The following is a 288,358-nucleotide window of genomic DNA, read 5'->3' on the forward strand; positions in this document are numbered from 1 at the left end:
CCACAGTCTGTGTTGATTTGGGGAGCCGGTAAAGCGAGATGAGCTCCGCAACCCCAGAGTTGTCTGCGACTGGACCAAACAGTCAGGGGTCCCTTTACCTTTACCTTGCAGGCTTAGCTATATCACATCCCCTTACCTGGTGAGGAAATAGGTAATCAAGCTTATTACTGTATTTAGTCTACCTGAGAAACTCAGCGTGTGAAGAGATTTGAGCTAGTTGTTCCAGCTCAGCTACATGGCTCTCACGAGCCACTTCTTTTTTTCTTTTCTTTTTTAAATAATTTTTATTAACTGGCAAATCACATCAAATTAAATCACATCACATAAATTCCGAATTACAAAGCCGAATTTTGAATTTTGTTGGGGGGACCCATACTTCAAGATCTGAAGGGGAATTCTGATCATCTTCTTGCTACTGCGTTAATGTCCAAATCAGTCCAAATCAGTCCAGACAGAGTTCGTAATTCTATCTCATCTTATCTTGCTGTTTCCACATCACATCTTGTTCATATATTTTCTCTTTTTTCTTTATGATCTCTTCTGATAGTCTCCTTAAGCCAATAAACACCAATAGTAATAATAATCCTGTGTGAATTTTCCATTCTTCCAATCCTCAAATCAAGATGGTTTCCATATATCATCTCCTTCATAGATAACATCGCTCTTTCCATCATAATCTTACGAAACTGTCGCTCTTAAGTCCCACTGAGGAGTTTAATCCACAATATATAAACAGCTTTGTTTCTCTCTTTCTCCTCCCAGACTCAAGACCTCCGACAGAGCTTCCCAATATGGCGACGGCATTTTTAACTGTGTCATTCCAAAGCTTTTATACCTTCCAGGCTCTTCTTGAAACATGCTTTGGTTCGAAAGTTTATCTCCACACAGCCTTAAATCCACAGCTTAAGTCCTTAAAACGACATTTCTGACTCATAAGGGGAGGGGATTCTTGTTTAATCACATAGAAAAAGAAAGGAAAGTTTTTTCCCCTCCCCCATCAGTCATTTGCCATACCGTGTCTTGGCGTATCTTCTCATGTTTTATTCTTGTCTTGTTTTATCAGAGATCTCTTCTGTCAGCAGTCTTTACTCCCCCTCCTTCCTTGAAGTATGTGCAATTCGCCTCTCACGAGCCACTTCTATACTAATCATCTAGGAAATTTCAGCACTTTGTAACAAAGCTACATTTTACTGCCTATGTAACTTTTCTGACTGATGCATGGAAAAGCACACGAAACTGACCTTTTGAGAGTTTGTAAGTAAACTATTTTACAACTTAGCAAACATGTGGTCTTTCCCTATGGTAGGGGAATTTTTTGGAACTCACTTGGAAGGGCATATTTTAAAGGTCAGGCAGCCTATATTTCCAAGCTTGACTTTGCTGCATATTTGGTAACTAAATCTCTGGTTGGATTTTCTCACCAAAGGGTACTTGCCCCAGACTTGGGTCTTGGCATCTATGTATATCACATAAGAACGTAAGAATAGCCTGCTGGATCAGATCAATAACTCATCAAGTCCAGCATCCTCTTCTCACAGTGGCCAATCAGTTGCCTGTGGGAGCAGCAGAACCTCCCATGGTTTCCAGCAACTGATATTCAGAAGCATTGCTGCCTTCCGCTGCGGAGGTAGAGCACAGCCATCATGGCTAGTAGCCGTATAGTCTTCTCTTCCATGAATTTGTCTAATCCTCTATTAAAGCCATCCAAGTTGGTGGCCATCACTGCCTCCTGGGGGAGCAAGTTCCATATGCACTGTGTGAAGAAGAACTTTCGTTTATCTGTCCAAAATTTTGCAACATTTAGCTTCATTGGATGCCCAGCATGATGAGAGAGAAAAGCCTTTCTCTATCTACTTTCTCCATGCCATGCATAATTTTTAAATGTCACCTCTTATTCACCTTAGCTAAGTGTTGGGGCAGGACAGGGGAGGCAGAACCTCAGTCAGGTAAGTGTTGTTATTGATTTACTTGATTTAGGGAGGGCAGCTGCCCCCTGCCCTCCCCCCTTGGCTATGCCCATGCCTCAGCAACGTGTGTACTTTAAATTCTTTTCTATTTCCCAGTCTGAAATAATATCTGAAATAAGGGACAGGAGACAGAGAGGGAGATTGCTGACAGCCCACCTTGGAGGACCTGCTCTGATAATTCTGATCTGCAGAATTGATCCTCAGGAAAAAGTTGGGGTTATCCAGACAGAGTAAAAACTTTAGACCAATCAGAGCAGGCCGGGACCAAGTTCAGGACTTGCCCTCTGTATACAAAGCCCAGAGGAAAATTTATATCACCAATTGGCTTCCAGGTCGATCTACACAGGAAGTGACAGTTGAACTCCTAGCATATAAACAACTATATATTATACACCAGGTAGCCAATTTTGTGCTGGCAGCCAAGAAGCTTCCATTCCAGCTATGTGAATGCGCTCCAATCTTAAGTGTTAATGTTGTTATTTTCTTTTTATGTTGTAAACTGCTACAGGTTACATGTATGCTTTTAGATTGAAAGTTTCCTTTTATTCTCTGTCGTCCATTGTAAAGACCTTTGTAAATACAATAAAAATTGATTGATTGAAGTTCTATTTATTTATTTAAAAAAGTAATCTGTATTATACATAGACAATACAAACATTTGATATAAACAATACACACTACACATATTACAACATAAATGCACCTTAAACACCAACTTCTGATTCTTCCCATTGTGCTATTTTGCATTTTGTTAATCTATACACAGTTCGTTATTCTTCTTTCACTTTCCCATTTCTTAACAAGACAATTCTATCATGTATTTTCTTTGTATTTCAAGATTCATTCTAAGTCTGCAAGTTTACCGTTGTCACAATAGTTTTTAAGGTTTTATTTGAACATTATCCAATATTATTAACTTTCTGTACTAAATTTCCTCTTAATCTCCCTGTCATCCTTGCAAATTGTAAATATTCTATCATTTTTGCTTGCCAGTCTGTTTTTGTGGAGTTATTATCGCTTTTCCAATTCGTTGCTATTAGTATCCTAGCTGCTGTGGTTGCATACATGAATAGGGGTCTAATATTTTTCTTAATTTCCATGGACATAATTCCAAATAGTAGGAAGGCCTCTGGTTTTTTCGTGAATAAGAATTTGAATATCTTTTAAAGTTCATGATATATAATATCCCCAAATTCTCTTATTCTCTTACACTCCTACCACATGTGTATAAATGTACCAACTCCGTTTTCACACCTCCAACAATCTTCTGAACTATTCTTATACATTTTGGCCAATTTGGCCGGGGTTAGGTACCATCTGCTGCATGATAGAGTTCAAGGTCAGGTAAGGCAAATCCTTCTCTCTCCTTCTGGTCTATAAGTAATTTGTACTTTATTCTGGGCTTTTTCCCATTCCAGATGAACCTAGCAATATCTTTCTGCCAGTTTTTAAAACAATCCATTCCCCCCCAAACTGGTATAGTCTGAAATAAAAAAATCATTCTCGGTAGGATATTCATTTTTACTGCTGATATTCTGCCCCAGAAGGAGAGATGAAGTCTGTTCCAAATTTCTAGGTTTCTCTTTACCTCATTCCATGCTTTAACATAATTGGAATAAATTAATACACTTTGCAGTTAACCAAATGCCTAAGTATTTAACTTTTTTCTTTATCTCCAAACCAGTAATTTCTTTTAGTTTTTCTCTTTCACTCCCAAATTCTTGACTAACAATTTTTTTAATATAATTTATTTTAAATCCAGTCACTTGTCCATATTCATTAATTTCTTCTATTGCTTTTGGGATGCTTTCTCTGGGGTTTTCTGTGATTATTATCAAATCATCGGCATAGGCTCTTACTTTGTATGTTTTTTCTCCTACTACAATCCCTTTTATTTTTTCTTCTTTCCTCAGTTTTCTCATTGTTTCCAGCACCAATATAAATAATAGGAGTGACAGAGAACATCCCTGTTTGTGCCATTCATGATTTCAACACTTTCTGTAACATTACCATTAATTATAAGCATCGCCTTTTGTTTGCCATAAATTGCCTCTATTCCTCTCTCAAATACTTTGCCAAAGCCCATTAACTTAAACTGTCTCTGCATAAAGTGCCAGGAGATATTGTTGAACGCCTTTTCCACGTCGATTAGCATCAAGGCTGCCTGTTTATCGTTTCTGTGTTCCAAGTATTCCAATATATGAATGATATTCCTGGTATTGTTTTGTATTTGTCGTCCCGGTAAGAATCCGGTCTGATTCTCATGTATTATCTCTTTTAGGGTGTTTTTCAATCTATCTACTAAGATACCAGTGAAGAGTTTATAGTCGCAATTAAGCAGAGAGATCAATCTATACTTTGTAGTTAATTCTAGGTCTGTCTCCTGCTTAGGTAGAAGTGTTATGTAAGCCTCTGCCCATGTATCAATGCTTTCCCTTTATTGAGAATGTTGTTCATCACATCTTTCAGTGGTATTGCCAGTTTATCTTCTATTTTTTTATAGTACTCCGCTGATAGTCCGTCTGGGCCTGAGGATTTTCCTATTATAGCTTTTTTAATTGCAATTTGAATTTCCATCATTGTAATAGGGGCGTTTAATGTCTTTACTTTTTCTTTTGTTATTTCAGGTATTTTATGTTGATTTAGGTATTGATCGATTTCTTCTTGATTTTCTGTCTCCCTTTGATACAATTCTTTATAGAATTTCACAAAACTTTGCGTAATCGCTTTTGGGTCATCCACTACTTTCTCTCCTATTCTTAGTCTATTAATCATGATTTCATTCTGCCTTTTCTTAAGTTGCCAAGCTAACATCTTCCTGGGTTTGTTTGCGAAATCGAAATTTCTATGCTTCACAGCTTTAATGTTCCATTCAGTCTCCTGATCTATAATAGATGCATACTCCGTTTGTAATAATTTAGTATCTCGTTTAATTATTTCATTGCTTTGTCTCTTAAGAAGTTCCTTTTCCTACTTTTTTATCTCCTCTACTAATTCTGCTTTTTTCATATCTTTTTTCTTTTTTGGATTGAGTTTTGTTGTAAAAAATAGCTCCTAATTACTGCCTTACTTGCATCCCAAACCATTTTAATATCTGTGCCTTGATTGCAGTTAATTTCAAATAACTCTTCCAATACCTTTTTGGCACCTTGAAGTACTAGCTCATCATTTAACAGAGCTTCATTAAGTCTCCACCTCCTTAACTCTCTCCTACCTTCTTTCCTTAATTTTAACTGTGGCATTTGCCTTCTAGGATGGGTCAAGGAAAGGGTTAAAATGGGTGTGATGTGATTGGCCAGTGAGAATGCAAGGGGGGAGTAAAAGATAGTGTGGGAGGTTCTGAAAGTCAGTTGAGGTTTGGGAGTTGGGAGTTGAGGTTTGGGAGTTGGGAGTTGAGGCTTGGGAGTTGGGAGTTGAAGCTTGGGAGTTGGGAGTTGAGGCTTGGGTGCTGGAGAAGGAAGAGGGTGGAATAGGCAGTGGGTTGATAGAGTTGTATTGTGGGAGAGTGAGAGGAATTGTTAGGTTGAGTCAGATAGATAGTTGGAATAATCAGTTTGGAGTTGTGAGGAACTAAGATTAAGAAACTGACAAGAGAAAAATAAACTGTAACCATACGCTTATTCCTGCATTTAAAAATAAACTTGATTATTTGTTAATGTTAACAACTGTCTGGACTCCGTGTGTCCCCGTGAGAAGCGGGGTGGCGGCAGCGAAGAAAGCAGTCACAGTAGTGGCACAGGGTCAATAGAGTCCGGGGGCCCTGTGTGATCGCCACATTAACATTACTGGGTTGTGATCAGAAATTCTCCCTAACAATTCTTTAGAGAGCCATATAGCATCGATTCTGCTGGTTGACTGTTTTGGTTCCGAGAAGTGAGTAAAGTCTTTTTCTGCAGGGTGTTTGAATCTTCATGCATCACTTAACTCGAAATTTTCTATCATTCCAAAGAAACTATGTGGGAGTTTCTCTTCTTTTCCGCCCACTTTCTCTGTTGTTCTATCCACCTCCAGGGTGGTTACCCATTCAGATCCATGAATAATATTATTTTTTCCTCTATATAATCCACCATTTTTCTTCCAATAATTTATAGAATTCAGATCTCTTTTCATTTGGTGCATAGATTCCAATAATTATTACTAATTCCCCCTAGGTTGTCATCTTAATTATTACCATTCTTCCACTGATATCTTTACATAGCAATTTTGGTTCTAAATTTGGTTTGGCATATACCACCACTCCTCTCTTTTTTGTTACAGTCATACCTTGGGTTACAGATGCTTCAGGTTGTGTTTTTTCGCGTTACGGACCCGCCGAAACGCGGAAGTACCGGAACGGGTTACTTCTGGGTTTCGGCAGTTGTGCATGTGTAGAAGTGCTAAATCGCGCTTTGCGCATGCACAGAAGTGCCCAATCACAACCTGTGCATGCGCAGATGCAGCGCTGCAGGTTGCAAACGCTGTGGGTTGCGAACATGCCTCTCGAACAGATCACGTTCGCAACCCAAGCGTCCACTGTACATCTGAGGATATAAATTCTATTCCTAATTTACTGTTCACTAGTATTCTCCTGTGTTCCTTCATTACATGTGTTTCTTGTATACATATAATATCTAATTTTTGTTTTCTTAATATATGTTCTACCTGCTTTCTCTTCGTTTTGTCATTTAATCTATTTACATTCATGTTAATATCTTTAGATTCATCTTTTTTAAATAAAAACAAACAAACAATTTCAATTTCTGATTCCAAGACTACTGACTTGGCATTTGGGTCCCCATCTAAAAATTGCCTTTCCCTGCCCAGTTCTTTCCAGTACTTTCTCCAGAATATATTTGCGTCTTTGACCATCTCAAACCTCCGTCTTTTCCCTTTAAAACTGAACGAGATCCCCTCTGGGAATTCCCACCTCAATATTATTGATTTTGCTATTAAGGCCTTGGCCTAAAATGGGTATTGGTCTCTCTTTTTTAATAAATTAGGCGGGATTTCTTTTAAAATCATAACCTCCTTTCCTCCAACTTTAAATTTCCTTTTTCCACTTGTCTGTAATAATTTATCCCTTATTTGATTGGAGATGAATGTTATTAGACATGTCCACTTATTGGCTTTTGAGAGCCAGTGTGGTGTAGTGGTTAAGAGCGGTAGTCTTGTAATCTGGGAAACCGGGTTCGCGTCTCCGCTCCTCCACATGCAGCTGCTGGGTGACCTTGGGCCAGTCACACTTCTTTGAAGTCTCTCAGCCCCACTCACCTCACAGAGTGTTTGTTGTGGGGGAGGAAGGGAAAGGAGAATGTTAGCCGCTTTGAGACTCCTGAAGGGGAGTGAAAGGCGGGATATCAAATCCAAACTCTTCTTCTTCTTCTTCTTCTGCTTTTTTAGAACTCACTCTGAATATTTTTTCCGTATTCCTAAGTATCTCTTCCTCCTTCAGTTCTAACCATGTAGCCAGTTCTCCAATGATTTTTCTTTGTATATTTTCCTCTGGTGCCTCGGGGACGCCGCGAAATCTAAGTGTTTTTTTCTCTGCTCTGCATCTGTAGAGTTGCCAGTGCGCCCCAAGTGGCTTACTGCGTTATCTAAAATTCAACTGTATCTTTTTTAGTTTTTGCACATTCCTTTCTAGTTTCTCTATACTCTTTGGAGATTTTTTGTGTGTGGCTTCCTTTAAGTTTTGAGTCTTATCGTTTAAATCATGTACCGATTTTGATACTTCCTTATTTTTACCAGAGAGATCATCCACCTGTTCTGTTAGTTCTACTATTAACCTTGCATTCTTCTCAATTTTACCTCCCATTCTATCTAACTTCTCATCTATTCCTTTGACCTTTTCATTCATCTTTTTTCATCTCTCCAAAATCTTTTTTCATATCCCCAATATCATTTCTAAGGCTCCTTGATTGATCAAAGTTCAGGACCCACAGAAGGAATTAAAAAGAGGCCTTGCCAGAGTCAGCTAAGGATCTGCTAACTCTTGTGGGACTAGCATGCCAGTTTGGAGATACAAGTGACACTGGGAAAGAACCCGTTTTGTGATAGGCAGCATGGACTTCAGCATGGAAACAACAGAATGATAGGAAGCAGTGGAAGGAACCACAGAGATAGGAGATTTCTGCACAGCTACCAACATGAATGGAAGGCAGCCTCCCATGGGGAAAACCACTGAGGAAAGCATGCATCTTTTTCTAATGCAAGTGAGAATTTAGAACAGTCTGGTTAGGCAGCTAGTGGTTTAGATGGATTGGAAGAGACTTGGTTGAAAAACAGAGCAATTGGCAATAGCAAAAGGTTTAGTGCAAAATTGACAACAGAAAAGAGGACTGTTGTTTTCCTAAAGGATGCCAGGACAGAGGTAAACAAGTGCCAAAAAATACTGACTGCTACAGCTGTTTACATACTTCCAGCATCCACCTAGAACACACCCCGAAACCCAATGTCTGCAGCCAAGCTCTGCTGTCTCTGTTTTGACTCTCAACTTTGTCAGGCATTTCTCGGCCATATAGCCTTTAAGTTAGACATTTACATCAGGCACTACCCAACCAACAAAGTGAAAATGCCGGTTGATAACATCAGACTAGTTCCCACAAACACTGTGCTACAGGGAAGACTGAGAACATAAAATTACAGAACACTATGTGTTATTATCTATAGTGCCCAGATAAAAACATTCCAATCCAAGGGATCTACAGCCTATTCTGGATAATGATATATCTCTCACACGGGCTAGGGGTTATACTTCTGCCAAGTATGCAGAAGATTTTTGTAGGTGTGTGTGTGTGGCATTGTGGAGGAAGAAATGCAGGATCAACTTTTTTGCTGCTCTGTTTGTTTTCCTGCTAGTCAATCACAAGGAGCAGTCGGCAGGCAGCTCCTTTTTTTTAGAAAAATGTGTTTTGGAGAAAAGGTGCAGGAATTGCCTGGTGCCCATTTGCCTGCTGCTCATTTTCCACATAGACAAAACAGAGCCCCCCTTCTCTCTCTTGAAAATGGAAGCAGCAGACTTTTATTTGAGCAGCATGCTTGCTTTATCCCCTTTATTCCACCCTGTAGCCTTTTCTTTTAGCATAGAGTAAACTGCCTTGCAGGCTTAGCTAGATCACATCCCCTTACCTGGTGAGGAAATAGGTAATCAAGCTTATTACTGTATTTACAGGTGAAACTTGAAAAATTAGAATATCGTGGAAAAGTTCATTTATTTCAGTAATTCAACTTAAAAGGTGAAACTAAGATATGAGATAGACTCATGACATGCAAAGCGAGATACGTCAAGCCTTTATTTGTTATAATTGTGATGATCATGGCGTACAGCTGATGAAAACCCCAAATAATCTCAGACAATTAGAATATTAAATGAAATCAGCAAAACAAGGACTGCAAATAGAGCAATATTGGACCTCTGAGAAGTAGAAGCATGCCTATGTACTCAGTACTTGGTTTGGGCCCCTTTTGCATCAATTACTGCCTCAATGTGGCATGGCATGGTTGCTATCAGCCTGTGGCACTGCTTAGGTATTATGGAAGACCAGGATGCTTCAATAGCAGCCTTCAGCTCTTCCACATTGCTAGGTCTCATGTCTCTCATTTTTCTCTTGGCAATGCCCCATAGATTCTCTATGGGGTTCAGGTCAGGCGAGTTTGCTGGCCAATCAAGCACAGTAATCCCAAGGGCATTGAACCAGCTTTTGGTACTTTTGACAGTGTGGGCAGGTGCCAAAGTCCTGCTGGAAAATGAAGTCAGCATCCCCATAAAACTCGTCTGCAGAAGGAAGCACGAAGTGCTCCAAAATCTCCTGGTAGATGGCTGCCTTGACCCTAGACTTAATGAAGCACAGTGGACCAACAGCAGCTGATGACATGGCTCCCCAAATCTCTTTTCTGATGAGAGCAGCTTTTGCATCTCATATGGAAACCAAGGACCCAGAGTCTGGAAGAAGAATGGGGAGGCACACAATGCCAGATGCTTGAAGTCCAGTGTGAAGTTTCCACAGTCTGTGTTGATTTGGGGAGCCACTGAAGCGAGATGAGTGCTGCAACCCCAGAGTTGTCCGTGACTGGACCAAACAGTCAGGGGTCCCTTTACCTTTACCTTTAAGCTGCCTTGCAGGCTTAGCTACCGTATTTTTCGCTCTATAAGACGCACCCGACCATAAGATGCACCTAGTTTTTAGAGGAGGAAAACAAGAAAAAAAATATTCTGAATCATATGCTGTACTAAACTATTTAATAAACAACCGAAGGGTTTCATCAGGATACCCTGAACCTTGAAGATACTTATATCACACACACACACCCCACACACAGGAAGCTGCTAGGTAGGAGATCAGGACAGACAAAAGCAAGAACTTTGCACAATGTATGGTTAAAAGACAGAACTTGCTACAAGACTGAGCGACAGATACTAGCTTGGGTGACTTCAAAAGGGGATTAGACAAATTCCTGGATGATAAGGCTATAAATGGCTACCAGTCATTATCACTATATGGTACCTGCCGGATTAGAGGCAGCATGCCTCTGGATACCATTTGCTGGTGAACATGAATGGGAAAGTGCTATGATGCTCATGTACTGCTTGTGGGTTTCCCACAGGCATCAAGCTGGCCACTGCGTGACAAGAGAGCAGTACTAGGTGGGCCTTCCGTCTGATCCAGCAGGATTCTTCTTACATTCATCTGACTGCCCAACTTCACCTGCATAGCAGGGAAGTTCAAATGCTTCACATGGTTCAATGATTCAGGCTTCCTGCGTTTAAGTGATGGGAGAAGTGGATGTAGGCATCACAGAACCAAGTGCCCACCTTCACCTGCATAGCAGGGAAGTTCTTTTTTTAAAAAAATAGTTTTTATTAATTTTTCCATATAAATTTATACAAAATTAAACATCCAATCTCACCAACATCTTCTTTTTGGACTTCCATCAACTTGTCTGACAATTCTCCGTGCTATTACTCCCCCCCCCCCACATTTCTCAAATTAATATTGCACTATATCATTATTTGCCCTATCATATTATTTAAGCAATACTTCTACCAAACATTCTCACAAAGCTTCCTGAAAACTTACAAACGTTATCTACTTATCACATATATTTTTAATATATTCTGTAAATTTGTTCCAGTCCTCAGTGAATCTCTGGTCTCGTCGGTTCCGGATTCTCCCTGTTAACTTGTCCAGTTTTGCGTAATCCATTAGTTTCATTCTCCATTCTTCAATCATAGGCATTTCTTCTTGTTTCTACTTCTGGGCCAACAAAATTCTAGCTGCTGTTACTGCATATAAGAATACCTTCCAGTTCTTCTTTTTTATTTCACCACCTAATATTCCTAATAGAAATGTTTCTGGTTTTTTAACAAATGTATATTTCAACATTTTCTTTATCTCATTATATATCATTTCCCAAAAACATTTCACTTTTTTACATTCCCACCACATATGATAAAATGTTCCTTCTTTTTCCTTACATTTCCAACATTTATCACTCACCATATACATCTTTCCTAACTTTACTGGTGTTACGTACCATCTATATATCATTTTCATAACATTTTCCTTTATTGTAGTACATGCAGTAAACTTCATCCCTTCCTTCCACAATTTTATCCAATCATCAAATTGAATATTATATCCAAAGTCTTTGGCCCATTGAATCATAACCGACTAAACCTCTTCATCCTTTGTATATCACTCTAATAATAATTTATACATTTTGGATAGCATCTTCACTTCATTATTCAATATTTCCTGTTGAAACCTAGATTCCTTTTCAGAAAAACCTCTTTCTGTTAACTCTTTTTTCAACATTTCATTAATTTGAAAATAATGCAGCCAATCATTTACATGTTCTTTAACTTCTTCATATGGTTTCAGTTTCCATTTATTCCCTTCTTTGTTAATTAAACTCCCATATGTTATCCACCTCCCAGTCATATTGACCTTCTTAACACTCATCACCTCCAATGGAGATAACCAAAGTGGGGTTTTAGGCTCCAGTAGGTTTTTATACCTACCCCAAACTTCAATCAAAGCTCCTCGAATAATATGATTTTCAAAACCTTTATGCACTCGTTTTTTATCATACCATAGATATGCATGCCAACCGAATCTATTATCGTATCCTTCCAAATCCAACAGTTCTATATTTTCTAATTTCATCCATGCTTTCAACCAACAAAGGCATGCTGCTTCATAATACAATCTCAAGTCAAGTCTGGCAGGGCGAAGCCTCCTCTTTCTTTTGCATCTGTTAGCAACTTAAATTTTATTCTCGGCTTCTTCCCCTGCCAAATATATCTTGAAATCATTCTTTGCCATTCTTTAAATATTGCCACTCCTTTGATTATTGGAATTGTTTGAAACAAAAACAACATTTTCGGTAACACACTCATCTTTATCGCTGCAATTCTTCCCCAAAATGATAACTTCATTCTCCCCCACACCTCTAAGTCTCGCTTAATTTTATTCCATATTGGTACATAGTTATTTTGAAATAGATCAATACCCCTGGGAGTCAACATAATCCCTAAATATTTCACTTTCTTAACCACCTCTATCTCTATCTGCTGCTGTATTCTTTCAATTATTTCTTGATCCATATTTTTCACCATTATTTTAGTTTTTTTCTTGTTTAATTTAAAACCTGCCACCTGTCTGAATTGTTCTATTTCTTCTAACACCTGTTTAACACTCTTTATGGGATATTCTATCATTGCAACCAAGTCATCGGCAAATGCCTTTACTTTATACTCATTACGACCAACTGTCACACCTTTTATTTGTTCATTATTTCTTATTGATCTTAAGAAGACTTCTAGGACCGATATGAATAACAACGGCGACAAAGGACACCCTTGTCTTGTACCCTTAGTTATAGCAATATTTTCTGTTGTTACATTATTAACAATTAATTTTGCTCTTTGCTCAGAATATATTGCCTTTATACCATTTAGAAAAGATTGACCCATATCCATAACTTCTAAATTCTTTAACATAAATTCCCAAGAGATATTATCAAAAGCCTTCTCCGCATCTACAAAAATCAACATTGCCTGTTTATCCTTCCTGTTGGTCAGATATTCCATTATATTAATTATATTTCTTATATTATCTTTCATCTGCCTACCAGGAAGGAAACCTGCTTGATCCTTATGTATCATTTCCTTTAAAATCCTTTTCATCCTATTTGCTAGGATATTTGCAAACATTTTATAATCATTATTTAACAACGAGATCGGTCTATAATTTTTAACCTGAGTCAAATCAGAATCTTGTTTTGGTATAAAGGTTATGTAAGCTTCTTTCCAAGTCTCTGGTATTTCTTCCTTTTTTAGGATATTATTCATCACTTCTTTTAATGGTACAAGTAGGATATGTTTCATTTCTTTGTAATATCTTGCACTAAATCCATCCGGTCCCGGTGTCTTCCCACTTTTCAATTCTTTTATTGCTGTTTTAATTTCTTCTATTTCAATTGGTTTGTTCAGTTTGTTTTTATTACTTTTCGTTATTTTCTGCACCCCTTTCCTCTTTAAATATTCCTCTATCATCCTTCTATTACATCTCTCTTTTCTTTTATACAGATCTCTATAAAAGTCCACAAATCCTTTCCTAATTCCTATCGGATTCTCAATCTCTTGATCTTCCACTTTAATTTTATTAGTTGTGTTCTGTTCTTTCCTTTTTTTTATCTGCCACGCCAACCACTTCCCTGACTTATTTGCAAATTCAAAGTTCTTCTGTTTCATTCTTTTTATATTCCATTCTACTTCTTTTTTGATTATCATTGCAAATTGTGTTTGGAGCATTTTTATACTTTGCTTCACTTTTTCATCTTTGGGCCTAGTAATTAGCTTTTTTTCATTTTCCAAAATTGGTTTTAAGATTTCTTTTCTCCCCTTTTCTCTCATTCTGTTTTTAATTGCAATTAAAATGCATAGCAGGGAAGTTCAAATGCAGGAGAGGCTTCATTGGATGCCCAGTATGATGAGAGAGGGAGAAAAGCCTTTCTCTATCTACTTTCTCCATGCCATGCATAATTTTTAAATGTCACCTCTTACTTGCCTTAGCTAAAAAAAATCCAAATGCTGCAACCTTTCTGCATAAGAGAGTCGCTCCAGTCCCTTGATCATTTTGATGGCCGTTTTCTGAACCTTTTCCAACTCTACAATACAGTGGTGCCTCTGGCTATGAATGCTTCTGGTTACGAACACTTCAGGTTATGAGCTCCGCTAACCCAGAAGTAGCTGCTCCTAGTTGCAAACTTTGCTCCAGGATGCAAATGCAAATTTAGTTCCAAGGGTAACAAAAATCCAAATATGTCCTAGAACATGCTCTGATCATAATGCAATGTTATTGGAAATGAAATTGTATCTGCAGGGTTCCTTCAGATGGAGGATGAATGATGGGTTATTGAGGAATGAACAGGTGGTGGGAAAGGCCCAAAACTCTATAAGACTATTTTGAAATAAATATAAATACAGAGGTAGAAACAAGAGTCATTTGGGACGTTAGCAAAGCTGTGATAAGAGGATTCCTCATACAACAGTATGCTATAAAGAAAAAGATACAAAATGAAAAAAGGAAACAATTCTATCTCAAATTAAAGAGAAAGGTAAGAGTTTAAGATCAAAGCTGAAAAGCCAACAGATACAAAAAGAAATTAAAGCGTTGCAGACTCAATTTTTTCAAATTATAAATCAAGAAATAAAATGGAAAATAAAATTAATGAAACAGAGAAACTTTGAATCTGCAAACAAATGTGGAAAATTGTTGGCTTGGCAATTAGAAAAGAGACAGCAACAAAATACGATTACAAATATTGTATCGGAGGGAAAATCTGTGGGAAACCCTGGGGATATTAGAAAATGTTTTCAGAAATATTATAAACAACTGTATAAAAAAGGTAAAGAGGATAAAGATAAAATTGAGCAATTTCTTAGGACAAATGAATTGCAGAAAATTCCCGGAGATAAAAGACCACTACTCAATGACATGATTACAAAACAGGAGGTTGAGATAGCAATAAACCAGATGCAACTGGGCAAGGCCCCAGGACCGGATGGAATATCTGCCAAATATTATAAAACTTTCAAAGACTGGCTAATTCAACCTTTGGCAGAGGTTTGTAATAAGATATTGAGAGGGGAGAGGGCACCTGAAACCTGGAGAGACGCATTTATAACTCTGATACCGAAATCTGAGCAAGATAGATCAGATGTAAAGAATTACAGACGAATCTCACTACTTAATGTGGATTATAAAATATTTGCAAATATTTTGGCTAATAGATTGGAAAAAAGTCTTATCAGAATATATACATAAAGACCAGGCAGGCTTTCTGCCTGGAAGACATATGAAAGATAGTATCAGAAACATAGTGGATATTTTGGAAAGATTAGAGGCTAAAAGAAATACTAAAGCATTATTAATGTTTATTGATGCGGAGAAAGCCTTTGATAATATTTCCTGGCTTTTTATGGAAAAAAATCTGGAAAGTATTGAGGTTGGTCAACAATTTTTAAATAGTATCAAAGCGATCTATTCAGAACAAAAAGCTAAAATAATTTTTAATAATGTGGTATTGGAAGAAATTAAAATTGAGAAAGGAACCAGGCAAGGGTGCCCACTCTCCCATCTATTATTTATTTTGGTCCTGGAGGTCTTGCTGAATAGTTTGAGAAAAAAAGAGAAAGTCAAGGGCATTGTAGTGGGTACTAAGCAATATAAATTAAAAGCCTTTGCTGATGATTTGGTTCTAATTTTACAGGATCCAGAGACCAGTGCAGTGAAAGCACTGGAGATGATACAGGAGTAAGGGCAGCTGGCTGGTTTTAAATTAAACAAGAGCAAAACCAAAGTATTGGACAAAAATTTAGATTAAGGTGAAAGAAAAACCCTTATAGAAAAAACAGGCCTAGCATTTAAAAACAAGGTCAAATATTTGGGTGTGAATTTAACAGCGAAGAATTTGAATCTGTATAAAGATAATTATGAGAAAGTATGGAATGAAATAAAAAGAGATTTAGAGATTTGGTCAAATTTAAAATTTTCACTTATGGGTCGAATATTGGTGGTTAAGATAAATGTATTGCTGAAAATGCTGTCTTTGTTCCAAACTTTACCTATTATTGATAATGTCAAATGTTTTAAAGAATGGCAGAAAGCCTTGTCCAAATTTATCTGGCAAGGGAAAAAACCGAGAATTAAGTATAAATTACTTACGGATTCAAAAGAAAGAGGAGGTTTTTCCCTGCCTGATTTAAAGATATATTTTGAGGCTGCGGCCTTCTGCTGGATTAAAGACTGGGTTAATTTAGAAAATGAAGATATTTTGGATTTAGAGGGACTGGATAATAGGTTTGGTTGGCATGCATATCTTTGGTATGATAAAATAAAGGCCCATAGTGCTTTTAAGAATCATATAATTAGGAAGGCACTCTACAATGTGTGGATTAGATACCAGGACCTTTTGGTAAGAAAAACACCCAAATGGATCTCACCGATGGAAGCGCAGGCACAAGAAAAGCTCAATATGGAAAATAAGTGTGGGGGGGGGCCGCTAGGGGCGCATTGGAAGACGGCCGACAATAACATCTCTCCGTCTCACACGAGGTAATTAAGAGGCTGATATGGGAGTATGCAGCCTCCCTTGTCACCCCAAGGGAATGGGGGACACTGTCTTGCCTGCGGTTGCCATAAATCACCCCCTGATTCGAAAGAAGGGGGTGAGGGCACTAGGCACACAGCCCTTGTGGGAGACGGCTATCCCTGACGCTGTCTCTGATTGCGTGGCCTGGTTGCAGCAACTCAAAATAAACAATTAGAGAGAGAAGCAACCGCACATATTTCGAGTGAAGTTCGGGAGATAAGACTGCTAATTAAAATGATCTCTGTGAAGTGGAGCGACGGGCTGGACTCATAAATCAAGGAGAAGACTCATCAAAGGATCAGTAGGTCGGAATGGGACTGGAAAGGAGGGGACTTTTCTTTTTTATCTTATGTGAGTACCCAATAACCCCCCCCCCCAAGAAAGAATCGTTGCAATTACTGATTACAAGCAGGATAATTAAGAACTGTGTGGAACTAAATTACTAATCAAAGACATGGCTGGTGGGAACATTGAGAAAGGAATGAAAGCTCTTTGTGACGCAGTTAAAAAGGGATTTGTTACGGCAGGCCTGCCCACAGGATGATCGAGGGGGAGGAGGACCATGGTTTGTTATTATATCGGACTGTGAGTTTGACCTGGCAGGGCCCCCTGAGAAAATTGAGGAGAGACTGGCAGGCTTGTGGAAATTAATGGACAGACTTGGAATGCTTTGTACGGAGGCACGGAGATGGCATCTGTTCATTTTGATATGGCTCTTGGAGGAGTGTAAAATCCACACAGGATATAAGAACGTTTGTTTTCAACCCGCTTGTGGAGACTACCAGAGATCACAAAGAAAGGAATATATGATAGCAACAAGAAGATGAGGAAAATAATAAAGAGAAGGTTGAACAGAACTGTGAATACTATTTTGACAGAACTGTGTACATCAAAGCAGCAGCAAGAGAGATGTTTGGATCCCTTTCTGAGCTCGAAATATGGGTACCCCCAACAAAATTTAAAAATTTGGCTGTGTAATTTGGAATTAATATGATTTGGAATTAATGTGATTTGATTGGCCTGTTAATAAAAATTATTTATAAAAAAAACCAATATGGAAAATAAGTGGTTGAGATATTCAGATTTATTGGTTGATGATGGGGAGGGATTTAAGTTAAAATAATTCAAACAAATTAAAGATAAAGTAAACTGGCTTCAATATTACCAAATTAATGAACTATTTAAGATTGACAAGAAAAAAGGTTTTGCATCTGAAAAAACCAAGCTGGAAATGGAGTTGTTAGATACTAATGTTAAAAATATGTCTAAGATGTATAGTTTGTTATTGGAGTGGCATACAAAAGATGAGCAAGTAAAATCGGTTATGATTGATTGGGCACAAGATGTGGGACATAACATAATGTTGGAGGATTGGGGTAGACTTTGGAAGAAAGGGGTTAAGTTTACTGCATGTACAATGTTAAAGGAGAATGTAATGAAAATGATGTATAGATGGTACTTAACCCTTGTTAAATTGGCAAGGATCTACCACAATTGTGATAATTTATGTTGGAAATGTAAAGAAAAGCAAGGTACTTTCTATCATATGTGGTGGACTTGCTCCAAGGTAAAAGACTTCTGGGAAAAAAATTATAATGAATGTTTAAAAATGATGAAATATACCTTTATGAAGAAACCAGAGGCCTTTCTCCTTGGAATAACAGGTGCTGAACTGCCCAAAAAAGATGTAAAGGTATTTTTGTATGCCACAACTGCTGCACGGATTTTGCTAGCCAAAAAATGGAAAACACAAGAATTACCAACGGTTGAAGAATGGCAGATGAAGACGATAGAGTTTATGGAGCTGGCTGACCTCACCGGGAGAATCTGCGACCAGAAAGAAGAGGAACACCAAGAAGACTGTGAGGCGTTCCCAAAGTAAAGGAAGGATTGAACTCTGATTAAAAAGAATACACACAGAGGATTGAACCAGCAAGACTCTGGGAAGGGTGCGTATAATAATCTCTCCGTCTGTCTCTGCCTCCAGCCCCTGGCCCAGGTCGTTTTATTCACAAAAAAACTTTTTACAGAGTGTTCCTAAGAACCAATCAGATTTCTTCTGAGCATTTCAACAAACCCCACGTGGGGAAAATAAGCACACATATTTCTGGGGTAAACAACGAACAGAACTATAAAGGAGTGCCAGAGGTGATAAACAAGCAATATACATGATAAGAAGGATGGCCAGGAGGACAGAGATCATTGATCATTATCACCTTCATGTGAGATCTGTTTCCTGGCCCCAAGATTAACACCCTGAGATTAACATATTGGAAAGGCTACTTCAAAGAAGCTGCCCACTGTCTTTGATGACCCAGGAGCCTGCCTATCTAAGTGTGTACATGACTTGTGAAGAGAGAGAAATGGGCAGCAGAGGAAATGGCCAGAGATGCAGAGGGTTGTGGGATTTGATCAGAAATTATTGTCAATGAATCAAACCCAGTCAACACAATGCATTCATCGTGGACACAATGGCTTGATTCATATTTTATAATTCCTCATAGTAATCCCACCTGACCCCACACTCTGGATATTTGCACTCCTACAGACTGGAAGAAATTTAAAGACTATTTGATAAAATATTGTAATATTAAAGATATGTAATCACTTGAAATATTTAATTAGGCTGAGGATTAATTTAGGATTAAATATATAAGTTAGGAAATATGATTCTGACTCTGACATGGTATTATGAAAGATATAATTACTAAGAAACTCAGATGGAAGAGATTTGAGGAGGTCAAATAATATGTTTATGAAGATGGAATCTATTTATTTAATTAATTAATTGTTAATGTTGTGGTGATTCATTGTATTTTATGTTTTATATTCTTTTTTCTTTTTCTTTTTTCTATTTCATTCTTTTCTCTTTATTACTGTTAATTTTCACCATGGCTTTCCTAATCACAATTCTAGGAACGGAAGGAACAGTTTGCCATTAAGGTTTCAAGGTGCAATTACAAATCGGTACCGTATTTTTCGCTCTATAGGACGCACTTTTTCCCCTCCAAAAATGAAGGGGAAATGTGTGTGCGTCCTATGGGGCGAATGCAGGCTTTCGCTGAAGCCTGGAGAGCGAGAGGGGTCGGTGGGCACCGACCCCTCTCGCTCGCCAGGCTTCGCGGACCTCTCCGCAAGCAGCGGGAGCGCTCCCGCTGCTTGCGGAGAGTTGCCAGCATGCGGAAGCCTGCGCGCGCCGAGATCAGCGCGCCCAGGCTTCGCGGACCTCTCCGCAAGCAGCAGGAGCGCTCCCGCTGCTTGCGGAGAGTTGCCAGCATGCCAAAGCCTGCGCGCGCTGAGATCAGCGCGCCCAGGCTTCGCGGACCTCTCCGCAAGCAGCAGGAGCGCTCCCGCTGCTTGCGGAGAGTTGCCAGCATGCCAAAGCCTGCGCGCGCTGAGATCAGCGCGCCCAGGCTTCGCGGACCTCTCCGCAAGCAGCGGGAGCGCTCCTGCTGCTTGCGGAGAGTTGCCAGCATGCCGAAGCCTGCGCGGGCTGAGATCAGCACGCCCAGGCTTCGCGGACCTCTCCGCAAGCAGCGGGAGCACTCCCGCTGGGCTCCCACGGCTTGCAGAGAGCTGCCTGTTTGGGGGCTGGGGAAGCTCGGGCCTCCCCCGCCCCAGCCCCGCGCCTGGGGGGAAAATATTTTTTCCCCTTTATTTCCCCCCAAAAAACTAGGTGCGCCTTATGGGACGGTGCGTCCTATAGGGCGAAAAATACGGTACTTTGATTTGTGCTGCTCTTATTCCAAGGTTGCAATCCTCCACCAGATGATTAATCTCCACCCAAATGACTCACCCCACCAGAGAAGCAGCCTATATCACAGTAATGTAACTGTAGGAGGCTCAATGTCATCCAAGGTCCCTGTATCTGAAAGGAACTGACAGAACACATCACAGGGAATATTTTTCTCCCTTATGGGTAGTCTGTTGGGATCAACACACTGAGGGTGGTCAGGGCAGAAGCCAATAGTGCACAGAGAAAGTGGGTGGCTCTTTCTGATAACCCCTTCTCTCTGTTCCTACTGGACCAGCAGGTTTCTTGAGCAGAGAAAGATTGCCCTTGATGGAGCTCTGAACTGATTGCTTCCAAAAGGAATCCCGCCTCTATAAGTCCATCTGTTTAGACCCCCACCTTTTCCATTAGCCATCTGCCCTTTCTCCAAGGTCCCACCACCCACATCAATTTAGGCTAAGGACCACATGCAGCCCTTGGGCCACAGGTTCCCCACCCCGGACCAAAAAGACCTTTGGTTTCCTTGTTCCTGCTCCACATCATTGGCTGGAGTGTGGGAGTGAAAAACCCGAGTGCCATGGCATTACCGTATTTTTCACTCCATAAGGCACAGTGGACCATAGTTTTTAGGGGGGGGATAAGAAAAAAATCTTATTTCCCCCCCAGCCCCAAAGAGCAAAGAAGCCAAGACAGCGAGCGGGATCTATCCCACTGGCTGTCTTGGCTTCCTCTTTAGCTGCGCGCAACCTCTCCAGCCGGGAGAGGCTGCGTGCGGCTTTGGCAGAAGCCAAGACAGCGAGCAGGATGGATCCCGCTTGCTGTCTTGGCTTCATTTTTAGCCATGGGGCTGGGGCGGGGGAAGCCCAAGCTTCCCCTGACCCCAGAACAGGCGGCTATCCACAGGCTTTCCGAGTGCAGCGGGAACTTCTACTGCGCTCCGAAGGCTTGTGGATAGCTTCCTGAAGCCTCGGGAGCGCAGCGGGAGTTTGCGCTGCACTTGGAGGGCTTCAGGCGGCTATCCGCAAGCCTTCCGAGCGCAGCAGGAACTCCTGCTGCGCTCGGAAGGCTTGCAGATAGCTGCCTGAAGCCCCCGGAGTGCAGCCTTTGAAGCCTCTGCAGAGCAGCGGGAAGAAGGCACCCTGCTGCCCTGCGGAGGCTTTGCGCAGCCATCCCCAAGCTAGAACAGCGAGACGGAGCGCTGCGCAGCTGACAGCACTCTGTCTCCCTGTTCTGGCTTTGGGCTTAGCCGCGCAGCCTGCATTCGCTCTATAGGACGCACACACATTTCCCCTTAATTTTTGAAAGGGAAAAGGTGCGTCCTATAGAGCGAAAAATACGGTAAGATATAGGCATGTACTGCCAGACAGGAAGGGGTAGGCAGGCTCACAGCTACTTTTTTCACAGTGAGAGTGTCATTAGTATCCCTCTTAGTATGGGATATTTATTCTTTTATTTAATTTCTATACCATCCTATATCCGAAGGTCTCAGGGCGGTTCACATAAAATATCAAATACATAAAATCAAGACAATAACAACCCAATAACCCCCCCAAAAAAGAGCTCAGTCTCTTTTTCTAACTTCCAAACAACTGTTATTTTCCTTTCTTTCCAGAGCTCAGCACTCAGCTGCCTGTATCTCAATTAGGCCATGCCTTGAAGCTCCTATGAGAGATTTCCACTTTTACCTTCTCCTTCAGTTTTGCTCTTTACTTCAGAGAAGCAGCACTCCAACACTCTATTCAACTTAGCAGGGTTCACAGTGGATTCTGAAACACAGTCATCTTGCTTCACATAAAATGGAGTCTCTCCCTTACTAGACGTTAGCCAATCACATGAGAACTACTAGAGAATACTCTAGAATTCAGCTACCAACCAATCAAATGTGAACACATTGTAATACATACAAGTATTTACAATTTCAGTGAATTAAATCACCATACTTAACAAGATTACTGTGAGTACAGTACATCAGTTGCTGAAATGGGTACAGCTTTTTGCACCAACTTCTTTATAACTCATCATCATCAATCTTTATTACGGTCCAGAGACCCAACAATCTTTATAACTTTATACAGACTACGAAACTCTGTGTCTATAAAGTAAATGCCAAAAAGGTAAATAAAGGTAGGGTAAGTTATACATCAGAACAGCAGGTTTTACTGGTTACAGAAATGTAAAGTTCTACAAGGATTCTTCAGTGCAATGTGAATCCAAATACTGCACATCCAGGAAAACAAGGCAGCTGACTCTTGAGTAAATACGTTTATTTAGCATCAAAGGTAAAAGGCCAATCAAATATTCTATTTAAAAAATAAAGCTTAGTATTTGGAAAGTTGGTTTCTTTGTCTTGAGGTTGACAGCAAGGATGAAAACTTTTAGAAAATTGTATTTTGTTCAGTGTAAGCACAGCAGGCAATGTAGGCAATGAAATGTTGTGGGCCTAAGTAGACCCAACATTTATTGCGTTGTAAAGATGCAGCTCCATACCAAAAGTGTCACATACAAACCCCGCTTTCCCCAGGACCCACATCTTCATTGCTTATTTATGTATTCATTAATTTTGTACATGACTTGATTGTAAAATACCTCAGGGTGGTTTACAAAAAGATAAAGCAATATATAGTCAAACCTCGGTTCCTAAATGGCTCCATTTTGGAACATTTTGGCTCTTAAACGCCAAAAACCCGGAATTAAATGCTCCAGTTTTCAAACGCTTTTCGGAAGCTGCATGTCCAGTGCGGGTTCCGCTTGAGTGCAGGAAGCTATTGCAACCAATTGGAAGCCGTGCCTTAGTTGTCAAACATTTTGGAAGCTGAATGGGCTTCCGGAACTGAATACATTTGTCAACAGAGGTTTGACTGTAATTGAGAAAAATTCACAACAATACTTTAAAAGAAAAAAGGTTAAAATACTAAAACAGATTAAAATTACCTGAACTTTCTAAGCATCTGGGTAGGTTTGTCTAAACAGGCATGTTTTTAGCAGGTGCCAAAAAGGGTGCAGTGAAGGCTCCCGCTTGATCTCAATTGGCAGGGAGTTTCAAAGTACTGATGTTGCCACACTAAATTATTGCATTCTTACAAATGCAAAACAAGTTTTATGTAACAAATATATTAGCCAGTGCTAACGCTGAGGTTCAAAGAAGAAACACAGAACTAAGATACACTGTATACCTGATGGATTAAAAAAGGTCAAGAGATCCAGCACTTAGCTAACACCCATGATACACAAAGCTTTAAAGCCTCAAAGACAATCTATGTGCCAATAAATGATATGCCTCCTACCCTCAACAGACAGTACCACACTTCTTAAAGGTAAAGAATCTATTGCACTGTGCTGGAAAAAACTACTGCAGACTTCCATAGTCAGGGATGCCAACTTGAATAGAATATTTGAGGGGAGGGCAGTTAAGCCCTGCCCTGCATGATGTGGCGCATGTGTGTGGTGTAATCCATTGGGAGCCGTCAAATACAACATTCCTTGTTTTCCTAAAGTAGACATGCAAAGGAATGTTTGGTGCAGCCAGTCAAAACTTTCTGTTCCTCCTGGGCTGGAGCATCCTTCGTTGCATGTGACAAGTGGGTGGGCGTGACCTTTCCAGACATGGTAAAAGGCCAAGGCATGCTGCTAATCTTTTTCTTTTCTATCTTCCTTTCGTCCTGTGAACTGCTGGACTGCTAGCCTGCAGTCACTAGGTAAATCTCCCTTAAGGGGTAAACCTGTTTGTATATGTTTGAAACTTTAAGCCTAAAGCCTGCCTTCAGGGATCACACTGTGCTCTGCCTGATCGTGAGTAAACTTTCTTTTTGTTACTTATGAATAAGACTGTGGTGCCTTTATTCTTTTAGGAGGAATTCAAGGGGTCTTACCAGGAAAATATTAAAACACATTTCAATCTGGACAAGCCAGATTGAATTGCATATTGCCTTAAGAAACTCACACAAGTTTGCAACAAGTTTTCTGCTGTGTAGAAAGGGAATGCACTCTGCTAAGTAAAGGAACTTGCTAACACAAGTTAGGAAATATATTAAAAACCAAGATATCCTCTCCTGCCACCCTGAACTTTTCCACAGCATGCACACTATTTGAATGGCAACGTCCAGTGCTTTTTTTCTGGGGGGATGCATACCCCCTAAACATTTTGTGAATCTAAGTTTGGCCTCATTGAGGGGCAGTATTTCAATATGAGTAGGGAAATGAGTACTCCTAAACATTTTTTAAAGAAAAAAAAGCCCTGGTGATGTCCATCAACTTTGGGGTGGCAGCCCCCTCAAATGTTTTATTTGAATGTGGGGCAAAGGGACCTTGGCCCCTACGAGTTGGCTCCTATGTCCATAGTTACATCTGTGCAGGGCTCTAAAAAAAAACCACTGTGTCCATGTACGTGATGACTGGGTGCGAACGTTCAACGCCAAGTTACTGAAGAAAAAATTAAGTTGCAATAGGGGGCCACTTAGATAACTCAAAGGAGTCGGTGGACTAGCTTTTGGAAATAGTAAGGATATGGATCACGAGATGGAAATCCGGAGGTCTGGACGAGGAGCGGCAACTTCCCTTTCCCGAGTCGGACGCAACCACGGGAAACCTATACGTGTCTAGCGGGAAAAGGCCGTGATAAGCAATGCCGAGCCGAAGGCGCAGCCGGTGCACAGCTTTTTAATTATGACAATGCTCATTCTACAAGCGGCCGCCTGGAGCTGCTGCCTCCAAGGTAATGGCGAGGCCAGGCGAGACGCAGCAGAGTCGACCCTCTCTGCTCCTCTCCTCTCCCTCTATTGGCCAAGCTCCCTCCGCAACTGAGAGGCAGCCAACCCGCCCGCGCTCTGAATGGACGCGAAGCGGACGGCGGGAGGCGGGCCTCCGCGGCCCTCGACCAACCAGGGACGGCCGGCGTAGGGCAGAGTGGCGCGCTGCCGGCCGTAACGTCGCGCGAGCGCCAATCGCAGCGGGCTAATCTCTCCGCCCCCGCGTCTTCTTTTTCTCCTTCCTCCAGGGCCGCTTGTTGGGCATATAGCGGCGCGGCAGCACCAACGCCACCACAGCCGCGGGCGGCAGCAGCATCACCACGACCTGCAGCAGCAAGTAAGCGGATTCGTTCAGGGAGGCGTCGGAGCGGGCGGGGCTTGAGGGAGAGAGGGAGGTGGTGAGCGCGAGCCGGCTCTGAGGGAGGAGGCGCAACCGCCCGTCGTGCGCGCGGCAGGACCCGAGTGCCGGTGAGGGACGGCGGCGGCGGGTTGGGCGGGTGACCGTTGGCCGCAGGGAGGTCGCGAGCGAGAGGCTCTGGGGGCGAGGGAGGGGGAGCGCGGGGGTGAGGCGAGGCGGGAGGGGGCAGTTCCGCTCCACGGAGGGCGGGGGAAGGGGAGATGAGGCGAGGAGGCCCCTGGGGTGCCGCGGCTTCCTCTGAGGGGAGCCTTGCCGGATGGAGGAGACTCGAAAAGCAAAGCCGGTGGGGTGGGGCGTCTGGGCGGCGGATACTCTCCTGGTGCGGCTTGGGAAGAGTTGAGGGAGGACGGCCGGGTGGGAAACGACGCTCTCGTTGTGGGCGGCCTGTTCCGTTCCCCGCACCCCCAAGTGGAAAGGGGCCTGAGTGTTAACTGGAGCACGAGTTTATTTTATTTATTTCTTTGAGGGCATTGTTACTGTACCCTTTCTTAAGAATATGGAGAATGCGGAGGCCCGAGAGAGCCAGGAAACCGCGGGCGGAGCGGAGTTGTGGAGCCAAGGGGAAAGATGTGCTGCTGCTGCTCCCGCCGCCGCCTGGGTCTGAGGCCCTGGAGGTGGAGGTGCACGGGCGGCTGTGAGCAGCGCCCCGCAAGTTTGAGGTCGCTCGTTGCAATACCGAGCCTTGGGGACAACTTAACGCAGGTTGCCTCCCTCCTTCGCTTTCCTCACCCCTTTCCATCCAGAAGCGGCCGAAAACGGTTTCTAGGTCGTGGGTAGATGTCTTGTTCTCCTGCGGTTGTGTAATAGGGTTGTCATGAGCACATGTTGGGCGAGATGCACGAAGACTGAGGAAGTCTTCAGTTTGCAACTGCACACACACACGCCCCCCCCCCAACTGCAGGTCTTTCAAGCACAATTTTCATAATGAGGAACCAAGCTTTCTTGGGCATGGCCAAATGTTTGTGGAAGGTGGAGAATGAATCTCAACCCGCCCTGGTATTTTTAACGCCTTCTGGCTGTTTCCTTAAGATGTTGTTCCCTTGGATGGGGCTCCGTGCTGGGGATAAAGAATATGGCCCTTGTAATAAAGCTCTGGTCTTGGCAGCCATTATTCCAGTGTAAGCGAATCTGTGCCATAGTGTGACTTCCCTGTCATGCCTATGTAATAGTGAATACTGGCTTTGGCAAGAAAAAATTTGGCATACCAAGGAAGGGTGTATCTCTTGCAGCACCCAAAGTTAGGAAATGTGCGTCTGTCAAAAGGAACTGCTTGCAGTAAAACTTAAGGAAATTGCAATTGCAGAACCCAGTAAAAGGTAAAGGGACCCATGACCATTAGGTCCAGTCGTGGCCGACTCTGGGGTTGTGGCGCTCATCTCGCTTTATTGGCCGAGGGAGCCGGCGTACAGCTTCCGGGTCATGTGGCCAGCATGACTAAGCCACTTCTGGCGAACCAGAGCAGCGTACGGAAACGCCGTTTACCTTCCCATCGGAGCAGTACCTATTTATCTACTTGCACTTTGACGTGCTTTTGAACTGCTAGGTTGGCAGGAGCTGGGACCGAGCAATGGGAGTTCACCCCGTCGCGGGGATTCAAACCGCCGACCTTCTGATTGGCAAGTCCTGGGCTCTGTGGTTTAACCCACAGCGAAGCAAACTTCCTTAATACACCTAAGATTACTAGTTTGATGTTAGAAAATTAAAAAGTTTTGTGTATGTAAAAGAGCCACAGCTCTCTCTTCAATCTTACACATTTCTAGTCTGAAGTCCCAATGAGTTCAGTACATTTACCTCCAGGAAAATATGTGTAGTATTGCAGCCATAAAAAGTATAGATGGAGCTTTGTTCAGCACTAGTGAGACATCTGGATGTCACAGTTCAAGAAGGATGTTGACAAAGTAGAATAAATTCTGAAAAGAGCTGCAGAAGTAGTAAAAAGTCTGAAGTAAAGACTAAATAAATTGGGTATGTTGATCCAAAGTATGTGTTCAAAGCTTTTTATTATTTAAAAGGATATTCCAAAGAGAAGGCAGTTTCTACTTTCCCTACAATGTAGGAAACTTCAAAGTAATGGAAAATGAGGTGAAAATGGAAGAAAATCAATTGAGCATTGAAGAAATTAGCTTAAAATGAGGTTTTGGAAAGAGTGTACAGTGGTACCTCTAGATACGAACGGGATCCGTTCCGGAGCCCCGTTCACATCTAGAGGTAAACGTATCTAGCGACAGCATGTCTGCGCATGCACGTGTCGCTTTTCACCACTTCTGCACATGCGCGTGATGTCATTTTGAGCGTCTGCACGTAACATGCTCTGTTATTTCCGGGTTGCTGCAGAGCGCAACTCGAAGTGTATTTAACCCGAGGTATGACTATTGTTTCTGTATTTTCAGTTTGCTGGTCATTCTAGGGGCAAGTGTGACTTTCATTTCATTTCACATTATAGCCCCTAGTGAGATTTCCTGCACAATTGAATTTTTAATGCTTGCAAATGATAATGTTTACAAGGTTTCAAAGGACTTTGTAAAGCATTACCATATTGGCCTGAATATAAGCCACACCTTTAAAATTCAAGGGGGAAAAAAGACAGTACCTAAATATAAGGAGCTCCTTTAAAATTTGCAGGCTCTCATACCCGTTCCGTTTTACCGTATGTCTGTTTCAGCAGTGATATTGTAAAAGCCAATTTTTGTAAGGTCACGAATTTAAGCCTTACTTTAACTTTTCATGGTCAGAACTTGGAAAAAAAGAAGTGAGGCTTATATTCAGGCCAATACGGTCATTCAAAGAGCAAGTTTCAGGTAAACAACATTTGCAGGGATGTTTCTTCTAACTCATTTACTCTTTGTGTAGAGCCTACACAGTTCATTACATTGCTTCCTGCACATTCTACTTAACAGATCAGATACCTTTGGAAGTGTTAGGTCCATCCAAAATCCCTTATTATATATCAATTTCAGACACATGGAATGAAAAATCACTTTTAAAATGCCAGTGTTTAGCAGTCCTTCATTCATGTCCTTGGTGAACATTTTAGAATATATCTAGTTTTATGGTGGTGGTAACAGCACTTTAAATTTATATTTTACATTCTGGCTTTTGAATAAAAAAGCATCCATGAGACAGCCAACAATCAGTTATATATTAAAACAACTATTCTCTCTATTAAAATCAACAGTTATTTGATTAAAACCAGTAGCTGTAAGCAAAACAAATCCTAGCAAGGAAACAAAGAAAATATCATGCCAAAGAGGGAGATCCCTTCAAAAATAGAGCTACCAAAGCACTCCAAGGGCACATTTACTAGCTGTTGGTATGCCCGAAAGGATGGATCTGATTTTTCCTCAGAAGTGACTTCTAGACTTGGTAGCCTCTTGAAAGGTAATCCCTCCTCCAATATACTTTAAATAGTAGATGAACATAGAGGAAGATCTATGTCCAATAGTAGATTCACATGGGAACAGTCCATCCTTGTAAGTAAAGCCTTAAATAGCCTGCATCTAAAAGTCAGTGTCAGAATTCCAGTCAACAGCACTTTCATCTGTCTGCATTACTATTTTGTTCACTCACTAATCAGTCCCTCAGTGATCCAAGACACCTATTTAGGACATCTAATACTTCCCTAGGATCAGATGGGAAAATCTGAAAGAAACTTGAGTACTGTAATTAGCTTTGACACCAAACCTCAAACTTATAGGCAACAGCACCCAGCAGTTTCACATGGATATTTAAACAGTAAAGTGGTACATCGGGTTAAGAACTTAATTCGTTCCGGAGGTCCATTCTTAACCTGAAACTGTTCTTAATCTGAAGCACCACTTTAGCTAATGGGGCCTCCCACTGTTGCCCACGCCATTTCTGTTCTCATCCTGAAGCAAAGTTCTTAACCCGAGGTACTATTTCTGGGTTAGCGGAGTCTGTAACCTGAAGCGTCTGTAACCTGAGGTACCACTGTATAGGAGACAAGCAGGATCCCTATGGCATCATACAAGCCAGCCACTATTGGAATCAGTTCTTCCATCTGTGTTTTCACAATGCTTATTTACTGGAGTAGTCAGGGCAATCCATAGCTGGCTGCAAAGCCAACTTGAAAATATTTATGTGGGCAGTAAACTTGGTGCTTTACTTCAAATGTAAACAGAAATTGGACTTTGAAACTTAAGATATGTGAGGTGTGAGAAAGTAAATAAAAACCTATGTGAGACACATTGCTGATAATTAAATGGCAAAAGTGACTGTGACTTGTAATCAGTATATCTGAATAGTCCATATTTCTGGATTTGGATAAAGGTATATTGGAAGCTTTTTTTATGGAAAAAATGAGGAATACTATAATATTTGTCATTAAGATAGTTTCTGTCTTAAAGATTAACTTTTTACAAGTCTGAATTTGTAAATAGAAGGCCTTCTTTCACAACTTTAAAGAGAACTTACGGGGGGGGGGGTTATGTACCTTTCATGTTAAGCCCTGAAACTTTTTTACCGCTCTTGCCACTATCATTTCCGTTCTTTATTCTTCTTAATATAGTAGCTGCTGTTTATGTGTATACTATACTTTGTTAGTCTGTTGATGCAAGCTTGTGCACTCTTGTATTTTCCACCTGAGTTTGAATTGACATGAGATAGTGAAGTTTAAAATTCAGAAACAAATTTGTAAAAGCAAACAACACTGTCACCATTAGACCATTTTGCCTTACTAGTTCTGTTGGATGTTTACAATGGCTCTGCTTTCTGGTGAGTGGAGAATGAATTGGTTTCTTGCCACAATGTGTAGTCAATTGAGAAGACGGTGTCTGAAATATCCATGCAGTGAACAACTACATACTGGGGTATTGATATTACTGAAACCAGTTATGGTGTATTTAATTCACAGTTTCAGCAAAGATAATTACATATGAAAATGTTTCCTGGTAAAAAAAAAATCCTTTACACTGTTAGCCAGTGCATAGAACAACCAAGTCCTCTGATGCATTGTGTTGGAAGGATTTTGGATGGAGCAAAAGTGCCCAGCTTTGCCCTGCTGAGCCAGCCTCTGCTGATAGGGAGCTTTGCTGTTGGCGGGGAAGCCCTGCCAACGAAGGGCAGGTACATGTTACCACTAGCAGCACTCACCAAAACCTGATGTTTCTAGAGCTGGTGGACTGTTGCTGGGTCACTGTTGGTGCAGCAGGCTTGATCCAGGGCTCTTTACTGTGTCAGCCCAGGAGCTGGCACAGTGAAGGAGTACTTTTATGATGTTAGCCCTGCGCCCAGCCTCAGCCAGGGAGGGCGGGATACAAATAATATTATATTATTATTACTACTTTTTCCTTCCCTCTCCCTTTCACCCTTGCCAGCATGAGAAGTGTGGCTGTGGAAGATGCAGTGGCTTTACTACTCTTATCAAGTGGCCAGGAATTTGGATTAAACGCTTGGTATTAGTGGCTAACTAAGGAAGCAAAGGGGTACAAAATCATCAGATTTTCTCCTTTTTTAAATTAAAAGTTGCACAGGTAGTTCCCACCGCCTCTCAACTGACTGGGGAAGGGTTGATCAGTATTTTCCAAGTGGTATTGTATGGCAAGCTCCCAGCCTTTTATTTTGTTTATGTTTGTTTTCAAAACGTTACTCTGCCTAATTTGGAAAGGAACTCAAGCTGGTTTACAACCTGAAGCATAATAATAAATTACATAACTATACCCTTTAAATCACAAATACTGACATCAAAGCCACCCTCTCATATGAAAACCCAAAGCCACCAACAGTCTGGTAAAAGCCTTTTAAAACAGACATGTTTTTACTAGTCACCAAAAACAATATAGTGATAGTTTGACCCTTGTTAAGGCATTCCACAGGATGAGTGCTACAACAAAAAACCCTCCGTCTGCCTGCACCCTGCACCTTTGTCGTTTGCAGGCAACTTGAGATCAAGGAATATCCTCCAATTACAAACATAGTCTTTCAGGTAGAGTTTAACCCCATCCAAAACTCACTCCAAACCAAAGTCCATCCACTAAAAGTACTTATGTTTTGTCTTGACTTAAGCTTCAGCTTGTTCCAGTGCCTCACAGCTACCAAGCATTAGTTCAACCTTTCAGCTCCCTTCCTAGGATCAGATGGAAATGAGAGATAGTTAGGTATCAGCAGCATACTGAGAGCTCTGCACCCCAGCCATCAGTTGCATGCAGATATTAAACAATCTTGCAGAACCTCATAATTACCTAGTACCACCTTCTGTGTCCTCTCAGGTTTGAATGGAGCCACTTCAACATCGTTCCCCCAGTTTCCATCTTTTGGAGACAATCCATAAGAAAAGCATGGCCAATGGTATCAAAAGCCACTGAGAGGTTCAGGAGAATAGATAGTAAATGTCCCAATACAGATCTTACACTTAGGTGAATAGGGCAAATTCAATGCCAGAAATGAACTGAAAGCCAGACAGGAAATTCTGGAGCTGTGCTGCCACAACATGTTTGCACATTTTGCCCCTAAAAGGGATGGTAGACACTGGCCACTAGTTGTTTAAATCAGAGAGTATAATGATTGTTTTTCCCCACTAGAAAAACAATTGGGTGCGATTCAACATTGCAGTATGGTTCTGCCAATGCAAGTATTTCTGCTTCCTAGATGGAATGATCTCTCCTCTCTCTCTCTCTCTCTCTCTCTCTCTCTCTCTCACACACACACACACACACACACACACAACCTATGCTCTGTTCTCAGTGTTCTCCCCGCAAAAATGCTGGCTTTTGCAAGCACAACAACTTAGTTGAATCTATATTACCATTCTCTTAAGTACCAAAGGCACTCAACACTTTCTGAGAAAAGTATTTATTACCGTACTCACTCATGTGTGCATATGTGACCATTCTGATTTCACATCCAGTTTGAGTGAGAATCAAGAGCCAAGCCTGTTAACTGCATCTCTCTACAGATTTAATGCTCCTCTTCAGGGTGATGTATAGCATTGAATAATATACTCTGTTCAGTTAGAATGAAATGCTTGTAATCTTGAGATACTTTCATTTTTAATGTTTGGTATTTTCGAAACGACAATTAGTGCTGCAAAAGCATGCATCCCATTATATGAACAATGCAAATACATAATTTAAAATGTTAAGATATTAAGTGATCAGAAGTATACGGCTTTGACTCGGCCCTGACCAGTTCAGATCCACCAATCTGTGTACTTTTCTAAAGCAGACCTTTGACTTTGATATTGTGGGATAAATCCATGATTTATCTTGAAGTGTGGTCTTACCTAAAGTAAAAAAACAGGGAGTTTCTGATGAGGGGTTGAACTCGCCTTTGGCACATATCTCTAGTGTTCAAGTCAGCTCTGCCAAATTGGCACATACCTTCTTTACAGTTTCCAGTGCTTGAAGGTCAGTGAGGCAATCCCTTTTTTATAGAGGTCCTGCTTTGGGATTCTGCTGAAAAACAAACTTTAGCCCCAATGTGGTCCTGATGAATATAACTACTTTGCACTAAGCTCAGATAATATCTTCAACTTAGTTGTCTTGTTCTTTTCATGATCCTATGTTTCATGATCCTTAGATAAATAAAGGAATTTTTTTGGCGTGGTGAACATGTTCCATACTGTTGCAACAGTGCCATCAGTTCCATTTCGTCAGGTGGAATATTTATATTCCTTGGAGTTCTCCACACTATGGAAGAAAACTTAAAGCGCCAAACGTTGAAATATGTTAATTCTTTTTTTTCTTTTAAGGGCTCTAGTTTCTGTGAGGTAGCCAAGACTATAACAAAAGTTGATACTTGAACATATTTCCTCTAATTTTAAGAACAGCAAATTATGTATTATTGCAAATAACTATATTATATAATACTTCTATTTTCTAGTTCAGAACAAGAAGCAGTTTGTCCCAACCTGAACTGGTCTTCCCTGGGAGATGGCTAAGCTTGTTCCAGCCTTCAAGAAAATCACTAGGAAGCAACAATTTTAAATGTGCAGCCTGCTTTATATCAGAGGCCAGGAAAAGGAAAGCTAATATTAAAACCATATAAAACAGGTAGGATAAAACTGATGAAAAGTTTCCAGTGTTAGCACAATCTCACCCAACTTAGTCTTCAGTTTTAAAATCCAGGCCAAATTGGTCTTTATAATTCATAAATGTTTTTGAGCTCTGACACTCGAGAAAAATAACAGTCCATTTTTATAGGTGCTTCAAAGTGCACTACTTTGTACACACTCTTGCCAGCCAGATAAGACATACAGGTGAGTGTCTTTTTTGAACTTGGACATTGTGATGAGACACATTGGATGAACAAATACTTTTTCTGATAATTCAACCCATATTATTTTGGACCCAAAATGGTACCTTACATTGTACCTGAAAGATGCCGGCGATGATACTGGAAATGCTTTTGGATGTGCTATATGCATACTGATACTTCTGTTTTTCAATACAGCCCAGTGCACAATAATTTAACATGAATGACAGTTGCGGGTGTTAAGTGGAAAGTTTCGTGGCCTTTTCGATGGTACCCTGCCTGCTGTTGCAATCTGGAATTAATTCCAGACACAGCTGTAGAACCAGGAGTGCACTATCAGTCTATGCTAATTGTTTCTTTTGTCATGCTCACATTCATTTCCAGTTGGCGAGTTTGCATCCATTATTTAACAGTAGACAAAAACAGAGCCAGACTAGATTAAATTTGTTGCAGGTAGCTCAGTCTCTGAACAGAAGCAGTCAAAAATCTAAGTTACTCACTATATAGAATAAGTGGGACTTCCAACAAAATGCTACTGTGGGGCTCTATTCAGTGTCCATGGTACTTTGTCATGTCCTTTCCCATGATACTCCATTCCTGCACTCATCCATACTTCCATTCCCTTCTCCATCCTCCAACCAGTCAGCCAGCATTTATTGGCCACCAAGCATCCCCATAACTTCCTCTTATGTATGGATGCTTACATTTTGGTTATATAAGGTTTTGCACTTGTCTCTTCACTTTAGAAATGGTGGGAATGATAACTGCTGAACCTTAAAACATTCATTCTCTGTAGAGAGGATGCTATTACTATAGAATACTTGGTTTTGAAAACAAAACTAAAAAGTGTTTGCTGTAGTTGGTAAGCTTTGACTGAGCAGTGCTCTTGTTGTCTGTCTGGATGTTTCACCCAACTTGGATTGATTTAAATAATCATAGTATGTGGAGCATCTTCTTTTGTTTTTGTTTCCTGGTGTAGATCATCCTGAACCTGTTTTCTATGCTTCTGAATATTGGATTATATTTTAAGGTTCAACTATATAAAATATTTGGTTTTAAGTTAATATAGTTTTAAATAAATCCCGTGTTTTTTTGCCATATTATTTCAAATGTCTGTTATACTGCAAAGCTCTGATGCAAGCATAGTACAAAATTAAAAATTAACTCCATATATTTAGTGTTTTCTTTGTATCTTGCTATGTTGCCCTTCTGCAAAGCTCAAAGTTCTAGCTCCTATTGATATTATTTAACCAGAAAAGCTTAGCTTAGGTATATGTCCACATTTTATCTACAATTGTTATCTCTTGTGTCTGCTATATCTTCTCCCATTTGTAAAACTTGAGTTCTGAAAAGAATGTTATTTAATAAAACTTGTACTTCCAACAAAGCAGAGATGTTGCAGTATACGGGGGCTAACAAGAGCAACTATTGTATGCTCCACAATGGTGCTCACACAGTGTTAGACACAAGAATCTTTTATTAAGAGGAAATGTTGGCCACAGTGCTGGAGCTATTAGTCCCCGTTTGGATTTTTTTTTTAAGTTTCTTCCATCAGACTGTTGATCAAACATTTCTGTCAAAAGGGCAGTACCTCAGAATGCATTGTTATGCTCTTGAATACTGAATTTATAAATGTTTGTTTCATTTAAGAGTGGACACTTCTGCAAGATATTCTGGACAAATAACATTTAGGAATCTCACATTGAGGGTCTTTTTATCTTTTGTGGGGGGGAAATAGTGACAAAGATATGCAAAGTCAAATTTAACTAGCTTAATTTTTTTCTTTTGCTTTCCATAATGTTTCTTGATCTAACACTTACCCAAAGCATTGAAGAAACTAGCATGCACAGCATTCCTGCTTATCCTTTGTTTCTCATTTGCAGTATAGATTGAATTGGAAGATTCAACACTCCACAATCAATGACTAGTTCCTACTATGTAGCAACCTGTTGTGGATGTTCACATAGCAGGAATATCTGTAAATGAACGGGTTATACATGCTGTATTAGCAATGAAAGGAAACATTCATTGGCTGGTATATTGGAGCACGTTCCAATGAAATCCCTGGTTTTCTATACGTTTCTAAACGTTAGTGATCAGTTCAAGTGGAATACACATACATTAAAGGTGCCAGTTTTTCAGCAAAGCTTAGGGACACTCCTGTAGCTCTCCTTGACTTCTGCATCCTCATTTAGCCATGAGTTGAGACAAATGTACCCTGTACTCTGTTAAAGATGTCTTTCCTGTCTTTCCAGTTTGGCAACTAACCCCATGCCAGTTATTTCTACTTCTGCTGCTTGCTTTCACTAGTAAGATGAACAAATCATTGGTGACTCTTGCGGCAAAAAGTGTTAGGGCACAGAGCAGGGAGTTGGAGGCCAAAGTGAGAGGAGCTATATTATTTAGTTAAAACCTCAGTGCCTAGGACTTGCTGATCGTATGGTCAGCGGTTCGAATCCCTGCGGCGGGGTGAGCTCCCGTTGTTCAGTCCCAGCTCCTGCCCACCTAGCAGTTCGAAAGCACTCTTAAGTGCAAGTAGATAAATAGGTACCACTTTATAGCGGGAAGGTAAACGGCGTTTCCGTGTGCTGCGCTGGTGCTGGCTCACCAGCTGCAGCTTCGTCACGCTGGCCACGTGACCCGGAAGTGTCTTCGGACGGCGCCCGCTCACGGCCTCTAGAGCGAGATGAGCACGCAACCCTAGAGTCGGACACGGCTGGCCTGTACTGGCAGGGGTACCTTTACCTTTTTAAACCAAGATTTATTCAAAGCCTAACCAGCTCATTGTGGAAGGGTAAGTTGCTTGGGACTGAAGGACTAGGGAGATACAAATGATTTGAGCTATTGAAATAATTGTGTAGAACAGAGCTGATTTTCAGCTCTTGAATACTCACCCAGGATTGTATGTGTGCATAATGCTGCAACCCATGTCTTGAGATAAGGAAAGAGCTGCCTGTGCTGAAAGGCCATTATTACCTAGAGAAGGAGTGCCCTAGGGCTGCAGAGATATTTGCTATGAAGCACTGTTAGAAATTAGCCAGGCATCTTTTGCTACTGCTATGGGTCTAATTTTGATGACAGAAATTTCTGGGCACCAGGTTGGCGACCAAAGTATAAAAACCTCTGCCTTAGTTCATAGTTAATACAGTTTCCACTGTGTGTGGGACAAGTGAATTATTGTAAGAGCAAGCTACAGTCAAGCAATGTAGTTGGGATCATAGATTCATAGATATTTGTTCGTTTAACATGATTCTTGTTTATAAAACCCAATTTAAATAAGAATTGTAGTATTGGAAAGGACCCCAAGGGTCTTATAGTACAACCCACTGGCGAATAGACATTCCATTGTGGCAACTGTAACCTAGTTTTAAGGTGCCATTTAGCATCTAGGTTATATATCAGTTTCTAAAACAGTTGTGAAGCCCACTGGGAGGCATCATGGGGGAGATTTGTGTGCTCCTAGGTGCTTTTAGGGAGGGATAGTAGCCTAGCCTGGGCTGATTGGATTTTTAGTTCCCTGTATATCTCAAGTTTCCATGGTTATAGCTTCATTCTGAAGTAGTCTCATGTGTTGGTGATAACTTGGCATGCCTCTCCGCATATAACATGGGTGAGGTGTTGCATGCAACTGTTGCTATGTTGATCATAACATCTGCTTTTGAGACCTTACTATCTCAGGGCAGTGTTTCATTGCAATCAACAAGAACAGTAGTTTATCTCATAGGGAAAGGTGTAAAGTAATATGTTAGGACAGTAGTGGAACCTTCATAATCTATATATTACCCATTCCAAGGGCCAACTTACATATTTTGTATTTGCCTTTTTTCATTTTGTTCTGTAAATAGCAGTCAAGGGACCACTGATCCACAATAGCGCCATGGCCTGGGCATTTGCTATACAAATTCATTCCAGTAACCAAATATGCACTTCTGCATGCCTTTTTGACTAAATGAGCCTGCTCTTAGGCTTCATTTGTGAAAACTGATCATTTGAGGAAAATTTTCCCCATAAGTGTTTGTTTGTATTTCATAGTATTTCCAGCTTTAAATCCTAAAATCAGGTTTCTTATGACATATTTTTAAGGACCTCAACTGTCATGCATATAGTGTAATATATTTCAATAACTGATTGATATGTGAAATGTCAGTATTATGCATATATGTCAGCAATCTGATCTTCACTTAACAAAATCAGTAGTGTAAATAGTATTATGATGAGATGATTAATTGGTTAACATAGAAGTTAACGTATGTAGATTGAGATATAGTTTACACTGAGCACTATTGTGATATGGAGCAACAGTCTGAAGCTCCAGCAAACAGGGGGTTCAGTGTTAAACTAATAAATTTACAGTTTTCTCAAGGCCTTTCTTTGTTAGAATAGCCATGTGCCATCTGTGTAGCTTTTGCATTTGGATCAAAGTCTTCAAGATATTATTTGTGTGGGGTGTGGGGAAAGTAACCAAAACCTCTTATTCAGCTGAAAATGTGTTAACTGTAGCACATCTTGTAATGAATATACTTCATTCTTGAGTCCTGGTCGGACAATTAGTTCTCTGTTTACGCCCCCACAGATTCACAAATCTTTAGTCTAGTTGAGTACTGGATTGTATTGGCAATACTGCAAAGCACTTTTTACATTAAAACATTTTCCTCAAATTATATGAAGCACTGAGTTTCTGGTTCATTGTTGCCCTTGATTCAGTATAGTGAAAGATATAACTGGTGCTTTATTTCTGGGGGAATGCAGGGCAATGCATGCCCCTAAACATTTTTTTTAAGGAAAAAAAGCACTGGATATAACAATTATTTTTGGTTAATTGACTCGTTTTTCTTTTCTTAAAAAAAGGAAATATGCATTTTTTTCCAATTTGTAATGTATAACCCACATATATCATTTAGACATGGGGATACTGCATGTTTTAATGGTCTGTGGCTATCATTTGTAGCAGGCAAAAATGTGACACCATCTTCCCAATAGTTTATTGATATCACTGTTACTTTGTTCACTTGTTAGTTCCCAGGTACAGAAATTCAACAAACTAGAAAAATAGGTATGCCAGCAGAGACATGGGGACTTTCCAGTGTAGTGCACATAATGTCACATGTATGACAGCCTGTTTGCTGAACAGAAGTTGTGGGTATGTGTTTAGTACAATGAGCTCCTGGCCTTCAGGGCACAAGATGGTGACTAGGAGAATAGAGAAAGGTTGGTGGACAAGGCAGTTGGGGATGTAAAAGCTGTGTCCCACTCCCAAGCTGACAGCTCCCCTGGTGTTAGGGGAATGTGGGAGACCTCACCCTGAGGAGGACAAAAGTGATCCCTTAAAAAGGACCTATGCATTTGAGGGGTGCATAGATACTTTGTTATGCCAAGAATACAGCTCTGAAGAGTGGAATTATCCCATCAGTAGAAGAATCAAGTCATTTAGAACATAAATAGCTTGGTGTGTGGTGGGCGTGGTGACTTGCCTGCCTGGTGTGAAAGTTTCAAATGTCTCACATTGTCTAGATTGGTGGATGGTGCTGGGGAGGAATCAGTCATTGTGGTGCATGTAGGCACCAGTGACATGGGGAAATGTAGTTGTGATGGGGAAATGCAGTTGAGAGGTACTAGAATTGAAATATAGGCTGCTAGCTAATTGGTTGGAAGCTGGGAAAGTCAAGGTAGCTTTCTCTGAAAAGCTTATCCCCATGGTTCCTGATGTAGGGTCAACCAGAGAGGCCCAGCTTAGTAGTCTCAATGGGTGAAACTCAGTATTTTATATTGAACAGTTTTTGTATCTGAGTGTTGTTTGTTTAAGGAAAATGGTTAGCAGCAACTAGAGGTCATACCATTTATACTAGGCTGAATATTAGGTTTCTGTAAAAATGGAATTTCAAATGTAATTGGGCAAGAATTTAGCAGATAAAATGTGATTAAGGGCCAGTACGGATGCAAACTCTAACTTACTCTTAAATTCTCTTAAGATCATGATGGTATCCATCCCAGAATACTATGAAGGCAAGAATGTCCTCCTCACTGGAGCTACTGGCTTCATGGGAAAAGTTCTTCTGGAAAAGCTACTAAGGTCCTGTCCGAAGGTGAAAACGGTTTATGTGTTGGTTAGACACAAAGCAGGGAAGAATTCTCAAGAACGCGTGGAGGAAATGATCAGCTGCAAGGTATCATTCCATAAAATGGCTATGTTGAACTTGACATTAAAAAGAATATTCTAACAAAGTTTTGAATAATAGTGAGAATACATGTGGTAGTGCAGGGATGGGGAACTTTTCATTCCATGGACCACATGAGAGCCACATGTTATGTGGCGGGACTCTAGTATGTGATAATATGTAGATTTGAAGCTGCATTTTCTTAGTACAGTGAGTTTACATCCAGACCATTTGTATCAATAGTAAAATCAACTAGGAAGCATTTTTTAGTCTCTCATCCAGAGTAACAGTGATGCAGAAAACTTTTTAAAATACCTTTGTCGCAGAGGAATGTGTGTGTTGCCATCTCACATAGTTATCCCCTTAGATTTGTGCTGTTAAACTACATACATTGTGCTGCTGATTGCACTGTACCTGCCTGGGGGAATTTGGATTGGTACCATCCATAAGACTACGCTTGCAGGGTCCCATGCATGTAAGCTCATTCATATATGAAATGGTGTACAGATTGCATGGAACATGCCTGTTATATTGGGCTCTGTAGTTTAGACCATTGTGTAAATTTGAAGTACCATGTGCTAATGTTGGATCCTGATGGATACTTGTTTTCCCAATATGTTATATAGATAAAAAGTCTGTACAGGGTATAAATTTTGGAGTGCTCATTCTAACCAAGTAGCAACCTAACATAATTAGTGATATGTGTCCTAGGCCACAATAGCAATTTCAGTGGGCTGAAATACAATTTACATTTTTCTACAAGGGGCATGTTACCAGAGCTATAAGTATTAAGTAGCTAACTCCTTTCTCATACATAGCTAATTGTAACATTAAATTGCAGGAGAAACTAATACTACTTTGTATCAATACTTTAAGTGTGCAGAGATAGATCTTGCTTGAAATGGATTTATTTTTAGCAGTGTTTTCAACCTCCTATCTCTTTTTATATATGAAAAAGAATAAACTGGTGAACTGAGCAATTCTATCTCTCATCTAAGGAGCAGTGGGGCAAAACAGAGTTGCTGAGCCATCACTATATCTGCTACTCATGACAGCCAATGCTGAATATGACAGTGCTGTTTTCTGCATAATTGATTGTTGTTTGTTTGCTGCACTGGCTCTAAGCCTGGATAAGGCCACTTCCAGTGGCTGGACTGGCTTTGTATCCAGTGGGGGTGGTTAGCCTCTGGCCTGGGAGCCTCATCTGTCCATCAAGCAGTTATTTCTGACTCCCCAAGACCTCACTGATTTTGACAGAGACAGCAAAAGAAAGTGCTAAGATCGAACCTTTCTGCCCCCTGTTGGGGATGTAAATTGCCCTTCCTGGGTCACCAGATCAACCACTTGATGAATGGCGCACCTGTGTGTGCATAGGCATTCATGTAAGTGAGTATTTGGAGAGGAGGGACAGAGTGCAGGGAGTATACTCACTGTTGGCATGTGGTCCCCGGAGTTATAATCAAGGTTGAACCTGGACCCCAAAAAGGCTACCACCCATGGTTTAGAGCATGGATTTCAACATGTAAGCGAAATACTATCTCCACAGTTAACACTGTTTTCGCATGTAAACAGAACTTAGCTATGCTAGTCTGCATAGGTTTTGAAGTAGGCAGTGAAACTCAGTAATAATCCCAGCAAGAAAGCTCTTCAGGAATATATAAAGATTAAACTGAGGGACTTATTTTATTACTATTCAGATTCTTTGTAGATGGAAGAAATTATTTCTCAAAGAAAACCATACCCATCACCGTTGTCCATTGCTTCCATTTGGTGTAGAGATATATTTAGCTGTTGAAATGGATGAAAACAGTTTGTTGTAACATCCAAAATACTTTCTTTTTTAAAAGAAATATAAAGCCTTTTAATATGCATAATGTAAAAGGCTTTGCTTTGAATATGGAATTAGTTGCATATACTTGAGTAAGTTGCCCCTCAAAAGCTTGTTTTGAGGAAAGAGAATACTGCAACAGTTGAGCGAGGAATATGTATGTATTCTTGCCTTGCGGTCGTTACACTTTCTTTTGACCTTGTCTATTCACTCTTAGCTATATTTGGTCCTGTTTTCTTTTGACAGCTCTTTGACAGATTGAGAGATGAACAGCCGGAATTTAATGAAAAAATTATAGCAGTTGCCAGTGACCTTACAGAAGTAGACATGGCCCTTAGTGAGGAAGACAAGGAGAACCTCATAAACTGCACTAACATTATATTCCACTGCGCTGCTACTGTAAGATTCAATGAAATTCTAAGGTGAGTCTGAACTATTAATTTAATATGTTCTGGTTCCCTTTTTAAAGCTACCTTTGTCATCTTGTAACCTTTATAAAAGAAGTAAATGCTTTATCCCTGGTTGCCTAAATGCTTTCAGCTCACAATAAGAACATATGCATTCATTCTATGCACTTTAAACTTTAGAAAAGGGAAGAGTAAAAGGTATTAGCCCACCTTTTCATTTGACAGTTGTGTGAAATGGAGCGGTACCAGTTTAGAAACAAAATTCAAAAGTGGTATGTCTCATTCTCTGTTGCTTCATACACATTCCCATTATGGTAGGCATTTTCTTTTGCATTGTGTTTTTTGGTGCAGTCTAGTGTACAGTATAGAGTGTTGTAGCTTCAATATTTTTTACTAGCTGGGTGTAAAGCAAATTGTTGCATATTTAATCTGGCTGAGGTAGTTCAGGTGTTCCGACTCTTGGATTACTTGATTAGCTGATTCTTTCATTGAGTGATAGATATTAAAGGAGGAGGCCTGTTTTATTATTGCATACATAATGCACAAGTTCAGAAGTTTGCATCTAATCAAACTTTTATTGTTTCTTTATCTTGGAATTATTTAAGTATTGCCTAAGGGTTTTGATGCTTCCAAGATAGACTTATTTTTTTCTTGTCACAACTTGACTGCAGTAGTCTCTCTAGAATTAAGTTAGCGATTTTTCTCTCTCTTCAGATTGAAATGAATTCCATCCTCTTACTGTGGTGTCTGTAATCTGAGGAGAGAGATAACGTGCTGAATCTTCTGCTTACTTCACATCTTTATGTCTCTAGTCCTGTTTTTTCACTCATTGCCTTCATCCTTTCTCATAGCACCCAGCCAAGATTTTCAACACTGTCTCCTGTTTGTGCATTATTGTGTGTAATGATTGCCTTTAAACAAGAACCTGCAAATAGTGGGGTTCAGTTTATGTGACATGTGACGCTTGGACTAGATATCTGTTCATTGTCCCAGTGTCACCTTTTTATTTACAGCAAATATGTGACCTGTGTCATTTGAAGAATATAATATGCTTCATTTTGGCATCATTTAGTTGATAAGAAAAGCCTAATGCCCAATTTGTAAGAAATGTTAGTCTGTGCTGTTGTGAGGGAAGTTTTGGAACCACGTTATTGAGTACCCTCCCAACCTAAGAAAACATAAAACTTTCTTATATTTTGTAAGAGGAGAATGGGGGATTTGGATAGAAGTGTGCCAAGAAGATTAGAGGTGAGCTGCATGCTACTGGAAACACTTGCCTTTTCCATCTGTTGACACAAAAGATCCTGTTGGTTTTCAGCGGATACACTAGTAGCAGCTGGATTTGACCAGGCTATGTTTCCTGAACAGCTAGGAGACAGCAAATCACAAAGGAATCTTGTTGTGCATACATGTTGAGTTTGGATACCTGAAAGTACTCTTTAGTACACTTGTTTTTTCTCTCTCTCTCTCTCTCAACAGAGATGCTGTTCAGCTCAATGTAATTGCGACACAACAACTTCTCTTCTTGGCCCAGAAAATGAAGAATCTAGATGTGTTTATCCATGTTTCAACAGCATTTGCATACTGCAACCGAAAACACATTGAGGAAGTGGTCTATCCACCCCCTGTTGATCCTAAGAAATTGATAGATTCCTTAGAGTATGTGTCTAATGCTTCCCCCCTTTAATTTCATGCTTTCAAAATTGAAAAATGTTGGAAATTTTTTTTATAGCTGAAACAAAATGAGAATGGATTGAACATTGCTGGTTCTGATCTTGGCCATATGCTAAGGTGATTTTTAGCAATTAGAAAAGTAGGGCTTATTTGGAAATGCCTTCTCTCTGAAATACATTGGCTAGAAAAAAGGAAAGTCTACCTTGTGACTCAGGGTTTGCTACTGAAAAGCAGAATGGGGTTAAGGCATCAAAATACGTCTTAAACTAGAAACCAGTTTCTGTAATCTGCTGTTCAATATAATTGTTTCAGATGGAAGATAAATTAGGAAATATTCTTTTAAAAATTGCATTGAACTATAAAAAGGAGCATATTTTCCTAATGGAATTTCCGTGAGTAAAAATTGCATCACTTTAGGTATTCTGTTTCAAGTGTAAATAATGACTACAGCAATGAAGTAGCGGCGTCAACCAAAAGTGTATTAAAGGAAAATGAAAACAAAAGAGCATGAACTCTTGTGGGATCTTTAAATGTTCTGATAGTCAACACTGAAGTAATATCTCTGTCTGGTACATTTCCTTCTTTGTGCAGTTAATGCACAAATAACACAAATGTGTTAACACAAATGACACCTAAATCGTGGCCATTCAGAATTTCAGTAACAAATGAGTTGTCAGGTTTTGTTAAGATGTCATTCTTTGTTTAAAAATGAGCTACAATTATGAGTAATCCAAGGTTGCCCAGGGGTAACATGACTGCTTTGAGTTTCATGAATTCCCCTCCAGCATGTTGCCAGTGCCCACCCTGTTCAGCTGGACCTGCAACAGGCTGAGTGAGAGACTTTTGACTCTAACCCTCCACAGACTAGAAAAGCTTTTCCAAACTTCTTTTAAACTTTTTAAGTGGTCGTATTTTAAAATATATATATATATAAAACTTTGATTTTTTTCATGAAGAACAGATTTTATTAGCCATCTTTGGTGCTTTTGAGTTGACTGATAGGATATGAATGAATAAATATGTTTATTTTTTTAGGTGGATGGATGACAGCCTAGTGAATGATATTACACCAAAACTAATAGGAGACAGGCCTAATACTTATACATATACAAAAGCCTTAGCAGAATACATTGTGCAACTGGAAGGTGCAAAACTAAATGTAGCCATTATAAGGCCATCAATTGTGGGTGCCAGCTGGAAGGAGCCTTTCCCAGTAAGTCAACCTTAACCTTTTTATAGCAAAATTTCTTAGTCATTATTTACTATTGATTCAGTCTTTATTACTAAGACACAGGCCAGGGCTGTGTGAAAAGCAGATAATACATTGACTCCGGATCAGTCTAAGCCATCTCTTTTAAAATCTTGTGTAAAGGAAGCTAAGTGATAAATGGATGTAGGCCATAAGGAAGCACTACTTGGAGCTTATGGTTTATCAGTACTGCACACCTTATGCCTGTAATAAGAGGAGTAACATACAATCACAATGTTACATGATCAACAAGACCAGGCATAGGCAAACTCGGCCCTCCAGATGTTTTGGGACTACAACTCCCACCAGCCCTAGCTAACAGGACCAGTGGTCAGGGATGATGGTAATTGTAGTCTCAAAACTTCTGGAGGGCCGAGTTTGCCTATGCCTGAATAAGACTTTCTTCCAAATAATACCCTTACACTTAGTATCACTTCCCATATTACAGTTGCTACTCCTTGAGTTTCTTATGGAAACATTTTAATTATCTCAGAAGAAATGGTTCTTGCCTAATGATAAATCAGCAAGCAATGAGCCAATGGGCTTATTCTTAGCATATTGACTATTCATACATTTCTAAAGTAGTTTATTGTTAAATATTTTACTTGTTGAATGAAAAAAATGTTTTGTGAAAACTGCATAGTTATGCTATGGAATTAATATATTTGTGAATTGTTTTGAAAATGCTTTCTTAGTATGACTGAAACAGTTAATGTCTTCCTCTTCTTACCCCATTGATTTTCCTTCTCCAAAAACATTGTTTGTAGAAAAGAAAAAACGTTTATATACTGTGTATGCATATGGCAGTATATATAAATATAAAATTGGATTGTAAATAAAAAATGGAAATATTGTGACATTTACTCAGGTGCTAAATGATTCCCAGTTTATTTTCATAGCAATTAAGCCAGTAAATCTTCCTTATGCTTTGTTTCCAAACAGGGATGGATTGATAACTTTAATGGACCTAGTGGCCTTTTTATTGCTGTAAGTAAAAGTTAAAATGTAGGCAAATATATTTTTCTGAAAAGCTATAGTGGCTTGAAATGGCTTTCTTATCTTGTACCTTCTGTTTTAAGGCAGGAAAAGGAATCCTTCGAACGATGCGAGCCTCAAACAATGCAGTTGCAGATCTTATTCCAGTAGATGTAGTCATCAACGCAACAATAGCTGCTGCCTGGTATTCCGGAGTTAATAGGTATAACAGGTGACAATGCATTTTTTAAAAATTGACTAAGCGGTGGTCTTATGATAGTAAACGATTTGCTTACATCAATATGTGATTGTGGTTTCTGTTTCTATAGCCACAAGGAACTCTTATTGCCTCTGTTACCATTGCAACTGTCTCGTGCCCCAAATTTAGTACAGGGCTCAGGGGCATACAGCTCAAGGGGTGTTCTGGACAAGCATCAAACAGTGGCAAATTGCACAGTTTTTTTCCTGAGAAGCCCCTGCATTGTTGCTAGGACTTCTCTGGCATGCTTTTGCTTCACAAAGAGAGCAGTGCAAGCAGGATTGGAGGCAACCTATATTGAGCACAACTTCACTTCAGATCTTGCTGGTAGTCTCTCCAGATGTAAAGTGACAGAACCCCAGAGACCTCTGCAGCAGTTCAGACATCCGTGTATAGGGGCTGCATCACTCTAGCTGCACTAACTACACATTATTTGTTTCAGTTTAAACCATATTTGGGGTAAACTCATCTGTATCCATAGATAAGAGGGAATGAGTTATTAATTTTCTGGGGGATGATGGTGTTGCAACATAGTCTACCTACCCTGATTACTGACTCCATTTCTCTTCAGCTGTGGACCTGTGGCAGTTTAGTTCCCATTGCTTCTCTTCAGAATCCTAGCGGGCAGTCCCTGGGAGCTTTGTGAACTCCTTGCCTTTGCCCTCGGTTAAATGTGAAAGTTTTGGGTGGCAGCATTGTAATGCTGGAATATTCTCCTATGTGAGGCTTCCATGCCCCATTACTGATTACTTTGAAGTATTCCAGAAGTTCTAGAGAAGAAACACAAGAGGAAGCAATGTGACTTGGACTTCCTCATTACATATATACTTGTGTTTCTCATCCGAAGAGCGCAAAGAAACACATCCTCTGTGCTTCCTCTTCCCACTTCTCTGGCAGGTCCAAAGCTGTTCTTAGATGTATAGTAAGAGTATTTCCAGTTTGTCTCCTACTTTTATTATTTTATTATCCAAACACTCACTCACATGAATGCCTATGCACACACAGGTGTTCCATTCATCAAGTGATTGAACCGGTGACCAGGGAAGGGCAATTTATATCTCCATCAGGGGAATGTGTTGAGTGGCCCTCTATGACTTAGCAGCTAGGAAGATTAGGAAGAAAGATCTGGATGGGCTAGTGGTCAGTCACAGTGGGTACTCAGAGATCTAATTTACACATTTTATTTGAAAATTACTTTTTATTCTGTTTAATAATATATTTTGGTGGATTTGACCGTGGTTTTACTGCATATGTAGCAACTGCTGCCCCCCCCCCCCTTTGGATGTTGCCATGGCCTTTGTCTAGGTCAATAAAATCCAATAAAAATAAAATATAAAACAGCAAAAATGTATCACATAGGAACATAGTAACAAACAGAAACAATAATGCCCCCCCATTTAAAATGTCAGATTGTTTAATTAGCTAAAGGCCTGGAATGTTTTTGCCTGGTGCCTATAGATAGGGAGAGCATTCCGCAAGCAGGGAGACATCACCTAAAAGTTCCATTTTTGTGTTGCTACCCTCCCAACCTCTCACAGAAGGTGCACACAAAGAAAGAAGGGCCTCAGATGATGAGTGCAGGGTGCAGGTCAGTTCATATGGAGAGAGGTGGTCCTTGAGGTATTATGGTCCCAAGCTGTTTCAAGGCTTTATAGGTAAAAACCAACATTGTGAATTGGGCCCGGAAAGCAGTTGGCAGCCAGTACAGTTGGGCCAGGATTGGTGTTGAGTAATTAATAAATCCACTGAATCAGTTTATAAATGCTACACTACAAAGTGGTTTTTTTAAAAAAATCCTTGGCTTCTTATTCATATTACTATTTGCTGTGGTAGGGATGTGGGTGGCGCTGTGGGTTAAACCACAGAGCCTAGGACTTGCTGATTAGAAGGTCGGCGGTTCGAATCCCCGCAACAGGGTGAGCTCCCGTTGCTCGGTCCCTGCTCCTGCCAACCTAGCAGTTCGAAAGCACGTCAAAGTCCAAGTAGATAAATAGGTACCACTCCGGTGGGAAGGTAAACGGCGTTTCCGTGCACTGCTCTGGTTCGCCAGAAGCGGTTTAGTCATGCTGGCCACATGACCCGGAAGCTGTACGCTGGCTCCCTTGGCCAATAAAGCGAGATGGGCGCTGCAACCCCAGAGTCGGTCACGACTGGACCTAATGGTCAAGGGTCCCTTTACCTTTACCTTTATTTGCTGTGGTATTGGTTAGCTACTTTTACCTTTTTCCCCCCTTTTTATTATGTGAACTATTCTTTTGTCTTAAGAGGAATGATAATATAGAAAAAAATTTAACTAATTTTTGTTTTTCAGACCAAGAAATATTATGGTATACAACTGTACTACGGGTGGCACCAATCCCTTCCATTGGGGTGAAGTTGGTATGCCTTCTTTTTTTCCTCTGCAGTTTAATAAATTAACTTATTGGTGAACCTTTAGAAAGCCATGCATGAAGATTCACAAAAAAAAAATAAGAATTGCTTTTAAAGGACCAAGCATTGATTTGTCCCTGCTTTCTGATTGGGAGCAGCTTTTCAAATAAATTTGCTCTCTCCATAGATACTTGTCCTTCTAGACTGCTAGAACCATTAAGCTCATAGGGGAGAAGATTGTTTTGCTACGTATGCTTGAAAATACATTGTGTGACACAGCATTTTAGTGTATGCATATAGTGTTAGAGCAATGTGTACCAAATATTTCAAATATATATATATTTGCCTTTTTAAAGCATTACAAAAGTAATAAAAATACAATATAGTATAAAAGAGGCTTTACTTAGTGGTGTGTGTGTTTATGCTGTGGTTCCACAGAAATGCATGAGTTTTCAGAGAGAACATGTAACCCTTAAACAGCTTCAAAGCAGTGTTTCAGTGTGAGGGTAATAGCTGCTGAAATTACAGAGGGCAGAATGGTGATTGAGATTTACCAGTGGTTTGAGGGCAGAGCCTCAGTAGTCTGTAGAACTCCTTTAGCTTTAACCATGATTCTAGAACAAAATATGCAAAATAGTGAAAAATATAAAATAAATAACTCAAAACAATGTAAACATTAAGCAGATTTTCATAACTTATTCAGCCCACATATTTCAATTTTTCTACCAAATTGAACTGCACCAGTACCCAGCTCCTACATTTTTTTTAGCACAGTGTATATACACACCTGGTTTTACTTAAGTATTGGACTACAATTGATAGCAGTACTTTGATCAGAGTTATAACATCAGAGCAAAGCACATTATAATGATTCTTAAAGGGAAGAGGGCCAAGAGTTGCAGTTCTGCACCAGTGTGGAGTTTGCAGGCATTATATGTATAGTGGTACCTTGGTTCTCGAACTTAATCCATTCAACTCCCGAAACCATTTGAAAATCAAGGCATGGTTTCCAATTGGCTGCAGGAGCTTCCTGCAGTCAAGGGGAAGCCACATCGGACGTTTGGGTTCCAAAAAACATTCACAAACCAGAACACACACTTCCGGGTTTGCGGCGTTCCGGAGCCGATTTGTTCGGGGGCCAAGCCATTCAAGAATCAAGATACCACTGTGTAGCTTTTCAAGCAAACCTGATAAAGTGGCTTACACTAAAATGTTAAAACAATAGCAATGAGCATTAGTTAAATGCTTAAAATATGGGAAAGATAAGCTGTAAGGAGAAAAAAAATGTTTCAAGGCTAGATATTGAGTAGCAGCAGTTGATGGATAGCGGTGGGTGGGTAAAACTAGTTTATCTAACTTACAGCCCATGAGAAAATGGGATTTGCTGAGTTTTGAGGAATCAGTGATATATAAAAAAAGCAGTTACATAGGACTAAGTTATTTTCCAATTTCTAACCGTACTAACATAATTTGTTTAAAGTTTTACATCTCTGGATTATTATTTTTTACAGCATCTCTTCCCAGGTAATTAATAGCCTGCATATAATCTTAACATTCTTTACCATCTTCTTTTCTGTCTAGTCAGAATGTCAAAAGCAGTGCATAAATCTTCCTCTTCTGGAGGACTTCCTTTTTACTGTAAGAACACTTCTTTATTTCACTGGAAGTTGGGTTAAGACAGTACAAGATTACAGATTCAGGCCTTCAGTCTGAGAAACCAAAATAAACCTTAATGAACAATTCCTTAATTTAATTCAGGTGTGTTTGATACCTGAGCTAATTAAAAATGTTGGGTTAATCTGTAATGCAACTTACAAATTGTTGTGTGATACATAGGTCATAGCATAGTGTCAGCCAGTGGAGCTCTATTTGCAATTATTTACAAACACAAGGTTAATAATTAAGTAGGAAAGAGGAACAGAGAGAGCACAGAACAGGAAATGAAGCTGCAGTCAGTGGAGCACTTAAAAGCACCAAAAGAATTCCAGTGAGAGAGACTACTTAGGCTTGACAGTTGAACTGAATGAATGCTGAACATTGCTAATTAGTGAAAGATGTGTACGAAAGATGTGCTTTGATTCATTGAGAATAGTACTTGTATGTTATGTCCATGGAAGTCCATTACATTTAAATGGTTATTATCAAAGCTGTTACACAACTTTTCTTTCTTAGAATACCATGTAATATCCACTTTCAAGAGGAACCCTCTCGAACAGGCCTTCAGACGGCCCAATGTAAATCTAACCTCCAATCACCTTTTATATCACTACTGGATTGCTGTAAGCCATAAGGCCCCAGCATTCCTGTATGATATCTACCTCAGGATTACAGGAAGAAGCCCAAGGTAATGGTGACTAGCTCTGTCTTCTGTTCCTCATGACAAACCCATGTTTACACGATTAACACATTAACATGTTATTTGTTATTATGATTGAATGTGCCATTAAATCCACAGAGATGTTTGACTTCAGGCCATGGAAATGGTGTAGTATGGATAATGTGCTAAGTAGCTAAACCATCAAGATGTCTAAGGCTGTTGAATTTGCTACCTAACTGTGGGTTCATTCTTTGAACAAGAGCTGCTCAAAACATTGTGACCCTTATTTTTCCTACAGAGAGTTACATAAATTTGACATTCAAGAGGAATCCTTTAGAACAAGCAATAAGGCGTCCCAATGTTAAACTCCAGTCCAACCCCCTTAAACATCATTATTGGACTACAGTCGGTCACATACTTCCTGCGTTGTTATACGATGTTGTTCTAAGGTTGACAGGTCAGAAACCGTGGTAAGAAGGAAAGGGCTAATACTTTGCTGGAAAGGTGATGGAAGCTTTTTGGCGGTGTAGATCAATGGCATGAGCTTCTTCTGTAAATTTACTAATAGAAGCATCAACAATAACAGTAAAAGAGCTGGATGTTTCTTAGGACTTAGTGATTGTTTGAAGTTCATTTTCTTACAATGAATCTAACAGCCCCAGCCATTTTCTAAGTCTTTTGAATCATTCCACTCTAGCACTGTTATTGAAATTATAAGCTGAAATGGAATGGGAGGGCAAGGAGATGTAAGAGATAAATAAATATATATGTATATATTGCCATCTGTATAAATATAGATGACAATCATGGTGTACTTGTGTTTTTTTTAATGGATGATACAAGTCACTTAACACATTTTATCTCACTGACATTCGGCTTATAATTCTTCTGGCTACCTTTTTTAAGTAAGCAAAAAGTTTACTTTAACTCGTCAAAATTGCATAGTTTTATTCTTCCTATTTTATAGTTTTAAAATGGCACGATTTTCAAGCTTTCTTTTGCAGAATGGATGTTCAAACTGCACAACAACCACCACCACTGAGATCTGAGGGAACAGAGGAACTGTCAAGTTCTGTTCTTTTCAAAGTTAAATTAGCATTTGCAATACTACTACTTTAAAAAAATATATGCATATTTTGGTATGTCCTCTATTGACTTTAGAAGCTCCAGCATAAAACTTGTCCATGTTCTGTGACAGCATCAGCATATTTTACCAAAAGTTAGTTCATGCACAGAAATAATGCTTGTTATGCTTTATTGCTTGTGGCATTGTCTTGATGGCTATTGTGGAAGCATGGGCAAGTATTATGCCTACATCTTTGGAATTTGGTGACTTTATGCCATTCTCTCAGCTGCCAATACCAGCTTCTCAGGTCCATCAAAGTAGACTTGCTACACATAAAGGCATGCTTCTGCTCTGTTGCACTGATCCAGAGGAATTTGCTCTATTGGTTTTGGAAGAACTTTAACATTCTTGCCAGTTACATAAATTTTATGTATGTATTTATGTATGTAGAACAACATTCTTATCTATGTACAAGACCTTAGGCTTCAGTCCTTTACATTATGGATGGGCATTGGCCAGGCTGACAGGGGCTGATGGGAGATTGAGTCCAACAACATCTGGAAACCACTGGGCATCTGCTGCTGCTATACAAATGACCTGGGAGTAAAGCTCATTGAACTCAGTGGGACTTACTTCTGGCTAGATATGCATAGCTTTGTACTGTTTTTTGTTACTTTTCCAGACCATCATCGAGCTCCTTATGAGATTAACACTGCTCAGTATCTCATTAGTTCAGTAATGGTAGGAAAACGTCAATAGAAACAGTTTGCCTACCACTCCTGATTTTACACCTGTGGTTGCAGAGAAAATGTTGAACGTATTTTAGGGAATCTTCAGAATTGCAGTAAAAGACCTAGCTAGCATTCTGTGTTGACCGACAGCACACATTAGAAGACTCCACAACACACAAAGGTGTTTCTCAATATAGGCTTTTTGGAAACAGGGGTCTTCAGTGGGTGTATTAGATCATTTCCTGTGAAAATTAACCTATGAAAGCATTCTAAAGAGAAAGCTAAAGATTCTAAAGAGAAAGCTAAAGAAACATTGCACTATGGCAAGCGTTGTGTTAGTGAAATCATTTCAGCTTGCCAGATGGTAGGTTTCCCCCTTGTCATCTCCCCTGTGCTGTTCTGGGGGTTCTCCCAACCCCTTTAGGAGCAGCTAGGGGAAGGAGAGGAAGTGCTGTTGCCCTAGCGGAAGTCTTTGGTTGAATCTGGCCCACATATATGCTCCCCTGCTTAATACTAGAAGCTGTGTTCATCCATTGAAGCTGGATGGTTGGAGATTCAGTACAGAGAAAAAGAAGTTATACTGCTTAACCTCTCACTGGTGCAGCAGCATGTGTGGGGAGGAGAGGGGGTATTTGGTACAGGGGCCACAGTTGGGGTTAGCTTAAATCAGTAGCATTTATTTCATAGCAAAAAGTACCAAGCTACCAATATTCCCACTTCCTTCCTTTTGTGGAGTGCCTTGAAAGTGTAGCCAGGGGAGAGCGAAGTCTGTGAGAGCAGACTTTCTATTTCTTCCTCTCCAACTCTGGTCTAGTGACTCACAGCCCTCCAGAGCAGATTTTGAGGCAGTTCAGGGAAGGGAAGAGGAACTCCTGTTATGCCAGAATAAATCAATTCTGCTGGTGAGAAGCCCCACTGGATGTCGCCCAGGGAACTGAAACTCAAAATTGTTCATCTAGAAAGTAAAATACTCACTCTTAGTAAGCTTGCGTCCTTAACTTCAAGTGTACTTGAATGTAATGCATTTTTAAATTACTGCTAAAAATCTTTATAGTCAGTATTTTTCTGTTCTTCTGACTTTTGTGCTTATGAATGTTTGGAAAGAAGAGCTCTGGCTAAGCTTTTCATAATATGGGTGAGCTGCACAAGTTCCCTTGTTGTAGTTCAGACACATTTTAGGTCCTTAGAAGAAATGTATAAAAAAAAATCCTAATAGGAGAAAGTGTTGCGTAGTTTCATTGTCTTGTATTGCTTTTCTGGTAGGTAGTTATTTGTATTTGGGATGTAGTTCTTCCTGTTAAATAGCTTTCCCCCAAACATACTTCTTTTATTTAAATTATAAAATATTTTACACACAGTAGAATTTGACCATCCTGCTCAGTATAGGCAAACAACCACAGTCTTTCCTAAAGCTGTTTCATACAGATGCTGATTTTATTTTCTCGTCCCTTTCCCCTTTTCATCTTCTTTGCTCTTTATCATCAGTGCCTTCCATTTTAAGGATCAGGCTGGAAATGTATGTGTAGAATCACTGTATGCTCTTGGCTGTGGCTAGCCGGTGCCAGTGGAATAAGTTGTTGCTCTAGGAAGACAATATGCACCAGAACTTAATTTTCCTTACAAATGTACTAAAAATGTATTTTAAAAATGAATATTCAGTTTCCTGGATTCAAATTTATACATAAACATATTTTTTAAAATAGAAAAGCTGCTTTCCATGTTGATCCTAATAATAGAATGCACTGTATTCAGACAAATTATTCATTGTTGCCCCAGGTAGGCAATGAACATGGATAGAATATTTCTGCATATTATGTGGTAAACCCTTACATCTGAACTGGCATACTGCATTGCATCAGTTGGTGTAACGTGATGATATTGGAAAGGAGAATTGTTATGTAATGTAAACTTTCCTTATTGGCCTCTGGAATAATGGGAGCGGGCATCTGGTGTGTTGATTCTCAAATAAATACCCAACATATTATTTGTGTGAGAATTATACTCAGGGGCACTTTCTGTTGCAGGGGAGCTGCCCTTTGATGCTATCCACAGAAATAGTTTTCTGGGAGCGGTGGAGAAATAGAGAAAGGACATCTGTCTCTAGAGTTTGCCCTTTGTAGATTGAGGCTAAGCTTTGGTCAAGCCAGAAAGTTACAGATAAATTTTTGAATCCAGTGTTTCCCCTCTTGACTCGGCAATGAAAACTACTAGATAATATTTCTCTTCTTCTTTAACTCTATCTACTTCATATTAAGTCTCTATAATCTAGTTTTCACTATACTGTCTAAGCATGTAGTTCATCATTTTCCTTAAAATATTTATTAAAATGCAATGCAGAAATATTCTAGTTATGTTAAATTTACTTGAGTGCCTTGGGGTTGGGAGACAATTAGAGGATCTGAGTTTAGACATGTAGTTTTTCAAATGTCATTTTCTTGAATAACATCTTTCCCTGAACTGTAGGATGATGAAAACAATAACACGTCTTCACAAGGCTATGATGTTGCTAGAATATTTCACCAGTAATTCTTGGGACTGGAACACAGATAACGTCAATATGCTCATGAGCCAGCTGAGTCCTGAAGACAAAAAGGCAAGTTACGTTTGTTTTTGTCTTAGCAATGACTTACTCACTGTACTATTGACATGTCAAGCTTCTCAAAGAAAGAATAGCTGACAGGGAAAATAGGAGAAAATCAAGCTATAGTATAATCGTGTGCTTGGTTCCTTTCTTTGCTTTAACTTTTATAAAAAATAATTTACAATGCTAGACACCTTGTCTGCACTAGCATTCCTGATATGTGCAGCTAATCCAAATGAGTTTGAATGAACTTTAAATATTTGAAATTGAGATAAATTGGTGAAGCTAGATTTTTTATTTTTTGAAATTATGAAGACTGTCATACTCTATGCAGGTATCTGATACTGAATCATTTTAATCTTAGATTAAAAGGTTAATGTCAAGATAGCTCAGTAGTTTAAATCTGCTTGAAAACAATAAGTAGGCTATGAGACTAATTTCTGTTCAGCTTGTTAACATAAACTAGGACTAAACTTAATATGCAGCGGTTTGTGATTATGGATTAAGATAATACATTCAGTAACAAGGTTTTAAGAGTATGTGTGCCTATTTTAAGTCTTGTTACGTGTTGGCAAAAGCAAGGATAACTTGGAACTGTAGTGCCTCAATGAGTTCTAACCAAAAACAGAATCTCTAAAGGATTGAATTTAGGGATTGAATTTAGGACCTTCTGCATGCAAGGCAGGTGCTCTGCCACTGAACTAGGGTGCTGTGATTGTCACAGTCCTGTGCCCCAGCCCTGCACCAACATTGTTTCTCTGCTGGCACCACCTTACTTTGGGCTCCTTCAATAGCACAGTGTGGTTTGGTTGTGATTCTTTACCCTTCCACCCATAATTCACAAAGAAGCTCATTGTGACAATGGCTATGCATTCTCCAACCTTACAATGTAGGACTGACTACAGGGACCACCGCTTTATTGCCTACTCAGAGGTAGAACTAATATCAGCTATGCGCTTTTAACCCCTCCCCCTGTTTGTATCAGCACACAGGCCATTCAGGCTTATGATGGCTACACTTGCTCTACAGGCACTAATATTTACATCATTTCACATCCAAAGGTGCTCCACGCTATAACTCTACAAACCTTTTTAAAGGGGGAAATTTAAATGCCCCAGTTAGCTTGAAGTGGGGGTGTGTGTGTCATCCTTTCAGGTTGATTCTGTATGTCGCTTGATTAACAGTTTGTAGAGTTATAGTGGGGAGCACCTTTGGATGTGAAATGATGTAAATATTGGTGCCTTTAGAGCAGGGGTAGCCATCATGGTTTACTCCATACGTTGTTGGACTCCAATTTCCATAAACTCCAACCAGCATAGCAACTGGGGATGATGGGAGTTGTAGTCCAGCAGATCCGACCCACCCGTGAGGCAGGGTGAAGCAGCCACCTCAGGGAGTGGAAATGAAAGTGGTGGCGCCCCCACCTGCCCTGCTGCTTCAACCACTGGTGGAGAAGCAATCCGGGTATGGTAGGTTTTGGTGGCTGCAGAGCAGCGCAGTATTCCTCTCCCCAGCGTTGCTGATTAACTATGAAACAGTTTCATCTGTTGTGCTCTTGACTTAAGAATAAAGTTACATTTCATTTGTGAAGTTTGGCATAATACTGTTCGTTCTTTTTGTGACAGACCTTTAATTTTGATGTTCGACAACTACACTGGGCAGAATATATGGAAAATTACTGCATGGGAACGAAGAAATATGTATTGAACGAGGAAATGTCTGGTCTCCCAGCAGCTCGGAAACACTTGAATAAGTATGTATAGTTTATGGGTGGAATTCACCTAACAAGTCCAATCGGTGCAAGCTCTGCACAAGGGCTTCCACTTGTTCAACATAGCTTTTCCTTTTTCTAGTATACTCCCTAAATAATTTTACTTGTGGGGGCAGGTGTCAGGAGAGCCTCCATAATATCACACGAGAGGAGATTGTTCTGCTTGGCAAGCTGCGGTGCTTGTGCTGATGGGAAATTCACTATAGCATGATTTCAAGTTCTGCCCTCAACTTTTATTCTTTACTTTTTAGGAGGTAATGGCAATTGAAACCTTACTGCCTCTTTTAATGTCTGGTGCAGAGGAGGGTAATGCTGCATCCGTCTGGTTTTGGGATCAAAGAATTCTCATGCAGATATAATACCTGAGGGAAGGTGTTAATTGTGACACCATATGCAAGTAAAAAAAATTTTTACTTATAATTTTCCTTTTGGAGTATAACAATATAGCTGCTGTGAAGTCATAGAAGTCAAAATATCACAAAATGTAAAGTACATAAACCTGTACAAATGGAAAATTTAATCTCCTTGATGACCCCACCATTCTTGTTGCTTTTCCAAATTAAATTTGACTGGGGGAAAAGTTGCAGTAATATTGGGTAGCTTTAAAAAAAAAGGTTGACACCACAAAAAATCTAGAGTTACCCATATGCTCTGTTGTGATATGAAATAAAAAACAGTGCTATAACATGATTTTTGTATGTAAGTGAGCAGCTAAGCTAAGAATTTTGCAATATGTAGGGTTTAACAGGGGAAGGCTTACCATCTCAGCTGGTTTACTGACAAGTCTTGTCACAAGGAGTCTAGAAATCTAGGTTTGGCCCAGGTGTTTATTAAAACTGGACTCTACTTTGGACTGGAAATCATGCATGTATTGTGCACATACATTCTTACATGATGTTAGCTATGAAACAGTTTAATCTGTTGTGCTCTTGACTTAAGAATTAAAAGTTACATTTCATTTGTGAAGTTTGACTTAATACTGTAAGGCTTGTTGTTGTTACAGGTAGTTGACAAGTCATGATTATTACACATTTATACTTCAGTAATTATCATTAACTGTTAGACCTTACAACCATAGCACACAGTCTGTGTCATGTTTCACAACTGTATTAGTTGGACACACAGTTGCTGAAATTTTTGGTCATTGCACAGAGGTGCCCTCTGTCCCTTTTCTTAGTGTCAACAGTGGCAAGCTCTACCAGTTCTGAGGCTGCCTCTCTCAAAATCCTAGGTAGGTTGTTTCTAAACTTATCCCAGGATTTGATCAAACCCAGATCTATGGACTAGAAAGATAACATATACTAGGATGTTTACTCCATTTTGTGTCGTCTACCTTCCAAACCATATAGGCATTAAGCAAGAAGTACGGTATATACTACAGCTGAAAAAACACATTTGCTACTGTTTGATCATACTTTTGGAAGCTATTGTGAAGACAATCTGGCCACAAATATCCTAGCTACTTTTAGTTTTACTATAGTAAAGAATAATTTGAGGCTTGGATTTGTGCTCTGAGATTGCATTGGTATGCAGTGAAGAAAGGAGAACTGCTGCCCTTCTTTTCTCACAACACTTGTAAGTTATGTACCTGTCTTCTAGAAACCACTCCTGGATTGGTAGGTAAGGAATTCTGGGGGAATTCTGACATTTCCCCTCCAGTTTGCAAACCAGAGCCAGGCATTTCTTAGCTGAAAACGTTACTGGTTGGGTTATCTGTAGGGACTTCTATGACAAACATGAAAGAAAACATCTACTGGTAAAAGATGCAGCTTATTTCCTTATTGCAGGAATAGGTAATGTGATGCTCTTCAGATTTTTAAGACTCCAGACTTCCATCAACTCCAGCCAGCATGACCTAAAGATCTGGAGGGCACCAGGTTGACAAAGGCTGGCTTATTGTATAATGCATACTTTATACAAGTAGCTGATTGTTAGACTTCTCAATTTATTAGTCAACAGGGGCGGGCATCAAGTGCCAATTCATCTTACAGTTGTTAACTTTACTTGTGGGTCAGCCTGTGTTTTTCACATCTTGTTTTTCCTTGCTTTCCTAGGCTAAGGAACATTCGTTATGGCTTCAATACAGTGCTTGTGATCCTCATCTGGCGTATTTTCATTGCAAGATCACAAATGGCAAGAAACATCTGGTATTTTGTCGTTAGCCTCTGTTACAAGTTTCTCTCTTACTTCAGAGCATCCAGCACTATGAGATATTAAAGATGGCAATTCTAGAATTAGGACATCTATGCATATGGTGGTCTAATGGCATAAAGCCCTAAAATGTACCTACTCATCTCGTCTTTTGTAAAAACATGAAATATTAGATCTGGATTGTGAAATACAGTACAGTACACGTGATGCTTAATTGTGTATTTCTGTGGAGATCATATGGCTGATACTGGATCAATCTGTCATTAGGCAAATATGTAGGTTAAATATCCAAATGAATTTAATATCTCTGTATGAGGAAGAACTTTAGGCCACTGACCAGTGTAACTGTGCAATTCTGGAATGCATTGAAATTAAAATCTGCCTTAACATAGTAAACTTAATTTTTATTGCAAATAAGTGTGTTTAGTTAAGGTGAACAAATTATTGGCTTAGATGGTAGAGCTATTTATTTGAGACTTTAAAATTGCAACTGGTTTGTCTGGTTATTCTTATGAGAGAGGTATCTTTGTAAATGATTGTGAGTTGGGCATTCGTTAGTCTTTTATTCTTCTCTCCTCCTTTCCAATCCCTTGACTTGAAAAAGCAGGGATCCTTCAAGGGGAAAACTGCAGCTGGTACACAGCATTTTACTCTGCATGTTTTTCTGACTTGTGGCTTAGAACTGTTTGTATGGCCAAGGAAAGAGGTGAATTTATTCCTTGGAAGTTGCACACAAGGGAACCACATCATTACGAGTCACTAGTATTTTCCTTTTATTGCAGAAGAAATCAGGAACTTTGAAATTTTATTCAGTGATTTAGAGCATAAATCTGTTTACGAAATGCCACATTTCTTAAATTACCTACAGAATTTTAAACCAAATTATCGAGCACTACTTCTGAAGGGGTGAAATTGATATTTATGCTAAATAAAACTCAGCACAGTTTGGGGGAATGGTGAAAATAGAAATGAAGAAAATATAAATAACTGAATAGGTACTAGGTTAAATGTATTTTTCTGCATGTTGCTTTACCAGGAAAAATGCATTTACAACAGTCCTTGCTCTAAGATTTAATTAAGTACATATAATATTAAAATCTTAAGCTGTTAAACATAGTTACATACAATTCTCTGCTATCATTAACATTCTTTTTATTTGATATAATCTACCATACTTGTGTGGTGGCAAACCGATTAACTTCTATTACACCTGGGGTTGTTTTTTTTATTAATATGCCTAAGTAAATTGTGAATGAATCCTGAATGAACCATAGCAGTTACGCGAAGCACATGCATCCTATACTTATAATTCCACATATAGAGCATGTCTTGCTGCTGTGGAAATATAACTTCTTTCATGCAAATGTGCATCTGATTTTGGAGAGAGAGCTTCCTTGTTGAAGTTTAAATATTTTATCTTATTAAGTACTTTAATGTACAGTTGTTGTTTTTTTAAAAAAGATCTGCATATAATTTTCCAGGGATACAAAATGTTACATAGTCCACACTATTAAGAAGTGTGTGAGTCTGGTGTTACAGTGTTGGAATACAATAAATTGTGGATTTAGTGATTTAAGGTTTTACAGTTGGGTGCAATATTCCTACTGTATCTGCTACAGCTGCTCCCCTAATTCTTTCTCATTGAACTTGAATATTTACTTGGCATTTTAGTACGTTGTAAACTTTTGCACAAGGTGCCTGGAACCCAACAAGCCACTTTGATTTGTGTATATATGTACGTGTGTGTGTGGTTGAACTTGGTGAGAGGCAGTTGTAAGATGCTTAGATGCTGAGTTCATTTTCTCACTGTACTGTTTTTATGGAACAAATTACTGCTTACTCCTGAAGCTAATGCAGCTGAGAAAATTGCACCGGGATCCATACTACGATTTTAAAAGATCTCTGAATAACTGATGGAATTGTTTAATTTTCCACACTAGTTTAACTTCCAGTATGGCTGCCATATTGGATTCCTAGGATTTCCATTTAATTTGAATGGTTACCTAGTTTTCTCATACAAAGAAATAACATAACTATGTCGCAATAATGTTCTAGCATTCCACATAAATCTAGATTGTAAAGGTTCCTTCAGTTTTGGTGTTCATACTAATGTTGCAACTTCAGTAATTTCAAACTTGTTAATTAACATAAACAAGATTCATAATTTTGGGTATTAGTCTGAAAAGTCTAATTGACTTGAAGAAACTATCCAATCTAAAGTGAGAGAAGAGCATTCTGAAATGGATCACTCAGAAGGTGTGCCAGAACTTTAAAATTTGGGACCATAGAAGAACATTACCCTGCAATGTAGCTTTCTGCTGTAGGAACAGATTCTGAAAACAAAATTTTAAATCATAAGCTTTTATAAAATAGAAATATTGGGTGCCTTTGTTTGTAAACCAAAAATAAACAAATTCCTGAATATGATGTTTGTTGAATTTATCGAGTTGTTTAAGCTGTGTAGAAACTTTAACTTAAAACATTTTGTGCTTTGAAATAGAAATTAGTAGCAAAATCTCATTTCAAAATGTCTAAAGTTGCATGTATAGTCATATTCAAATATCTAAAGGGCTGTCATATGGAGCAAGTTTGTTTTCTCCTGCTCTGGAAGCTAGCACCTTGAACCAATGGATTCAAGTTACAAAAAAGGAGATTCCGACTAAACATCAGGAAGAACTTTCTGACTGTAAGAGCTGTTTGACAGTGGAACAGACTCCCATGTGAGGTGGTGGACTCTCCTTCCTTGGAGTTTTTTAAACTGAGGTTGGATGGCCATCTGTCATGTATGATCTAATTGAGATTCCTGCATTGCAAGGGGTTGGACTAGATAACTCTTGGGCTCCCTTCCAAGGCTACATATATGCTATGTATATGCTGTACATATTACAGTCATATGCTAAAGGTCACATGAACCCCTAGTACCAATGAGTACTAATATAAAACCCTAAATTGAAGAAATTTAATGTTGCATGATTACTTCAGGGTGAAATCTGACTAAATCATGCATAGTGGACTGCCTGAAATCAGTGGATAAGTTACTTAAGACAATTGATTTCAGTGGATGTATTCTGAAAATGGCTAATGTTGAATTTCACTCACACTAGCAATTTTGTGCATGTTTATTCAGCGTCTCTCTGAGTACTCAAGAGTCTCTCTCTCTCTCTCTCTCTCTCTCTCTCTGGGACCTTCTAGGTAAGCATTCATAAGATTACAGGCCTAACCATTTTTTTATTAGTGTCTTCATTTTCTACATTGTGTTTAAGCTTGAATGAAACAAAATGGATTCAGTTAGTTCCATCCAACAATTTAACTACTTATTTAAGGTGGAAGTGCATAACAGGTCTTTCTTTACTTGTCACATTATTCAGGCAGTACAGGACCTTAGATGGGATGAGATACACAAATTTTACTTTCTGTACTACAGTAGAACTTCAGTAGAAATGAGGCACGGGGGGTGGGGGGAAGGTCAGTGTTGCTTCTTTCACTGAAAAATGAGCTGACATTCACGTAATCTTGAAACTTTAAATATATGGAATATTTCTAAAAATAACACCACCACATATTAATACTAATTTGAAAACTTAATTTTCGTCTAGTCTAGATGAGTAGAAGGTTTTTGTTTTATTTAAAGGATCTCTGGATATTCTGAGCCTGACAGACTAACACTCATCCCAGAAAGAGGAGGAGGAAATGATTGCTAGCATAGGCAATCATGTTTAAGAACATTTTATGCAGCATATATATGCCATTCAGTAACAGTGATTTTCTTGGTTGCTTACAAGCAATAGTATGCTGAGTACAGCTTGCTGGGGGTGTGTGGAGAGAGAAAGATAAGTGGATCCAAGCAAATATAGAAAAGTATCTGAAACATAAGAGAGAATGTGGGCTAAATGGTACAATCAGCCTGGCTCACACAAGTTCACAGCTCTTCTCTTCAGCTAAGTGTTTATTGCTACTCATCAGTTTAAAAAAAGAATGCAGGTGACCCAGGACAGATTCCAAATGGTTTGTATCTTAAGAGATCATCTGCTCCACACTGAGCTCCACGCCTTACATAGCTTGAGATCCCAGTTTCCTGACGCATCAAATTTCTGTACTGTATCATGTTGCTGCAATTGAAATCTGTTTGATCTTTGTGAACTCCCAAGATTTGTCTACATGAATAGTAACAACAGTTCAATTTTAAGGCTTTAAATAAAAACCGTTGATATGGCATGGTCTTAACTTGCATATAACAGTGTTTTCTCTTGTAATTATGGTTTTAACCCCCCCTTTTTTTCTCGGTCAATGGGAAGATGGGGTACAATGAGTTTGGCTAGTTACAATTCTAAAGGAGCCCTTTAACATAATTTTTGACATGGGCTACTTGGGACTAATTTCAAGAGGTGACAAGGCCTAATTCTGTCAAAGTTGCACAGTTAGATTTTCAGTCCATTCTCCCTAATCACAATGTATGGGAGTGGTTGTGGCTTAATTGAGGATGATGTGGAACAATATGCACAGCAGGTAAGGTAAGACCCAGCATAGGTCTGCATTGAAATGCTGAGTGGTGTACTTTGACTTGGGAAGGTGGTGGGCTACTCATGGCTGTTCACATTTTCTTATCCTTAGTTGACTGTCACTGTCTCTGAGAGTAATTCCTAAACTTAAGCAGGTAACAGATTTATGAGGAGAATGAATTTCTGCAGCACATCTGCTACCTCTATCCATATCTGGAAAAGTTTGAGTACCATCTATGCAGCCCCTAGTGATAACTACTGAAATGTGCTTTCTATGTGATGGTGGTCCTTTCTCATGTGGGGTATTGGGATGGTGCTCTGTCTGCCTATCAGCTTCACAGAGTAATTCAGAGTGTTGGTGTAGAACTTCAAAGCCTGAAGTGACTTGTGCCACTTTAAAGAGACCACCTTCCATATGTTTCTACCCACTACTAAGAGAAGCTGTAGTCCAGTTCTTAATTTATTCAAAGAGTTCTAACATCATTGATCATCTGTCCATCCATCCCAAAGTGATGGTATATCACTCCCCCAGGCCCAGCAATGCTTTTTTTTTCTATTCAGGCTTGAAGGAAAGCCTTGGCTGACTTAACAGGATGACATTGTGTTTTAGACTTTGTTTACAAATGCTTATTGGGCTTCTGTTATTTAATTGGAGGGTGTGATACCATTATTTTTCCCTGCGTTTGTACAAAAAAAAGTTAAAAAGTACCTCTCCACCCTCCAAATACAGAAGTTCTCTTTTTTGCAGTGAAGGAAGAAGAATAAATATTCCAATTGGATGTACCATTTTTGAATAACGGACAGGTCAGAAGTATGAGAATTTAGCAGATCCCTTCGCTGCATTATAAGCAAATAAACGATTAACCTCTTAAGATTATATTCAGTTGCGGATGGAAGACAATGTTTCTTCAAATTACCTACTTCTCTGAAGTGCTCTGGGACACTACCTGGAAGTACGACGCTGTGGTTTCCAACTACAACTGATCTTTGTGACATCAACACCTACAGTTTTCCTCCGTTTAATATTTCATTCGGAAAGAGTAGACTGCACGGTTATTTTCATTCTTTGTGACTCTCACTTAAAGCTTTGCCCATCCATTTTTAATAGGAGTGTGCTGCACTTAGCTTAATAAGTTTGTTTCTGGGCACACTGGTTAGGCGTGCCTGTGTTTTGGTTTTTTTCCATGCTGGCTTGTGCTTCCAAAACAGGCACAATCTGAAGTGGGCCTTTTCCTGGGCTGAGAGCAGCTCAGTAATGGCATGATAGTGAATACAGACTAAACTCAGTATCCATCATCTGGTAGTTTTGTGTTAGAACATGTGCAGTCTAGTGCAGTTTTGCAAAAACTTCCCTGCCAGTGGTCCATATTGGGTTAGGTCTACACAGTGTGGAAGAATTACTGCGCTGTACAGCTTGTCTGCCTTCCAGAAGCTGAGGTTTTAGTATTTAGTGTGAAATATATGAAAGTTGCAGTAATTTAAGACGTTACAGCAGTTACAGCAATTTAAGCCATTCATAGGCAAGTTAATCTGTTTTGCCTATGTGTATAAACATAGAAAGATTAAAAAAAACCTTTAAGTGAGAAAATGTAATGCTTTTTTTCTAGGGCAAACAAATACGAATAGATGGCAGTGTATGCTTCCTCCACCTCCAGTTGGTGCCAACTCTGTCTAATAATATCTTTGCTTTTAACCTTTACCAAAGAATGTTTTGGGATACTAGAGTGTGTGAGATATAAAACCTGGCAATGCTCAAACAAGGGATTGCTGAGCAGTTGATAGCTCAAATAATTTAACCTTGTAAATTGGAAGGCAGAATAATCCTCCTATATTCTACACAGCAGCTAAAATGAGAGGACAAGCTTTCAGACATTGAGACGCTCACACTGATCCCTGCTCTTTGGCAGCAGAATCTCAACATCTGGAATTCTTTTCTTACAAAAATATTTTGAAAGTTCTTTGGGTAAGTATTTTTATTGACTTACCCATTTAACCCAAACAACAAAATAGTGCTTCATGAAACAGACATATTAAAAACCAAACCAAACCAAGGGTGGCTATATTCACATTAACTTGTGGAATTCTGAACACATCAGGATAGGTTTGAGGGTAGGAGGCTGATATCCAGATGGAAGGTTTAGCCACCTTGTGGCTTCTCTCCAGTTTGGAAGAGTTTTGTCTGTAATGGTTGAGTCCATAGACCAAGCTTCCATGAACTGATGCTCACTTTGAAGTTAGCAATGAATCTGCCCAGTCCTACAGATGCTCCCACTTAACAGAATTAAAATACATGCTCTAGACTTGCCTATTTTCAACTTTATTCCCAAAGTTAATCCCAGAGCAGGTTACATTAGAAGAAAATATGGGAAGGTTACCTGGACTTACGTTTGGTTCATGCCTATGCTTCGTGGAAGCTGGCACCAAGACACTAAATGTCTTACATAGCTCCGAGCTCACTAGAAGAAGCCCACCTTTTAAAACTTTCACACAAATGGCCCATTTAAATGGGGCAATGAAGCAGAGCCCATGGATACAGGTGTTTGCTAAAAGTAATAGAAGATGGAAGCTGGTTGGAATCCTGATAACTCTGAAAAGAAAGGGGAAACTCGCCAACCACTCTGACTGATGGTTCAATTCAAATGCTAAGCCTCCGTCCCACAACACAGCTATAGGGGAAATGACAAGCACCAAAGCTGCACTAGCTGCACACAAGAGGGAGTTACTTGGGTGGGGTGTGTGAAGCTAAAACACTCCCATGAGAATGAAGCATGCGCAGGGGCCCACAAAATGTAGAGTATTTGGTTCGGTGGGAGGAGTAGGAAACCAGAGGGATGGGAATAGATATGTAGTACCTCTAAAAAGATGTGGCTGGCTGGAACACTGAATAATAATAATAATTTAAAAAATTGTCCAGTAGCACCTTAGAGACCAACTAAGTTTGTTCTGGGTATAAGCTTTTGAAAGATTTTGACTGCGTCAGTCCAACACGGCTACCTACCTGAATAATAATAATAATAATAATAATAATAATAATAATAATAATAATATTTTATTATTTATACCCCGCCCGACTGGCTGGGTTTCCCCAGCCACTTCCAACAAAAGATTAAAAATACATAAAAACATCAGTCATTAAAAACTTCCCTAAACAGGGCTGCCTTCAGAAGTCTTCTAAATGTCAGATAGTTGTTAATTTCTTTGACATCTGGTGGGAAGGCGTTCCACAGGGCGGGTGCCACTACCAAAAAGGTCCTCTGCCTGGTTCCCTGTAACTTCACTTCTCGCAGTGAGGGAACTGCCAGAAGGCCCTCGGAGCTGGACCTCAGTGTCCGGGCTGAACGATGGGAGCGGAGACGCTCTTTCAGGTATACAAATGAATGATATTTGTCAAAGCAGATCATAGATTCAGAGTTGGAAGAGACCCAAGAGACATCTAGTCCAACTCCCTGCAATGCAGGAATCTGCTAAAGCATCCACGACAGATGGCCACCCAACCTCTGTAGTCTGAAGACCTCTAAAGTATGTTTAAGCTTCCACAATACTTATTTTTGTTTCTGCTGTAAGACTAACACTCTGGGGACACATAAAATAATAAATGGATTAATTTTATGCTGGACGAAGCAGCCACAGTTAAATGCTTTGTTTCAAGGGGGTTAAAAAGTGACAGGATGGATCACAACTGGGCTTTGGGACCAGGTTCTGAAATGCAACAAATTATTGTTGCATTTTAGAACAATTTTAGGTTCTAAAATGCAATAATTACTGGAAAGACCTTCATGTCTGGCCATGTTTGGTCTCTTTAAATGCCTCTCAACACATACATGTTTTGTCTATTTACTCTTCCACCCTGTGGCCTGACCTTATACTTGGCATTCTTTCTGTCATAAATACTGCCAAGAACCCTTTTGGGTTCTGTGCACAGTCTGCAAATAATCTGGCAGGGAGCTGCGCCTGAAAGTGAAAGAGAGAGGAGGGTGAACGCAGTCCTATTGGTGTTGGAGATAGAGCGCTAGGAAGCTCAAAAGAAAAACAACAACTGGAGAATGAAGAAAATTATCAATTAGTGAGGAAAGCTTACTTTTTCTGTGTTCCTTGCAAATTCTTGCATCTACTTCTCATTCACAAATGACCCGCTATTTTGTGCACCTCCTTGAACTACTTCCTCTGTCCAAAATGACTGCAGTTGTGGTAGAACTGATCTAATGTCTATTTGTTAAAAGGGTTGGGGAGCATAATCAAAGCTGAATGTTAAATGTTTTGTTTTCAAATCTGGGGCATAACTTCTGATTCTCTTGTACTTGTAATTTCATTTAAATTAAATCCACTTAAACTTCTGATTTCAACAAGAAAAAATTCTGTGTGTGTGTGTGTGTGTGTTCCAGTTTTCTGACATGCATTTATACCTGCCGCCACCTGTGAACGCAGGGCTAGCACTACCATTCTGTCCAAAGTGGCAAACACCCATGCCCTTGACTGCGTAAGATCCACAATTAAATGGTTAAGGCAGCATGAACAATCCCCAAAATTGACATTAACATTTGTTGGGAAGTATTAATGGAAGGTCTAACCCAGGCTTCCTCAAACTTGGCCCTCCAGATGTTTTTGGCGTACAACTCCCATGATCCCTAGCTGGCAGGACCAGTGGTCAGGGGTGATGGGAATTGCAGTCTCAAAACACCAGGAGGGCTAAGTTTGAGGAAGCCTGGTTTAACCTCTACTCTAGGCAGCTTCTGTATGTGATAATGATGTCCTTGTCATCTTGTCATTTACCTCAGGCAGCAAATGTATTGGAAGCAAATGGCAAATGAATGTTCCTTAACAAACACATATACTGCAGAGAGACAGCTTTGAATCTCTTTGGCAGTCCAAACCTCTGATAAAACTGATCTTGGTTAGGCAAACAATCTTCCCTCTTAATGTCCTCTCAAAGTACCAACTGATGGCATCCTTCACCCTAACAAAAAGCTTTGCTAGTAACAGTAGTAGGTGGGGCCTTTTACTCCCTCCCTTCCATGACTTCCTGTCTAGGTAGGCCAGACATGCAACAGGCTCTTAAAGGTGGCCACCCCAGCCTCTTCGATTCACTCTAACGCCAGGCAGGAGCACTTTCTAGGGATCCAAAGCAAATGCTCAGGGAAGCATAGAGAGCATCCAGCTTACCTGTCTCTCCCACAGAGGACAGCATAGCTTGCTTTCCCCAGTCAAACTCCACTTCTATCCATGTAGCACAAACCAGGTCAATCTAGGCCATGGGTAGTGTGATAGGAATTTTGTTTACAACAGTAGGCAAACTAAGGCCCGGGGGCTGTATCCGGCCCAATCGCCTTCTAAATCCAGTCCACGGATGGCCTAGGAATCAGCGTGTTTTTACATGAGTAGAATGTGTCCTTTTATTTAAAATGAATATCTGGGTTATTTATGGGGCATAGGAATTTGTTCATATTTTCTCTCTTCAAAATATAGTTTGGTCTGAGGGACAGTGGACCGGCCCCTGCTGAAAAAGTTTGCTGACCCTTGAGCTAGGCCCTTGCGGGGCGGGGGTAATTCCTTTTAATTTGGCAAAAATGCACCCAAGACTCCTACAGCAATGTTAGAGAGTTTAGTTTTATTAAGAATAAAAAAAAAAGGAAGACCAACAGAAGAGGTAGAATGTTATTTCAAGAATAGAGTTTCTTACTCAGGTGGGTCTTGATTGAACTGCTGTGTTAACTACCACTGGATTTTTTCAGCTCCCTGCCAGACAGAGCATATTCTTTGCTTTGTGTATTCAAGTGGAAACACAAGTTCTCTGCTGAGTAAGAATGGAGAGCAAAGAGATGGTGGGCGCATGTTGCATCTTCTCCACACTCAGCTTCAGCTGCTCAGCGCTTTGCAGGGAGAACAGGCCTGCCCTGCCTCAGGCAACAGTTTCCTTGTAACTGCTGTTGGCTAATGGAAGCTGGGTCAGTAGAATGATCTGGCACTTTTGCAAATACTTTTAGCTCTGGCCTTCTGTGTACTGGTGATCAAATGTGGAAACCGGAACCTATTTTTACTCACATCTCTCAAGTGACAGGCACTTAGTGTGATGGGGGTGGGAATGAAGATACTGCCCAACTATTAAGGAAGTATCCATAATTATTGCCCCCCAAATTATGAGGCAGGAGGACACATAAAAACTCCCCGCTTAGCAACCATCCTATCCTTGCTTTCTAGGTCATCAATGAAGCATTACCAAGGAAAACAATTTGTGTATTCATAGGATAAAAATCCATTCAGCACAAGATGGAAGGTAAGTATTAAAAAAATAAAAATCCTGTTATGATGGTTCAATCAAATTCTTTTGTAAAAGAACTTTCTGACAGTACGAGCTGTTCGACAGTGGAATGGACTCCCTCGGGAAGTGGTGGATTCTCCTTCCGTGGAGGTTGTTATGCAGAGATTGTATGGCCATCTGCCATGGATATTTCAGTTGAGATTCCTGCATTGCAGGAGGTAGAACAAGATGACCCCTGGCGTCCCTTCCAATTCTACATTCTATGATTCTAAGTTGCCACTCTATCATTTTAAAGTCATTTAAAACTACACATGGTGTTCAAGTCAGGCGTCATTTCCTCCTGAATACGCCCACGGTGCAGTTTCAAGAGTTGGAATCTGGAAATCCTATGAGAGAGAGTGCTTCTTGATCGTTTCCTCTGGACTTTTAGCAGGCAAAGAACAACCCCACTCTCTCCCAAGCCGTTTTCTTTCCAGTGGATGAGAAGAAGCAGGCTGGTCTGCATGCACATGTCTTCGGTTTTGCAATGAGCAAATGAATGAGAAGTTGTGACAATATTTCTGCCGCTGTTATAGCAACTGCTTCAATTAATTTGAGGTGCAAGGGGAAAGGAACCTGAAGTGGGTGGGAGAAATCAGAGTGGTTGATAAAACACACTTGAGTACTTGAGATAGAGGTTCAGGAAGTGTGGCGTTATTTGAGCATTCATCTCTTTGTAAGAACATTATATATTGTTCTTTGAAATTACTTCTGTTCCAAGATCAACTTCTCTTGTGCACTTTGCTGGCTTAGTATGATTATAGTGACTCACACCTCTATTCATGCACAACAATAAGCAGTGCCGATATGCTAATCTTCTGTTCAGCAAACGCCCTTATCTCTTAAGTACTCCATTTCCCAGCAGTGGCGTGTCTGATTCACATGCTGCTGCCTGGATATTTTAGTATATACCGTATTTTTCTGTGTATAAGATGATGGTTTTTTGCTTGGAAAGTTCAGGCAAAAATTGGGGGGTTGTCTTGTATACAAATAGTGAATGCAGAGGCGGATGATTGTTGGTGGTGGCGGCAAGTGGGCATGTGAAGCATTGTTGCCTATGGTGAGCAGGTGGGCGGAGGATTGTAAGCTGCGGTGAGCAGGCAGATGAGCAATTGGTGGCAGCGACCTCCTTCCAAGCGAAGCAACTCAAGGGCAACCACCTCCAAAAAAAGCTCAATAGTTTTGGCTAACTTCCCCCTAAAAAGCTCAATAAGTGAAGGGTGGCCTCCCCAAGAACTTTGGGCAACCTCCACCAAAAAATATTAATTTGGGGTACAAAAAAACAGGGGCCGTCTTATACATGAAAAATATAGTACTCTGTCTACTTTCTCTTGTATCCCTTCTGTAATCCCATCATAAAATCATCAGACTTTGATATGCATGGGTAGCAGAGGTGCCAGGTTGCCCCCAAGACTGAGGGGGCCTGATGCACATTGCACGTGTGTGACATCACGTCATCTGGAGGAGGCCAAATGCTCTGGAGGAGCCAGCTGCTGAAGCTGTGATGCGTGCCGGGCCCCCTCAACACTGAGGTGCCTCGGCCCCTTTCCAACAAATATTGAGGGGGCTGGAAACATGTCGGCTCCTAGAGTTGGCTTGCCTGATGGGCAGCAAGTAAGACTTCCGGGTGAAGATGGCAGCAAGTAAGGCTTCTTGTCCTTGAGCTCTACAATCTAGTCTAGTTTTATTTATTTTATTTATCTGAATAGTTTTAGAGTCATTTGGCTCTTCAGTTAGTGTTCCTTGCTACATACAGGCAAGGAGCATAGATGCTTTATCTGTTTTACTTCTACATGGGTTTAAAACAATATACAGTGGTACCTCGGGTTAAGTACTTAATTCGTTCCGGAGGTCCGTTCTTAACCTGAAACTGTTCTTAACCTGAAGCACCACTTTAGCTAATGGGGCCTCCTGCTGCTGCCGCGCCACCGGAGCACAATTTCTGTTCTCATCCTGAAGCAAAGTTCTTAACCCGAGGTACTATTTCTGGGTTAGCGGTGTCTGTAACCTGAAGCGTATGTAACCCGAGGTACCACTGTATTTTAATTGGAGGACAGAAGCACTTAGAAGACCATCTCAGCCAAAGGATACTTGGCAGTTTTAACATGGTTATATTACATGAGCACAGACCCGCAATGCTTCAGGTAAAGCATCTAGAACTCAGTTGCCTAGGATCCAAGCCATAACGGATAAGTCTTTTTCTGTGTATGGATTTCTGTTGCAATATTGGAGCACAATATGCCACATGACAGAGAGTCATATCCTCTTGGTGGAATGGAGAGTGGAGACCATGGCAGTAACTTCTTTACCTGCTACAATATTGGCTCTCTTAATAATCAGCTATTCTCAAGTTGTTGTTGTTGTTGTAGTAGTAGTAATCTGATCTCCCCCTCTAGTTCAAGTGTTCCAACAGGTACTGAAAATGGGGACCCTGTCCCATATTATGATTTTCATTCACAAGTCTTCCCACAGATGACTCAAATGACTAAAACTGTAATTGGGGAGAGATGCATGTTTATTACCACCCACCAGTCAAGCAGATCTTTCCCAAGAACCCTGACATATTTTTATGTGACTCACGGGCAGTCACCCACACAACTCCGTGCTTGTAAAAAAAGCAGGCTTCAGGAGCAGTCCTATGAATGAAAACCAATAAATTATTATTTTATAAGTGGGGTTTTTAAGGGTTTGACATGTCAATTTCACGGTGCCTTTGGAATGCAGACTGGCTGCCTCTCCCAGTTGGTATGCAATTAGCTGAAAAGACAAACACAAAAGGGAGCTCTTCTCCAATGGAGAGAAAATAACTAACTGTGACAGATGCCTGTGTCATTGAAATGTGTGAGTCTGTCAATAACAAAATAGTACGGGGCTGTGCATATATAGAGCCTTCAATAGCCTATTATCATCCTTATTAAGTACCATTTATATGACAGCTTTCCTCCAAGAAGCTCAATGTGAAATACATGTCACACTGATATATTAAACTACACTATCCCCTGACCCACAGCAACCCTGTGACATAGGTTAAGTCAGGCATGTCCAAAGTCCATTTTGGGGGCCTAATCCGGCCCGCTGGTCGGTTTAATCTGGTTTATATCAGTTTATTTCATGGGGTAAAATCCTTTAAAAACCTCAACAACTTCAATCCTAAAGAAAGGTTAACAACTTTGGTCGGCCCTTTGGTCAGCCCTCACGGCCCTTCACTCCATCAAATCTGGCCCACTTTGGAAAAAGTTTGGACACCACTGGGTTAAGTGATAGTTGCTGGTATAAGGTTACTCACTGAGCTTCATGGCTATGTAAATAAAAACACAAACCAAAAAGAAAAAAGAAAGCAAGAAAAGAAAAAGAACTTCCAATTCTTCATCTGTCAGCTATATATAGAATTTTTTTTCAAAGTATCCACTCCAAGGTAACACCCAACAATTCCTTCCACTTTCTGTAAACCAATATTTTCTTCAACCTTTATCAATCTGTTTGCAAGCAGAGTTCTCCTCAACACCACGCAAGGAGGTGGAAAGCCAAGAACAAAAGAGTGTTACAATTTTTAAACCTTCATATAGTACCCACCCTGTCACAGAAAGACCACCCAAAAAAGTCACAGATACATAACAAAGTGGGTTGTACAGGTAAATCAGATCATGCTCAGAGTTCATGTTTCGCCAACATATTTAAAAGTCTGTCAGTCAAGATGCCTGACTATAGCTTCTACAGTGGTACCTCTGGTTACGTACTTAATTCGTTCCGGAGGTCTGTTCTTAACCTGAAACTGTTCTTAACCCGAAGCACCACTTTAGCTAATGGGGCCTCCCGCTGCGGCCGCCACACAATTTCTGTTCTCATCCAGAAGCAAAGTTCTTAACCCGAGGTACTATTTCTGGGTTAGCGGAGTCTGTAACCTGAAGCGTATGTAACCCAAGGTACCACTATAATTGCCTTTTCCTGGCCAGTATGAGATATCCTTTCAAAATGGTGAATATCTTGACTCCAGAATCCATCATCGGGGACCTGTTTCATTCATGCCTAGATCTGTTCTTTTCACAAGTCTGTTTGGATAGTTATCAATACTTGTTAAACCAGTTTCACAGGGGAAGCTCCGAAAGAATTTCCTGCTGTGTGACTGCAGGAGTCTCAAGGTTGACTAGTGGTTAAACACAGCTGCTCTATTGCTCTCTGTACTATTTCAGCTCAGGTTTTACTGGTAAAAGTGATATTTCACTAATGGAGAAATTTCTGGAACAGCAAGGAGGTATCAGCTCTGCCTAGTGCATGACGAATAACAGCAACAACCGGGGGAAAGAAAGACATAACATCTTACAAGGACAGGAAGAAACACCACGGATAGAATAATTGCCACACACAGGAAGAACAAGGATATAGTTTGAGTTCCTCACTTGTAGTTTTATAAATCATTTAATGTGTCAACACAAATTGAAGCTATTAATGCTGCAGTTGTTGTATAAGGGATTATTATTATGACCGGAATGTAATTGAAATTAATAAGATTTTGGAATGCAGAAATAAAGAAAATAATCAAACAATCAAATCTGGCATGCAGAGGGCCACTTTATCTAAATTATATAGTTTGGTATTTGAACGATTGGTATTAATAATTGTATTATAAATTGGTATTGTTATAATGAGGCTATTGTGATTGAAAATTAATTTTTAAAAATATTATAAAAAACCAGAAAGAACCACTGGTACCAGATGAATGAACTTGGGACCAAGCCACCCTCTCTACTCTAGCACTGCTTTCCTCTGAGTTGAGGACAAATGGAGAAGACCTGAGGTTCTCCCACTCCATTAAATTAGAAAACTACTGGAGAAGGCTGGGCCCCTTTAAGCAAAGCAACATCTTGAAGCATAGGTGCTGCTAGTAATTAGGCAGAAAATCCTCCTGCTGCTATTGCAACACCAGAGCTCAGTTTGAGCTGATTCATTGGGGGAGCAACTTCAGATTCCTGTGTTCCTCAAGCCCTGGCTTCCAGCCTAAAACCTGCCCTGCCTTACACTCAGTTTGGGATTTGCCTTGTTGTGGGCCAACTTTTTTTTTAAAAAAAAAAAACCACGTTAAAGCAAAGCTTTCCAAATTTTTCATGTTGGTGGCACACTTTTTAGACATGCATCATTTTACAACACAGTAATTCAGTTTTACTAGCAAACCGGAGGTTAAACTAATCTCTTTCCAGCCCTGGGAGGAAAGCGGGGAGCATTCGCCCGGCACACCTGCACACTGCAGCCGACACACTCATGTGTCACGACACAGTTTGGAAAGCTCTGAGATAAGATATATGCAAGTTAATTCAAACTGAGACCACTTTCCCCAGATAACCTTTAATTTCTTCCCTAACTACTCTATGATCTTAAAATCTAAGGAATACATTAAAGGAAATACGTACAAAGTCAATGTCAATGTCAAAAGAAAATGTACCACATTTTCTTTTCTTGAATTCTTGCTGTGTTAACGTTACACTGAGGTTATAATTTTTCTAGCTATAGGATGCTACAGTAGACAGAAATCAGGCTTGACTGAATGTACAAATATTTCTCACTGTTAATGAGCTTTTGCAGATTCAGTTGCGATAAATGTTGGTTGACATTGTGATGTAAACTTGTTATTAAATAAAGACTGTTATGCGGCATATACCGTGCATTATTTTCATGGTTTTTAAAAACACACATGCTAGCAGTGGTTTGAAGAATTGACTCTTAAGAAACTAGAGCAAATGAACATGTAAGGGAACTTTATACTTGTTGAACACACTTGTAACAGTTAGATTGGAAATAAATCTATTTAGCAATTTTAAAAGAAGAAAAGAAAAAAGCAGTGTTTGAAAAGCGAAGATGTTGCTCGTTTGAGCTTCTGCATGCTCCCTTTTATGTTGGCAATATTAAATACTTCTATTCATAAAAATAAGGGCAAGACTGAGGTGAAAGTTGGAATCTGCATACATTAGTGATACATGCATAGCAAAAGGAGAACAGTGAAGGCAACCCACTAATTGCTGCATTATGCAATTCCTTGGAGCTGTGATCAGAACAGGCTTGGAAGGCAGCAGAATTCTCTCAGGCTGGAAGGAAAACTGGGATGGCTAGACATATTAGAAGTGATGCTTACATGGTAAGGGCAAGAATAGATGGCTCACAGGGCACGAGCAGAACAAAAGCTGCATGCTACTCTCCCAAGGGGAATTTTATGGGAATTCACTGCTTGGTAAAGGCTTATTTGTCTTCCAAAGCCTCTGGAGGCTGCATCCGAATGGCCTCTGCTTGGGTCTCTCCTTGCATTGATGAGAATTTATTTCCAGTTATCTATTGATTTTGTGAATGCTTTAATTATACTTTATCACATGCTATTGATTTTGTTATATTTGATGTTTGTTTTATGGAAGCATTTGGGGTCATTATGTTTGGGGTCATTGTGACAAAAAATAGCATAGAAAAAACAGCAATGAATAAACTGTAAACTACGATGTGTTTTTTTAAAGGACGTCTGCAATACATTAGCAAATGTGTATGGACTTGCTTATTATGGTGTTTTTCACATTCTCTGAGACATGCAACAACACAGTACTGGGTCCTTTCATTTAGTCAGTGCAAGTACTGACTAAATAATGGTTAGAGTGTTGAGCTGGAGCCTAGGAAACCAGAGTTCAAATCCACACTCAGCCATGAAGTTCACTGCATGACCTTGAGCCAGTCACAGCCTCTCAGCCAAACCTGCCCAACAGGATAATTTTGCAGGTGAAATGAGTGTATGCCACCTTGAGCTTCTTGGAGGTGGTAATAATAATAATAATAATAATAATAATAATAATAATAATAATAATAATTTATTTATACCCCTCCCATCTGGCTGGATTTCCCCAGCCGCTCTGGGCAACTTCCAGCAGAATATTAAAATACAATGAGAATATATTTATTTAAATAAATGAATTGCATCCCCACAAAAGAGGTCAGAAATTTACATAACACTTGCATGCAATCTTAGAAATGATTGTTACTATTTAAATAGAAGCATCACACATCTCACTATAGTGTGGAAGGTGGTGACCAAGAGATCTGTTTATCTGCTCAGTCTGCTGTCCGAGTGCTGGCTGTTGATAGGGAATATCAGGACCTCTGATCTCTCTTCCTATGGTTCTTCAACCAGATTTGGGATAGACACCCCTAAATCAGTGATTCCTAATACAGATCCTCATGAGATATTAATATTTAACTCGCAATAGTGGCCGGGGGAGGGGGGATGTAAGCAATTACCAATCCATAAAACAAATAATTTTGAGTTCTTCTCTAGCCTCTGGTCATTCAGTGTTTTAAAAAATATCTGTCAATTAACTATGTAAAATGCAATGAACTCTAACACTTTGAGTTTCTAAAGCGTTATAAGAAATATGGTATCACCATAAGAGCACATTAGCAGTCTAAAGCACAGCAAGGTTATTCTCCCCTTCCACTGTGTTGCAAGTTGCATTTGCACATTGATGTACACATCAGAGGGGGGACATACAGTATTCACGCCATGCATGTTACTTGTTTGGGTTCCCTACACCTGTAACCCCAGCCTGAACTCAAATGTACGCACTTTGCTTAAGTGCAAAGTAAATGGCGGTTCATGTTCTCAAATGGGATGGAAGCTGGTTTTAGAGGAAACAAGCAGCAGTGTTTCTCAAGAAACTGCAGGGTAGACATGTCATGTGGCCAGCGTCATACATAGATGACTTCAGACGCCAGTGGTGAAAGTGCAATGGAGCCCGAATAAATGGCAGTGGGTACCCAACCGAATACATTTATAAATTGGGTGGCATATGCTCTGTCTCTTGCCTCCTCCCCCCCCCTCTATTGGCACTGCAACTTGAAATCCACTTTTGCCCCAGAGCAAAAGGCCTAAGGGCGAGTTGGGTGAAGAGGCCTCTGCTCCTCAGAAGGAGTTTCCAAGGTCTGATCTCCCCTGCTCTACAATCCTATGATTCTCTGATGATGGGCTTCCTTCTCTATTCACGCAGAGGGGAATTTACAATATCCTACATCACCCACATATATATATTTATTTCCACATATTATCCTCACAGGTCTCCCACCCGCTCCAATAGCATCCAGATTTGGTAATTGGAGATTTTTAATTCTTGGCAAAACTGATTCCTCAAAATGACTTAACTGTCTCAGTCCTCCCCCTGCAATACAGGGTGGAGGTTGCTATTTTTGGCAGTACTTTTACTTCTTGCTTGGTCATGAGTCACGCAGCGCATGTCCCAAACTGTAATGATTCCTAGAGTTTTTACACTTATTTATGACAGTATATATATACTTACTGTATTGTCCTTGTGCTTCTGATTTATTTATGATAATAAAAGACAGTGGGTATTTTTAAAAGAGAATCTTGAACCATATGCTCATGGTTTTTAACTGTGACTTGTTAATCTGAAGAAGAGCAACCTCAGAGGAATTTAAAGGTTTCTTTTAATTTCGGTTGCATTTTAAACAGGAGAGCGTATTCATTCACATTTTATGTCTGTGCTAATAGGCATTTTGCTGTATTTGCAATAGCCCTGGGCTGCAAGCAATAAATATTTATTGGAATGGATTATTTTTTTTAAGGCAGCCTGCCAGCATGATTAAATTATCAGCGCAAGAGGCTGTGTGCTATTGCCACCTTGTGGCAGGATTAAGCAGCAGCCCTCTACACATTGTTATAGATCTGGGGTAACAGAGTTTGGGGGTGCAAGCGCACTCATAGCTGCTAGAATTAGTGAATGTTAGAAATTAATAAATGGCAGAATCTACATAATATTTGGAGTATTGAAAGGAAGATGCCAGGCCAGTGAAAAATATTGGCTAACCCTCCCCTTTTAAGTGGAACCTCTCAGACTGTGAGGCATCATCATATATATTATTTTTATTATTTATTGAATTTATATTCGGCCCTATATCCAGGGGTCTCGGGGCGGTTCACAGAATAAAATCAATATATAAAACCACAAAATACATAATAAAAATAAAAACAACAACCCAATAGACTCCCCTCCAAAAAAACCCAAACACATTTTAAAAGGGGCATAGGATGTAAATCAGATCAACCAAAGGCCTGGTTAAAAAGGAACGTTTTTGCCTGGTGCCTAAAGGTGTATAATGAAGGCGCCAGGCAAACTGATATAATAATAATAATAATAATAATAATAATAATAATAATAATAATAATATTTATTATTTGTAGCCCGCCCATCTGGCTGGGTTTCCCCAGCCACTCTGGGCGGCTTCCACAGAAACCAAAATACACTAAATGATAAGAGTTGTAGTAGAAAACATCTGGATGTCAATCAGTTTGGGGAAAGCTGGATTAGAAAACGCACCAATGCTCTGAGCATTTTAGTGACTGATAACTTTTGGGCTTCATTTAAGTCCATTGCATGGAGAGAGAAGGCAACTGAGCTACAGTGATGGGCGGGATAATAGAGTGGGCACCCAAGACATAGTGTCATAGAACTGTAGAGTTGGAAGGAGCTCTGAGGATCATCTAGTCAAAGCCCCCGCAGTGCAGGAATCTCAACAGTCGCCCCAGTTGACTATTTGGATGGGCCGTTTCTGCATTTATTCAGAGAGGCAACAGCTTGGCGAGATCTTACAAGTTCCTGGCCATGTTCCTGTTACGTGTGTCAGCTAAAGTTCGCCATTGTCGACTGCCCCCAAGAGAATGCCTCAGTGAACTGGCTTGAATGCCTCTTCCTCTTTGGAAACACTGAAAACATTTGGCATGGCCGGCCACTTTGTTCTGGACCTTTTGGACACCATCCCAGCTACATGTCTTCTTTTTATGAATCTCCCCAAAGGGACGTGCTTTGTGAAAGAGGTTGTGCAAACCCATTAAACAATGCCATCGTTTTGAAGCCAAGCCCTTGGTGTGCACCGAGAGCATCGTCCGCCTCCACCTTTCCACTGACGTATGACCACTGAGCCTGGCAGGACTCCAAGCACCATTCTGGCCTTGGCATGTGCCATGTTATAAATCAGTGGACGATTCTCAGAAAATTGTCGCAGCCTTGAACAGACTGAGATGAAATATCTTATTTATATGGTGGCCTTATGGGCTGAGAGGTTAGGGTTAGGGAAGTCAGAATGGTTTCACGCTTCTGGTGCAATGTGAGAAGCAGCCACCTGTGCTTCTTCCGTGTCTTTGTAATTTGTGATTTAATGAGATTTCAGTAACAATAAGTTACTGCTACAGTGAGGATTGGACCTGAGTTTCATTGCTTTTCAGAACAATTCATTTCTCAGAAACCTGGCTCTTAAATTAGGATTTTTATCTAGTTTCATTTGAGTTTAAGGTGAAATTAAACATTACACTCAACAAGGCTACTGCTACAAACCATCATGACTTTGTAATATGAGATATTTAAAAATTCTGATATTGTGTATGTGTGTGTATAAATGTTTTTTGCATTTTCAAAAGAGATGAGCACTGAAAAGACAAGGCAACACTCCTGACTTATATTGTGTTGCCCTCCACCTCTCCATTAGGCAGCTTGTGTGCCAATTCAGAATTCGAACAAAAACTCTGAAAAGACAGGGAAGTAAATTAAAAGTTAAAGATAAGTGGGACTATTGAAAGTTATAGAAGTCTCTGCTGTGTTCAATGGAGTCATTTTCAGCAAGTAGTTCAGCTGAAGAACTGATGACTGGTCACTTCCATACCTTGGAGAACCAAAGAAGAACTAAATCTTTGGAACTTGAGATCACCTCTTCATGACAAAATGAAGTAAATAAAGTTCCCTATACCAAAAATCAAAAGAGAAGCATACCTACTATTAAGTGATTGAAGACATGAAATGAATACGAAGGATTTCTTATCGTCTCTGTCCTCCTCTCTCTCACACACAACAATCATGCACACAAACAATTCTCTGAACCAAAATCAGTGTTGTCGTTTTCTAGTTGAAATGTTGCTGTTTTAACCCAAACTAACTGCTATGTTTTCTGGAATGGACTTAGTAGGAGTTGCTCTCTGGTCATTTCCAAACACAACAACTGCAGTTCAGTGTGTTCTTTTTCATCGCTGAATAGAATTTGATGTTCTTAAAAAAAAAGTCACCTTCAAGCTGATCATCATGTGAATGAAATAATGAGGATATCAACGGAAGGATCGGAAGCAGCAGACGCACAAGACGCAATGGAAGAATTAACTCATTGTGTTTCAGAAACTAATTACCTGAGTTGTACAAAATTAAATCAAGAAATCCAACCCTCCCTCATTTCAGCTCTAGGGAAAACACTGGATAGATATATGTCACCTTTAGGCTTACTGTTCCTCTAAATCCCAGAACATTGTGTTACCTTTCCTTCAATGGCTCTGTAATGGGAGAAGAGAAAGCAAACGAGTTTGTTCATAATACTACTTTGACTCAAAAGTTTATATTTTAAGCAAAGGTCAACATGGTTTTGGGGTTTACAGCTTTTTTGTAAGAGGCAGTCTGGTCAGCAGGCTGACAGACAGCAGCTTTTTATAACATACCAAGTTTGTATCCCAGGAAATCTTTGTTCTCGGTATTTTTGCCAACTCAGTTACATGGACCAATGTATTATCCCATCTTGATAATTTTGTCATTTATTAGAACATTGCAGGGTTGGCCTCATGACATATTTCAATGCCATTTTTCATCTGCAGACCTCATTTTCATCAATAACGCCCCCACAATGAGCCGCCAAAACTGGTCTTAGGCAAGTACAAAAGAAAACAAATACATTAGCAAGGATAGGTTATTGCTATGAAACTATCTTTCTTTCATTTTTGTTGGGCATTCTGCCAGTTATAAAAGAAAAACCAAAGTTGAGAGAGCTACATAGCTTATATTAGAAATATCTTTAATAGCTAGTAGGGGCTGACCCGAGATTGTTTCTTGGCAAACACATATTCCCAGAAGAGTCCCAAAGTGGGGAGCATATGAGCCTTAATCAAGCTGGTACCTTCCAGATGTTTTGGACAACAATTTCTGTCAGCACAACTACAACATCTGGAGGGTTAAATGAAGGCTGCTTTAGATACAAGGAACGTGAAATGGATTGGGGGTGGGGGAATATACAGGAGAGAATCAGCAGAAAGGCAAAAGGATATTTAATCACTTCCATGCCTGCCAGCTCTCCTTTTTACATGCTCCCCAGGGCTGCTGTCTCCTTAGCTGGAGTTACTGTTTCCAGCTTGGGGTGGAATTAATTTTAAATGCCCCGAGGAGCACATGCATGAGAGAATCCTGGGCAGGGAATTGAATTCTGGGGAGAACACAGAGTTAGGGCTGTGCAGGATTGCAGGACTGCTGCTTTGCCGAGTTCAGAACGATACATTCCACCTTGACTACACGTCTTCAGAGTTCAGTCACAGCTTTGGCTCGGCAAAGCAAGTATGTCTGTGTGGGAGACCGAGAGAGCTTTCCAGAGGCAAGCTAGCTGGCAGGAGAGGGACACTTAGTTCTCCTTTCACCTGGCTCTTTTTGTGTCTCTTCCAGTTCCACTCCCACCAGCTCCTGCTTCCTCAGCTCACCTGCCACTCCTCCACTGGAGAACGGCTTTCCACGTCCCAAGGAGAAGCAGCGGCCAGGGAAAGAGCAGTCGGAGTAAGCAACCTGGGCCTGAGATGCACTTCTGATTTGCTCAGGTGCCTGTTCCCTTCTGTGGACAAGCAGCAAAAAGGTGATCAGGTGAGTTGATGGTAAAGGTCATCCAGATTTTAGCTGCCTACCTCCTGAATGAAGATTGGGCAGTGCCTGCTTGTCTCAGAAGCAGTGCAAATAAGCTGCTTCCCTATCAGTGGTAAGCCCACTTTCAGCTGCCACCATCTCTTGCTCCTTATCAGAGATACCTTATACCAGTGGTGGGGAACCTTCTGCCCTCCACAACAGACTTCTCTCAGTCCCAGTCAGTCTCCCAGCACAGGAGAAGAAGCATGGCTTGTGGAGAGGTCCAAGGGCCAGATAAAGATGCCTGGATGCATTTGGTCTCCCAGGCCTGAAGTTCCCCATCTTGCCTTAGCAGGAAACAAGCACCAGGCACAGAGAGCGGCAGTTACTGGCCGTGGACTTCACTTGACACAAGCTCTTAAGACAGACTGAGAAACGATGCATTTTAAATACTATTAAAAAACTTAATCATTGAAGTATGTACAAAACGGTCCAGGAGAGCTTCAGTTATCTTTCTGGAAAGTTTTGAAACTCATGGTGCCAAGGAATCCTAGGAGGTACATGCCTTGTGACGTCCTGCTCTATAAATAGTTTATGTTGCAAGAATGCCTGGGAGTTTTAAAAGGTCAGCATTTCTGAAATTTTGCACATTGCCTTTTGAAGAGAAACCTGGCCTCTTACAATTGCAGTGGTTTTCATGGGATTTCAGGTCCTTTTTATAGTGTCTCATCAATGGAGCAGACCCTAAAAACACCTTGTTTTATAATCCTAGGAAAAGTTAGAAACTGCTTTGTTCATTTCTGAGAGAAAAACCTGAAGCTTAATCCAGTTAAATATTTTGGGCTGGGAAGCGTTCTGATCTGAGACTTGCAACCTGACCTGGATTGGGTTCCACTAAGTCTGCAGCCTGAGGGTTCTCCTGGACTTGATGCTATCTGTGGATGCGCTGGTTGTATTGGTAACTAGGAGTATTTTTATAACAACGATAATAATAAAAAAATTGTTTAGGCTGGTTTAAAGGTGATTTGAAGGACTGCTTTCTTCCAATCAAATCCAGCTGGTCCTTAAGTTGCACTGTCAAGGTCAAACAGATTGGTGCGCATTAAAGACGCTACTTTTTCAGAGGCCCTGTACTTTGGAACTCTCTCATAAAGAAGTTTTCACTAGATGTTAAAAACGTATTTGTTTCAAGCTGCACTTCATTAAAAGTTCTGTGAACTGGGCTCTAAACCACTGCTGTATTATTATTTTTTTGTAATTGGATTGTTTCATTTGTATTTTTAAATTTTCTATTTATATTACTTTATTACATTTATATCTCACCTTTCCTCTGAGGAGGTGGCATATATGATTCTTCCGCTCCCCATTTTATCCTTACAGCAACTTGGTGAGTTGGAGGAGGGGGCTATTGGTTTCATTTGTTATTGTTTTTATTATGTATATTGTGTTTTTTATCTTGTGCTTTTATGCTGTGAACTGCCCTGAGATCTATGGGTGAAGGGCAGTATACTACTACTGCTGCTGCTGCAGCTGCTGCTACTACTAGATTAGGCTGAGGGATAGTGACTGGCCCTAACTTGCCAGGTTAATTCCATTGCTGAGTGTGGATTTTAACCCTGGTTTCCCAAGTCATCATCCATTATGCTAACCACTTTACTACACTGGTTCTCCAGCTGTTCTATATTCCTTTATTTAGGCTATAATTTCTGTGCAGCTGAAGGCTTTATCTTGTAATTTTGCACAACATTCATGCCATCCATGCATAAATATAGCAGAACTAGCAACTGTGTTTTATTGAAAATGTGCTTCTAGGATGAGATATTTAACCAATCAAGCTAGCAATAAGTTCAAGTGGATTCAATCATATTAGGTTCCCTAGTAAATTAATCTGGGTTGTGGTGTCAACATAGAGTGTTATTTTGCTCTCAGATCTATTAAAGAAAAGAAGGAAAGAAATCAGATGCAGATAGCCTTGGAAACAGCTGTAATTAAACTGGAGTTCTAAATAATCAGCTAAGCTGGTAAAGGACTTTGTGTGATGACCAGCCGGGGGGGGGGGTCTACATTTATTGTTCTTTTTAATGTATAGGCTGATCTCTTGAGACAGTCAAACTCAGTATTTAGCAGGCTTTTGTTTTAAACCCACAGTCCCTTGAGAACTGAAAAGGAATCATGCTTGGTTAAATGCGGGAAAATTTAGTAATGCCTGGTTAAAAGCTTTACAGCTGGATTAATGAGTAACCTACACTTTAATTATGCTGCTACTGCTCTCCCACTGTGTTATAGCTTCTTCTTTGCTCCTATAAAGTTCTCCACTCTGTTTAACTTAGTCACTTACAGCCTGAAAATGCCAGTGTCCTTGGGCGATCTGCTGTTACTTATGCTTGGGACAGTGTATCTTAGAGAAGGAAGCTCTGCACCAATGTCTAATCAACAAGGTATGGCTATGATTTCGTGCTTGTCTTTAAATGTTTTCTAACGGCATGGATCCATATTACCGCATGATTAATAGATGTTATCTTCGCTCGGAGTGCCTCCAGCCTGATTTGTTTTGAGGGAGATTAGATGTTGGCTGTTTAATGAGCATTCATTTTGATCCATTTGTGCAGAGGTTTGATAACACTTGCATCGACACAATGTCATTTCACATTTTCCAGTGCATTTCCCCCTCGCTTTCCTTACTGCAGAAAGTTCAGTCTTTTGAGGAAGTGGGTTTGTTGTGCAAGACTTTCCAATCCATTATAAGTGTGAAACCTGAATTTGCCTGTGTGATTGAATCCCACTCAAAAATAGCAGCAATCTAGAATCTTTTTTTTTTTTTAGTTCTCAATTTCATCCCAGCTGCAGCTCTTCTGCATGGGGTGGAGTGATTTCCCTCCCCTAGTCCAAATTGCCTTGCCTAAGGAGCAAATGGCTATTTATTGACTGACAAAACTGAGAGTTGATTCAGATGCGGATTCAGATGCCCTGTGACAGCAGCTACATGCATAATGTAATGCAAGAAAAGCAGGCCATTGCATGTATAAGTGGTGTCCAAACTTTTTTTCAGAGAGGGCCAGATTTAATGAAGTGAAGGGCCGTGAGGGCTGACCAAAGTTGTTAACCTTTTCTTTAGGATTGAAGCTGTTGAGCTTTTTTTAGACTTTGGACAGGCCTGTATTATATATGAATTTTTCAGAAGAGTCACCATGTGGAATTCATGCATCAAAACAGTGAAATCACTTGTTTCTTCTTAAAGAATAACAAATGTATTATAGTGCATACTTCATTTATGATCCTGAACATAGTCTATTCATGAAACTTTGTATGACAGCAATGAATATATTTTTCTGAACTTTACTTATTCATATATCAGTTTTGATGTTTATGTGATAGATAGAAGTCATAGAGGCAAACAAAAGTGCTGCTGGACCTTTGTTAAATCCAAATCTGATATAACTTCACAGTGGTTTCTAGCTATAGCAAACTTTTCCGGAGAGTGATATTTCACTTCCATTTCACTTCTGTGAAGATATTTCACTTCTCTTTGGCATGAGAATGTAACTTGTTAACCACTGTGTATATTTCCAAAATAAGCTATGACAAACACACCCCAAAGCCTGGGTTCTCTTTTTTATTCCCCTGTTGGATAAAGGTAGTCCATCTGAAATCCCAATAAGACCATTTCTATAGAAGTCTGACTGTGCATAGGTGTTGTTATGTTTGTTAAACATACACATATATCTTGAGCTGTTTTTCTTTGCGAAGGTCAACCAGCAGAATGAAAACACAAAGTTTGAGTGCACTTCTCAAATTTAGAACCTTGAGTGTTGATTGTTTTTGCTAGTTACTTGAGTTTTACTCACTGCGTTCATAGTGACTTGCAGTGCAAGCCTTCTCTACTCAGAAGTAAGTTATACTGAGTTCAGTGGGATTACTCTGACATACATAGATGAAGGATAACAGCCTAAGATTAGAAATAATATAGATTATTAGATATTAATGAATATTAATTCAGTTAGTACCATCTGGAAGTGAAAAGTTATTTGGCATCTTATGGAAAAAACTGGAGAATGATATCTAGCTGTCTTACCCTCCCCCTCCCTTTTCTGCACCCTTGTCTCTTGTTCTTATGCCTTTCAGATTCCAAGTGTGGACAGAAAGTGGAAGCAAATTCATGGCATCTTTATAACTATCTCTCTCGGATTGTTGGCGGGACCCAAGTGCAACAAGGTTCTCACCCATGGCAGGTGAGCATATCCCTCCCAGTTACAGTTTTAGTCCAAGATCTAAGGTCTCCAGCTCAGCATTCCTCCACCTGGTGCCCTCTGGATGTCCCAGACTACAGCTCCCATCATCCCTGCCCATTGGCCATGCTGACTAGTGTTCATGGGAGCTGTGGCCCAAAACATCTAGAAGTCAGTAGACTTTTGTGGAAGGTTGGCCTTGCTTATCATGGATGTGAGGGGGGGGGAACCAGGGTATTGCTTGCAGGTGGCAAGAATCACCATTCTCTCTTGGTTGCTGGAAAACGGTTGTGATTCATATATTGCCTACAAAGTCACTTATTGTTTGCTACCCGGAACTCCCTTTGGGAAGAAGGGCAAGATATAAATTTAATAAAAAAATAAATACTATGAAGCCGCATTGGAAGATATGCTGAGAATACAACCCTAAGCATGTCTACTCAGAAGTAAGACCCATTGAGCTTAATGGTGCTCACACCCAAGTAAACAAGGTCTAGGATTGTAGCCTTAATTTTCAGTGAAAGGGAGTCTGTAAGAGTATTTGGTCTACTATTTAAACAGATCTTTCAGATAAAAAATCAGTGGTAAAAGAAGTTTCTTTTTAATGAGTGCCCTGCAATATTTGAATTTTGCAGATATAAAAGTAGAACATGGGGGAAACACAGCTTAAGTATTTAAACAGATGATAGCCAAGACTGCTTCCCCACATCAGATCTCCAGAAAGAAGCAAAAGCCCAAAAGGCCCTGATCTTTTCCAGCTTCTATGTATGTGTCTTGTAATCTGATTGCCCCTGAATGCTTCTTTTGTTTTCTGTTCTCAACTAGCTTGCTGCCTCCTACTAGCTAGAGAGGGGACTGAGAAAATGAGTCATCTTCTGCTTCACCAAGCCTCCTTGGACCATTTATCTGAAGTTTCATAAAATAAAAAAACCCACATGCCTGGCAACTTTGACACAGGCTTCTATGGGAATCTCCAGCAGTACTTCTGGTTCCAAAATTCCACATAATACTTATTTTGTCTCCTTTCCCCTTCCCCTCATTCTTTCTGCTACAGGGAACGACTAAGATATGATGAGCATGAAGGTTAAAATGTAAATGTAGATATTCACTGTAACATAGGGAGAGAGGGAGGGAGAAAAATACTAAGGTGGCAGGATGATTTTAGTACTGTCTACTTATCACTTCTTTGGATGTGAATGTTTGCATTACAAGACAGATATTGAGAAGCTCTGAAAACTAAGAGTTCTATAGGAGAATGTGATAGTTAGCATTCACTTCTGCTGCATATCCCTAGTAATTTGGTGTGTGTGTGTGTGTGTGCGCGCGCGTGCATACAACCCCCCCGCCCCCATTTTCAGACATTAGCAAAATTCATTCAGGATTGTAAACGTTCAAATGTGAGTGCCAACAATACCATGTTGGGACATGCATGGCACCTCTTCTGTTTTCTGTCTTGCTTTTGCAGATGCGATAAGAAAAGGTTTGCATTTTCTAATGTGACATGTTCTCTTTACGGCACAGGTTTCCTTGAAACGAAATAATCGTCATTTCTGCGGAGGAACCCTTGTTTCCTCTCAGTGGATAATCACAGCTGCTCACTGCGTCGTAAGCAGGTACAGACAGAGAATTCCATTCTTTCGTAAGCAGGTGCAGATGGGGAATTTCACTTGAAGGACATGATTCCAGGCTGTTGTTTTGTTATATATTTTTCATAGCTTTTTAAAAATGTGCACTGCACCTGAAAGCAGCTACTGAAGGGCAGTATATGAAGTCATAAAATAAATATAAATGCATAAATGAAATATTTAGGGTTTGGTGCCATGTGATGCTATTTCTGTATTTTGTTTGGCTTTGTTTCAAAAGATGAAAATCAGTTCCACCCCCCTTTTTTATAATGGTTTTCTACCACTATGCAGATACCTGCTTGGTTCCCTGACTGTAACTGCTGGAGAGCATGATTTGCGCCAGAAAGAGCAGGAAGAGCAAACCCTACATGTAAAATCTATCACCAGACACCCAAAATTTAATGTGAAGAAACCAATGGATTATGACATTGCCCTTCTGAGAATGAACGGTCACTTTAAATATGGTAATCTTGTCTACAATTTCCTGCCTGTTATAAACATTATTTGTAATACTCAAGGGGAAATAATTTATTATCAGAAAGCATAGGTGAATCACACAGATACAAATTTCATTGCCAGAACTGGTGCCTTTTCATTGCTTTATTCAGGAGAACTCCTAGGACCAAATTGATGGGGATATTGTGGACTGTGTAGATTAATTTGTTTCTCAAGGCGAGTGTAGTGTGATTGATTTGCCATATGACCAGCTTTACAACTCAACCACTCTCAGCATGCCAGCTGGGTCATGTGACTTGGTCATGAATCAAGATGTGGCCATTGCCAAATCGGCTGCCAAGAAAAATGTGGCAAATAAAGAAAGTACTGGCATGCCCACCAAGTAATTTCTCACAATCTGAACTGAGAGTACAGGAAGCAAAGAGGAGAGAAATCTTGCAAAGCAGGTGTCTCCCCGCCCCCCAAAGAACCTTGTTGGATCAAACCACTGAATCTGACATCCTGTTTCTCACAGTGGCCAAGCAAATGCTTCTGGGAAGCCCACAAGCAGAGCTGGAAGACAATAATCATAATGTCAACATGTAAAACCATGCACTTAAAAGGACTAGCAGGAGGCTGTTTCCCCACTCCATCCCCATACAACACAATTCAGACAAACACAAACGGTAATAAAAAATATTGAGGTGTTTAAAAAACAACGAAAATAGCTGGTTTTCTATTTCTGGTACCTGCTAGTCTGCAATGGTCTTAATGCCTCGGCAGGCAGTCCTTCAAATAGCATGGTCTCTCAATCTGACTAACCTTTTGGCACCCCTGGGTACATTTGAGAATTTGAGAAATTGTAAAGGATACCACTGCAAATTTTCTGATGTGTGGAATGTGGTTAACAAACTGAGATTGTCTTTTGTGGGAGATCCCATATGGCTACATATCGGGTCCCACATACTACAGTTAAATTAGAGTTGCCATACATCCACAATTTCCCAGACGTAGTCAAGATTCAACTGTTGGAAACAGCGCCCAGGTGGTTAAATGTCTGGGGAGATCTGGACGAGTTGCAACCCATGTCGGAAGTGTAGATTTTGGTGAATTTCCTGAAAAATAGCTCAAAAACTTCATTTTTTTTATTTTGCAAAAAAAGCAAAACAACGTTGCCCAAAAAAGCTGAACAACTTTTGTGTCTGGATTTTCACTTTTTGAAATATGGCAACCCTGATTAAATCCCAATTTCACAGAAGGAAAGGCTCAAAGAATAGCTTGCCCAAGAAACTGAATGCAAGACTGCAATCCTCTGCATGTTTTCACTGAAGTATATCCTGTCGAACTCTGTGAGATTTATTTCTGAGTAGTTCTAAATAGGATGCGGGTGGCGCTGTGGTCTAAACCACTGAGCCTCTTGGGCTTGCCGATGAGAAGGTCGGTGGTTCAAATCCCCACAATGGGGTGAGCTCCCGTTGCTCGGTCCCAGCTCCTGCCAACCTAGCAGTTCGAAAGCACGCTAAAAAGTGCAAGTAGATAAATAGGTACCGCTCCGGCGGGAAGGTAAACAGCGCTTCCATGCACTGCTCTGATTTTGGTGTTCCGCTGCGCCAGAAGCAGCTTAGTCATGCTGGTCACATGACCCGGAAAAACTGTCTGCGGACAAACGCCGGCTCCCTCGGCCTGTAAAGCGAGATGAGTGCTGCAACCCCACGGTCGTCTGTGATTGGACTTAACCTGTCAGGGGTCCTTTACCTTTACCTTTTTATTTCTAAATATGATTGCTCTGCATATCCCATCTCCCCTTCTGTGTCTCTCTCGCTGGGATGAACAAGACACCCTCTCCTTTGATAGCTGTGTAGATAATGTCCCGTGCTTGGCCTGGATGTGAGTGTGTGTAGTAACCTCTGGCTTTGGGGTGATTAGAATGTAGCCTACTGTACAAAGTTTCCTTAGTCTTGCTCTGAAAGATTAGCGAGGCAGGACTTAGCTTTGCAGAAGCCATGTTGATCCTTCTTCAGCAAGACTTGATCTTCTATGTCCTTGATAATTGTGTTTTTTTCACCCATTTATCCGGTGGATTCAGAGCATAGCTCTGTGCAGACTGCAAGGGCTGCAAAAGTCCAGTAACAACCACTAGTGTCCTGAATCCCTGGAGAGAGCTTCCACCAGTCACTGTAGACAATATTAAAACTGTGTTATACGCAGTACCTTTAAAGTGCATTTGAAACACATTCTTTCCCTCAAATAATTCTGGGCATTCAGAGTTACAATTCCCAACAGCACTTGACTAATGACAGTGCCCAGAAGTCTTCTGTAGGGGGCAGGAAATGCACTATGAATGTGCTTTAAAGTCATACACAGCCAGAAGCTAGATAAACCAATAGAAAATGTGGTATAAGGCAATTTTCTAATTTTCTAAGCAAAGTGGGGTCGCATCATGGGGAAATGGCTCACACGCTGCTGTATGGGGCTGGGACTTGAGTGATATGGGGATCTTGCAGTAATCTTTATGGTCCTATAGAACCGTATTTTTTGTGTGGCTGTTTATGGATGTGAGAAAGAAAGGGCTTCAGGGGTTGGGACTTAAATTAACATTATTCTAATATGTCACACATTAATATTCCAATATGCCACTGTGTTCATGGCAGGTTCAACAGTTGGGCCAGTATGTCTTCCTGAACCCAATGAAACGTTTGATCCAGGATATGTATGTGTCACTTCTGGCTGGGGTCGCCTAAGAGAAAGTAAGCCCAAGTTATTATTTTTGGAAGCACGGCCATATCAAAGCAGCTGTGTAAAATTTTTTGATGTGAGTTGATGTTTTGTGATTCATCCCTTTGCAACACAATCCCCAACTGGTTAAGACTTCCCATATGCTGAAACAAAGATACAATAATAAATGAGAAGGGGGGGGGAGTGGTTTTGAAGCCGTCACAGCAGAGAAGAGAGAAGCAATGACAGACTGAAGAGACTCAAGAAAGGTGACCCTTCTCACAATTAAGGAGCTTTGGGGAAACATGTCTTCTTCCAGTGTACAACTTTCAACTCCAGACTGATGTCGTTACTAAAGCTTCTCAGTGAGCAAATAGTGGATACTGCTGTAAAGAAATATTCAGAAGCCTGTTCTTATTTTTGTTTTGTTGAAAATGTCTTAAGGAAGAAAGGACATAACTAAATCCCCCCCTCCCTTCAATGTCCAATGACCTCACAGTGAATATTCCAAAATTCGCCTTGGCTCTACTTCCTGTAGTGTCACTTGGCATATTTTTCTGTGGCAGCCACATTGAATGAATGGCTGAAAAAATTATCGTCTCCCTCGCTCCAATGAACTGTTCCTCCACCAACACCATTCGCTGTCTGCCTTGGGCATTTTGTGGAAAGGATCATATCTTGGTTACAAAGCACCTGCTTGTCATGCAGAAGGTCTTCCAAGTTCTAGCCCTGGCATCACCAGTTAAAAGAAATGAAAGGTGGGGCAATAGGTGATGGGGAAGACCTTTGTCTGAGGTGCTGGAGAGCTGCTGTCAGAATAAATGGACCAATAGTGTAACTTGCTATAAAATTGTTTCCTTCGGTGTGCTTGTTTTCTAGATGGTATCCTCCCTGAAGTCCTGCATGAAGTGGAGTTGCCCATCCTAGACCACAGCGAATGTTCTAGAGCATTGTCAACTTTAAAGAAACCTGTTCAGGGTGACACTCTAATGTGTGCTGGGTTTCCAGATGGCGGAAAGGATGCCTGCCAGGTTGGTAAAATGAAGAGCCTTTTCTTCCCATCTACCTGCCTGCCTTTCTGTCTCTGTGATGGGGCGGGGGAACTTTCCAGGAGGAAGAACAGAGCAAAGAGATGAAGCTCATACTTTTCATGCAGAAGATCCCAGGTTCCACTCTCGACACCCGCTGTTAGACTCCTTTTCATGAAGCAGCAGTCCGTCACAAGCACTTCAGGCCCAAAATATTTTGCTGCCTGAAGCGAAGCTCAAATGGTGTCCCATCCCACTGGTACAGCCAATGCTATGAAAACATCTGTAGCGTTCAGACATAAATTCTTGCCTTCCTCTGTTCCTGTTCCCCATCCTCATAGCTTTGCCTTAAACAGATCACTTCAAACTGCTACATGGCAGGGGCAGTCCTGTCCATTGGACAACTGCAGGATGTACTTTTGAAGGATCTCTTAAAATACTTGCATGCAGTGCTTTATATATGTCTCATTTGGATCTGTTTATTTTCCCTGCAGGGTGACTCTGGGGGATCTCTGGTGTGCATGCGTGAGCATGGTTCTTGGACCCTGGTTGGGGTGACCTCATGGGGCTACGGGTGTGCTCGCGGCTGGATGCAAAACCTAAAAAAAAAGTATAACAGAAGAGGAACACCAGGAGTTTTTACAGACCTTACCAAGGTGCTCCCTTGGATTCAGCAACATATCGACACCGGTAGTCAATATTAATCACCTTCTGCCTAATTCACATATTAAGGCGTGTATCCAGCAAAGTTTTCCCATTTGCACAAGGATTATCACTTCTGCAGTGGAAGCCCCTTTCCTTCTCCTCTTCCTGCATCTCCCTGAAATCTACTGCAGAAGGTTAGAGAAAGCCCCAGGACCATTTGGGGGAGGGGGGAGGAAAGGGAATGGAAGTTCCATTGCACAAATGGAAGTCCTTTTGGGAACAGGATTAATTTGTCGGCAACAACCCTAAATCTTTTCTTCAACGCTGCCAACCCAACAGAAAAACATAACCTGTTAGGGTGATATGGGGAAGTTGATTCTTCTGTAAAGCTAATAATTGCAGCTTTGACTGGGTTGTATGGCAGATAATACAGTCCCTTATGTTTTTATATATGCTGGAAGCTGCCCAGAATGACTGGGGCAACCCTATCAGATGGGCAGGGTACAAATAATAAAATTATTACAAATTTATTATCAGTTTGATTTCAGCAGCTTTACTGTCATGACAGCTGCTGTGAATTCCACTTAGAACTGTTCCAATACAGTTGTTAGGACAGGCTTCCTCAAACTTGCTCCTCCAGATGTTTTTGGTCTACAACTCCCATGATCCCTAGCTAGCAGGACCAGTTGTCAGGGATGATGGGAGTTGTAGTCTCAAAACATCTGGAGGGCCGAGTTTGAGGAAGCCTGCTTAGGACATCCTTGTTATATGGAGTCAGGCCCAAAGGGAGCAATGGATGTTTGGTTGTTACAAATTCATTATTACATTTCTGATTTGCCATAACATTAATAGTTCTTCACTAGGATATTTCTCTTTTCCTTTTTAATTAGATATCAGAATGAAAAGCTCTACAGGTGAGTATAATGTGCTGGAAAATGCCTTCCTGAACTAAGTATGTACTGGCAGAGTCCAAGATTTCATGTGTATGATTAAAAAGTATGGATTAGAGATGATTATTTTCGTAATGCTTAGTTTTGTCTGTCTTTGCACTGCATATCTGTTAGACCAATAAATCTTGATATCTTCATATCCACATCACAGCATCATGCAGTGCGCAAGATGGCAAACTCCCTGGTAATGAAGGACAGCTTGTTTTCCCTGATCATCCTAAGCATTTTTACCAGGACAACCAGTGAGTAGCTGAAGTCCCTTTTCAGAAACTGTACCTGGTATCATGCACCTGTGCTTTACTGATTGCCAACTAGAATTCAGTCCTTGTGCATCACTCCAGGTTGTGCGTTTGGACTCTGCTCGTCCCAGAAGGAATGCATATACTGCTGAATTTTACCCGCTTTGATGTGGAATCCGATATGTACTGTGACTATGATGCTTTGTCAGTGTTTTCTAAGGACGATAGGCTCCTTGGTGAGTGTCTTCTTCAAAATATAAAAGGCACCAGGCTGCACTTTTTCCCAAATGAAAAGCAGGTGGTTCTTGTATAGTTGAAAAGTTGGATATGATATCAAAATTTGGTGCCAGCACATGCCGTACTGAAGTGAACACATGATGTGCATTAATGACCTGTCCAAACAGGAATTTCACCTATGGGAACTTTGTGGCATGGACACAAAAATCACCCCTATTTTCCTCTGAAGTCTTGGCTACCATAGTAGTGTTTTGCTTCCCAGTATGCCTGACACTGAGTGAGGCCACCCATGCCCAACAACCATGGGGAGGGTACAAATATAGAGGAGTTGCTCTTTGCTTTCCCTCATTCATGTTGGAGGGCCCTCACCCACATTGACTGAACTCACTTTCACGTTGACAAAAGTTGCAGTTGAAAATGGTGCGTGACCAGCTGAGCAGAGGATAATGAAGACAGGAAAGAGTTATCCACCTATCTCATCTGCCTTGCCCACATTCTTGCTTGAGATGGCCCGATCCTGACCTTGCTTTTCCTTCCTGAAGGGATTTTGGAATTTCATGTGTAATGATGCTCCAGACAGTTAGAAAGAGCTGAGTATTCGGAGGTGTTTTCAGGGGCAGACACCCAAAACAAGCTTTGCTGCTAAGATGCCCGCAATGAACACAGCTGAAATCTGGATACAAATGCTAGGTCGAGCCTGACGTATATTAAAGCATTTTTGGGTTGACTCTTCTCCTTCTGGATCTTATATAGCCACCAGGTTACACATTGTTGTTGTAAATTAAACTGAATCAGTGGTGTGCGGTGACATTTTTTTGAATGGGAACAGTTAGGGCCAGAGGGGCCAGCTTGCAAAGGTGACAGGGGGCAGGGGGATATTGCGTGTGGGATGCCCCAACATCCTGACATTGTGCAAGCATTGTGATTCCCTCCCTAACCTGGACAGAAGCATCCCAGGCTTTGGGAAGGAGGTGCCAGTGCTCTGACAGTATGCTGGAGCTCTCCTGCCTCCTTCTTCTTCCCCAAGCTGGGTGGGCTTTGGGAAGATGGCAGAGGCGGACTCTTGAACTCATTGGAGCATTGTACCTCTCTCCCTAAGCCAGACAGAAGCTTCCTGGATTTTAGGAAGGAGGCCCCAGGGGAACATTTAGGGGACTAGTCTTCCTAGTCTACTGATCACACACCACCGGCTTGAATACTATGGTCCTAAGCATACCTATTCAGAAGCAGGTTCTTCTCACATTAGCAGAACCACTCAGTAAATATTAGGAAAATTACATTGATAAAATTAACGTCTTTCAGGGAAATTCTGTGGCAAGGAGCCCCCGTTACCGATTTTGGTTGGTTCCAATAGCCTAACGCTAAAATTTGTATCTGATAACAAAGAACATGGATCTGGGTTCTCTATGATATACCAAACTATTGAGCCAGCTTCTCTTCAAGGTAAGTATTGATACTTTCTAATAATATATGAGAGGCCAAGGAGGCTTCACAACATATATGGATTACAGGCACTAGATCTGTTACTTTATTGATTGTGATACTTTTTTTGTACCTTACCAGTCCTTACATGAGAGTGCTCTAGGGAGATTCTATGATTTGTAGCTTTAGCAGTCATTGGTTGAGATGCAATTAGAAGGGTTTGATGGTCGAGATGCAATACAGAAGGGTTTGATGGTGAAGAACTGAGCAGTTGCACAATTATTAATATAAGTGGACCACATGAGTCCTTTACAGACTTAGCTCTGAAGACCTCTGGAGGAAAAAATGACTCTATAACAGGTAGATCACTGAATGTCTTTGGTAGATCACTGGCTCATCCCAAAGAAGCTCAACAAGTTTGGCTCCCCTAAAGAAAGCTCAACATTTATTGTCCTGCACCCAAAAAATCCAGGGCTTTCCTCTTCCCTAAAAGAAGCTCAACAACTTTGACCTGAACCCCTAAAAAGGGGGTAGATCACTGCCAGTCTTTAACTCTGTGAGTAGATTGCAGTCTCTTGGGAGTTGGCCACCCCTGCTCTATAAGAATCAAGGGCAAACATAACCCAACCATCTACCTATTCTTCAAATACCCATATTTAGAAAGTTCCCTTATTACAAAATTGACTCTTGGAAGTCCATTGAAGCAATCCTTTAATAATAAATAAAACAACCACCACCTTATATTTTACTATAAGCATAATGAGCCCACAAAAGCTTTCAATGGTTTAGTTTGCTAAGTGACTATTTAAATTGTCTCACTTTACTTTTGCTTCACTGTCTTTCTAGACTCTGGCTGTGGATCTATTGCCATACTCTTTGAGGAAGGAACAATACAAAGCATGCACTACCCCGAGGCTTACAATAATCTGGCAGATTGTCAATGGATTGTTCAAGCTCCAGAAAACCACGTGGTCAAGGTACAAAGCAGGGCTGATTTACTGGCATCAGCACAAAGGGTTTCCTCTGAACACCATAAGTTTGATTGCAACCTTCACAAGCAATGTAACATTTCGCTCATGAGGCTGCCTTATTTTGGTGCTGTTTTATTATTAGTTAACATATAATATCTTGCATTGGGATATCATTTAAATGCAGTGGGTAGTATTCAACTAGGTTTTACTCAGGGTAAAACTTCATGTACATAGACCTCCTCTAAGTAAATCTTAGTTGAATACCACTGTGTGTGGATTCTTTCTTTCTTTCTTTCTTTCTTTCTTTCTTTCTTTCTTTCTTTCTTTCTTTCTTTCTTGTTTCAGTGTCTTTTGAACCTGTCTTTCTTCAAACTCATTCATACATTTTGGGTGTAGTTTTATGTGACACTGACACTTTTGCTATATTTGTGTAATATAGGGGTGTAGGTTGTATGTGATGCTGTTTCCTCTGTTTACATTCTTGTGGTAAATCAATAATTCATTCCCAAATATGAATTTCAGACACTAGAAAATGAAGTATACTCTTTTTCTTTCTGGCAGCAACCATCTCCAGCTTTTTCATCACATTCTTCTACAAATGTCGTCGTAGACCAGTACCCCAATATAATTTGCATTTCTAAAATGTTGGGGTGTACTCTGCTCCCAAGTATTAATGTCTTATCTGTTAATACTCCCCAGTATTCACGTTATATCTGTACGTCTTATTGGAGGCCTCCAGTGACTACAATGACGTTTGACCTTGGGGCCCCAGAGGTTGCTACCCACATTTTGATACATGCAAGCATTGTAGACTACAGTCAAGCATAAACTGTGGATCTGCTTTGATTTGTAAATTATAATAAATTATAATGTTTGCATTTGGGGATGTGCAGAGAAATCCTATGCATGTTTATTCTGAAGTAAGCCTCCATGTGCATCTGAAGCATCTGAAGTGTGCTCCATGTGCACATTTATTCCAGTCTTTATTGCAGCATTAATCTATGCCTTGTTTAAATAGTATTTTCTTACTTGCCATAGGCAGGGCAGCAATTTAGTTTCCTTGGTAACACTGCTGAATGATCTATGGCCAATAAGAAAAATATCTGAAACTAAACCTCTTTGTGTTTGATGAACTTCAGGGGGGGTTTTTTGCTGTTGGTTTTGTTTTGTTTTGTTTTGTTTTCGAAGCTCACATATGAAAATTTTGAACTGGAGGAAAATGAAGGCTGCACTTATGACTCAGTGACAGTGTATGAAAATATTGCAAAGGATAATGAAATAGGTTTGTTTTTTATACTTATTTCTAATGCTGTGCACTAAATGAGATTTGAGTCCATTGCCAGGATTCCTTCCCAGTTGGGTTTCAGTACCCAAAATAAGTTCAATTGGGGGGAAAGTAGTGGGTGGTGTGGCAATGCTGCAAGAAATGGATTCGTTTCACTACACACCATGTACACACCTGGTTCTTAGAACTGGCCCCCATCCCTACTTCAAGTGAGCAAGTCTTCTGCAAGTGATTGGGGTAGGCTGCACTTTTAAACAAGGGGATCAGTTGCTATCACATGTAGTCACACTGTTTTTCAGTATTTGGCTAATCTTGCATTACACACACACACACACACACACACACACACACACACACACACGATAGCATAATTACAACTCACAGGGAAACCTCTAATCAGCATCTGAAACTGTCCATTATACTTTTTCACTCTACAAATTCCTTTAATTTATATCAAGGAAATAGTAGCAGTGACCTAACACACAGGGTGTAATACAACACTGAGCAAGCATTTTAGTGCAAGCATTTCTGCTTAATAGACGGAGCACTTTCCCCCTCCTCCCCTGCCTCTCCTCCTGTTATGGGGGTTCTCCCAAGCCCCCTGAGCAGATCTGTGGAGGGTGCAGGGGAGAAGTCCTGTTTCACTAGTGGAACTCATTGAATTGACTTCCAACGATGCATCAGTTTAATGGGATCTGCCTCAATGTTGATATAAAGAGTTTGTCAGCACAGAGGATGCCAATTTTTTTATGACACCCGTTTGATTTAATGTTTTGTATGCTAAGATGCAGGGAAGGTATTTCTGTTCTGTTGTGAACCTTGCCACTTACCTTCTTTAGCTCGATCCTGTGGATTTGCTGTCCCAGCACCAGTTGTCAGTTTCTCTAGTACCATGCTGGTCAAGTTTCATTCAGATGAGACAGAGACGTTTGGTGGATTCAAAGCCAGATTTTTGTTCATCTCTGTTGCAGGTAATGGAAAATGGAGGATTATTCTAGCCCTAGAAGAAAGTTGATTTGAGGAATTCTGACAATGACTCTCCCCTCTTTCTTTTTGAAACTAGATCTAAACATATCAAATTCAAGCAGTGAAGTAATGCTTCCGGAGGAAATAAGTGATGCCTCAAATGAAACTGACATTCCTGGTAAATCATCTTCTGTGAAGGTATCCTTTGGTAGAAGGGAAAGGGCAAAATGAATGTAGAGAGGAGTCCAGGGTTTGGTTTGTAGATATTCTATATAGATATTCTATAGGTATTCTAGATATTCTATAAATTCTACATACACACCAGGTTTGGCTGGAAAATGTGTTTTCCTAATAAGGCAAATCCAAAATATATTGCAGACTTCACTGCCTCCATTGTATACTCTACTAGCCATCCAGTGGAGCTCCTCCAAACAGTTCAGAGGTTCCTGGCACCTGAGAGAGTTGCCTTGGAGCCCTCTGTGGCCCACTGTTTATATGACATTTTGAGGGTAAAGTTGTATGACACTGTAGCGATATTGATCCCATAGTTCATGCAGAACAAGCATGAATCTTGATTATGCTCATTCTGGATCATGGTAAACGAAACGTAGCCAGCAGGGCATCCTTGGGCAGCTTCAGGGCGTGGTGAAAGGGGTAGCACTTGAAATAGTCATTGGCCAATTTCTATTTTATTTTTTTTAAATAATATTTATTACTTTTAAAAGTTACAAAAAAAATAGAAGAAAAAGAGAAAAAGACAAAAAAGAGAAAAGAAAGAAAAAACAAAAAAGAAGAAAGGCAAAAACAATACAATACAATATATAAACAATACAAACCCAACCTAAACCCATTACACTAGACACATAAATAAAGCAAAACAAAAACAATTTAAAAACATCCCTCCTTTTCCATACTCTGCCCTTCATTCCCTAGTTTCCTCGACTTCCTCACACCTCCCTTTTTGTATCCCACTTCTAGTACTTGTTTCAGCAAATCCTTTCCATCTTTCTCTATTTTCTATCATATTATAAATAACATATTCTTTAACCTTATTTCCCATTAAGGGTAAATTACTTATATGCACCTAACTTTTATAGCATTTCTGCTAAATCCATAAAATATCATTCCACCATTTTTCTAACAGTCATTACTTTAACAATATTTCTAAATAAACACCTTAAATTTTCCAGTAATCTTCCACTATCTCCTCTCCCTGGCTTCGGATTCTGCCAGTCCTTTCCGTCAGTTCCATATAGTCCATCAACCTGGTGATCTTATGTCCGAGGCTCTTAAATCTTTTCCAAGTCCCTTCTGCAGGTCTTCTTCATATTCTTTGATGCTCAGGAGCAAATCTCGGGAAAACTCCAACCTAGCAATACTTTTGTTCCTTCTGGAGAGTTCAGCCAGATTTCCAAAGTTAAAAGTAAAGTCCATAAAGAGTTTCAGGATATATTTCAGGATTCCTCCAATTCTAGAGGCCCCCAAAACTTCAGGCTCCTCCAAACCCAAGTCCATGTCCCACAAGTCAGTCAATCCCTGGATAGAGGGTTCTTTCCAACTTTCCTTCTTCAATCCAAGCCAGGATCCAAACCTCAAAATTTGACTTTTGCTAGGTTCAATCATGAAAGACCTCAATTTATAATCCTCAATTTGCTTCTGAGAAATTAAGGATTCCGCTTGTACTACTTTTGGTTTCACAACATCAGCTTTCTCCTTTTCCTCCACCATTTGTCCGACCAAGATATGTTCCTGTGCCAAATCCTGAATTGTTTCTGTATTGGTACTCACTTTTTGACTCAAATTAGTCACTTTCTGTTCCAAGTTGTCAATTTTAAAGATCGTGTCATCTGTCTTTTTATGGAGCTGTTCCAGCGAGTAGTTTATCTTGTATAATACAGTCACAGTAGCTTCTCCCATCAACATTTTGAATGGTCCAAGGTCAGTCTCTGGTTCTCAGAATCCTTATCTTGTAGCTGGAGATTTCCCTGTTACACTCCTGTAACAGTTTCAGATGCTCCCTCTAGAGGGAAACAGTCTCCACTTGTATCAATTCTTTCAAGCACGACTCGAGCAAATAACAATAGTTTCAATTTTCGGTTACTTTTTCCTCCATTTTTAAACGCAGAGGAGGACAATGGAAACAGTGTCTTTCTTATTTTAGCTAGCTGTCAAATCCGTTCTGTCAATGAACATTCCCCGAACGTCATCTGGCAGCCCTTTTCCAGGTTCAGAGCAGTGGCAATTTGATTTTCACTCTCTCCTGCAGGCACACTAGATCCAAAACGTCCCCCCTCTTCTCCTGCTTCCAAGGGGGGTTATATATTTTTGTCCAGTGGAAATTTAATCCTTTGTCAAAAGCTTTCAAAGACTTTAGCTTGTAGCGTCTTTGCTTCAATCTATTTACAAAAGTGGAAGGCGGACTTCCTGTTTAGAACCTTCCCGCTTCGGTGCCAAATTAAAGTATTTCAAGATCCAATTTTCCGTTCTACTCACGGGTAGTCGTTTAAAATCCAATTGTCCACAGGAAAAAGTCAGCACTCTCCGGCAGCAGCAATGCGGCTTCACTCCATGAAAGAAGCGGTCAATTCAAAGCACCGCGCCGCTCACCCCACGTCGCTCCGGATCCCCAAAACAGGGTTTCCCCGCGAGTAGGGGAGGCGCAAAGGGTGCCAGCCGAATCCCAAGTTCACAGGCTTCTCCCGCCTGTGATTTCTATGGGTCTCCGCCTTCACCGTGGCGGTCAGACCCTGCTTTTCACGGAGCAAGTTCCTCCCGATCGGAGGAGCTCCGCCATTGCAGGAGGTGCCAACCCGGAAGTTCTAAATAGTCATTGGCCAATTTCTAGTACACCGATTCTTGGGAAGGTGACTGAGAAGGTTGTGGCAGAACAGCTGGAGACATTCTTGGAGGAAACTGGTTAGCCGGACCAATTTCAGTCTGGTTGGCCTGGTTTAGAGGTCAAATCAGCCTAGCTTGTCCGGATGAATGACCTCCACTGGGAGAAAAACAAGGAGAGTCTAATTATTTTGCTTCATCTCAGTGCGGCTTGTTATACCATCAGCCGTGGTATCCTCCCAGACCAGCTCTGTGAAACTGGTGTCAGGGTAGTTTATGGTAGTTTTGGTCCTACCTGCAGGGTCCATAGGGCATTTATGCTATGGGATGCTGCAGGACTCTATCTTATCGTAGTGTTAAATAACATCTATATGAAGACACCTGGAAGGATCATTGGGGGGATATGGAGCAAAGTATTATTAGTATGCTGATGATGCATGACTCTGTCTCTCTATAATGTCTGAACTTGGAGTGGCCATGCAGGCTCTGGACCAGTATCTGACCACAGCTGCGGGCTGGATGAGGGCCAGTGAACTGAGTTTAACTCCTGGCAAAACAGGTGACCTTGGTGGCTAAGGGAATCTCTTGCCAGCTTTGGTTGGTTAGGCAGCTACAGCTGTTCCTGGACTGAGATGGCTTGGCCACTGTGACCTTGGATTACTGCAGGATGCTCTGTTCTGGGATTTCCTTTGACTTAACCTAGAAGCTGCTGCTGGCTCAGAATGCAGTAGCTAAACTGCTGATTGTGGTACCCCATTGACACCATGTAATGCTTCTGCTAAAGGAGATGCGCTGGCTGCCAGTATGCTACCAGGAACCATTTGCTTTGATCATTTAAGGCCCTAAAAAACTTGGCACCACCATAAAGTCTTGTCCGCTGTATCCCTCCCTGGCAACTGCGCTTCTCAAATGGAGCGTTGCTGAAAATACCACACGCCCCAGAGATGCACTTACCCTGAACTAGAAATTGGGCTTTTAGTGTTGCAGCTCCAGCTCTCTGGAATCAATTACCAGCTGGAATCAGACAGGCACCTTGTGTGATGACGTTTAGGTGCCTACGGAAGACATTTTGGTTTAGGAAGGCTTTCCCCGAGGTGCATCCCAGTCATTTTATGGAAGATCAGTTTTATATCTGATGAACTTGTTCTGTTTTTCAAATTTGTATGGATAGCCTGACTGTTTTAGAGTTGAAATAAACCTAAAAATAAAAATGCTCAGTAGCACCTTATAGACCAACTAAGTTTGTTCTGGTATAAGCTTTTATGTGCATGCACACTTCTTCAGATACATGCACATGAAAGCTTATACCAGAACAAACTTAGTTGGTCTATAAGGTGCTACTGGACAATTGTTTATTTTTATTTCTACTACATCAGACCAACACAGCTACCTACCTGTTTTAGAGTTGGTTTAACTGATTTTATTGTTCTTGGGATGTGTGATCCTGTGTTTAATTCTGTTTTTACTGAGTACATTTATGGGTTTATTTTGCAAAGTGGTCTGTAAATTCAACAGTTGTTGCTGTTACTATGTTAGTGTAAGACACGGGTAGGCAAACTAAGTCCCAGGGGCCGGATCTGGCCCAATCGCCTTCTAAATCCACCCCGTGGACGGTCTGGGAATCAGCATGTTTTTACATGAGTAGAATGTGTCCTTTTATTTAAAATGCATCTCTGGGTTATTTGTGGGGCATAGGAATTCGTTCATTATTTTTTTTTCAAAATATAGTCCGGCCTCCCACAAGGTCTGAGGGACAGTGGACCGGCCCCCGGCTGAAAAAGTTTGTGACCCCTGTTGTAAGACTAAGCAGGCTGCTAAGATCAGCAAATGTAAACTTGCCTGGGACAGCTGCTCCTTCCCACCAGTAGTGGCTCCTGGAACCAAAAGAGAGAGAGAGATGGCAAGGCTCTCTCCTCCATCATCACCTGCTGTGGCTGCTGGTTGTCCTGGCCAATGAACTGCTTCATTAGCCACCGCTGAAATGCCATCCTATCATTTGCCTGCAAGTCCTACTAAATCCAGTGGGACTTTCATATTAAATAGAAGCTGCCTCTGTAGAATCAGCCAAATGTGGGCAGCTTTTTCCTTTCCCCCCTTTTTAAAAAAAACAATTTTTATTAAAGATTTTATTCGTTTACAAAAGCACATGCATTGTGTCTTTTTCAGTTGTGAAGTCTTTTCTACAGATCTTGTACATTTGAGTGTTGTATACAGTATAAAGTTGGGGAAGAAAAGAAGGGAGAGAGGAGGAGTGGTGAAACTTATATGTGGGCAGCCTTATTCCGTAATAGGCACAAGTTGTTGGTTGTTGTTTTTTCCAATGTGCAATAGCTTTATCCTCTTTTCTATGTTGCCAGCTGACATTTGTGGAGTAGCATTCAACCAGCCCAGGTTTCTTTTCAGTCGGATAGTTGGAGGCGAAGAAGCTGTACCATATTCTTGGCCTTGGCAGGCAAGCATACAGATTTTGGGAGAAAACATCTGCGGAGGGGCAGTTCTTACAAGCACATGGGTGGTGACTGCTGCTCACTGTTTTAAAGGGATGTAAGTACTATGTTATGCCTTAGCAACTATAGTTCACAGCGCCTGAACAGTTTGGAAAGCACATTAACAAATGCATTATTTAGAGTGTCGTCCTATGAATGTCTACTTATGACTATTGATAAGTGTGTATTACATCCTCAGCCAGCCTGCTGAAGATTTAAACTACTGTGCTGGCTGGGGTGATGAGAGTAATCCACCTGGAAGGCATTAGCTGAAGACTGGTATATAGGATTGCATGCTTAGAGTGCAATTCTGTGCATGTCTATGCAGAAGATGCCTTGCTTGAAAACAGGGGCTGCTGCCTCCTATGGATTTTTTAAAAAATATGTCACTATCTCCCATAACATGAACTCCCAACCCCCATTTTCCACCATACTAGAATTCAAAGAAGGTAACACCCCAGAAGTTCTGAAGACTAGTCATCACACTCAGAGAAACTAGGGATAGCAAAACATGCAGATAAATGAAAATGTGTGTAGGTTTGGCGAGCTCTTGGCAAACTACATACCAAATTGCAAGAGACTGAAGGATTTATATTCCTTTGGTACCCACAAAAAATGTGGGTATCTACTCAGAAGTAAGTCCTGCTTTATTTAGACTTCAGCACAAATCAAATTTGTTCCTATTCTGTGTGTATTCGGAATCCCTGTGTGGATGGGAGTAACATATTATCATGCTTGAATGAAAATGTGTGGTACAGACTGTTGGAAGAAACTTCCGGATTTGTTTTAACCAATTACATTCTCTGTAAAGGGAAAAATACAGAGATTTTTGGAGTGTGGTTACTGGAGCTCATGACCTCGGAGAACAAGAGCATAATAGTCAGGTTAGTACAAGTTATTCTGTATTTATGGAAGGAACATGTCCTTATCCTGCAACATGCACAAAGAATTCTACCCCTCCCCCAAGACTGTGGGAGCGAAATGAAAAGAATTTTACATGAAGTGTATTTTCAAATACATCTGTCTATCTATCTATCATCTATCTATCTATCATCTATCTATCTATCTATCTATCTATCTATCATCTATCATCTATCTATCTATCTGTCAATCTGTCATCTATCTATCTATCATCTATCTATATCTATCTATCTATCTATCTATCTATCTATCTATCTATCATCTATCTATCTATCTATCTATCTATCTATCTATCTATCTATCATCTATCATCTATATCTACCATCTTATCTATCTATCTATCTATCTATCTATCTATCTATCTATCTATCTGTCATGATGGACTTTATAGTGAAGTAGGTTATTACCAGTATGCATGTTGTTCTATGACTGCCAATCACAAAAAGAAAACTTCTCTTTCTAAAACAGTGATTGCGCTATACTCAATCATTCCGAGTCCAGACAATTGCATAAACTACCCGAAATGTGTTTGTAAAAATTGTTTTTATTAAGGATTTTCTTGGGTTACAATAGTACAAGCATTGTCTCTACTTTCATATCATAAAGTCCTTTCTAAAACTGGTTTTGTTCGATGTGACACTTTAATGTTGTATACAGTATAAGGTTGGGGGGGAAAGGGGGGAAAGGAGTAGAGCAGTCTTTGAGCTGCTGACATCTTCCCATGTAGCATCCTGCTGTGCTTTCCTATTTCCAGAAAAGATTGGTCAAACAATTCATTCTGCATCCAGATTTTAACACCACGACTGCAGATTCAGACATTGCACTGGTGGAACTCACTGAGCCTTTAGAATTCAATCATTATGTTCGTCCTGTGTGTCTGCCTGAGAAAGACGAAAAGGTTGAGGCTTCCAGGGTGTGTGTCATTACAGGTTGGGGCATTCATTATGAAGGTGAGTGCATTTTCCTTTCAGTAAGAATTTTGTGTTCATCTATTAGCCAGAATGATTGCTAGCCATTCCTTTTTCATTAGGGACTAGTGGAGAAGAGGGGTTCATGAGCTGAAAATGTGGACTGCAAAAGAATTAAGTTCACATTTAAGGAGCTTATATCTGAATCTTAGTTTTGGCTGAGTGTGCTCTTTTTAACCCCTCAAGATGGAGAACTTTCAAGAAAACTCCATCAACTCGAAGTTCCTATTTTGGTTTCTGAAGAATGTCAGAAATACTATATGAACCATCCAGGTGGTCTGAACAAGCGGATGTTCTGTGCCGGATTTCCTACTGAAGGAGGAAAGGATGCATGTACAGTAAGCAGTCAGAGTAAATGTATTCTATTCAACCAGGAATTAACAAGGTCTGTGCAATAATTCTGCAAACACCCAACAAAACAGGGACCCATAACTTTATTAGAGCCAAGGCAAAGCTTCTTCTGGTTCTTGTGTAGCCATAACTACCAAGTACTAAAACACAGAGTGGAAAATGAAACTAGGGATAGGCAAATTTACCCCATGAGAGGTCTTCTAATTAATTAATGTCATGGTAGAAGCTGAGATGAAATATCTGTTCTTCTAAGATCTCGTAAGCATGTTTGATTTTTGCACGTGCAAAGCCATGAGTGAGAAAGCTATTGAACAAGGACAGTGGATATTAATCAATATCTCATGATTTCTCCTGCTAGTGGCCTCTCCATTTCTACCTTCTGTGGTTCCCTCACCTCCCCACTGCTTTTTAAACAGTGTTTTGCTGTTATCTTAGTGGCAATGACATTGCCATGCTCTGCTTCATTCTGAGGAAGAGGGCCCTTCTTCAGAGTGAGGGGTGAGGCAGTCAGAAAAGCATCACTTTGCTGCAGCATCTGGTCTAGAACTGCTTGAAGGTCTCATATGAATGTCAGTGGAACTGTTTTGTTGGCAGGAAACCTCATCTGAAATAATATTATTTTTGGTCACAATTCCTTATTCCTTACTCTGCAATAGTGTCTCTTACCATAACCATCCAGAAACAGAGCTCTATAGATTGCTATCTTTCACTCTGTTGAGTACCTACTTGCTGTCATACCTGTGTGCTGGCAAATGATAAAAGAATGAGCAGCTTAAAGCTCTCAACAGTGGTGGTTGCAGGAGACAGGCGCTGCATTCATTTCTTTGTTGCTGGCTTCAGCCTACAGTCTGAAGATAAGGACACAAATAGCAATACCCCTTAATATTTAGAAAATGCAGAATGTGTAAACTGAGGTCACACTGATGGCTCTTGAAAGTATCTTTCCTCATCAACTTACAAATAAGTATACATTAACTTTAAGCTCTATTCATTTTTATTAGGGTGATTCAGGAGGTCCACTGGTTTGTCCATCAGAAGAGTCAAGCTACTACACCCTTAATGGAATAATAAGCTGGGGTCATGGTTGTGGAAGAACTGGCTATCCAGGAGTTTATACGAATGTTGCGTCTTTCACGAATTGGATTGGTCAGCACATATATGGAACCAGTAGGCATCTGTGTTTGTTTTAACAACAGCATCCAATCTGGAGGGACACTTTCTAAGGAGGGATGTCCAGTATGCTCCCACAGACATGTGGGGCTGTATAGAAGTGTCACAGACCTACTGGCACCCCCTGCACGTGTTAGAGGAGATGGAAGCAGTGCTAATGTAATTGCACACATGCACCTGCTCTGGGACGAAGTCCTGTGCTTCTTGTCTTTGGGCACAAGAAGGCAACATAAACACATCACATGTGTGTTCACCTCCTCTGGAGAATCACCAGGCTACTCAGGGTCTTGTTGGATGAGAGAAACAGAAAGTGGGGAGACAGCATGAAGACGTAGCACTGGATTTAGGGAGCGAGGGGGGGTTCATCTGCACAGGTTGCTGAGCAGAGGGAGTGCATCATCATCATCATCATCATCACCACCATCATACATATATTTATATGGATACGCAGAACAGAAGGCAAGAGGGGGGGGGAGTGAAAACAAGGAAAATTTAGGGAGGGGATGCCAAATTTTGTCCTCACAGGGTGCCATATTACCAAAGTCCAGCCCTGAAAAATGTCTGGTCTCCTACTGCAGGAGCCAGTTCTGCTCCTAACACCTCTCGCTCTGCCTACCACACATACTACAGTAAGGCCATGACTGCCCCTCCTTACGTTGATGAAGACCCTAGCTCTGTCACAAAGGCTTGTTCCACAATAAATTGGCCTTCAGGCCTCCACAATACTCTTGCTTGATTTTGCTCAAGCGAACCAAAACAGTTGCTGCTTTACAGTTATTGGTCATCTGAAAGTGTATAGTAGGCCATCAGGTAAAGCAATGACTACATTATTTCCCATGCCAATGTATTTTATTGCAGTGATACCATGCAGGCTTAATCCATGAATGATCCACCTTGTCAAACACTCTAATTAGAGGTTCTTAACCCATGTGAGGCACCTGTCTAAAACCCCATTTCTCCCTCAACCTCCCTATGGCCTTTTCCTGTTTGCCTTCCCTCTTCCCATTTCTCTCTTAGTCCTCCATCTCTTCCAATCAACTGTGGCTGCACCAACACCGACCCTAGGCTGGGGTCCCAAGACTCACAAAATTGTGTTCACCTATTGAAACTGGAACACAAGTGTGAAGTGCTTTGAACTGCTAGGAACACAACCTCTGGGGTCTTTTTGAATTCATCACAAGTGGTAGTAGCACTTAATTAAAAGCCATTTTTAGAGAGGGCTGTTTTCCCCATAACCAGAGGCAGACCTAGGCTCACTGGCACCCTTGGTAAGTTGCTGTATCAGTACATACACCCCCACCCTCACCCCTGTCCCTTGCACTTTTCACAAGGAGATATCTGTGCCTCCAAAGCTGGGAAAGAACAAAAAACTTTGCTTTTTGTCACCTTTCACGCTCTGCCAGTGACTTCCTTCATGGCCATCAGGGTCTGCTCCACCTCCTCTCCTCCTCTGCCATTGGTCCATCTGCTTCCCTGCCTCCTTCCACTCACTGCTTTTGCTTCTGTTTTTTTCCTCTTCCTGCAACTCTTGCTGGCTCTCTCCATCATTCTTTCTTCCCTCCTCTCACACTTCTAATAGCACTGCTCTGCCAAGGTGCCCAGAGAAGCTTGCATCCCTTGCCCAGCCACCCAAAGCAGTGGAGGAGCAGCTCAGAGAGCATGCAGACAGGCAGGAGGGCTCCCAGCCACTCTGAGCCAGAGTGGAGAGGCATAATTTTTGCACCTGCCCTCTGGTCCTGTGCCCTTGGTGGGGGTCGACCTAAATGACCCTAGGTCATTTGCCCATAACAAGTTTGCCACAGCATCGTTATAATTAGATGGCTATGATCTCTTGGCTGTTTTATACTTGGACTTGACTGTCTTGCCTCTTTTGCAGACTCCTCAAGCCAGGAATGAAGATCTTCTATGAATGTGAGCATTTAAATCAACAGCTAAACCATGTGACTTGACAGCTTTGTTCTAGAGTTCATGGACTGCATGTTTCATAATTTGAAGAAGAAGAAGGCATAGCCTTCACATGCGTAAAATATATCAGTGCGGCTTTGGACACTTCCATTTATAAATAATGTTGCTGCAATTCTGTGCACGGTTTCCTAGGAGTAAGTCCCATTGAACTTACTGGGAGCGTGTGAGTTTTCCCCAATGAAATGTTTCACGTGAATATTTTTTTATAATGTAAGGTAACAAATTATTTTTTAAAAAATCTATTAATATGCATTTTACAATTTATCATGCCATATGACAGTAAGATCACTTTCAGACATCTAGAAGAAGCATGTGTACTTTCTGTTTCTTTTCTTCATGCTCCAGAGTCTTAGTCAAAATAAAGCAGGTTTGCAAACCCCCCACATGGAAACATCTGTTCTGTCCCCACATTGGGATATTCATTTATTAATAAAGGTTTGATTGGTGTGTGCATATTTAAGTTTCTGTGCGCATTTAGTGATTACTTAGGTAGAAGCACTTGATGAAGATTAAGGATAATTCATAGATTTACTGTAACCTGGAACAGCCACTACAGCCTTACAGTAAAGATAACTGTTCTTTAAATGGATGTATGATCTTTTTTAAAAGCACACTCTCAACTGCCTGTAGTTTGAAGTGAGGGCAAGGAAAGTAGATGTCATTGGGTGGGGTGGGTGGTGCCATTGAACTCTTAATATGGCTGGATGTTAAGCAAAGCAAGAGGGTAAGACAACCTGACTTGGTATTGAAGTCATAGTGCCAGCACTGCCTGGTTAACTTTACTTGTAGAGTCTTGGAAGGGACCTGACTGGGGGGGGGATATCTTGGAGGAGGGGAATGTCATGAAGAGTTTCAGCTGTTCATAATTTACTACTACACCACGGATTCCTCCTATCCCAAGATCCTAATATACGTCCAGGATCCTTCCATACTTCTGTAATTTTCCTGAATCTTTACTATTTATTTTTTTAATACAAATAAATATAGTTTATCAAATCACATGGTGCATTCTCCTATGGAACCGATGATGGACATTTAATATTTATGTGATGGTTTGGAAACTGAGGTTTCTAATAAAGAGCTACTCCGATTCCTGCTCACAACAGCCAGGCTCACAGTGGCCAAACACTTGCAAATCTCCTGCAGTAGACTTCCAAACTATTGGGACCTCCAGTTCTGGACCATTGCATTAATGGGAAAGTTAACAAAACATACATCCAAAAGCGAAGGACAACTTTTCTATAGTTTGGCATCCATTTATTGAATATGCTCAAGCAAAGGAATATGATTGGCAGCCGCCCTCTTCCCATGGATTCCTTTGGGAAAAACATTCTTGGATATTATGTTCAGGAAGGGTGATTGCCTGGAACCATAATGCTGTTTTGGGAATGCTCACTCCTCACATCCATCCTTCCTTTGCTCTTTTCTGTTGTCATTATGGGTTTTTTTGTGTATTGGAAAATGAAAATTAAGAACAATTGCCTCCCTGTTATGTACTGAAGTTCTCACCCTGGGCCAGCAAGGGGATACTGTAGATAGTTTTCACTCAGGTCCACATATGCAAATAAGGGATCGAAAGTGACTGATTGGATAGTTACAAAAAATGGTTACTGTTGCGTTCTAGTGGAGCTCTATATAAGCAGGCTGGCTGAACCCTTCAGTTCAGTTCTGTTCTGGCCTGTGAATAAAAAAGAGCTGTTTGAAGAATCGCTGTGTCGTCTGATACGTTCACCTACAACTTAACACTCCCCCCCTCAAAAAAGCTGCATGGTACATTCTAGTAACTTTCCCCAGGTCCCTCCAATGCCTCCTCACGGTTCTGCCAACCCGTGGACCATGGGAGTAACCAAGGGAAGGCAGTGGGGGGGGCAGCTGCCCTCTTCCCAACAAGAAAAACAAATACTTAACTAACTGAGGTTTTGATTTCCCATCATGAAGCCTGGCTACGCCCCGAGCAGAAACCGTTCAGAGACGCGAGGCGCGTCGAGGTCCCGAAGGCGCTTCTGGAACAGGCCGTGCAGCAGTCGCAGAAGCGAGGGAACCGGTTGCTCTTTAACTTCAACGAGGGACTTTGCTCTTTGACTTTAAGCTGGGCGGGAAAAGCTCCCGGAGGCGTTAGCGCGCCAGAGAGGAGGAGAGCGAGCGGGCTATAAACGTCTGAGAGAAGAGAGGCGTCAGGTCCCGTCGCCAAGCCGGTCGCGCTCTCTGTGGGAGACCTGCCGTTGTGGATCATGGAGTCCAGTGTGGTGAGGAAAGCGGCGTGGGGCGGGTGGAGTGGGGCGCCAAGGGGACCCTCTCCTCCCCCAGCCCAGCGAAGGCAGTCCGGGGACGCTAGTGCCCTTTGTACGCCCAGGTGCCTGAAAAGGCCATTCGCCTCAGCTGCCTTTGTTTACCTTCCTCCCAATGAATCGTTGCCACTGGCATTCGGGATATGGATTCTTGCCGAGTTTAGGGCTGCTGCGCGGTAAACTCTTGCCGAGTTTAGGGCTGCTGAGTGAAGGCGAATAACTGAAAATAAACTGCTTCAGACGAGTTGCTTCCTCAACAACTTTACCTTCCTCAAACGAGATGTGGTCCCCCCCCCCCGCGTTGTTCTCATCATTTTCTTATTTCTTTGAGAGTCTAATTAGGGTTGCCAACTGGCAGGGAGCAGGGGATGGCCAGACCTGCTCATGTGCCTTTTAGCTGCCTATTGGTGTGCAGAAATGCGCAGCTGAAGCCTTTTTGCAATCCTGCAGAGAAGCATGAAGGGCAGCAAGTCCCATGCCTGTGTGAAGGCACTGTATGGAGGGGCTGACTGAAAAGCTGGCAACCTCATCCATGCAAGTTGGTGGTTCCCATTTAGCTAAGTACCCCCTGTTTCTCAAAAACAAACAAAACCAAAACCACAAGCTATGGACTTTCTCACTTTAGAGAATTTTGAAACGTCTACAGTAGGTTTTGTCCTGTGCCATGCACCCTCTGGGTGGCCTGTACAGGCTCCTTGGGATTTGCAGACCACTGGGAAGCACTGATGTAAGTGACTGTGTGTATAAAAGTGAGAGCTGATGGCAGTGACAGATCTTAGGGTCCCAAATTTCAGCAGTGCCCTGTGTGATGCCAAAATTGAGCACTATCTTGCCCCATTCTAAATCATAGTTGCGGTACTATCCCCGCCCGAGGCTCTGCGTCCATTGCGGCTGATCCCTAAATCCATCTCTGATGATGATTGCCAAGTGCACAAGTGTCTTGACATGAAATGAGAGAGGTGGTTTTTGGATTAGACTCATTCATGTAGGACCGGTTCTGTGCACTTTGTTACTTTATCCTGAGCCTTGCACACAACATGCAGATAAACCAATCTTTCCTGCCTGTCCTTGAGAAATTCAAGGCTTAAAGTCTTGCTTTACCATTTGACTCACAGTATTGCTTTGAGCAAGCGTCTGTTTCTCAGGGATATCTACTGCATGGAATTGGAAGGGGCTGTGACGTCATTACGGTGAAGCACATTGTTCAGGGCTGAAAACTACTATGGAAATGTGATGCTAAACTGGCACAACTGTGTAGCAAAGCCTTACACCTGCAGCACATTTAGTGTTTTGTGGGGCGGTTAGCCTGCATGATGCCTGAGTCCCTTATTCCTGGGATCCTGGTTCCATCAAGGGTTAAAATCTAATAGAGGATTCAAGTGCTGAAGTAAGCGTCTTGGTGAGTTAATGGCCCTAAGTAGGGTCACTGGTATAACAAAGGAGATTGCTTTGTGCCAGATGTCAGATAGGTGGGCCCCCTTCCCTCACCTGGCTGGTTATTGGAAGGACAATGGCCAGTGTGTGTGTGAACTGGCAGGCAGAAGCAAGAGAGTGAGAGCCATGCTTGATTTCTGTTTGGTTCCAAGATTGTGACTATGGGAGAAGCAAGACTTTATGGGGTGATAATGCTGTGAGCTCTTCCATCTTAGGCACAGGTTGTATATATGTGTAAATAAACCATATATCCTAAAGGCACCACAGTCTCTGCTATCCCTCATTCTGAGGAAACCGAGCCCTGGGTAAGTGCCTGGAACCCCTGGCATCTTGCACCGCTCAGAGATTGGGGTGGCATGCAACAGTACTTACTTGCTGTGTGTGTGGTTTTTTTCCTCCTCCAGGATCTCTCTTTCCTGATCGTTGGGATGGTGGTTGCAATATCTGTTGCCTTGTTGCTTTTTAAACCAATGGCCTCTCGGAAGAAGAAAGGTCCAATTACTTTGCAAGATCCAAATATCAAGTATGCATTGTGTTTGAGAGAGAGAGAGGTAAATTATCTGCTCTTACATGGTTTGAATGCACTAAGGGGTCTTATACTGAATTAAGCCATTGGTCCATCCACAATAGTATTGTCTATTGTGGCTGGCAGTAGCTCTCCAGGATGAGTTCCTTTTAATTGGAGATGCCAGGGACTAAACCAGGGGCTTCATACATGCAAAAGTTGTGCTCTTTATTATTAGAATCATAGAATTGTAGAGTTGTAATGGATAACAAAGGTCATCAGGATGCAATGCAGGAATCTTTTGCCCAGTGTGGGGCTCGAACCCTTGACTCTGAGATTAAGAATCTTTTGCTATTATTGTTAGATTTATTTATACCTTGTGTTTCTCTGACAGAAATCAATGCAGCTTGCAGATAAAAAACAAGAATAACTAAAAACATAGAAAAACCAATCATTAAAATACAATTAAACATTGATAGAATTAAAATTGTATACGTATATAAAATCTGTTTTAAAAATATAATTACCCTAAAAGCAACATGGGACCAGCCCTCTAATTAAAAGAAGTCAATTCCTAAAAGCCTGTTGGAGCAGGAAAGTATTCAGCTGCCAGAAGAACAGCAAGTAAGGAGCTACTCCAGCTTCTCTAGGGAGGGAGTTCCAGAGTCTGGGAACAGCTACCTGGGCAGTCTTTCTCAATCTGTGGGTCCCCAGATGTTGTTGAACTACAACTCCCATCACCCCTAGCTAGCAAGGCCAGAACTCAGGGATGATGGGAGTTGTAGTCCAACATCTGGGGACCCACAGGTTGAGAACCACTGATACCGAGAAAGCCCTCTCCTGCGTCCCCACCAAGCTTGCCTGTGAGGGTGGTGGGACTGAGAGAAAAGCCTCCGCTGAAGATCTCAAAACCCAGGCAGGTTTGGATGAGGGAGTAAGGACCTAAGCTGTGTATTCAGTCACTGAACTAGAACCCCTCCTAGGTGTTTGCATTTCATAGCAAGAAACGAACTTTAACATATTTTCCCTGTGTTACGGCTGTGTCTCTGTGCCAAATCACTGCACAATGCACAAAATGCCTCTGAAATAAAAATAGCCAATCTTTACTAATTTCAAGGTGCTGAGCACAAAAATGACATTAACATTAGTTGATTGGCTCCTGTTTAGGAGATACAAAGTGTCAGTACGCCTTTGAGCCGATGCCAACGACTGGGCTCAACAACTGGATCTGCCACGACTGGGCTAGGCAAATGGAGAGCACTTCCAAAGACCTTCCACTCCTAGAAATCAGGTCTAAGTGCACTGCACCCACAACTGTGAGTTGTGAGCACCAAACTCAGCAGAGTATGAACAACACAGAAAAAAGCTGTGAAGCATAACTTCTTTTATTTCTAATAGCTACTGCAAACTAAATTAAAGAGGTACTGGCTTGCATGAGTGTTACAGCTCTCACTCAGCCATCTAATCACTATAGAGATAACACACAGACTCTCACAGAGTCAGGCAGGAGCGGAAGAAGCAAAGAACAGTTTCCGCCCCCTCCTTTCTGAAAACATCAGGAGATTTTTCGCAATGGGAGGGGGTGAAAATATCCACACAAAGATGATCCTGTCTAAATGAACCAGTCCACATTGAGTACACAATTTCATTTGGCAACGCTGTATTTCAAAGTCCACACACTCTTACACAAGAAGAACTGAACAATCTTGTTCTGTGAACTGTAGAGCTGTGCAAGGCCAAAGCGGAGTTACTGGGATCAAGACTTCAAGCAATGGAATCTTCTGAAGGAAATTGTCTGAGTGACTTGGATTCATGCTAGTCATGAAGATGACCTTATGTTCTGCTATAATGTAAATGGCCTGATGAATGTCCTTGGAATCATTCAGTGTGGTGAGAAAAAAAGCTTGGGATGTGTTTTGTCTGGTGTCAGCTAGCTTTCACGGGAATGTCAGAGCAGAAAACTACAAGGAACTGGTTGAAGACGTGTCACTGTATCGCAAGCCTGGCTGCAATATGTCCTTAAAGATCCACTTTCTCCTTTCCCACTTGAATTTCTTTCCCGACAACTGTGGTATGGATAGTGATGAGTTTTCATCAGGAAATTGCAACGATGGAGAAACGATTCCAGGGGAAGTGGTCTGCTGCCATGTTTGCTGACTTCTGCTGGACGCTGCCCAGAGACGCTCCTGAACAGCTATGCAAGCGGCAGGCTAAGTGGCATTGGATGGATCGGCTTAACCGATGCATGTTGCACGTGCACATTCTTCAATTGCCGTATTTTTCGCTCTGTAAGACACACGCAACCATAAGACGCACCTAGTTTTTAGAGGAGGAAAACAAGAAACAAGAAAGCAATGCAAAGCCTCCTGAGTGAAGAGGGAGGAGCACTCCCGCTGCGCTCAAGAGGCTTTGCGTGGCTATCCCTGAAGCCAGGAGAGCAAGAGGGATTGGTGCGCACCAATCCCTCTTGCTCTCCTGGCTTCAGCGATAGCTGCGCGGCCTGCATTCGCTCCATAAGACGCCCACACATTTCCCCTTACTTTTTAGGAAGGGAAAAGTGTGTCTTATAGAGTGAAAAATACGGTATATAGTAAACCTTTGCACATCTCTATGAAACAGTAGTCATTTTTTGTGTTTTCATTGTTGCATTTGTGTTCAGCCCCTCAAGATCTATAAGAAATGGCTACTTTTATTTCAGAGACATGACTTATGTCAGAATTTGTTGTGCAATGTAATGAACCAAGTAACTTTCTTCAAGTGAAAGAAGAATGCCACATCCCTAAACAGCCATTGCATGGACAGAGTGGGGAAGCAATCACTGTGGCTGGACCAACAGGGTCAGATGGATTTGCCTAAATGCTTTTGTGTCCTGCTCATAAGTGTCCCAGAAATATCTGATTGAGCCCTGTAGGAAGCAAAACACACCAGATTGATCTAGCCTGGCCCCTCTTTTGTTCTTAAGCCAATCTTAAGTCAGTTCAAGATGATTGGCTGAAGTAAAACAGGGCAGAAGCTAAGGTGAAGTGGAAGGTATTGTTTGCCAAGGGTATAATTTTACCTGTAAGCTTTTTAAGGAGCTTGGCTGGGAAGCAAGACTGAAAAAAAATAAGTGAAGAGATGAAAGCACACAAAACAGTTCTGATTACATGCAAAATGTGGGTGCTTCCACACTAGATGACCATAGAATGATAGAATTGTAGAATTGGAAGGTACACCAAGGGTCATCTAGTCCAACCCCCTCCAATTCAGGAATAAAGAATCAAGTTCTTACAGATGTGGAATGGGCATTATGTGGCACCTGTAGTAGTGCCTATTCTGCTAATCAAAGCAAATCCATGAAGAGTATTATGTGACTTTAAAAATTTGAAGTTTTGGAATGTTTTGTTACATAGCATAACCCTACAATACCCACCTTTTTGTGTTTTTACAGGAGATCAGTCACGATACCAGGAGATTTCGGTTTGAACTTCCGTCATCAAAACATATATTGGGCTTGCCTGTAGGTAAGCATGGCTGCATATTATGATTTCTAACACAGAGCCTTTTGGGTGAGAGCACCCCATCTCTGGAAAATCACTCTGGAAACTCTTCAGAACTGATTCAACTCCAATGTCAGTGGAGGCGAATTAAGATTGTACAGACTTTTCTTGGCATAACAGCCTAAAAATAATGATGTTTTCAAGCATAATGTGAGATTGTGTTGGTTTCCAATTCCTCATCTTCCTGAAATTGATTTCCATGTGTTTTCAAGCTTATGTTCACAACTATGAAGATTCTTTCTTTCTTTCTTTCTTTCTTTCTTTCTTTCTCTCTCTCTCTCTCTCTCTCTCTCTCTCTCTCTCTCTCTCTTTCTCTCTCTCTCTCTTTTAAAAATGTAAATTTTGAGCAGTCCAACAGTTTAGCTAGTTTGTTAATGCTATTATGAACTTTGGAATGAAAAGTTAACAGTTTCTCCCACCTAGGCCAACACGTATATCTCTCTGCCAAAGTGGACGGTAACCTTGTGATCCGGGCCTACACTCCAGTTTCTAGTGATGATGTGAAAGGCTATGTTGATTTAATCATAAAGGTATATTTAAATTTATTTAATGCTGGTAGCTTGATCCGCTTGGATTTTGGTTCTATTTCTCATAAACATGGGTCTAAATTACAATTTGCAGCCAGAAATTAGATCATTTTTAAATGTATGTCTGAAGAAGCACACTAGGTTATTATTATCATATTTTAAAAGTGTATGGGCTCATTCTGGAATCAGAGAATGGTGTGGACATGATGGGAAATACGCTTTGCCTCAGCTTCCTTTATTATACATGTTAACAGAGACTTGTCTGTCTGGGCACTGAAAATAAAACACAACTCACATTTGTGTGTGTGTGTGTGTGTGTGTGTACAATGATCTTAAAGTGCTCTCATGGGTGTTTTGAAGATTGGTTCTATTGTGGGTACTGAATATGTCTGCAGGTTCTGCTGGATTTAGTGGGTTATAGGGGTGGGGGGATGTAATGATGTATATCCTGAATACCAGCCACTGAACTTTGTACTGATCTCCCCCCCCCCCCCCGATCAAATGTATAGTTGCTGTTAAATGTGCTGCTTTATGCAGGAAATAAGCTTAATGTTTTTACTTGGGGAAGGAAGAAGCTTTCAAAATCCTGGTTGCATCTTGACAGTAGGAAGATGAAGTACAGAAACAGCTGGTTCTTTCTTCAGTGATACATTGGAATAAATGTAACTGAAGCAACTTTATTATTATTTTTTCTTGAGTACTGGAAGTATTAAAGGACCAGTGTGTGTGCAAGTGACTTCCCCCCCCTGTGGCTGGATCATTCATTGCTGCAGTAACTGCAGTAGGATGGAAAAACTTGAGTTGGCTAAATTAATGATTTCTTTTCAAGCCATCCTTGTATGTCACTCTGTTGTGGGGTTTTGTCTTCTCTTGTGTAACATTAATGTCTTCTCTTGTGCAACATTTAATCTAACCCAGGATTCTTGCAAGGCTTGAAAACAATCATTGCACACAGGGAGGGAAGTATTAATACAGGCACCTCCATCATTTATCCACTTGCTCCTCTGCCTGATGCACACAAATGTGGCAGGTGAAAGTTATCCAGGCATGGAATAAAGAGGTTGAAAAAACTTAAATCTGATAAATATGTCAATTTCAGGCTTTTGTATAAAACAGAAGGGCAGGGCCAGTGCTATGCCAGCCATACTAAAGACAGGATGTGTCTGCTTTGATATAAAGATTAGTGACTTGTGAGCATATTGTGTGATGCTCTGTAACACTTTGTAATGAAAAAGGTGAATCTTTTGCTGTTCTGGGGGAAGGATGTCATAGAAAGGGTGGGGAACCTGTGGTTGTCCAGATGTTGCATAATAATAATAACAATAATATTTTATTTATATCCCACCCTCCCCAGCCGAAGCCGGGCTCAGAGCGGCTAACAACAATAAAAGTAACACAGCATTCTAAAAGCAATTCATTGATTTCATAACTCTCATCATTCCTGACCATTGGCCATGATGGGACTTGGAGTCCAGCAACATCTGAACGACTACAGGTGTCCCCCCCCTTGCCTACTTCCAGGATGACTCCTTACCAAAAGCTTATCCAGAGACCAAATAAGGCTTAGTACTTTAGACTTGAGTTCTTAAAGTTTATCTGGTAGGGTAAATAGAAGTGCAGTGGTTTTTTTGTTACAAACTCTGGGATTTTCTGGGTTCTATTTCATGTTTTGTGTGATAACAGACAATTGTGACACTTCGTTTTAGCTCAAAGGGCAGAGTGAAAAATGTTGTTATTTACTCCTTTCCATTGCATCTCACTGTTGCCTTAAAGTAAAATGGCTAAATTCTTTCTACCACTGTTGTGTGCTCCCCCACTTCCTCTTCAAACAGGTTTACTACAAAAACATTCACCCCAAGTTTCCGGAAGGTGGGAAGATGTCCCAGCATTTAGACAACATGAAGATTGGTGATACCATTGACTTCAGAGGACCTAATGGACTTCTGGTATACAAGGGGTCAGGTACAATAAGGTCACAGAATCCAGATGCTTAAAATAGCTGCTAGATGATGTGATGAAGAAGATATTTGGGGCAGTCTTTCACCTGTTGTCCGAACACTGTAACATTAGTATGCCAAAGAGGGTAATCAACAGGAATTTGTGACAACTGAACAGTGATGGTGCTCTTGAGAGACAGATGGGCAGAAGTCACTGAGAGATAAGAGTTACAGCATCTCAGCTGAAGCAGGGGGGCTTCAAGATGATGTGTATCTTTAAATCGTTTAAGCTATCATGTGCTGCAGTAGAATTGGAGCAGTCATTTCATCAGACTCTGTTGAAGGGAGAGAGAGTGGACTGCAGGGCCTCTCCATCAGTTCTGCTGAGATATCACAAATATTTGGATCCTCCACTTATGGAAATCTTTCAATTCCAGGCTGTCATTACAAGAACTCTACAACTGAAAAACAGTGCCCCGAGTTTGCCTTTTTCTTTCTTCCTCCCAATCTTTTTTTCTCTCTCTTGTGTCACTCACCTCAGGCTTATAAACTAAAAGACATGGCACAAAAAAAAAAGATTGGTAGGGAGAAAGAAAGATGCAAACTCAAAATTTAAAAAAGTTCACACTGCCCAGAGCAACTTCTAAACATATCACTTATATTTGTAAGCTGCTCTGGGCACCTCTTTCTCTTTTTTTAACTGAAGAGTAGGGTAAAAATGCTTTTAATAATAATGCATTTTAATTTTTTTGCTAAGATAATTGCTAACTCCAGTCCTTTTTAAAATACATGTGCATCAATACCTTCTCTTATAGTGCAGTCCTATGCATGTTTAGTTGAAAGTAAGTCCCACTGTGTGCAGTGGGACGTACTCTCAAGTAACTATGCACAGAATTACAACCTTAATTACATAGTTTTCTATTCCATGTTAGCTGCTGTAAATGAAGCAACGTACTCCAACCTATAAATCCTGGCTTCTACTGGCTAGACTATATTGCCTCACTGTTAATATGATGAGTGACCGGCTGTGTAGCTCAATCCTGTGTTTACTTGGAGGTAAAGCCTACTGTTTCAGTAGGTTTACATAGGATTGCAGATTTAAAGAGCAGTGTTGCATGGCACAGTGATTAAATGCTGCTGAAATGGTCATAGGTTCACTCTTTGGTTTGCCTTGACAGCTGTAATCTCATTTTCACACAGGTAAATTTTCTATCAAGCCAGATAAGAAGTCTGAAGCAAGGATAAAGTTTGCAAAACACGTTGGAATGATAGCTGGAGGAACAGGTATGATATTATGCCTTGGTGAGGGGACAGATAGTGCTGAGCACATGGCAAGAACTAAAGTTACTGCATATATTTTATGTGATCATTAAACTTGGGTGGGGCTAGCTTGAGGCTTTCCCATATTCATTGTGGGCACTTCCGAAGTCCTTCATGCCAGAGGACTCATTGTGTGGAGGAGGCTGCTTGGCAAGCCATTTTACTATTTGTTGACCCCTGGTTTTAACTCAGTAGATGGCATTATGTGATAACTAAAGCCTCTGTCACCCTTTGGCCTGTTATAACTTATCAACAGTATAGAAGTGTTGCATTTATACAAAATACATTTACTTGGGCCTGATTTAAGATTCCTGCTGCTTCTTTCAGCAGTGAATGATATGGCAGTGGTCTGCCCTTTATTCAGCTCAATATTCAGTTGCATCGGCCACTGTTCCCTTTCACCTGCTGGAGAAGTCTCCTTTTGCCCCATGGCAGAAGGGTGGAAGGTAGCATTGCAGGAAGAGCTGGGTGGGAGAAGCTGTGGCTGCATTCTTGTGGGGCAATTGTGGGGTCACTAAGAGGCAGGAGTGCTTTCTGTGTTGCACCCTAGTAACGCTCTGGCCAACATCAATTTGAGAACTGAGTGATCTATAACTGTCTGGTTCAGTGAAAACATGGCCTGAGCACAAGAGCTTGGGGTCATGCAGTAATTCTGAAATAGTTACCATCTTGGAGCAGGTAGTATTGATCCCACCGGGTGGCTGGGGAAACCCAGCCAGATGGGCGGGGTAGAAATAACTAAATAAATAGTAGTAGTAGTAGTAGTAGTAATTGTTATGTACTGAGGTTCTCACCCTGGGCCAGCAGGGGGATACTGTAGATAGTTATGCAAATAAGGGATTGAAAGTGACGTTCAGTGATTGGATAGTTTTAGAAAGTTGTTACAGTAACGTTGTAGTGGAGCTCTATATAAGCAGGCTGACTAAACCCTTCAGTTCAGTTCTGTCCTGGCCTGGCCTGTGAATAAACAAGAGCTGTTTGAAGAATTGCTGTGTTGTCTGATATGTTCACCCACAACTTAACGATGATGATGATGATGATGATGTCATCCTTAGGAATGTACTTACCAATCTAAGAGATTTAGTCTGGAGTGTGAATTCAGCTACACCGAATATAGTAAATGCAGGCTAATCATCAAGCACTACTGCTAAGCAGTCCATTTCCCCTTGCCCTATTTTACAGCTAGTCAAACAAAATCTGGGATGGACTAATCTAAAATCTTACAAAAATCCAATTAGGATAAGGCAGCATTAAGTGTCTCTGCTTGTGGGAATAGAAAATAAACATCTAATTGTTGCATTTGGCTTTGATTTTTATAGGAATTACTCCAATGCTTCAACTAATTCGTCACATTACAAAGGACCCCAAAGATAACACCAAGTGTTACCTTCTTTTTGCTAACCAGGTAAGTAGACTTCTCTAGTTTATTGATTTTTCTCTGTGGTTCTCACAAAGGATTTCAAGCAGTGGAAACTGAAACAGGGTTTTAACAAGCAACAGTTTGAGTGTTAGAAGGCGGCAAGAGAAGGCAGCTTGTATGCATTTTCCCATCCAGGATAAACCAGAAAGTTTGGCCAGAAAGTGAATGTTAATCACACTTACTCAGAAGTAAGGTCAGTTTGCTCTGCTTCACTGGAATTCTGTTCTAAGCAAAGGGTATCATAGCCTCAATGCTAAACTTTTGAGGAGCTGATTGATTTTACCTAATAAGGTAAAAATAAGAGGGGGCAGTGAAGTTAGAAACAATGGTGCATAAAGGTGATTAAGAGAGGTGTGTGTATGAATGAATCTCCCAATTATTGTACTTTGTGGATGTTTCACTGACCTTCTACCGATAGACAGAAGAAGATATATTATTGAGACCAGAGCTTGAAGATGTAGCAGCAAATCACTCGGATCAGTTTAAACTGTGGTACACTTTGGACAGACCACCTCAGGGTAAGCGACTCTGGCTTTGAGTATGGCATACTTTTAGTGTAGGGATAAGTTTGCCTTGCTATGATGTTAGATAAATTCTAGTGAGCATTTAAAGTTTGTAAACCAGGATTTTTCTGTCTTCGATCATTTTTCCTGGTTGTCGTTGATGATGCACCCCAGGAACCTTTGCAAAGCAAAATGCTATTTCACTAGTAAGACAAAAACATCAGGTGTTAAGACTTTTCTTTGGGGGTAACCACAGGAATCAGGATGGTTAGGATTTTCTATTGAGGGAGGTGAGAGGGGAAGAAGGAACAGCAGCTCTAAGGAACAACCACCAACTTCTTTTTCTCTTGGTTTAAGACTAGGAGCCTGCCCCATGTCTGTTGCATTTTATAAATGCTGTCCATGCTGTTTGTAAGATTCAGTAAGAGCTTTACTAGGTTCTAGTTACATCTTTGGAATGTGCATCAAACTGTCATCTGGAGATCTGATGGTCACCTATCAGGAGTGGCTAATGTGCTGCTGAGCTCCAGTTTCCCATCAGCCTCCACCCAGCATGGTGGGGAAGTCCAGAACTATCTGGTGGACCACTGGTTTCCTGCCATGCATGATGGTCTCACTCATTCAAGTCAGGGGCTGTCGCTTTATGGAACTGAATCTGGAAGCTCTTTTAGATGAGAGAGCTAAATGTGTTTGGATCATGATAGAATCTTCTCTGGATATCACATAGTAGACATATCTGATGTATTCTTAAGGTGATATAATAGACAAGTAATTAATATGAAAGACTAGCCCTGAAGCTTTCTAACTATGTCCACCATTTTTTCATTTCAGGCTGGAAGTATAGTGCTGGTTTTATTACGGATAGCATGATAAAAGAACATATGCCTCTCCCTGCCAGTGAGACTCTGATTCTGATGTGTGGACCCCCACCTATGATTCAGTTTGCTTGTCTGCCTAATCTTGAAAAGCTAGGGTATGCCAAAGAAAACACTTTTGCTTATTAAACCGAAGTTGTACCATCCCTTTTATAGTACGTTGTTGGTACATACAAATTTTGTGTTAAAGCAGGTAGTAGAATTGATGACTGATGGGAGTGGTATTTCCCGGACATAGCTGGGATTCGGCCATTGGAAATCCCCAAAATGTCTGGGATAATCTGGATGTATGCAACCGGTGTTTATATCAACACTGCACTCTGTTTGTATGCTTCTCATACCAACAGTGCTAGGTTATGCCTTCCTCTGCATTGAGATGCTGTTTAAACAGTTGCAACTATGTAATTACAACAGCTTTTGTCCAAAAGTAGTTCTACAACCAGTAGAAAAATGCTGCATTTAAAAAGGCTATCAGGGGAAGCTAGCAGTTTTCCATTTAATAAACATCAAATTGTTTTGTAAAATTTGTGATGCAGTAATATAATTTACTTCACAATGACCATTCAAGTATGTTCATTATTCTGTCATTGTCTCTATCCCCTGGCCATCAGTTTTCACATGCCATCAGCTTTAGTGAACCCCATCTCAGAAAACCAGGGGGAACATCAGTGCTTCCTGTATGAACCATGCAGGAGTAGGCAGAAAGTGAAATCTACTGTTGAGACCATCCTATCTGTTGGGGCCATGCTGCCATTGGAGCATGAAAGCCAAAGCCCATTTTATAGGTCGGACAGCATGAAGAGCTTCACTGTTGGGCAGGTGCTCTTCCAAAGGAGGGAGGGTGGTGGATGTAAAATGGGGATGGGGGCAGGCAAACAGTCTCAGCAGGATTCAATTTCAGAACCATGTATGCAGCATTTGGGCAGTAAACCTCCTCTTTCAGCTTCCCTTAAGCTATATAGCCAAAATACCATGCCTGGTACTTGGACTAAGACACAAATATGGGCTGTTTCCTGCATAAACTGCATTGGAAGACACTGCAGGGAGTGTCTTCCAGTGTCTTAACCACTCAGCTGTTATGTCATTGCCTAATCATACTGTAACAATATTCTAAACATTGCCACAATGAGCTATTCTAGATAATATTGATGGCAAGCTAGGAAATGTATACATATACATTTGAACCATATTGCTCATGCAAGTCTTGGCGTAGCTTATTCATATTCAAAACATTACACCACCAATTCTTAATAGCCTTGAAGTATATTCATTGACTGTTGCTCATGAAACTCTTTCTGCAACTTTGGAACTCTCTGAGCCAAACATTCATACCTGTGTGTCAAATAGGAAAACCTTTCTGGGAACATTTGTTAACCAATTTTATTTTCTTACACTTATTGCCAACCTTTTTTCCTTTACGGAATTCAAGGTGACATACATGTCGTTGAGAGTCACCCACCCAAAGCACTGACCAGACTCAGCCTTCTTTGCTTCAGGTAGGTGGCATCATCCAGACCACAAACCCTAGTACAGGCTCTATGCATGCATATGCTTCAACAGTCACCTTTGTAAAAATGACATACAACATACTTTTTCATGCTTTTGAAGTTAAGAGCGTGCACTAGCTCAATAACTGTAAGAAATGACACAGATATAAATACGTTCAAAAGCTCTCCAGGGCTGAAAAGCCATTAAGTAGTTTATGCTTCAAGTATTCATCTTGTACAAGCATTCAAGGACCTGTTACTTAATAGTAAAGTCCAAACGGCCACCCACCCCAGCTTTCACAGTTTGATTCAATGGATGTCTGCTGGCTGCATGTTGACCTCTCTCCTGCAAAACGAAAACATCCAGAGTGGTGCTATTATTATTAGGATGGCAACAGAAGTTACATTTGGAATGTGTGTTTTTTGCGACCAAAACTTTGTCACCAGCAGGTGGTACCCTTGCCTAATGATGTGTAGATGTCCACAATGCTACACTAGAGCAGGCTTGAAGGTCTTTAGGGCAGATCTGCATGAGCAAAGATTTAGGAACAAAACAAGCAGATACAAAATGCTCATGGAACTGCTATTTGCTATAAAGCCAGTTTTTGAACAGGACAGAACAGTGTTCTGATTTTCATAAAGGAAACAAGAAGCAGCTGTGTGCAGTACAACAGTCCTAATAACAATCACATGAATGCTGCAGTGAAGAAAGTAGGTAATACAGATACTTTAAATTAAGGACAACTTTTTCCCCTAGTGTGGAAACTTCTGCCTCCAGAATATTTATGGAATGGGAAAACTTATCTTAATCCCCTGATCTGTGGCAGACTTACAACATTCCATCTGCAGAACTACTGAGACTTTGAAAGAAAAAAGCCTGGGTGTATGAAAGGGCTACTGCTTGCTTCGCAATTTAGGTTGAAAAGTTAAAGTAACCCCCTTCTTCCAATTAATTCCTTAAATTTATAGCAGGCATTATTAAGGAAGGCAGGCCTCACAATATTATCTAAGTTTCAAGCAGCTGGTGGTTTTACTGCTTTCTGGTAGTCCATTTGGTCCGTTCATGCTCTCTAAACATCATTTTCTGAGAAGTGTTTTGTTTTTAGCTATTATAGTAAAAAGCTCATTGAGCACAAATCCTTAGAAATTAATCCACTGTAAGCATACTGCAAGAGTGAAACTGCAGCATTTAAGAAATGCAGTATTAAGGTAAATGAATATTTTCATTGCATCTTGAGCAGAGATTTTTTTTTTAGCTCATCCAATATGAGAGATGCTGGTAAGGGAGAATGTCACAGAAAGAAATAATCATGCCAGTGGGGTACCACTTCACTACTTGGCCTTATGAAGTAAAGGACAATACATTTTCTCCTCATGTACAATGCAGAACACAAGTTGGGAGGGAGAGAGGAAAACTGAATACTGGACTGGAATAGTCTTTAAAGGGTGGGAGTGTTAGTGTCCAACAGGAGACACATTAGATACAGCTTTAGTGTAAGTGGTCAAGTAAATAATTAGCATGTTTATCATACCAGGGGATCGTTATACCAGACTGGAAGAAAAACATAGTGTTGGTTGTATTAACCATTCATAAGGGGTGATACCTTAGAAAACTAACATGAATCCAATAATATGCACCATGAGCAAGTACAAAATATAGAAAATGGATCACTGACTAGTAAATGGCTCACTGTGCTTTAAAATATATTTACATACTCTTAATTTTACTACTTCTAAAAATGTTGCATAGGTTCTTTGACTGCATGTATTAAGTACCTGGACCTTAGGGTTTTCATTGCTGTTGGGGTGGGATATGTGAAAAACAGCACTTAAAAAGGTTTCACACATTTCAGTGGCATATTTTTAAACAGAGCACCCAGCCTGGACCAGTCATATCCCCTAATACAACTGAGGTATTAAGAGCGGTGTTGGTCACATGGAATCTTCATCACCAGTCCTCAAACGTTGATGTTAAAAATCTATCATCATTCAGCAACTGATCTTGGCTTAACATAGTCTGGAAAAAAACAAACCATAGTAGACTTCATAAATCACAGATCTAAGTGATTAGATCCTCTACAGATTTAGCGGAGATTTACATAGGCATAAATTATGAACAGCTTATTCAAGATAATTATTATATATAACATCCAGTTTACTAACCTAATTGGAAACAGTAGAAGCTAGTTGCACACAAATAATTTGCTTAGCTATTTCATTTGCTTTCAGGCAAATTTAATCCCTGAAATTTATAGTGTGTGGAATTAAGGTCATGCATAGTATAAGCAACAAGACTTTGACTTTTGAGAATGTCAGGTGTATGGAGAAATAGATGTAACTGTTCAACAAATAAAGCAGTGGCTCATGTCCTTTACTGGCATTTGTACATAACTAATAGCCTTGGAAAGCTAGTTCAGCAAATGTCGCAATGCAGACGGGGATCAAAAGGCAATTGTGGAATGCATTAAGCACTCTTCCCTATGCAGATAATTCCTTTAGCATTTGACTTGTTTTGCAAAATGCATGTAATAACCTAAAGTTCTCTTCTCATACGACTGAAAATTTGCTTATTAGGAAAGATAAACTCATTTCACATGCAATCTACAAAGATATAAATATTTCCATTCCAGTCCTTAAAATGTAAATTTACTTAGGTCAAATTTGTGCTTTTAATTGAACTCCATAATATAGTCTTACTTATAGGGAGTTTTAACTATAAATGAATATAAATGAACATGAGTAATTAACATATCAATACACCTCATCTCAGTTTTGAATTAGCGCATACGATGAGGTTCTGAATGATAAATTAGTACTTACTGTGAGGTTGTTTATTCCTTGAGAAAGTTCCCCTATTTGCATTACTGTTCCTTCTGAATGTTCCATCTGTAAAACCATTCAGCTTGATGAAATTAAAACAGCTAATTCAAACACTACATGCTTTATATTTTCTGAACCATTGTGCATATACAAGAGGTGCTTTTATCTTCAGAAAAAAATAGGTTTAATTATATTACTATCTTCAGAGTCATTTTTCTGAATGTCATTCTTGTCCGACTTTAAATTTCATTTTTTAAAAAGCAACATTAGAATTTGAGTATTTGCACATTAGCCATACTCAGAGTAATTGACACCTTTCCATTGAATATAGTCTGTTAATAGGATAGCAGGGCCAAAAATATTACATTTGAGGCAATTCATTTTGCAATAACTTAAGTAAAAAAATAAATAAATCCTAGGGGTTTGCCTTATTCATAATTTGGGTGCCATTCTACATTTTCAGAACAAAAGCGGTTTTCCAGCAGTCAAGAGCATTTCAAGATGCATACATGCAGGTTCAACTATTCAGCATGCTGCTATCATAATTGAAAAAAAAAGGTTGTGCTTTGAATGTATTCAGTGATGTCAGTGATTTCACAAACCTGTCTATATACTTCATATTGAGATCCATCATTTTGGCACGTTCATTTTTAAAATTAGAATGATTCCCCCTCCACTACTGCCTGTACATTTAAGCTATTAGAAACTCAAATTACCAGCAAGTCTGTATTAGGCTTTGCAACTTTTCCTTGCCTTACACACGTACAGCCCTCTAATTCACAGTTACTCTCAGTTTACCGCAGATAGCCTCTTCACCTGCAAATTCAAGCTTGCCTGATCATTATAACAAAGAGCCCAAACCTAAAAAATGTGATTTGCAAAACCTGCATAGTGTGTGTGTGTGTGTGTGTGTGTGTGTGTGTATGTATGGGGGATGACGACTGGTGGAATCCAACCAAATTTGTTTCTTTAATCAACAATTCCATGTGTTTGATGCCACTCTCTTCACACCTGCCTTTGCAAATGCAGTGCTTCCATCCAAATGCAGGGGAGCGTTCATTTGCTCAACAGATCTCTTGTGCATGCAAGGAACCACTAATACTTTGAAAACCAATAATTTTTTTAAAAAGAAAGAAAATATTAAGGTACAGTACACGTATGTTACTCAGCAACACATCTGCAGAGCAAATGCCCACCAACAACACTGTACAATGCACAAAATACCTCTCAAAGGGGAATACCCAGTTTCAAAGTGCTGAACACGAAAATGACAATAACGTTAGTTGATTGGCTCCTGGTTAGGAGATGCAAAGATGATCATGTATAAATAACCCAGTCCGAAATAAGTACAGTATTTCAATGCTGTGTTTCAAACTCCTATCCTTAGCCTGAAGCTAAGGAGAAGTGGGAGGTATTGTTTGCTGGGTGTGTTATTTTAATTGTAAGCTTTTTAAGGAGCTTTGCTGGGAAGCAAAATTGGGGGGGGGGGGGAAACTGATAAGAGATGAAAGCACACAAAACAGTTATGATCACATGCACATCTCCTTCCTACCTGTTCTAAGGCTGCTTAGGGTTGTAGGACAAATGGATAATGATAAAATTGCTTGCATTAGATAAAACAAAATAATAAATTACATTTTAAATTATGGAACAATGAAATGTGTTAGATGCAATGAATCGTGCATATAAAAAATTAAAAATTAAAAAATTAACTTTCGACAATTAGTCTTTTCGATCTATTACCATTTTTTTGATTCTGTTTCTGACTTGGAAACCAGAATCCACGGAAGTTGCATCAGACTGTTGTACCTTGCAGAAAGCTCAAGCTCCAGCTGCTCCATTTTTCAGGTTCTGAAAAATTACTTTACACACACTTCTCAGTATTACCAATAGGGCGGCAATTTGGATAACCTCTTCAAAAACTCTTTTAAGTTTTAAGCATGATTCCGTCACAATAATCACAACGTGAGAAGTTGGGACATTTCCCCCCAAATGCATTACTTTTATTGTTTTGTTTGATAAAGTTGTTTGTTCATTCTTCTTTTTTTATAGATATATCGTTAGCTCCTTTAATAACATATCATGTACATTCAGTGTGGTGCAGACACTGCACAGATGAAATAAGCATGTCTTATTAAAAATATACAATCCAGTTGTACTATTCGGAATAAAATAGACACATCTTTACAACTGCTTACAATATAAAGCTAATATAAAAAGTTAAAAATATCTCTGGGTAGCGCTTACGGAATATATATATGTATAAACATATGGCCCTGGAGCAGCAGTGCATGCACAGCACCCTTGCTGGATTGGGGCTTTGGGCTGCCTGAACTTCAACTACGACTGTTGTGTAAAGCTTTTTGCATTCCTGAAAAAGGGCTCAAGAAGGTGAGTAGGATGACACAGTGGTTGCAAATGGAAAATAATTCAGATGGCATTTTAAGTATCAGATTCTTCAAGCCTCATCCCAATACATTCATTAAATCCATGCAGATGCATTATGCATTTTAGGTTAAATTGAAACAAAAGGTTATTTGTAAGCTTTGGAATGCATGAAGAGGATGGAAGGTGAGTGACATCAGTCCGCCTGGCCCACCTGATCCAGTTTGTCTAATTCTTTGTCAGGGAGAGCATTGTGCACTTTGTAGGAGCCGTAGTTTCTCTGAGTACCGTTGGTGGTACTTGGGCTGGTATCCATAGGGCAAATGTAATCCGTAGATTCATCAAATTTCTTTTTTCGCAAGTTTCCAAAATGTGAAAATCCAAGTTTCTTTGGCTAATGAGAATAAGAAGTGGGGGTGGGGGTGGGGAGGAAGAGTACAACATCAGAGAAACGTAGTACTATTAATCATAATCATCCTTCATCCAAAGACCACAGGACAGTATAGTACAGTCATACCTCGAAAGTGAAACGCCTTGTGACTTGAACGTTTTGGCTCCTGAATGCCGCGAACAGAGAGTGTTCCGGTTTGCAAATGTTCTCTGGAACCCAAATGTCCGACGCAGGTTCTGATTGGCTGCAGGAGCTTCCTGCAGCCAACTGGAAGCTGCACCTTGGTTTACAAATGTTTTGGAAGTCGAACAGACTTCTGGAACGGATTCCATTCGACTTCCGAGGTACGACTGTATTAGGAACTGTTGCTTCAATTAATTGAAGCTGTTTCAGGTCAAGGCAATACTTAATACAGAGCTGTGAACAATGCTCCGTCTGTGTGTTTGTTGGCCCAGATTTGTGCCATTAAACTAGGTACGGGGAACCTGTAGACCTCCAGAACTCTTTGAGCTCCAGCTCCCAACACCCTGACTGCTGGGCTGATAAGAACTGGGAGTCCATCACCATCTGGAGGGCCAAAGATTCTTCATACACTCCTCATTTCAGAGAAACACAGAATGCAGGACCCAGTCCAAGGCATTTTATCACCTGAGGCAGACCCCAAAGTGATGCCACCCTCCACACCAGGGAAGCCTGGGAAAGGGAGGGGAGAGAAAGATTGACATTGGGATCTGCTGCCCCAGTAAATCCTGCTGCCTGAGGCAGTCAACTCACTTTGCCTCATAGGTGGGCTGGTCTTGGATCAATGCATGCTAAGGGCTACTTCCCTGAACAACTGCTTCCCCATGATTTCTAAAAAAGCAAGCAAACTTCTGCATAATAAGGGAGTGTGCTGCTTTCAGCAAAATGTTTGTAAGAACAGATCCCACTAAATATGTATTATTACTATAGGTTTGCAATCTTAATTAAAAGATTCAGCAGATAAACAAAGTATTATTATTATTATTAAAATACACAACAGGTACTGATCTTGTACCCAACAACCGACAGGTCTTCACACATGCATCAATGTGTGAAAGCCAGGAGCTATGCGCTTCAGTCTCATGGTTGTATACGTACTACAGACTTAAAAGAATTGCCAGCTTCCTCACCAAGTTAGACTTAACAGGATTATTTGGGGTAAGCCATAACAGTTGCTAAAATAGGCTGTGGTGTACAGATATATAATCTGCCGCTGAGAAATTAAGAACACTCACAACAACTCAACTCTGCCAAAGACTAGCTTGCAAATTTGCGAAGTAGGAAATTGCGGGCAAGTTTTTGTGCTGCACCAAAGATTAGTGTCAGCACAAGGAAATTCTTCCCCACTTCCACACACAGTCTGTGCCATCACCAAATCTGCTCTGGAAGGTTAGGGGGAAACCCAGAACAGATTTTTTAAATATATATATATATATATTCATCATTTTTATGTTATAATGATTAAATACATGTATACACTGCAACAAGCAAACCATGAACAACCTAATAAAATGAAAGCAACTGACTGTGTCTTGGGCTAAAACTTTACCCAGGGCAGAGAATATTTTGTTGCACAAAGAAATATCCTTGCACTGATACAAAGTATTCTGTTTAACACTCCGTTTAATACAACCCTGTGGTTGTGGTTGTTATTGTTTTCCCATGTGGCCTACCCGGACTTTCGCAGTGGTAGTCAGAGGCGCATAAGCTGTAGATTCCAATATTTCTCTTTTTTCTTGCTGCGCCTCTGGTCCAATTAGCACGTTGAAATTAGTGGTTAAGTGGCGTCTTAGCAGCGTTTTTTGAGGTGGAATGTTGAGAAGCATTGCCAGAGCATCACCATTAAAACGAGGTTCAAGGATCTGTCGGGAAAAATAACACACATGCTGCATTTATACATGCCCCCTAAGCAATTGAGCATTCAGAAGGCTGCTTTGAATTATCTGAGTGCTTCAACCCTTCTTTGCAGCATTTAGAATGCTTCCTGGCATTGCAGAGAGAAAGCAGCAGCTCTTCATTTGTTTGCAACCATCAGCTGTATAAAATTAACAGAACATTCATTTGCGATTTTCAGAAGCACCAGTTTAAGACTCTGTATAGGGTGATTAAAGGCACAACCATGCACAGAGCCTGCAGTTCCTGATCTACAGGTTAGTATGCACAATACATTTCCACGTGGCCACAGTATGTTCATAATATTTGCCTAGATCCTGAGTTGCCTTTCTGTGAATGGAAGGAAACCTGATCATAATCATGGAAGGAGGTGGGGGGAGATATTGTTTACAGTTCTTTGCCCCATTCCCACACAGTTCTGGAAGGCCCCCAAACCTCCAGAGCACTCTGGGGATGGAGGGTGCACAGAGGGGGCTGCATTGGACACTGGAAATCATATTCTCCACGTCCACCAGAAGGAGCATCTCACAAGTAGAATTCTGCTCATACCATCCAGATAAAGATATTCTTTGGGAAAAAGCAAGGGCATTGGACCTCATGGATCTTATAATCTAAATGTAGCGAAACAATGCAGAAGAAAAGGAAGGGAAAGGCAGAGGAAGAAGAGATGAATACGTGTACACACACACTTAAGTAAGAATGGCTTAGCTCCTCCATTCTAATCTCTCCATATGTTGTTGGACTGCAAAGCTCTGGATCAGGAGTGGGCAACCTGTGGCCTCCTGATGTTGCTAGACTCCAAGTCTGATCAGCCCCAGTCAGCATAGCCAATGCAACATCGGGAAAGCATCGTGTTGGCTAGCTCTGCTCTACAGGCATCAAGGCGAGAATCAAGGTTACAGGGAACCAGGCAGAGGGCCTTCTGGTAGTGGTGCCCTCCCTGTGGAACGCCCTCCCACCAGATGTCAAGGAGATAAAGAACAACACAACTTTTAGAAGACATCCGAAGGCAGTCTATATAGGGGAGCTTTTAATGTTTGACATTTTATTTTTGTTGGAAGCTGCCCAGAGTGGCTGAGGAAACCCAATCAGATGGGCAGGCTACAAATAATAACATTATTATGATAATGATGACAAGGCGGAGTTTAGAAAGGGATCTGCATGATGAGAAAAGAACAGTGCATTCTGGGAAATTACAGAGCTTGCTGTCTGTAATTATCCCTTCTAATTTATTCCAACAGAGACGGGGGAATGTTGTGCTCTTCCAATTTCACACGGAGATTTACCACCTCATTGAAATGATGAAATAATTGTGCAAGCCAGAGCACGCATTTGAACATATATGGATCTCCAGGTCAAGGCAAACATACCCAATGGGCTGTTTTTCTCATCAGCCATAGCAAATAAACTCAATATAGTTGAGTATACCTTGAGTACTGTGATGGCTTCATGAGCGGTCTTTTAGAAATCAGCGCACTAGCAAAGAATATAGTAGTGTTTATTTTGCCTTAGACAGCTAAGAATCCAAAAATATTCCCCATATGACCTGCTGTCAAGAGCATCATTACTTTTAATCCCCCCAATTGCAGATCTTCAATCTAAGCCATCTGACTCTTGCAATGTTGCGAAGGATGTTCTGTATTGAAAAACAATTTGTCCTGCCCAGCATGCACCTGTTACAGCACCCATCCATTGAGAGGTTCAGCTGACACTTTATCAATTGCTGATTTGAAAGTAATTTCCGCTCTCTAATTTCAGTTTCACAGATCCACATCTTAAATGACAAAAGAGTGGGGGAACTAGCTTCTTAGCTACCACAAGTTTATAAAATGTAATTTATATGTTGTCAAATGGCTTAAAACTAATCAATGAATACATTTCCTGCCACAACGAACAACACTCTCATTTTGTTCAGCTCACAGCATATAGTACAAAAAATGCTTAGGAAAGCCGATTTTTAAACATATATAGGAAGCAAAAGGGAAGATCTGGTTTCTTACAATAAGGCCACCATGAACTCCACTTCCTCGAAGGTTCGGTGCATATTCTGCCAGATCTACTGATCTGAGCCATTCCATTACTCTGTGATTGGACCACTGAACTACTTCGGAAGGCGAAATGTTATTCTGTGTTGAGAAAAGATAGATACATACATGCACACGGTTAAGATACAGAAACGACAAGTTCATTTACTATTTCTATCTGTTTGCTTGAAAACAGCTGTTAAAACAATTCCTCCTTTGCACCCAATAATTTCCCCCCAGATCTGCAGTGTTGCTGAGTTTTGCTCAGGAAGTAATGCATTTCAGTAAGTTAAATGAGGTGTGTACTCATTATAGCCTTTCTTTAAAAGGGCCTTCAATGCCTGCAGCCAAGCTTCTAAGTACAAACTATACACGAGGAATTCAACACTGCAGTAAGGTGACCATTCCATCAGGGCAACATTCTTCACTCTCCTCCCCCTGCATGCTGTTCTTGGGAGTTCTTCTGACACCCCCGAGCCAATGTGGGTGGGCAGGGGCACCCAATGATAGAAGGGGGCGGGCGCATCCCATTAGATGCATTTTCTTTACAAACTGCCCTTATATTTCTACAATCGTCAAACAAAAGCCACTGGGCCCACTATGTCATAGGAATGAATTGCAAATGATGGGAGTGAGTAATGAATGCTTAGCTTAGAAGAGGACTCTCTGCTGCCAGGAAAGAAACAACAGGCACTGCCAGCTTAGTCACAAGCTCAGCATGCCAACGCTGCAAAACAAAAGTGGCTGAACACACACAACCAAGCCTGAGATGCCTAATCTCCTGAGAACTATCAAGAACTAGCCCTCAGGCCCTTTATCCTCTGTCCCTCAGAATCAGCACACATGCTCAGACACTGGCGTTAGAAGGCAAGTGTCTCTGTGACCCCTTGGTGACAGCCTGTGGTCCAGATAACAGAAAGTGTGAAGATAAATTTATTTCCTGATAGTTGGGGGAAAGAGTGCAAAATCTGGGGTAGGAGGCAGCATCTGTTGGGGCAAGAGCTCTGCATCTATCTGGGTAGCAGAACACTGCTTCCAGTGTGGAACTGCTACCAGTGTGCACTCCAGAGAGCCAGTGTGGTGTAGTGGTTAAGAGTGGTAGTCTCGTAATCTGGGGAACCGGGTTCGCGTCTCCGCTCCTCCACATAAAGCTGCTGGGTGACCTTGGGCCAGTCACACTTCTTTGAAGTCTCTCAGCCCCACTCACCTCACAGAGTGTTTGTTGTGGGGGAGGAAGGGAAAGGAGAATGTTAGCCGCTTTGAGACTCCTTAAAGGGAGTGAAAGGCGGGATATCAAATCCAAACTCTTCTTCTTCTTCTTTCTCATGTTGAACTCCTAGACTGGTCATCTAGCAGTCAGACAACTGTCCCTAGTAATATACCTCTGCAGAGTATGTGTTAATGTACAAGTCTGCCAAGGCGTGTTTGCATGTGAACATGCACAAAAGGTCTTCTGGAGTGCATTCAATAAATGCAGCACTTTGTCTTTCCTCCCATACAACACTCTCACTAAATTATTTCTGGCTTGGTACGGATCTGCAAAGTTTGACATGTATTTCACCCCAGAAGAGAACCTGCTCTTCTTCTTTTTTAGGAGGTGGGAGAGAGAGAGGGGGTGGATAAACAAGGTTTATTCTAGGAAGGAAATCCATGGTAACAGGGACGATTTCTTTCTCACCTCGTCCGCCGGCCTCCTCCGTAGGCAGTGAGGGTTGAAACCGTTCACATGGAGCACGTGAATGGCACACTTAATGCTGAGATGATGCAACTGGCTTGTGACTTTGAGGAAAAGGAGGTCATTCTGCAAGAGAACACAAGCGGCAAGCCAGGTCAACAAACAACAGTTTATTCTGCAATGAGCTGAGCATATCAGAACTTGAGATCCAACCCATGTGGTCTGTTCTAGTTGTCTTCTTAAGGCATTCAGGAACTGGGAAAAGCAACACACAAGGGTCGAGCTGTGGGGACTGAATAGTCTTCCTCCATCTCATACTTTCTTCGAGTTGGAGGGCAACCATCTGAAGCAAGGAGCCCACTTCTGCTTGTGCAGATTCTCCATGTGACTCAGATTTTTCTTGGTTATCCATCACACAGAAGCTTCCACAAGTACAAGAGGCTTCCATGCTTCAAACAGTCACCCTCCAACTCATGAGTAGGAATGGGGGTGGAACAAGCATGCTCACCCTTCACCACCACCTTCAAAGATCCTGAATATGGCTCAACTGAAACCTGTGTTTTGGTTGGGGGGCACGATATGAACCAGATCGCTGCCTTGACTTTTATGGTTGCCAAAACCTACAGAGCCCCTTCCAGTAACTCAGGGAAAGGGGCACACCACTCACTTAGATGTTTCTTGATTTTGCCCACAGGCTGTTTCCCTCCAAGATTATCTAGGGGGTTCTTTTTGATTTGGTACAGTGCCTCAGTATGCAAGTGACCAGTAGGACACAGCCCCATTTTAAGATGTTGAGAGCCTGGACTTGCTTCATCTCAGTCCTAGCTAGGTTGGCAGAAATTTGCCCATTTCCCAACCTTTTCAGTCTCCTGTATTCCAGACGCTATTTGTCTGGAAAGGGTCTGAAAAGACAACTTCTTCCCAAAGTTCCTTGAGGACAAATCATGGGCTACAAATTCTTACTGGTCCAGAAACAGAAGTGTTATGTTTTATGATTTTGAAATTAGACTTGATACATTTAAAAACAAATTAGGAACAATTTGTCAAAATCCAAATGTAAAACTAATTCCAGTGTGAGGATTCTCCTCTGCCCCAACTTTTATTTGAGCAGAAGAAAAGGCTCTTTCTATGTACAAATTATGAAAGGTCAAGGCTTCTTACCACAGTTAAATATTGCAGCATCCTGCCATCAACTCTCGATTCGTGAAACTGATCTTTATATTGAGGTAAGCCAATATCATCAAGCCATCCTACAGAACACACAGAGTCCAAGGTATAATATAAAAATATTTTCCAAAGTTCTTTTTTATGTAGAGAATAAATGGTACCTTTCCTGCCCCTTCTATAACCTCTGAGTTCTATTTCTCACCACATATGCTCATCTTTTCGAGTTTTGCAATTAAAACAGCCACTTAAATAGGAAGACTGACATTAATACTGTTAACAGGTGTTACAAAGCCATTTAACCCTAATGTGACTATTCCTGGAGTTTACTGATAAAATGAAAAACAAAACTCCAATTCTGAGTCCCTGTATCCTGATAATAGTATATTGAGTTTTTGAAGATGAAATATGAGTTTTTCATCCCCGCCTCCCGCCTCCCTTCACCCTGAAACTAAACCAAAACAGATTTTGCAAAGTGGGTGAAAAAGTTCACCAGCAGTTCTTTCATTTCATTTTTACCACTTAAAATACTTACGAGTCACCCAGATATGATCTAGCTGAGCGGACTTATCATCTTGTTTTGTATTGATAGCTTTAACAGCCAAAACCAATTTCTTCCTGTGCAGAGGTTGCTTTATTCCTAGTTCCTGCAAAGTATAGTAATAATGAAAATTAAAACAGTTCTGCCAGCTTGGCACTTGGACAGATGGAACACACATTTTGTCCCCAAAGAGAGAGTGTGCTCCTGCAACTACCTGATGTATTTCTGAGACTTTCTAGAGGTTATTTTCTGAAAATTTACACCCCAAGGGAGTCAAAATTGTTGCTTGATGGTTCACCAAAGGGAAGCTATTGAAAGAGCAATTATTCAATGAAACATGATGGATATTAGAATCTGCAGTATGTATGTGCACCTCTGGATCAGAACCACCATTTTCAATTTTGAGGATGTCAGCTTAAATTCTCTGACACTTAAGAGTGGGATCCAAACCCCCCCCCATCTTGCACACTCTGTATGTGAATGAGGATGAATCTGCGTTTTTGAGGGGGGAAACTTGGCTGCTCTGACTTCCCTCAGAATGCTACCATTGTCATTCTAGATTTCTTACCTTTTCCATATCCTGCGGTGTTGCTGTTAAGAGAGTGTGGCCAGATGTCACCCATTGTCGTGCAAAAATGACATACTGCCCAAGACCGAAGTCTTCAAGCCAGTTACAAACTCGTTCAGTGCCCCATTGGGCAAATGGGGCGTTATGATCACTAGGAAGCACAGATAAAGAATGGAGGTTCATGTTAGTGTAACAGTATGACTGCTTCTTGCAACACTTGGCAAACCACTTTGCACTCGAATCGTCAGGCTCACTTTCACAATAATTAAGTGACTATACAACAACCTTTAGAAGACTTCTGAAGGCAGCCCTTTATAGGGAAGCTTTTAATGTTGATGCTTTATTATGTTTTTATATATGCTGGAAGCCTCCCAGAGTGGCTGTGGCAACCCAGTCAGGTGGGCAGGCTACAAATTAATAATCATCATCTATGGTTATTGATGGGGGAGGGAGATTGAGAGAGAGGCTCACGCCCTCTTGAAGCTGACTTTTGTTTACTGTTATACTGAATCATTAAATGTCACTAGGTATCATTTGCCTTTGATTAGTAATAACACTGGAATATAAATCACATAATGGATGGTGCACTTTGCTCCATTCTGATCAGAAAATCCCTCTCTTTTCTTGTCACTGTGTAAATGAGGAAATATGGTTGACATGAAAGTTGGCAAGTGTATTGATGCTTATGGCACAACAGCAGTTAGGCAACATTGTGCCATACAATGTAGTCTTGTTGCAAATGCTGAAGAAAGCATTCATCAGTGACTTGGAAGCAACAAAAGCAAATAAACAAAAGCTCCATTCGCAGTGATTCCCACTGAATGCCACAGGGACAAGGTAATAAGATACAGTGTGGAACAGAAAGGCAGAAAAACCTGGCCCCGCCCCAGACACTGCTATCAAGTACTCCTGCAATAGATGTGATCTTGTCCGACAATGGGCCATTTACTAGTAAGAAGTCAAAGGTTTCAAAGCAAACAGCTGAGACTTTCTCCTGGAATTGGAGGTACGCTTTTCCCACTACTCTATGAATTGGGGAGGGGATATTTGCTCGACGGTGCAGCTTTGCTGAAAACAGTCCACAGAACTCTTCAAAATTTACAAAATTCTTTGTAGGACTTCACAAAACTTATACACTACTTGATTTTAATAAAACCTCAAAACAGTTTACAAAGAGAGTTTCATTATGCAATAACCCACAAGGACAAAACAGAAAGCATGAACTCAGCCTTTACCTCTTCTGTCCCTTGGTGTCCTTTGACCGAGACAATCTAGGTCCAGCTGTTGCACGGAGGCCACCTCTTCGAAATTCAACCAAGCCCAGATCATCTCCAGGGAAATTTCCAGACTGGGTCCTGCGTATTCTTTTTGGGAAAGATTCAAAATAGGAAGTTGCTAGACATCAAAATGCAAGGTGCAGCTTTAACATAAAAACACAAGAATTTTCAAGACAGCAGGAATGCTTCTAGTTAGGTCTCTGTAGTGGCATTAAAAAAAAGATACAGAAGATTGAAAAAACTTACTTTCCCCATATTTTCTTTATTCCTCTTGGACTTCTTTTATTTTCCGGAGATAATGGAGACTGTGCACCAGATTCTGTTCCCGATGACAAAGGTGAAAGGTCATCTGAATTCATTGTACCATCCATATTGTCAGAGTCCCCTGTGATTGATAAATGCCATTGAGATTTATGAAGCCATGGTATAAAATGCAAAAAGAAAAACTTCACAAAAAATTCATAATCCCCAAAACATCTTAAATCATATAGGGCTAATTACCTCTGATTTTACTTGGCAACATTCCTGAAATAATGGTCTGTAATTCTTCTCAGATTTAGAAACAGCATTTTTTATTACAAGTTAGAGGACTTCTTCCCCGTAATGTATCAAAACATATAAAGACTGAAAGAGGTAGCTAAAGATTTCTGCAATCACATTATAAAATGGTTTACCAGAAAACTACAGATTACTAACATTCATCTTATTTGTAATATGAATATAGGATTGAAAATTACATCCTTCTGAAAAAACTATGGCAGCTGAATTTCTAAGATTATTGTGGGTGCCTATGTTAAAACATTATTGCCAAAATAAATTTAGGAAGGTTTTTGTATTTTAAAAAATGGGTATATAAGGAGCCACATTAAACTCCCCCTTTCCAATATATGAATTTTCTTTCCAAAGTAATAGATGTCTAGCTCCAATTAGAATCAACCACTAGATTGAATCTCTGTTCTAGTTCAGAGATTGAAGTCTAGCACTGTCTGCCTACATTTCATTTACTAGGAGCTAAATTGGGGTCTTCCCTTTCAGTGTAAAAAAATCAAGATTCCAGACAGTCCACTATGTGCAATTCATATTTGCAATCAAGAAGTAACGGGGGACCCCCCCAATTCATTTCTAGCTTAAAAGCTGTGCATGGACTAGGTGTACGATACCTAAGATTGGTGCACTGACACTCCTGATGCGATCTTCAATCATTCCAAGTACCAGAAAGCCACATGAAGAAGCAAAGACAATGGGAAATTCAAGCAAAGGAAAGTTACAGAAAAGCAAAGAAAGCCAAAAGCCAAAAGCAGGAAATAAAAAATTGACAGGAAGCAAAAGTAACAAAGCAGATGAAGTTGAACATTTGGGGGCCTGCTGTCTATAGTTCAAAATAGTCTAAAGTGAGACCTGTGATTTTTTTTTTATTTATAAAGGATCCACAATGTATTATGCAGTAAAAAAAAAACTGCTTTCCATATGGAACACTCCTAAGTGAAAAAGAAAATAAGAATAAAATGCAGGCTGTTCCCACTTAAACACAAAATAAATCCCAGTAATATGTAGTTGATGTTTCTTTTTACAAAAAAACAAATCAAAACTCCGCTTTAGACTCACTTACCAGCTTGATTTATAGAGAGCAGCCAGAGAACTTTGCTTTCCCCAGGGAAGTCTAGGGTTTGAAACTATTACTTAATATTTTAAATTGTCTAGGATGTTTAAAAGGGGCATCTTAACACTCTGTACTTAAAGCAGCAGACATATGCATGTAGTCTACTTCTTTCTGGGGCTCCAATATCAAAAGGTAATGGTTGCAGACAGATGTGCAAGGTCCATTAACTGATGTTCCACTGTATTTAATGGAGCTTAGTCCCAAGCAGACATGCTTAGGGACAGGTTTTCCCTTTACACAGCCTTGCCAAGCATGGTAGCGGCTAGCCTAGATGAAGCCATGCCCACAGAGCATTCGGCATATGGAATTTCAGCCTCCCCTGCAAATTGTCTAACAGTAGTCTTTGCAGGGCTAAACAAAATTCCAAATTCTGTACATCCCAGTTGTTGTAATGGCTCACATTAAACATGACCAAGCAGAGTCCTGGGGTCTAAGCTACTTGGAAATCCAACTTTCTACCTTCTAGTAGGTGGAAACAGATTTCCTCCTTTAATTCAGCAAAGTCCTGGAAGCATCATACTATGTGCTTAGAAGGATGCTGGTTAAATTTGGACAGCTGTGTAAAAAAGAGCATCTAAAAATTAACTACTATAAAACCAAGGTCACTTTATATGGCAGGAGGACTACCAAGTCCAGGTGGATTGTAGACGGTAACACCCTAAAGCAAGTAGCCAGATTTAAATATCTAGGATTACTTATCGATGGTAAGTCATAATGGAAACCCCATCTGGAAGCAATTAAGCTACCATAGATTCCGGTGTATAAGATGACTTTTTAACCCCGAAAAAAAGGTTAAAAAGTCGGGGGTCGCCTTATATGCTGGGTATGGGCGGCGCGGCGCGGAGCCCGCCCCCCAATTCTGCGGCAGCTCCGAAGCAGTAGCAGCGGCAACGGGCTCCGCTCCGCGCCAGGAGAAAGCCACCCAGCGCGGAGCCTGCTCCCCCCCCCCCCGCTGCTTCGGAAGCAGCAGCAGGGGGGGCGGGCTCCACTCCGGGCGGCTTTCTCCCGGCGCGGAGCTGCCCAGCATATTAGGCAACTGGGCTTATAAGACGAACCCCCAAATTGCAGCTGCCAATTTGGGGGGTCGTCTAATATGCCCAGTTGCCTAATACGCCAGAATCTATGGTAATATCTGGCCATTCTACTGGGCAGCTATATGGGTTCTTTCATTCAAAGATCCTGGTCTCTAAAATCATCGTCCAAATGCTCTATGGGGCTGAAATATTGGGGAATTGGTGTTAAATCTGAAATAGAGGTCCTACAGGCAGATTTGGGGCTTTCCTGCGGGACATCGGCAGCCCATGTCAGAGCTGAGTTGGGCATCCCCTCGCTAGCAGTCAGAATTGATCTAGCCTATCTGAGATAGTAGAGCAGGCTAAATGCCTTCAAGGAACACACTCTTACTAAGCTCTGCTGGTTAGAGCAACTAAGGACAGGGGGCTGGCCAAGATAAGCTTAGGGCTTATAGTCTTCAAATGGAGAGCTACTTAGCCTTTAGCCCACATGATCTTAGAAACTGGATTTTTGATCAGGATGCCAATCAAGACAGAATATCCATCATTGCCACCCATTACTCTACTTGGTACCCCCAAATTTAAGACCAATCACCTTGAGACACTGACCTTCCTACAACTATGGCCTTTGTAGAAATAAAATTCCAACAGATGCCCTCAGCATATTTAGAGGGGAGAGATTGGGGGAATTCCCCATATGGATCGCAAATGTATATATATGGATGCATTCAGGCAGAGGACATTACACACTCCCTGCTGATTTGCCCCCTGTATACAACGCCCAGAGGAAATTTATATCGCCAATTCTTAATTGGCTTCCAGGTGAATCTGCACAGGAAGTGACGGTTGAATTCCTAGCAGATAAACACCTATATATTACACACCAGGAAGCCAAATTTGCGCTGGCAGCCAAGAAGCTCCATTCTAGCTATGTGAATGCACTCCAATCTTAAATTTTAATGCTGTGAATTTCTTTTTATGTTGTAAACTGCTTCAGGTTATGTTGTATGATTTTAGATGAAAGTTTTCCTTAAATTCTCTGTCCTCCATTGTAAAGGCCTTTGGCTATATACAATAAAATTGACTGACTGACTGCTATTAAGTAGCTAAAACCCAAGCTGCATATCACACGAAGGCATGCTTTTATTGTTCTCCTCCCTGAAGTACGTACTCAGGCTCTGTATGCTGTTGTCTCCGTTGCCATTCACACGGCACGTACTTGGAGAAGGAGTACTGTATACCCCAGTATCACCGTTGTGTGCAGGTCGAGGAAGCTTCCCTGGCAAGGTTTGGTATTTGCTGCTTTTCACGAATGGCTTATTCTGTGTTTTTGTAAAAAAGATTTTTTTTTAAAAAAACAACTCAGTATTTTTTTCCTAAAGTGCACAATATTCATTTCAATCAGAAGCAGACAAACTTTTTAGCTTTTCAGAAGAATCAGTGCTGGGACAATGGTGGCACCAGGTTTCGGTGGAATGTTCCCCAGTTTATGCACAGATTCCCAGGGAATGAGGAGCTTTTCACATCAGATCGCTCTTGTTGTGGTCATTTGAGATAACAATTGGGGACATCAGAAGTAGGAAAGGAGGCAAGGTGTGGCCCTGTTCTGAATGATGCTGTTGCTGAGTAGGAAACATCTGACAATTGCAAGATCAGGAAAGATGAAGACATTGGCAAGTACATAAACTTGTTTAACTGTTTTGTGGGTCACCAACAGAATGCATGCTGTCCTTTCTATACTGTTTTATTCTTGTGTGCTGCTATTTTCTGAATCACTTTTGATATTCTTGCACGAAATAAATACTGCCTGGAGCTAAGCACACCCCTAAGCTCACAATTGCCTCCATCATCTCCAGCACACAGAACTTTCTCCCCCATACTCTTTGCAGCGCATGAAGAACACTTGTTTTCTTTGAAGCCATGGGGAATTCATGGCTCTGCCTTTGTGGGAAAGCAAGGAATGGCATCATATTTAGCTCAATCGCACTGGCATGTGTCTTCATCCAGCTGCCCCCAAGGAAAACTTGCCTATAACTGAAGATCAAAAAATTGAAGCTTAACTAGTTTGCTCAAACTTGTCAGCATATTAACTCTCACAGAGAGGCATTCAAGGGGAAAACAAAGAAGAGAAGAACCACAACATAAAATGATGATTATGTTAAGTAAATGTTAAAATGGAGTTAATATACCTCTTGGGCTACATCACGTTCTACTGGTTTCGCATCTACATGCTATGAAGTTGCAGGAAATGTGAGGGAGAGAAAGTAACAAACAAAATGTTAGTGTCAAATGGAACGTGACATTTTTAGTCTAATTTCTAGTGATCCTCAGCGAGGACAATAGCAGATTTATTTTCTCCTCAGTTTAGAGCGCCATGTCGACCTGACATTACTGCGTGTCTCATCCCTTCTAAATTTATAAATACATCTCAAATGCAGCTTCTACAGAGGCTAATAGAATTTGTTTCATTGTTTTCTACAGGCAGTGTGTACAGGGTTGCCTCCAACGTTAGCCCTCTTCAGAGTAAACCTATTGAAATTAATGGACATGACCTCATGTAGGACTCAGAAGGCTATGTCCCACTGTGTCGAAGGAAATGCTTTCAAATTTTGGCATATTTGTTTGTTTTATATACAAAAACTGTTTAAATACTTGCAATAATTACCGTATTTTTCGCTCGATAACACGCACCTGACCATAACACGCACATAGTTTTTAGAGGAGGAAAACAAGAAAAAAAAATTCTGAATGAAACAGTGGATGTATCATTTTTGTGCTTCATGCTGCGGCCACAGACATGTGATTTGACGGTGAGTTTGGGGTAGCCCAATGCAAAGATCCTGAGGATCCATGTGGATCCATGCTTTGTAACCACGTTTTTGCACCATTGCAGCCCCAGGCAACAGTGGGTGCGTGATTTTTTTGGTGCAGGCTGTAGCCATGGACATGCTGTGTGATCTGATGGTGAATTTGGGGTGACCCAATGCAAAGATCCTGAGGATCCATGTGGATCCGTGCTTTGTAACCACGTTTTTGTACCATTGCAGCCCCAGGCAACAGTGGGTGCGTGATTTTTTTGGTGCAGGCTGTAGCCATGGACATGCTATGTGATCTGATGGTGAATTTGGGGTGACCCAATGCAAAGATCCTGAGGATCCATGTGGATCCGTGCTTTGTAACCATGTTTTTGCACCATTGCAGCCCTGTTTTTGCATCAGATCATTGCTATGTGATCTGATGGTGAATTTGGGGTGACTCAATGCAAAGATCCTGAGGATCCATGTGGATCCGTGATTGGAACCACGTTTTAAGTAGGGAGGGAAGGAAAAACATAGAAGCGACAAGGAGAGGGGTGTGCAGAGAAGCAGCTGGCTAAGAATGCAGGAGAGGGGTTTTACCGGAGGGAGGAAAGGAAGGCAAAAGTCCCCCCCCCCCACAAGCCAGCCAGCTCTCTCTCTCTCCCCCCCCCCCCAACCTGCATGTTGCCTTCGAGTCCCAGACGCACGGAGAGGACTTAGAAGGACGCTCTGCTTGCCTGGAGGGGAGGGGTTTTCTCTGCTCTTTGTTCCGTTTGAGCAAACACAGTAAGGAAACAGAAGCGGGTGGGCAGTAAGACCCTGAGGCAGAATGCAGGAAAGCAGCAACTTCCTCCTTTCCTCCCTTCTCCGGACGTTTTGATATTTGCCTGATTTTTGCCTTCACTCGCGCTTGTCAGCTCCAGGGACCACACATTCGCTCGATAACACGCACAGACATTTCCCCTTACTTTTTAGGAGAAAAAATCTGCGTGTAATAGAGGGAAAAATACGGTAACACAAATTGCACAGAAGTGAGTTGTTGACAGGTTCGAAGGATGTGCGGTTTCTAGGCAGAAGCTGAAATTCTTTGTTCAAGTGCATAATGGTTTGTACTCTTGAGCCAAGTGGTTGACTTGGCACTGTTAGAAAGAAATTTGTGATGTATCTCCGTAAATTCTAGTGTTTGCACATCCAAATTATATACCCAATAAATAACCAGAATATGATGAAGAAGGAGAAAATAGACCTCTGAATTCTGGAATAACTAGAGAAGCTAGACCTTCATTCATTTGCGTTATACAACATTACAAAACAAACTACAAACATAAAATGAAAAACTCACATTAAACATGCTGAAGAAACGCTGGAAGTAGTTCTGGGTTAGCCACATTCCTTCTGAATACTATTAGATTGATGCATCAATTTGAAGGTGACAGTTTTTAACAACAACAACAACAACAACAAGTAAAGGCCACCTTCAAACTGAGTGCAATTTGAGTGTTATGCAGAATTCAATTTGGGCAGACTGACTTGTATTGCACAGATATATTGGTCAGAATACACCAGCAGTAATTGCTGTGGTAGAATACTGATTGGGTTTGGTGTTGCACAGACCAATCACGTTCCTTTGATCTCAAAATTCAGAAAAGAACAGAGTGGAATGACTCAGCTGTTAAGAATTTTCTACATGCAATCCACAATTATTAGGCAAAGCAAAGATTTCTGAGCCAACCTTTTCCAAGGATTCACTCTGCAAGTCTTCAAGACTACTTGATATTTTTTTCTGAGGCACCCTTAAAGTGAGAAAGGCAACAATTAATGCACGCACACACACACACTGAGCAGGAGTAACTGGGCAATCTGATTTCACTATCAAATTACCTGCAATCTTAAGGTCTAGTTTATACATGAGGGTCACAGGTAAGTTCTTACTTGCGCAAGCATTCCATGCTCTCCCCATTAAGTTTTAAAACATGTCCATGTGTGATTTGCTGTCTCAGTTTGTTATACTGTACATCAAGGTGGTCAGCAGCCAGGGTGAGATCAGCACAGTGGAGCTACTGCTACATGCTAATGGGCCAGCAAATGTAATTAAGGGCTTTTAATGTGATGGGATGCATGTGGAATGCTCCCCATCTACACATTAAGCTGCATAACATCTAAATTGGGCCTGAGGACCAGATGTATGATGCTTTTGACATCTGGATACTTCCATAGGCCTGAGTGGATCTTCTTGTTTCTCATTCAGAAATAAAACAGAAACATCAAACCAGTAACAACTGTGTGTCAGGTCAACTATTCAATATGGGATTTGGCTTTATATTTTGTATCCCTGGAGGGAAAGTCTCATTCAGTTAAAATGGCCAGGCCTGAATGTAGGGAATCTCCGATTGCACTGGATTTCTCAGGGTCCTTTGAACTGGAGCTGTGGTTGCTCATTTGGGGGGAAAGGATCCCCATTCAAAATGTCTAGGATAACTTGATTGGTAAATGTTGACAGCATTATTCTTCTTACCTATGTTGGACTTCCAGGCTTTGTCCGTTTGCAGAAAACAGGTTATTTGAAGGAACTGGGGAGCTTCCGCTGTTAATCGTAATGGTAAACAGAAGCACACATTTTAAAGAGCAGGCTTTTTGATGCATTCTAAATTTAACTGTTTTGCCCCAATTGACCACATGTTCTTGACACAAAAGCAAGTATTTCAAAGAATGTTTTACAATATGAAAAAAGAGTGTTCTGAGAAACACAGATTTAACAAAGAAAAATTGTTCTTGCCTCATTTCCAGCATTTTTTTTTGTGGAGGAGGAGGCAACATAGGTAGATTCAATTCCCTTGGAGGTACCTGTGTAAAAAGAATTTTATTTTAAGTACTTTTTAGTATGGCTCTGGGAAGAAAAAAATATAGAATAATGGAAAAAAATAACCAACCAACCTCTGGTTTATATAGTTCTATTTGGGGCTTATTCATGGGATTCCATTTTCTTAAAGTTACTTCAATATCATCTTCACTGCTTCCACACAAAACTCTTTCTGAAGTTCCTAAAAGGATTGGTATTTAAAATTGTGCATGGTTAGAGGATTCCATATATACATACACAGACCAAATATCACTGACAGCCTAAAATTATCAATTATTCAATCGAGCAGCCAACTATTCATAGTATTACAACAGAAGGATTCCAACAGACAGAACCAATAAAATTATTATTTAGAAAGTAAATTTCCAACACGTCTTGCTAATTAATCAGTTCAATATTTAGATGCATAGAATATTTTATTTTAGATGTGTCTCTCTAAACATGATAAAATTTTGAAATTTAGAGCAGAGCATGGTTAAAAGATGTTTTTAGAAAACAAAAACAAAAATTCACAATGACTCTTAACATATATAGGTCTAATTCATACATCCTCATTCACAGCCCCTTTTAACAGGTGGTGGTATGGAACTATGTGTCAAGCACAGTGAAAGTTCAATGTCTTCAGGCTTTGAGATATTCCAGTCAATGAAACAATGGTCATGTTTGCATGTAATTCATCCACAGCTTCATATGAACATATTGACTCCTGGGGAGGAGACCATAGCTGATTTGCTTCTGGTCTTCCTAGGTCTGCGCAGCTTAGCATGTTGTCCAAACATAGGATCATAATCTTACCATGATGTGCAAACCAAGCTGGTAATTCACAGCTGACAACACGAAGCAGACACATATATCCAACTAAGTATAATTTTGCAAATCTCACAGAATCCCCAAATGTCATTTCAGATACAAGATTGTGGCTTTCAGCTTCTTTAGAAATCGTTTGACTTCAAAACATGGCTTTTAGAATTTACAAGGTGGGTCATACAATGATAATAAGCAAGAGAATCGCTTCAGATGGTGTTTGCAGAGAGCAGTGAACTGGTGTCCCCAAGCCCCTGTTCACTCGCCATACTGTCCTCAGTCACCCCAGCTGTTGCCAGCACCCATCCACTCACTCACTCACTCACTCACTCACTCACTCAGCAAGGCTCTCTGCTGCCCCACCCTCATCACAGAGGAAGGGCCAAGGCAGGCCCTTTCTAAGGATAAGGTATTCTGACGGAGGTGGCCAGAAAAATGCCTGCACTGTTGCTTTGCTGCGGCAGCTTAAAATGTTGTTTAAACTTAGTAACTAGTTCAATGTTGCTTTAAATTAGTACAGCAAGGAAGGAGAGCAAACCAAAAGAGATTCAGATCCCTATGTGGAAGATACACATCTAAGGGAGGATACTTACCTGTGTTCCTTTATCTCTAGAAGGAACATCTCAACTGTTTCACTCCAAAATGCTAGCTTTATACAACTAGAAAGAAAAGCTATTAAGTTTATATATATAACATTGGCAGGGAAGAAGGGACTGGAATGTCTGTGTCTGCACAGCACTGTATTGCTTCATTTCAGACCCACTAGTTAAGAGATAATATTTGGAATAGACTCTATAAATAGTAAAAAAAAAAAGGGGGGGATAATTTTAACTGCAATTAAAACTTTAGTTGAATAACAAACTGATTAAACTGATTCAGGCAACACATAAAAATCTCTCATTACCAACACTCAAAAGAAAAGGGTATTTAAATTTAGTATTACTTAATTAGTTAAAATGAGCAGGAAGTGTAATAAAATCAAGCAGGTGTCTAGCTCCTATTGACTTTCTTTGTATTCAGCATTCTGGTACATGTCATTTATTTCAATGTTAGGTTTAGTTTATAATTCTTAGCTTTTAATTCCTACACCATTTAATTAAAGTTTTTTTTTATTTTGTTTTTTAGTTAAGGGCTCAGGTCAGCTTTCCAATTCTAGCTGATGTGGAAGGAAAGGGATACGATCAACTTATTTTTCACAATCTAAAACAGTTGTGCATACATTAGCCAAATGTTCTGTAGTTAATTAAAGCAAACTGGGTCGCTGTGGCAAGCATGCTCTTTAAAGTTACATTATGTCACTGGAAAATATAACTGTGTGGAATAAAATGTTGCCTAATCCCATCCATTTCACATATTAGAGAGTGCAAGATAGGTTACAAAACAGGAAAATTACTTCCAGCTTCTCATATGTCTTTTGTATAGAAGAGACCAGCAATTTCAGATGGGCTTCTTGCTAGACCTCATGTTTAAGAAAAGCAAAATAAGGTTTAGGCCAAGCACTGTCCCCCCCGCAAAATAACATTTTAAAGTCAATGATTTAAAAATAGCACCTCAGGCTTATCATCTCAACAACCACCACATGTTTAGTAAAATCTGTAATGATAACACTGAAACTTATTCAGTCATAACAACTGAGGATGGATGAGAAATAATCAGATGAAAGAGTGAAGATTGGTCTCAGAAAGCCAATGCAAAGGGGCAGTCACTCTGAGTTTAAATGATCCTTGTAGGGTAGGGGATGTAAAAGCATGTTTGGTGGGATGCTGGGCCCCCATTGTGCTTTATATATATTTTATTCACTTATCTTCTTGGCTGGGTTATTCTAAATGCAGACAGGAAGTATAACATTTCATGAGGCTGTCTAGTCAGGCAAGGGAAGATGCTTTCATAGGCAACTTTTCGAAATAAGTCTCTTAACAAGAAAAATGAATTATTCCTTCTTGGACATGACAAAATATTTGCATGACTTATTAAGGATAAACAGCTCACAATGCAGACAATAAATTAACTTTCACTATCTGCTTTGCCAAATCATATGAAGATCTGAGAACGTGTGTGACACCACCAGCCTAGGAAGACAGGCAGCTGCACTGTAACAAGTTAGACCACCCCATCCATCTTGCTCAGTATTGCTGACTGTCGTCAAGATAGACAGGCTGTTGCTGTGTGTTTCCCAGAAAGAAACACAATGTATTCAGGACCATACATGGAAGTTACATGTGGTATAGGCTGAATGCTCAAGAACTTTCTTAACACTGCCAATAAGAACTAGAAGCCAGGATTACTCAAACTGACTTCCGAAAAATACAGATCCGTTACCAGTAGCCTGCTGTTCTGTGTTTGCCACATTTACAAGCAGGTAAGCTCTCCCAAGTGATGACAGCAATGCAATGGCCCTATATGTAACTAGAACAGAAGCTTCATTGTCAGCTGCATGTATTGGAACTGATTTTGACAGTGCATAGAGATGTATGGAAGTGAGAGCTGGACCATAAAGAAGGCTGATCGCCGAAGAATTGATGCTTTTGAATTATGGTGCTGGAGGAGACTCTTGAGAGTCCCATGGACTTCAAGAAGATCAAACCTATCCATTCTTAAGGAAATCAGCCCTGAGTGCTCACTGGAAGAACAGATCCTGAAGCTGAGGCTCCAATACTTCGGCCACCTCATGAGAAGAGAAGACTCCCTGGAAAAGACCCTGATGCTGGGAAAGATGGAGGGCACAAGGAGAAGGGGACGACAGAGGATGAGATGGTTGGACAGTGTTCTCGAAGCTACAAACATGAGTCTGACCAAACTGCGGGAGGCAGTGGAAGACACGAGTGCCTGGCGTGCTCTGGTCCATAGGGTCACAAAGAGATGGACACGACTAAACGACTAAACAACAAGTGTCTCTGAACACTGACTAGTCCAAGAACTCTGTTCTTAACGTCAATGAACTTTGTGTTATAAAAGCATCAAGGAACACCATTCTTTGACCCCCCCCCAAAAGGCAGAGGGCTTCCACAAACACATGCTGATAGCCATAACTGTATTTATAAAAAGGCAGAGCCAAGCTGTATTAGTCATGGACAAAGGGGAGGGACATAGCCCCACACGAGCTCATCATCCCTTGGATAAAACATTCCATGCAGCTCCACTTCTCAAGTTTACGTGTGCTGTTGTGGCAGGTCAATCCCATTCAAGATTCTATGGAATGAAACACTGGGATATTTGCTTATCCTAAAGAAGTGACTGGAATGAGGTCGAACATTAGTGGTTAAATACCCAAGACCTATTTGCTCCATATGCTAACAAATACTTAATGTGGAATCTTTCCATGAAGTAACTACTCCAAAATGCCTAATTATAAAGTTATTCTATGCTTAAGAATTGCCACATATTAAAAGCTACAGTAAATCAAGCAAAGCATCACCATTAACTAACCGGCTTAGCACCTTGGAAGAGAAATGGAGAGAGGAAAGAAGCTTGTTGGGGAACATAAGAATGGTGACGAAGAAACTGTGTATATTATGGTTCTCCACCACAGGAATGTATCTTGGACACTTGTAGCTACTGGTCAGTGAGCCTAATCGTGAGTCCCAGTTTGGACAACATGCTAAGTCAAACCTTGTCATGTCAAGGCATGTCAGCAAAAAGGACCAGAAACGAACAAAGCAGCTGGAAATTCTTCTACTGGAGCGCACATATTCAGAGTTTCACTAAGGCATAGTTTGGATTACTGTGTCACACAAACCAGCTTTTTGCCTTTCAAGGGCTGATATCTCAGTTTCCCCACATGACACTTTTCTGAATATTAAAATTAAAACTCTTTATTAGAATTGCCTCATAAAGTTTTGGAAGCTCTTCCACCTGATGTATATCCACCAATCATACCTTGTACTGCTATCATGATCTCTTTCACTCTTCGGTACTGACTTAGCAATACAGTTAACTCTTCTATTCGGCGGTCCTGAAAAGGAAGCGAAGAGAAGTAAAACAGACAGATTCGAATGGTGTCAGGATTTCAATATACAGGAATCTACATATACTGGGAATAAGGTGAGGCCCATGAGACCTTTCCTAGTCCCTGAAGCCCTGAGACTTGTTGCTGTATGATGATTCACTCACAAGAAAAGAGAAAGAAAGCTGAACCTGGAATCTGTCCATGGGGCACCTGTTACCTGTCCCTCTTATCACATATTTCTACTGTAGTTACACATAAGTGTGGACCTTGAGGTCTCTGAATGCTCTTTGTGCTTGCAGGTAAGAAGAAAAGAGGTGAAGGAGGTCATCAAATCCTCCTCCACGTCTGTACTTGGCAGCCTTACAGACCTTGAAGCCAGTGGGTTTCCTCAGGATTGGGAATAATCCTCAGGACTGTTGTCACAGAGTGAGAGTCTATTGACGCACACAGGGGCTAGTGTGAGACAGAGCTTATGGGTTTCTTTGGGGGAAAATATTATTTGTTGTTATTGTATTCTTGCTTTCACATTATGACGAGACAGTTAATTTGTTGTTTATTGGACGCCTTTATATGATTTTGTGATTGTTTATATATTGCGGTTCTTCTCCGTTTCCTTTTATTTCTTTGTCCCTGCTTTTGGAATGAAAATATTCAATGTACAGTGGGCTATAAATAGTGCAAATAAATAAATGCTTTTATCATATTTAGCTTGTTACCTGTTGCAGGCATACCCTTGCCTCTTTTTGTTGAAATCAGGCTGATGTCAATCATATCGGGGGTGGAGGCACATGGCCCCACACACTTCCACTCTGCGCTTTAGGAAATATCAGCAGGGACAGCCTGCCTGTATATTGGCACCCTGTTAATGGAGTCCAGCAATCATTTTTCTCCCCAGTCATGAGACACCACCTGCTTGAGGTCGTTTCCAGTGATGGGAAGTTGAGAGGGGTCAAGGCTATCTTATGATTAAATTCTCCCCATGGCACTTCCTTCATGAAAATAGGTGTGACAAGAAAGTGTGAGTCATAGGAAAGTTTAGGGCACCAAGGCCTACAGTTTAAACTAGTTACAGCTTTCCATAATGGTCAGACACGATATGAAGGACAATTTACTCACTGCTGGGCATTGAATAAAACACCTCTCACAATCCAATACCTTCCCCAGTAAAAGCACCAGGAATAATCAGATATATTCCACGGAAGGGGACAAAAAGAATACTTGTAACATTGCTGTTTCCATTGTTTATTTTTTAATGTACAGTGGTATCTCGGGTTAAGTATTTAATTCGTTCTGGAGGTCTGTTCTTAACCTGAAACTGTTCTTAACCTGAAGCACCACTTTAACTAATGGGGCTTCCCGCTGTGCCGCTGGAGCACGATTTCTGTTCTCATCCTGAAGCAAAGTTCTTAACCTGAGGAACTATTTCTGGGTTAGTGGAGTCTGTACACTATACACTAGTGGCCAAAATGGCAGATACCTTCTGGAAAAAGTGTATTTCCGAGGTTTGATGGCTCATAATACCACTTTATTGGAGGAATACCTTTCAATGGAAAGATAATTTAATGAAGAATGTAATGCAACAAAGTTTGTTCCATTATCTGTATTCTATCAAAAGTTCTAGCCAAATAACCAGAAAAAGGAACTACAATTTGCTTAGGTTGATATGCAGTAGCTTTCCTTCATTTGAATGTAGCCAATGAGCATGAGTGTTTAGGGAGCCAATCAGGTGTCATCTTGTGTTACGAGCCATCAAACCTCAGAAATACATTCTCCAAAAGGTTTCCACCATTTTGGCCACTAGTGTATGATCTGTTCTCATGACCATCAAAGCAAAGGGTTCATGCTGTGATGTTGTTATTATTATCTGTATATGAAATAGATTACTTTATGTACAGGGAACAATCAATAATTTACGCACATCCAATTGACAAGTGACTGCGTGCATGTGCATAGAGCCGAACCTGAAAGGGACTTTAAAAATGGTAAAAGCGTCCCTAAAAGAGCCCAGAAAGGGCAAAAATGGCATACAAACAGTGCCTAGCAATCCCACAAGCATTTGCAAGTGCAATCCCAGGAGACCCTGCACCAATCGTTGAGGCCTGTGGAGAGTTTGATCAAGGAGACTTGGAGGGAGCAATTGTGGTGGAGTTTGGTAAGTGCTGTTGGTTTTTTAAAGGGGTTTCTAAGGGTTTAGAGGGCGTTTGCAGGCATTTCCAATGGTGTTTCAAATGTGTGCAATTTAACTTAATGCACGGTGCCTTGGAACGTAACTCTCACGTAAATGGGGAGTTGCCCATATAAATGTATTTATAAACGATGATCTTCTCAGTTTTTAGTTTTTTTCTGCCCCTCCCCATTTTTATCTGTAAGCTGCTTTGAGCCCTAGCCTGGGAAAAGGAGGCATATACAACAAACAACAACAACACTTAACGGTTGCACTTTTCTTACCTTTTCTTGATTTGCAGCCAATAATGATTCCATTCCTACTTTCAAACATTGGACCTCTTGATCTAAAAGAAATGTTTCAGAAGGAAATAAAAGGAGGTGAAAATACACATACATTGGTACCTGCCATTATAGTATACAAAATGGTAATGTTATATCAGATGTGCAATTGTAACAATACTTTCGGCAATCTTCTCAAAGCAAAACAAAAAACTGTGCCAGTGCCTTACATCTCTGTGCATCTGTTTAAATTATGCAATTTGGTAGCTCTTGTCACCACAGGGCAAGCACTTTCTGCTGGTTTTACGTGACACATTTTTATCAAGTGAGATCTTTCTACATCACTGCAGAAGTCTCTTGGAATGAGATAAAAACAACCTCCCTGAATAAATGCATTTAAAATGTTATGTGCCACCCTTCAGTTCCACTCACTTCCAGGGTGCCTAAAAAACAAACAAACAAAAACCAGTAACATTCACAGATCGACAATGGGCTGGATGCAGAGATGCAAGAGCTGAAATTTGTGCAAGCTGCCAGTTTCTTTTGCCAGTTCCATCCTCCCACTGCATCACAAACTAGGTCTTTCCTGAGGTCCCCTACTTGATGCTCAGGTATGGCATGTTCAAGGAAAACAGACATGACAGACTACATTAAGGAAGTTACATAATGTTCTAATTTCCTGATGGCTAAAAATATGGATTTTTCTTGGCCTCCAACTAAACCATGGCTTATCATGAACAAGGAATGCTCGAGTGAATGCTGCTGAAATTGCTCCTGACACACTCCTTCCATATCATGAGCAGGAGCAATAAACCTTTGGTTACTGTCGTGTTCTAACCAGTGCTCATGGTTTGTTTCTCTTCCAACAAACCATGATTTTAAGTGCTAGGGAAGGGGCACAATGGAAATGACTCACTGTTTGTTGAGGCACGCAACGGGTTATGGCTTAATGTGCTATCCGAATACAGCCACTAAACGGAATGGCCATTTTTAAAGTTTTGTGATTGAAACATTTAATGCTTTAATGCTTTAATGCCCAGCATCTTCAAGCACTTGCTGATATTCAGGCACAAAAAAATCTATGGAGTGCAAAAACTGTTGTTTTATAAATACTTCTAGCAAAATAAGAAGCACTACAACTAGCTAGACGGCTGGTTTAAAAGCCAAAGTAATTACCCACTGACAGAAAACAAAGTGTTCTGCACATATCTCATTATTTAAAATAAAACTGTGGACCTTTCAAAAATAGTAAATTGCATAAGGCATTGGATGCAGAGGCTTGAAAACTATTGATTGGTAGAATACAGATTTTGTTGCTACTTGCATTCATCTATCTCCATTGTATGGCGAAGGAAACCAGAGGTGGGGGAACTTTTTTGGACCAAGGACGTGCAAAGTGTGGGCAAAAGAGACTCTCACCTTTGTACAACAGGCTGCGTTCCAGTCATGCAAAAGCATGGGGCTTACACACACACTCATTCACACACTTCTCCAATTAGGCAAAGCGGGAGGCATCATCACAGTTCAAGCATACATTCTAGCCACACAAAAGCACTGGAGGTAGGTATGGAGCAGGAGCCTGGAGAGAGGGCAGGCTTAGTGAGAGTCTCCAGGGCCAGTTACAGGAACCTGGAAGACCACATCTGGCCTCTGGGCCTCAGGCTCCACACCCCTGTACCAAGTAGTGCAAAAGAAATCCTAGTCCGTGCTAAAGCCATTTACCAAAGAGTAGCAGATGCTTTTTAATTAGGGGCTCACTTTCTAATTGCCTTATAGCCTACTATCATCAACAGGCAAAATTGAAGTTTTGGTTAGCAGCTCTCAAGTCTTCATATGGGAGTCACTGTCTGCATTTCTCCATTAAGAATATATACCTTGTGAATAGGTTGTATCCTTCAAAGAGAAAAACTTCTGGGAAGAAGTTGAAGTTTTGTACACGTTCATTAGATAGTTTATTGTTTTCTGCAGACATGGAAGAACTTTAGAGCTAACAGTCTTTGGCTTGGGATGAAGATACAGCTGACTGAGAATGCAGGGACTGATTTGACTACAGCAGTTGTCCTGGCAACACACATTCCTAGGTGTTCTAAACAAAAGTATCCCAAATCTAAGGCATTTTTAAAATAGTGACATTTCAAAACAATAATTTGCAAAGATGGCAATGTGACACACAAGGAAAAGAAGAATAGTGTTGCAAAAATATTAGTACAGGGAGGGGGAGAATTAGTATTCAGTAGTTGTTGTTTTTAAAAAAAATAAAGTTTAGATTATCACAGCTCTACTGCAAATCTAGTGATGGGAGCGATCCAATTAGTGGGTTAGGTGTTTTAATGATATTTTAGCAGGCAGTGGCATTTCCACATAGATGTAGCATGGACAGACACAGTTTTTGCTTTTCTTAAAGCCACACTTAACAACAAGCAAGGCACAAGTACCCAGTCAGATTTAAAGGAGGGAAAAAGACTTTTAAAAGAGCTATGTCAAGGTTTTCTCACTTTTATGAAGACTTCTTCAAAAAGAAGGTATATCCACAATTAAGATGGAAATATTTAAAATGCTAGGTCTTGAAGGGTTGGAAGAAAATCCCCCTTTTCAAAATCAAAAGGGTGTGGGGGGGGGGTAGAAGCTGTGCACAAGGAATGCATCTTTTGTATACTTTTGTGGTTTTAAATATACAAATGTCTATACTGGAGTCCACCAACTTTGACAGAGCCTCTTTAATGCCCATTTTCTGTTCACTTACGCAACATTGGAGATTTTGTGTGAGATAATAAATCTGACTGTATTAAAGCCATTCTGTCTGCTGTAAGCAATGAGATATTCATCCCGCATGTTACGATTCAGCAGTCAACTACAGAGCCAACACTGAATGATTATTGCCGCAGAAGTGCACTTTAGGTATAATTTGTGTGTGAAAAGTAATAAAGCGAAATCTTAGGGCTTACGTTTTTCTTTTAGCCTTCGCCTATACACTTCCTCTACGGTGGGAAATGAAGAGAGTCAAATAAGGTATGCAGAAAGAACACAGATTAGAGACTGTATGCAATTTCATCAGAATAGGCATTCAGAAATAAAAGATACAATTTGAGATGACCGCTGATCTCTATCAGTGTTCAAACGTTGACAAGGAGGGTGACAAAGCTTTGTTGTTAAGAAATGCAACAAAGTCCGTTTTCGGCTCATTAAGAGTAAACATCTTCGAATGTACGTTCACTCAACACTATCAGGTTTAATGGGGCTTATAAATACTACTGAGTATTTAGAATGGCAACCCAAGGCATCTCAAATATTTGAACCTTCCTCCTTTTGGAATCACTGGACTTCAGCAGGAAACAAGCTTGCTAACATTCCCCAGTTACTGTTAGAGAAATAGTAACACATGCAAACCCTATTATACCAAACATGCATAGACACTACAAACAATGGAAACCAATACCAAAGCTCAAGGCTATATAAACAAACAACATAATATCTAATGTGTGTCAATACATCTTTGAACGGATCTCACCTAAAAAGAGGTTCTCAAAGTAACAAATGGATTGATTTCTACTAGAGAGAGCCAGCCATTCATACGTGAAATGGTAGGCTGAAGGATTATCATACTGGATTGTCAAAGCTCAGTCATCACTTTGGTAAGAGATTGCAAATAGCTGTTCATATTTGACCAGTATAGCCTGCTACTCATATTAACCATTTATTGAAAGCAATCCCTTGCAGAGCTGAAATTCACAGCACTGCATAGAACTGCCCTATGAAGTCCTGACATCGATAGAATAGCAAGTGGAAGGGGAACAGTAAAAAGATAGAGAGAAAGGTAAGATTTATTCTCTGTTTTTTATTATTAAAAAACAACAACCAGACTCCATATGTTTGACATTAAAGCCACTCTTGGACTTCTACCTGGGTGACCTAGGCTAAAAGCTCATCGCTCCTCCAGTAAAATGGGTTATGTAGATTATAGTACTTATTGTATACAGAACTGTATGCTTAAATGTACTATATAACAGATAATAATAAGATTAGGATACAAGGATAAAACTGCTGTGTCGATTTAGGAATGCTTTAAAAGAAACTTTCATAAAAAGAGCAATCACATTTTGGATAACTGAGAAAAAAATAGTCCACAAACAGAGGATTATAAAACAATCTCTTTGGGACTTACACTTCCTGGAAAATATTTCCCCTAAATGTAATAAGCCATACCCCATTCTCCACTTGAGAATGGATAACAGAAACAGAACTGAAGACAAAACATATTGATAGCAACTTTGCTATTCCCCCATCATTACCTCTTTCTGCAATTTCATTATTTCCCGATGTCCTCGAGATTTGACTCTGTAATCGTTCAATCTCCGAGTCTTTTAGAGCTAACTGTTCCTGAAGCTGTGCGATTTCAGCCTGAAAGAACAGATTAACATTAGCTTTCTTTTCATCTCTATCTCATCCAAAAAATTAAATTACAAAGAACCACTGTAGATTATTTTCTCTAATGCATGTTAGAAACACAAAAACTTCAGACAAAGCATTTTTATGCTGTTATTATTTTTGGAACACTGCACCCAAATCTTCTCTTGCCCTTTGCTCCTTGACACCCGCAACTTTTATTGCCAGCCAACGCAGAAACATAGCAAAACGATGGAAGTAAGTATATTCTCTTTGGGGAGGTGAGAAAACTTGTCTAGGACCACATGACATTTTAAAGGAATTGCAGGCCTCTTTTGAGTTTACACTGCATGACAAACTTGGGTTGTCTCTGCATAATATGTGAAATGGTTGTGTGGCTTACTTTGGTTGCTTTCAGTTTCCATTCATACTGGGTCCTTTCATTTTCCAGCTCTTCAACCTTAATTTTTAGGTGTTTTAGTTCCTGTAATAAGTTCTGCAAAGGGATAGGAGAGAGAAAACACATTTACTCGTGAAACTGGACACGTGGGTGAAATTGTCAAGTGACTGCACCCATCTCAATAAAATAAAATTACCCCAGGCCTGACTGCTGATAGAGAGCAATCTTGAATTGGTAGTCTGTTAAAATGAACTCTCTTTTACTAATAACCCCAGACAGCTGTCAAGGAAAGAACAACCTTGAAGGTCTAACTAATTACAGTGATTTGAAGCCATGGTTTAACTGGCTTTGCAAACCAGTGTTTTGAAGGCATGTTTCATCAGCATCAACTACAGAACATGTAGCCAGCATAATGCCAAAGAACCACATAGCCAATCAAGAGAGTCAGGGATGCTAGCTTATGGGGGTTGAGCTGTTTTGGGCCCCCTATATCCTTTAGGAGTCTCCTCCCCAATGCTGAGGGGACGGAGGAGGCTAAGCGTGTTGCAGCTTCATTGGCCAGCATCTCCTCCTACCATGGAAGGAGGCTGAGCACGAGAGAGGAGGTGCCGCCAGCCACTGAAGCCATGCTGCACACTCAGCCTCCTCCCGACAATGTGACGTCATGAACATGATGTTACATGCATGCAACGCCAGGCCCCCTTCATCTTTGGTGCAAGTTGGTGCCTTTGAATAGAATCAAAAGCTTCATGTTTGCTGCTGCTTTTTTTTAACCGCCTTGTTTTTTTAACTGTCTCATTTCAATGCTCTGTCTCTGACAATTTTTATGTCATCTGAGGAACTGCTTTAAATCTGGCCTACAAGTTCGAATCAGTGAGTGGTACACACACAAAATTCTCCAGAGCAGCTGACTCTGCTAGTTAAATGAATGAGCCACACAAGTGATTTTTACGTCCTTCCCTTTCTGAATAGGAGTTCAACCCAGTTCAGAAACTAGAGTTCCAACTGCTAGAACTGTTCAGAACTGTTCTTAACAGCACCTTTCTCAGGAACCACAATCACATCATGTTCTTTTGTGTTTATATGTGCTTGCAGATGAAATCTTTTGGGTCTCTCTCTTCCAGACTGGCTATTATTATTTATTAAATCTGTATACCACCCTTCATTCAAAGATTACATGGTGGTTCACAACATAGGATGTGTTCTTCTGTCATTGTTGGGCAACCAATATCTGGAACACACTTAAAGGAAGGTAATGGCACAGAAGAGAAAGCCACCACAATTTTCTTTCTTTTTCTTTTTAAATCAAACATGAACTGATTAAAAACGTATTACTGTATCTCCAAAATGTGATTCTACAAAATTCAGAAGACAACACGGCAACATGAACAAACCAAGCTGCTAGTAAGTCTTTAAACGAGCTTATGTTAGGCATACCAATGTCATTTCTCTTCTGTTCAACTTCATCAGCTTAACCAAAGTAGCTTTCAGCCTGACATGTGAAGTGGTTTCTGATCAAACACAGCAAAGGTTTGTTCTATAAATTCCAGAAAGCCTTCACTGAAGTGCTTGTTATGCAGGCTAAGCAATCAAAATTTATGGGGTTTAAACAAAGAAACACACGACAGAGCGTTCACCATGCCTCTCCCCCTTCATTTGATCCTCTTAGAATGCACACAATAAGCAAAAATCATATGCCTATGATTTTAAGACACTCCAAAGCTCATTTTCCTAAATGAAAGCCTGCAGCCAAAAATATACATGGCCCTGAGGGAAGGGGGTGGTTTGTTTGTTTTTAATAGGGTGTTAATATAAAACAGGAAAGTTCTAAATGCAAGATGTCTATTAAATATATTAAATAACTTATTCCAATTAAAAAAACACCACTAATGGCTAAACGTAACAATCCTTTATTGCCCTTGGGTGCTGTAGAAAATCAGGTTTACTATACTGAGCAGTTATGTGGAACACGTTCTGAATTATTTTTCCTTATAGCCACCCAAAATGGCTGCATATAAATTTATGATGATGATGATGATTTCATGAGGCAAGAATGCTAACTTCTTGAAATGAAGAGACCTAGACTACCCCTCTCTCCTTGAGAGGTCCCTGGGTCTATCCTTATATGTCTTTTCATGATCCTTAGATATAATCACATATAAATCTGTACATACTCAGTTTGACTCCTTCCCTCCTATACTGAAAGTGTATCCTTTTTTCTGGGCATTAGCAAACCTTCCACGTATGTCATATGTGACAGACAAAGAACAACGAAGAATAACCATGTAACCCACAATCAAGGTGCCTACCTGCATTTATCCAACCAGACCATCACCAAAGCATCCCACAATAGATACAAAAGACTGTTGAACACCATGATAAGTACCAGTATCTTGTATGTTAGGCCAACTTAGCTGCAGCACAATTTAAGCAGCCCTCCTAATTTTACATGGAGCAACTCCTGAGAAAATCATTCCAAATAGGAGACAAAACTGATTTACAACTGGGAGATAAAGCACATGTTTACTTAGTCTGGATGAACGCATGCTGGGCCAAGACAAGCAAAAATTTCCTGTGGGTTTCTTAAACACAGCACTCTGTCTAGTGAAAACTATGCAAATTAATGCCAATTGATCACAGCAAGCTCCAGTTAGTAGTTTAGTTTGGTCTCTGAAAGGGGGCAATGCACAAACTCAGGCCAAAATTTACTTCTCATACATCACACTGAGTGCAATTCTTCCAAACAGGGACCTCTGTCACAGAGTCAATGCTATCTTGAGGACCGACTGCTGCCATATTTGGCTTCCTACTGTGGGATTTTCTTTCCTGGATTTTACTATTAATGTCCAGCTGCAGTCTACACATTTGTTCTTGTAGTTCACTGATCAGGTTCACTACTGACTACACAAGAGGAAGAGAGAAAATTAAGACCGAAGGTAGAAACATGGAATGAAGTCAAAACCAACAAACAAACAAATGACTGAGCACATATGCGATAAGAAGAGTGAGTTTGAGTGGTCACAACAATATGGTAGATGAGGTACATGGTAAAGTGTGTGTGTGTGTGTGTGTGCGCGCACACACACACACACACACACACACACACACTTTGTTTGCTCCCAGTCATATTTGGAAAAACTGCTTAGCCAGAGTTTTCACCAGACTTCTAGCACCTGTGGCACACTTTTTTTCAGAGTTAAAATTAGGGAGCCCAGTCCACTCTTGCATCCAAAGATGTCTGGAGTGGAATGAACTTTCTCACTGGAGACCACTTCGTGTTTATCTGTAAGGTGCTATTATGTGCATTTCTCCTCACTGGAACAAGGTTACCCAGAGCAGTGACTCATGCAGAGACAACAGCCTCCGTGGAGGGTGGGTAATTTTCTGCATCAGGAATAACTGGATTGTTTAACAAAGAGAGATGGCAGTTCACCTCGCCAGCCTTGGCAAAGACTGACCAGAAAGCAAAATTACCAGAATAGTAAAGCTTGCAGAAATGAGCTTGGGATCTGTGCTGCGCGAAAAGCAACTTGGAAATAGTTGGTAGAGACTAGCAAAGGGTGAAGGAAGAGCACAGCATTACCCTCCCATGCACCATGTCATGGCTGGAAATTGGACCCCCGTGGCCAGATTTTAAACATCTACCGTATTTTTCGCCCCATAGGACGTACCGGCCCATAGGACGCACCTAGTTTTTTGGGGGGGAAATAAAGGGGGGGAAATTATTTTCCCCCCAGGTGCTCTGCGCTAATCCTGAAGTTTGGGGCGTGTGGAGCTCAGCGCGCCCCAAACTTCTGGGTGCCGGCAAGGTCTACGCTAGCCTTGGGAAAGCCGCGCAACTTTGTGCGGCTCTCCCAAGGCTAGCGGAGCGCTGCGCTAATCCCGAAGCTTGGGGCGTGCGGAGCTCAGCGCGCCCCAAGCTTCTGGCTGCCGGCAAGGTCTCCACTAGCCTTGGGATAGCCGCGCGGCTCTCCCAAGGCTAGCGGAGCGCTGCGCTAATCCCGAAGCTTGGGGCGTGCGGAGCTCAGCGCGCCCCAAGCTTCTGGGTGCAGGCAAGCTCTCCGCTAGCCCTGGGAGAGCTGGGTCTCCCACGGCTAGCAGATAGCTTCCTGAAGCCTGGAGAGCGAGAGGGGTCGGTGCGCAACGACCCCCCTTGCTCTCCAGGCTTCAGCGAAAGCCTGCATTCGCCCCATAGGATGCACACACATTTCCCCTTCATTTTTGGAGGGGAAAAAGTGCGTCCTATAGGGCGAAAAATACGGTACTTAGGAGATGGAGCATGTAGGTCTGTTCTCAGTGTCATGAATTCAAATGGCAACCATGCAAGGCTCACCTCAGCTTTGTTCTGCTTCTCTTCATATTCGCTTTGTTCCTTCTCCATCCCAACCAGCTTAATCTTCAGATCTGAAACTTCTGCCATTAGGTCCAATTTCTGAGTTTCCAGCAATGTTCGACTTAGCAGCTCCTGCAAAAATAGGAGTGTGTGTCTGTGATATTTTTTGTTCACTCAATTCCATGGCTGACAGAAAAAGTACTTCCTTCTCCAAATTTAACAATTTACAGGCAACACTTAACTGAATATGAATATTACGTTAAGAGCCACATAGGCATTTTAAAAATGTTTTTGTTTATGGAAACATTTTACCCAAGTGTTCACTACCATTAAGGAAAGCAACCCTTCATAATTGTTTTTAGACCTGGGACAAAATAAAGACACCACAACGCAAGGGATTTTCAAGTTTACTTGAGAATACAGAACAGGGGTCTTTTGCTGAGGCAGTGGAACAAATTCATTACATAGCAATTGTTAGTACTGAGTGTGATTTGAAAGCTTAGCAATGAATTTTGCAGCTCTGCTTCTTAAACAATTGTGTATATGTATTCCCTGCTTTATTTTTAAAAACCCGAAGTTGTCATAGGAGGCTGAAATATGGAGAAAGCGGCAGAAGGAGAGGTGCTTAACCCTTTCCCTCTGCTTAAGCCTCACCCCCTGCCCCCGCTTTTCCACACACAGAAGAAGACCTACTTGTATTTATATTGTTTCCCACTTGTGGTTGTGAAAAGAAATTTTGGAGGAAAGATTTTTAAGTGGCAACATGGATAAGGCTGAAGGGTTAAGCAGTCTCACCTTCCTGCAGATCTGCTTGTGGTCATATCCGACATATTTAAGAGGCAGGATATGTATGGGATCCTACATATCAGACCGATCTTTTCATTTTGTTTTTGAAACATCGTGCTGCGGGATGGATTCAAATGACATATCACAACATGATTGCTACAGATAATAGGCTGTAGCTTTTTGTGTGAGCAGAATTACTTCTCCCCCAGCACACCCCCTAAATCTGTTCTGGGGTTTCCCCCAATACTCCAGAGCAGATTTTGGAGTGATGCGGGGCATGCATAAAGGAGGCAGGCAGGAAGTCCCCTTGACTCAAGTTGTTCTGCTCATGCAGTTTTCCAGTTCAGTGCTGCCCAATATAACTCTTAAGACTAATTTGTCGGCTGTGCTCCTATATATTTTGGTAAATTTGCTCGTTTCTGGGCCAGCTCTACTGGACAGAAAGTCATCTGGCACAACAAAATCAGGCTTGCATTGGAATGTGCATTGGGCTTGTGCTAAATGTGTGTTCCAGAAGAGTTCATTTCCCAAACACAGGAAAGTAGTTTGCAGGCATATACAGAGTAGTGTTTGGTCCAGACTTTTAAAATCTTTTTTTGTTTTGTTTTTTGGAGCAGGGTGGGGCAAACCCACCAACCTAGAATACTGGATTAAACTTGGGAGAGGAGGAGATCACAGAACTTTCAAAGGGTGGTGTGGCCTCAACTTTGAAGATGAGGTGGCTGAGGGTTTTCTCCCACACAAAATAAGAACTCTTGTTGCTTTAAGTGGTGGTTAGGCTGCCCTCAACAGGTTGGGAGTGCTCCCTATAAAACTGAAACAGAACTTTGTCATCTCTAATGCTTTATGTGCCTCAGGTTCCTAGCATACCAAACCCCCTTCAGTGGGGCAGGATGTCCCCTGACTGTGGAGGCAGATCATAGCCATCACAGCAAGTTGTAATGGATAGCCTTATCTTTCATGAATTCATTCAGTCCTCCCCCAAAGCCATCCAAGTTGGTGGCCATCATTGCCTCCTCTGGGAATGACTTCCATAATTTAACTATGTGCCAAGGGAAAAAAGTGCTACCCCCTGTTGCCATCTCCAACATTGGCGTTCTGGGGTTTCTGGAGCAGCTCTACTGGACAGAAAGTCTCCAGGCTTGCAGTGAGAAACAATTTCCCCAGCACTCTTGAACAAAATTATCCCAGTCATTAGTATTCCAGAAGCACACAGTTCCTGAACACAGAAAAATAGCTTGTGGATATGTATAGAGCAGGGCTATATTAGTGAAGGAGAAGATTCCATATAGCCATGGCAGCTGATAGCTAAAGAGGCATGTAGTCCATGAATTTGTCCAATCCTGTTTTAAACTCTCACCCCCAAAATACCTCCCCTCTTAATCCCCAACTTATAAATACTGCTTGTGTGGTGTAGTGATACAGTGCACAAGCTGACAGCTATTCTCCCCTAACTGCTATTTCATATTATCCAGGACTAAGTCTTGGCACTGAAAACAGGATCTGGAGCTAACTGTTGAGAGTCTTGTCCCAATTTAAGTATTTCTGAAGCCTGCATTAAAATGCAAATAGGGTCAGCTAGAAAGCAAGAGCTCTAATCTTGAATTCAACACAGATGGATTTCGGTGTTATGCCACAAACAGTAAAGACAAACTTTGGATCTGGCTAGCAGTTATAAAAGGAAGAAAGCAGAGATCACCATCCATAGCGTTAGAAAGACACGTCGAACCAGCACAAAATTAAGAGATGCAAAATAGTTGGCGAACACATCTGTGGAATGTAACACAGAAATGTGTGAATAGGACTTACATACAACCCTTACTTAAAGTGACAATGCATGACACCCTTGCAACTTCCCTAACTTTTAGTTTTTAGAAAAGCAAACGCCGATGTTATACTTCAGTGGTGCTGCTTTAATTTTAGCCAGATGAGACTTGTGGTCCAGAAAGTCTACTGAACTAAAAAGTATCTGAAGCACAGCTTGAATAAAATGCCACAGTGCAGTTGCTAACATGTGGAAGTCATTATTTCCATCTTCAAGCAGATGCTTATGTTGAGCAGTTCATTAGTGGAATATGACCCACTTTGTTATGGGGAAATTACAGAGTATTCCAGCGGTATGATGCAATTGGAAGGCAACTTGAATAAATACAGAGTTGTAAGAAGTAAAAGTACAGATTGCGTTATTGGTTTTGAAGTGAAACGATAATACGTGTCATGTGCAGAGCTAATTTTGGCTACAAGGGTTTCAGGAGGATCTGTAAAAAGACAGTAGCAGAGACAGCCAGACAGAGTATAATCTATATTGTTTAGTACATTTATAAATAAGCATAACAAAATTTGGCAGTACACAATGCAACGTCTTTGTTTTATTCTGACTGCTATAAATCTGCCATTTACTACTGATCAAAGTAATTTGCAAGAAACACCCCCTCCAAATCTTTTCCTTTCTTAAGAAAAAAAAGAAGACCCAAATTCAAGGATCCAAAAATGCAAACCCCGCAGAAACTGTTAAAACAATGTCATATATTATGTTTGCTTTGTCTTTAAAGCCATACTAATGTCTAAACCGCAACACAACAACCATATTGCACGAAGTTAACACATTGTGTTCAGTTTTCACACTGAAGTGCTGTTTAATCTTCCTGAAATCTAAGCATGAAATGAATTTGTAACAAAAAACAGCAGCACAGGCATATTTATGCTTTCTGGAAACTTGGAAATGGTGGCAGGGTTGAGGAATATTAGCTAGCTTGAATTGCATACTTGGTATAAGACCAAGGTATTCACCCAAAGAGAGTATTCACCTGGTAAGTGGAATTTACAATCCGTCACAAATCCCCACCATCCTGTTCCAAGATATTAAAAAGACAAAAGCAAGCAGATACTCATGCTGTATAACAGAACACCCCAAAAGAATATTCCATTTAAACTCCACAACATTTAATACGTACTTTGTGGGAAATACATTGCTGAAAGTTGAAGCTGGTACAATCCATTCCTTCGTTAAAGCAATATGGAAACAAACAGACTAGAGTCCTACCCAAAATTCAGCAAGAATCACGCTAGGATGAGGGCGGCACTTTTTACAAGAGCTGTGTGTCAGCTGTGGTATAAATGGAATATTCGCTTAAGTTAAAACACAGCTGAGAATGTGGCTTCTTGCACCATTTCAAGATGACACAGTAAGAGGCAGAGGATTGCAGCCTTCCACTTCTCTGTTTACACACCGCGAGTCCAAAAAGAGAAGTTAGAAAGAAAGGAGAAGCATGCAACTTGCCAGGAGGGTGACTGTTTGAACACTTAGTCCCTGCAAAAAGAGCCAAAGACTGATTTCAGACATACCTCACCAGTGCTTAGACCCAGAACTTTCCTCAGTGCTGAAAGTGAGACCTCAAGCATAGCAAAAAAGGAAAAACGAGCATCACTGAACATGTGCACAGCACCTTCCTCTTACCACCCAGAAATCCTAACTAGCCTAAGACACCAAGGACTAAGGGACAGCACTTTCATATCAGAAAGCAGCCTTTGGAAATTAAATACAGCAAACATCCAAGACGGTGCTGATTTAACATTCTTTGTATCCTGCCTTTCCTCATGGCATGCAAGGCAGTGCACATCGGGTTCCCAGGCAGCCTTCCATCTAGACACTAAATTGACCCAGACCTGCTTAGTTAGCTGGTGCAGCTGCCTCACATGCTTTTGGATCATGAGCGAGACCAAATGGAAACAGAGCTGGATACCAAGTAAATTAGCCAATGCTTGTGATGATCAAAGATAGGGTAAGACTTGGCCCACATGTCACACTGAAACCAAGGTTAGTGCACACTACTGAGAAGCTCTCACTCTCCTCCACTGCTCCTGCCACAGGGCTGGGAAAGAAGTCAGAGCCCCAACCTTTACAGATAACCAGTTCTTTAAGCTGATGAATGCATGTTGTCTGTGACATAGATGTGATGAAAATGTCACCATTTGGATACTAACATTTCAACATCAACTTTGTTGGACCGGTCATGTTGTGTGGATACCTGATTATCGTCTTCCAAAGCAACTACTCTATTCCAAACTTAAAAATGGAAAGCATAATGCTGGGGGTCAACAAAAGAGGTTTAAAGACTGTCTGAAGGCAAATTTTTAAAAATGTAGTATAAACACCAACAATTGGGAAACACTTGCCTGCGAGCGCTCCAATTGGAGAACAGCCTTTACCAAAGGTGTAATGGGCTTTGAAGACACTTGAACTCAGGATGCAAGGGAGAAACGTGCTAAGAGGAAGGCACGCTTGGCAAATCCACAACGTAATCAACTTCCGCCCAGAAACCAATGTCCCCACTGTGGAAGGACGTGTGGATCTAGAATTGGTCTCCACAGTCACTTACGGACTCATTGTTATAACCGTGTTTATGGAAGACAATTTTACTCGGCTGTGAGTGATCACCAAAGAAGAAGAAGAAGAAGACGACTAACATTTTGAGGACTGTGCAGTTTGTGCCTTTTTGTTTAGAGCACAACAGCCCAGATGCAAGAATGCTCATGGCAAATGCCACAATTAAACTAAACTCCAAAACCAACCTGATGTGCAATGAGAGTTGGCATGCTGAACCACAGTTTATACTTGCAACACTGCACTCCAGGAAATACTTTGCCACTAGCATCTTTGAATCCATATAGCCAAGCCTGGAGACTATATATACACACAGTATATATTTATAAACATATTGCTGGCAGTTGTATTTGATTATGTGAGTCAGTCCTAGCTTGAAGAATATCCCAACTAAAACACCTGAGAAGATCTACTGTTGCTGTACGGAAGAGAAACAGAATATAAATTTTACCATGTATCAAATTGTGTGTAGGAATAATGACACCTAACTTTTAGAGTGCTATACAAATCTTCAAGCCGCCCCACCTACCTTATCTTGTAAGTTTTACATGCAAAGTACCATGCTGAGTGTGTCAGTATTGCCAGCCTCATATTGCAGAGAGACCATGGCTTGCTTAGGGCTATCAAGCGACTTCAGGGCAGTGAAAGCAACATGCAATTTAGATACTTCATAAGAGAAGGTCATGGAGGGCTTATTCCGGGTTGTTGTTTTAATGCAACTCACCAATTTAAATTAAAATTCCCTTGCAAATGATGATATTACCAAACACATTTTCACTAGTGTGCTTTTATGGGATGCTTCACATGTTCCAGAAAAACGTATTTTTGAAGCATGCTTGCCACATATTTTCTCCAGTATATGAATCATAGAACTGTAGAGTTGGAAGGGAGAACCAGGGTCATGTAGTCCAACCCCCTGCAATGCAGGAAATTTTTGCCCAACGTGAACCTTTGACCCTGAGATTAAAAGTCTCATACTCTACTGACTGAGCTATCCTCTAATTTATGTGAATGCAGGCATATAGGAAACATATGCTTGGGGGCTTCAACACAGGGGCCAGCTCCCAGTGTTGGAGAAAAGCAATGGGGATCTCCTTGTGCCAGGATCTCAGAGTGTGATGTACTTCTAGAATCCCAAGATTATAGGCAGGCCTGGAGACTGCAAGGAACAAATCCCTCAGAGTCTGTTTTATGTATTAACAGTTGCTTTTGTTCTATTCAGCAAGTCACTTCAAGTTGCAAAGACTGACCCCCCTTTGTCTGCTGCTGCTTAAAGGTGGGATGAGCTAGGTCTACCATCCAACTGCTTTTGCGAGCAAATGGCTGCATATAAGGAGACCTTCGGACACAGGTGCTCAGTTAAAAATAATGAATATCAATTAAAACTCTTAAAACTTCCCAAATTCGACAAAATCACTCATTATTTAAACCTCAAACCAAACTCTGTGAAAACAGCTTCTGAGCCACCCATTTCGTTAGTTTTAACCTCTACAGCTATATAAAAAGAGAACATCTAACCAGTTTAACAGGTTTTCAGCCACATCCAGCCCTCTTGTTGACTTTTCTTTGTCACACTAATGAAGAATAATACACACAATGGTATCAATTTACACGCCTACTGGTCACAGCATTATATGCCTGAAACATAGAACACTACACACTAATCAAGAAAGCAAAAGCAACTCATAAAAATTGATTTGTAAGGAGGCTAGAGACATATCTAATTCCAGCCTATTTGTCTTGAGGGACTATAGAGCCAGATGTGTACCATGGAGTCTGCTTATTCACAAAAAGTTTCCTTATAAATCCCACACTCCTCCTACCTGTTGAAGCATCTCTTCGGTAGCATTAAGTTTCAGCTGGTGCCCCTCAAGGCAAACTTCTAGATCTCTGATCTTTTCTCCTTGGGCCTCCACTTGGTCTGTAAGGACGCTCACCTACAATTGAGGACAAAAAGGGAACAGTCATAAAAAGGAAATATTCCATACTTTCAGGAATAAAAGCCATTGCTGTTAGTAACGAATCATAGCTATATGCACCTACCCACATATGTTGGCCACTCTTCCTTATAGGGTGGTGGCATGGAATAGTCTCTTCATGTTCTCTAACAGCCATATAAAATAGATTTGGTTTAAAGGCAGAAACTAGCTGAACCAAGGTCATCTTGATAAGGTTCATCTCCAAACAGGGATTTGAACCCTCTCCTTCCCACCGCACTACACAGGCTTTTTTTTTTTTAATCCCCCTCAAATCATTCAACTAGTTACTAAATGACTTTAAAATGTCTTAATCTATTTTCAAAATGACAGTTTACTACTTACCTTAAGAAGTCACTACATCACACTTTGGAGAAGAAGAAAAATACCAGCAACATTTTAAAAAAATTAAAAAAGAGGCATTTGGAAGGCTAGAAAAACAAACAAATGCTGATGTGAAAACAGAACACTGAAGATCATGTGCTAGCATTTACAGTAAATAATCCTTCAAAGGGAAAAAGCCCCTGAAGAATCCTGTTAATATTTTAAGTGGGCTTTGAGCACGCACAACCCTTTCAGCTTCTGCCAACACTTCTCTCCTTAGAAAGGGGGAAACGTAAGGGAAAGAGTCTTGTAGGAAGCCAACCAATTACCTTTCTCCTTACGAGAGCACGAGAACAGCTTACCTATCAACAAAGCTTTCTGTAACTGTTTAAAAAACGTAATATGCAAAAGACATGTTTTAACATTGGCAGTGCTCTGCTTTTCACAGGTTCAAAGTATTACAAGCTTAAACATGAATGCCAGAGTTTAGGCACTGAATTGTTGGGAATGAATTAGTAACAATTCTCAGGGAGATCCAAGAATGGTGTCACCCCACAGCTACAGAAAACAACATGAACTCTTCGTTCTGTGCGAAGAAATAAATAGCAGCAGAACCCAATGGTAGCTAATGTAATTGAAACAAACAAGCAAACAAGCAAGCAAGCAAACAAACATACTTTGTGTGCCTTCTGCAAATCTGGATTGTCAGAGGGTTCCCTGGGCTTCCTACCTCTCAGAACTAACACCTCCAGATTTCTTTTAACCAATTAAACCTGAACGCTGGAATAATCTGGACTGAAGAGCTTCAAGGACTTGATATTCTTTTCTGCCTCCTTCTTTGTTTGAGAAGTTTGCTAACATAAAAATTTGGAAAGAAATATTGCAGTGGTATGCGTCAGAGACACACCTTTTGTACTTCAGTAAAAGTACATAATTGTAGGTTTTCCCAAATAATCCAAGTTTAGGGAGAAAGCAGTTGACTGTGTAGCAAAGCAAGCCCTGTCATATCTAAAACCAGCTGCCTTCTTTTTTTCTTTTTTTTTTAAATGCTAACCTAGTTCTACTTTGCAAAGGAAGAATCACCTCTTGTGATTTATAAAGATTTTGCAAGATGAAATAGAGACACCTCCACATTTTGAAGTCATCCACATGCCAAGAGCCAGGATTTGTAGCTGACAGGCTACATGTTCTTTCTTTTTTTTTTTTAAAAAAAATCTTATTGTTTTCACAACAGCATAAATAATTATAACACAAAATGAGTAAGATTATTAATTATAAGTGAGCAAAACCATTATCCCTTAATAATCACTTAACAATAATGTTACTAACCAAAAGCTCATTCAGAAGATTAATCTTCCTACCTGCTATAATCCCATGTTAAAACATAAAGCACCATTTCCATAAATTCCTTATTCTATCCCATAATAAATAAAACATATCTATTTTCCAAAATAGTGATTCACAAATACTACTCCATTTTAAATCCATAACACTTGATTGGTTTGAAATCCCTTACTATAATCAATAGATTTCTGCCATTTTTCCAGTCTTGTCTTTTCTTTCCTCTGAGAAAATATGTTAAACTGGCATCCCAGGTTTTCCCCAACCCATTCTTTTTCTTTGGTATGGTTTGTAATCGCCAGCATTTAGCATAAAGAGTTCTAGCTGCATTGATCACATAGGAAACCAATTGTCATTTGACAAGCTGCTAATTCTTCATAGGTCTGCAGAATTGGGGTGGCCAACATTAAGGCAAAGAGATGCCTGTGCCCAGCTACATTACATCTAATGAATTGCATCTCTGCCAACTGAATGTTTTCCTGCTTTGTGTTGTATGGAATAGGCAAATAACCAACAATGGAAGCTTGTATGTCTAAACCTCATAGACAGTTGTTACTTCTCAGAACTGAAATCTGCTTTGTCCACGAAGAGCAGACAATGTCGGGATTGGCTCTTCTGGATAGAATCTAGAAGGGATTTGCATTTAACTAGGAATTCTAGTTTCTTGCCATAGTTCCCATTTCTGAGCCCCAAAATGATGCCTGCTGCATTAAGAAATCATTTCATGGAGCTCGGATTCCAAGTGATGCCCACAACAGTTTTGGTTGGCCGCTACAATAGAGGAATGTTGAAGAGAAAGACACTTGATTTTGCACAGTAGCCCTTCTTTCTGGGGCTATTTCAAAGGTGTCTCACCCAATTGGTCTAGGCGGATGTGAAAGATTCTCTCCCCAGTACTCTGCAAACGCCTATCTGCACACAATGTTCACCTGCAATATGTAGCTGACTAGCCAGAAATATGGGGCAAACATGTGGCAAAGCTCTTGCACTAGGGTGAGCTTCCCAAGGCAGACTTTGAGAATTTCAGGGCTGAGCGGAGATTTAAACCCAAATCTCCTGTGTCCATTAGAAACAATGCCAACTAAATCACAATGGCATTACTTATTTAGGAAGCCAATTATCCAAAGTTAAGAGTAATTATATATAAGCAGCTTTAGTCTGGAAAAGCAGCCAAGGGCAGTTTTGTCTCTTGGTAAGTAGGAATATATTTGGGGGTGATCCTGTGCTTGGGACAGCATAAAACCCTCTCTCCCACCTTCAGCAGACCTTTGAATAGAAACAAGGGGAGACATTTGGTGGTATCCAGGGGAAGGGCCCCAAGTTCTCTGAAATGTGAGGGTGGCGGTGAATGTATTCTTTACTAACTTTGATACAGATTGGGCTGATTCTCTTATTCTTTGTTTTAGTGGGCCCATTTCCCAAGTGTGTGTTGTCAAGCTGCCCCTTCATTTTAAAACAAGAGACAGAAAATAAAACACTAGTCCCTGGACCACCTCATTAACCAGTTACAAATCCCCCCCCCCCAAAAAAAATCTACTAACAATGAGCATCTGCCTCCTCATAATCTTTGGGTAGCATTTCAGCTCCACGAATGACTGTAAAGGGGCATCATATTCTAGTTAGCAATCTACTTTACTGGTGGGCCAATTTCAGTCTTGCACGGTCTGTGTACTATTTTAATACATTGGGAATTCCCTGGGTATATTGTTTATTTTTTCTTTAAAAAATGATCTCTTAACTCAATATCGCTTAACAGTTATAATTAAGGCATAATCTATATTAAGTATGCATGTATTCTTGCTTCAAATATTTCTATTCCCTTCATGCCTCTTGAGTAGTAAGTATAAACACCTATTAAGACAAAAGCTGGTCTAAAGGTCTGTGTTTTAGTAGTCATTACATCTTATACTAAAGGAATGACAGCAATTAAACAAGCTATAAACATTACTGCAATAGTTTCTTAATGAACCATTTGCAATACTTGAATCACACAGAGATGCTGCAAGCACTGTAATATTCCTCTTGTAAAATACCCCTCATTTCACGGCTTTGGACAATGGCCCTAACTGGTGGCATGTATTATAATCAAATTCTTGAGAAAACCTGATGCATCAGCTTAACCGTGAAAGCTGCTTTGCAGCAATTAAGCAAATTATCCAAGCAATGCACATCAATTACCCACTGATTTCTGTATGTTTGATTAATGAACAAAATGCACAATTAAGCCAACTGCTCGTAACATGAACATCAAGGACACACACGTTGTTTTCTGTAATTTTGAATGGGTAAACAGATGCACAGGAACTGATAATACTCATGGAACTTGAAACTATGATCAGATCAGATCATCTCTTCAGCTAATTGCCCTGAATATGCAATGCCAGTGCATAGGAAGGTGGAAATATTCATGAAAATAAGATACCTTATCTTACTGGGTTTATTTGGATTAAAACAGATTCAAGCTTGCACACCACACATACATTTTATGTTCTTCCTGATCCTGAAGCTATGTGCATTTGTGTGATATTATTTTGCCATGTCCTGCTTTCCTTGCCCATTTATTCATAACTCAGCTATGAGCCATTGCTTTCTGAGCAATGATGATGCTTCTGGGACTGCGCCATACTTCTCAGTCACAGTGCAGACTGCATGAGAGTATCCTGGTGAATTCTTTCACTCTCCTTCACTGCTTATGTTTGGGTGTTGGGGAGGGAGAAAATAATTTCTGCATAACAATACAAAGAACACCCAACATAATTTTAACACACATTTCAGCCCGTCTTGTAGAACACCAGTGCATCACAGTACACAGCTTGTGAGTTACATTCCCATAATGTAATTTTTGTGTTGGAAGGTAAGGGTGTAGACTGGACATTGTAACCAGCATAAGAAGCTGTGAAAAAGAGGTGCTGAACATCTCCCTTTTTCTCTTAGAATGACAATGGCACCCACTGAGAAGTGCCAGAGCTGAGCTCTGGTGAGCTCCAGCTGAAAAAAGCCCTGATAAAAAGTGTTGCCTGTATACAATACAGTACAGTGGTACCTTGGTTCTCAAACGGAATCCGTTTGACTTTTGAAAACATTTGAAAACTAAGGCGTGGCTTCCGATTGGCTGCAGTAGCTTCCTGCACTCAATCGGAAGCCGCATTGGATGTTCAGGTTCCAAAGAACGTTTGCAAACCGGAACACTCACTTCTGGGTTTGGGGCGTTCAGGAGCCAAAACATTCGAGACATAAGGCGTTCGAGAACCAAGGTACGACTGTACTCAAAAAGCCCATCACACAAATCTTTCCTTTCCTTCTCCTCTCTGTTTTAAGACTTTGGACCAAGAAGCTCTTTCTTCTTGGATAAAATGAGCACCACCAACCAAAACTGAACTCCCAAGTTTGAGAACAATTGTACATTTCATTTCAGTCAAAAGTAAGCAGGGGAAAAAGAGGTGCTACCACCAAACTTTACAGCCTGGAGTTTCTCACTCAAATTTCAATTTTTTTAGGCTATGCAAAATGGACTGATAATATTTTCCTACTGCTAAACGCTGAAGTGAGCTTTGTCCCAGCTTTGAACACATGTTCCTGGCAGAGGTAGATAAAGAGAGAGGCAGCAGCCAAGCAGTTTCAAGACACTATTAAAAGCTATGGGGTGACACCAGGTCCCCCTTAAAAGTCAATAGCCCATTAGGGATGTGCTTTTTTTGTTACTGTTGCTGATGTCTAGCTGAATCCACAATCTATTTGACCCAGAAATTTAGAGTATAGAGACCTAAGGTTTTCCGCTCTCTCAGTACTTAAATATTTTAATATATGTGTGTATCTAAAATATGTAGAATTTTCAGACAGGAAATTGAATTTAAAAGTTGACACCAACAACTACAGTAACTAACAGTTGCTGCAATTAACCCCCAAGAAAAATAGCATAAGACTTTTATTATATTTCAAATAACACTGTTAAAAGAATAAAGTGAATTCAACACCACACAGGCCAAGACCAAAATTCTTTCATTTGAAGTAGGTAGGTAAAAATAGTCCTTGAACTGAAAAGCAGAATATAAATGATATGATATATGATATAATGATATTCTATTCTCTTGCTTTTCACAATGAGCAACAAACACACCAATAAATTCCAAATGCAAATGATGATGCTATAAATTGCATACCTGAAGTATGAGAGACTCTTTGTCACCCTCTAGTCTTGTCAGGCGTTCTTGATAGGTTTCATTACTGGCAGAAGTATGGTGATTCACCTGGGACTAAAGAGAACAACAGGTTAAGATTACAAGTAATTGAAATGTGATTGTATTGTTAGATCTTGCCTTGAACTTCAAAGCACTGTGTAATCATCATAGCTATAAGAACATGCCACAATTGTATCACATAGCTTACAATTTTCTCAGCTGACAGTGCAGTCCTAACCATGTCTACTCCCAGGTCAATGGAGTTAGGACTGCAGACAAAGTCTGCTAAGCCACAAACATTTTACAGGATTTGAAAATGAAATGTAAGTTGGAACGCCTTCAATTTTCTAGGATATAATCGTGGCAAAAGGGAAAACATCTTCCCATTCCCCCATATATGAGAGAGAGAGAAGGGGGTGGGGAAGAGGGGAATTAATTGATCCCAGCTGTAAGGTCAGTCCACTGCCACCCATCCAACTCCAGCATATTTCTGGAATTCCACAAAAGACAAATCAGATCCAAAACTCAGTGAGCTGTCTGCTACTTATTACCCTCCTGCCTTCAAAACAGGAAATGCACATTTTTTAAATATGTAAAACAGACATATTTTCTAGTTCAGTTGCCTTTAAACCTCTGCATATCCCACCTATTCTTATCCTGGTCCTGCCATCGGCTGCCTATCTTAGGCATACCAGGGCAAAACAGGCAGAGACATCAGAACCAGGGAAGAGAACAGAAGAGAGAAGACACAGCTACGTTCTCTCATTGTACTGGGGATTTTTAATTTTTTTTTTAAGGTAGGCATCCAGGCCTGCAAGGTGGCAATCCTACCGTGTTCTTCAGATTCACTGTTGATGAACAATTAATACACCCATTACTTCTTCCCATGCACTGGAAAAAGTATTGTACACTATATGAAAAGTCAACAGTTCACCCTTATCACAACAAATGAAAATCGAGCAATAAGAGTGACACAGTTCAATGCAATTGCTGAATTCTTTATAAAGAACATTCCTTACATTCCAGTATGTGGCAAAACACATACAAACTCCCAGCACAGCTGAAGATGCCACAGCCAGGATTTGAAAGGTAAAATGAGTTAACCACCTCTATTCAGATACTTATTGAGTATGTCAATGTAGAGGCCACCTTTCCTCCAAGGAACTCAAGTTGCCATACATGGTTCTCCTCCCTGCTCCATTTTATCCTCACAACCACCCTGCAGAGGACATTAAGCTGAGACACAGGCCACCCAGCAAATTTCATGGCTACTCACTTGAGCCTGTCCTCAAGCCAGTTTTGTGCAGGATCGAAAGGCAACAACAGGCAGTGCCAAGAGGGCAGTATCTACATACTTACCTGGAAATAGAGTGTCTTATTTCCTTTCACAACGTTCTTTATGATCGGGATATAACTTTGCTCAGCATATTCCCGACCTTGGTTCATTAGGTAGCCAGACCTAATATTGGGCTGACACATTTGGCCCAGAAAGTCCATAATAGGATGAACCTATAGGATAAAAGCCCCTTGGCGCAACAGAAAGGTATCTTAAGCAACTAGAAGAGCAGGTGTAATTTGTACGTTGAAATAGGTTTTGCCTCTCTCAGGACAATTCATTAAATTCTGGATAAAGATTCATCCTGCATTAAGCCATAAATAGATAATGTATTACAATGCTTCCTGCTCTGATTAACGCTTCCAAAATATCTTGGGATGGAACTACATCAGCCAACATCCACATCAGACAGAGTAATCCAAGGAGAAAATATCAGCTCTGCCAAAACATCAGCTGCTTCGAGGTTTAATAAGAACAGACAAATGTAGTCCAGACAGGCTCACCTACTAAGCTGCTCTGCCTCAGACGGCATCTCTTAAGATACTGGCTCTCTTTATGGCAAACATAATGAGAAGATAAAAAACATAGCAATATGGCCCAAGGGTACAGGCTTGTAGATTATGATGGAAGCAAGTGCTGTCATGGCTCCCCAAGAAGAACCTCCTGTGGTCATTCACCTGGTAAAGGATCACAAACCCCAGAAACATCTGGTTTTTGAACTTTTTAAAGTTTTGGCAGCCGTTCACTGGCTGTGTTTAAAGAATGTCATATTTGAAGTGTAGACATTTTCCTTGAGCAGTATGAGCTACACTGTTATCCACACTTTTCCAAATTAACGTGAAAGCTTTCACATATGGCTTCGGAATTGCGGAGATTGCAGGAGGAGGTAGGGGAGCAGCGGACAACTGGAGCAATCATCCCAGGACCTAGAGCTCAGAACTGGAACAAGGGGAGACTGCTATCAAGAGGCTCCAGAGACAATCTGGAGTGGGACAGGTTGCATAAAGTCAAAGACATGCCCTGGAGGACTCCAAGGTTATTCGGAAATGTGTTTACATAGGCAGGTGAAAGAGACACTGGTCTCTAAGAACAGGGAGTACTGGGCATCTGCAGGACTGGCCCAAGACATTTTGCTGCCTGAAGGCTGAACAAAGCACCCAAGATGCATAGTGCCCAATGCTTGCCGAGTTATTTTGGCACCACAAACGTGACTTGCGTGAGTGGAAATATAACAATATATTAAATACCTACAATCCGCTGCATTTTCAATACATCCAAAAATCAGCTACCTGAAGTGGCTGCCTTACTCTGCGCCTAAAAGTAGGACCTGGGTACCTAACACAAAGAGCCAATAAATTATGTGTGCCTGGTAGAAGCCCTTTCATCTCTAACTTAATGTGAAAGAAATTCTTTCCAAAAGCCTCTAAAACAATTCAAAGGGAAAACATAACTTAAGAGGGCCACGGTAGAGTTTTGTGGGGCATGCTGCAATTTGTGTGTTGGGTGGACTGAGGGAGAAAGGTATATAAGGTTTCTGCATTGTGAAGTGCTCTTTTAAAAAAAGAAAATATATTTTCCTACTTCATTTACCTCCTACAATTCCTCCAACAAGAGGCTCAAAGGGACATGCCTCCATTTTATACTCACAAATGACTATGTGAGGTACCGGTAATTAGGAAGAAGATACAAAGCCTGTGCATTAATTTTGGAAGAAGTATTACAAGGTCTGAATGTAAAAAAAGAATGTAAAAAGTAGGAGACCAGAGAGAAGAAATATGCCCCATGGTTTGCAGATGGAGGAGGGGACAAATTTTTAGAACATTTTATGGGAACATAACATGGTAACAGGCTAAATGTGGAAGGAAGCAGGAAGGAGGCATGCCAAGTTTCAACAACACTACTGGTAGACTTGCATAGCCTTGTATGAACAACTGTCATGAAGAAGAACGCAAAAACATTCTTTCCTTAATTCAACTAAGCACAAACAAGGTTGGTCTTCCACACAGCACACATGCAGGAGTTCTTTGGTGAATTTACTCAGATTAGTTCCCTTTTTCTCCCAGGCTATTCACTGCAGCTGTATCGCAAGGACTGGTTGCTTTGTTTGTTTATGTGAAGCCATTATATTCCATTTGGAATACTGAATAATAGCCATGTGATGATAAAAGCAACTGCTTGTGCAGAAAAGTGTAGCTGTTGAGACATGTTCAATGTATTCTGACTTTCTTTTAAATGCAAACTGGCAGATGGAAACAGAGCAGAGCCAACAAAATGTAGTCATCCAACTATTTGTTCAGTAGCTCAGCCCTACAGACCATTTTGAAGACTTTGGATTTAGTTAATCTGCACTCATGTCTGGAATAATATCAAGAAGAGAAAAACTAATGTCCATTGTTGCGGACCACTCATTTGAATGTGCCTACTACACGACCAATTTCTTCATATTACAGCAAGTACTGGATTTTAAAGAAATTTCTAGGTATATGTCAACTTGTTTGTAATACAGTGGTACCTCAGGTTAAGTACTTAATTCGTTCCAGAGGTCCATTCTTAACCTGAAACTGTTCTTAACCTGAAGCACCACTTTAGCTAATGGGGCCTCCTGCTGCTGCCGTGCCACTGGAGCCCGATTTCTGTTCTTATCCTGAAGCAATGTTCTTAACCCGAAGCACTATTTCTGGGTTAGCAGAGTGTGTAACCTGAAGCGTATGTAACCTGAAGTACCACTGTACTGATGCTTCCAGTAATAGGCTTCCAGTATTTTAGATGTCCTGGTACATGCAAGAGCTCCATGATGGGTGGGGGGGTGGTGGAGTTATGCTAAGAGTCCTTTACACAAAGTGAATGGAGCAGCACTCTGACGTATCACAGGCCAATCATTGTTTAGAGCTCCTCTACCCTTGTCTATCATCTGCTCAGAACTCAGCTTCATTCGTTTACTTCTGTCTCCAAAGTTGTGACACACTCTTCAAGTGGAATCAGAGCCCGAACCATGACTTGCCAATGGTCTATCAATTCAGAGAGAACAGAAAATCTGAGAGTTTGAAAATCAGCTTTAAATTATGCTGGTTCAAAGGATTCTGGTTTATTCTTCCTTCTTTTTCTGCTTCAGATATTGAAACAAACTGTAACTTAGCTGAACAAACCATGGCTTAACATTAATAAAAGTATTACTATTATTCAAATCTGCAGTCTTATCCTGCTTACTAGAAGCCACAATTTCTTTAATGGAAAGGAGATCCATGCATATATAATTTAAAACAAAGTAATGAAGTGCTTTTTGTGGCCAATTTACATCACCCCCTTAAATGAGAGTACACATATAACCAATCCCTCCTCTACTTGTCACCAAAGCCTCTTTGATAAGAGAAAAAAAATCAACTCTGCTTGCTTTATGATCAAAGAAGAGAGGATGCTGTTTGTTTTGGCTCCAGTTACTTGTCCCTTTCGCAGGCTGCCACATGACCAGTGCCCAAGATCTCTTGACACTGGACTCTGAACAAGCCTCTTCTTGGCTGGAATTGCTTACAAGGAAGGGGTGTTTTGTCATGGACATTTGATAGGAGTGCTACAGAAATCATGAATGGCACTTTCAAGCAAGTTCAAGTAGAGCAACCATAAGCCCTTAGATTCTGCAAGTAGGTTCAAAGGTTTGGGCAGCTGAATCATTTGATCAACTGAGTATTTTAGCCACTTCATACTTTTCTTCCTGCCTTACAACTCACCACTAAATCATTCAGCAAACCTGGCTCTGCACTCTTGCAATAACAAAACTGATGTTATGCCCGTTTCATTCCTCCGTCCTGTGAAACTAGAGCCAGGTTTGGCACATGCGACTGAGAACTGACAGGAGCCCAGTTCAGTTCCTCACCCTTGCTGCTCCCCCCCTCCCCAAGCATCTATTGGAGGAAGCAGTGCTTTTATTACTAGCCAAAAGAGCATCAGGTTACCACCGCAGTTGGTGCCCAAGCATGCAACCGCAATGGGATCATGTGGCATCAGAATGAATTCACTGCACAGCTTTCTGCAAATGTTTTAATTACTTATCAAAGGAGCTTGTGTGAGCACAATGGGAATCAAGTTTATTCCTGGGAGAAATGCAGAAGTGCCTGGAGCCCTTTTACTGCATTTCCTCATTTTATCCCCCACGGGACCACAACATAAGTTCTGTCTTTACTGCATCCCTCCGCTGTCCCGACAACCATTCTTTAAGAATCACTATTCACAGGCATGTTGCAATCAGTGTACCGCACTTTTAAAACCCTCTACATATAAAGAAGCTACTCACAAGCTACTGACATTCCATCACACTTCCATTTCCTCAGAATAAGAGCAGAGACTCCACAGGCTGTTTTAACAGAGTACCGCGCACATATTTAGCAAACTGTGTTTGGATATAATCCCAATTACGCCCACAATCTTGAGAATGAGTTCTCCCACAAGAATGTTGCACAGTGTCAATGTCCTTTTCTGCCACAGGAAACCAGAGCTTAGTTTGCAACCATAGTCCAGCTTTCTGAAAATTTGTTTAGCTGAAGAGAACCAATATTAAGATCAATTTAGTGCAAATGCTGTATGTCCTATTTACTATGGACTTCACCACTTAGCTTTGAAAATATATGATGCTAAATACGTAATCTAACCATTTACTTTTGGAGCTAAAATCAGACTTCCTACACAAATAATAAAATTTGCATTATTTTATCACTCAGATGCATATCCTTTAAAATATTAACTGCCATTTCTTGTCCTTTTGAGTCTCCAGAATGGCAGACCTGAGGCTGCTATCCTGTATCCACTTAGCTGGGAGTAAGGACCATTAAGTTCAATGAGCTTTGCTTATAAGTAGACATTCATAATATTGCATAGTGAAACAAACTTCCTCAGTGCAAAAACTCAACTATGTAATCCCAGTTCATTTAAACTTCACTTTAGTCATTAATAGAGCCAATGATAAATACTGCACTTTGCCAAGGCTGTCTATTATTTTCCTTAGTACACAAAGGCACTTGGAAGAGGAATGTTGCAGTACTACTTAGCATTATTCCAACTGAGTAGTGATATGAATACTCCTTGTGAAGTGTATTTCACTGCAACCTTAAGCACATTTATGTAGAGAGACAAACAAAAATTCTTCAAGAAGAAGAAGAAATTCTGCCTTATGCTATCCTTGCTACCCCACATCCCCTATAGATAAAATATAGTTAAGGTGCTTCTCAATACTGGATTTAAATTAGTCACTACAAAATTAAGATGATCATTGTGATCTAAATGCAAGACGAATTAGGAGAAACTGATTTCAAACCTATTGTGGTCAATGGGATTGAATGATTTAAAACCCACATGTTAGCTTGCATGTTTAAAAGCACACAATTATAGTATATGCACAAACATTAGACAAAGAAAGAAAGGGTTACCTGAAAAGCTGGTAACATGAAATGCATACATGCATTTTTACCATTAGCTGTGAACTAGGATCAGATCTGAAACCCTCTCTGGACAGTTATCATTTAATACCACATTAAAACAGTACTCAGAACACTCCCACTGTTCTTTATAAAGACAAAGGAATATTGGTTCTCTCCTCAACCCCTGTCCCATTTTCAGACTGTGGGACAAGCCATAATTTCCCACAGAGGTGGAAAAAGTTAATGTATTCCATTTTCTCTACCCACAAAGCTGTTAAGTCACAGAACTGCAGAAGAGTCACTTACCCTCTTTAGCCACGTGAAGTGTTTGTAAATATCAATCTCACTCTCCATGCTTCGGGCCCATCTCAGCAATTATATTCCCTGGGTTCAGAGCTTTGTTCTGGAGAGACACCACAATCTTTCTATCTAGCACTCTCCCCAACTCACACTGAGTTTCTCTACCTCTAGCAAGCTGGATGTCTGTACATATTTGACTTAAAATTGTCCCCTGGGCTCCTTCTAAACTCTTCTGCTGAATGTACACACACAACTGTACAAACTTCAGGCAGCGTCTCCCCACCTCCTCAACCCAGAGAGCATCTGGGTTTTTTTAAGCAGAGATCAGTCATCAACAGGCAGTAATATCATTCTAAAGGCTTCAAAAGATGCATAATGCCAGATGGTCTGAGGGGAAAAAAGAGAGAGGGAGGGAGGGGGAAAGGGAAGCTTCTGTAGTGCAGTTGAAAACTGCAGTGAGAGTGTTCCCTTTTAATGGTAAAATAACAAGCTAAAAATTGCTAGGCTGTCATAGAGAAACTATTTTCAAGTAATGCCTTCACTAGCTTTCTGTTTCAAGAGTGGCTGGAACTCATTACCCAAAGACCCTCTATTTCCTGTCTCTGTTTTACTCGTGTTTATCAGAACGCTCCTCAGCTTCCCAATTTATTTCAGGCTGAGACTTAGCTAAAAATAAGCCCTGCCGTTTGAGAATTGCTGGTTACTCCATTCTCACAAAGGCACAAATATTTTAGGACAGCCCCCTTCTGCACAAAGCCAAGCGTTCCTTGTACAGATTTCCAAGAGGGGGCAATGCATCAACAGATTGCAAAAATACCTTCAACGTGTTTACATTCCCTGGCTGAAGATGGAAGCATTCAGGAATTGTTGTAGTCACATGAGGGCACATATCAAAGCAATGCTTAAAGTGTGTTTGTTGCATTTATATCCCGCCTTTTTCTCCAAGGAGCTCACATGGTTCAGCCCTCCTCATTGAATCCCCATAACAAGGTGGGTTTCCGTTTGTCATTTTGGTTGTGCCCCTTTCTTCTTCTCTGCAACAGCATTAGCTTTGGCTCTTGACTCGTTCAGATACATTGCATGTAATACTTGAGAGGGGGAAATGGCAAGTGAACATACTGCATGCCTAACAAGCACTTAGCTGCACCTCCCCACCCACCCCCCAAAATGTGTGCCCGTTGTGCTATTTTCCAATAAAGCTCAAGAACATTCCCAAGTATCTTTAAAGCAGGCAGACTGTGTTTATTCTTTTGGAAAATATATCATGCAATGTCAGACTACTGGTCCATCCAGCTCAGTACTGCCCCACACTGACTGGCAGCACCTCTCCATGGCTTCAGAGAGGAATCTTTTCCAGTCATACCTGGAGAAGGTGGGGATTTTATCACTTGTCACTCCCAAAGCATGAGCTGTCCCACTGAGCTATCGGCCTTTCTTAACAGAATCCCCCAAAGAAACGTCTACATGAAGTAACCCACCTAGACTAGACATGCTTACTATGGGTAACTTGTTGATCATGGAAAGAAACTCCCATCTGCCACAGCAAAAAGTGCCAGCTGCTAGGCCCCCTTTTTCTTAGGGAGATGTCTAGGGGTGCTTCTTCAAGACAGGAAGTCACAAAGATCTGGGGGTTTTGGAGGGAGGGGCAGATCAGGTCCCACACATTCCTGTTTTCAGCCATGGATATTCAGAGCACACCAGTGGGCGGGGGTTGACAGAAAGTATCTCTGTGGTGATTTTCTGCCTCTATCCTCAGTCATTCTTCCCCCACCCACCACTCCTCCCCATTTTTCTGTTCTGGGCATGTGCACAGTTTATTTATATACCTGTGCGCACATGCCTTTTCTTAAGCAAACAACGAATTTCCAAGAGCCACTGTTACCAGTTTGTGTTACCATCTTTCACAATGGCCAAAGGCCACTTGACAAAATGGGGTGGGAGCTAGAAGCAATCTCCATCTCAGTGCCTTGCTCTGTGCAGCATCCACAAATGGGGGAAATGCACACCTTGAAACAGAAGTACCCAAACAGGAAGCAAACCCCAGAGGGTATGCAACAGCAACAGAATGGCACGAGCTTTTCCATCTGATCACTTAACCATGACAAAAAGGTACTCTTGGAATTACAGCAATGCTAGGCACTGGGAACAGTCAAGCATCTTCACAACAATATCAGGATTGTACTACTGAAGTCATTAAGAATGGCTCAAAAATAGCTACCCCAAAATAGTACCCCACAGGAAGAACAAGATGTGAAAGACAGCTTCCAGCTTGTCCAAGCCGTGGGTTACTTGATCTGGCATGGAATTCTATCTCCCCAAGCAGTTTCCAACTACTGTAGCTTCCTCATCCAAATCTCACTATGGGCCAAACCAAGTATTATATTCAATACATAGTTTAATGCAGGGTCATTTTTTCTACTTTGCATAATAGAAGCAGCAACACCGGGGCCTAATCAGAATCATGGCTGGTGGCATTTTTAAAACCTCTGACACAGAAAGACAGAACTGCTGTCTTACCTACTTCTAAATCTACATAATATATCAAAAGATGGGGGTGAAAAACTTAAGTGTGGGTATATTTCAGGCATGTTGGTATGCAGTAACGTACTATGACAGCATATACAAACATACGCCCCCAGTGAAAACCTACATAGGTCACTTAAAACAATCTCCCCAAGACCACCCATACTGGTTTCTATTTCAACAAATTAGACATCCCACAGACATTTCAATGAGTTTCAAGCCTCGAGGACAGCAAGTTCTGGCAGATTGCCACAACAGCGTTCTCTTACCACCCACACATCATACCACCATTTATGACGAGAGGAACGCCTGCTGTAAAGACACCTGAGCAGCCTAGTCAGCATGCGTCTCAACTTAAAAACTAGGGCTCTCCATAGGCAATATACCCACCACCAGCAGCACCATTGGGCAGACTGAGAACAGGCTTCAGATCTACAAACACTTCTATACCTCTCCCACTTCTTCACTTGTGGGTTATATACCTGAGAGAGCCAAGGAGATCCCATGATCTAATAAACACAGGAAAAAAAAATGTTTGTTTCTCCCAGGGTGAGGAGCCTGGGGCAGGGGCAGGGAGAGATTACGTAAGCCCAAAGCCAACTGCTACTCTCTCCCTGGGCATAATTTTCAGTGGAAATGGGAGGCAAAAGGAAGAATCTGAACATGTCCTAAAAATTAAAAGCACTGGAATCTGTGTTTTTGGACAGACTGGTGATACATGAGTAGGACCACCAAGACCACACTATTAGAAGATGGTAATTTATTTATTTTTTAAGAGAACTTAGATTCTTGACTAGTTACTTCATCAGCTAAGCTTTACAACATGTATATGTTCGGTTAAAATCTCCTAGGTCTTTAGTTAAGCTGACTGTACTTCATATGTGCTGCATGTACAGAAACACAGCTTTGAAAGCACTGGTTACAAAAGAGTTTTGTTTGATTGCCTTAGCACTTCCCCCATTACCCTACCACACTGAAGCACACCACTCAAGCCCAGCTGTCCCTGCCCAGAACCAGGTCCCCTCCCTGAAAATAGGCAATAAGTAATAAGGGAGAGCTACACCATCCTGTTTGCTAGCCTAAACACGTGAACACTAGCAGCGCTTGTCAAAAAGGAGTGTTTTAAAATATCTAACATACCTATTTCTGGTTCAGCAACTCCTTCCAGATTTCATGTAACTGCACCTTGATTTCCCCCCTGCACCTTCTTCTGAGCCAAAAAGGAAATTATAAATTCAGAGGCTTTTATCTGGCACTCCTGTCAGTGCCTTATCGGTTAGGAATGTTGATAAAGTGCATTCCGTTGAGTCACATGCTACCTGAGTCTTAGTTTTATGTCAGGTTTGAGCTTTGGCCCCATGTAAATGCAAGAAAAAATAAGTTTAAAACACCCACCTCTCTATTTAACAAACTGGTGTGAATGTTGTCTAAATAAGATGCCCATGAGTGATTGAAGCCATCCACCTTCCGGCCCATTCATTTTATTTTGTCCAGGATATAAAGAATATGTATTCTCAATTATGAAACACAGTGCATTTATTACTTGGCATTATATACTTACAAATGCAGAACTCTGCTGAAAATAGACCACTTGCTACGTTGATTTAATAGTCCGCTTTTTGTTTAGAAGTGTACGGTTTGCCATCTCTCCATGTCAGAAAATAAAAGTAAAGCGTCACCGTACAGACAAACTATTACTTCCTGGAACATAATCGGAAGAGTTAACCCTTGAGTTTACAAAACCAGTGGAACAAGATCTGCTTCTTTTTCCTAAGTACACACACTGATGAGCTCCTTCAAAGCATTTTAGACATTTTCATCACTTCCTTTTTGTTCTTCGTTTGTTGCCATGACTTTTAAAATTTATATACCACCACTCTATCCTAAAATAGCTCCCACTATAAATATAAAAGCAGTCATTGCATTAAAGCCACCTACCAACTTTGCTCCAGTGCTAATATTTCATTGACATTTTTGCAAACAAGGTCACATCAGAAGAAAGCCAAATACAGTCAAATAAAATCCAGCACGTTAAACATATGCAAATACTTTGTGGAATAAAGAAGTCTGTACTGTCCCTTTAAAAACCTGAAGAAAGTTAGCCAGATAAATCTCTCTGTAGAAAAAACAAGTTCTACAGAATGTGCACTCCCACAGAAAGCAACATTCTGCTATAGCTTCCCTTGCCTTTAAGGAGAGCTTTAGTTGATTAAATGAAAAAGCAGGGGGGTGGGAGCTTACAGGGAATGAAGCATTCCCCCATATACTCTGGATCCAGATTCCATGTCAAGCATTCAAGTTTACAGTGGTACCTCGGGTTACGAACAGACCTGCTTACGAATGCTTCGGGTTATGAACTCCACAAACCCAGAAGTAGGTGTTCCAGATTGCAAACTTTGCCCTGGGATACGAACGCAATCCGCTTCCAGGGCCGCGGGAGGCCTATGTAGGGAATGCGCGCCAGGTTAAGAACGGACTTCTGGAATGAATTAAGTTCGTAACCCGAGGTACCACTGTCCAGTAATGTGACAAGGTGAGCCTAGAAACTGTGACCCGTGAATCCACCTTGAAAGTTGAACAGGTATGTTTCCCACGGCAAACTTTATGTATGCCTCTTCAAGTCCCCTGAGAAAGGTGGGAAATCACAGATTCACAATTTTTTAATACATGATCTAAGTTGTCTAGTCTCCACACTCATTACAGGGATTTTCTAATTACAGCATGAGTGGGAAACAACCAAGGACACTAGTAAACTTAGGTAGCTACATAATACCTTCCCAATATCTTTAAAAAAAGAAAAACGTAATGTACAAATAAGCATTTTCTTACATTTTTATCACACCCCCCCCCACACTCTTTCTTTAAGCAGCTCTGGGTGCAGAACAATGAAAAACCACTATCAGAGATCTGCATAAAACACTACCAAACTAGAAATACAGTGCTCATGTTTCACTACTTGTAAACGAGAACATATTTAAACGCATGTGATGTTTTAATTGCAAGCCCTATTACAGCTTATTTTGTCCTGTCTTCCTTTTTTCCCTTTCCAAGCCTGCATGATTAAACCAGACTCAGGTTGCATATCCTGAATGAAAAACAGAGTTCCTCTAGCAGGTGCAGTAGATTTTGGGATATCTATGTGTGTGTCACTGAACACCACTACTCTCAATACACACTCTGTCTTCTCAGAAGCTGTAGCAGTAAATAGTACCTGCCTCTGGCTATAGGCAAGGATAAGTCATGGTGCTCAGGCCACAATTTGAGGATCTCTACTATTTATTTAGGTCAGAAAGTCAGGACTGCAGTAACCAGAAATACCAAGATATTACTTTTTTATATATAGAATAAACGAAATCCACATCACTAAAAAAACATGTGCTACTTTTCAGTTACAAATTTCACCTGAAGTTAAAAATGCGTCCATTGGTTATGATTATAGGGCTAAAAATATTTCCAGCATGAAAAAAATATTTCAGGATGCGAGTTTCTATACATTTTTTTAAAAAATGCCCCAAAGATTGTATTTTTGTGCCAGTGCACTGCTGTACAAGAGTACAACTTCAGCACTATTTTTTCCCTTGGTAATTTTCATACTAGAAACATTTGAATGCAAGACAATGAACTGGTTTGCATGTAGTGCCCAGTCAAATCATGGCTTAACATGTGGGTCTCCTTGCAGCTGCTGTCCTGCTGCTGCACTGTTGCAAGCTAAGCCATGGTTTGACTTAGCATGTTGTCCAAACCAGGGCTTGTGCTTTCTCTAGACAAACCATGAGCTGTGAAACAAAGAACACTTGAATGCAGCTCATGGTTCATCTGGAGGGAGACAAATCATGAGCCCAGGTTTGGACAACACACTAAGCCAAGCAGCAGGTGTGTAATGACAACAATCTCTTCTTTGGGAACCCCATGAACTCACCCTTAGCAAAGGTTTGGCTAGCCTTATGTGCAAACTTGCTCACTGTTATATCACTAAATCTGATTGAAACGTATGTTGATATCACTGAGCACATTGGAAGCCAAAGCAGAGTAGAAATGAGCAAACTCTTCACAGATTAACTTGGACATTTCCCCCACAAAATGGAGGAACTCGAAATAATTTTTCCAAGTCAATCTGAGGCCTTGTGCTCCAATCATCACTGTCTCCAAAAGTTTCTGCAGCTCAGACCACTTCCCATAACACACTTCCCCTTCTATTTACAAGTAATTGTAGAAGAAAGAGAAGCAAGGGAAATAAGTAGAGAGACACCACTTTCTTAATAATTGGGCCCTAAATAATAATCTGTACTTTTATGCATTTTTGTTCAGAAACACTAGAAATGCAAGATTCCTGCCCAAATTATAGGTTGGTATATTGGCCAGTTTAACTATGCATTATATTTTTGGCATCGACAGTAAGATTAGTATATAATTACATAGCTCACTTCAGCATTCAAAATACTTCCAGGAATGGCTTTTTGCGTCTTTTTTTTTTTATAAAAAAAATAAAGTATTCAAACTAAAGGTCACACTGGAATTGGGGGTGAGAGGATATTCTATTACATCTTCTTATGCAAACATAATTCTGATCCAAATCTTTCTTCTTAGCTATACTTTCCAGAGGAGTTTTAAAGTATTTTATCAATGCTGCCTTAAAGAATGCAGCATCAACATTTGCAAAATTAAAGCCATGTATCATATTATGTCAATACCAAGATCAGGCAATTGATGCTTCAAGGTGATTCAGTGATTTGCTCCAAAGCAAATCCTTAACTGCAAGGAAAGTCAAAAACTATTGTCATTTATTTAGTAGTAAGATATTTATGAAGGATTTTTTCCATTCTTCAGTGCCGTTAGAACTAGAGCTCTGTATCCTCATCATTTTAAAAAAACTTACAAAATAAACACCAATACCAAATCTCCCACTCCCCTCAAAGTTGCAGAAGTATTCATAGTGCACATTTAAATACATTTTCAGAGTAGCAGTCGTAGCTGTAAATCCTTCATTAAGACCGAAAAGTCAACATTGAGAAATGTAAAGTCAGGTGGAGGAATAGTAATGAAGTATAAACGCTAATGGCCAAAATTGTGGAAACCTTTAGGAAAATTTGTATTTTTGAAGTTTGATGGCTAATAACATCTCTTATTTAGAATAATACTATGAAATTAAATATCACTAGAAATATAATTTAATACAGGATATAATGCAACAAACTGTTTAATTATCTTTATTTTATCAAAAGTTATAGCCAAATAAAGAAGTTATACACAGAATACCACGATAAAGAGTATTGCACAGCTTCTCATAATTTCTGTTAGTATTTTGTATGGATATCTTTTGCCGCAATTACAGCCCTACAATGGTGTCCCAAGGAGTGAACCAAGGATTTTGCATCTGTCAATTGTGCTTTATTCCTTGGTTGCTTCTTTAATTAGATTCACAAATTTTCTGGATTCAGGTTAGCTGTTACATCGCTTTCTAGATAACCAGTCAACACTTTTCACCCTCTTTGTTCTAAGGTCAGTTTTCAGTGATGGAAATCCACTTCTTACATAAGGCAGCTACGCTTTCTTTTTTGAGTTATTAGGCTATAACATTTGATAGAATAAAGATACTTCGGCACAGTTTGTTGCATCATATTCTGTATTAAATTATCTTTCTAATGGTATATAATTTTATGGTATTATTTTGTGGTGTTATTCTAAAAAGGACTGCTGTTATGAGCCATCAAACCTTAGAAATACAACTTTCCCCCAAAAGTTTCCACTAGTGTATAGTTCAGCAGACCATGCCAAGAATGGTTTAGTGTATAATTTTTAATGTTAAGATTACTACCCACTTTGTGATCCCTCACTGCTAAAGTATTTAGCAAATAATTATGTCATTGTATCCAATATCAGCAAGTAAGCAATAATTATTTCAGTTTGTGTTCGGTTGTTTAGAAGCCTAAAGTATTCCCAGAGATAAGTGTTATTTAGTGAGCACACACACAGAAACAGACACACCGACAGTGTTTTCACATATGAATACATATGGATACAATTACTTAATACTTTGATGCCATACAACATTATAATATAGCTCAAAGTGTTGCATAAACAGATACTGTCAACGTTCTACTCTTGTTTGGAAGGAAAACTATTTGGTACAGTTACCCAGATTGCTGTTTGAAATAAATGCTGTGCATCCAGTCCTCCGTATTTTGTAAAAGAAACACATTTTCCCCTCATTCCATCAAACAGAAACCACACCAACAAGATTATGTCCACAACAGGTTTTTAATTCTAGATCTTTTATTTTATTTTTTGGAAGATCCAGCACCTCTCTGCATTGTTTATTTACTGACATGTATTTACTTACATGTTTATTTACTTACACATCCCATCTTAATACAAGCCTTCACAAAGCAGCTTGCAATAAGTTAATGAATACGAACATCATTAAAAATAGGGATAGGGGAATTTGTGACCCATTGAAGGTGGTTGTCAGCCCCAGGCAGGTGTGATGGGAGTTGTAGTTCAGTAACATCTGAACTACAGATGTTCAAGAGACCCCTGAAATGCCTAACCTACTTAAACTCAAAAGCCTGGTAACTGGACAAATTGATTTGGCAAAGCTTTAGGCTAGACTCCTGAAATTCAAAATCCCCTGTGTGTAACTTTGTTCTTGGGATACTGTCATTGTCAGGGAAAAGAGGGGACTTTTGTCCATTCTTCCTTCTCCCTGCAACTTCCTGTGGCTCCTGAAAATCTGCTTTGGAGTGTTGGGACCTTGTACTGGAGGCTGCAGGAGAAAGGGGGATTGGGATTCCACTGGATCCTTTCGCCAGGGGAAGCCTCTGCTGGATAGCAGTACTGTCCACAAATGGAAGGAGGTCTTCTCTCCATGAAAAGGTTAGTCAGGAGACAACCCTACATCCAGCCCGCCTTAAAAAAAAAGGCTCAGAGGCCAAAACTGCCTTTGACAATATGGACTGGCCTGTAATTTAAGCAGGCAAGCCATTTTCCGCTTTTGGTAGAAGTGCCAATCTGTGGTGGGCTGGGCAATGTGGTTAGAAGCAAGTTGTACTTTCCTCCCAAACCAGGCTTATTTGCACAGCGTATTAACTCTAGATTCAATAGCTCAATTCCAGCACTTGCAAGAAGAAGGACAACAAACTGAACACTCATATTTTCATTACTGACATTCTTTTACTGAAAGGGATGTATCAAGTAAGACAAAGATTGCTTTCTCCAAAGCCAATGAATTGGACTTTATTGTATGTAAAGATCTAAGGAGGCATGTTTCTTTCCTAAGGGCACTTCATATGTGTATTACAATTTTTTCAACAGATCACAGGGACTCTGGGAACATCAGGATTTGGACCAACTCCAAAACATACACAACTGCTTTCCGATGGAGAAAAAAGGGAGAGGGGTTGTGTTCTGTGAGAAGAAAAATGATTGAATGAAATGGGTACCTGAATGTTTGTTCTTAAGCCTGACAAAAACGGAGCCGCACAAGGGAAATTTTACTTGCAAAGCAGACGTTCTGGCAACAATAACTTGACTTAGAACAACAACAAAGGATGACAACACAGGTAGTGCAAAACCTTAAAGTGGACTAAAGCTTGAAGTGGAGTCTCTCTTGAATTGCTGCTTTCATCAAAGCACACCTTCACATTGGCTTTGAAGGGATTTGTGTCAGATGAGAAGCACACATTTACTGTAGAAAGATTACATGGCCTAATCAGGAAGTATCAGTTTACGATCACTGAACTCAAAAGGAGAAACTGAGGGCATTGAATGAGTAATCAATAGCAGTGCCACAGTCAGGAAGCTGTTGTATTGCCCACCTTTCACCACAGACACAATCATTAATGGGATAGAATTATATATTTGCTAAAGATACAAAGTTAAGTACGTAATATTTCTAATTCAGATGAACAATGGATGCCAGTTAGGCTGTTTGAGTTTTAAAGAACTGTAATGCAACACTAAGAATGCAACTGGAAACCTTGACCTCCAGATCGCTTGCTAACTAAACAGATTGCAGTGGTTTTCAGACTGCTAGCTTGTCACCACATTTGAACTAATAACCTACAGATGAAAGGTACAGATGGAAAGGTGCTATTTCAATTCTCCCCCTAAACATGTAGCGGTTGGATGAATGTATAAAAAGAGCTGGGAAGGAAAACTTCTTAACCACGAATACTGAATTCCAAGTTTGTTTGTTTTTCAAGCTGTAGAAGTGGATGCAGGAAACTAACCAGAACCTTGATTGATAGGAAACATCTGGGAAACGTATTTGGAGATACCTTAAAGTACTGTACAGAAATCCGTTTTATTAACACCCAAAAGATAACTCTGTCATATTGCATATATATGACGATAAAGGTAATCTCAGCAAAGGTTTATGTAGAAATATTTAGAGTTTTAAAGGTAGCGTTCTGCTGATTAATTTTCCATTTGGGGGCAAACTGTATCAAATAATGTTAACCCTGGTATTTGTCAACCAGAGCACCCTTCACAAGGAGTTAAGCAGACGTTAGCATAGAATGAATATTAGCACAGAATGAAAAATAGTGAAGCCAATTGTGCATGAAGTCAATCATGCTTAACAACCGAGAGCCAAAACTAGCATGACTTGACATATATTAATTAAGCAGAGAGAGAAAAAGAAGTGTTGTGGTTTCTCAATATTGGGCAATTTCCTGTACAGGAAGCTCCTAGCAGCGTATGCATTCATTTACTTGTAAGATTATTACAAAAAAAATCTGCTGTCAAATAAAATACCTGTTTCCTACCTTTACGTCTGTAATTAATAATAAGACTACTACAGAGGAAACACTGAAAAAATTTAAGATTTATGCTTCAAGGCTATCTAATATAAACAACTATTTTTAAAAACATAGTACATGCACTGATAGACTTGCACCATATGGCAAATTTTCAAATTCCCACTATGGGGTGGACCTTCCATGTATAGCCATCTAGCTTCTTTAGACAAACTGTCCTATTTTAGATGGCAAAACCCTGAACGGTAAGAGCCAACTTGATGAGACAGACAGCCCATTCAAAGTGAAATGTTTAGAAATCTGCATCAGTCTCCAGTTTCCAGTGCTATGTTGCTAATTGTGATACAATACCTTGGAGGCATGCAATCTGAAGCCAGGTCACTTTGCTAACAAACAACCTGAAAGTGTTCCATAGTCCTAGTACACATTAACTTGTTCCAAAGCGACAGGACACATTAACCTGCAAGACAAAGTCTCCCTGGCATTCTAGGAACTCTTTCCCAAACTAGGTCGGAGGCCAAATTCACAAAACTGCTTTTGCACAGTTTGCTGTTGGTGCTATGTCACTATCAACCATCATGTTCAGAATTGGCTGACTCCATACCCATATTTTGCAAACCTGCCATTGGTCAATGTCGCAGTGCTACCTTATGTTTTATCAGTCCATCCAATCCTATGTTGCCTACTCTGAGTGGCAACAATTCCCGAATGTCTTTGAGCTACACTATGCTAGCTGTGATAGAAGCAGATCTGTCTGTTAATGTCAGACCCACCTATAGCACAATCACACAGAAAGGGGGGGGCTGTCAGTAAAAGGGACAGGTGGCAAATGCAGAAATCTCACCATACCCACAACTCATTTCCCCTTAGCCTTCCTTTGAACACTCTTCTTCCTTCATCTATCTTCAGACACAGGAAGAAAGCCTGGCTTGGAGGAAAAGGAGCTGTTGGGAAATAATCTGTGGGCAAGTGGAAGTGTCACACTCCTTATATCATCCTGAAATCAGGTGCTTCCTCTACTTCTGAAGTCACAAAGTGCGTGAGCAGTGTTCTTTGAGCCCATAACTCACCATCTGCTGATACCATGTCTACTCCTGCCAGGAAGTTTTGACTTCCTCCTGGACGATCTCCACGGACCACTCCTACTGTTTCACTCCTACTTATGGGGCCTGATCCAGAGACTATTACAGTGGTACCTCAGGTTACAGACACTTCAGGTTACAGGCTCTGCTAACTCAGAAATAGTACCTCGGGTTAAGAACTTTGCTTCAGGGTGAGAACAGAAATCGTTCTCCGGCGGTGTGGCAGCAGCGGGAGGCCCCATTAGCTAAAGTGGTATCTCAGGTTAAGAACAGTTTCAGGTTAAGAATGGACCTCCAAAAAGAATTAAGTTCTTAACCCGAGGTTCCACTGTATAAGTCAGGTCCATGGCAGTTTGTCCGCAGGAATGATTTTGTCCTCAATGTTATGCAAAGCCCACTGGGGATGATGATGATGATGATGATGATGATGATGATGATGATAAGGAGGCTCAGAGCAAGGTGCCACTAGGATGCTGATGATCTCTCTGCAACATTAAATAAGCAGAGGCCATGTATGTCCTAAACTGGTACCTGGATGAAGTTATGGGCTGGATGGGGGCTAATAACTGCAGTGGAATTCTGACCTTACGGATGGTTGATCTAGGACTTTGGTTTATATACCAGCTCTGGATGGCGTTGCAATCTATCTGAAAGAGCACATGAATAGTTTTGGAGGTGCTCCTAGATTCATTGCTGACACTAAAGGCTCAGGTGATTTCAGTGGTTCACAGTGCCCACTGCCAACCAGCTGGTGCACACCTATGCCCACACCTTGACAGGGATAGCCTTGCCACAGTAACCTCACAATTACATAGGTAACCTCACAATTAAGACTACTGTATGGGGATATAGGTGGGGTTACTCTTGTCCCTGGTTTGGCAGCACAGCTGTTGTAAAATGTTGCTGCTAGGATTCTTAGCGCAACATTCAACTTTACATATGTGCACATGGGGGAGAGGACCTTGTTCTATTTGGCAAGCAGAAATGTGCTGACAGAACATTTGCATTAGCTCACTGTTGAATTCCACCCATGGACTCTTAATGTTTAATCCTCTGTTTTGTACACTAATCACTTTTATGTGCAATATAAAATTGTGTTTTCCTTTTTGGGAAATCTTATTGACTGTTGTATTTTTAAGTAAACTCCTAAAAGTTCCTTATTATATTGTGGCATAATCTTTTTTTTATAAATAAGCCCTGCAAACTGGAATTCTTCAACTAGAGCTATCATGGTTTGAACCTAGGAAAACCAATGCACTATGATCTCTCCTAAAGGCCAGTAGCACCTGTACAAAGGAACTCCTACCTGCTGGTTAGCTGGCTGCTTATTTCAATGCATGAGTCTTTAGTCTCTCAATATAATATGGAAACACATTGAGTTTCTCCTTACCAGATTTTCTTCCAGCCAGGCGTGTATGCATGCTGCTGTAGTCCCTGGTATCTGATTCCGCAAAGCTTCTCTCTCTTGTGGATCCTTGACCATTTCTAATGCCAGCTTCAAGTCTTCCAGAAGATGAAGGATCTGTAGTGTGCCGAAATACACTGACTGAGCAGGTGACACCATATCATAGACACCATTTGTATATTCCGCAGCTGCTTTGGTACCTAAAAGAAAATAAGAAAAACCCGAAAAAGCAATTTAGGAGGAACCAGTTACTTATAAGTTCTTTACATGCAAGATACAATACTGGTAACATTCACAGGGGATGGGAAGTAAGGCCAAAATTATCCTATCTGACCAATCCTTAGAGCGTTTTAATCAATTCCACTCACCAACAGACATAATTGAATGCTGCCCAGTGCAGTTATGACCTGTTAAAACAGCACACTGAAAACATACAAAACCAAATGATGACCTGAAAATGGAACAAATTGGGCAAACTCCAAAACAAAGCTACTAAGTTTCAAAAAGTTTTCCAGAAATGTTATTCAAAACATGAGTAACTTGCTGAAGGAACTTTTTATTTAACTTCTGTAATTCGGCACCCCTATTTTTAGATCTGCCCCCTGCCCCCCCACCCCTGCTGCAACTCAACATTACTCTTTATTTTTGTTTACCTATCATAATCACTCAATAATTATAGTAATCTCAGGGTGGATATGCCAAAGATAAGTTCAGTCTTTTGGAAAAAACTGAAGATAGAAAATCCAAACCAGCTACCTGCAATTGCCCCTACAAACCATTAGGTGTCACCATCTTTTCACGACACACTACTAAAAAACCCCACAAGTATTTACTTATTTGTTTTATGATTTTGTAGAGAAATGCAAGGGTATTTTTACTGCCATCATAAACGTCACACAAGTTTGCTTTAGCCCACTTTTAGCAATGCAATTCCTCCAGCACTTTCACACATGTAATCATTTGAATAATTACTTTGTCAGGTCCAATTGAGACTCTTTTTTTGTGTTTGTATTCCAACAAGCACTGCTTCTCTAAAGCTTCTGTTCAATTGGATGGTGCTTGTGAGACACTCCACAAAAGCTCTTTGGAAGTAAACAGAAGTGGTCAAAAGCTGTGTTAATGAACAAGGCACCACTGTTCAAGAACACAAGAGCAGATCTGCGTTGATCAGGCAAAAGGGCCTATCTAGTCCAGCAATGCTTTCCATGGAATGTGGGAAATCAGATGCCCCTTAGAAGCCCCAAAGCAGGGGCCATCTCCTGTTGTTGCTCCCAAGCAACCGGCATTCAGAGGCATTGCAGCCTTAGATCCCAAAGGTAGCATATAGCCATAATGACTAGTAGCCACTGAAAGCCTTGGCCTCCAAGAATTTGACCAACTCCTTCTAAACCCAGAGCTCTACACATACAGCTTTCCTAATCATCGCCTCCATTTGTACTCAAAAATCCTTAAACCTGTTCCTCGTTTCCACTGTGTATTCATAAGGGATTTGATTTAGATTGCATCTTACTGGCCCAGTGGTTTTTCCTACTATTTGCAGTTTAAGCTTGAATTTTGCTATAAGCTGATGATCTGAGCCACAGTCAGCTCCAGGTATTGTTTTTGCTGACTGTATAGAGCTTCTCCATCTTTGGCTGCAGAGAATATAATCAATCTGATTTTGATGTTGCCCATCTGGTGATGTCCATGTGTAGAGTTGTCTCTTGTGTTGTTGGAAAAGCATGTTTGTGATGACCAGCTTGTTCTCTTGACAGAACTCTATTAGCCTTTGCCCTGCTTCGTTTTGAACTCCAAGGCCAAAATTGCCAGTTGTTCCTTTTATCTCTTGACTCCCTACTTTAGCATTCCAATCCCCTATAATGAGAAGAACATCCTTCTTTGGTGTCATTTCTAGAAGGTGTTGTAAGTCTTCATAGAATTTGTCAGTTTCAGTTTCTTCGGCACCGGTAGTTAGTGCATAAACTTGGATTACTGTGATGTTAAGAGGTCTGCCTTGGATTCGTATCGAGATCATTCTATCATTTTTGAGATTGCATCCCAGTACAGCTTTCACCACTCTTTTGTTGACTATGAGGGCCACTCCATTTCTTTTACGGAATTCTTGCCCATAGTAGTAGATATGATGGTCATCCAAACTGAATTTGCCCATTTCCGTCCATTTTAGTTCACTGATGCCCAGGATGTCAATATTTATTCTTGCCATCTCATTTTTTACCACATCCAGCTTACCAAGGTTCATGGTTCTTACATTCCAGGTTCCTATGCAATATTTTTCTTTACAGCATTGGACTTTCCTTTCACTTCCAGGCATATCCGCAACTGAGTGACCTTTCGGCTTTGGCCCAGCCACTTCATCAGCTCTGAATCTACTTGTACTTGTCCTCTGCTTTTCCTCAGTAGCATGTTGGATGCCTTCTGACCTGAGGGGCTCATCTTCCAGCTTCATAACTTTTATATGCCTGTTGTCTTTGTCCATGGAGTTTTCTTGGCAGGGATACTGGAGTGACTTGCCAGTTCCTGCTCCTATTTCTTCCTACATACATTAAAAATGTAATGCTGTCATCATGCGGCACTTCACATGGCCAGGTCAACTTCAGCATGCTGGCAGACAGGAGAGCAGTGCGGGTGGTAGGCAGCCTAGGTGAACTGTTCAATGAGGGGAGAGGCACTTCATAGCGTGGTCTGTGGCAAACCACTCTATGAAGTGCCAAGCCCTCACTTAAAAGGTAGAGGTTTGGGGCAAGCTGCAAAAGGAAGGGGGTGGGGGGAAAGCTGTGGAGGCAGTGGAGCTTGGGGTGAGCTGTGAGGGGAGAGGAGGTTTGGGCAAGCTGTGAGGGGATAGACAAAGGGGTGGATGAGATGAAAAAGGAGAGGCGGCCAGGGGAGTGAGCAGGGGTATCAGTATTTTATAATATTTATAGGCTACCTTTCAATGAATACTCTAAAATGTGGCTTATGATGTTAATATTTCCTTTTTTAAATCAACAACAAAACGAGTGCTTCTTTAATTTCAGGAAATCTATGTTGATTAGTTTACAACTTACAAATAAGTTGGTATGTATATGGAATGGACCCGTTTTCAATGTGGATTTCCAGAGGGTTCCCCCAACCATCCAAAATAGATTTTCAGAGGGTATAGGAAGCTGCAGGTAGGAGGGGAAATTGATGGAAATAATCTCCCCGCTTTCCCCAGGGAAAGTTTCCTGTGAGCAGAGTTCTACTCATAGGTCGTCCCATGTCAAATACACATCAAAACATTCAAATAGGGCAGAGTTAAAACTACAACATCCCAACGTCAAGCACCAGTGAAGGTCTGGAAGAGCGAGTGAGTTTCTAAAAGACACCTAAACACCATGAATGTGGCTGTTTGCCTAAGGGGCAGAAGGAAGGTGAATCTATAGTACAGGCGGCACTGCAGAAAAGGCCCTTCCTCTGATGTTCACTAGGCTGTGGCACAACAAGGTTAGTTTTCAAAGCGGTTTGTCAATTCAGAATGGAGCTGCTACATAGGAATACCTCAAAGGAAGCCCAGGATCTGTTCACAACTGCTTGTAAATTAATATGCTACTTGTTCAGATTGTAGCTATGACTTAAGCAAAAGAGCAAAAGAAGAATATTAGAGAATATCCAAGTATCACAGGGTAGAGATATTCCAGAGTTGCTTTTATGGGGTGTGGGCAGAATAGGCACCAGCATATGACGGCGGAAATACAATCTCCATGACACCCTCTCTTCCAGCCACATGCCATTCTTTTGTGCAGTGTTATTTTTAACCCAACTTTCTGCGGTTGCCATATTAGCCCTTTCACTTTCTGGCTGGAAGGGGGAGAAGGGGAGAAATGACATTGCCTGCAGAGGAATTCATGATGAAGCACACAGAAAGAGAAGTGAAGTAGAAATGCAAGCAAGGACTTAAACCATACCATTTCCCATTTAGTCAACCGAGCATAAACATGGCAACATAGGTTAAAGAGCTGCTGCCTCTGATTTGGCTCCTAACTCACCTTCACACTTGAATTTATTCACCCAGAAAGATATCCAAAGCAAGCAGGCAAGCTATGCATGTTAGAGGGGCAAAATGTAACGGCTTAATGTTATGGTTTAACAAAGTAGTAACCATATAGTATTTTCTCAGTAATTTTCATTATTTGTTAAATGTTTTAAATGGTTCCTGTTTTATCTGTCTCTTTTTTTTTTTACCAATGCTTTATTGTTTGGGTTTTTTAACTTTATTACAACTGCATTGAAATTTCATTGCAACCAAGCAGTATACAACTCTTCTGAAATAAAAAAACAAATTGACTGCAGGAGGGGGAAAAGTTCAATGCTTTACACCGACTGAAAAGGTTAATGAATGACAAAATACTTCCAAGTGCTATGGAAGTCGGTATTTATACAGGAAGATGCTTAAACTGATGAGCAAATGTCTCACACTAATGGTCATTCTACAGTTTTTGCTCTCTGCATGCAACAAGCTTCAAATTGCATCCTCATGTTTTATCACGTGGCTCTTCCTGACTATGTGAGTCCCAAGACCAGCATGGTCCTGACCTGTAAATGGCTTCCCTGGCATTGGAAGTCTCCATGCCAGGGAAACCATTTAAGGGAAGCCATTTCAAGGCCGCCCCTAATGGCAAGCAGTACCATGTATTTCTACAGAGACCCTTAATCCAGAAAGTTTAGGTAGCATGTATGATTTTTCCTGCCCATTGATTCTCACAAAAACCCTGAGAAACAGGATTGGCTGAGAGGTAATGACCACCTCAAGATCACCTAATGGGCTTCATGGCGGAGTGGGGATGTGAACCTAAGTCTTCCCAAGCACAGCCCAGTCTCTAACCACTGTGGACAGTATACTCTGTAGACCAGCCTTGACTGAAGAACAGGTCAGAAGACTTAAGCAGAAGAGAGCCTTGTAAACACTGTTTTCAATGGTTCCCTTTGCCTATATTACTGCTAGTTTTATAATTCCCTCCCCTCCAGCAAGTCTTGTTCTGTTTTAAAGGTTTTACTTCTCTTACAGTTATAATTCTAGGTAATATGCACTTGAGGGCCTCCTGTTTTGACTCATGCCACCTTGTAGAGATTCTGCTTTGCCTTTAACAAGCCACAAAATAGCCCCTGGAGAACTGAGCATAATCATTGGACTCCAGTAGTTATGAAATGCTCAGGGCAATTAAGAGTTGGAAGGATGGCTGAGGAAAATTGAAATTGGCTCTTTGAACTCCTAACAGCCTGTAGTATCTTAAAAGAGGAATTAGAGCTAGAGCAGGTATGTATTGTATGGATGTAGTAATCACCCTTTCATTTGTGAAGGGGGCAGAGCATAACTGTGAGGCAGATATCAGCCCCAATGCCAAATGGATTTAGGGCTAGGACACCAATTTCCTGCTCATCTCACCTTGGAACTCAGCAATCGATGCTATAAGGCAGCTTTGCAAGCCTGCTCCATGCAGGTATTGCTAGACTACAACTCCCATAAGCCTCAACCAGAACTCAGTTCTCAATTATTTGTTTCCACCTTCCTGCCTACATCCTACAGTTCTTCACATGCACTGCAAATTATTGTTGTGAGGTTGGGGGGGTGGGGTAAGGAATCACATACAGTGGCACCTCAGGTTACATACGCTTCAGGTTACATATGCTTCAGGTTACAGACTCCACTAACCCAGAAATAGTGCTTCAGGTTAAGAACTTTGCTTCAGGATGAGAACAGAAATCGTGCTCCGGCGGCACGGCAGCAGCAGGAGGCCCCATTAGCTAAAGTGGTGCTTCAGGTTAAGAACAGTTTCAGGTTAAGTACAGACCTCCGGAACAAATTTAAGTACTTAACCTGAGGTACCACTGTATTCAAAGGCATAAGAAAAGATTGCAAAGTGAAGATCCTAGCAGTATCACAGCCATACAATTCAGAGATTCCATTATAATCAAAAGAAGTTGGATAAGCTTTGTCTTTGTACTGCGGGGAGCAAATTTATGGAGTTAACTTTTCCATTTCATTAACACTGATGGAACTACCAAGGCAAATCAGTTCTTTTTGTTACATTAAGCCACACTTGGAAGAAGCATCTGGGGAATGTGGTTTACAGTCCTTAATGTAGGACTGGGAAACTTGTGGTCCCCCAGGATTTGTTGGCCCACAACTCTCATCAGTCTCAGCCACTGTGGCCAATGGCCAAGGATTATAGGAGCTGTGCTCCAACAATGTCTAGGGACCAGAGGTTCTCCATCCCTGGTTTAATGGCTTTGTCCCTAGCTACCTTAGGACTTATCTGCACCTATCTTTCCTTCACACTTCCTAGGCACTGTCCATGCTTTGAACTTCCATGTCAAAGTACTCTGGAGCTTTCCCCATAAAAACCCGCTCTTTAAAGCTGAAGTGCAACAAACAGCAATTTGGGTTTTCTGCAAATTGTCGTTTGCTCTGTTTCAGCTCTGGAGTGAAAGAAAGAGCTCTCAGGCATGGAGCTTTAAAGCTCAGACCTGTGCCTGGAAAGGGCAAGGCAAAAGGTAATTGTGCATAAGCCCTTACTGTTATAGCAGCCATCTATGTTGTGTATGTGGGGGGGGGGGATACAGATTATCCACATAGTTCTCTAAATATTTAATTCTGTGGTGCTTCCCAATGTGAGGTGATCCACGTAAGACAGACAAAAGACAGTCTCCGAGGTTTTCTGTTTGTTTTTATTTGTGCAGAGAGATTTTACCACACTCAATTTGATGGGGTTGTTTCAAACGCAGGGTCTCACAGTGCTAATGCACTTGCATAACATATTAGTTAAGGGATTGGACATACTCATTATAATTTCTTCTGCATTTACAAGGCAGAGACAGCTAACTAAGGCTGACCATCCAGCATCCTTAATTCTCAGAGCAGTTATCATTATAGATGTACCAAAGCAGAAGAGCCTAGAGACACTGACTTATCTGTCAAATTTTATCATGTCAAATGCAATTCTACTTGGTGATCTGGTCTGACAGTCTTACCCTCATACGCTCCAGATGTAATATCATATTTCCACTGAGCACAATTGCAAACAAGAAAGCTTTTATTTTGACTTGCTGTGGATACATTCCAAGTCTTCTTCTTTTTTTAAGTAGAAAAACAGTCTATAATATGCCCAATTTCAGTTACTTACATTGTGCCCTTGAACAAGTCCATCACATACAGTCCAACTCAAATGCAATGTTATATATTATCAATTAAAATTACCAGGTCACCTCTTTTTCCCTTGAGGCATCCATATCTATGGATGGTGCGGTGATGTTTGCCCCTATCACAGGGACATTTTGACGCTCTTCCAAGGTAAGTGGCTCTTTCCCTAGGCTTGGTTTGGCCTAATTAAAAAAGGGGAGGGAATGGACTATGTGCTATAATGCAAGCATTTCAAATGTAATTAACACCTGACCTGCCCATGTGGGACCTGAAAGAATGTTCAGAATTTGATCCGAGAAGAAAAATAAACTGAGCTCACATTTTTGAAAGGGAAAAGTTGCTAGAAGGGCAACCATGTTGTTGTTTCAGGACTGGTCCTACTGCATTCTCATAAGACCTTCAGAAAGTCAACTGTACACAAGCATAATACTGCAAAACATTGTGATACGGGGATCTTCTCTCCATAGAAACCTGGAGCTGTGCAAAGCTGTCTGGAAATTCCCACTGCCTGGTGGGCTGATCTTACACAGTTTGTGTTTGGGTCAACATTTCAAACATAAGTTATACTTGGCATTTGATGTCAAGTTCTGCGAAGTTGCAGCGCTCCAAAATAAGGGATCAATATCATGGAATGGTACCATAAGCCTTACCGTTACTTTTGCCAAAACTGTTAACCATAAGCCAACATTACTGAGGTGTGCTCATGAGATTTAGGCTACACCCTGTGCACACATTTATCTGGGAGTAAGTCCCATTGAACTTAATAGGACTTGTGCTAGAGTAGGCTTGCACAAGATTGCCCTGTTAAACTTAAGGCTACTTTCATTTATGTTCCTATTCAGCTGGTTAGCATAGTAACACACTTCAGGGTTATGGGTCATTAGGTGGTTCAGATGCTCTCTCAAAAAGGCAGGGTGAAACCTATTCAACATTACAGCCAGTTTCTTAATTTTCCAGACTAATGCCTCACACCTCTGATTTTCATTCATTCTATTTGCTATCTCCTGAACAGTTTTGCCAGAACTGGCAGGACAACTAATAGTGGAAAACTGAATTGGGGGCAGGAACAAAATAGTGCTTAAAACTTTTACATGGAGAAAGATGCTGAACGATGGCTCCCTTCTCTGCACCGCACATGGGAATACAATGTTTACCTCTGAGGCAATGAGTCACGAGTGCCTCTGTAACTTCAGTCTACAATCTCATCCCCGTCCTGTCTGCATGCCTAGCAAACACTGGCGTGCGGTGAATTTCTTCATAGGGGAACAGTTAGGGCCAGAGGTGCCAGCTTGCAAGGATGACTGGGACATTTGAGGCTATAGGGAGAGGTGAGGAAGAGGATATTCTGTCAAGCAAGCAGAAATCTGCACTCGCAAGCTTGGGTATTGCCCATTGCAAACTTCCAAAAGATGACTTAGAAAGACCTGCACAAACAGAAACACAGAATTTCTCCTGAACAGCGAACTCTTCATTATTACCACACATATTAAATGGATTTGTGGGCATGTCTGCTGTTGGGCAGACCAAAAATAATCAATTACAATACCTGCAATGATATCATCCATTTGCTCTAGAGCAGCTTCAAGCATATGGCTAGCATCAGAAGCCATGTTTTCTAGCTTCTCCAGGCCTTGTTTTCTTGGTCTAAAAAGGAGGGAGAGAAAGTTCACCTTATCAGATCACATCAACATCACTCTGCCATCAATTCTAACATATTAGCTTAACCAACTGCTGACAAAGAGCAGCACATTTTTAGGAGCAATTTCATTTGTGTCACTGACTGAGGTGGAATTAGTAGTTCTTACCCTTCCATTTTTAAGTGGGAACAAAGATCCCAAGTAATCCACATCTCACCACAACTATGTAAGAATAAAAGCAGCGCCATATATCCCTTAGTAAAACTGACAACCAGTATCATCACCTGGAAGAGCTACAGAGCCAAATCTACACGGGCCAATCACAGAGCTGCAGATACTCCTGCTCTCAGATTGTTATATATCCCAGCAAATTTTCATCCTACAAATGCTGGGGAACTCCCTTTTATGCAAATTTTAAAAGTTTTCTAAGGATACTGCTGTAGAAATCTGAAAGCACTGTGAACTAATCTATAAGGCTAGGCAGTGCTTTTTGACTCTACACATGAACATCCTGACAAACAATAAAAAAATTAAGAAACTGCTAGGGCTACCTACCCCCATTCCCAACTTATTTCTAAAATTTCTGTAGAATGGGAGGCATTTATTGTATATGTACAAAAATATTGTAAACAAGCAGAAACATTGGCAGGCTTTGACTAAACACTTGCAAGTACAGTGGTACCTCGGGTTCAAACTTAATTCGTTCCGAAGGTCCGTTCTTAACCTGAAACCGTTCTTAACCTGAGGTACCACTTTAGCTAATGGGGCCTCCCGCTGCCGCCGCGTGATTTCTGTTCTCATCCTGAGGTAAAGTTCTTAACCCGAGTTATTGCTTCCGGGTTAGCGGAGTCTGTAACCCGAAGTGTTTGCAACCCGAGGTACCACTGTAGTTAAAATAAGATAAGGTTTATGGAAGGAAATTTGAACTGAAACAATAAAAACTGATGTAATTAGGATAAAATAAGGATAAGAAAAAAGAGGTTTAAGTATAATTATGCAGAATATATATATATATATATATATATATATATATATATATATATATTTTCAATGAACCAGGAAAGGAAATGGAGGAGTCAGGAGGTTAAAGAGAACCTCCGAAATGATGTTTTTAATTTTTTTATTTTAGTTCTTATACTTCATGTTGGATATTTTGTATCTCTCATTCTTTTTTATGGAAGCTGAAAATGTAAAACCAATAAAAATTATTTACAAAAAAAAAAAAAGCTTTCCATTAAAGGTCCAACCTTGACAGGTTTGTCTGTTTTTTAGGATAGCGCAGAAGGGGGACAAGTGAAGGAAAGTGGCGTAAGTGAAATGGACACCATTTTCTTAACACGCATCCACACAGGTGAGAGAGAGTAAACGGAGGTGTGAGGGAAGCCTCAGAAGTAAGCAGCAAAGTTAAGTGGTGGGGCTGAAGAAGAGAAGGGGCAGAGTGGGTGAGAGAGACACCATAGAGCAGGTCAGGGAGTTTCACAAGCCTAACCCAGTCCTGCTCCCCTTTCCAGTTTGAAAAACAGGAGTGCGATACAAAACAACTTAGGACACAACAGAATCACAGAATCCTAGAGTTGGAAGGGGGGCTGGGGGGGTCATCTAGTCCAATCCCCCGCAATGAAGGCATCTCAACTATAGCATCCATGACAGATGGGCACCCAACCTCTGCTTAAAAACCTCTCAGAAGGAGAGTTCGCCACCTCTCATGAGAGTCTATTCCCCCCCTCCCCCAAAAAATCAACAGTTAAAAGATGTTAAGGAACTCTTGGTTGATTTCTGTTCCAACCGGCTACCCCTCAGGAATTATGTCTCTGAAGTTATCCTTTAACCTTCCATAGAACTCTGTGAATATTTTACACAGCATTAAACATAAAAGGCAAACTAACAGAACTATATCATGTGACTTGTCCCATTTTTTTTTAAATGGCATTTCTTTCTTGCTAGATAATTCTACTTCATGAAAAAGGTCTAGATGCCAAATCCAATCAAATTCTCTGTTCCACAGTCCATTTTCCTTGACCAATCAAAAGTTGTTATTTTTAATTGGAATTCTTCCTAGTGCAACAATATACAGTACTGAAAGCTTGATACCTCTACAAATACTTGGAAAAACAAAATTACTATTTATGTTACTCTAGGAAACTATGGAATTAGCGTGACAAAGGAAGAGCCCTATACAAAATATATTCCCATGCACCCAGCTTTGTTCAGAGTATAAATACTGCTGGGGGGGAGCGGGGGCAGGTAGACTGTATGCCTGAGTCCCTACTAATTCCTGGATCCAGCAAGGGTTAAAATCTCAGCGAGGATTCAAATTGTTGAAATAGCCAAATAAAGTTTCTTGGTAATGACCCTGTAAGTATGGGCCCTTAAGGTAACAAAGGAAGTGGCTCTGTGCCAGACAGAAGATGCGGGGGGGGGGGTAGTTAGAAGGATGTGCCTGATCTCTACTTGACTATGGAGGCTGCAGCTATGGGAGAAGAAATACCCTCTTGGGCTGTTAATGCTGTGAGTCCCTCCACCATAGGCTCAGTTTGTATATATGGGTAAATAAATCATATATCATAAAGCCACCACAGTCTTCACTGTCCCTCATTCTGAGGAAACGGAACCCTGAGTAAGCACCTAGAACCCCTGGAATCTTGCACCTCTCGGAGATTGGGGTATTGTGCAATGATATGTTAGAGAGCAGGTACTTACTAGTGGCTACCGGGAGCAGCTGCGGGGAGCTTTCTGCCCTTGCATACACTTCTGCCAGTTGCACTAGAACAGGGGTGCCCAAACCTTTTCCAAAGAGGGCCAGATTTGATGAAGTGAACATGCGTGATCAAAGTTGTTGAGCTTTTGTTAGGATTGAAGTTGTTGAGGTTTTTTTTACAATTTTACCCCAGGACATATACTGCTGCGGGAACCAACTGGAATAAATCGACTGGCAGGCCGGATTAGGCCCCCAAAACGGGCTTTGGACATGCCTGCACTAGAACTGCAGCATGTTACCACCTTCTTTTAGTTTCTCTTTTACTTTCCAAAAGGATGAAAAGTGATGTTTAAAAACAGAATGTGCTGAACTGAACAATCTGACCACTGATTTATTCTCTTAATATATATATATATATATATATATATATATATCAGTGCAGATTTTGTTGTATAGTTACCTGCATGCTCTCTAAAACCTTGTTTTAATAGCTTCACATATTTCAGTTCACAACACCTGCCAATAGCTAACTGGAGTTCTTTGATGTTTTTCGGCTCTCCCAGACTTGTTCAACCCAGATTCTGAGAGCTCTTCAGGTGGTGGAGCCAGCAAAATGATTTTGGCCGGAAGTCTGACATTCCTAAACAGAACCTCTTGTTTTAAGACTGCTGCCCACAAGCAGATTTGAAGTTCATTTTAGGAACCAAGACTGAAACTAAGTTTGTAGCTTTCTCTGAAAGAACTGGAACTGAAATAATATTTTTAAAGGGTCTTGCATCTCCTGTAGATATGCATTCTAATAATTAATGTTGCTTTGCTACACTTTCTTCCCTTCCTCTTCATCAAGAAGCAATCTATACTCATTTAAGAAATGATGCTTATGTAAGGCTTTTCCTAAATGCTCCTGAACACTTCATTATCAGTCAGAAAACTCCTATGTCTACTCTAACATGGGAACACAGGAAGCTATCCTATATTGATTCCGGTCACTGGTTTGTGGGTTTAGTTCTCCTCATCTACAATCTAAGCATTTATGTTGCATTCTCTCCAGGGATTTATCTAAAAATGAGCTCCCCACATTTCTTGGCTGGATCTAGACACAAAGAAGTGCTTCAGTTTAAAGCACTGTAAATATAAACAGGGAAAGAACACATATAAATCGCTTTTTCTTTACCATTCTAGCTGACTCCCTTGTTAGGCATAGTAACCGATAGCCAGAAATGCCAAAACAGTCTTAGAAAAAGTAGACCATCCCTCCCCGATTATCCATTATTTCATGAAACCAACCACCCCAGCACCCTATGCTGATTTAGATTGCTAAAATGCTGAACCACAGAGATTTGGGTTTGATGCAACAAGACTGCCCTTAATTGGGTGGCCTGACAGGAACAACTTCACCTAAACACTGAAGCCATGTTCGGAATCTCCAAAATTAGAGTTACCTAGATGCTAGCAGCATCACAGCCTATTTCCAGTGCCTATAAAATTGACTCTGCACCCCAAGCTCATTTGGGAATGGCAGTATTATAATCTTTTAAAAATAGTAACAGTTGACTAGTTCTCATTGAGGAAGGATCTGATTTGGGCTATACCACTTCATATGGGGGAGAGGCTCTTGTGATTAAGTAGGGAAGGAATCCTTTCATAGAAAAATCTAGAAGTGCAGTTGAAGGGTTCTAGCCTAAGTTTGCTTCCACACAGGACCCAAATGAGAGGCCTTCCAGAAGATCCTAACTGGTTGGCAGAGTCATGGAAGTTCAGTATCCTGGATCCAAATCATATAGGGTTTAATTGGTAACAAGCAGTGCTTAGAGTTTGAACTGTGCTCAGAAACACACTTAGAGACCAGAAATCATCACTTTTCAAGCTTGCCTATGACAAAACATGTCTCAGTTTTACATTCCTCAGAGAATATTAATCTGAATGAAACCTGTTTATTTGGGCAGAACTGCATAGTGCCTGCAAGGATCCACCTTTCCAATTAATGCAGATAAGTTTCCCCTGTAGGAAAGTTAGTTATGCAAAGGGTGTTCCTGCTGCAGCTTGTTAACAATTACTTTCCATGAGATATGTAGCAACTTCATATTGCCTAGAGAAAGAACCCAAATGCTAGAAAACCCAGCGGTTAATGACTAGAAGGAGACAGTGTTTCAAAATCCCAACATGTGGGGCAGATGAATGAATTAGGAAGACTGTCACCTGTCTCTGCTGAGTGAAAAAGCACTTTGTAACTTTTTCAACCTTATGTAGTTTCAGGATTCCTAAACTTTAGAAGAGCCAGAAAACAAGACTGAATATTTTTTGTGTTGTCTCAGAACTTTTTGTCACACACTTCTGAAGCACTGAGTAAGCATTTAAGATCAGGTTATTTAATTGCAAAGTGATGAGAAACAAACAGTTTCCCTTGCTTTAATTTATTTAATATTTAATTTCATATTGCCAGGACATTGGTTGAAGCTGAGCACAATTCAGATGTTTTTAGACTGTTAAAAACAACAACACCCTTCTGTACAGCACCTAGCACATAGGAAATGCTTATAAATGATGCTAATATCACGCTAGCCATTGTTGTGCTTGTAAAATAAAAGGAATTCACAATCACTAAGGGGAGAAAAGAACACATCTCAGGGCAGTCGTTTTTAGGGAAGCTTTTAAATGTATGATGTTTGGTGTTTTAATTTACTGGAAGCTGCCCAGAGTGGCTGGGGCAACCCAGTCAGATAGGTGGCATATAAATATTATTATGATGTGCACAAACATCTGTGGTAGCCTCAACAGCAACATTCTCTTTGCACTGGTTATATGCAACTTACGTTGGGGAATCTTTGTGCTATACCTAGAAATCATTTACCAGCAGTGTTTCCCATGAGCTCGTAGGACGCAAGTGTACAGCACACATTCCAAAAAGCAGGTGGTGCTGGAAGGAACCTGTTTGCCAAATGAACTAGGGGGCTGCAGCTACTTGCCACATGGGTGGGAGGAAGGGGTACAAAAGACCCAAGCAGAAGCCCCCCCATATATCTCAACAAGAACAAGCTCACCACAGTTGCATGAACCATAGAATTGGAAGAGACCCTTAGGACCATCTAGTCCAGGGGTTGTCAATCTGGTCCCTACCGCCCACTAGTGGGCGTTTCAGGATTCTAGGTGGGCGGTAGGGGGTTCTGCAGCACAAGCTGAATCCTCCTTCTATAGAGCACTGGTGGGCGGTAAGGAAATTTTACCATCAAGAAAGATGCATTAGTGGGCGGTAGGTATAAAAAGGTTGACTACCCCTGATCTAGTCCAACTCCCTGCAATGCAGAAATCTGCGGCTGTCCCATACGGAGGTCAAAGCTGCACCACACTCTAATGAAGCGATGTGATTTTAGTGATCCACAACGGTGCTATTTATGAAGACCACATAAATAAAAGCCAATATACAAAAGGAGGTTGCCACTGTGGTTGTGTAAGGGCATGCAAATTATCGTGTTGTACGGCAGGGCGGAGGAGGCAGGATTTCTTTCGATGCCTTAAAACCTGTTTTGGAGAGGCTTGTGATGGGGCACGCAAGCCTCCAATCCACATAGTCAACCCCACGCAGCCAATGTAGCACACAGTTCACCTGCTGCACCCTCTGCTTTTCAGAACCCATGTCATACATTTACTTCACTCAAAACAGTGCAAGCAGATGTGTTTTGAAGTCAATTTTTCTTCCCCCAATAAGGAGGAGAGGGGAGAATCACCTCATCCTTTTGAATTTAACTGAAAACATAGAAGCAGATATAACTCTTTTAAAATGCAACCAACAGTACTGTGCATTCGGCTCCAGATTAATAAGGTAATATTACTGGCTCGGCATCTTTTTCTAGTCATACCTGTTACCACAGCTTTAGGCGAGTCAGTTTTTCCCAGACACTCCCTTCAATTTGCCTACTTCAACTCAAGGTTTTTAATTCAACACATGCCTCTCCTGTGCGTTCTTCACTAAAACATTCGATCAATCCACTGGCATCAGAATTGGATCTATCAGTGGGGGGGGATCACTAATCTTTCAGCAACGAACACACACAAATGCATCTATCTGTACCTGTCTAAGAAAAGAACACCTGCTTTTTGTCAGAGGAGCTTGAAAGTCCACACAACTGAACTGAGACCTTGCCTGCTTTCCAACATTTTCTGGGATCTAAGTACCGATCTGTGACACGAAACGTAAATCATCAAGATAGTAATGAAAACTAAACCACTGAGCACTTTTAGAACACTTTGCATGCATTATGACCATTGATGCTTACAACAGCTCTATAGGAGGCATATAATTATTATCCCCATCTTGCAAATGGGGGGCTGATGCTCATGGAGCAGTAGCAATACCTAAAGCTACCTCATGAGCTCATAGAAAAGCAGAGGTTTGATTGGATATCCCTGAGCGTTCACTCTCGTCACCACCAAAAATAAATTTAAATACAGTTTCTACTCCCATCTGGCAACACACACACACACACAAAATATCAAAGGACAGAGTCAACATGCCAATTGTTGAAGAAAAAGGAAGAAATCTGCAGAAGATGAGACGCAGTTTGAGGGTATTTTTAACCCAATTCTAGGAGGAGAGGGAAAGGAAACTTTTCCTATTCAATTTGCAGAGTAGTAACCAAACTGGACTTTTGTAGCAAAAGTGACACCTTAACACATTTATTACAATACAAGCTGATTAAACCCATAAAAGCGTATGAAACCTGTCACAAAAAAACTTACCTTTACCAGTCGCCAAGGGAGGAAAGCTCATTTGGGCTGTTGCCCAAGAGAAATCTCATTGCTACTAATCACAGCTTCAGTGCAAAGCAAACGGCGACAGCTTTCATTCACAACCACCACCCCTAAGCCACATGCTTGTAATAAAAGCCCAACCCACACGTGAAATGCTTACAATAATTCAAAGCCCAGCCCACAAACAAAACACTGTGATCCATTTTATCATAACCACTCAACAGCTTTCCCAGTAAGGAGACCTGTCAGAATGATCAGCTGCCGGTTCCACAGAGTACCATTTGCCCAGCTACATGCAACATACAGTATGGGAAGAGGAAGCAGTAGAAGAAAGGAGGTGGGGAGATGTGACTGATAGGTTCCTTGAAATGCCAAGATTTCAAAATGACAGAATGCCTAAACAAATGCGTTCATCCTCCAAGAGAAACCTACCTTTGTAAAATTAGACAACTGTTTGGCACTGCTTCCCACCAACCCCAACGGTTTTTTAAAAAACTGGTTCTGAAGGCATTTGGCTTCCTCATGCATTAGCAGCAAACAAGCAATAGTATGTTTACCCATCTTATCACTTACATGATGCAAAGAGCATTATACAGTCACAGACCTGGTAAAATTATTAGTGACATGAGAAAGCTTGCACATCGTTGAGAAAGGGGAAGCCTGTAAACCTTTTGATGGTCCTAGCAAACATGCACACTACCCATGTATTAATTATGCATCCGTGTATTGTATGTTTGCAGCGATACCATCAGACCTGGGAGTTCAGCAGCCACCTGGCTGTCACCTTCTAATATGAGATAGCTTTCCAGTTAGGAAAAAAAAAAACTTGTCTCAGCATCTCAAGTGGAAGAAAACAGACCAGGTGCCTCTTTCCTCTCTGCTTCCCCCTTCCAGAAAGAATCCCAGCAGAATATCAAAAGATCTGTCCTCGTGGAGAGAGAAATATAAGTGCTTTAGAAAAAAAATGTAGCAAGAATCTTATTACAGAAAGTATTAGACAGAAGGCAGCCTAAAGATGGCAGCAGCTCCATCAGTAATATTTCAGGATTAAACTTTAGGTGCCAAGAAGCTATTGTTTCACAAAGAAAGCAAATCGAAATTATTTCTCAAGGCGATATCACCAGCAGTCACCTGTTTGCACTTCAGAAACTACAGTTCCCAAAGAGAGAAGATTCAAATGACATGTCTTCAATAACAGTGACTCAACATGCATGGAAGAGTTACAGATAAATTTGCCTAAACCCTGCACAAAGTTTAAGTCTGCTAAAGGGCCACTTTGTCCCATTCAGTGGGGCAGGAGAGAGTCTTGGTTTCTCCCATGGTGCAGGATCAGATCCACAGGAAAGCCAGGAAGGGTGCATGAAGAGAAGCGCCTGAAAAAATCATGAAGTGTTGAGGGCGACGCAAATAGTCTGTCATATCAGATGTCATGACATGCGAAACACTGGAATGCTTTTGTTTATATATAGAGCAGTTTATCAACAGCATGCCTGACATGCCTGAAGTTCTTAGCCACCGGAGATCTTCCACTGTGTTATGCACGCAGGAGATACTGATACACTTTAATGCATACAATGCACACCAATAAAAGCAACATACATATATATTAGGATCAACAGCACCAACCACACTGTAGATGAAGTAAACAAATTTTAGTTACATGATTTCTTTGTTTGTTTGCTTGAAGAGCTCTACTCAGGACCTTTAAGAAGGACCAAACTAAACACAATGGAGGTTAAACATTTGGGGCAGGATTCAACTAAGTTGTGCTCGCACAACCTGTCTCCCAACCTGCCCCATGCAAATCTGCCCCATGCAACCTGCCCCATGGAAACCCACAAAACAGGTTTAGGTGCTGTGTCAGGCGGGGGGGGGGGAGAAAGGGGAGAACTTGTCATGTAAACAAACTTTGTTCCCTGTCCACATACCCCACTTAGCACTATGCTGAATTCCACCTATGCTTTCAACACCGCTCCTCTCCCTTACGTAAATAAATAAAAAAGATTTAAGTAGCAGCTGCTGCAGGGCTCAATCTTGCAAACACCCCCCCAAAGAAGCCTACAAAAAGTTAAATTTACAATAAATCAAGATGGTCAAAATGAGAACATTAAGCCACCACAACATAAAAGAGCAATGTAAGGACTAAGGAAGATCTTAGTGTATCTGCAAGCACATGTAAAGATGAGCAGTCTTTCAGGTATCCTCGTCCCAAGTCAGGAAGGTGACTTAACACATTGTGTGAACAAAAGACATGCATCCATATCAGAGAACGATAGCTGTCTTACACCGAGTCAGACCATTGCTCCATCTAGCTCAGTCTACACCAGGCTTCCCTAACCTTGAGTCCTCAGGTGTTGTTGGACTACGATGCCCATCATCCCCAGTAAGTGCTCAGGGGATGATGACAGCTGTAGTCCAACAGCATCTGGGATCAGAGGGTGGGGAAGGTGAGTGTTCACCAACTGCCAGTGAATCTCTGGAGTATTTTTCCCAGTGACTGGAGTCTTTCCTAGCACTGCCTGCAGAAGGCAGGCTTGAACCTGGGATATTTTGCTCTTAACACTGAGCTACGCCTCTTCCCACTGCCCAAGGACCTTCTAAAAACCCGAAAAATGTTAACTTGCGTATAACTTAGACATTTTAACAATTTTGTTTTAATTAAGCTAAAATAAAACAATGGTGCTAGACTAGAGAAGGGGCTGCAAAGCCCATTTGGGATCCAGATCTACATTCATAGCTTTCTGCATTTTGGGGACAAGTATAATTCATATTAGGGATGTGGGTGGTGCTGTGGGTTAAACCACAGAGCCTAGGACTTGCAGATCAGAAGGTCGGCGGTTCGAATCCCCGCAACGGGGTGAGCTCCCGTTGCTCGGTCCCTGCTCCTGCCAACCTAGCAGTTCGAAAGCACGAAAGCACGAAGTGCAAGTAGATAAATAGGTTCCGCTGAGGTGGGAAGGTAAACGGCGTTTCCGTGCGCTGCTCTGCTCACCAGAAGCGGCTTAGTCATGCTGGCCACATGACCCGGAAGCTGTACGCCGGCTCCCTCGGCCAATAAAGCGAGATGAGAGCCGCAACCCCAGAGTCGGTCACAACTGGACCTAATGGTCAGGGGTCTCTTTACCTTTATAATCCATATTACACTACAGACTGCAGCATAAAAGATTCTATGATTTTATAATAGTAGCATGATGACAACCTAGAAAATGTGTTATGCCCATCACGATACTACAACAGAGAAGAAGCACCATCAGAGATAAATCTGAGAATCACTTCCTTCCATTGCCCACGATGTACCCAAAACTACTGTCAGGAAGCATTTGATTATCTATTCTTGATTTCAGGCAAAACACCAGTTTGAATCATTTCCTTAAAAAACCCCCCAAAACTATCTGATCTTTCATCTATCATTTGTGAAGGAAATGGAGAATAATGATCCAGGGGCAGATCTTTAAGAATTATTACTTCAGCAAAAATTATTGAAGGTACATTAACATGAGATAAAGGCAGAACCTTCAACACTCCTTTGAAACGGTCAAAATTATGAAAGACTGAAGCTGTGCTCTAAAAGACAGATTTGGAAAGCAAACATTTAAAAATCATCACCATAGATACTCACCTGTGACACACACACAGAGAAAAAGGGAGAATAACAGAAACAAAAAGCCAGTCCCATCATTCAAAATGCAAGTTGCTTACTTAGGTCCTTAATTGTAGAGGGAAAATTCTTATACAAAATATTATCCAGCTGCAACTCAATCCTTTATTATGGAGACTGATCTACTTCTTATATAGAAGATGTGGGGGGTGGGGAGTCTCTAGCTGCTCAGAAACATCACTTTGTAAAAGTATAGCAACATTTTGGTGTCTTTAATCCACAAGGACAGCACATCACCCATAAGACCATTTCAAAGTGCTGAGAGTCATTCTTGGAGGCTGCACCTCCAGCCACCTGGAAGGCCATCATGGCAAGGGGAAGGCCAGGCCAGCCCCATCCATCCAGGGAAGGAAGGAGCAGCAGCAGGCAGTGAGTTTCTCCCCTCCCTGCCAGAAAGAAGAACACTCCATGCCAACTAACAGTTGTTCCTGAAGCTGAAGGAAGTACAGTCTGGCCTCTGTCACCAGCCAGAAAACAAGGCTTGCACAGCAAGTTGGTGTGCTTGTGGCCCTAACTGAATATAAATGCCTGTTTACAACTCAGCCCCTCTGTTTTGGCATCCTTGGTAAGGACATCCACTCCTTACCTTTCTCCTCTACTCACCTTTCTTTGTGTCTCTTTTAAGTTTGTAAACATCTCTCTTTAAAAATTATATATATGAATGAATTCAATAAACTGAAGACAGCGTTCTTCATCAGCAACACCTTTCCCCTCTTTTCTCTACCAAAATTTCTGTTTATGAACCAGTCCAAGGAAGTCTTCTGGGAAACCCAGGAACTAGCTGTACATTTTGCACCTTTCATTCCCTGCAGTTGTTCACGGCCAATGCTTACCTGACCGATTATCTTTTCTTCTCTTGGTTTATGTCCCCCAGAAACTTTTCTTATGCCAAACAAGCCTTTACCTCACAAGTTCCTTTGGTCCTAGCATGGGCAGAGAGGGGAGGGGGAGACAACAAGTTGCCACAATGTATACAATGGCCCCTCTCTCTACCTAATTGAATTAGCTGGGAAATGCTGCATCTGGTTCTTAAGGCACATTTTGACCAGCTTAACAGTTTAGTATTATGTTCTTATTTTCTTGAAGCAACAACAAATTGTAACACTTGGTGAAAAGCACGACATAAATGTGTCACACTTCATTAACTGTTACAACGATTTCCATGAAATAGGGCAGACTTTAACTCACACATTATATGGCAGGAGAGACAGAGGCCGAAAGTTTGGAGATTCCTTATGGTTTAAGGCAAACAAAAGAAGATATTCTGCACATCTGATTTCATGAAAGTGAACCAGTGTCGAGCTATAAATGGCCATAAATACCCATACAACACACCCGCCATGGCAAGCTTCTTCCCACAACACAGCAATTCATGAATAATGACGCCTGCAAGTCTCAAAGGCTGGCAAATGTCCCAAATATGTGAATGAAATGGACAAAAATATAGTTATTATTTATTTGTGGAGTACTCTGTAATGTCACTTTGAAGGCTAGGAACAGAGTGGATATAGTTGTCAGTCTTGGCATGCATTCCAATTAGTATTAATTCTTTCAATTCATTGCTTCTTTAAAAAGAGGCGATGTGGCATGCATTTCTGTTTATACCAGTGTCAGCCAATGACATCTCTTCCACCAACTTACACAAATAGCTTCTAAACTGAAATTGTACAAGATGGTTGGGGCCAACCTACACAAGGAAAACACAGGATTCCAAATTCTATTATTTACATCCTAAGGCTAATGTGACCATGAGGGTATTTTCCAGAGCGAGTCAGTGAATACCATTAACTCTTTCCCCACCTACTGATATTTTCCTGAGAATGTACCTGTCATTTTACAGGTGCCCCTGCAAGCTGAACTCCAGCACCAGAAGTGAGGCCAAGGGAGAGGTGGCCTCATGGTGGACATGGAAGAGGTTAAGCATAGCTCTCTCTCATCTGCCACACCTCACTGTTATCTCAGGAAATGGCACACTGAGATCACATGCTTCCTGAGGTAACTGATATGCCCCTTAGATGCATGGTTACATCACTGAATTGAAAGAAAAATGGTGCAGATAGTAGTAGTAGTAGTAGCAGCAGCAGTAGTAGTAGCAGCAGTAATAGTTGTTGTTGTTTAGTCGTTTAGTCGTGTCCGACTCTTTGTGACCCTATGGACCAGAGCACGCCAGGCACTCCTGTCTTCTACTGCCTCCCACAGTCTGGTCAGGCTCATGTTTGTAGCTTGAAGAACACTGTCTAACCATCTCGTCCTCTGTCGTCCCCTTCTCCTTGTGCCCTCCATCTTTCCCAACATCAGGGTCTTTTCCAGGGAGTCTTCTCTTCTCATGAGGTGGCCAAAGTATTGGAGCCTCAGCTTCACGATCTGTCCTTCCAGTGAGCACTCAGGGCTGATTTCCTTAAGAATGGATAGGTTTGATCTTCTTGCAGTCCATAGGACTCTCAAGAGTCTCCTCCAGCACCATAATTCAAAAGCATCAATTCTTCGGCGATCAGCCTTCTTTATGGTCCAGCTCTCACTTCCATACATCACTACTGGGAAAACCATGGCTTTAACTATACGGACCTTTGTTGGCAAGGTGATGTCTCTGCTTTTTAAGATGCTGTCTAGGTTTGCCATCGCCTTTCTCCCAAGGAGAAGGCGTCTTTTAATTTCGTGACTGCTGTCACCATCTGCAGTGATCAGGGAGCCCAAGAAAGTAAAATCTCTCACTGCCTCCATTTCTTCCCCTTCTATTTGCCAGGAGGTGATGGGACCAGTGGCCATGATCTTCGCTTTTTTGATGTTGAGCTTCAGACCATATTTTGCGCTCTCCTCTTTCACCCTCATTAAAAGGTTCTTTAATTCTTCCTCACTTTCTGCCATCAAGGTTGTGTCATCTGAATATCTGAGGTTGCTGATATTTCTTCCGGCGATCTTAATTCCGGCTTGGGAGTCATCCAGCCCAGCCTTTCGCATGATGAATAAGCAGGGAGACAATATACAGCCTTGCCGTACGCCTTCCCCAATTTTGAACCAATCAGTTGTTCCATATCCAGTTCTAACTGTAGCTTCTTGTCCCACATAGAGATTTCTCAGGAGACAGATGAGGTGATCAGACACCCCCATTTCTTTAAGAACTTGCCATAGTTTGCTGTGGTCGACACAGTCAAAGGCTTTTGCATAGTCAATGAAGCAGAAGTAGATGTCTTTCTGGAACTCTCTAGCTTTCTCCATAATCCAGCGCATGTTTGCAATTTGGTCTCTGGTTCCTCTGCCCCTTCAAAATCCAGCTTGCACTTCTGGGAGTTCTCGGTCCACATACTGCTTAAGCCTGCCTTGTAGAATTTTAAGCATAACCTTGCTAGCGTGTGAAATGAGTGCAATTGTGCGATAGTTGGAGCATTCTTTGGCACTGCCCTTCTTTGGGATTGGGATGTAGACTGATCTTCTCCAATCCTCTGGCCACTGCTGAGTTTTCCAAATTTGCTTGCATATTGAGTGTAGCACCTTAACAGCATCATTTAAAATTTTTAATAGTTCAGCTGGAATATCATCACTTCCACTGGCCTTGTTATTAGCAATGCTTTCTAAGGCCCATTTAATTTCACTCTCCAGGATGTCTGGCTCAAGGTCAGCAACCACACTACCTGGGGTGTACGAGACATTCATATCTTTCTGGTATAATTCCTCTGTGTATTCTTGCCACCTCTTCTTGATGTCTTCTGCTTCTGTTAAGTCCTTTCCACTTTTGTCTTTTATTATGGTGATCTTTGTACGAAATGTTCCTTTCATATCTCCAATTTTCTTGAACAGATCTCTGGTTTTTCCCATTTTATTGTTTTCTTCTATTTCTTTGCATTGCTCGTTTAAGAAGGCCTTCTTGTCTCTCCTTGCTATTTTTTGGAAATCTGCATTCAATTTCCTGTATCTTTCACTATCTCCCTTGCATTTTGCTTGCCTTCTCTCCCCCGCTATTTGTAAGGCCTCGTTGGACAGCCACTTTGCTTTCTTGCATTTCCTTTTCATTGGGATGGTTTTAGTTGCTGCCTCCTGTATAATGTTACGAGCCTCCATCCATAGTTCTTCAGGCACTCTGTCCACCAAATCTAAATCCTTAAACCTGTTCCTCACTTCCACTGTGTATTCATAAGGGATTTGACTTAGATTGTATCTTACCGGCACAGTGGTTTTTCCTACTTTCTTCAGTTTAAGCTTGAATTTTGCTATAAGAAGCTGACGATCTGAGCCACAGTCAGCTCCAGGTCTTGTTTTTGCTGACTGTATAGAGCTTCTCCATCTTTGGCTGCAGAGAATATAATCAATCTGATTTCGATGCTGCCCATCTGGTGATGTCCTGGTGTAGAATCGTCTCTTGTGTTGTTGGAAAAGAGTGTTTGTGATGACCAGCTTGTTCTCTTGGCAGAACTCTATTAGCCTTTGCCCTGCTTCGTTTTGAACTCCAAGGCCAAACTTGCCAATTGTTCCTTTTATCTCTTGACTCCCTACTTTAGCATTCCAATCCCCTATAATGAGAAGAACATCCTTCTTTGGTGTCATTTCTAGAAGGTGTTGTAAGTCTTCATAGAACTGGTCAATTTCAGTTTCTTCAGCACCAGTGGTTGGTGCATAAACTTGGATTACTGTGATGTTAAGAGGTCTGCCTTGGATTCGTATCGAGATCATTCTATCATTTTTGAGATTGCATCCCAGTACAGCTTTTGCCACTCTTTTGTTGACTATGAGGGCCACTCCATTTCTTTTACGGGATTCTTGCCCACAGTAGTAGATATGATGGTCATCCAAACTGAATTTGCCCATTTCCATCCATTTTAGTTCACTGATGCCCAGAATGTCAATATTTATTCTTGCCATCTCATTTTTTATCACATCCAACTTACCAAGGTTCATGGTTCTTACATTCCAGGTTCCTATGCAATATTTTTCTTTACAGCATTGGACTTTCCTTTTGCTTCCAGGCATATCCGCAACTGAGCGTCCTTTCGGCTTTGGCCCAGCCGCTTCATCAGCTCTGAATCTACTTGTACTTGTCCTCCGCTCTTCCTCAGTAGCATGTTGGACGCCTTCCGACCTGAGGGGCTCATCTTCCAGCGTCATAACTTTTATATGCCTGCTGTCTTTGTCCATGGAGTTTTCTTGGCAGGGATACTGGAGTGGCTTGCCGGTTCCTGCTCCAGGCGGATCACATTTGGTCAAAACTCTCCACTATGACCTGTCCATCTTGGGTGGCCCTGCACGGCATAGCTCATAGCTTCTCTGAGTTATTCAAGCCCCTTCGCTACGGCAAGGCAGTGATCCATGAAGGGGGCAGTAATAGTAGTATCCCAATTATTTGTTGTATAAAATTATACCACAGGCCGGCAAGATTACTTACAATCCAAGGATGTGGCACGAGGCTTATGGACAAAGTTACTACAATTGTACTTTATAGACCTTAAGCACTGTTACTGAGTTTATCAAACTGTGGAATCCCTTTACGTATACCATACTGAAACAATTTATATGGCTTGCTAACAGCATTCACAGGCACATAGCTGCTTGCAAAAGCCTTCTTGGTTCTCCCAAGGTCTTGTTCCCCAAGTAAATTATGCATCCTTAACCAACAGAACACTCCCCGCCCCACTAATTTTGCACAGAGGCACTTTCAATGGGGATTATTGCTAGGGAGAGGAAAGTTGCATGTCATGCCCATTGCAGTTTCCCCTGGTTTGCAAATACGACCACAGGCCCCAAAAGGTCAGTGGCCCCTAACTTAAGGAGCGTGCAAGCTAGTTATGACTAACTCAGAGAGATAGCTCAGTCGGTAGAGCATGAGACTATAAATTTCAGGGTTATGGGTTTGAGCCCCACGTTGGGCAAAAAAATTCCTGCATTGCAGGAGGTTGGCCTTGATGACCCTCATGGTGCCATCCAACGCTGATTCTGTGACTCTGTTTCAACTAGTCTACTCTAAGCGTAGCTTAGTCAGATACCAACCATAACTATATTAAGAGAAAGTATTGAATTGAATGAACTTTCCTTGATCTAATTTATATTCATTCTATATTTCAGTATTCTTGCTGATTTGTATAAATCCTTCTTTCAACATTTAGTCTTCTAAAGAGGAGTGGTCCCCCCCCCCCAAAAAAAATAAGAATGATAATCTGGCCATTTTAAGTACTCCAAGATCTCAGTGTCTTTTGAAATTTTAACAGTACAAATATAAACTTTAGCAACAAATATCAGAAGATGTGTAGTATTTGAATGTACTACTTGTAGCTTTCATTTCTGTGAAGACATGAGGTGCGTAAAGCGTGTAACAGCACATTTCAGGTATAATGGATGCACACTTTATGTTGTGCATACTTGCCATTTATATTCAGTGAGCCCTGCACTTTCTCTTTCTAAACAGGATTAATGGCTATGCAAATCAGCCTTGGACTTGCACTGATTACATTGAAAGATAATTAATCAGACCAATTAACATCAAATCCGGATTTCAATGAAGTCAAAACAACCAAACTGCAAATCTACATTGGATAATGAGGGAAACTCAACTAGGAAAGAACACTATTTAGCTCTCAATGTGCATCTCATTTGCTAATGTACAATGCTTCAAAAGGCACAAGTTAATGTTTCCAAGATCTTCCCTTAATGCCAGTCTCTTATCTCTTCAACAAACCTGATTTGCTTCATATAATTTCTGGGAAGAGGTACCATTAGAAAGCTTTAGTTGACAATTTACCATTAGTATAATTCATCAAAAAGTCTTAGTGCAATGAGTCAGCTGAGAGCATGCTGATTGCAGATTCCTAAGCATATGTTATCATTTAGCGTGCTTATTGCACTAACACAGCTTTAGGTTCAAACATATGCTTTGCATAGTCGAGATACAGACACCCATCTGAGAACTAGCAACTTTGCAACCAAGGATGCTCAGTGACACACACCCACACACCGACTCCACCCCCTCAGCAAACTAAAGAAATGCACCACTTCCTTGAAGGTTCCTAAATAATGCAATTAGAAGAGTAAACTGAGCAAATGCCATCACAGAAACTCCTCAGAATCTACAGGCAGATTCATTCTGCATTCAGAGCTCAGCTGATCATGGTAATCAAAATGACTAAAGCCTCAAGATTAATCAGTTTTTAGCTAAAAAAAAAATCCAAGAAAAACTCAGCCACACAAACACACGCACTCCAGTGGGTTGTATAAAGGCATAATTAGTGTGGATGAATCATTCCCTATTAATATTGAAGATCTATGTCTACAACATTAAAATAATTCCATGTGTAGGCAAGAACTAGTTACTGCCAAAGCCAACGAGTATGGTATGCAATGATGCAATCTGAATTTAAGATCTTGCCAAACTCACTGGGCTCCTAGTTTCTGGGGTGGACTTTGGTAATATTGTATTGGCAGCATTATTATTATTATTATTATTATTATTATTATTTTGCACCCCTTCGGCTTAACGTCCTGTGCCCTAAATCCAGCACTGCTAGTTTTGGCAAGATATGCAAAGTTTAGGTGGAGAGCAGAATGGTTCCATACCACTTTGGCTTCTACAGTCCACTCCAGACTTGGGCAAAGTGGAATCCGCGATGAACTCCAGTGATGCACAAAGCCATGTCCATCAAGCTTCTTTGTGCATACCTGATTCAGAGGGCTGCTTCCCCAATTCTTCTGCATGGCGAAACAAATGGTATTTTCATCACCTCTGGACCATGTCAGACATGACTGGGGCAACCTCCATGAACATCCCAGACCACAGCGGGAGAATGCTTGACACGCTTGGCGCCTCTGACACATTCCACCCATTTGCTATGCCCAAGAAAACTGTTTCCAGGAGGGTTGGTATCTGCAGCAACTAGGTGACGTGAAGAGGTCTGGTCATGCTCCAAAATATGGGCACAGCAAGGATTTATGCTGGGGTGGGGGCAGAACCTTAGTTTGTTAAGTATTTTTATTGTTTCACTTGATCTGGGGGGCCCCTGCCCCCTTGCCCCCCTTGGCTATGCCCATGCTTCAATAATGCATCCATCTCTTCCAGCATCAAATATCCCTTCCTGTTTTTTTTTCAGCTGTAAGGCAGAATACATGAGCATAATAACATGTAAAGGTGGAATGGGGGGGGGGGGATGAGGAAGAGAGGTAGAGAAGCTGGCAAGATACTTGAAGCTTCCCTGAATAGGAAGAAGGTACTGCTACTCCGTTTTCTTAAACCAACCACTGGCTGAGGCTGATGGGAGTTGCAGCCAAATCATCAGCACCAGGTCAGCAATGGCTGCCTTAAACTTCTCATGCGAAGTGTAGTGGATGGCAACAGAGGAGAGGGCCTCTCTGGTTGTGTTGCCTGCTTGTGAAATCCCGCCCTAGGAAAACTCGCCTGGTACCTATGCCAACAACTTTTTAGCACTCAGCAAATATTTTCCCAGCCTTTTAACATCTGGTGTGTTTTTGTTTTAGCACTGTATTTAACAGTTGCAAACTGTTTTACTGAATACCGTAGCTGTGCTTCCTGAGCTGTGTTTTTAATTGCCCTAGGAATTTTCATTCGAAATGTTTTAAAGAAAGACTGGACCACACACATTCATTCTGTATGGAGTGAACTCACACTGGAGCTGAAATTATGCTGACATTTTCCACAGGACTTCTCAGTCTCCACTTCAATTCCCATGCAGACCAAGCATTGGGGAACACCAACATGGGATAGGATGAGGGCAGCATTAGTGGAGGAGAAGTTGTGGTAGCTCTTAAGTCGCCAATTACAAGCATCTTCCAATAGTGTCATTTCAGGCTCACATTTCAGACAGCACTCCCAATGAGAATGGTCCCACCAGCTGAAGAAAGGAATGCATTTTCCCCAGTGACAATAGGTGGCTGTCTGAATGCTAGGAATAGGAGATGTCGCCTAAACAGAAGTGCTTTCTTACATGGGAATAAGAAAAACCTGGATTCTGTGCAACTCAGAAACATACATACATTCGTTGTGATAGAAACCGATCTACGGGAAAGGCCCAAAGTGAGTTGGTGCACCATAAACTAACAGATTAGGGACTACTTTTAATCCTATTTCCATTCACACTGTCCAGTGACCACAATATTATCCAGGAGCCAAAGTCTGGCTAAAAAACAAAAGCACCAGTACTGTAACCTTCCCAACAGCACTGTTGGGCCAGGGATTTTAAGGCAAATTGTATTAACTAGTTAGCTACAGATTAGGTAGAAAGCACAAACACTTCATGACGTGGTTTCAATTAAGCACTTTTAAAAAAAAAAAACCACTTCAAGGGTCCTTGATCCACAAATCCTGTTACATGACTGAGAATTACAGAGTATTATCAACATCTGAAAACACAAGAGTCCACTTCAAAGCAATTCTATGCACAGTTTTGTTGATCTGAGTAAGGCTACTGTGATAAAAACAGCCTCTAATACTAATCTTGTGCAATATCTATAATGAGTTTGGTCTTAAGCCGAGATTTTGCACTGCCCTACAACTTCCATTTCCAGAACCAAACTATGGTGAAAAGCACTTTCCCTGTAAATAGACTTCACCTCATGCAATCTAGAATGCCAGTGTTTGCCTCCTCAGCTTATGTACTATCAATACAGCAAAAACCAACAGTTATAATTTTTCCAGCAGACTTTACCTCAAGGGATGCAGAAGTCATCTTTCAAAAATGTGGAATATGATTCTCTTGACCACAACACAAAAACCTAGTCTCTTCAGATATATTACAACCAAATTGTAATCCACAACATCAATTAGAAATGCAATTAGGAGTTTCTTTGGAAAACAGCAGAGCAGACTGATGTTTCAAAAAACCTCTATTTCATCTGAGAAGTATGCTTTTTTAAAAAAAATAAAAAATAAAAGGGGGATGGGTGGAAAATCAGTAGCTTCCTGCTTCATTCTGAAGGTGAGTCGAACGCCCCCCCCCCCCAAAGCAGGGCAAGTGTGGCTTCCCCATTTTATTAGATGAGATGGAAAAATATATCAAATTCTTAATTGATAACAACATGGTACTAATTGCTTGGGGCTGACACACACATACACACAACCCCCTGAAATCTTAAGTGCTAAGAGAATGTTTTAATGTGCCTATTCAGCCTAGCTCCAGGTATATATTTTCCAGCCTCAAGAATGTCAGAAGTGACAATTTAGTAACAACAACTTCTGATTTTATCATGTATCAATATCGTGCAGTGGTGGCTAACCTCTGGCCCTCTAGGTGTTGTGTGGTTCCAACTTCCATCATACCTGACCACCGGCTTTGCTTGCTGTGGCTTATGGGAGCTGGAGTCCGACAACTTGTGGAGGTCTACAGATTAGTCACCTTTGCTATGACCTATACAGCACACAAGTAAGGAAGAACTGAATTGAGGCCTCACTCCATCTTCTACAGCCTTTAACCATTTCATTGCAATACCAAACTTTCAGTAGAAATGCGTACCCATCCACACCAGAAAATGCACTGACTTACCCAGCAATCTTAACCTGATCTACTCAGAAGTAAGTCATTGAATTCAGTGAGGCTCGCTCCCAGGAGGCGGGGATAGTTTTGCAGTTTTATTTACTTATTAGGAAGCCCCCCTGACTTCAGTGGCTCTCAACCGGTCCTTTATGGAACCACAGACTCCAGAGAATATTTTTTGGAGTAACAATGCTTCTGTCTCATAGCAACATTTTCCTTTTGCGCAGAGTGTCTCTCAAGTATAGGAGATGGCCACTCTCATCATTGCAAATAAACTAACAGTGACACTTAAATCTGCATTTCTCAGCTGCTATGAAGCTACTATCTTACAGCAAAGCAGTAAGACACAAAGCTTGTGAGATCAAAGTAATATGTTTTGGGTAAGAGAAATAATAAATCCCAAAAAGACGACAAATCTTTAAAAGACATCAACTTTACAAGACCCCAAGAGTGCATCGCAGAATATATGGTTCCCATTTCTAGTCATCCATGCTTCAGCCAGACTTCCATGTTGCCATTTAAATCATACCATTGGTATCTATTGCCTTGTGTTCCAAAAGAAGAAACAACACTTTTTACCCTAGAAATCAAAAACCATTTGTAGGCCTTGAAGTTGCCTGTCAACCATTATAGGACATCCAAATATTTTTGAACTACGTTAGCCAACAATCTAAAGAAAAGCTCTGTGTAATCCAGGAACCCTGCTATATTCCCCCAAGAGTGAAACTCAATAGCTACTCAAACACAATTCCTGGTTACCCGTATTCCAGTATAAGCCATGCTAGACACAGTGAGATTTACTTCAAGGTGAACATAGAGAGGACTGGGCTAAATCCACATTAAGTCCAAGAGCCCAAGTACATGTACTGGGAAGAAAGCTCCAGTGCAATTAAATGTAAAACATACTTCCAGCTTGTGCAGCTGATTTTGTTGCAATGCTTTGACTTCTTGACAACTCTGAACCCATTTGCAATGGATGACCAAAAAAAAGACAAAGGCTCAAAGTGACTAGTTTCAAACGCTCGTCAGCTTCTGTCAAACTCAAGCCTTAAGTTGTGTCTGCATAGGATACTTGTTAAAGATTGATGTGCTCAGGCAGTTAGTGCATTTTGATTATGTGTTTTGTGGTTTTATATACCACCAGGTATAGGATGGTATAGTAATAATAATAATAATAATATTCAGCTCATCACACACATATCCCAGGATGCTGCAGGCCCACAGCTCCTAGTGTGATATGCTTGAAAGTATAGAGTAGACTAACACAGAGGGTAAGAGTGCATTCTTACCTATGCAAAAGACTGACGGTTTAATACAAAAAAAGCACTTTTTTAAAAAACAACAACGCCGAGGCATTTACCTGGCAGCCTGCCTGATTTACATGCCTACCCAGAAGTAGGTTCAATTGAGTTCAGTCAAGCTTCCTCCCAGGTAAGCAAGTATAGGATTGCAGCCATAAGGAGCATACTGCTGGGATTATATTATAGATTGCATCTTTTGGCATTAAGATTTATGCCTCAGTCAGCCCCAGATGTTTACTTTCATTACAGCCAAAGTTTCAATGAGCTGGGGATGAATGGAATTCAAGATTAGAACCTTTAATTTATTTATACACCTCAAAGCGGTTTACAAAAGACTGCATGCTTACAAGACTCACGGAAAACAGCAGGATTTACTTCTGAATAGCATCATACCTCAAGTCCAAGAACCAGCTGCTTGGAGTAGGCATGAAAATATGGCCTAGTCCAGTTAAGATACCGTGTGTGTGTGTGTGTGTGTGTGTGTGTGTCAGAGAGAGAGAGAGAGAGAGAGAGAGAGAGAGAGAGAAGGAGGGTGCATGCAAAAACTGTCCCTGCTGTCCACATCCCCTACATGCACAGAGTCTGCTAAAGGTCAGAACAGAGCCAGCTCTGTTTCAGATGTAGTCAACATGATGTCCTCCATTTTTTTTTAGTACTACAACTCCCATCAGCCCTAGTCACAATGGGCAGTGGTCAAAGATCACGGGAGTTGTAGTATGCAACATCTGGAATACACCATGTTGGCTATTCCTGCTCTGGATAAATGACCAGAAACCCCATCTCCTGCAGGGTTCCCAATCTCATTGAGAGGATCTATAAGCAAGCAACTTGTATGCAAGGTAGGCTCTATTCACACCTTCACCAGAGTGAAGACTGGGGAGGGGCAGCAGGCCCAGCTCTGCTCACCCCTTCATGTGCCTCTGAGCATGTGCAAAGCATGCCTCCCTTCACTGTCCTACACAGTTGGAATTAAGGGCAAATGTTTCCAAAGACTAAGGAAGGGGAGGATCACAGTACTGCGCTTGCATGCAGAAAGTCAACTTCTACCCTTGGCACCTCGAGTTAAAATAAAAGATCACAGGTGATGTGAAGGTTGTCTGCTCAGAGATTTTGGAGAACTGTTGCCAGCCAGAGACAGTGCTGGGTACATAGTGTGCCCTGGTACAAAGCACCTCCCAGGACATTTCCCTTTAATAAATGTAGTGCTTATCTCAGGACCTTACATTCCAGTGAGGCTGCAATCTTAAAACACTAACTCTGAAACTGCAGTCTGATCCCAGGCATTTCCCCCCTCTGAAAATGGAACTTCCAAGTCAGTACGTGCAGGATTGGATCCCCAAGTACTTGGGAATTGAACTCAGCAGGGCTAACTTCAGAATATGGGATTGCACTCTTGAGTCTAACTGGAAATAATGGGATTTGCTCCAAGCACAATTAGTATCGCACTGCAAGTTGTTTTAAAAACCCCAAGACATTCAGAAATAAGATACTCTGTTTTCAATGGAAATTTACCTCTTTTAAAAATGTGCTGAGCAGCACAATCCATTAAGAAGAAGCAAAGAGGTTCCACCTCCCCCCATTGCAGACACAAGAACATGAGAAGAGCCTGGTGGATCGGGTCAGTGGCTCACCCAGTCCAGCATCCTGTTCTCACAGTGGCCAACCAGGTGGGAAACCTGAGCACCAGAACACTCCCCCCCCCCACCTCCTGTGGTTTCCAGCAACTGGCATTCAAGCAGCGTTATTGCCTCTGCCCACGAAGGCAGGGCAGAGCCATCACGGCTAATAGCCTCCACCTCCATCAATTTGCCTCATCCTCCTCTTTTAAAAGCCATCCAGGTTAGTGGCTGTCGTGACATGCTGTGGCAGCGAGTTCCGTAGTTTAAGAACTATCTCACCTCCCCCGCAAAAAAAAAAAAAAAAAGAGAGAGAAGAGAAGAGAAGCTACGCTTTAAGTTTGCGAAAGAAAGTTAGGCGGCCAGTGAAACAAGCCTATGCAACACACCTGAGGCAGCAGCGACAGAAGACTCCCTCTCCCCAGTCCCAGTCCCCCACCCCAAGGGACTCGCTAGGGGGTTGCAAAGCCCCCCCGCCCGCGGCAGGCAGAGAGCTCGACGTCGGTTTCTGCCCAGCCAGCCCGGCTTTGCGCCCCAAAAGGCGGGCGCGACGCGACTAACCTTGCCCGGTGAGGTCCGGCGGCGCTGCCGCTGCCGCGGAAGAACGCGCGGCTGCCTTTCTCTCCGCGCAGCCCTTTTAAGCAGCCGCGTCCCTGCTGCGCGCGCTCGGGCTCCTAGGCGCCTCCAAGCCCCCTCGCGGCACGTGCACCAATTGGCTCCCGAGACGGGGCCAGGCGGCCGCGAGGGTCCCCACGTGATTCCCCACTCGGAGAGGAGCGTGGCGCCTGGACGCGGGTCCCGGGCGAGGGGGAGTCCCGCCGGCCTTGCTCCGGGGCGGAGGGAGACGCGCGGACCGCAGTTATGGGGCTCGAGCCTCGGGCTGCTGCTTCTGGACTCCTGCGTGCAGCAGCAAGCTTAGCCTGCTGGTTAGAGGGGGGTTCTGTACGCTTACTCGAGAGTCAGCCCCGTTGGTTTCAGTGGGGCTTAGTTCTGAGTACAGGGGCCTTGCAAGGGGGAGGGGGGTCTATGGAAGGGAGAATGTCAGCAGGTGCAGCTTCGCCTCCACTACAGGGGGGGGGGGGACACCTGCGGCCACCTTGAGGTTGCTGGGGTTAAAACTCATCAGAACTAGGAAGCTGACTTAAAAAGAGCCCACCCAGCTCACTTAGTATTTGTTGGTTGAAGGGAAAAATTATAAAAAGGGAGAATTCCTGGAGGCCAAGGAATCCCCAACAGATATGCAAAGTCACAACATAGGCAGCAAAGTAAAGCATGGAAATAGAGGCTGTTTGACCTTTACAGTATGCCCCTCCAAGTGAGTTCCAAAAGCCCCCCTAAAACAGTTTCTTTCCCAAGTTTCCCTCTTCCCCCCAGCATAGGAAAAGAGCACACATATGGTAAGGTTAAAAATTATTGTACTTACAAATTCCCCCAAAGGCCAGATTCATGTGTTTCAGAATGATTGCACAGGCAGTAAACCTTAGCTTAGTTACAAAGTGAGCTTGGTTGGTATAGGAACTCAAAAGAGTGGCTTTGAGAGCTGTGAAGCCGAACTGGAGTCACCAGCTCAACCCTCTCTACATGCTGAGGTCATGTAGACTGGAGTTCTCTCACCAATGAGTACTTGCCCCAGACTTGGATTTTGGCATCCAGGAATTCTCCTTTATTTATTTTTCCATCAACAGTATTGTCAGAGCCAGGGATGGTGGGACTTGTTTCCATTCAGACGTCATTGGACTGAATGGAAATGATGGGAGTTGGAGTCCAACAACATCCCTGGCTCATCCCTGTCTACACTGACTGGTTCCCCATCCCTACACTATAGTCCTGCAATAGGAAAAGCTGAAGCTGGGGATATTTTCCCTTCTGTGCTATTTTCATCCTATTTCTTCCATACTTACATGGGAGTCACATTAATTTCAGTTGAACGTACAGTTCAAATAAACATACAGTGGTACCTCGGGTTACAGATGCTTCAGATTACAGACGCTTCAGGTTACAGACTCTGCTAACCCAGAAATAGTACCTCGGGTTAAGAACTTTGCTTCAGGATGAGAACAGAAATTGCGCGGCGGCAGCAGGAGGTCCCATTAGCTAAAGTGGTTCTTCAGGTTAAGAACAGTTTCAGGTTAAGAACGGATCTCCAGAACGAATTAAGTTCTTAACCCGAGGTACCACTGTACTTTTCCTTGTTATGTATGGTTACATGGAAGTAAGGAACTCAGTGAAACTTACTTCTAAGTAAGTGTGTATAGAACTGCAGCCTAATGCGAGCCATGATTATTCAGAAATAAATGCCACTGATTTCAATGATCATTACCTCTAAATTGGATTAGAGAGAGAACCTTAAAGTACATAAATCCCCAAGGAGTCTAGACCTGCTAATCTGCTCAACAGTGTGTCTGTGAAATTCATGGGATTCCACGGAAGTCACAATATATGTATTTCCATTTAACATACAATTGCACAGTTCCATTGACTAGTTAAATGTACAGGATGTTGCCAATTCCCTTAATTGTACTGTGGGTTTTTTCCATTATATGTTGTTTTTAAAATCCTATAACTGCTGAAATCATAAGAACCTCCACTTTCAGGATTTTTTTTCCAAAAAGAATTACTGCCTACGTTTTTGTGGTTAAAAGCAAAGCCAGTTTGCTTCCTTAAAGGAAGAGATACCAGAAACTGGGTGGTGATGAGCAAACTAAGGCTGCAGTCCTATGCACAGCTTCTTATGACCACAGTGGGACTTTTCAGAACATAAGAAGGGTCCTTTTGGATCAGACCAAAGGCTTATGTCGCCCCGCATCCTCCTTCCTGCAATGGCCAACTATGAGAGCAAAAGTCCTCTGTACAAATGGAGGTGGCATGTAGCCACCATCTCTCCAGTAGTCTTTCATAGCCTCATTTTCCATGAATTTCTAAGTTGCCATCTGAGTTGGTGGCCATCAACGCCTCTTGTGACAGAGAAATGTACTAGAACTAGAAATGGTGCTACTGTCTGATTTTTCTACGTTGCACAATCTCTTACTTTTGTGCTGGTTTTAATGGTAATACGAAGTAGATCTTTCAAATGCTTTCAAATCATATTTGATTTATGTTTTGGTGTGTGTATTATAATGCCGCTTTGGGAAGAACGTGGCTTGAAAAAGCAGGTTACAAATCTGTTAACTAAATCAATAAATGTGCTTTGTACTTCCTTTTGTCTATCTTAAATCTCTCGCCATTTACAGCTTCATTAGATGAGCCTGGGTTCTGGTATTATGAGGAAGGAAAACTGTAATTAATATCCATGCTCATTTGTGGTGGATAAGGAGTCATTGCAAAGAAAAGGAGATCCTGTTTCTCTTTACTCTCTACTGCGCTTAGCCACAGCAGTAGTGGATGGTATGGTCGAAAGGAGGAGGATGGCAGGTGAGTCACTGTTGTGGACTAGGAGGGGGGAAAGCGCACTGCAGATGCACCAGCAAAACCAATCTGGTGCATCTCCTGGTGCATTTGCGTTGCACCACACTTTCTGCCACCTTTCCTCTCCCAGTAAGCAGCTGTGATTCACCTGCTGGGAGGTCAGATATGCACTTCTCTCCACCATGCCATTCAGCACTAATCCATAGCATGTTAGTGTTTTGAGGCCACACCTTTTGGCAACCATCAGCTTGCTTGGGTGAAACCTCCCTGCTGCATTCTACCTGTGCTGAGGAAGATGCAAAAACGGGTGTGTGATTAGCATGCCAGGATCATGCAGACGAGTGAAATGTGTGCTATCTGAGTTCAAGGCATGATGCTCAGTGCTCCCAGCAAATCTCACCCCATGGGCTACAGACAGTGGCACGATTTGGAGTTAGTGTTTGTCTAGTGTTACATGCACAAGCCTGATCCCCTCCAACATGGCTGCGAGATCAGAAGCACCGACTTCCATTTTCAACAACTGTTGCTTTCTGTTAATAGGAAATGCAGCTAAACTTTTACCAGAGCAAGTCAGGATCATAAAATATTACAGGTGACCTGTTCAAGCCAGCTAACCGCAGTTTGTCCCAGCTCAAATGAGTTCTGTCCAAATGCAGCCAATGCATGTCTAAGGAAATAAGCACAGAATCAGAGACGGAGATAGGAAACGGCCCCTGAAGGGGAAGGTAGACATATAGAACTGCCTCCTGGGGAAAAACAAAGCTTTATCTGGGCTTCTCCTCCAGCCAATCTACTTTCAAATGAATGAGTCTGTATAAATGAGTGACAGGTGTACATTGGTGTTTTAAAAAATAAAGCAAATCCGTGAAATTTCATGGGTCCCCATTCTAAAGCTGTGTCCTGGAGAATTTTATTTTATTTTTAAAGTAGACCAAGTTTTCAAGCTGATAATACATCTTTCGCTCCTGCTTATCTGGTTTTTAGGATAGCATGTCACATAGTGAGACATAACAAGCCCAAAGGGTTTGCTGAGCAGGTCTCTTGAGTGCAGGTTGCTGATCTGGAGCCTGACAACAGCTTCTGTTATCTTGTGTTTCGTCACCTATACAGGTCACTGAGTGTGTGTGATATCTGCACATCTTCAACACTGAGACCAAAACAACATCTGCTTCCTGAGCGTTTTTGGTGTTCTTGAATGTGACTGTGTTCGTTTGGGATTTATAGCAAGCAGAGTTTAAGTAGTCGTAATAAGCGCAATTAGTTATAATGTACTTGTGCAGCGTAATTAAAAGGTGGCAAGAATAGGTTGTTGCTTTTTAATGAACTGAAATTATATTTATTGCAATCCTACAATTAACCTTTTCTATATTAGCACGGAGCATTGCATTTTGGTACCACCCAAATGTTAGATGATTATCATATTGTTGCATCAATGGGGGGGGCAGTCCTTAACACTCTGATAGAGGCAGTGGTGCGGCAGCTACTCAGAACCTCTGTTTGAATCCAGCGATACTTGACAACTATCATCTGGTTGCAAACTCCCCCTTGGAGGGCAAGGGGCTTGAGAGAATGGTGTTGTGGCAAGTCAGCTGCATATGTGCTTGGAGAACACTGATTATCTAGACCCATTTCAGTCTGGTTTTATTTTGGGGCCCAAACTGTCTTGGTTGTCCTGATGGACGACCTTCTCTGGGAGCTAGACAAAGAGAATGGGACCCAGTTGTTTCTCCTGGACCTCAAAGGTTTTTGATATCATTGACCATGACATTTTACTGGACTGGCTCTTTAGGTTGAGAGGGGGAGGTCTGGGGTGAAGTTGGTTCTGATCCTGGCTAGAGGGCTGGTTCTGGAGGATGGCATTGGGCAACTCATGTTCAGCCCCATGGCAGTTGCTTTGGGTGCTCCCACAGGGCTCTATTCTGACCCAATGCTATTCAACATAAATATGAAGCCCATGGGTGTGGTCATCAGGGAAATAGGTGTTGGATGCTGTCAGTATGCAGGTGACACAGAAACATAGTAGCATTATAGTACAGGTATGTTCCTAGCCATCATCTGGTGCTGATGGTAGTTATATCTCAGCAACATCTTGAAGGTCAAAGATTCCCCACATAGGGTCTATAGCTTGCTTTGAAGATCATCTCCAGTCCCAACTGAATGATTAAAAAATGTTTGTAGTCTATCTCATGCAATCCAACCTTGTCTACTCAGAAGTAAGTCATATTGGAACTCAATGGAGGCTTTCTTCCAGTTAAATGAAGTTAGGATTGCAGTCTGTGTGGGGGTGTTTTAAAATTCCATCCCACCTTTCTCCCCATTGATATTTCTCAACTATGTGTATGACAAGAGCAGGGCCGGATGAGGCCCTAAGCTACTGAAGGTAATGGGGCCCTTTATATGTCCAGCTGTCCTTTGTCAACAACAAATTGTCACTGTTTTTTGTGTTGAATATATGCTATATGGTAATTTATAGACCTAATAGGTATCTAAAGCAATTTGCACATAACAAATAAGAGCCTACACAACACAAAACACTGTTGCTGTATGTTGTTGTTGTTTAGTCGTTTAGTCATGTCCGACTCTTCGTGACCCCATGGATCAGAGCACGCCAGGCACTCCTGTCTTCCACTGCCTCCCGCAGTTTGGTCAAAGTTGCTGTATGTAGGTTTTATTTTATTTGTTTTTTATCTTATATTTTGGAAATGTACATCCAGGTGTTTTTTTCTTTAAATTTTTTTTGGGCCCCCAAGAGAGTTGGGCCCTAAGCTATAGCTTGTTTAGCTTATATATAAATCTGGCACTGGACAAGAGAGAGAGTGTGTCCAGTGGCGTAGCGTGGGGGGTGCAGGGGGGGCCGGCTGCACCGGGCGCAACATCTGGGGGGGCGCGCTCGCACTCGCAGCTCTCTGCCCGAGTGCTAAAATCCACGGGTTAGGGGGCGCAAATTACTTGCCTTGCCCCGGATGCTGACAACCCACGCTACGCCACTGAGTGTGTCGAATGAATTTGTGTTTGGTTCTGCCGTTTTCCTCCGCTGTCAGGAAGTGTATTGAATTCTGAATATTCATATTGTTATAATTTGGGGAATTGGTCTGGGTGACTTTGCAAAGCTTTGCAAGGAAGGTGTCAATAGTTGTCTCACAATGACTAGACAGTGAGCAAACAGACTGCTCTGGAAGTCTGTTTTCTACTCTCTAAAGGATGGGGCAATCCAGGTTTCTCTTTAAGGAAGAAATTAAGAAGTAAAGATTGGGAGCTCTGAAGCTTAAAAAAAAGGACAGGGTCGGGCCACGGGGCTCTGAAAGTATTGGTAGTCTTCCCTAGAAGACTTGATGCGGGGGGACTGTTGGGGTGTTTAATCCTGTACCTTCACCTATGGTCAACCTGTATCTTTGTAGAATAAATGCAAAATGTAACAAAACACCAATAAATCTTCAGTGATCGTCTTCCGAAGGGAATGGTGCCCCTCTGAAACCTCTCACCTGTTGGAGTGCACGTTCATTATTGTGAGCCAATGGTAATTATTTCTGGTTGTCCTAGAGTATCTTCTCAGCAAACAGCCAAAGCTTGCATTCTGAAGAACTATTTTGAGTTAATAGGAAGTTGGTCGCCCAGATCTCCGACGATGCATTATCAGCAGTGTTGGTCACCTCTTCAAATGCAGCTTTGGTCAGACAACAGACTCTCTTCTTCCCATATATTATCTACAATTCATAATTGGCTCCATGAAATATCCAGAAGCAGAGGAAATAAGTCCACGCTGACGAGCTCTTTATTGAAGGAGCCAAGTTCCATAAGCAAGAAATGAGTGAAATGGCATTCTCCCAACTTGCGCTTGTCTTTCCTCAAAGACTCCTGCCCCAGTCAAATGTAAATATCAGAGCTCTGTAGAAATTTAGAATGTGAGTGGAAGTTTCTCCTGTAACTCTCTTAATACTTTGTCAGAGACCCACATGACCTCAATAGTACATTAACAGTGTATTCTGTTTCTCAGCCCACCATGCACAGCTGACATCTACAAGTCCAAGCACAGTGGTGAAATAAGTGTGCTATTTAACACATACCCAAGCATGGCACTTTTGGTCACTGCAGATTAAAGGCTCAGCTGTTCTTGGGCCTTGTGCTCTCCCAGCTGTCCTGGTGTCTTGGCTAATTGATCGTGCTGAGAATCCTTTTCACAGTCACAAAGAATTATTTGTTTCAGTTCGGCCACAGTGGAGACATGCTAATGTCACAAAGAAACTTCTGTCTGTATTAGATGTCTGTTTCCCCCAATAACAATGGGGTGCATTTTAAAAAAGAATAGGAAGTTCAGTTTTCCAAGAAGAGTTGTGGGGTAGGGTGAGGTAGACGGGGAACAGAGAAACAGTATCTCTCCTCTTGACTCACCCCACCAAAGTATTTCCCCTTCTACCTTTTAAAAAATTATTATTTCCTGGGTTTTAGTTTCTGGAATTAATTTATTTAGTCTTTCAGCAGCTAAATTTTGCTGCTAGTTAATTGCCGTTGCCATTCATTCTGTCATTTTCTTATGGTATGTTGACAACAATATAGTAAATGATAATGGCTTTGTATGAAATTCATGCTAAAACAGTGCTAAAGCCTTCTATTTTGGAAAAGAAAAGAAAAAAGACCAGCTGTCTACACAGGATCTCTTTTCAGATATTCACAAAGTACATGAGGTGATGGAGGATTTCTACTGCTACAATGCAATTCCTCCTCACACACACGGGAAGAATTTGTGTCAGACATTATTAGTCAAGTCACAGGCACTATCCAAAAGGTGCCCGTTACACTTGAGTAACTGCTGTCCTACAGAGCCAGGGGCTGAGGCACTGCATTTTCCCAGTAAATAAATACTGCAGTTTTACTGGGGAACAAGTTGTACCTAGTACAACTTAAGTAGCCAAGGGGGGCAGGCCTAAATCAATAAAAATCTGAGGTTCTGCCCCCCCAACAAAAACCTGCCCCCCAACAAAAGCCTACCCCCCCTAACGAAAACCCTGGCTATGCCCATGGGAACAACCTCTCTTGAACAGAAGTATATTTTTGAGGGAAGACGCCAGGATTTTCTGAAATAATACTTCACTAAAAACAACAGGTTTTTAACAAGCTCTATGACTGGTTTGAAACAGCTTCTGGAGGAAGACGAGCAAAGGCAATGATTTGCTGCCATCTAATGCCCACTGTGCCAATTGCAGAGGAGTAAAAATATCTAACAATGCAACATGCTTTAAATATTTTCTTTTAAGTCCACACATGTTTGACCAAGTGTGTGAATAGGGCTATATGAAAATTATGCAGGTGTGAAGGAAGTGGTTAGATGAAACAAGCTTTCTTCCTCTTTCAAAATAAGTTGGGGTCACCAAAATAAATTGATCAACCTTAGGTTCAGGAGAGACAAAAGGAAGGATACTTCACAGTGCACACTTCAGTTATGTAATTCCCTGTCATAGCATATGGTGATGGCCACTAACTTAGTTTTTAAAAGATTTGACAAATTTATGTTGGGTAAGTATGTCAGCGGTTCTTAGCCATGATGACTGGGTAACAAAACTCCATGTTTAGGAATAATATGCTAGCGAATGCCAGTTGTTGGGGACAACAGTCGGAGAGGCTTATTGATCAGGGACTCAGGGATCATGGGAATCAGTATGCTGAAAGAGATGAAGCTTTGTATGGACCTGGCAGGATTCTTCTTACATTCAGTTGCACAGCTGGAAAACACTCTCCTTGTACCAGGTACTATCATAACTGCTATGATCATCTCTGTTCTGGACCACAGATTGCAGGCAGGCAGACCTTAATTTGCATGTTGTCTCCTGTGAAGTGTTCACTTCACTTTACACAGAAACACTGCAGAAAAACGGGAATGAATATCTAACGCACATATGTTTAAAATCAAAAGCCTGCCTTCCAAGATGAGCATACATTATTCATGGTGCTTTATTTAGAGCTGAGCTGGAAATAGCCTTCCCTTGTTTTATTTATCCAAATTTGCTCTCACACATGCCCATCATAAGAGCCCTAGACAGATACCAATTATGCAAACATGTAAAACCCTATTAAATGATGTCCTCCAAAACACATTTACTTGTGAAGAAGCCTGACTGTAGCTTTTTTAGCTTCACCCAGGAACAAGCAAGCATAGCTATTTGCTGGGCTATTTAGAAGAAAACCAAAGGCAAGGAGGAAATGTTTAGCTTAACCATTTTTGCCTGAAGTATTAAGAAGCAAATTCAAAAGGACTGATTGCCTAAACTGTTGTTGTTGTTGTTGGTAGTAGTAGTAGTAGTAGTAGTAGTAGTGGTACTAGTAGTAATTCCACATGGGTTGAAGAAATAGTGTCAAGATGTGAGTTCAAACATCCAGGCTAATCAGGCATAAAATCTTTATATAAATCACTTCCCCACAACAAAAGATTTATTTTATCGGGCCTTGTTTAAACTGGTGTTAATTGGCTACTGGTTTACTCAGATTAGACATCCTTTTCATAAACGTGTCTCTAAACACTTCACAAGCCCCTCTTGTTTATTATGAATTCTCAAGAGCCCTACTATTTCTGATTGACTTTTCAAGTGTCCTACGATGATTCACATTGCAAACATTTCACAGGAGCAGATATTTAACACCGACCAACTGGATTGAGTCTTGTACTAAAACAACACTTCCCTAATCATTCTACCAGTTTTCTGCTCTGTATTGAATTATAGCTTGCCTTCCAGGTGATGAGCTTCAGTTGAGACTGGCTCCGTCATAGCAGCTCATTTTTGTCCCCCAACTCCATTATTTGCTCTGGCTAATAACCTGGAATTCTGACCATCTTAAATATCAAGAGCCAAGGGTGCCAATATATAGATCTTTTATTTTACATTTTTAAAAAATATATCCTTTACAGTACAAAGAGGTTCACCGTTTGCTATGACATTATATAGATAGCATGCGTCTACATGGTGGAACGTAGAGTTACTCGCTGTGCTCCATTAAAATATATCAGAATTAAAAGGCGCTACAAGAGCAGTCAGAATTTTATACCTAGGTCCCAGTCTAGTGAGAGGGCAGCTCTCACACACAAACATGCTGCAGGAGGGGACCACATGTGCAGGAGACTGCTGTCAAGAGGGAACTGCCTGTAACCTATTGCATGTTTACAGTGGGAAACCTGATCTGAAGTACCTGGTGCTGCAGTTATGGAGTCACCTCTCCACCCCCACCCCGCTGACCATCTGTTTGCTGTGGTACCGCAAGTCATTTTGCTGTTAAAGTAGAACACCAATGGCATTCCTGGTCATATCCAAACAATACATTTAAAGCACATGGCCTTCTCCAAAGAACCCTGGGAACCAGAGTTTGCCATTCATGGAGCCAATTCCCAGCACCTGTAACCAACTACGGTTCTCTGGGGCAGTCTTGTGCTTTAAAAGTGTGCTATATCTATGGTGTGGCTTTATTTATTTTGTTTTATTGCCTATATATACCACCTTTTCTCCTAAGCGCTCCAGAGTGGGGGACATAGTTCTCCTCCTCCCCACTTTATCCTCACACAACAACCCTGTGAGGCAGGTTAGGCTGGGAATGAGTGTCTGGTCCAAGGTCACCCAGTGAGCTACACGACTGAGTGGGGATTTGAACCCTAGTCTCCTAGGTGCTAATCAGACCTACAAGTAACAAGCCATTATCCCACACTGAATGAGACTCCCTGTTTACTCCAGGGAAAGAGAAGTTCTGGGTGGGAACAGAGGTGGGAGGAAAATGAGCAGGAAAGGAAAGAGAAAGATAGCTGGGAGAGAAGGGGGACTGAAAGCAACCAGTGTGTACAATGTTGTGTGGCTGCAGCAAAACAACAGTAACTATGTACTATTCTCCCTTGTGCCCAGGCCAAGAATTACATGCTTGTCTCTTTCACAAATAATAATAATAATTTTTATTTATACCCCACCCTCCCCGGCCAAAACCGGGCTCAGAGCGGCTAACATTAAATATATAACATATTACCATAAAATCAAATGATCAATTAAAATACATCCTAAAATCAAATCAGAATCAAAGTGAATTCTAATCAGATGGCAACCCACAAATCAGGGATGGGGACCTTAAATGCTCACCAGGTCTAACTGTTTATACTGATCTTATAGGGGCCTGTGAGAAAAGTTGGGGGGCCACTTTCATGCAAGTTCTTATCAGGAGAGAGGAGGATACCAACCAGTATCGCCTTCTCTTTCTCTCACTTCCTCAGCCACCCTAACCTGTTGATTTGCCGCCTCCCTCCCAATCTGCCACCAAATTCAGGTTGCTGCCTCAGAAAGTTGGCTCTGTTTGCAAGGAAGGGAAAAGCCTTTCCAGAGCACTGCACCAATCTAGGGGAAAGGGGTGAAAAATCTTCTTCTTCTTTAAAGGCAAAATAAAGTGTAAAAATAAGTGTAAACTGTGGGCAAGCAGAAAAAAATAACAACCTCTCAGTCACTAGTACTTGTAAATTCATTACCATATTTACACTGGCAAGTTATTTAGTATGGAGAAGATGTTTATGTTGTTGCTTTTATTAATTTTTTAGCTTTGTCAGGAGCTTGTAAATGACCTGGGATCCATTATCCCAGGCAAAGAGTTGCTTTTCTTTGGGGTAATAATGCACCATGGAGTGACTCGTCTGGCGTTTGGGGAAAGGAAGCGTCGGGATTTCATAAGGATTGATGGCGTCTAAGGTGTCATAAATGCACTCGATGCGAGACGTACCTCCCCCTGGTGAATTGTACACTACGTACAGGGCACCACACATCATAAAAGCTGCTTCGGCATTCTGGCTTTTGCAGGATGTGTCCCAGGTATATTCCACGGCCATGGTTTCATAGTTGATTTTAGAAATGACCAGCTTTCTACCAGGATCTGGCTCTGTGTGGATTGCCCACAATCCCAGTTCATCCACAGCTAGGTCTATCTTAGTGGAAGGAAGAAGATCGTAGGCGAAGGTCTCTCCTGCTCCTGACAGAAGCAGCCGGCCTGTTACATTTCTTTTCTGAATGTCAAACTTAATTATCTCATTTAAGGAGCCAAATTTGTGATAAAACAGAAAACCGTCATATATAACATGGCCTGTCCCTTGCCAGGGAAAAGGCAGGTTAACTCTGCGAGCTGACTGTTTCTCACCGCTTTCAGTAAAAGCCCGGATATTTGCAAACTCCATTACAATTTTGTTCTTTACCCCAGTTAAGAAATAGATCTTTTGGGGGTTCTTCATGGGGTCCTTCAGCCATGAGCCCTGTGTGTCTCCAGACTTCTTTACAATCTTCAGGGATTTGAAGCTTGCAATCATGTGGTTACAACCTTTGAAAGGGTGGGGGGAGGTAAATACAAAAAGAAGCATCAACACATATGCCGTAAGTTCTCTGCTTTAGCATTTGAATATTTCCCCCATCCAGCATAATTCAGGAAAGTGTAAATTGTTTTCTGTACCATCACACGTCACAATTGGTCTACATTCTGTCAAAGAAAACAACGAAATGGAACAGTGAATAGATTATCTAAATTGATCTATCTCTATCCCATCTGATACACCCCAAGCCAGAATTGCCTTAGCAGACTTCCAGAAAAGCATCTGCAGATATGATGTATTCTATGGTGTATTGTGCTGTTTTTGTCTCCTGTTTCTTCACAGCCAGTTGCTTACTTATTTATTTGATTTCTGAATTGCCCTCCCTCCCAAAGGATCCCAGGGTGACAAAGCAGAGCAACAAAATACATCCAATAAATAAAACTAATGCAAACAGCCATAAATATCTGTACAATATCATAACCATTAAAATGCAATAACCATTTCCAGCTGTTGGGCATCAAAACAAGTAGCCTTGATTTATAAAAGCCTGGGTACTCACATATGTCTTTAGCTGACATCACAGGAGACAACTCCACGGGGCCATGTGGGCTTCAGCCCCCACAATAAAATATTTGAGGGGGCCGGGCTCCTGCAAGATTGATGGGCATTGCCATTCAAATTGTGTGTGTGCACCATGTCGTGATTACGTGGGGTGGGGCTTGCCTGGGCCCCCACAATATTTCATTCAAGTTGGCACCCCTGACTGACATCTAAATATAAACAGGCAAAGAGACAAACATGGTTCCAGGGGAGAATCTTCCAAAGGTGGGGTGCCACTATTAAAAAGGCCCTGTAATCTCCACAGAGTGAATCCTAGCAGGAACCATGAGCAAAATTCCTTGCCCTCGATGAATTTTAGGGATAGGAGTGGCTGGTATTGGATACATCAGAGATCAGCAACTGGATACCCCCAAACCAAAGTCAATTTCACCGAGTACCACCTGGACTTCCTAATTGTCAAATCAATTTGGCAGCAAACAAAGTCTGTGGAAGAGGATGTACCAGTCACTACAGGGACTAGGGTGGAGCTCTTCACTCTTCCCCATTCTTCAGCATGGTTTTCCCATTCAACTACTTGCTGACCAGATGTTCTTAACATCTGTATCTCTTTTCCTTGAAATTATACCTGTCCTCTGAAATCAGGCAGCTGCTTCCCCCATGTTTAGAGTAATTGAAAAAGAACCATTTTAAGTCCAAAAGACAGATATGGTTTGTTGTGGATAGTCCACATGCACCAGACTTTGCTCTAGTTTTAGATGAAAGAGAAATTAACTTTTGGGTTATTCTGAAGTAACTTTTGGTCTCTCCTCACGCTGGCGTTCCACCTGTTTTTGTTAATAGAATCCCCATGAGCCACAATACTCTTTTGGTACATTGGTTTGTTTGCATTTAGACTAGCAGAGAGGAAAGCCACATGAGGCAGGCAGGCCATTATCTACTTAGACTGGGAGTTATTCTCCTGGCAGGAGTTCTGCTACCTGATTTCCTTTTTAAAAGAAATGAAAACAAAACTGGAGACACTATAAGTCTGGAAGCTTCTGCGTGCAAAAGCCAGCCAAGCATACATTCAGCAACACTCATACATTCACCACAGTATAATTACCAAAACACCATATGAGACATCTTCAGGCATTGCAGGTAAGGGGAAGTAAACATGGGGTCGGGCACGGGCAAGGGCACTAACTTCACCTCCCCCTCCATTGCTGTTCTGATCACCTTCTAAGTTAAAGAAGGACAAAAGTCTGAAACAGGGAGCCTCCTATTCTCATGGAGGCTCCTCACATGATGAAAAACCTTGGTTCTGAAATGCTGGGGGGTTAGTATGTCCCCCTGCATACTTTCTCTACCCAAACAACGGCCTCTGATGAGGGCTAAGAAAAACTGATTTGAACCAGCCCTCAGTTCTGTCCCGATATTGGAACATTCCTGAAGAAGTCCTGTATACTTCGTCATGAGGGCCACCCTCCCCAGCTACAGTGGCACCTTGGTTCACAAATGCCAAAAACCCAGAAGTAAGTGTTCCAGTTTTCTAATGTTTTTCGGAAGCCAAACATCTGATGTGGTTGTCGCCTATTGTTTCCCGGCTACCTGCACCAATCAGAAGCTGTGCCTTGGTTTTCAAACATTTCGGAAGTCAAACGGAACGGATTAAGTTTGTTGCTTTTGCTTTTGCTATTTATTTTGCGTTTTTGTTTTTGTGTCTTTTTCAGTTAATTTGTTTTTGTGACTGTGGAACCCAGTTAAGCTACTGATTGTGTGAATGTGGAAATGGATAAAAGCCCTCCCATCCAAACAATGACTATTATCAGTGCAGGTAAGAAAAAAAAATCCCCCCCCCCCTCATCTACAATACTGTCTTATTTATTTTGTAGTACAATACATTGATTATTGCTTTCATTTTATGGATCAATGGTCTCATTAGATGGTAAAATTCATGTTAAATTGCTGTTTTAGGGGTTGTTTTTTAAAGTTGGGAACAGATTAATCCGTTTTGCATTACTTTCTATGAGAAAGCACGCCTTGGTTTTGGAACGCTTTGGTTTTGGAACGGACTTCCGGAATGGAGTAAGTTTGAGAACCAAGGTACCACTGTAAATCCGCAGTAGGGGGCTGCACAGCTCTTTCTGGGGCACAATCCAGGACCCAAGCATTATGGTCTGCCTGCCCAAGGCAATACGGAGTGAAAAGAGACACTGTTTGGACTCTAAAGAATATCTTTTAATAAGACAGCATTTGCAGCCAAACAGAGTAAACAAGCCCTTTAGGTAGGAAGCTGCAGCAGAAAACATTACAGAACAGGCTTATGAAACTATCTCTGTAGTACTATCACTTTCCTCCTCGGGAGCCTACTCCAAATTAATTGAAACAAGTGGATATATTTCCATTCCCTTTGGGGGAATTTGTAGTCTTGGATGCCCATAGCTATTGCTTATGTATACAGTTGGGGGATAACTCATGGCCCTGAAAGGCTTTCAGTAGTGGGCAGCCCTGAATCATCTCAGACTAAAATGAGACTTTTGTGCTTCCTTTGAAAGAAGGACAAACAGTACTTCTAGCCACTGAAATGAAGATCAGTGATGTCCAAGAGGCCCAGAACATTTCTCCCACAACTCCAGTTGGGTCAGCCTTGCACTGGAAACATTCACAATAGATAGTGCTCCATATAACAGCCAGCCTGCATTAAAACTAATGACAAGGAAATGATTCTTTTGTGCTTGCAAAGTACCTCCCACATCTGTCCCACATGCTTAAGAGTTGGGGACAGGTGTGGTTCCCACTAAAATCAAATGGAAATCCAGTCATTACTGATTTGTCCCATTGATTTAAAGGAGATCTAGGGTCAACTATCTTTAGTCTGAATCCAATCCAATAACTGAAAAAAGGAAAGGTAACAAACCAAGAGTTTCCTGAATTGAAAATATAAATTTATAGACCGTGTCAAAACTGTGACAATTAGGCATAGGTTGAACAAAGAATAGTTATTGCAGCAAAAATTAAATTAGATCATGACAGATTGCCCACATTTTAGCAACGTCTGCTGCAAGAAGATCACAACAGATTTTTAGGCGGATCAGCCAAAGGTGGAAGACCTCTACTATGACCTTGGGTTAGATATATAGATAATATAGAAAGTAGTTTTTGAATGTTTTGAATGCATTAACTGTCTAGAAAGGGATATTCACGGAGCAGCAAAGGGCTTGCATAGCTTGTAATGCTTATGTGAATATCCGAAAGCACACTGTGGAAGAACAAGTCATTTTTCTTCCCTAGCTTAGTGATAAGTAATTTCCCAAGGGCAATCTTCTTATAATGCCCCCGTTTTTGTATGTTTTCCTGTACTATAAAAGTAATGTAACAAGTATATGAACAGGAGGTACAAGAATATTCTTGTGTGTGTTTGTGTGCAATCGTGCAATGAAGAAAGAGAAAAAAGAGCAATAATATTGTCCTCCTAGGACTAAGTACTCATTGCTTTTGAAACTCAAATTACAAATTATTGTTATTTGGTGTGCATGTCATGCTTGAATCTAATAACCAGTACAACGACTGATCACCCCAAACTGAAAATTGTGAAGAAGTCCAAGGTGTATGGATTATATTTCAGTACTTCAGAACCCAGAAACATTCCTCTGGGGTGATTTGAGAAGGAATAAAGACTTTCACTAAATCTTGATGTGCTCCTCTTAACTTCTGTATTTATTTATTGTGGTTTGCAGCTAACCATGCAAGCCTAAAAACAAATACTTGCGAACAAGTCCTATGGAACCCATTGAGAAATACTTCTGGGTAGCCTGGTATAAAATGGTGCTGTAAATTACTCACACGTTCTTGTGTGATCTTGACACTGAACAGCAGGAAATAATGATACACATTGGGGGGGTGTCATTTGCAGATGGAAGCCATCTCCATCTCTTTACAATCCCTCCCTGTTTATATATGTGGGTTGTATTCAGAGTAATACTAATGGGAATGATCCATCATCTCAAGGATTTATTCTTGTGCAACAGAATGTTCTCCCCCTCTCTGACTTCACCCAAATCTGTTCTGGCGATTGACCCAACCATCCACAGTAGATCTGGGGGTGATGGGGGCACATCAGGGGAGAGGAAAGGTGGAAAGTTCACCTGCACAGTTATTTAGATGCATACTGTCCTGTGCCAATTAAGTTGATGTTAAAGCAGAACAGGGGGACCTGTTGTCCTCCAGATGTTGTTCGACTCTGACTTCCATGAGTCCCAGACAGCACGGCCAATGGTCAATAATGATGGGAACTGGAGTCCAGCAACTCCATCTCTGTTTTGCAACATAAAACCATGAAACACAAATTCTTACTCTTCTATTTCATGGTTTGATGCTGCAAACCGGGATGGGAATTGGTGTGTTGCCATAATGTTTTCATCAGGCTGATCCGCTTTCAATTCAGCAGGATACTGTATGTATACACTGAAAGATTCACACCATGAGAACTGAGCTGAAATACTGATACATTGACTAAAGTGGGCATGTGGTACCTATAGCCCTCCCAGAGGTTGTTGGGCTACAAATCCCGTCCTCCTTGACCATTGCCCAACCTGCCCGGGGCTGATGGAAATTGGAGTCCAACAACATCTGGAGAGCCACAGGTTCACTATCGCTGGCCTAAAAGGATAATTATAAAACCCTGTAGCTAAACTGTTCTTACTTGCATTGAGCATGAGCTTGACTTTCTGTTTCGACTCCTCTTGTTCCATTAATTGCTGCTCCACAAGGTCCTCGTCGACTTCCACGCAGGTGTCGGGGGACTCCTTTGCCGATTCAAAATAATCAATTTCCCTTTGTGCTCTTTCCACTCTTGTTAGCAAATGGTCAACATCATTTTTAAGATCTGTCTTCAAAACGTTGAGTCCTTCCAGGCGCGACATCATCCTCTTGGAAAACTCTCGGAATTCCTGGACGTAATCTGCAATATCTTGATTGCATTTGTTTAACCTGTTCTTTAGTTAGAACACAGACAGGGGCATTTATAGACAGAGAACTAGTTTAATGGATTTCCCAAATAGGCTCTACATTTAAAATAACATTGCTTTTCTCCATTTCAGACGAATTAACTATGTCCCCTGTTTCTGCGACATGTTACTGAATGTCTGTTGCCAGAAATTATTGGGATCAAACTCTGAGAATGAATCCCTATGCATGGTGCCAAGTTCCTTATTCGTTTTTTCTATCTGAAAAGCTTTCTTTGTAATGTTGCAATCTGTTTTCAAATTTCTTTTTTTAAAAAAATGCAAATTCTAAACCTTACAAAAGCAAAGCAAAGACAACAACAACCACCAGAACAAAGAACAAAAGCAAAAAATAATAATTCAAAAATAAGCCAAATTCTGAGTAATACAGATTTACATGGTCTTGAATCTTATTTACACCAATAGTTTATGAAGAGATGTAGTTTTTCTAGAAAGAGGTCGTCAAGTTGTCTGCTTTCTCTGTTTACCATATAAACAGTATTCCAGATTTTAATTATCCAGTCCATTATAGATGGCCTGCTCCATATTTAGAGCTGGTTCCTAAGCTTATGGAGCCAGCAATGATCTACTTTCCTAGACAGAACAGGCACTTGCATTTTTCCCCTACCATGCACATAACCTATGCTATTTTTCTAGAAAAAGAGGAGGAAGCAGGTGAACTGAGCCTTTGCATAAAACACCCATGCCACACATTGTATTTTGAATGCAGTGGAGAGTAACAGATACAGTAGATGCAGTCCTTTACCACGGGGGAAGATGAGACAGTGGAAGTGGATCTACACAGATATAAAAAACACTGTGAAAGTACTTTTTTAAATAAAATGTTTTAAAATATATATGGAATTAGCCGCAAGCTCATCTGCACCATCTAGTGTCACATTTGTATAATGCACTTAAAACACAAAACGTTATATTTACAGCTGTATAGCTGAGTCCTGGGTCAATCGTGGGCTTAAAGGTAAAGGTACCCTTGACCGTTAGGTCCAGTCGCGGATGACTCTGGGGTTGCATGCTCATCTCGCTCTATAGGCCGAGGGAGCCGGCATTTGTCCGCAGACAACTCCCGGGTCATGTGACCAGCATGACTAAGTCGCTTCTGGCAAACCAGAGCAGCACACGGAAACACCATTTACCTACCCGCCAGAGTGGTACCTATTTATCTACTTGCACTTTGACATGCTTTCAAACTGCTAGGTGGGCAGGAGCTGGGACTGAACAACGGGAGCTCAACCATTACGGGGATTCAAACCGCCGACCTTCTGATCAGCAAGCCCTAGGCTCTGTAGTTTAGACCACAGCGCCACCCGTGTCCCCAATCGTGGGCTCGCTCATATGGAAAACAACATTCTGATATGTTAAAATTACATGCAGAGATGCCCCTAGGAATAAGGAAGGCTGAGAAGGGACACAGTACAAATTTATATCTGGGAATAATGCAGAAAAGTGGAGTGAGGTCATATTCCCACCCTCTCCACCAGGAAATCTGCAGAAGGCTTGTTAGGAGAACCCCACTGAGAAAGTACTCTAAAGTTAATGTTCTTTTATGAGGTCACCGGTGAAACCACCAAAAACAACTTCCTTGATTTGGTAAGCTGCATTCCATTACTTTATTGTTCCTCTTGTTTGCTTTGATCAGCATTCCATTTCTCTTCTGGCTTAAAAAGAGATTTTTCTAAAATTAATTTTAGCCTTGAAGTATGGCCCTTGCGGGGGGTGGGGGGGGTGGAAGGGCACGTCTCAAGTCAGAATTCCCAGAGGTCAGGCTCTGGCATCTTATCTCTCATGCCACCAGCACTGTTTTCTACGTGAATCCTGGCAGACTGAGGGTGAGTTCACATGGCTGCCTTAGAACCTGTTTCCTCAACAAGAGCTTCCCATTGCAAATGGCAGACAAGGGCTGTAATTCTGCTTGGGACCATGGCAGGGACAAAGTTTTAAAGTCATTCCCTGCCACCATGTTCCCGATGGCTCAGTCCTGCTGTAGTGGTTATTAAACAAGAAACAACCTTGTGAGGTAAAACTGGCCAGTTTGGTCCTAAGTTGAAGCATAATGAGTTCAAAAAGGACAGAAACATTTTTTTTAAGGAGCTGGGTGTGCAGTCCAATACACACTTACTTGGGAGTAAGCTCCATTACAAACAGTGGAATTTACTTCTGAGTAGACATGTCTAGGCATGCACTGTGGAACAGTTGGAAACTGGACATTTTAGGAGTGTTGTTTGGTACAAGGTAAATGTACTGAATGAGAAAAGAGGTAGAAAACTGTATTCTTATATAAGCAACATGTATGCCCAATGAAAAAAACACAACCCACCTAATTATTTGGCAGAATCGTAAATCTTTTTTCCCCCTCATAAAAGAATATTCTAAAAAATTCAGCCTCTATTTTATCCAGAAAACAGCAGTATCACTGCTGGTAACTATGGCGGACTTTTGGGTGTATAAATGCACTTTTCCTGTTCTTTATGGATTTTCCCTATTCAAATATACATCAGCACAAATATATTCTTCCTGCCTCCAAGGTTCCATCAATCCCAAACACTGAGTTTGCCTCAAACACATAGCTTTTTCACATACTAATAGAGCAAATGCAGGATTGCTACCAAGTATAAACTTGACAGGGAGTAAACAGCTGAGTGCAAAATTTCACCACAACCTACTGATTTTTTTTCCAGGAGGTTTCAAAAATAGTAGCTGTGCTGGCGGAAGACACCAGTGAGGCCCCTGCTGATCCAGATGTTGCACAGCTGGAGGGGATGGAGCCAAAGAAAAGAGTCCGCTGAGTACAGCTACTCAGAGCTCCAGCTTTGCAGCTCCTCCAAAGCCAGCTTCCCCTTCTTTCCTTGACTGGAGCTATTGTGTGAGAGAAGGGAAGGCAAAGACCCTTTTTTCCTACCTGCCTGTCTTGAAAAATAGAAGTACTGTATGGAGATTGCAAATACGTGCGCTTGCATATTTGACTCAGATGTGTAACATCACAAATGACTGGAGTAACTGCAAATTCATGGAAGAAGTAAGATCAGAAACAGACTCTGCCACCCACCACTCCTACCCTATAAATCAGGGATGGGGAACCTCAGATCTGGGGGGCAAGTTCTAGGTGTCCTCCCGATCCAGAACTACTGGGTATCATTCACTCTTGGGAAAACATATTTCTCATGCCTGGGACACCAAACAGCAGTATATGAGGAACTGTGGGTGGGAGAGACCTCTTTCTTGGAGTAATATCCACAGCCTGGTAAGTGGTTAGAAGTGAAAGGGGGTGGGAGGATGTAGGTTTGAAGACTGGCTGAGTGATGGGCAGACCTGGGGGCAGGGAGCAGTGGAATTCTTCATCAAATTGGATTGAAATCTGAACCAGGGAGTAATTAAGGGGTTGTAATTCTCACTTCCTATTTGAGGTGAGTATTATAAACTCCTGGCTGTGAGTCAGGACAAAGCAGCCTCATTGACATCTCTATAGCTATCACCTTCCAGCCTGGTTCTAATCTTGGTGTGACTGTCTGAGGAGATAACAGGCAGCAAGCCATGACAATTGATCACACAATGATTGATTATAGCAGTTATTCAGCCGTATCAAGTGACAGCTGTAGTAATCATGCATAATCTTGGCTTCACCCTGCTTGCTTCTTCACTGCCTCTTACTTGTCTGTCCTCTAACTTATCTCCATTAATCACTGCCATTTCCTGACTTTGCTCCCTTTGCAGTGCCCATCTACCGCAGATTGTAAGCCCTTTGAGAAGAGGTGGTGCAGAACTGCCAGCTTTGTTGTTGTTGAAGCATTCCTGTGCTGCTATTGACCTGGCCTGAAGATGAAACGATGCTAAAATCCTTCATGTCGAGGATTTGTGAAAGTTAATGGACTCCTGCTGAGTAAAATATGGGTCCTTCTTCCTGTGCACAACACTTAGCCTGCACCTTTTCTCAAGAAATGCCAACATCACCCCAAATTTTCAAACATTCTCACTCATAATGGGAAAGAGAACAGCAGGCATTGATTTTTAAAGCAAGCATTGATTTTTTGGGTGGCTTACTCCTAGGCAAGTATACATAGAACTGCAATCCTAGGCACACTTACATGGGAGTAAGCCCCAGTGGATATTATTATTATTGTTATTGTTATTATTACCCACATATAGAATTGCATTGCTAATTAGTTAACAGCGAACTCCTGTTCTACTAACCCACATGCAGTGTTGAAACAATTATAACTTCTTAAAAATTGTTACCAGAGCTTTCTTTCAGCAAGAACTCGCTGAAACCCAGTTCCAGCACCTCTTAGGTGGCCACCATTGCCTTTCTAAGAGAACAAGGGAGGTGTTCATGGTGAATTCCGGCACCTCTTTTTTTAGAAAAATAGCACTGCTTGTTACATTGACTGAATGCATACGATTCATAATGCTACAGGAGGGGTTCCCAACCTTCGTCAACAAGGTGTATGAGGGTACCATGGTGCCCACGGTGATCATGTTGGGGACCCAACTGCTATAGTAAAAAAGTGTGTTTTCAAGATCCAGAAGTTTTCATTTGCCCTCTTAGCATTGTGATAATGGATGCAATGAATCTCATTAGCTTAACCTCAACACCTATGTTGTAAAGGTCAGAAATTGAGATATTGAAAGTCCTGTTTGAGGAGTAGATGGCTCCTTGTGGCATTCAAATTTCACACACTGTCAAATGGATTTTTTCCCCAAAGAGTGAAAATATCCCAGATCCTTCCCCCCAATCCAGCCCTTGTTCAGCACAATGTAAACCTTTGCTTGCTTTCCACTGAAAAATCAACTAACTTAAAGTGTTTTAACTCTAGCTGGATTGCACCCATTCCAAGCATGCATGTTTACTTGCTAATAAAATCAATAGGAACAAGTTTCATAAACAATCTTGCATTTGGGCTGTTCCTCATACCTTTACTGTGCATAATCAAAGCTACAGTTATAAAAACGAGCTCATTTTAAAAGGAAAGCAATTTATTTCCCTAGCACACATCCACTTCACACAGAAAATCAAATCATTTTCCAGATATCACTGATATACCCACATACCTCTATTGAGAGAATTCGGCGGTCGATGTAATGCACCAATCCAGCATCTTGCATTACATATTGTGCTTCTCCCGCAATACTTGTAAAGAATGAAACTAATAAGAATCTGAGCTGTATGGCTGCCATTGTTGCATTAAACCTTCAAACACCCTAAAAACTGATGCTAGAGGCTTCCGTTTAATATCTGCCCAGCACTGTGCTGTGTGCAAGCAAAAACAAAACTTAACAACTGTGTGATTTAAAATGGCTGTTTAGGCTCCCACAGTCTCTCATTAACACAATAAAGTTCTGCAAAGCTCTAAGCTACATAAGTTTGTTTCTAGGAGTGCTTTCCAGCTCGTGATCTTTTGATTGGGTCCAGATGTTCAAAACTGAGCTGTGCAGCGCATGTAGGCTAGCAGTATTGAGCCAAAGCTATTATTCTTCAGCTGCTTCCAGATTGTCACTGTTTTGATAGGTATGATTCAAATGGATTTCCTGCTCTTGTGCAACAAGGCCACTTCTCCTCTCACCCTCCACAAAATACCATGCAACTTTTGAGGTAAGAAAAATGTCAGACAAATACTGTTACCTAGGGTTGCCATATTTAAAGAGTGAAAATGCAGACACAAAAGTTTTTTTCCGGCAAAGTTTTTGAGCTACATCCGGACACTGTTTCCGACTGCCATATTCCGGCTATGTCCGTATGTCTGGGAAATTCTGGATATATGCCAGCCCTAATGTTACCACCCCAATCTCTGCCTGGAGGTAGCGAGAGATTCTAGCTTCTTGGCACTTAACCAGGGAAAATGAGGCACAATGGAGGCTAGTGTCCTTACCAAATATGCCTTATTTACACATATTTACAACCTAACGCCTTCAACAGAAGGGGTGCAAAGCATTGTACCCCAAGAGTGTCTCTTGTTACACCCAGCACTGTTTTTCTAGAAAAAGAGGTGCTGGAACTCACCATAAACACCTCCCTCTTTCTCTTAGAATGACAATAGCACCTACCTGAGAGGTGCCGGAACTGAGTTCCCTTGAGTTCCCCCTGAAAAAAAGTCCTGGTCACACCCCTCATAGCTTCATAGGTCATCCAGAAACCAGCCATGCTCCCCAGTCTCTTGGTACAGCTTTTCCCAGCCAGGGCTCATGGAGTTCTGTCCCTCTTCCTGCAAACCAGGACATTACAAGCCTTCTGTTTCTTCAATGACCACCTCCAGTGAGCCTTTCCAAGGCTAGCCTCATGAGGAAGCTAACTGGTATTATTTCCAGTCCTTGCTAAATTCCTGAATGTAGAGAGTTGCTCAAATTCTAACCCTTCACTGAACATAGAGGTTATAGGGGGTCTGCACCCTCAAACTTATCACACTGGAAAGTGTGAGATGATAGCAGCAAAGAGATCACACAAGTGATTTATTTGTGGTCGCTGAGGCATAAGTATTAGCATGTGAGTAAGGTAAAGGTAAAGGTACCCCTGCCCGTACGGGCCAGTCATATCCGACTCTAGGGTTGTGCGCCCATCTCACTTAAGAGGCCGGGGGCCAGCGCTGTCCGGAGACACTTCCGGGTCACGTGGCCAGCATGACAAAGCTGCATCTGGCGAGCCAGCACAGCGCACGGAAACGCCGTTTACCTTCCCACCAGTAAGCGGTCCATATTTATCTACTTGCACCCGGGGGTGCTTTCGAACTGCTAGGTTGGCAGGCGCTGGGACTGAAAGACGGGAGCGCACCCCGTCGCGGGGATTCGAACCGCCGACCTTTCGATCGGCAAGTTCTAGGCACTGAGGCTTTTACCCACAGCGCCACAAATGCATTTAAAAATGTGTTACAGTGTTCAGAATTTAGCCTTTGAGCCTACATTCTGATGCCAGGAAGCTATGACAGTGTACTTTAATGTAAATATTTGTACAAACCCACTGGCAAAAAAATCCCCCACCTTCCTTTCTTTCCTTCCTTCCTCCCAGTTTAAAAAACAACTATAAAAAGTGGCAGAATGGAGAGTCAGAGAGAAATAGCAATAGTAGTAGCTGGGAACATAAGAAAAAAGGGGGGTTTCCCCCACCCTCTCTCTCCTTTGTCTTCCAGCCCTCCATTGGTGTCACTCATATTTTCAACTTGCAAGCACTCACAACTATCCCTCAGAAGATTTCTCTTTCAAATACTGTCTGCTTCTGCTTCTTAAGCAGCCCAAAATAATGAAATATTACTTTGGCCATATTCCATCCTTTGAGAAGTATAAAATATTTTTTGTTCTTTCAAACTATTTTCTGCACCATAATATCTAAATTTTTACAGCTTGGTTGGGCACAGATGTGTCCTGTATCATTTTCAGCACAATTTTATTTTGTTTTATTTTAATGGCGGCCCTCAATCCCAGACATGGGAAAGATAAAATGCGTAGAGAAGCAATGTGGCGGTCTGATCCAGACATATCCAGTGTGCAAGGGCATGAACAAGTGGTAGCTGATGTACAGCACCTGGCCTTGATGGGGTTAGGCTATGCCCAAATGCTGCCCGACCTGCCGCCCCATCTTGTAAAGTCAAGACACATTACTTTTGAGGGTCAGATCAGGCCACAACTCTTACTGATTACAGATGTAAGAGGTTTGACATAGGCATTGGGAATAACCATTATTTCTGGCCCGCCTGCAAGAAGTGGGTGCCATTTTAGGGAAGTGGGTGAGGCCTATGATATACATCAAATAGGAACGCCCCTGCGAGATCTCCATCTTGAGGAGTACAATGGTCCTAGCTCGTGCAGGGGCATCTGGACAGAAGCAACTGCTTTAAATTTCATTTTAAATGGCTTAAGGTTAACAACAAACACTCGGGATTAACAGGCTTGTTCTCTGTGTTAAATAAGTACCACACCTGGTTCTGTTCCAGTCCTAATCCAGTTTAAACTCTCCATCACTCTTAAGCATGAATCGGAAAGCTAAAACACCATATTTATTTAACTTTACCCACACTATGTGACAGCGAGATTTAGGAAAGTTAAGGGGCAAGTGACCAGTATTAAGTGGTCTTGACACGCTCCATTAATTTCCCTTCTTGAAAGTGATTTGAGTTAATATGGTGAATAAAGAATGCTGTTTTCATTTTGCCCTCTTCAGTAAGGCTCATCCTGCTGCCTTTCTCATGGATTTTTGTAAATGTGATGTGTGTAAGAACTGTGCGGTTGTTTTATCTGAAGATTGCTTAAAAACCCCAGGGACTCATGTGAATAGACGTTTTGTTTTTGTTTTTTGCATTGCATTTTGTGTGTTTTAAAGCACCAGGCATGTAATATAGTCAAATGGAGCCCCTGTCAATCACAGCACCAGCAGCATTGCAGCACTGTTGATAACATTTAGGTTCTGTTTGTCTATCCTTCTGAGACAATTTTTCAGCACAGAAGCCTTATAAACCAGACCATCATTATATGTAAAGTGAGCCACATCGGCAGAAGCGCTGTTTCTTTTCATAATTGCAATTTAGATGGCTTCTACGAGATCTGGATTTATGTACTCAGAGTAATCTAATACAATAATACAACCATCAGCTCTGATGAGCTGTAATGGGATTCTCCATCAATAATGTATGCGGCATTCACTTTCTACCCATCCATTTGCTAATATTGTTCCTGCAAGTACATGTGGACCATCTATTTTGCTGTACATCTAAGTAACAGCAAGAAATTGTGAAGAGTGTAGCTACATACAAGACAATGATCTCAAATGAGGACAGCCACCTCATTGGGATGCTTGACTCCTGACAGCACTATTGCTTTCTGGCAGGAATTTGTAGGGCTCTGTTGCACTACCAGTTTGATCATGTCTCTTAAACAACTCTGCCAAGAACTCCTTCTCAGTGGTAGAACATGGGTCTTGCATGCAGAAAGTCCCAGGTTCAGTCCTTGATGTCTACAGGCAAGGCCCTGATGTTACTATTGGCATTGAGTAAGTCTCAGTAAATGTGTATTGCAATTGGTAAGATCGGATCCCAAATATGGAATGGAGATTGGTGAAGATGTCATCAAGATTTAAATTTCCTGGCTCAGAAATATGAACTCTGGGGGCTTGTAAAGCCTACTTCAAATACAAGACAACATTTAGAATCCCTGAATTCTTCTCCAGCTCTGTTAAAAATCTTAGACAGAGAATAACTCAAATTCTTCCCTACTTCCAACCCCCGCCTCTCCCCAACCATTCTCAGTTCTACTTCTTTCTGGCCAGTGAAGTGTTAGTGGTGGTATATTGAAGTACATTGGTCAAGTGGGAAGGGGGAGATATACTGCTACCACCAGCAGTCAGGCTAGAAAAGGGGTGGATGGATGGGGTAACGAAGACTTTTGGAGATGGAAGGGAGAGGGTACTTGATACTCATGGGGGCCAGGTAAACTTTGAACCCTATTGCACCCTCAACCAGGGCATGATATATTCCAAATCAGTTCAGGTTAGCCTGGAATAATCTGAGGTATTTTTCAGTTTAGGAGTGGGGGTAGGAGCATAGCTCCACTTTTCTAAATTAAGTCACTAGAAATTGACACCCTGACAAAGAAAAAAACCTCACATTTAACAATTTCATTAATATACATTCACTGCCCTTGGGTAGCAGCAGCAAGCTAAATTAACACTTTATTCAGTTGATTGTGACTGAACATAAACATGCACCAGATTAAAAGCTTATATTTGTACCAGCATTGAACCACCAGCAGGAATGCCACAGTTAATGTTATTCTCCACATTTTATACGCAGCACATTTTATGTGCTCCACATTCCCTAAAGGTACTGCTCAGAGCAGTTGTAGTATATACAAATAGCTATCCATCCTGTGCAAAACTCATTCTTGTCCCCCATTAAGAAAAATCAGAATGTTGCTAGTTCCAGCCTCAGTAGTCAGAGTAAATAAAGCTGTTTGCCTTGTTTGGGTAGGTATAAGGAGACTGGCTTGCATCACTTCGACATCTGAACAATATGTTACACCAGGATGATATTCTCAAGGGACAGAATCGACATGTCACCAAAGCAAAACAACGTGGAGCACTTTGATTTATAAGGAGCCACTGGGAGGCTCCTGTGGCTTTGCTACTGTGATTCTATATAAGGCAGTGTGTTAACTTTTAAAATACATTGAGTCAGGCAAAACATATGGTGAGCAATGTGGGGAAATACTCCTGTGTCGTCCTTTCTGTAAAGAATGAAACTTGAGTGCTATTTACGTAGGCCCATGCCTTGTACACCTGTGAGGGATATTAACTACAGTAACAGATGCGCAAAAACAGAGGGCCTACCAAGTGATCAGCTCCCTTGTATACACCAGAGTCATCGAGAGAAGAAATAATTATCCTCTCGTAGAAATTTATATCAGAGGCAGTCCAATGGTCTGACCCTCAGTGACAGCAAGTGTCTCACTGCAAAGTGGAGCTTACTCCTCAGCACAGGAATAGCCAACCTGGTGCCTTTCCAATGTTGCTGAATTGAACCTGAGGCCCTTGGTATGCAAAGCAAAGCGCTCTACCACTTCCAGCTTCTAAAGCTGTGACAATGAGTTTGGTACTGACTTTTGAGAAGAGATAACTTGTCCTCCTTCCATCACTGTTGTGCCCCCTTTAGCCTGGCTGGCCCATGACATTTTGCTGCCTGAGGTGAAAGACTCTCCGGTGGTGCTCGCTCCATTCCGCAGAGAGAGGCTGACTAGACCGGCAATTGAATCTTACTTCAATGCTAGCAACAGGACTGCATCCTTCACCATGCCTGAGAGCAGCAGGCTCACTTTGGGGATGCAGGACAGGCTGCATAACAGATACAGATGCAACACCTTGCTGCTGCTCCCCCCTTCCCATCACCATTGTCCATCTCCCACTCTGCCTGATGGTAGGGCCGGCCCTGCTTTAACCATCCACAGTTTTTCTTACTTATTCCTCATTATTTTATTGCTTCAACATGGTGACCAGCAGCACACTAAGTGCATTATGTATAATGCATAAAAGATACCCACATCCCCCCTCTTCACAAGCTCTGAAGATGAGAGAGGTGAGAAAGCTTCTATGCTTACCCTGTTTTCTTCCCCACAGAATATCCTGGAGGAAAGAAAACGGTATACTTTTTGATAACAATCCTTGATAATACTGGGACCTCAAGCACTGGAGTTCACATGTTTAAATTCAGACTCAGTTGTCATCTACTTACTATGAAAGAAACGTGAACCTTTTCCAGCATCTGTGGAATATGTTTCCTGATCAGTGAGAAAATCATAATTAATTGGTGTGTTAATGATATCCGTTATTTGATTAAAATAAGATCTCAAAGCTTTTGTCCGAGTGAGCAGCCTCAGCCTTCCCCACGGGAATTTGTTGGTCATTGATGGAGAATTCACTATTCAGGCTTTGAAATTGTCATCCTCTGTGAATGCTCTGCTAGATATCCACATGGCCTCATATTGCCAGAATGAAGCATCCACACATCTAGTAGGGAATGGCTTTGAGAAGGGGGTGGCATATCCCATTTCAGCACTTGAGCTGACCTACTGATTTATAATGTATTTTTTACTTGTGCTATGAATATAATTTTGTTGTTAATTGTATGCTGTTTTACTGCCATGTTGTTGGTGGATTTTTGCAAATATAATTAACAAACGTTGCTTGGTTCTTTCGGCTGACCCTGCCTGGGCAGTTCATCTAAAATGATTTTAGCAGCCTTGCAGTTCTGTGCATCTTTTTACACGAATGCCTGACATTCTGCATCTTGCTGGCTGAGGTATCAAACCAAACCAACTGGCCATTGTGGTGATGTTCAAAAGAAATGTCCCAATAGCTAAACTGCAGAACAGCCACTAGGGGACATCAAAGCATAAACTGAGGCAATGGCTCTGAGGGAATAAGCAGAAGGAGTAGCTCTTCTTCTTCAGAAAGGCAGCAGTGATGGAAAGGCCACGAGGTCATTGTTTACATGGAAGAAGGCAAACAGGTTAAGAACCAATCCCTTCTACACATTTTATTAACATTCACATATATAAACTGTATATGCCAACTATGGGGAGCTATGTGTAGGAAGCTGTCTGAAAATATTGACTTTATTTCGTACTTTCAGACGACTATATTCTATTTGTGGTTCCACCCCCCACCCCACCCCCGAGCTCCTTACTACCCTAGTGAATAATAATTGCAAAGGAGCAGAATGGTAAACCTCTTAAATGGGTGCCCTAAAAATCTGTCTCAAATGCATCCTTAAGCTTGGGGCTCGAAAAGCAGTATTTTTTTTATATAAAGTCTCCACTTTCCTCGCTTATCAAGACATTTTCTTTTTTTCTATCAAGACAAAATGTTTATTAAACCTGCATTATTTATGGAAGTAAACAGAAAAATTACTTCATGCATAAATGAAGGAGGGAAGTTTCAGCCAGAAAACTGCACAGTGACTAAATTGGGCAGGCATCAATGTCTCCTTTCAGTCGGTGGGGGAAATGAAGTAGTATTGGTTCCATTATCCCAGAAGCAGAGTAGCAGAGAAGACTGGAACCTCATGCTGCATATTCCAGACAGACTATTTTTCAGATGATAATAGCAATGCCTTACTGTTTGTGTTGACCACATTTCTGGGTGGAATAGGGGTCTGGGTTCAGTTTCCCTGTGAAGAGATACTAAAAACAAACTGCTTATTTAGACTACTAGCCACAAGAAAGGGAACACTCAGCTGGCAAAAGAAGGAACTCAAATGGACATTAAATTAGGGTTGATTCAAGATAACGTCTACCGAAGTCCTGGGCAAGTTCCACCTCACTGATTAAAGCAAAGTGTGAAGACTTTTTGCTAGGTGGTGTTTGTAAACCTGAACACATTCACCAATGTTTTAAGAAAAAACATGTTTATATTTTTGTTCTAGCTGTATTTGTAGAACAGACTTTGGCGTATAAATAGCCTGGGGTCAGGGAATCCAAAGAACCATCCTTTTCGGCATCTGCTTGCCCATGTACAAAGTTCACCAGCTTGAGACCCTGGTCTTCTTCTTCAGAAGTTAGGTGTTTGACTGTCAGGAATGAAGGTCTCTTATGCCATGACATACCAACTGCGGACTTCTCTGCCCTTTCCTCTTCCCACACCAATATATTTGGGTAAAGGCTGTTTCATTTGCTCAAGTTTTAATACATTATAATTGTGGTGCTTATTAATGTGGATACTGTTTTGTTGATGATTTCAGCTGTCTTAATTACTTCCTATGTTCTTGTGTTGTTCTGATATGTTGTGTAAGTTGCTTTGGAGACCATTTGATCAAAATGCAAGGTATATACATTTTTAAAACAAGTACATAAAAGCTACCATGGGAATAAACATGCACACTTTGTCTTAATGATGGTCAGTATTGGCATCTGTTTGTGGATGGGGACTGTTAAGTATTGAAGTTCTCATCCTGGCCACCAGGAGTATTGTGTATACAGTGGTACCTCAGGTTACATATGCTTCAGGTTACAGACGCTTCAGGTTACAGACTCCGCTAACCCAGAAATAGTACTTCGGGTTAAGAACTTTGCTTCAGGATGAGAACAGAAATCATGCTCTGGCGGCGCAGCAGCAGTGAGAGGCCCCATTAGCTAAAGTGGTGCTTCAGGTTAAGAACAATTTCAGGTTAAGTACGGACCTCCGGAATGAATTAAGTACTTAACCCGAGATACCACTGTATAGTTTTCACTCAGGTCCACATCAGTTACTTTAGGCGGGAAACCCTGGGTTGTTGTTGCTACAATGTTGACAGCCAGTTCTGTTCCAGCTTACAAATAAAGAGCTGCTTTGGAGAAATCGCTGCGTCGTCTGCTATGTCTACCCACTATTTAACAGGGACTGAGCAACTTTTTCCTCAAAGTACATATTTCATAGTTTAGAAATGTAAATCAGTGAGCTTGGAATGTTCAAAGTTTTGCTTAGTGTGTTGTACAAAGCAGATAGTGAAAGTCAGCTTTATTTGTTCCTATGACATCACACACAATTTCCAAATACACAGTGCCACCCAGACTTGCTTAATTCCATGTGGGTAGGAGGTGGGGGAAGGTGAACTATACATGGTACAATTTTAACTTGGCACCAAGAAAAAAGAAAGAACATGCTCTGTTTCTTGTAGGGAAACTATACTAATGAGCAAATGTTGTGATGTTAAAGGTCAATCAAAAGAAAACAAACCAGGAGCATCTGGCAAGCTAAACAACCCATCTGCAGTCTTCACCACAAAACAGACTCAAAGGCATCTCTGAAGAAGTTAACCCAAATGCTTGTCTCTTATCTTAGGAACTAGATGCTTCCACTGGAACATATATCTGCTTGGTTTTTGTGCCCAGACAGTTACAGACCATGCACCCTTAGCATAGTATTCTGCTGCCAAATAATGGCAGGGAGAGGAATTATAGTATAATCTTATTATAGAAAATTTCACTTGCTTAAGACACCCTGTAGCAGAAGGCAGCTGAGAATCCCAGAAATTAGCTGATTGGAAGCCCAGAGACTAGCTTAATAACAGAGGCCATAGTAAAGCCTTAATTTCTGTATTTTGAGGTTAATCTGTGGACCATATTGGCACTGCTGGTGCTAATCAGGGTACTTTGCTCTGATGGTGAGGAAGCAGTGAAGAACAATATTGGGAACAGCACAGATCATGGCAGTTCTTTTAGTTGACAGTAGTATGGATGGGTGTATTTAAAGTACTTAGGTGTTTTTGGAATTATATTCAGAAAAGAAAGTCCACCATTAAATGAGGGGGGGGGGGAAATCAGATATCTTAATCAGGAGCCATAGCAAAGAGTTTTTTTTTTTTAAAATATTTTGCTGTAGGAGACACTGTGACAAAAATCAAAGGGAAAAAAGCTGATGGCTATAGACTGAAAAGGTGTTTGAGCCACTAACTGGAATTATATAAACCAATTCTGCGTGAGCCTCAATGGCTACCAATGTGCTACCAGGCCCAGTTCAAGGTTTTGATGTTAATGTAAAAAGTCTTAAGTTACTTGGGCCCAAACACTTGAGGAAGCATCTCTTTTGGTACCTTTGGCCCTGAGCTTTGCAATTGGCTGGTGGGGGGTGACACTACTCATGGTCCCATTGACAGAGGAATCATGTTGTGTGACGACGCAGAAGGGCCTGCCAATTTTTGCATTCTGTTCCCAGAGGCCAGGTCATCTGGGAAGCCATGGTTCCTGTTTTTATGACAGCTTTCAATACTTCCACCTTGTCCTGGCCCACCACAGAAAAGCCACAGTCTTCAAGCAGCCTTCTTGAATAAACAGCAAATCCTTTCCCCACTGTTCTGTGAAAGTGGTATAGAGCTATGTGTGAAGAGCTGGGCGTCTGGAAATTTCATACCCTCTAATATGTCGCCAAAGAAAATAGGGATGTCCTATTCCATAATAACAATAATTTATTATTTATATACCGCCTATCTGACTAGGTGGCCCCAGCCACTCTGGGTGGCTTCCAACATAAAAACATTAAAAAATAAACATTAAAAAGCTCCCCTATGCAGGGCTGCCTTCAGATATCTTCTAACAGTTGTATAGTTACATATCTCCTTGGCTTGGAGGTTGCATAACTCCATACCGTCCAACATTTCTCCAATGAAAATAGGGATGTTCCTAAGGAAAAGCGGGACATTCTGGGATCAATTCAGAAACCAGTATGGCTTCTGTAAATCCAGGACTGTCCCTGGAAAATAGGGACACTTGGAGGATCAAAAATCTTCCCCCTCACCAAGTTCCAAGGGCACAACTATTTCCATGGCCTGAAAAGCTTTCTGTAGATTATAGGTAAACAGATGTGCTGTGAATCCTCAAAGAGCCATATGATTGACAAGGTAATTTGTATTTCACAGCTTGTATCTCTTGAGAGTGCTTAGTGGGCACCTTTTCACAGGGGAGAATTTCTCTTACAAGTGCATTATGTAGTTCTACTGTTGTGATTCAACACAGGCTAATGATATTTGCTTTTTCGCACACTGTCACAATGTTCCACTACATCACTCTCCATAAAGGCCAAACTTCTTTGTTTAATTACACTTGCGGGGTGTTTTTCTCTTTCCTCCACTGGTGCTTAGCAGCCTGTCTCATTCAGAAAGCTTGCCTGAGGCTCATACAGTTAGATCTAGAAAATGCACCTGAGGATTATGCCAATGTATTGCTACATTCACACTAAAAATGCTTTATTTTGTGCCTGTCCCCTCCCAGACATCCTTTGAAGGAGGCTTTTACAATAATTTTTATATTTGATATCACTGAAATGATATCAAATTTCAGTGTGGTTTCAATTCCATCTTCCTCTCCCTCCCTCTAGTGCAAGGTCTTACCATAAATATTCTACCATAAATACATAATTTAATCTTGTTGGAAGAGGTTTGGCATGTGTTTAGTGTTAGCAGTAGGGTTTCTTTGTCTGAAAGAGTTATATACCAGGCTAGGATGTGGCCCAAACACTTTTCTAAATGTTATTTTTTGAGTATGAGGCATTATGTATTTGAATATTAAAGGCAGGGAGGATATACTTGGTTGTGAAAGTTTATATATTAAGAACAGAAGAGCCTGCCCTGAACATATTCATTCTTTAACATTAATCTTGGATCCCCACGTATAATAATAATAATAATAATAATAATAATAGTAATAATAATTTATTATTTGTACCCTGCCCATCTGGCTGGGTTTCCCCAGCCACTCTGGGCGGCTTCCACAGAGACCAAAAATACACTAAAATGTCAAACATTAAAAACTTTCCTGAACAGGGCTGCCTTAAGATGTCTTCTGAATGTCAGGTAGTTGTTTATCGCTTTGACATCTGATGGGAGGGCGTTCCACAGGGCGGGCGCCACTACCAAGAAGGCTCTCTGCCTGGTTCCCTGTAGCTTTGCTTCTCGCAATGAGGGAACCGCCAGAAGGCCCTCGGCGCTGGACCTCAGCGTCCGGGCAGAACGATGGGGGTGGAGACGCTCCTTCAGGTATACTTGAAACCAATTCCAAGCATTCCTAGCAGTGGCAGACCTTGGGATCTCAAATTTCAGTGGTGCCTTGTGCAACACCAAAATTTGACACCCCCTCACTTCCTGCCTTCCATTCTACACCATAACTGTGGTGCTCCCGGCAGCACCCCTGAGGCTCCACATGCAGTCTTGCTCTTCTACTTAGAGGATATCCACCTCTGGTCCTAGACTGTAAGAAGAGAATTGGCTTCCTAATTCATTTAAATGGAGAAAGCTAATGTGCATAGGGCATCCCATGGCAGATTTGATTCCACCATTTGAAATGTATGGAGGTCTAGATACATTCTAGAATTGTAGAGTTGGCAGCAACCACGAAGATCATGTAGTCCAACCCTCTACAATGCAGGAATCTTTAATCCAATGTGGGGCTCGGACCCACAACCCTGAGATTAAGAGTCTCATGCTCTACCGACTGAGCTGTCCCTCATATTTGTAGTACACAGAAACATAGGAACTTGCCTTATATTGAGTCATACCATTGGTCCATCTAGCTCAGCTGACTGGTAGGTTCAAGACGGGACATTCCCAGGCCAACTTGCCCTACCCAGTCATCCGATGGCACCTCTGAGCACATGGATCATCCAACCCAATGAGGCATGATAGAGTGAATCAGTTGATGCCTCAAGCAAGGCTATGCTTTATATAATGTGATGACATCACTGGACATCAATAAAAATGTTGCTCAGGGCAATTAAGAGTGAGGACAAGCAAGACCATTAAATAATCAAATATCCAAAAGTCAAAGTGGTTGTCAACACAGAAAATGTGTGTGAAAAAGTGGTTAGATTTAGTTGAGTCCACTTTAATGTTTCTTTAGCTAACTGGTTCATGGGAAGAATTTGGTATTAAAAGTAATATGACCCACAGAGGAGGTGGCTGTGTGATACAATGCATGTTTATTTTATTAGTACAGTCATGCAATTTTGATGTTGGCCTTTTGTATGCAAAACTGCATGATGGAATTCATTTCATCACCAAATTTCAAAGGACGTCTCACTAGAAGTGCATCTTCCCAGGGATGTTTTCTGCTTTGAATAGTGTACAGATAATTAACCAATAGACCATCTAATGATACCAAATTTATTTATTTGCTCCATACATAATAAATGGATAAAATAATTATGGTTCAGCAATCTGTAAACAAGAATTTTAGCTTCTAAAAAAGAATATTCCATTACTCTCTTCAGTGATGTCGTGAAAGCGATATTGCAAGATGATGTTTTGACACCCAAAATTATAGGCAAGCAAGCAGACTCAGAAGACAGTGGATCACTCCATTAAATTTATGTATGATTTATTTATTTTTCATCCCTAGTATTGATAGTGACATAAAGCAAGAGGGGTATAAGGATACAAAATGTAAACTCTGCACAGTAGTTTGGGGAAGTATTTGGAAGAGCTTATTATTTTTCCTTCTATTTCTGAAGTTCAGAGGTGAGTGTAGATCGTAATGTAACCGAAATAACACCTTCTATGCCTCTGGCTGATTAATATTCTACAGCCTTTTAAATGTGTTTGTGGGGAGAGGGATTATTGTTTTGCTGTTTTGATTTACTTATTTACTTGTTCATATCCTGTATTTTATTCATTGAACCACCCCAAGATCTTATGATGAAGAGCAGTATAAAAATCTAATAAATAGCAACAATAACAATTGTAAGAATAAGAACGAGGCATTAACAGGTGTGGCAAAATCCCAAGGAGAATCAAAAAACACACAAAACCCCTTGAGGGGAAAACTCTGTTTGTGTGTGTTGGGGCATAGAAATAGCACAACAAGGACTGAGCATGCTGCATGCTGACTGAGATTTGGGAAGTATGTGTGTGAAAAACAAGGGAGCAAAATATTTATTATTATTATTATTATTATTATTATTATTATTATTATTATTATTAATTGAATTTATATACTGCCCTATACCCAGAGGTCTCAGGGTGGTTCACAGAAACGAACAGCAGACATGCTTGGTGCCCTAAATAGAAGAACGCTACACCACAACATTTTGTAGCAGGTCCTACCTGAGGGGACTAGGTAAATTTCTGGAGAAGGTAGTTGTTATGTACTGAAGTTCTCACCCTGGGCCAGCAGGGGGATACTGTAGATAGTTCAGGTCCACATATGCAAATAAGGGATCGAAAGTGACATTCAGTGGTTGGATAGTTACAGAAAGTTGTTACAGTAACGTTGTACTGGAGCTCTATATAAGCAGGCTGGCTGAACCCTTCAGTTCACTTCTGTTCTGGCCTGTGAATAACCAAGAGCTGTTTGAAGAATCTCTGTGTCGTCTGATATGTTCACCCACAACTTAACAGTAGTGGTAATATGAATGGGTCAGACTCAACTAATGAGTCCTGCTAGCCGAAACCCATAAAAAGGACTTATGCTAGCACAGCAGTGCTTTCGCCCCCTATCCTGCCCCATGCATCCCCCAAATAGCCTCTGTGGGGCTTGGGCGAACACCCAGGAAAGCACACAGGGAAAGGAGAGGGAGGATTGTTCCATTTGGCAAACTGAAGTGCTTGTGCTGACGGAAAATCACCACAGCCCTGCATTGAATTCCTCCCATTATTTATTTGATTTCTTGCCCGCCCTTCTTCACCCTGAGGCCCCAGGGTGAATTTAAAAATTCAGTATTAAAAATGGTTTACAACTAATTATGCTCACAGGAATATTAACCACAAAAGACAAATGGAGCCGTCATTGTTCTGAGGCAATTCACCTCTGTGTCCCAGTTGTTGAGGGATAAACACTTAGAGAGAAGGCTGTCATTGTCTTTATGTCCTGCTTAGGAACTTCCCAGGCACACCAAGTTGGCCCTGTCAGAAGCAGGAGGCTGGACAAGAACTAGATGGATCGTGATCTGATCAAGCAGGGCTAATCTTATGTTCTTATCCTAAGCCCACATACTTTAAAGTAAATTTATTTGAAGTCTGTAGGTATTAATTTACACACACACACACACACACACACACACACACACACACACGGGTTTAGAATTAGGGTGCCAGCCTAGTCATTTCCTTTTGAAGCTGATTATCTGCCCTACTTTCCCAGAGCTTTCGGCCTAACTGGATGTAACTGCAGCCCCCTTGGGGGAAGCAGCATCTGTTAAAGAAATGCAGTTATCATCACAGAACCGTTTTGTAACATGATTTTCTCACCGTTCTCCAAACAGAAGGAATCACACCGAGTCAAGGAGAGGGGGGGAATATGCATGAAAGATCTAACAAGCAAGATGGCAAAGCAATGGTAACATCAAGGAAATAACATGAAAGCATTTCTGGAATCAATTTATTGATGATCCATATTAATAGGACTGAATACTCTTAAATGTAGGAGACGACGAGGAATAAATAGGAACATTTCAATAAAGATCCAGGTCATAGCTCTTGTAATAACTTAATATTGAAATGTAGAAGAAAGACTAGGGGGACTCATCTGTACTATACATTTAAAGCAGTATCACACTAATTAAAACAGTAATGACTTCCTCTAAAGAATCCTGGGAAGTATAGTTTGTTAAAAGGTGCTGAGAGGTGCTAGGAGACCCATATTGCCCTGACAGAGCTACAATTCTGAGAGTGGTTCAACTGCCCATGCCTCTTCATAGGGAACTCTGGGAATTGTGGCTTTGTGAGAAGAATAAAGGTCTATGAACAACCTTCAGCACCCTTAAAAAACTATACCTTTCAGGATTCTTTGGGGGAAGGCATCTGTAGTTCCATCCACCTTTTTGCTTCTGATTCTGCTCACCACTGACTTACAGCCTTGGAAAATTGCCTGCGAGGTGAACAAGGCACCCCCCACCTTTATATATATATATCAAGAACAGGCCAGCATAGGGTTGTTGCATGTGTGAGTTCCATCCTAGTAGAAGTCTCAATTCCTGCTTGACTCTGCTGGTGTGATTTTGATAGCTTCCGTGTATGACCAGATGTTCTGCCTGAATTTGATTAATTAAATTTCCTATGACAACAGAAGCACTCACCAATTAATTAAGATGTAATACTACGCTCCTAAGAGACTTCTGAGCATACCCCTGCAATAATTCATCAAGGAGTTGCTTCCTGAAACAATATATTTTTCTGACTTTCAAATGGAACATATTGCACCTTGTGAACTGCTGTTCTGAATATGTCAGAAAACAGAGACGGCAATGTAAAATGTTTAGACAGCATCCAAGTGACCTCCAGAGAAGAGCTGCCCCAGCAGGAGACTGTCATAGTAAGAAGCTATGATGAAGTCACCAAATGATAACTATATAACCGATGGTGATGAGCTTTACAACCACTTTCCTTTTCCGTAAAATCATTTCCCTTTCTAAAATAGACAGAATGAGAACTAAACTAATTGAAGTTTCTGATATAAAGTCTGATATTCAGGAAATCCAGCCTATCAGATAATGTTGAAAAACACAAGAGCTGCTCCACATTCTCTCCAACTCTTGTGTTCAGATTCCCTGTGGCAGACGAACTGTGGAGTGCAAAGGGCCTTTAAAGAATCAGGGCACTGGGATCAAAAACTGAAAAGTTGTATCTGAAGAAACAGGGACAGTGTGTGCGTGTGTGTAAAGTTTTACACGTTCTATTAAAAAAGAGCTTGGGTGATGAAATTCAGAGAGGATGAATTTTGCATTATTAATCTTGAGTGCTAAGAGTAATATGAGTGGGACACTTTGCAAACCTGACTGCTCAGTCCTCTTTTCCTGAATCTGTTGGTATCCCTGTCCGCTTAGCATTCACTCAGCTCTCTAGGCCAAGCCACTTAGGGCTCCTCCATTCATCCCTACTTGTTTGCACAAAGTGGATACAGAGGCTAGACTATGCCCAGTCTTTATTGAGCATTCATTCTGATTTGCTTGCAGGGATGTTATATGACAAAGAGCATTCATCCTGATTTGCTTATGTGGTGGTTATACATCTCCTGGCTAATTATTTGTCCACCCCACACTTTCCAGTGCATTTCCCCGCCACTTCCCTAGCTACAAAGAGTGTGCTGGGTTTTGTTTTTGTTTTTAAGTGGGTTTGTTCTGGCAGGGTGACAGAGCACTTTAATCCACTTTAATTGCACAAACATAAATTTCCGGTATGCACTTGCAGCAAAATGCTGACAATCTGGGGGCAACATTAGTGGAAGCAAGGTGAAGGAGCAGAAGAGTGGTTTTGGGTGCTACTGAAACAAGGATACTGCACTTTTAATGATTCAGGTAGGTAGCCGTGTTGGTCTGATGCAGCCGAAATATATAAAAAATAAAAAAAATGTCCAGTAGCACCTCAGAGACCAATTAAGTTTGTTCTTGGTATAAGCTTTTGTGTGCATGCAGTATCTGAAGAAGTGCGCATGCACACGAAAGCTTATACCAAGAACAAACTTAGTTGGTCTCTAAGGTGCTACTGGACAATTTTTTGCACATTTAATGTAAGTGGCAGGAACAGTTTGGTCATCTTATTACCAGCCTCTATTTGGCTTTGAAATTCTTATTAAATGTGGGGTTGCCCTTTGATCAACCGGATTCATGTTGGCAGTAGCATTAAATTGCATTTTTACTGGATGAAACTGTAATAACTGAAGATAGGTGAAAGATAAGAATATGTTTAATTTAGTATGACAGCTAATCTGAAATGCATATAAGGGATAAAGGGTGTGTTTGCTATTTTAAATTAACTTAAAACTAGCCTATGATGACTGGGAAGCAATTAGACTCAGAAAAAGCAAAGGAAGTTGCAAAGTGAAAAAAATTATTTAATTCTGTAATACCCACTTACCTATGGGCAAACCCCATAAAACCAAGTGGGGCTTACTTATGAGTAGATACAATACACTCTCACAGTTAGGCCTATACAAACTTACCTGGGAATAAATTCCATTGAAGTCAATGGGCCTTATTTTAAAGTAGACATATAGAGTTGCATAGTTAGATACCTAAAATGATATATTGCTTTTAAAGAATGGAAATAAGGTGGATTGCTTAGTAGTGAACAAGCTGAAAAAAGAGCAGAGATACCTTATCAGAAGGTGAACATTGTTTACTTGGATAATAGTAGTAGCGGTAGTAGTAGTAGTAGTAGTAGTAGTAATTTGGCAAAGTCCCTCACCAAATATTTTTGAGTAAACATACAGATCATGGAATAAACTGAGGAATAATTAATTTACTGGTTAAAGAAAAGGAAGTGGAAAGTAGTCAATCAGGTTACTCAAGAATGTGGATTATGACCTGTCTAGGAATATGGCTTGCTTGTTCTTGTTTGGTGCTTGCAGTTGTTTAGTGTCAAGACCTGAAGGATTAATATTTTGGAGAGAGGGAGGGAGGGAGTGGGGTGTACAGGGACATTGGGGGCACATGGCTCTTGAACAGGTTGAGCCATCATGCATTATTTTGAATGCCTGAAGAGGGCTCTTGTCAGAGATCAAACAGGATTTATTAACAGAAGGCTTTTGTCTTACAATGTAAAGAGATTGATTTTTAAATTCTTTTTCCACAATTATACATTGTCTTCACATACCATAATAAACAAATACAATTAAAATAAAAATAGAAAATAAAACATTTTCATACCATTAATTAATGCATAAAGAAAAAGAGAACCTGAATAAAAGAGGCCTAGATGCCATTGCAAGAAAACTTGAATCCCTGCCCTAAATCTTTGCAAGAACACATTTAGTAGAAGAAGAGGAAGAAGGGGAAATAAATAATATTTGACTGTGCTCCCGTGGTCATATTCCTTTGCCACTGAGTTTGCACAAACATAGGATCCGACTGTGTTAGAATGAAATTCAGAATCCAAATGAAAAGAATTGGGACGGAAGAGCTTTGTGACAACAGCATTAGAGATGATGGCGATGCTGATGGACAGGATTGGAGGAGTGATGAGGAAAAGTACTATTATGTAGCTCGTGTTATAACTAGGAAAATAGGAGCTTGATGACCTGCTACTGTCTACGCCAGCAAAAGTCTAGCAGCACAATCAAACCTGTACCAATTGTTATCAAGGGCGATGGGCAAATTGCATCTCTCTCTGTAGCCTGAAGACTAGAAAAATGAGAGAGTAAAATGCCTTATGACAGATTAAGGTAAAGATGTTCTGATAACAAGAATGTGATTATGGCTCAATGACTGTTAGCTGGAAAAGTAGTAGTATGCATGTTGTCATAGAAACAAATGGTATAACTATTAGATGGTTTCTTACCCGACCAAATCAGATGTGTTCCTCAAAGACAGAGTACAGTTTGTGGGCAGGGGAAAAAAAAGGATATGTCATCTTCCAGAGGATGTCTTGGAGTCAGGTTTTTTGTGTGTGTTGCTGAAAAACTATGGTATTTTGATGAAAATTGGTCCTTTAAATGGGGAGTGGTTTGAGAATCATTTTGGGAACAATTCTGGCCCTCGTGGCAGAACCTGTCTCATGTATTTTGAGTGGAGTACTACCGCTAGTTGTAAGTTCTATACTCACAATGCATACTACAACACACAATTACATAATCTGCTAATATACTTTTGTTTCTTAACCCACCTCAATGAGAAAACAAAGCCCCGAATACCAGCTTCCACTCAGAAGCCCCTGAAGACACTTCCATGTGTTCACGTTTTCATGTGGTAATAACTTACATTTCTGCTTTCTATGTGGGCTGTCTCCGTTTGCATGGAGAATGTTCAGAGGAATATGACAGAAATGTACAGCACAGGCACAAAAATGCTCTGTGCAACACTGGCAATCTCTGTGGCAATTGACTCTAATAGGGCCAGTGTGCCCAGAACACTAAACCATGGTTTAGCACTACATGCATGAACTGGAATAAACCCAAGTGAAGCTTCTGGCTGCTACACTCTCTCTCCCCTTTTGTTCTTCCCTACAGAAAAAAAGGACTTATGTAGCATTTAGAATGCAATCCTAATCCAACATACTGGAAGTACGCTCTGATGAATTCAGTGGGACTACTTCTGAATACACATGGTTAGGACTGGGCTGTTAATTTTGCTTTCCATGAATTGGCTTTATGTACAGGCAATGTGCATAAACCTGGGTTAGTTACACATGCCAGGCTTATAACCCATGCGTTAACTGACCTTAAATGAACTTGCATTTGTCATTAAGCAACCTCCTCTGCTCACTAATGAAAGCATTGATCTGTTCACCACAAACTATGAATCCCTGTGGGGTTTGACATCCCCTCTGTGGAGATCAGCCCTCTGTGGAGGGCTAGGGCTGATTTACATAGCCCTTAAGTGACTGGCAGGCAGCTAATATTAGAGTCAGGATGGCATTTTTACGAGGAGAGAGGATAGCAGGATTAAATGTAAATAAAACCAACAACAAAGAAGAAAAACACACTCTAAGTCCTTCACTTTAATTTTGTCAAACAGCTTCATGTCACTCCACTTTCATCTCTCTGGCAATTTCCCTTCATAATTAAAAAAACCCCAATCTTTAGAGGCTTACAACTCATAAAGAAGATCCCTTTGCCTTCATTGTTCTGATTAAATAATAGTGGCTCTTATCCTTGAGGTCTACAGAGTGCTAAATTTAGAAGGAGGTTGGTTGGGTTACAACAACAGCTGCTAAAGAACTGAACAGATTTGTATGTGCTATCTAAGATGTACAAGATGGAACTGCAAAAAAAGAAGAATGTTTGCAAGGTAACATCATAATAAGAAGTACATCTACTAGTCCAAGCAAATTGGTGCACTTAGAATTTTTATAAGTTGGGATTGTCATATAGAGCACAATTGCTAACATGGCACACACACACAAAGATAAAGACCTTGGTTAAATGTCATTGAGGAATTCATGTCAACATTTAATGGATTGTCAAAAGCGAATAAATCACAATTATAAGGGGAATTTAGCTCTCAAGCTTGTATTAAGCTGTAAGCTTATAAAATCATGCCTATCAATCCAAGACAATCACTATTATTTTGTTATATACTCAGGCTGAGCAGCTATAGTGGGTCTAAATGTGAAGTTTTGTATAGCATTTTCTGAACTTAAAAATGGTTGCGAATGGTTAATAAGGCTATATTGATGTCTCCTTACTAAACAAAATACAAAACCTGTGTTGTCTTTATCCATGTACAGTGGTGCCTTGGTTCTCGAACATAATCCATTCCGGAAGACTGTTTGAGTTCCAAAACGGAAAACTCAATTCGGAAGCGTCAATACAAAAGCCTCAATACGGAAAACTCAATACGGAAGCCGCGTGGCATGTTCGACTTCTGAAGCGTGTTTGAAAACTGAAGCATTTACTTCCGGGTTTACAGTATTTGAAAACCAAAACATTTGTCAACGGAGACATTCTAAAACTGAGGTACCACTGTGTTACATTAATTTATGTTTAGCATTTCAACCATCATTGTGTTCTCTTATTTTCCAGTTCTCTGTTCATTTGGTTTAAACCCATTGCAACTACCATAATATCTGACTGTTCATCATGCTGGTGACGACTGATGGGAGCTGGATCCCAATGACATCTTGAAGGCCACAGAGGACCCATCCCAGATTAAGTTAAGGCTACAGTCCTATAGTACTTCTGTGAGAGTAAGACCCATTGAATTCAGTGGGGCTTGCTTCTGAGTAGACATGTGTAGGACTGCCCTGCAATTAGCATAGTTGTGCTGGATGGACATACATGTTCAGGGGCTCACTAACTAGAAATAGAAGAGAAGCACAGAACCAACAGTAACCATGTCTAACTCCTACATCAGACCGAAAAAAGACGGGTCCTTCTCCTGAACAGGTGATCAGTGGTATTTAGAAGCAGAGTAGAATGATAATTTTTTAAGAAGCATGAAGAACAGAAAATGATTGGATACTGAATTATTTTAGTAAACATTCAGCAATGGAGATTCAACGTTTAAAGAATGTTGAGGTGAATAAACATTCAGGCTTTTTTTTCTGCAGGGAGATTGACATAATGGAAGACAAATGAATTGCTTGTTATTCAGCAACCATCATTCTCCACTCGCAAAGCTTTCCTCAACAGAGATATGTTTCTGTTGATCTTTCTGAGCGGCTTTTCATTTCAATTAGAAATGAATTAAAATTAGCCAAATGAATTTGATGTGCTCCAGTTTCAAATGACTCAATTTGGTTCCAATGTATTTTAAAGCATGTGGTAGAATGATTTTGCATAAGGAAAGAAGATAAACACTCTAAAAATGTTACTACAAACCTACATTAATAAAATATGAACTTTGATATATGTATCTTGTCTCACATTAGTCCAAACATACAAAAGGGGAAGAGAAATCTCCTTCTAATAGTAGCTGTAATTAGTCCCTTTTTTGTTGCACCTGAACAAGTTTTAAAAGTTTGTTTTTTATTCCTGAGGTGGTTTTAGCAAAGGTACTATTAATATGCTCCCCCCTTTTTTGTATCATTTCATTTCCCAGCAGTTTCCCAGTTTTGTTTCCTAGTTCAAAATTAGCTTAAGCAATTCAAATTCAATTCATGATGTAGTCTACTGATCATATCTAATAAATAAATATTATTATTTTGTAAGTAGATGAACATATTAGATTCCTTGAAAAAATGGTGCATAGTCAGCATAAAACACTATTTGTCCTGAAATCAACAGATTTTAGACAGAAAGGATTTCCCTGACTCCCAAAAAACAGTATGTGGGAATAACATTTATGAATGTTTCAGTAACAATAACCGCTGCCATCCTAGCTGTAGTATATGGTGGCTGAACAAAGCTAGGGTGCTGTTTTTAAATGTTCCTCCCAGGGATCAGTTCCATAGGATCATAGCCATAAGAATCAATAGGAAAACCAAGATTTTCCTGATCTCACCGATTACTGAGCCTATTCCGTGCGTATGGAGAAACAAAACAAAAGGGATGGCATGGCTGGAAAGAAGGCGGCTACACAGTGGTACCTCTGGTTACGAACTTAATTCGTTCTGGAGGTCCATTCTTAACCTGAAACCGTTCTTAACCTGAGGTACCACTTTAGCCAATAGGGCCTGCCGCCACGCGATTTCTGTTCTCATCCTGAGGTAAAGTTCTTAACTTCGGGGTTAGCGGAGTCTGTAACCTGAAGTGTTTGCAACCCGAGGTGTTTGTAACCGGAGGTACTACTGTAGAGGTGCCCTCCCACCCACTCACTCACTTTCTTGCTTGCCAGGCGTTTACTCACTCTGAGAAGAGCGAGATTGAAGATATCTCCTCCAACACACACACACACACACACACACACACACACACACCCCATGTTGCAGTTCTGTATAAACTAGATTGTAACTCATGTTCTGAGTTACGATGGCTGCTAAGTCAAAAAAGGCTACTGATAAACAAGAGGGTATGCCTAGGAGGACTCCAAGGAGTAGAAAAATCATTAGGGAAAAATATCCTAAGGGAATAAAAAACCAACTAATCCCCAAATAGTTGAATGAGAACTGAGCATGCTCAGTAGCCAGAGTTGGGTGGGGTGAACAATTGTGTGTGGTGGTGGAATGCATAGCAGGCTACCTGGAACACTGAACATTCTGATACAGGTCTCACTTGAGAGTTGTGGATAAAAGCTGTTGTTCAGAGGATAGTTACTGTGAACTACAGAATGAGAGATAAAATAGGTCACAGTGACATCTTCTGCCTGATCAGTTTCTGCTGGAAGAAACTGGTACAGGTCAAGCAGAAAAAGCAGAGCTAATGCTTTTGTATTAAGCATACCAGAAAAAGCAGTTCTTGCCAAATAGGTACTTGTGAGTTATTATCTGGGATATTATCAGACTTTGTGCATATTATGTGTACCCACCTGAGTTATAAAACATGAAACATACTTTATCTCAACTGGTGATTCCAACAAATAAGGGTAGTTGTTTTAGCTTTTGGTAGGTGGTGGGGAGAAAGATTTTGTTAGGTGGGTCAAGATTGCCAGCAATTTTTAAAGCCTGCTATTTTCTAGAAGACTAATCTGCAAAATGCCAGTGTATTTATTTATATTATAGACTTTGTATCACAATCACAAGCAATCTCAGAGCAGGCTACAACAATTTAAAAATACAGCAATGCATAAAAGACAATTAAACAAGCAATATAATAGAACCAGCTGTCATATATCATGATGCTATAACTGTGTGGCCACATGCATAAAATTTTCAGAAGGCCTGGAAGAACAGATAGGTCCTCAGCTGGCATCAAAACATGGCAGAAATAGGTGCCAGCTGAACCTCAGATGAGAGGGCATTCCACAACCAATATGTCAATGAAAAGAAAAAATTAAATGGGAATGCAAACAGCTGCAAGCACACAGTAAACTGGTGTGGACAAGCTAGGATTACATTGAAATGCAGCCCATATTTAATCTGGTGGCAAAACCATTTTTTAATAGGTTTGTTGTTATTTTGCTAGGAGTCATGCTTTCAGACTTCTGTTTATTAGAAACTGCCATTTGTTTTGCTCCCTCACATAGAGATACATAAATTATAAAATCACTGCTCACCTTGTGCATTCTTTCAGGTATGACCTACATTCCATCTGACTTATAGTTTCTGCAGGATATAGTCCATCAAATGTCTCTTCATAAACCAGAACAATTTGAATGTCCTACTGTAATCAGCTCTGTAACCTTACTGACTGCCATTATAGATACAGTCTCTCTCCTTCATCTCAAACGTTGATGGTTCAATCTTGGATTATTACTTTGCACGGACTCCATAACTTGCTTCTAATTAGTGTTTGCATCTTTTCCCCCCTTTGCAAGTAGCAAAAGAGTAGCTCTTCCTGTTTCTGTAGGTCAATCCTCTATCCTCATCTGAATACTGAGATGACAGTTCCATGCTTCCAGGCTCTTGAAATCTCATTTGTGCTAATGAGTTTGTCATGTTTTGTTGTCGCCTGCGATGTTTTTATCCAGTCCTAGACCCTGGGAGTTTTGTACCTTCTATAAGATCCCATGGAAGTAGTGTTAAGTTGACAAGCTTTAGAAAGATTAAGAATTGGTCTCATAAAATGCTGCAGGGATAATTTACAGTTAGTTGTTGCTTTGCTCTGATTTTATTGACCTGTTTGTGAACCAAGAGCATATGAAGCCTTGCAGCATGAATTTCTTGGCATTCAGAACTACTCATTTTCTCAGTTTACTCTTTCCTATGCACTAGGAAAGTGCCCCCTTACCTCCAAGAATTTTATCAAGGGATTTTATTATTATTATTATTGAATTTTTTTGCTGTACATATCTATTCTGTTGTGCCAGAACACTATGTCTGCATACTCAGTCTATGCTGTTGTTTGGCTTTTCACTTTTGCAACACTATACTTTAAGAACTCGGCTAAGCTAAATCTTTTGGTTCTTATTCCAGCTGCAGTTTAACCTAGAATTGGGCTTAGAAATGGGTTCTTCCATAATCGTTGGTAAAGTAAGTAGATCTTATCATCTTCTAACCAGAATGCACAGACACACTTGGCAAATTCCTAGTGTTCATAACTTGGTCATCCTAAGAGAGATGTGGGGTTCTTTACATGTAACCTGTTCATCAGCACTTGTTTTGTAAAGCGTGTTCTCCAATAAATGAGAGCATGTGTTGCGGTGTGGGCTGCCAGGCCAGGCCTCTTGTTGCCAGGCAGGTTAAAAGTTGTTGCCTGGCATTATGATTGGGTAACCGGGTTGCTGGGGCAAATTGTATGTTGCAAATTGGGTGGGTGGGACCATAGTCTTTAAATATTGGTGCACTCTGGTTTCTCTTTCTCTTTGCAGAGTGCATCGGATCACCCGCCCGCCCTCTTTTCCGGTTGACCTTGCTTTGCCTGTCATGGGGTCGTCTGCTTTGGAGCAGGGGCCTAGTAGGAATTTTGCCATTTGGTGATTGGCTGTGCCATTTGGTTTTTGCCTACTACTCAGCAATTCGTCACAACTTGTAAGGTTGCGGTTAGGCATAGGTTATAATATGCTGGTGGTGGAGGGGTCAGGATAGGCTGTGCCTGCCCCTCCTATTGCGCTGAAGGGAATTCCGTTAAAGGAATCCTGGGGCTTGCCACGATTTCGTCCAATCCCTGTCATGGGACCAGGGCCGCCCAATCCCTGTCATGGGAATCCCTGTCATGGGACCAGGGCCGGCAAGCTTTCGGGGAGCTGCTGGGGTGAGGGGCGTGGGTCCGACGCTTAGCTCAAATGACCCCCAAGTTTGACTTTCCCTTCTACTGGCTACCGATCGGACCTCGGGATGTCAGTTCTGTCCCAGGCGGGGGGACAGATAGTCATAACCAATGTCTAAACAACCACTCACTGATTTTGTATTTTAATAAAGTTGTGGCCAAAATAGTGCCCAAAAAGCAAAACTAAAATTACGTGTTATGTGTGAAGTTATTTGAGGGGTGGCCTGGGGACCTACACACGCAAACCATATTATGATATGTAAGATAACACAACTTCTGTGAATGGTCCATTGGAGCTCTGCCTGTCTTGCTATCATCATCCTCTGTCCATAGCTAGAGTTGTTTTATGATGAGGTAGGGAGACCTTCGAGACATGAGCAGGAATTCAATGTCATACTAAGGTTATCAGTCCATTAGGGCAAGCGTTTTCGTTTGCCAGATGGAATGGTCTCACAAATCCAGTTTCAGGGGGCATGGAGGTGAGGCTCCGTTGCACAAATGGAAGACCTTGTACAGGGCTTCCACTGACAGGTCTCATGAGTTGAATCCCACTCATTGTAAGAGGCAGGAGATAATAAGTTATTGTTTATAGTTGTGATAGAGGGGATCCTCCTTAAGAAGATTATGAGCCCTTTCATGCACACACAAGATTTCCTGGACCTTTTGCTTAATGGACACTCCAGGAAAAATGCATCCATAGGTCTTCTAATAAAATTTAAAAAATTAAAACTAGTAACACCAGGTTTTTCTGTCTCTTCAACTTCCTTGAAATTTGGGCTTGTATTCCACAAACCTAAAAGGGAGAGTCCCTTAAAGCAGGGGTGGGAACTAGTCACGCTCTTGATGACAGCTGAATCCAACCACATATGGAGGCCCACAGCCTCCCATCTCTGCAGTAAAGGGTATCAATTGAGTTCCTTCTTCCTGCTCCAAAGTTAGGCTTGCAGTGTATTATTTTATTATTTCTATGCCACCCTTCATCTGAAGATCAAAGGGCCATTAACAGTACAAAAATATATAGTGTAATAACAAAAACAATAACCTCCCACAGCATTACTTTACTTTACTTTACTTTTTACTTTACTTTACTTTACCTTACTTTACCTTACTTTACTTTACTGGGTCAGGGGTGATGGGAGTCCAGCAACATATAGGTGGCCACGGGTCAACTGCAACATACCTCACTGCTACAGTGGATGCTTACCAGGGCTGCTGTGAAGATAAAATGGGGAGAGGAAGAGGCTTGCATGCTGCTCAGAGTTATTTAGAGGAAGGCCAGGGTTAACAATGTAATATAAAAATAAAATAATCACAAAACCTAGAACAGATAAAGAGGAGATTAAAACAAAAACTTATTTATTTAGGCCCAGATAGTAATGGTGATGAGCCTTCTCTCAAAGAGACAAGAAGAGATTAAAACCAAAGCTTATTTATTTTATGTAAGCTCAGATAATAATGGTGAAGTTCCTTCTTTAAAGTCTTTAATTGTAATAGATAGAGTTTCTTCAGTCCACAAGAAATCACAGCAATCCCTGGGAAAGACAGAATGCTGTATCTGTGAGGGTTTTTGTTTTGGGTTTTTTAAAAAATGTTTTCTCCCAATTCAGTTTAAGTACAGCTTTATTTGCAAAGGCAAGTCCTCAAATCTCTTCAGTGTAATTCAGTCCACACAAGAAAAGCTGCAAATATAGGTCCATAATCTTTCTTAGACTCTTTTATATTGTCTTTCAAAATACACAGCATTTTTCACGACACCTAAATCTGTTATACTTTTCAGCTGTACTCTGGACTGCCAGTACAAACCAGAATATTAAATCCCAATGTTACTGCTGAAAGAGAGATGGATTTATTCAGTTGAAACCATTTTTGAAGGGGGAAAAAAGTATGGTAGCATTTGTGTATATTTTCCTGAGCAGCTAAATACTGTATTTTAAGAAAATTGACTTATTGAATGTGAATGTTGATGATCTCTCCAGCCTTGTAAGGCCAGGACACACAAAAGCAATATTCATGCACTGAAAGTGCTCTTGGTCACCATTACTGTCTGCCACCATATTATGATGAAGCTTTGTTAAGTTATTATTTTACATAAGACATGCTTGCTCACTTAGTGGGGCTAGAACAAGTTTACCAATCAACAGCACAAAATTGGACCAGAAAAAGAAAATAACCACAAGAACAAGCTAAAAGGTGGAGTTTTAGCTCCAACCACAAATAACTAGAGACAATGTTTAACTCCATCATTACCCATTATTACCGTCTCCATACAAAACAGGAGGGGCAGGGCTATAGAGAATGGAAACTTGATGGTGATCTGCATGATTCACAACTGGGAGAGAACACTTGGTATTCCAGATGATGATGGACTCTTCCAAATCTGCCTGAAGGATTTGCTGAAAAAAGTTGTGTCTTTCATTCTCTTACTTGTTATCTTTATCTCTACTTGTCTGGCAAGGAAGCCAAACATATTGTCAAACAGAGACTAATAGAGATCAACCCACAAGGGCTGTGTGGCCCAGCTCAGCAGGTACTGTCCTTGTAAAAATTAAGAGGTGGAGTCTTGGCACGTGTTCTTTTAAAATGTAGATTTTCTCAGGGGGGTTAAGAATACTGCATTACACAGTCCTTCCCAGGATGATCTTCAGAGTGTCTGTCGATCATTTTATTGGAGACTTCTGATTTTTAAATTACTAAGCAAGCTGCAAAATTTCTAAACATTGCCATTTCCCTAAGACAATCTCCAACTGCCTCATGATTGTTCTGCCTCTTTCAACAATCTTATTTTACATTGTGTAACTTTTTATTTGTGGTGAGTAGACTGTAAATGAGTAATATTCATGTTTGTATTCATGTCAAGAAATGTTATTGCTTATTTCCTACTGTCTTCCTCCAAGGAGCCCCGAGCATGTCTTCCCCCACTCCCACACTCAAGCTAGGCTATGAAGCAGAATAGACTGAAATGACTGACCCAAGGCTGCACATGAACTTAGTGGCTTGAAGGAGATCTGAACTTGGGCAAGTCGAATGACTACCTGTGGCCACTGCTCAGGTGTCTTTTAAGCTGGTAGCTTAATATGAGCAACTTGCTGTGTATTATGCAAAAAGCAAGAAGTCTGGTCAAGATCAACTTAGATGAATGCCAATGGCTGATAAGTTCACACGGTTATAGGAACTGTGCATAAGAACTGACATTATTCTAAATTACATCTCACAAAAGAGGGACGGTGTCATTTGCTAAAATGTTGGGTGGAAAAATTAAGGGAGTTTTAAAAAGAAAGAACTATGCATATGGTCTATGGTGAAGCATAAGGTCAATCATTTATCAAGAAATCGAAGTAATTTGTGTCTTGGTATATCATTTCTTTTGTACCAGATGCTAACCATGTTAAAAGTAATACTTGTGAACATCTTGTAGCAAGGAAGTAGCAGAAAATGGAGGTTAAAATTCATAGCAACTAAGTGCCTCTTGAGCATATTTAAAGTGCATATTATTACCATTAGGATGGTCTAGGAGGATGAATGGTTTCATTTCAACTGATCTAGCATCAAGGCCATTATATATACATACATACATATATGAATGAATGAAGCAACCACCACCACAGAACATGTTAGGTCATCTCTGCAATATGCCAGATAACAAAAGAGGGCAAGGCCATGGCTCAGTTCTCATATAAGAAAAGTAATATTTTCTTGCCGCCTTCTGTGGCATTCTTTTCTGCAACCTGTTGCTGTGGACTCCTCTTTAAAAATGCGCTCCAATTTCCATTTCTCTGGCATAATTTTGGCCACAACTTTATTAAAAATACAGCAATGTGAGTGGTTGCTTAGGCATTGGTAGCACTAGCTGACCCCGCCCGGGGACAGCTCTGACATTCGCACCCCCTGCGAAGTCAGAAAGGGTAAGTCACCTGGGAAGATAGTCAGGACTGGGAACCATGCCTCACCTCTCCCCAGAATGCTCCCAGGGGCTCTTGCGTGGCCCTAGTCCCTTGCCAGGGGGTTCAGACAAAAGCATGGCGAGCCCCTGGGTTCCTTTAATGGAAAACCCTTGCAGCAGCAGCATTTTGGAGGAGCAGGCACAGCCAAATCCATACCCCTCCACCAACCAATTCCCAAACCAATGCCTAACTGCAACCTTACAAGTTGTGACGATTTGCTACGCAGTAGGCAAAAACCAAATGGCACCAGCCAATCAGCCAAATGGACAAAATTCCTATCGGGCCCCTGCCCCAACGGCAGACGACCCCATGACAGGCATAGCAAGGTCAAGCAAACAGCCTAACATTAGGGAAGGGAGGGCGGGTGACCTGAAGCACGCAGCAAAAGAGGAAGCTCGTCACTGCGTGCAGTGTATTTAACAAACAGGGCTGTCAATCAATAAATGGCAACATATAAATCTCCCCAGTAACAGCCTGCCCCTGCTTAAAGATGGCCAAACTCTTTTGCCCAGCAACAGTGAGGTGTCTTGTCAGCCCCCACCGCAACACGTGCTCTCCATGAGGGAGAACATGCTTTGCCTAACTGACCGGATTTTTTTGCTCCCCCCCCCCACTCTCCACACTTCCCAGCAATGGAGGTAGAAAAAGGAGCCCGCTGAACTGCCATTGCCAGTTGCAGGACCCCGCAACACCTCAGGTACCCTCCTGAGGCTTTCTTGTGGGGGGGGTGTCACTCTCATGCTCCCCCCACCCTCTGTGGAGCCGAATCTGACAGCGCTCAGCTGGAGCTGTCAGATCCCCATCCGTCCGCCATCGCGCAGCTACCCAGAAGTCATGACCAGAGGTTTCCTAACCCTGATCTAGGCATTATCTCTCAGGCCAAGCTGCCTCATGGGGCTTTTATGATTATAAAATTCTGGACTCCACCTTGAGCTTTTGGGGATATAGATTTCATACATGAACAATGAACACAAATTATGCACATAAGATCACACAACATTTTCTGTGAAAAGCTACTCTTATTATATAAACTTGAAAGGATCTTGCAATGTGTGGATTATGACTACATTGGGCAGAAAAAATATCTGAGCGGAGAGATGAAAGGACCAATAAACAGGTTGAAAGCCATGGGATTAATGCACCAGCTGTATAAAAATTACAGATGAGCTGCTTGATCTCTCAAATCCTCAAGGCCTACATCTGATCATACAAAGTTTAGAGCCATATGTCATGTGTGTGTGTTCAATTCTAGGGCAAGGAATATTTGATGTGTTAATATATACAGTTCATCAGTAAGAAGTGGTCAAGAGACCCAAACAGGCAGTAACACATCACAAAACCAGAATCAGGAATAAAAGATTATGGAACTGTCAGTGAGTCATATGCACACATAAAACCATGGGATGGAAAATATTGTGCTCGCAATTCACTAGGTTTAACCATCTGGCAATGCTTCTGTAACACTGTGACCAGGATTATTAGACAAACTGATGCACAGTTTTAGTTTCATTCTTACAAGTCCTGAGATGTTGTTTTTCGGACCCTCCTTATTTATGCTGGCCTGCCTGAGCTACTTCCTATACTCTATTCTGCTGTTTCTTTTACCCTTGAAAGGCAATGTCAACTAATCATGACACCCTGCTTTGGTGAGTGGCACTACCAGGACGGAACTTGGGGACAGAAATCAAGGCTCCACTCAGCAGAATGAGCAGAAGGGTCCCCAAACATGGCACAATTTGAAATGAGAAACTAAGTACATCACCATTTAAAGAGGGCCCAACCATAAGATCATTAATCCCAGTCTGCAGGTACCTAACTGTACTAATGTTTGACACAGCAGAAACAAAAAAAAATTTTTTTCTTTCCAGTAGCACCTTAAAGACCAACTAAGTTAGTTCTTGGTATGAGCTTTCGTGTGCATGCACACTTCGTCAGAAGTGTGCATGCACACGAAATCTCATACCAAGAACTAACTTAGTTGGTCTTTAAGGTGCTACTGGAAAGAAAAAAATTTTTTTTTGTTTTGACTATGGCAGACCAACACGGCTACCTATCTGTAACTGACACAGCAGGACATTCTCCCCTCTCTTCCCCTGTGTGCCCTATACCTCCCAAACTGGCTGAGGTAGAGGGTCAGGAGAATGCCCCAAGACAGCAAACAATAATGATAACTAGACATTTGAAGGAGTGCCTGTTCTTACACAGCCTGCCCTCTCACTCTGCTTATCATCCTAGGCTTTGCTCCATGCACTGTTGCCTTCAGAAGCATGGTAGGTTAGGTGATGGAGCAGGGCCTTTGTGGCTGAAGCACCACAAAGGCTGTGGAAGTCGAATGCATTACTTGCACTTGTCTTCCCTGTGGAAGATGTAGGGCATTTCCCTGTTTCTCAAGTGACTTTTCGAAGGAAGGGAGTCTGAGAAATGGGCAAACAGCGATATTGAAACAAATGAACGTTGGAAGAACCAGGACAGACGAAAATTATTCACAACTATGGAGTTTATTCCCATAAGATGGAGTGATGGCTACCAACCTGGACAGCTTTAAAGGAGATTAGAAATTACAAACAGGAT

General features: G+C 41.1%; 5 protein-coding genes across 49 annotated transcripts; 3 read left to right on the top strand and 2 right to left on the bottom strand.

The window, feature by feature from the left end:
• The first annotated feature begins 23,976 nt into the window (after positions 1-23,976).
• On the top strand, positions 23,977-61,669 carry FAR1 (fatty acyl-CoA reductase 1). Of its 22 annotated transcripts, none has more exons than XM_083599042.1 (14): positions 23,977-24,126; positions 25,331-25,419; positions 33,337-33,506; positions 39,678-39,872; positions 41,938-42,113; positions 43,578-43,757; positions 44,808-44,985; positions 45,964-46,008; positions 46,101-46,228; positions 48,567-48,634; positions 50,798-50,969; positions 55,203-55,332; positions 56,946-57,073; positions 59,146-61,669. In XM_083599042.1, exons 4-14 carry the CDS (start codon positions 39,681-39,683, stop codon positions 59,306-59,308), a joined length of 1,560 nt encoding a protein of 519 aa, XP_083455168.1. In that variant the 5' UTR covers positions 23,977-24,126; positions 25,331-25,419; positions 33,337-33,506; positions 39,678-39,680; the 3' UTR covers positions 59,309-61,669. The 22 variants fall into 22 exon arrangements, with proteins under 22 accessions (XP_083455168.1, XP_083455165.1, XP_083455153.1 ...); XM_083599039.1 differs by lacking the exon at positions 50,798-50,969 and adding an exon at positions 51,241-51,412; XM_083599027.1 differs by lacking the exon at positions 50,798-50,969 and adding an exon at positions 51,241-51,412 and having other exon boundaries at positions 46,101-46,219.
• A 23,271-nt stretch (positions 61,670-84,940) lies between these two features.
• Positions 84,941-110,602, top strand: OVCH2 (ovochymase 2; the record flags this gene model as incomplete). Its single annotated transcript, XM_083598404.1, has 21 exons — positions 84,941-85,145; positions 86,830-86,936; positions 88,455-88,546; positions 88,850-89,022; positions 91,645-91,740; positions 92,588-92,739; positions 93,231-93,426; positions 94,272-94,295; positions 94,483-94,573; positions 94,673-94,806; positions 96,110-96,250; positions 97,076-97,206; positions 98,389-98,482; positions 99,325-99,456; positions 99,549-99,629; positions 104,644-104,830; positions 105,584-105,656; positions 106,448-106,643; positions 106,848-106,999; positions 108,014-108,179; positions 110,059-110,602. The coding sequence occupies 21 exons, from the start codon at positions 84,941-84,943 to the stop codon at positions 110,076-110,078; spliced, it is 2,643 nt and encodes an 880-aa protein (XP_083454530.1). The 3' UTR covers positions 110,079-110,602.
• Positions 110,603-112,177: 1,575 nt separating this feature from the next.
• On the top strand, positions 112,178-125,019 carry CYB5R2 (cytochrome b5 reductase 2). Of its 2 annotated transcripts, none has more exons than XM_083600085.1 (9): positions 112,178-112,393; positions 114,274-114,420; positions 117,805-117,877; positions 118,337-118,443; positions 120,273-120,402; positions 121,578-121,661; positions 123,017-123,102; positions 123,536-123,635; positions 124,452-125,019. In XM_083600085.1, the coding sequence occupies exons 1-9, from the start codon at positions 112,379-112,381 to the stop codon at positions 124,622-124,624; spliced, it is 915 nt and encodes a 304-aa protein (XP_083456211.1). In that variant the 5' UTR covers positions 112,178-112,378; the 3' UTR covers positions 124,625-125,019. The 2 variants fall into 2 exon arrangements, with proteins under 2 accessions (XP_083456211.1, XP_083456212.1); XM_083600086.1 differs by lacking the exon at positions 112,178-112,393 and adding an exon at positions 113,811-113,834.
• Positions 125,020-125,849: 830 nt separating this feature from the next.
• On the bottom strand, positions 125,850-233,166 carry PPFIBP2 (PPFIA binding protein 2). Of its 23 annotated transcripts, none has more exons than XM_083598017.1 (29): positions 233,022-233,166; positions 207,885-207,982; positions 199,168-199,382; positions 178,355-178,447; positions 172,377-172,490; positions 165,384-165,515; positions 161,054-161,146; positions 160,557-160,665; positions 159,213-159,245; positions 156,271-156,332; positions 153,753-153,828; positions 149,147-149,253; positions 148,989-149,056; positions 148,728-148,796; positions 147,945-148,005; positions 145,604-145,645; positions 144,586-144,736; positions 141,902-141,934; positions 140,988-141,126; positions 140,700-140,828; positions 139,465-139,615; positions 138,891-139,002; positions 138,353-138,441; positions 137,195-137,317; positions 135,493-135,618; positions 133,273-133,461; positions 131,402-131,581; positions 128,803-128,868; positions 125,850-127,999 (listed from the first exon to the last, which is right to left on the bottom strand). In XM_083598017.1, exons 2-29 carry the CDS (start codon positions 207,946-207,948, stop codon positions 127,931-127,933), a joined length of 2,895 nt encoding a protein of 964 aa, XP_083454143.1. In that variant the 5' UTR covers positions 207,949-207,982; positions 233,022-233,166; the 3' UTR covers positions 125,850-127,930. The 23 variants fall into 23 exon arrangements, with proteins under 23 accessions (XP_083454143.1, XP_083454132.1, XP_083454149.1 ...); XM_083598006.1 differs by lacking the exon at positions 233,022-233,166 and adding an exon at positions 215,411-215,707; XM_083598023.1 differs by lacking the exon at positions 141,902-141,934.
• A 9,544-nt stretch (positions 233,167-242,710) lies between these two features.
• On the bottom strand, positions 242,711-256,631 carry OLFML1 (olfactomedin like 1). The gene is made up of 3 exons (XM_083599808.1): positions 255,783-256,631; positions 250,418-250,709; positions 242,711-245,186 (listed from the first exon to the last, which is right to left on the bottom strand). The coding sequence occupies exons 1-3, from the start codon at positions 255,906-255,908 to the stop codon at positions 244,408-244,410; spliced, it is 1,197 nt and encodes a 398-aa protein (XP_083455934.1). The 5' UTR covers positions 255,909-256,631; the 3' UTR covers positions 242,711-244,407.
• Positions 256,632-288,358: the final 31,727 nt, after the last annotated feature.

Source organism: Podarcis filfolensis, assembly GCF_964270895.1.
Source record: "Podarcis filfolensis genome assembly, chromosome: 1".
NCBI classification, from domain to species: Eukaryota; Metazoa; Chordata; class Lepidosauria; order Squamata; family Lacertidae; genus Podarcis; species Podarcis filfolensis.

Bases quoted from the DNA above. Each gene is read 5' to 3' on its own strand.
- FAR1 (XM_083599042.1), top strand. From the start codon at position 39,681: ATGATGGTATCCATCCCAGAATACTATGAAGGCAAGAATGTCCTCCTC. The intron at 39,873-41,937 runs GTATCATTCCAT...TTCTTTTGACAG, and splicing joins AGGAAATGATCAGCTGCAAG to CTCTTTGACAGATTGAGAGA. The intron at 50,970-55,202 runs GTAATGGTGACT...CCTGAACTGTAG, and splicing joins ATTACAGGAAGAAGCCCAAG to GATGATGAAAACAATAACAC.
- PPFIBP2 (XM_083598017.1), bottom strand. From the start codon at position 207,948: ATGGCTTCTGATGCTAGCCATATGCTTGAAGCTGCTCTAGAGCAAATG. The intron at 165,516-172,376 runs GTAGGAGGAGTG...CTATTTTTGCAG, and splicing joins CCGAAGAGATGCTTCAACAG to GAGCTGCTAAGTCGAACATT. The intron at 140,829-140,987 runs GTAAGTTTTTTC...TTTCCCAAAAAG, and splicing joins ATAAAGAAAATATGGGGAAA to AATACGCAGGACCCAGTCTG.
- OLFML1 (XM_083599808.1), bottom strand. From the start codon at position 255,908: ATGGCAGCCATACAGCTCAGATTCTTATTAGTTTCATTCTTTACAAGT. The intron at 250,710-255,782 runs GTATGTGGGTAT...TTCTAACTAAAG, and splicing joins GCCGAATTCTCTCAATAGAG to AACAGGTTAAACAAATGCAA. The intron at 245,187-250,417 runs GTAAGAACAGTT...ACCCTTTCAAAG, and splicing joins CAAGCTCATGCTCAATGCAA to GTTGTAACCACATGATTGCA.
- CYB5R2 (XM_083600085.1), top strand. The intron at 117,878-118,336 runs GTAAGCATGGCT...TCTCCCACCTAG, and splicing joins TATATTGGGCTTGCCTGTAG to GCCAACACGTATATCTCTCT. The intron at 118,444-120,272 runs GTATATTTAAAT...CTCTTCAAACAG, and splicing joins ATGTTGATTTAATCATAAAG to GTTTACTACAAAAACATTCA.